General features: G+C 42.1%; 1 protein-coding gene across 1 annotated transcript; it reads left to right on the forward strand.

The window, feature by feature from the left end:
• The first annotated feature begins 168,378 nt into the window (after positions 1-168,378).
• LOC149473150 (protein NYNRIN-like) lies at positions 168,379-173,166 on the forward strand. Its single transcript, XM_089682817.1, has one exon. It carries the CDS (start codon positions 168,411-168,413, stop codon positions 171,171-171,173), a length of 2,763 nt encoding a protein of 920 aa, XP_089538943.1. The 5' UTR covers positions 168,379-168,410; the 3' UTR covers positions 171,174-173,166.
• Positions 173,167-288,358: the final 115,192 nt, after the last annotated feature.

Here is a 288,358-nt window from a genome sequence, read left to right on the forward strand (position 1 = left end):
GTGTAATTTCTTTGCAATATTTCCTGCACTGTACTAGTTGCTTCCTTGTTCATGAGAGATCTCAGGAGATTAAAATAATTTACAACTTCAATTCTGTCACTGTCAAGTTTAAAATTGTCATCATTTTGTGTTCATAATCTTTATGTTGTTTATATTCAGTTCTAGTCCCATGTTATGACTATCGGCTTTAACATTTCTCAGTAGTTACAGCATATCTTCTCTGATGCTTGTGATGAGCATCGTGTCACCTGCATAGCGCAGGTTGTTTTTGTTTTGGCCACCAACTTTGATACCGACTGTAGCAATCATGCCACAGAGATGGACGTGGTTCAACCATTTTGGCTCCAACCTCCATCTTGGCAAAGGATCATCCATCTTGTATAAACATATCTCCCCTCATTCTCCCCCTCCCTCTCTGAGAGTCACGATGACATTTGATTGGTCCATGTGTGTTGGAAGTGTCACAGGCCGGCCAGGGCACAGCAGGAGCTCCGAGCTATAAACCATCTCTGATCTGCGTGCCGGGCCGGCTGGGAAGCTGAGCAATCTGGCACCTCGTAAAAAGATAACTTAAGCCTTCCCCTGAATTCAAAGACATTCCAGAGGAGTAAGAAGCTAGATAACACTTTTAAAATCCATTTTTCCCCTATGTCTCATATCTTGGAATATGAGAGACTTACATAAAAACCAGGCCTATCTTCAGATTGCCCACTATCAGACAAAACATTTGATAGGTCACACTCCCTGACTGGAATACCTAGGAAAGCAGAAAATGACATCTCTTGAACTCTTCAAGTATGTATTTCATATTTCATATGTAACCGTTCCTCGGATGTGTCTGCATTTTAATCTACCCGCGGGTGGAATGTTACTTGTGCCTAGGAAAAGTTATGAGCCAAAATATGAGCTACGAGAGATTTTGGTTCTAGTTTGGGTCTCCGCCCAGGCAATCCCTCCCCAAATGAGGCATTGGTCCTTGGCTTCAGAGATACCCCCTGCTGGGGGACCACAAAATAGGCTGTCAGGCCTAAGAATGGAAGTTGAAGAATTCTCCCGTTTAACATCAGAACCAACTTGGGAGATGTGCCCTTTTGCTCTGAAACTTGATCTGCTTAACCCAAGGCTAATTGGCAAGTACTTTAACCTCCTTTCTGTTACCTCTTTGCTGTGCTGTTGTTTTCTGTATATTTATATATCTATTGGTTACATCTTTTTTCTGTAAATATTTTTATTGCACCCTTTTGACCTTTTAGTAATAAATCTTTCTTTCTGAAAGTGTTGAACTGTTTCTATAGCTCGTTAATGCAACTTACGAATTCCTGCCTCTAATCTTTGTAATTAATCTTTGTAATACTGCTAATCTTTAAATATATATTTTGTCACAAGTTAGCCTGCAGTTTCTTGTTTGTGTATTCTTACCTCCTTGCTGCAGTGCTGTTCCTGATTCCTTTCATGTGTGGTTTGTCTGTGCTCACCTATAGGCGTTGTCGGATATTCTCTGGGTTTTATTTCTTTCCCTTCCATCACTTCCTGGACCGCCTCCTAGTTTGCTTGTCTATATAAGACATGGTCAGTCTAGCCCACTTTGCCTGAGCAACTTCTTAGTTCTCTGAGCTCTTGTCTGTTGCTATTTCTGTATCCTGTATCTGACTACCCTTGTACCGACCCCGGCTTCGTTCACTGACTGTGCTTGATTTCCACCCATCCTGACCTCGGCTTGTCTACCGGCTTCCCTGTTGTCTCCTGCCATTATACTCTGCTCCCGCGAGTGGTCTCTGCATCCTCAGCTGGACATACCCAGGGGCCATGACCTGGTTCTAGCTTGCTGCAAGTCCATCCCCACCATCAGGGCTCTGGTGAAGAAGCAGGCTGGGGCTTAGACTCTGCGCCCTGGGGAATCCCGAGTTGGCGGTCTACAAGGGCTCACTACCTCAGGCTTGTGACATATTTCTTGTATTGTAAATGGAAATATTTGATTGTTACTCTCTTCATAAACCTAATAAAACTATGTTGTACCCAAAAAAGAATGAGTACTCTTTATTGAATCAGGCTATATATTCTGCAGGTCTTTGGTCTCTTGTAGCTTTCTAACTTTCATATCTATATTATTCTACCTAATCTCTGGTCATCAATGTTTCTGAATTTTTTGTGTCTTTCCTTATAATTTCTTTTTCTTCTGACCTACTGGTATTATGCCCTACTGAGCTTCAAATGTCTGAGAAGTGATTGCTGGCGGTAGTGAGAATTTATCACAATATTTTTATGATTTTATAAGTTATAGTTGTTGTAAAGAATGAGTGTTGATTATACCTGCATATCTGTTCTTTTACTGTATGTGGAATTTTAGATGGAAGTGCCCTCTTTCTATCTCTGTTTACAGCCATTTTGATGAACAGAACTTGTGATTTGTAGTCAGGAAATAGCATTTTCTATATGATTTATTCATTAAAGGAGCTGAATTATGTTAACACTTTATATACAGTAGATGTCATGATTCTGTAAGACCTGGGACACCATAGGACACACTATAAAATAGAAAGAAGTAATACATGTTGGAATAATAAGGATGTCAGCCATAGCTAATACAGGGGTTGGACAAAAAAATATGGAAATACTACATGATTTGCAGGTGTGAAAGTGACGACATGTTTCGAGTTGAAAATGAACGTGATGTTACGTTTTTTTGCTTCCACTGTGTGATGAGGCGCCTAGCAACAGGTGGGAAGCCTCAGTTTCATCATTCACTGCATGCGCTGCTTGTAACACAGAGTCATGTCAGAGCTTTCTGAGCTTCGAAAAGGGCAAAATGTTGGTACCTGCTTAGCTGGTGCCTCTATGACTGAAGTTGGCAATTTATTTGTGAGGTACAGTATAAAAGGTTATGATGGCATATTCAGTTTCTGGGAAAACATTGTCTGATAAGTAAAGGCGCAGTTAACTAAATGAAAGAGACAAAAGGACATTGCACAGGATTGTAACCAGGAATAAAAAAAACAACTGCTGCAAGAGTGACTGCAGAGCTCAATCTCAGTCTTCTAAAGCCTGTGTCCACAAAAACTGTGTGGAGGGAACTCCATGAACAAAACTTTCACAGGTGAGATACAATTGCCAAACCACTTATGACCAGGATTGTCTTGTGTCAATGGTAAAGCAAGGTGGCGGCGCAATCATCCTTAAAACGTAGTCACTGCCAGTGACTATGTATAAATTTTGACCGACCATGTGCACTCCATGATGCAGACATTGTTTCCTGAAGACAGCATCATCTTCCAAGATGATAATGCTCTGTTTCACACAGCTGGTGTTGTCAAATCATGATTTGACAAGCATGCAGATGAAGTCTTGCATCTTCCCTGGGCGCTGCAGCTGCTGGAGTTCATTATCATAGAGCCACTATAGTACATTTTGGAGAACATGGTTCAGGGCTCATTTTCCACCTCCGGCATCTCTGCGAGCACTGAAATTATCTTTTTATATGAAGAGCAGTATCAGATTCCATTTTCCACCATCCAAGACTTATATTTCTCAATTCCCAGGAGAATTCAGGCCATCTTGGATGCCAAAGGCAACATCATATTAGGTAATGATTTAGTTATTTTACCTGGTGTTTCCATAATTTTCTCCAACCCCTGTACTGTATTTATTGATCAACTACTTAGTGACACAGGAATTAGGGATTTCTGAAACACTTGGGTTACATGCAGCTACATATAAGAGGTTTGCAAACAAGATCAATATGCTTGGTACACTGTAGATATCTTTTTCTTTGGTGACTTCAATCAAGACTTCAAAAAACAACCTGAGCTAGTTTCTACACTACAGGTATCTGTTTTGGTGTATCCTCAGTAACACCTTTAGAGGTCATACCTAGATCCCTCTGGACTGGAAGATTGCGGGGTTATCCTGGAATGTGACATTTAGGCACTGGGCTCTGCATTGAGGAATTTTACAAACCCTTGTGTATTATGTTAGTTAGCTACTTCTTTTTTTGTCAGCTTCAAAGCACAACTAAATCTAGGAACAAACAGGGTATGTTATGTAGCTTGCTGGTCCATGCCAGTCCAGATGTGCTGTTCACCCTCATTTATTTTCCTAGGCTGACAACACTCAATCATTGCACTAAATCTATGGAAGAGCAGCATCTTAATTCTAGGCTGAACGTGTGATATGGATTACTGAACACTTCCCCACTCTTATCACTAAAGCATTGGGCAGAGGTGTTCTGTAGTCTATGGAGATAATCAGGAAAGGACTGATAAAACTGCTAATAACAGTGTGGTAGCCCCTGCCTACCTTGTTGCCAGTCCTGCACAGTTAAGGAACTCACCTGCCAGTCCTGCGCCACCATCTTCTTTGGTGAAGTCATCATGAATAGAGATGAGCGAAGTATTCAAAAATTCGATTCGACTGATTCGGCGAATTCGTGGAAAAATTTCGATTCGAGTCGAATATATTCGCTGTGAATTTAACTTAAAAAAGGGTGTTTCTAGGCTTCAGAGAGACTTAATATTAGTGCAGAACACTGTACCTTTAATTTAAATGCCCTTGGAGTCTGCTGGGGAAGAGAAATAATACTGTCAGTCAGTATGACATGCAGATGAGTGCCGTCGATCTTAGAATCACCGCACACTTCACTCATTTGGGCAGTCACGGGGCCAAAACCAGAGTGTGGAGCCACAGTGTGGCGGTGGAGGCAGCAGCAATGGGAGGCCATACAGCACCCTATGACAAAAATGGAAACCACCAGCAGTGTGAGGAGACCTGAAAGTGGCACATGGCAGAGTGTGGCGATAGAGACAGCAGCAATGGGAGGCCGTACAGGGACCCATGACACACTCTGGACCTGGCAGCCGCATGAGGAGGCGGTACAGGGGCCCATGACAGATTACGGGCCTGGCAGCAGCATGAGGAGTCGGTACGGGGGCCCATGGCAGATTACGGGCCTGGCAGCAGCAATGGGAGGCCGTACAGGGACCCATGACACACTCTGGACCTGGCAGCAGCATGGGGAGGCGGTACAGGGGCCCATGACAGATTACGGGCCTGGCAGCAGCATGAGGAGTCGGTACGGGGGCCCATGACACACTCTGGACCTGGCAGCAGCATGAGGAGGCGGTACAGGGGCGCATGACAGATTACGAGCCTGGCAGCAGCAACTTGGACAGGAGACGTTCAGCTTCTGCACCGTCGGGTGCGTGCTCGCAAATTGTTGTCTCTTGGAAACGGATTCCAAGAAAGACTGCTGACGGAATCCGTGAAGAGGAGTAGCAGGAGAAGGAGCATCTGAACGAGCGGAATATGCCAACAAGCGACAACAGGGGCCCATGACAGATTACGGGCCTGGCAGCAGCATGAGGAGTCGGTACGGGGGCCCATGGCAGATTAGGGGCCTGACAGCAGCTATGGGAGGCCCGTAATCTGCCAGCACCCTATGACAAAAAATGGAACCCACCAGCAGTGTGAGGAGACCTGAAAGTGGCACATGGCAGAGTGTGGCGATGGAGACAGCAGCAATGGGAGGCCGTACAGGGACCCATGAGAGACTCTGGACCTGGCAGCAGCATGAGGAGGCGGTATAGGGGCCCATGGCAGATTAGGGGCCTGGCAGCAGCTATGGGAGGCCCGTAATCTGCCAGCACCCTATGACAAAAAATGGAACACACCAGCAGTGTGAGGAGACCTGAAAGTGGCACATGGCAGAGTGTGGCGATGGAGACAGCAGCAATGGGAGACAGTACAGGGACCCATGAGAGACTCTGGACTTGGCAGCAGCATGAGGAGGCGGTATAGGGGCCCATGGCAGATTAGGGGCCTGGCAGCAGCTATGGGAGGCCCGTAATCTGCCAGCACCCTATGATAAAAAATGGAACACACCAGCAGTGTGAGGAGACCTGAAAGTGGCACATGTTTGGGGCATGATTCATGGCGGATTTAGTCAGTTGTGTCAGGAACTGGTGGTTTGAAATCCAGACTAATCCACGCCTGATTCATTTTCACAAACGTGAGTCTCTCCACACTTTGGGTGGACAGTCGTGTCCTCCGCGGAGTTGCAATACCTCCTGCCGCACTAAACACGCGCTCCGATGCCACGCTACTGGCCGGGCATGACAGCCAATCAAGGGCAAATTCAGCTAGTTGGGGCCAAAGGTCAAGTTTCGTTGCCCAGTAGTCAAGGGGATTGTCTACCTCGGTTGGCAGGGTGCTGTCCAAGTAGGCCTAAGCCTGTTGTTTGAGGTCCTGCTCCAGGTCCACCTGATGCTGCTGCTGCTGCTGCTGCTGCTGCGGCTGGTTAGTAGTTTCCTCACTGCGCTGGTGAAGAAAGCTACTCATCATCAACTGCAGACTGAGGCAGCTGCTGCTGGTGGAGCTGCCACTGCTCCTACCACCCCACCCCTCCCCTGCTGCCATGGCAGCGGAACGCGAGCGCACAGGGCCCACAGTGTCTGAGGATGGACGTTGGCGCAGACAGGCAGAGACCAGCTGACTACATAGGTGGTTTTTATAGTACGTTATTTTGGCCTCCCTCTCAGCAGGTGTGAAAAAGGCCACCATTTTTGAACGGTAGCGAGGGTCCAACAAGGTGGACAGCCAAAAGTCATCCCTCTGTCTGATGGTTATTATTCGGCTGTCGCTACGCAAGCAAGCGAGCATGCTATGGGCCATTTGTGCCAAGGAATGCGAGGGACTCCCTGCCTCCATCTCCACAGCATACTGCCACGGTGCGTCTGGGTCCTCTGTCTCCTCTTCCTCCTCCTCTACCAGATGCTCCTGCTCCTCCACTCCTGTCCGCTGAGTGGAAAAACCACCCATTTCACTCAATAATTCCTGAGCACAAATGTCCTCCTCTACCTCCTCCTCTTCTTCCTGTCCTGCCCCCACAGGGGTCATGTGGCGTTGAGATCTGTGCGCCACGTCTACCGCACCCTGACCAGCCATTGTTAACAGCATTTGTTCCAGGACGTGCAACAGAGGAATGACGTCGTTCATCCCATAGTCCTGCCGACTCACGAATAGCGTGGCCTCCTCAAAGGGCCTGAGCAAGCGCAGGTGTCACGCATGAGCTGCCAATGGCTGACATCTAAGTTACACAGGGAGTACCTTTATCCGCTTTTAACATCAGGAAATCTGTCATGGCCTTTTGCTGTTCGTAAAGGCGGTCTAACATATGTAGGGTTGAATTCCACCTTGTTGCAACGTCACAGCATGAGGAGTCGGTACGGGGGCCCATGGCAGATTACGGGCCTGGCAGCAGCAATGGGAGGCACGTAATCTGCCAGCACCCTATGTCAAAAAATTCAACACACCAGCAGTGTGTGAGGAGACCTGAAAGTGGCACATGGCAGAGTGTGGCGATGGAGACAGCAGCAATGGGAGGCCGTACAGGGACCCATGAGAGACTCTGGACCTGGCAGCAGCATGAGGAGGCGGTATATAGGGGCCTATGGCAGATTAGGGGCCTGGCAGCAGCTATAGGAGGCCCGTAATCTGCCAGCACCCTATGTCAAAAAATTCAACACACCAGCAGTGTGAAGAGACCTGAAAGTGGCACATGGTAGAGTGTGGCGATGGAGACAGCAGCAATGGGAGGCCGTACAGGGACCCATGACAGACTCTGGACTTGGCAGCAGCATGAGGAGGCGGTATATAGGGGCCTATGGCAGATTAGGGGCCTGGCAGCAGCTACAGGAGGCCAGTAATCTGCCAGCACCCTATGTCAAAAAATTCAACACATCAGCAGTGTGAGGAGACCTGAAAGTGGCACATGGCAGAGTGTGGCGATGGAGACAGCAGCAATGGGAGGCCGTACAGGGACCCATGAGAGACTCTGGACTTGGCAGCAGCATGAGGAGGCGGTATAGGGGCCCATGGCAGATTAGGGGCCTGGCAGCAGCTATAGGAGGCCCGTAATCTGCCAGCACCCTATGTCAAAAAATTCAACACACCAGCAGTGTGTGAGGAGACCTGAAAGTGGCACATGGCAGAGTGTGGCGATGGAGACAGCAGCAATGGGAGGCCATACAGGGACGCATGACAGACTCTGGACCTGGCAGCAGCATGAGGAGGCGGTATATAGGGGCCTATGGCAGATTAGGGGCCTAGCAGCAGCTATAGGAGGCCCGTAATCTGCCAGCACCCTATGTCAAAAAATTCAACACACCAGCAGTGTGAGGAGACCTGAAAGTGGCACATGGCAGAGTGTGGCGATGGAGACAGCAGCAATGGGAGGCCGTACAGGGACCCATGACAGACTCTGGACTTGGCAGCAGCATGAGGAGGCGGTATATAGGGGCCTATGGCAGATTAGGGGCCTGGCAGCAGCTATAGGAGGCCCGTAATCTGCCAGCACCCTATGTTAAAAAATTCAACACACCAGCAGTGTGAGGAGACCTGAAAGTGGCACATGGCAGAGTGTGGCGATGGAGACAGCAGCAATGGGAGGCCGTACAGGGACCCATGACAGACTCTGGACTTGGCAGCAGCATGAGGAGGCGGTATATAGGGGCCTATGGCAGATTAGGGGCCTGGCAGCAGCTATAGGAGGCCCGTAATCTGCCAGCACCCTATGTCAAAAAATTCAACACACCAGCAGTGTGAGGAGACCTGAAAGTGGCACATGGCAGAGTGTGGCGATGGAGACAGCAGCAATGGGAGGCCGTACAGGGACCCATGACAGACTCTGGACTTGGCAGCAGCATGAGGAGGCGGTATATAGGGGCCTATGGCAGATTAGGGGCCTGGCAGCAGCTATAGGAGGCCCGTAATCTGCCAGCACCCTATGTCAAAAAATTCAACACACCAGCAGTGTGAGGAGACCTGAAAGTGGCACATGGCAGAGTGTGGCGATGGAGACAGCAGCAATGGGAGGCCGTACAGGGACCCATGACAGACTCTGGACTTGGCAGCAGCATGAGGAGGTGGTATATAGGGGCCTATGGCAGATTAGGGGCCTGGCAGCAGCTATAGGAGGCCCGTAATCTGCCAGCACCCTATGTCAAAAAATTGAACACACCAGCAGTGTGTGAGGAGACCTGAAAGTGGCACATGGCATGAGACACTGTGGACCTGGCAGCAGCATGAGGAGGCGGTACAGGGGCCCATGGCAGATTAGGGGCCTGGCAGCAGCTATAGGAGGCCCGTAATCTGCCAGCACCCTATGTCAAAAAATTTAACACACCAGCAGTGTGTGAGGAGACCTGAAAGTGGCACATGGCAGAGTGTGGCGATGGAGACAGCAGCAATGGGAGGCCGTACAGGGACCCATGACAGACTCTGGACTTGGCAGCAGCATGAGGAGGCGGTATAGGGGCCCATGGCAGATTAGGGGCCTGGCAGCAGCTATAGGAGGCCCGTAATCTGCCAGCACCCTATGTCAAAAAATTCAACACACCAGCAGTGTGAGGAGACCTGAAAGTGGCACATGGCAGAGTGTGGCGATGGAGACAGCAGCAATGGGAGGCCGTACAGGGACCCATGAGAGACTCTGAACTTGGCAGCAGCATGAGGAGGCGGTATAGGGGCCCATGGCAGATTAGGGGCCTGGCAGCAGCTATAGGAGGCCCGTAATCTGCCAGCACCCTATGTCAAAAAATTCAACACACCAGCAGTGTGTGAGGAGACCTGAAAGTGGCACATGGCAGAGTGTGGCGATGGAGACAGCAGCAATGGGAGGCCGTACAGGGACCCATGACAGACTCTGGACCTGGCAGCAGCATGAGGAGGCGGTATATAGGGGCCTATGGCAGATTAGGGGCCTAGCAGCAGCTATAGGAGGCCCGTAATCTGCCAGCACCCTATGTCAAAAAATTCAACACACCAGCAGTGTGAGGAGACCTGAAAGTGGCACATGGCAGAGTGTGGCGATGGAGACAGCAGCAATGGGAGGCCGTACAGGGACCCATGACAGACTCTGGACTTGGCAGCAGCATGAGGAGGCGGTATATAGGGGCCTATGGCAGATTAGGGGCCTGGCAGCAGCTATAGGAGGCCCGTAATCTGCCAGCACCCTATGTCAAAAAATTCAACACACCAGCAGTGTGAGGAGACCTGAAAGTGGCACATGGCAGAGTGTGGCGATGGAGACAGCAGCAATGGGAGGCCGTACAGGGACCCATGACAGACTCTGGACTTGGCAGCAGCATGAGGAGGCGGTATATAGGGGCCTATGGCAGATTAGGGGCCTGGCAGCAGCTATGGGAGGCCCGTAATCTGCCAGCACCCTATGTCAAAAAATTGAACACACCAGCAGTGTGTGAGGAGACCTGAAAGTGGCACATGGCAGAGTGTGGCGATGGAGACAGCAGCAATGGGAGGCCATACAGGGACCCATGACAGACTCTGGACTTGGCAGCAGCATGAGGAGGCGGTATAGGGGCCCATGGCAGATTAGGGGCCTGGCAGCAGCTGTAGGAGGCCCGTAATCTGCCAGCACCCTATGTCAAAAAATTCAACACACCAGCAGTGTGAGGAGACCTGAAAGTGGCACATGGCAGAGTGTGGCCATGGAGACAGCAGCAATGGGAGGCCGTACAGGGACCCATGACAGACTCTGGACTTGGCAGCAGCATGAGGAGGCGGTATATAGGGGCCTATGGCAGATTAGGGGCCTGGCAGCAGCTATAGGAGGCCCGTAATCTGCCAGCACCCTATGTCAAAAAATTCAACACACCAGCAGTGTGAGGAGACCTGAAAGTGGCACATGGCAGAGTGTGGCGATGGAGACAGCAGCAATGGGAGGCCGTACAGGGACCCATGACAGACTCTGGACTTGGCAGCAGCATGAGGAGGTGGTATATAGGGGCCTATGGCAGATTAGGGGTCTGGCAGCAGCTATAGGAGGCCCGTAATCTGCCAGCACCCTATGTCAAAAAATTGAACACACCAGCAGTGTGTGAGGAGACCTGAAAGTGGCACATGGCATGAGACACTGTGGACCTGGCAGCAGCATGAGGAGGCGGTACAGGGGCCCATGGCAGATTAGGGGCCTGGCAGCAGCTATAGGAGGCCCGTAATCTGCCAGCACCCTATGTCAAAAAATTTAACACACCAGCAGTGTGTGAGGAGACCTGAAAGTGGCACATGGCAGAGTGTGGCGATGGAGACAGCAGCAATGGGAGGCCGTACAGGGACCCATGACAGACTCTGGACTTGGCAGCAGCATGAGGAGGCGGTATAGGGGCCCATGGCAGATTAGGGGCCTGGCAGCAGCTATAGGAGGCCCGTAATCTGCCAGCACCCTATGTCAAAAAATTCAACACACCAGCAGTGTGAGGAGACCTGAAAGTGGCACATGGCAGAGTGTGGCGATGGAGACAGCAGCAATGGGAGGCCGTACAGGGACCCATGAGAGACTCTGGACTTGGCAGCAGCATGAGGAGGCGGTATAGGGGCCCATGGCAGATTAGGGGCCTGGCAGCAGCTATAGGAGGCCCGTAATCTGCCAGCACCCTATGTCAAAAAATTCAACACACCAGCAGTGTGTGAGGAGACCTGAAAGTGGCACATGGCAGAGTGTGGCGATGGAGACAGCAGCAATGGGAGGCCGTACAGGGACCCATGACAGACTCTGGACCTGGCAGCAGCATGAGGAGGCGGTATATAGGGGCCTATGGCAGATTAGGGGCCTAGCAGCAGCTATAGGAGGCCCGTAATCTGCCAGCACCCTATGTCAAAAAATTCAACACACCAGCAGTGTGAGGAGACCTGAAAGTGGAACATGGCAGAGTGTGGCGATGGAGACAGCAGCAATGGGAGGCCGTACAGGGACCCATGACAGACTCTGGACTTGGCAGCAGCATGAGGAGGCGGTATATAGGGGCCTATGGCAGATTAGGGGCCTGGCAGCAGCTATAGGAGGCCCGTAATCTGCCAGCACCCTATGTCAAAAAATTCAACACACCAGCAGTGTGAGGAGACCTGAAAGTGGCACATGGCAGAGTGTGGCGATGGAGACAGCAGCAATGGGAGGCCGTACAGGGACCCATGACAGACTCTGGACTTGGCAGCAGCATGAGGAGGCGGTATATAGGGGCCTATGGCAGATTAGGGGCCTGGCAGCAGCTATGGGAGTCCCGTAATCTGCCAGCACCCTATGTCAAAAAATTGAACACACCAGCAGTGTGTGAGGAGACCTGAAAGTGGCACATGGCAGAGTGTGGCGATGGAGACAGCAGCAATGGGAGGCCATACAGGGACCCATGACAGACTCTGGACTTGGCAGCAGCATGAGGAGGCGGTATAGGGGCCCATGGCAGATTAGGGGCTTGGCAGCAGCTATGGGAGGCCCGTAATCTGCCAGCCCCCTATGTCAAAAAATTCAACACACCAGCAGTGTGTGAGGAGACCTGAAAGTGGCACATGGCATGAGACACTGTGGACCTGGCAGCAGCATGAGGAGGCGGTACAGGGGCCCATGGCAGATTAGGGGCCTGGCAGCAGCTATAGGAGGCAAGTAATCTGCCAGCACCCTATGTCAAAAAATTGAACACACCAGCAGTGTGTGAGGAGACCTGAAAGTGGCACATGGCAGAGTGTGGCGATGGAGACAGCAGCAATGGGAGGCCGTACAGGGACCCATGACAGACTCTGGACTTGGCAGCAGCATGAGGAGGCGGTATAGGGGCCCATGGCAGATTAGGGGCCTGGCAGCAGCTATGGGAGGCCCGTAATCTGCCAGCACCCTATGTCAAAAAATTCAACACACCAGCAGTGTGAGGAGACCTGAAAGTGGCACATGGCAGAGTGTGGCGATGGAGACAGCAGCAATGGGAGGCCGTACAGGGACCCATGACAGACTCTGGACTTGGCAGCAGCATGAGGAGGCGGTATATAGGGGCCTATGGCAGATTAGGGGCCTGGCAGCAGCTATAGGAGGCCCGTAATCTGCCAGCACCCTATGTCAAAAAATTCAACACACCAGCAGTGTGAGGAGACCTGAAAGTGGCACATGGCATGAGACACTGTGGACCTGGCAGCAGCATGAGGAGGCGGTACAGGGGCCCATGGCAGATTAGGGGCCTGGCAGCAGCTATAGGAGGCCCGTAATCTGCCAGCACCCTATGTCAAAAAATTTAACACACCAGCAGTGTGTGAGGAGACCTGAAAGTGGCACATGGCAGAGTGTGGCGATGGAGACAGCAGCAATGGGAGGCCATACAGGGACCCATGACAGACTCTGGACTTGGCAGCAGCATGAGGAGGCGGTATAGGGGCCCATGGCAGATTAGGGGCCTGGCAGCAGCTGTAGGAGGCCCGTAATCTGCCAGCACCCTATGTCAAAAAATTCAACACACCAGCAGTGTGAGGAGACCTGAAAGTGGCACATGGCAGAGTGTGGCCATGGAGACAGCAGCAATGGGAGGCCGTACAGCGACCCATGACAGACTCTGGACTTGGCAGCAGCATGAGGAGGCGGTATATAGGGGCCTATGGCAGATTAGGGGCCTGGCAGCAGCTATAGGAGGCCCGTAATCTGCCAGCACCCTATGTCAAAAAATTCAACACACCAGCAGTGTGAGGAGACCTGAAAGTGGCACATGGCAGAGTGTGGCGATGGAGACAGCAGCAATGGGAGGCCGTACAGGGACCCATGACAGACTCTGGACTTGGCAGCAGCATGAGGATGTGGTATATAGGGGCCTATGGCAGATTAGGGGCCTGGCAGCAGCTATAGGAGGCCCGTAATCTGCCAGCACCGTATGTCAAAAAATTGAACACACCAGCAGTGTGTGAGGAGACCTGAAAGTGGCACATGGCATGAGACACTGTGGACCTGGCAGCAGCATGAGGAGGCGGTACAGGGGCCCATGGCAGATTAGGGGCCTGGCAGCAGCTAATGGAGGCCCGTAATCTGCCAGCACCCTATGTCAAAAAATTTAACACACCAGCAGTGTGTGAGGAGACCTGAAAGTGGCACATGGCAGAGTGTGGCGATGGAGACAGCAGCAATGGGAGGCCGTACAGGGACCCATGACAGACTCTGGACTTGGCAGCAGCATGAGGAGGCGGTATATAGGGGCCTATGGCAGATTAGGGGCCTGGCAGCAGCTATAGGAGGCCCGTAATCTGCCAGCACCCTATGTCAAAAAATTCAACACACCAGCAGTGTGAGGAGACCTGAAAGTGGCACATGGCAGAGTGTGGCGATGGAGACAGCAGCAATGGGAGGCCGTACAGGGACCCATGACAGACTCTGGACTTGGCAGCAGCATGAGGAGGCGGTATATAGGGGCCTATGGCAGATTAGGGGCCTGGCAGCAGCTATAGGAGGCCCGTAATCTGCCAGCACCCTATGTCAAAAAATTCAACACACCAGCAGTGTGAGGAGACCTGAAAGTGGCACATGGCAGAGTGTGGCGATGGAGACAGCAGCAATGGGAGGCCGTACAGGGACCCATGACAGACTCCGGACTTAGCAGCAGCATGAGGAGGCGGTATATAGGGGCCTATGGCAGATTAGGGGCCTGGCAGCAGCTATAGGAGGCCCGTAATCTGCCAGCACCCTATGTCAAAAAATTGAACACACCAGCAGTGTGTGAGGAGACCTGAAAGTGGCACATGGCAGAGTGTGGCGATGGAGACAGCAGCAATGGGAGGCCGTACAGAGACCCATGACAGACTCTGGACTTGGCAGCAGCATGAGGAGGCGGTATATAGGGGCCCATGGCAGATTAGGGGCCTGGCAGCAGCTATGGGAGGCCCGTAATCTGCCAGCACCCTATGACAAAAAATGGAACACACCAGCAGTGTGTGAGGAGACCTGAAAGTGGCACATGTTTGAGGCATGATTCATGGCGGATTTAGTCAGTTGTGTCAGGAACTGGTGGTTTGAAATCCAGACTAATCCACGCCTGATTCATTTTCACAAACGTGAGTCTCTCCACACTTTGGGTGGACAGTCGTGTCCTCCGCGGAGTTACAATACCTCCTGCCGCACTAAACACGCGCTCCGATGCCACGCTACTGGCCGGGCATGACAGCCTTTCAAGGGCAAATTCAGCTAGTTGGGGCCAAAGGTCAAGTTTTGTTGCCCAGTAGTCAAGGGGATTGTCTACCTCGGTTGGCAGGGTGCTGTCCAAGTAGGCCCAAGCCTGTTGTTTGAGGTCCTGCTCCAGGTCCACCTGATGCTGCTGCTGCTGCTGCGGCTGGTTAGTAGTTTCCTCACTGCGCTGGTGAAGAAAGCTACTCATCATCGACTGCAGACTGAGGCAGCCGCTGCTGGGGGAGCTTCCACTGCTCCTACCACCCCACCCCTCCCCTGCTGCCATGGCAGCGGAACGCGAGCGCACAGGGCCCACAGTGTCTGAGGATGGACGTTGGCGCACAAAGGCAGAGACCAACTGACTACATAGGTGGTTTTTATAGTACGTTATTTTGGCCTCCCTCTCAGCAGGTGTGAAAAAGGCCACCATTTTTGAACGGTAGCGAGGGTCCAACAAGGTGGACAGCCAAAAGTCATCCCTCTGTCTGATGGTTATTATTCGGCTGTCGCTACGCAAGCAAGCGAGCATGCTATGGGCCATTTGTGCCAAGGAATGCGAGGGACTCCCTGCCTCCATCTCCACAGCATACTGCCACGGTGCGTCTGGGTCCTCTGTCTCCTCCTCCTCCTCCTCTACCAGATGCTCCTGCTCCTCCACTCCTGTCCGCTGAGTGGAAAAACCACCCATTTCACTCAATAATTCCTGAGCACAAATGTCCTCCTCTACCTCCTCCTCTTCTTCCTGTCCTGCCCCCACAGGGGTCATGTGGCGTTGAGATCTGTGCGCCACGTCTACAGCACCCTGACCAGCCATTGTTAACAGCATTTGTTCAAGGACGTGCAACAGAGGAATGACGTCATTCATCCCATAGTCCTGCCGACTCACGAATAGCGTGGCCTCCTCAAAGGGCCTGAGCAAGCGGCAGGTGTCACGCATGAGCTGCCAATGGCTGACATCGAAGTTACACAGGGGAGTACCTTTATCCGCTTGTAACATCAGGAAATCGGTGATGGCCTTTCGCTGCTCGTAAAGGCGGTCTAACATGTGTAGGGTTGAATTCCACCTTGTTGCAATGTCGCAGATCAGGCGATGATGTGGAATTCCGTTCTGCCGCTGCAGCTCAATGAGGGTGTGCTTTGCGGTGTAGGAATGGCTGAAATGCATGCAAAGTTTACGTGACATTTTAAGGATGTCTTGCAGTGGGATGGTGGATTTTAGGAACCGCTTGACAACCAGATTGAACACGTGAGCCATGCATGGCGCATGGCACAACCTTCCTTGACGCAGAGCAGACACCATGTTCTTTCCGTTGTCGGTCAACATGGTTCCGATTTTCAGTTTGCGCGGAGACAGCCATCTGTCGATTTCTCTGTTCATTACACTCAGAAGTTCCTCCCCTGTGTGACTACGTTCGCCAAGGCATACCAGGTGCAGAACAGCGTGACACCGTTGCGCCCTGCACATGTGATATGCCGGTCGGGTAATGGGACTTGGCACGGGGGTGGCGGCTGAGGACACGGCTGAAGAAGAGGTGGTAGAGGCGGACATCTTTTGTGGACCAAGGACGTGCAAACGTGGAGGCAAAAGCGGCGTGACCTGTCCAAGTTGCTGGTGCGGCTGTGACGGCACCACGTTCACCCAGTGGGCCGTAAATGACATGTACTGTCCCTGACCGTAGTTACAGCTCCACACGTCGGCGCTGCCGTGCACTTTGGCAGAGACCGACATGCTCAAAGACTGGCCCACCATGTCTTCTACATGTGAATGCAGGGCTGGCACTGCCTTTTTGGCGAAGAAATGACGGCTTGGCACTCTCCACCGCGGCACGGCACAAGCCATCATTTCTCTGAAAGGTGCTGAGTCCACCACTTGGAAAGGGAGGGACTGCAGCACCAGCAACTTGGACAGGAGGACGTTCAGCTTTTGCACCGTCGGGTGCGTGCTCGCAAACTGTTGTCTCTTGGAAACGGATTCCAAGAAAGACTGCTGACGGAATCCGTGAACAGGAGTAGCAGGAGAAGGAGCATCTGAACGAGCGGAAGATGCCAACGAGCGACAACTCCCCTCAGCAGAGGTGTTGGAGCCTTGACTGGCTGATGGAGGGCGATTGACGTCGGGTGACGGAGCAAGTAACGGAGCGGGTGATGGAGCGGGGGCTGGGGCGGGCAGAACCGCCGTATCTTTATTACAGTTTTCCCAGGCCACCAAATGGCGACGCTGCATATGCTGCCGCAACGCTGTAGTCCCAACATGGGCCCCCTGGCCACGCTTGACTTTCTGGCCACATAGTCGACATATGGCTACGTTTACTTCCTCGGGCGGCTTGACGAAAAATTGCCACACCGCCGAGTAGGAAACTTTGCCCCCGATACTCCTCACTGGCTGACTGCTGCTTCCTCCGTGCACACCGGCACCACTACTGGCCGTGGTGGTAGGCTGCAGTGGAGCTGGTGCTCTACTCCATGGCCGTTTGGCTCCACTGACACTGCTGCGACCCTGCTGCTGTCTCCTGGGCAACCCACCGACTGTTTCGCTCGCTGCCAAGCTGCCACCCTCTTCTCCTGATGATGCGGAAGAAATTGCCTGATGACGACGAGGCTGCCAAGTGCGATCAACCTCCTCATCATCAAGTAGGGTCTCCGCCTCACTACTAGCCCCCTCGGCTGCGTCTGGGTCAGGAGACAGACCTGTCTCTAGACCGGCTACCGAGCCACTCTCCTCGCCACTACTTCTTCGCCTGGCTGCTGAAAAGGCGGATGTCTCCCCCCGTTCCTGACCGCCCTTTGTTAGCTCTTCCTCACTGTACAGTGGGGCTGAGCCCACAGCATGCGATACTTCGCTTGGTGAGGGAACACCAAAGGACAGGGGCAGGTAGAGGACACGTGATTTCAGTGGGCTTGGTCCCGGGCCATGCCAACTAACGGTTGTGTCTGACGTACCCACCGACCGTTGGCTGTAGGTGTCAGAGGTGACCTGGGAAGAGGAAGACGACCGAGCCAACCAATCGACGATGGCAGGGTTGTCGGTGGAGACACGACCGCTGGATTACACCGGGAGCACTGGCCTCTGGCTGCGAATAGTGCTGCCTCGACCCCTTCCTCTGCTGCCACGTCTGCTCGCTCCTAAAACATTGCCTCCTCTGCCACTCCTCTGCATGTTGTCTGACATACTCTTTAATTCAACGATTCTGTGTCCCTGAGTAACAATTCTGTGTCCCTGAGTAACAATTCTGTGTCTGTCCCTGAGTAACAATTCTGTGGCCCTAAGTAACGGTTCTGTGGCCCTCAGTAACAATTCTGTGTCCCTCAGTAACAATTCTGTGTCTGTCCCTGAGTAACAATTATGTGGCCCTAAGTAACGGTTCTGTGGCCCTCAGTAACAATTCTGTGTCCCTGATTAACGTTTATGTGGCCCTAAGTAACGGTTCTGTGGCCCTCAGTAACAATTCTTTGTCCCTGAGTAACAATTATGTGTCTGTCCGAGTAACAATTCTGTGGCCCTAAGTAACAGTTCTGTGGCCCTCAGTAACAATTCTGTGTCCCTGAGTAACAATTCTGTGGCCCTAAGTAACAGTTCTGTGGCCCTCAGTAACAATTCTGTGTCCCTGAGTAACAATTCTGTGGCCCTAAGTAATGGTTCTGTGGCCCTCAGTAACAATTCTGTGTCCCTGAGTAACAATTCTGTGTCTGTCCGAGTAACAATTCTGTGGCCCTAAGTAACAGTTCTGTGGCCCTCAGTAACAATTCAGTGTCCCTGAGTAACAATTCTGTGGCCCTAAGTAACAGTTCTGTGGCCCTCAGTAACAATTCTGTGTCCCTGAGTAACAATTCTGTGGCCCTAAGTAACGGTTCTGTGGCCCTCAGTAACAATTCTGTGTCCCTGAGTAACAATTCTGTGTCTGTCCGAGTAACAATTCTGTGGCCCTAAGTAACGGTTCTGTGGCCCTCAGTAACAATTCTGTGTCCCTAAGTAACAATTCTGTGGCCCTAAGTAATGGTTCTGTGGCCCTCAGTAACAATTCTGTGTCCCTAAGTAACAATTCTGTGGCCCTAAGTAACGGTTCTGTGGCCCTAAGTAACAATTCTGTGTCCCTCAGTAACAATTCTGTGTCCCTCAGTAACAATTCTGTGTCTGTCCCTGATTAACGTTTACGTGGCCCTAAGTAACGGTTCTGTGGCCCTCAGTAACAATTCTGTGTCCCTGATTAACGTTTCTGTGGCCCTAAGTAACGGTTCTGTGGCCCTCAGTAACAATTCTGTTTCCATCAAGAAACAATTCTGTGTCTGTCCGTGAGTAACAATTCTGTGGCCCTAAGTAACGGTTCTGTGGCCCTCAGTAACAATTCTGTGTCCCTGATTAACGTTTATGTGGCCCTAAGTAACGGTTCTGTGGCCCTCAGTAACAATTCTGTGTCCCTGATTAACGTTTCTGTGGCCCTAAGTAACGGTTCTGTGGCCCTCAGTAACAATTCTGTGTCCCTCAGTAACAATTCTGTGTCTGTCCCTGAGTAACAATTCTGTGGCACTAAGTAACGGTTCTGTGGCCCTCAGTAACAATTCTGTGTCCCTGATTAACTTTTATGTGGCCCTAAGTAACGGTTCTGTGGCCCTCAGTAACAATTCTGTGTCCCTGATTAACGTTTCTGTGGCCCTCAGTAACAATTCTGTGTCCCTCAGTAACATTTCTGTGTCTGTCCCTGAGTAACAATTCTGTTGCCCTAAGTAACGGTTCTGTGGCCCTCAGTAACAATTCTGTGTCCCTGAGTAACAATTCTGTGGCCCTAAGTAACGGTTGTGGCCCTCAGTAACAATTCTGTGTCCCTCAGTAACAATTCTATGTCTGTCCCTGAGTAACAATTATGTGGCCCAAAGTAACGGTTATGTGGCCCTCAGTAACAATTCTGTGTCCCTGAGTAACGTTTCTGTGGCCCTAAGTAACGGTTCTGTGGCCCTCAGTAACAATTCTGTGCCCCTGAGTAACAATTCTGTGTCTGTCCCTGAGTAACAATTCTGTGGCCCTCAGTAACGGTTCTGTGGCCCTCAGTAACAATTCTGTGTCCCTGAGTAACGTTTCTGTGGCCCTAAGTAACAATTCTGTGGCCCTCAGTAACAATTCTGTGTCTGTCCCTGAGTAACAATTCTGTGGCCCTAACTAACGTTTCTGTGGCCCTAAGTAACAGTTCTGTGGCCCTCAGTAACAATTCTGTGTCCCTGAGTAACGTTTCTGTGGCCCTAAGTAACAATTCTGTGGCCCTCAGTAACAATTCTGTGTCTGTCCCTGAGTAACAATTCTGTGGCCCTAACTAACGTTTCTGTGGCCCTAAGTAACAATTCTCTGGCACTCAGTAACAATTCTGTCTGTCCCTGAGTAACAATTCTGTGGCCCTAACTAACGTTTCTGTGGCCCTAAGTAACAATTCTCTGGCACTCAGTAACAATTCTGTCTGTCCCTGAGTAACAATTCTGTGGCCCTAAGTAACAATTCTGTGGCCCTCAGTAACAATTCTGTGTCTGTCCCTGAGTAACAATTCTGTGGCCCTAACTAACGTTTCTGTGGCCCTAAGTAACAGTTCTGTGGCCCTCAGTAACAATTCTGTGTCTGTCCCTGAGTAACAATTCTGTGGCCCTAACTAACGTTTCTGTGGCCCTAAGTAACAGTTCTGTGGCCCTCAGTAACAATTCTGTGTCTGTCCCTGAGTAACAATTCTGTGGCCCTAATTAACGTTTCTGTGGCCCTAAGTAACAATTCTCTGGCACTCAGTAACAATTCTGTCTGTCCCTGAGTAACAATTCTGTGGCCCTAATAACGTTTCTGTGGCCCTAAGTAACAGTTCTGTGGCCCTCAGTAACAATTCTGTGTCTGTCCCTGAGTAACAATTCTGTGGCCCTAACTAACGTTTCTGTGGCCCTAAGTAACAATTCTCTGGCACTCAGTAACAATTCTGTCTGTCCCTGAGTAACAATTCTGTGGCCCTAACTAGCGTTTCTTTGGCCCTAAGTAACGATTCTGTGGCCCTCATTAACAATTCTGTGTCCCTAAGTAACGTTTCTCTGTCCCCAAGTAACGTTTCTGTGGCCCTAACTCTGTCCCTAATACAGAGCGGTCTGCCTCTCTTGAATGACTGGAGGCAAATGAAGAATTCTAAAATGGCCGCTATTTATAGCTCGACCATTACACAGTGCTGGCTGCCTGGCTGCTGATTGGCTAATGCGATCACATGTCATTAAGGAATGCATTATGGGTCAGCGCGCCTTGTCTGCGCGCCTTCCCAGACATCCCCGCTCCGTCGCCGCACATGTCCGCCGCCATTTTAGGAAAAATTTCGATTCGCGCGTCCGAAGTAGGCTATTTTTCGGATTCGGCGCGAATCGAAAATTTTCCAATATTCGACTCGAATTCCACTTCGCCTACTTCGATTCGCTCATCTCTAATCATGAATCTGGCGGCTCTTCCGGATTTAGCCAGTGGCTCTCCTGATCATGCACCACTAGGCCTGTCCCCTTCCTCCTCCTGAATGAATATGTGACATACATGTCCCGGGAGGCAGAGCAGGCAAAGTGCACATCATCCGCCTAGGCAAATTAAATGAATGGGGGACGAGCCAGAACTTTATTATTAAAAAAAGTATATAAAGCAAAAAAAAAAAAAGCCTGATTTGTGCAGTTGAGAGGAGGAAGGCGGATGGGAGACAACTTGTCATGGAGGGTCAAGATCTGCATTAACAGACCAAAATGGACCAAATAATAATAATGTTCATTGTTAGGGTTTACATACAGCTTAATGGATGAGTCAGTTATGTAAAAACAAAGTAAACTGATAGCAAACATTCTGATTTATATGCAGAAACAGTAGATTGTAAATTATGGTGTCTCATACGTATAGTACATTTAAATAGATTTCCCACATGCTGCGTTGTATATGAGTAGAATTATGAAACTTTTACTCCTGCATTTATACTTCTCAATAAAGCTGCCAAAGCATAAATGAATAGAATAATACTACGCTGAAAAGACAAAATGATGCCATGTTACCAGAGGCACCATATTACAAGACAGAATAAAGCCATCTTACAAAAGACAGAATAATGCAATATTGCCATAGGTGCTTGGCGGTAAAATACAGAATAATTCCACCTCAACAGAATACAAATGGACAGAATTTTAAAGTGATACTACAGAGGAAATAATACCATGATAGCACAAGTACCATGTCACAAAAATTAAAATAACGCCATTAGAATATTGCCATGCTGCAATAGGTGACCAGTTACAAAACACATTATACTGGTGTATGTTACCAAATGTGATTTTCTCTACCATGTTTTTATATTGTGGCTATTTATATATTTATATTTTTCAATAAATATATTTGAATAAAACTGCATCAAATGCATATGGCTAGCAAAAAAACCTCCTGCATCTCTTTTTTCCCCTTACTTCTATCTACTTGGAATGAGCAGGGCACATAAATTGTGATTATGTGCAGTGTTCTATGCCCAATGCACATCCCATAGTCCATAATCCCTAGTCCATTTTGGGAGCAAGCAAGCAGGGGTGCCTACATACAGTACTTATATGCAGTGGGACCATATAGAAGAAAGGCAGCCACCCTCTAACAGGAAGTTGGATCATAGCATCAAAAAAAAAAAAAAAAAAAAAAAAAAAAGGAATTTGGAGATTTGAAAGAGACTGAGAGCAAATAGGGAATTTATGAGCAGCCCCGATCCTCCTCTTCTCAGGTCCCCTGCCGGCGCTCCTGAGCTCTCCCTCCTGTTGAGTGCCCCCAGAGCAAGCAGATTGCTATGGGGGCACCCAAGCAGGATTGCTTCCGAGCCACTGCTCTGCATGTCCATTCACACACAGAGCCATGGCTCGGCCCCTCTCTCTCCTCATTGGCTGGCTGGAGGACTGCTGCACACAGAAGGGTTTTTTACATTTATGCATAGAATGCATGTAGGAAAAAAAAAACTTGAACTTTTAGAATCACTTTCAGCTTTAACTTGTAGAAATTCTCCATGAATTGTACCCAGAAGCGTTGTATTATGCATAGATGGATCTTTGCTCACGTGCAGAAGTTTAATGAATAGCTGGTATACAATATTCTATACACTGGTGCTTGTATATACAGTATGTTCTCTTTTTTATTATGTAACAGCACAGCCTACAGGGTTTTTGACACTCTGTTAAGGTTTTTCACATATACATTTCATTGCTCAGAGAGCTGGTATCATTTTTAGTTTTATTTTCATTTAATTTGTAGGAAAATGTTGATATGTGTATTCCGTTAAGCACCTTTTAGGCAAAAAAACAACATTAATGGTATGTTTAATGCTCAAAGCAAAATAGAACTGCACTGTATGTAATAAATATCAGGGTATGACCAGGTAGATAGGTTTAGTGATTGTTTCTATTATATAAGCAGACTCCTGAACGTGCCTGCTGGCTTGTGATACAAGCGTACCCTAATGGATTATTTTGCTTTGTTATCATTTATGCTAGCAAATCAAACCTGATGAGTGCCAGAAAAACTCATTGCCAGAACCACTCATTACTAGGAACATTGATGCTACCACAGGGCCACCAAAACATAACATCAGGTCCTTTACTAGAAGGTAAGATTGAAAAAAAACAAAGGTTCGTCCATTTCAAAATGTGTGTGTTTGTGCGTTTGAGTCTCGAATTTCCCATACCTCTGTATATCATGCTTGCTAAGGAAACTATTCACATTTTTTTTAATTATTAACACTTTCAACTAATACTACTATTTGCAGAAGAGAGTTCTACACTTTTAATTTTCTAACAGTAGAGAACTCCTTATGCATTTTAAGATTAAACCTACATTTGTACCACTGGGTGCAGGAAAGAAATTTGCATGATTCCCCCATCAACACAAACACTGATGACAGGGAAATCCCTCCTGCTGAGCTATTATTTTCTCCCTGCAGAGGGGGGGAGCGGGGTAAGCCATCCCTGCCGGCAGAAGACAGTGATTATCACTAGCAACTTTAGCAGCCGCTAGCAATAATCGCAAGTAAATGTGGCAGGCTGGTTGTACCCAAGTTGATCAGTCAATCAACTTGGTACATTTAGGGCTCATGTACACTGCAGCTGATAAACTCACATTTAGGAGCTTTTCTGCATTTTTTTCAGCATCTCCTGAACTCTCCCTAATGCTTTCCTATGTGTCCATGTACACTATGTAGTTTACAGTCGTTTACAGGCAGTTGAGTTTTTTTGAACGCAATAAACTTGCGTTCAGGAGTAGATTTTATCAGCGTTTCTAACGCTTGTAAATGCGGCTGACCATGTTTATCAGCGTTTGCGTTTAGAACCGTTTTTTACCTGTTCCATTTCCAGATGCTGTTCAGAGCCTTTTTCATCATGAAAAATGCATGCAAATCATTTTCAAGGTACTCAAATGGACAAAACACTGAACACAGGATGTGCCTACCAAGCTTGTCACACATTGTAATGACCAATTCACACCTCAGACCTCTCCCACCCTTGGAAACAAAAGATATGTTAATGACCATTCACACCTCAAATTCCTCATTCCTCATTCACCCCCTGCCAGGTGGCCTTAATAACTTACTCCACCAGACACCTTTCCCACTCTTGGAAACAAAAGAAATGTTAATGAACAATTCAAACCTAAGCTAATCTCAACACATACTGCGGTCTCTGCTTCTGCTCTCTGTATTCTCTGAAACAGTCTGAAATAGTTAGTAATTTTTCCACTTTCCAGTGCATTCTGGGCATTTGGGAGGTTCTCCTGTGCTTATCTTTAAAAAACGCTTCGAAACACAAACACACATAAACACGTTATGCAAACGTGGCTAAACAGACGTTTTTTAACCTGCGTTTTCCAGCAGTCAGTTTCCATCATTCAGAAGTGTTTTGTGTACATGGGGCCTTAGCCTGCTAATACATATTTCACCAGGAACCGGCCGAAATTCAAACTGTGTATGGCCAGCCTAAGGGTATATGGTGCCATGGTTGCATACAGCAATGACAATAAACATAAATTACTAGCAAACAACACACATGGAGATCAAAGCCAAAAAAAACCAGTGCAGAGCACTGGTCAGTGAACATTGCTCTGTTGCCACTGATAGCCATCACCTTAATGTAAGAAAAAAAAAGAGAGAAAAAAGGATGGGAGAATCTGTGCTCATTTGTGAAAGCATCACAATAAAAGGAAAAGAGAAAAGAAGAAAAGTGGGGGGAAGTAAATTGAGAAGGTGAAGTGTGGGAAAAGCTGCAGGAAGGGTTTGCCTGGGAGCAAGATAGAAGGAGAGAAAGGGGAAGTAGGGACTGGGGAGAAGTGTCTTCCATATTACCACATGGGTTGCTAGGTATGATCACATTGAAAGCAAAGTATTGTCTATGTTCACCTGAGTGTTATATGCGATCCAGGGATCCCAAACTTTGAGGAATTTGGTGCACCATTGTGCCTAGAAGCCTGTGTCATCCTTCAGTAAAATTGAGAAAGGGTTGTTTCCACGCTCTCCCAGGGTTTGCTGGCCAACCACCAACACAAACCCCACCAGGTTTCTCTAATTCGCAGTCAGTGATGGGATCAGCTCATGCAATAATGCTTCCCAGGGGTTCTGGGCTAAAGAGATGTTAAGGACTGATCTAATCATGGTGCAAATCTGCGTCCAGAACTGAATAATTTTGGGGCAGGACCATCAAACATGACATATAGTGCCTCGCTTTCTACAGCCACAAAAGCACATGGGAGATTCCGATGGGGTAAGCATGAGCTAAGGTTTAGGCCAAATTAAGTTCAGTTCAAACCCATGGGGAACTGTCACTTGAGAGCAGACTGCCAGCCCAATCAGCCACGAAAACAGAATTCCCCGCCCCGCAGCCACATGTAACAAATGAACAGGAAAGTTTGTGATCTCATTTACCTAACATAGTTCAGCCTGAACCTTAGCTCATCCCTAATTGTGATCACATTATCATCTTCTTCAGTGCCTCTTCTTCAGAGTGAATAAGTGTAATTGTTCTGTCTTATAGTTGTGCTTCCTGTAGATCGGTGACCAAAACTGAACTGCATATTGAAGATGAGGCAGAACCAGTGTTTTGTAAAGGGGCAGAATTATTAATTTATCTCTTGAATATATACTTTTTTTAATGTATGAAGGTATCCTGTTAGCTTTGTTAGCTGCAACTTGGCATTGCATGTTTTTGCTAAGTGTGTTATCTACAAGGCCACCAACTCAAATCAAAATTTTCCACCTATTCTTCCAGAGGAGCCCCTCTTGATATTTTTAGCACCCAAGTGCATAACCTTACATTTTTCAATATTGAAACGCATCTGCCATTTAGCTGCCCATCCCCTATTTTATCAAGGTGCTCCTGCAAAGCTGCTACATCTTGCAATGAATGTATTTCCCAGCATAGCTTGGTATCAAGCAAACATTCACCCTAAGACAGACATACTATTATTGTTGAGCTGATTGGTCTGCAGTTTTGTGTTATACATCTCAACCCTTTCTTGAATATTGGTACCACATTAGCGCTATGCCATTCAGTTGGTTCCATTGCAGTCAGTAAGGTGTCTTACATAGTTACATAGTTAGTCTGGCTGAAAAAAGACAAAAGTTCATCCAGTTCAACAATTTAAAAAAAAAAAAAGTTACAATCCTATACCTACAGTTGATCCAGAGGAAGGCAAAAAAACCCAGCAAAGCATGATCCAATTTACTCCTGCAGGGAAAACAATTTCTTCCTGATCCCCTGAGAGGAAATCGGATATTCCCTGGACCAACTTTACCTATAAATGTTAGTATCTAGCTATATTCTGTGTATCTACAGTAAGAAAGAATCCAGGCCTTTTTTAAAGGAATCCACTGAGCTGGCTAGAATCAACTTTTGAGGGAGTCTGTTCCACATTTTCCCAGCTCTCACTGTGAAGAAACCTTTCCGTGTTTGGAGATTAAATGTCTTTTCCTCAGACGTAAAGAGTGCCCCCTTGTCCTCTGTGATGACCTCAGGGTGATTAGCTCTACACCGAGTTCACTATACAGTATGAACCACTGATGTATTTATACATGTTTATCATATCCCCCTTATGTATTATACATGGAGATCATATCCCCCCTTATGTATTATACATGGTGATCATATCCCCCCTTATGTATTTATACATGTTGATCATATCCCCCCCTTAATCTCCTCTTCTCAAGAGAGAATACATTCAGTTCCTCTAATCTTTCCTCATAGCTGAGCTCCACCATGCCTCTTATCAGTTTGGTTGCCCTTCTCTGTACTTTCTCCAGTTCCCCAATGTTCTTTTTGTGAAATGGTGCCCAAAAGTGAATTGCATATTCCAGATGAGGTCTTACTAAAAATTTAAGGTCTTTAAAAATATGAAATAGCCGGTTGGCTACAACAGAACTCAGCTCCCTGAGAACTCATGGGTGTAAGCCATCGGGTCCTGATGATTTATTCCCATTAACGTTTTCTAGTCTATGTTGAGCGTGTTTTCTTTCAGCCACAGATGTTCTTTCCCATCACACAAAAAATTAATGTGTTACATCTGCCTTCTCCCTGTTATTTGTGATCAACTTTCCATATTGGCCTTTCGTTGGACCCAAGTGTTCCATCCTTTCATTTTTGATATTGATATACCTGAATTATTGTTTTTTTAGCTGCCTTGGCTGCATTCTTGCATCTCATGTTTCATCCCTTGTACCTCTGAAATGCTGAGGGAGACGTTTCCAGTTTTTATTTTCTAAGACCCTTTTCCACTTCTACTTGTTGGTCTATATTCACCACTTATATTAATTGTATTTAAAAACATTTAAATCTAATTCAAATAAATGTATATTAAATTTAAGCAGAGGTATAATATACACATACAGTATAGTAGCTTACCTTGCTCAATTCTCCACCACCTGATCAACATGCAACTAAAATGTTTCTGTTTTCGGGAGATACCTTTTTGAGATGCAATGATGCTATCACTGGGTTTGTCTGCTGGCCTGCATTCCCAGGGACATTACATCACCAGAGAGGAGCACTAGCAGGAACTCATACAACCAGAGACATTGCCAGAAATACAAGTTAGCAGTTGCATTTCAAGGGTCTGCATTACTTGGGATTTTATTGGGACATAGTTAGAAACACATGTTGCTAGGAATATTACCAGGGGTAAATATTAACAGGGGCATACAGTAGAAATACTTAATGAGTATGAAAATCCAAACACTAGAATCTCATATAAGCTTTACCATGCTCATATAAATGTAAATTCAAATAGTCATTTTAAATATTTTAAAATCTGCACTTTTCATGAAATACTGTAATACCTGGCGATCTTGCAACGAAAGTACGTATTAAGGAACTTCCTGTTACCAGGAAACACCACTCTGCCCTTGCCGCCCAATTGTGCTGCTGTGTTGTCAAACTGTCAGACAGTAGCCATTTTGACATATTTTGCAGACAAAGTTTACTGTTGTCAACATCAGATAACTGTTCTAACCATTAAAGGAGTGCATGTAAACAAGAAGAATCTGCAAAAGACTGCAGGGCATCAGCAGCACTGAGATGCAACAAAGAATGAAAAGTCGAAAACTATTTTTTCCCCCAAAAATAGCAAATAGTTTGCGATACACAATACTTTAGCAAACTAAATGTCATCTTTCTCATCTGCCATAGAATTGCGTTCATCCCTTTGCACTCCTCCACCAATAAATAATGAGAACTAATTAGGTGAATAACAATACAGGACATGTAACTGGCAGTTTAATAGCCACAGAACATTTTATTATGAGGTTTAAAACACAACTATAATTCAAAGGCATTAATAAATAAAGCAATCGTTTTTAAAACATAAATATCAACAATAAATGTTTAACCAGATGGCTCAAGCATACATGAGCAGATATAACTTCCTAGCCATTAAACCATCTACTCATAGTACTGGGTAGTAATATAAATGCCAGAAACAATCTACAAAAGGATGGAGCTTGCAAAGATGCTGAAACGGTAATCCATGATACAGCTTAATAACACTCTGTAATGTATCAAATTAGCAAAAATAATTTGCAATGCTAGAGACGCTTCAAAATGCCAGATTAGAGCTCCCACCTCCGTATTCATTGCTAGAGTGCCCTCTGAATAGCTGGAAAAACTGCCCCATTTCCCTCCATTCTTGATGCTAGCTCATTCACGTTCATCCCTGACTGTTCCAATGGCTGGTAATATTCTCAATCAGTGCTCCTGATGCTAAAGAAGACTCTGAACACTGAATAAGCTTCTTCACATCAATTTCTGACACCCCTAATGCCTGGTAGGATCCCCAGTCATCATTTTTGATTCTGTAGAAGACTCAGAACATGAGGTAAGCTCCTTCACTTCCGTTCCTGACACTTCAAGTACCTTGTAGGATCACCAAACATGGTTCCTGATGCTAAAGAAGCCTCTGAACCATAACATAGCTCCTACAGTTTCAATACTAGAGCAAGCACATGATATTAGATAAAATCCTTCACTTTTATATCCAATGCTAGAGAAGGCTCCAAATGCCTGATAAGAACCCCATCACTACCCTTTTTAATGCTACATGCCTGTTTGACAACACTGGACTAATGGAAATAAGGCTTGGTTTGGTGGACACTATAGTGGGAGTCCTCCTTCTGTTGGCTAACACCCAATGAAGGTGCAATGTTGGTGGAGCTTGTTACTGTCTCAGGCTGCTGCCTTTCTGATGGTGACAATGAAGACACTCAAGAGAAAATTTTGGAAACGAGTATAGAGGAGCATCCAGTACAAAAGGCCATATCACTTGAGGGTCTATTTGAAATTTTGCAAGTTTTGGGGAATTGCCTACTTCTTTCTCTGGAGGTTTGGAGTAGTGATGTAAGTAGAATGGTAATGAGGCATATAATGTGACTTGTTTACAGCAAATCTTTCATGGGCGACCCTGAGCAGAAGAATTTAGTGAGCTTTCTCCTCTTTACTGGAAACTTTTACAAATAGAGGGCTGGATATAAAGGTTAATGGAAGTTCCATAAACATGACCTGTGTCTGTCAGTGCATGATCTTGCTCGGGGCCAGTCATTGCATAGCGGATTTCCCCCTTTTCAATGCTAGAGAAAACTTTGGTACTAGGTAAAATCTGCTGCCTGCTTTTTAAATTCTAAAGAAGACTTCAAATGCCAGGTAAGTTCCTATACTTATATTCCCAAAGCAAGAGAAGCTTTAGATATCTAGTAAGACCTCCATCCACCAGTCCCAATACGGAGAAGGCTGCAAGTGTCAGGTAAGGACCCCCTTTTATTTTTAATGCTACATGTAGTCCAAGTGAAAGAAGAAAATACCCCCCTGCTGGGGGGGGGGGGGTTAAGTCTGTGACCAAGAGAAATAAATGAATGTTGATCTGTTCTAACTTTTTCTGCCAGAAGTATATAGAGAGGGCACTTCAAAGTGTTTACCAGTTGTTTAAAGGTTAGAGATCAAAACATGCCTATCTTTTAGGATGGCTGTATGATACCATATAGTGTATAAGAGCAAAACGTGATTGTTCCCATCAAGTGTGAGTGTCAAGATACAGTATTACAGGAGATTAAATATTTGCATTGTTTAGTGATATCTACAGGACTGTCCTTTATTCACCACACTCCTGAACAGGGGCGGGCTGACAACTCATGGGGCCCCCGGGCAATAGGGGATCATGGGGCCCCTGTGTCCTTGCCCAAACTCAATAAAGCCTATGAAAAAGGTACCAGGGGCCTCTCATGGGGCCCCCTACTGACCCCGGGCCCTCGGGCAGTGCCCGAGTTTCCAAATGGTCAGTCCGCCCATGCTCCTGAATGCTTTCGAAGATTCTTCTATTAGAGGTACATTAAAAGCAATAATGCAGGTTTCAATGCATTTCACTGCTTCTTCTTTAGTTGGGTTGCTAAGGTAGCTTAATACGTATCTAAAATTGCAAATTTTATTGTATGCTATATAGACAATAGAATTATGTTTTTGGTATAATGCATTTTTAATGCAGTGTCACAAAAACAAACTTTATGAATGAAGGATTTAACCACAGCAAAAATTGAATATGAAAATATGTGGGTCTTTTTCCACATTTCATTCCATGGTGAGAGTGCACATAGAGATCTTTTACTTTTCTAGAATCAGTAGCAGGACAAGGCTCTCTGGCACCCTAGGTGAAGATGCTAAGGTACTCTCCCGCTTTAGCTGAGATAGATGTACATACAGTGGCATGGTTGGCGCTGATGACAGCTGATGTCTAGCACCCTCAAAGTCAATTGCAAACCAAACTGGCAAGCCTGTCAATTCTCTTTGTTCTGATGCACCAGATTCAGAAGGTCCTTTCACCCCTTTTATTAATGTTTGTTACCCCATTTGTAAAAATTCTGTAGCAGAGTTCCCAGTTCTGTTCTGATTCCACACTCCTGTGTATGTTAAAGACCATGTCCCCCGCTGACCACCGTGTTTCCTCCAGGAGGCCCTTGCACCATTGTGTCCTGCAGTGACTAGAGGTCCACAGGAGGAAGGGAAGGGAAGGGAGAAGGGAACCAAATCTTCAGCCAGCCAGAGGAGTCAAATAAAACAATTTGAGAGGTATGTTTTAGAGCCAGTTCTTCATAGGGTAGTGTCTTTTTTATTTTGTTGACCCCCCTGATAGAGTCACTTTAAATAGCTTCACATCTGACACTAGTATAGCATACACAACATTCTACTAATTTTTTTTTTATCATGGACTATCACTGTAGTGGAGGGTCCACTTACTTATTATGCAGGCATAGGCTCCCTTAACTTCTTTTTCCACAACTCCCTGGCTTCCTGGATACAACCAGGGAAGATACATTTCTTAGACCGAGGTAGCTGGGCAAGAGATCTGCAGCCAGGTAAGAGGTCTCCCACTGTCGGAACCACTGTGTGGACAGCCAGGCTGGAACCTAACCACACACAGCACCACCAAAGGACCCAACTACTGTGGAGATCCCCTCCCCAATTGCTACCAGAATGCTCCAACTCCCAGTTATTCACCTGTATTAGCAGTGCTACCCTGGGTTTCACTGTGAGGATTGCTGTCTATGAGGATAATCACAAATAGATGTGTTCTTTACTATTTTACTGAAGTATGATTCTCATCTTGACTCTCTGTTGTTAAAGAGTCTTATAGAGACTATGCAGCAATATGTTACTCTGGTTGAGTCACAGAGACATTGCTGTGAAGCGTCCATGTTTGTGCAGCTTTCATTGTTCTGCAGTGTATGCGTGTTTTGACTTCCTGAACTTGTTTTGCACTATTTCTTTTAACTTTGCAGCTGTTTAGTAAACTGCAAGTCACAGTTACTCTCTTTCTGATCATTCAACCAATTACCCATTTTGCTAAACCATCTCACCTTTATTGAAAATCAACAGCGAATGTCTCCTCTGTACCATTCTTTAAATGGGATTTGTGTAGTATTGGAATTTTAATCTGATTGCACTGCCTGATGTGTGTTTCTGACAGCTGGATCTGTCTTCATAGAAGGTGTAGGAGCGTGTATGAAGCACACAGCAGCGGTAGCTGCTACAGTTAATCACAAGGTAAGATTTTTTCTCTTCACCTCCTCTAATTTTAAGAGACAACATATGTTGCTGTAGTCTGAGGATTTGACAGCTATTGTAATGATGTTTCCCATTTCCTGGTGGGCCAGGACCTTTATGTTTGGATCCTGAGAATCCATATAACACCTGCTGTATAAAAAGAAAATTGTGTAGAAAACACAAAATCAAATAAACAAATATATAACAAAGTGAACAGATAAATTATTCATGTCCTTTTCTTGTGTTTTTTTTTTTTAATTTCTGAGGCAATGCTTAACAGTAAAAAGAAAATTTAAATTTTTTTTGGTCTACCAATCACACTCATCAGCTCAATAAACCAAAAAAGGACCTTTTGGATGCATGCCAATTGATTCAGGCAGACAGAGGTCTATCTTAAGCCTAGTACACATGATGAGAATATCAGACAAATGATCATCCTTTTTTTGCATGCTAGTCAAAATAAATAGGTTATTAAAGTTATGAAAATTCTCGTAAGACAGAACACAACTATGGAGGTGATGTAATGTATTGTATTGTATTGTATTCTTTCATTTGCACAGTCTTGGTCACTAGATTTTTTTTTTGTACAAATACTATACTAATTACACAAAAATCGTACTTTCTGTTATCTTATGAGAACATTTTTTGCGCTTGTCCCTTTGGATATTTTTCACATGAACTGTCATGATCGGGTCTCGAAAGCTACATTCTAATGATTAGATTATTGGACGATTGCTTCGAAAGCATTTTTTTGTTCAAATTTCTTGTGTATACTAGGCTTAACCTTACAGTAAGGCATGGGTCTCCAGACCTACATTCAAGTGAGCAGAATCCAATAGAGATCTCTACTTTGTTGAGTACAGGGGACACAAGGTTGTGTGTGATGATGTAAATTACTTAATATAAAAATACATTTCTGTAGAAAGGCTAAATACATGAAGTATGTCTGACCCAATGGATGTTTTGAGATTTGTTTATTACTGATCTTCATATGTATGTATGTATGTATGTATGATGATGATGTCTTAGACTATGTGCACCAGGATTTTTCTGTCATTTCATTAATCCTATTGTAATAGCTATCATCACAGAAACCCTGACCAAGGACAACAGGAGGTGGCTTCTGCAACTCACACTTTGTCCTAAGATTTCATGGGCACGGGTGCTCCAGTCACATCTGGCAACAGGCAGGGGGTTAATCATATAGCGCTTACCCCATAGGTGTTGCTGAGAATATACCTGGATCTCCCAATGTGGTACATGTGAATCACACAAGCTCTGTCCCACTTACAACATCAATTCTGGCTCAGTCTAGGGGATGTCTTCTTAGTATTTATTGCTGAAGAACTTTAATAAGAGGGGTTTACCAGAGGATACTCCAAAATGATCAGTAGCAATGATAGGAGAACAAATTTTTTTCTAATCTTCAAATAGCAGCTTTTTTTGGTGATAGCAGACAATGGCCTGTATATATAGACCACTACAGCAGATGTCCATAAACCCACTTCTGGCACTTAGTTCCCTTATTGCACTCACACAACTTTCAGTCCCCAGCTAGGTCTTTACTCACAGCGTCCCAGGAGTTGTCTGCCACCTAGCATCCACTGGTAGATCCTAAGTGAGTGAGATTAACTAGATCCTTCTTGAGACCCAGGTCATCTGTGCAGTGCCTTCTAGCAAAATTAATGCTCAGGCAATCTTCCCCAGGCCCTCAGCCGTGTAGCTGCTAAGACCCAGATTGCAATTTCTTGTGTCTCTGGCTATCTCCTGGGTCAACAGCCACCCCCCCCCTCCGAAAAACTGGACAACTCCCCCCCCCCCCCGAGGAAAAAGAACACTCTGGCTTCCTGCACATTTATCACCTCCCCAGCCACCTTTTGGATGCCCCCTTCCAGGGACTGGCCAGGACATGATGAATATTCAGAAATTGAATTGAATTAAAGGAGATCAAACTATAAGTACACCTCAACTTCACTAGTAGTGCTGTGATAAATAAATCTCAAATAACACAAAACAGTGCAAATAAACAACTAAAAAACTAAAAGTTAAAGCATTAAATTAAAAATAGTGCAAAACAAAAGTCCATGAAAGTACTGCAAATCAGGTGCTATATTCATTCCACACCATATGTGCTTGGGCAGTCCCTCACCCTGTAGAATAGAACTCACCAGATGAATATGCCAACCATTCTCAAGACTGAGGTATCTTGCTTAAAGACTCCCACCATAACCTCCAGGTATCATATCATTAGAACACTTCTCCAACTAACTCAATGATATTCAAATCAGTATGGAAAAAGAAATAATAGCCTCCAATGGTATAGTAACCAACTTAACCACAATTTATTTTTTAAAAGACACTTACAAAATAAAAGTTAAAACCAGCTCATCTCATATAAAATGGTGTCACAGTAAATTGTAGATGTTAGCTTAGTGTTCTCACCACTCTCTGAACCATCAGGCACAGGAGCCAAGTCCCTTTAGTTCTGGGATAGACTGAATGCGTAACCATGCCACAACACGTTTAGTCACCTCTGACTTCATCAGAGGAGTTGGTTACATGGCGCAGTGACCTGACCCTTATATCCTCCTCCTCAACAGAGTTAACTGGTTCTCATCTAGTCATGTATTGTCCCCCCTATTGTACAGCGCTGAGCAAACCCTTTGGCGCTATATAAACTCGTAGTAATAATAATAATAATAATCTAGTCAAAAACATTAAACGTGTAGGGCATCCTACTGATTGTTGTCCATATGTGCAATTAACTCTATATTGGTCAGTTTATCCATCTATGTAATAAACATGACAAAATTGCAAAAATTAGAGGCTTTTAAACTGACATCAAGAATATTGCCTCAGTATCTTGAATGCATACAAAAAAACATAAGGAGGAGGGTATATTAGACAAAATAAATACACATAACCAAAAAAAAATAACAATAAAAACCATAATTAATTTATAAATATATATATATAAAGTTATGAAAAATTATAATATATAATCTCAGAACCTACCAAAAACTTCCTATACTTACATTACTTTAATAATCACTAATAAAACAGTTTAGTCCAGTTCAATGTTTAAACCTTCAGGTGCCAGTGAGTGCAGGGTAAATATCCACTTGGTCTCCCTCTTGGAGAGGTCCCTTAACCTATTCGAACCTCTCCAAAAGCAATATACCCTATTTACTCACCAAAATTGTAAACCAGGTGGATCCTTACTGTGAAACTTTTTAAAATGTTCAGATACACTGTGATGTTTATAGCCTTTCACAGTGTTTTCTGTTCAGCTACCCTCTTTTTAAGAGGTCTTTTTTGTCCACCTCCACATAAATTACCCACATGGACATTGAAATGCATAAACGACATAAGTGGTGTCACAAGTAATACATTCTGAAATTTTAAATTCTTGCTGGATAACCTGAGAATAAAAAGACGTGATTTTTATTATTCCCCCTAACACATCGACAGGTCTTACATTTCTTACATGCAATAAAATCTTTTCCAGTAAGAAAAAAGGAGGGTTTGGTCAGAGGGTCTAATTCCTTTCTGACTACCCTTTTGCCAGTGTTTTATTTGCGGTTTATTTATCATAGCGCTACTAGTGAAGTTGAGGTGCGCTTATAGTTTGATCACCTTTAATTCATGTGTTGTCATTTTTCTGCTTTATTATTAGTAGCAGCAGTGAATATTTATATATTTTTAGCACTGAATGTTATTTAAATCTGTACCGCGGTGGGTTTTTGAGTTATGATAAATATTCAACTGATTATTTGAATCTCAATGTCCTATGCTCTAGAAGCTTCTTTCAGAGGCAAGTAGTCAAACTCTCAGCTCATGAAACCCTGAAGAGACCATTACACTGCTCCGTTCACTACAATGGAGCCAAAAACTATATTTATCTAACAGCCTATCTACAGGAGGGCGCTACAATCTTTTTCACCCAAGCCAACCTGTCCTCTAATCAGGGCAAGAGGGTGAAACTGCCCCTGTACACCACCTCCTTCAATAATGGGAGAGAATTATAAATGTGTCTGAATCCATCCTCACAGCCATTGGTGGGTCAAAAAATGTAAGGGCTCCCATTTCTGCTGCATAAGGGAATAATTAAAAATGTAAAAGAAATGCATACCATAGAGCGTCCTATTAGCTTGTGATTCTTTAAAATTAACAAAATCAAAATGATAGAGGAGATCATGGCTTCAGAAAATTACAAGGAAGATCTTTTGGACCATATTTACCGGAATACCACAGTGTACTGAATTTTCAGACTTAGAGGCACTAAGTAGGAATTGGTTCAACCGGGGATTCCCTGGACTCTTATATACTCTCATGGTTTGTACAGTACATGTTGCACCAATACCCCTTTTCCCCTTCCTTTGCTTGGACTCCTTTCCCTTGCACTTGCCATTTCTTATTCTAATATCTATTCCACAGGTAGTTTTTTTTTTTTTTCCTTTTCTAGCTTCTCTTGGTGCTTACGTAAATGGAAACAATTTTATTCTATCTATACCCTTTTTTCTCTTTCTCTCTGAATACTTTAAGTAATCATGCAGAAAGAGGTCTCCCTAGTTACTATTTATGATGGTAGTGGAATGAGGCTAATGTTACAGTATAAACGCCTGAAAGCAAGGACTCTGGCTTAGTAGATGATGTATAGATGTAACCATTTTGTCATGGGTTGTTTTTTTGTGTCATCAGGCTTTTTCACATTTGGCTAAATGATAAATAATTTTTTTTTATTCTTTGCTTCCCAATTAGATTGTTTATTCCTGTATGATCCTATGAACCTAAAAAAAAAAAATCAATGTCTCCATATATAGCTACTTTCACACTAATCAGCGTCAAAAACACATTTGAAAAATGTTTTTTACTACGTTTGTGGTGCATTTTTTACAGTTGCGTTTTTTAGGTATTTTTGCGGAATTTTCTATTTCTTTCAATGGGGAAGGTGTATTTTTGCTGCTCTTTTTTACTGTATCAAACCTGCACTAAAAATGCAGCAAGCAAAATTTTTCTTCACATTTTTCTTCTGCGTTTTCTAATCCAAAAGCGGAAGAAAAAGGAATCAATGTCAAATCAGAAAAAAAGAAAAATAATCAGCTTGGTTCATAAGTCTTCTGGGTACTTGTCTGTTAATTCACCGGATTTATTTATATATATATATATATATATATATATATATATTTTTTTTTTTTTGATATATTTAAGTAAAACATATAATACATATATATATATATATATATATATATATATATATATATAAAAAATAAATAAATCCGGTGAATTAACAGATAAGTACCGTCTTCTGCTGAATGAGCTTCTCAAGGCAGTGCTCAGTATAATGTCTATGAAGCTGTAACCCTGATAGGCTGAAAACTGTGTCCATCAAACTTTTTAGCCAGTTGTAAAAAAAACTCAGGAAACCCCAGGTGTAAAAGACAAGGGGGAGATTTACTAATATGGCAAAATCTGGTGCAGCCTGCAAAGAAACCAATCAGCTTCCAGGTTTTATAATCAGAGCCTAGTTGAACAAGCTGGAGTTAGAAGCTGATTGGCTACCATGCACAACTGCACCAGATTTTGCACTCATCAGTCTTAATAAATCCCCCCTCCCAAGGTATGGGGGAACTGCAGGCAGGGAGGTGCTCTGATGTGAAAAATAAATACGTGCCTCTTGCACAAAGGGGATAATGTTTCAGAACAAGCAGCATCTTCTGGAAGGGCTAATAAATATGAAACCTATCATATATATATATATATATATATATATATATATATGTGTGTATACACAGTGAAGGAATGAAGTATTTGATCCCCTGCTGATTTTGAATGTTTGCCCACTCCCAAAGAAATGATCAGTCTAAAAATCGAATGGGGTCATAGGCAGCTTTCCTTCTCCTCCAAACATGGCGAGTTGAGTTGATGCCAAAGAGCTCGATTTTGGTCTCATCTGACCACAACACTTTCAATCAGTCCTCCTCTGCATCATTCAGATGTTCAATTGCAAACTTCAGATGGGCCTGGACATTTCTTGAGCAGAGGGACCTTGCAGGCACTGCAGGATTTTTAATCCTTGTCTGCGTAGTGTGCTACCAACTGTTTTCCTGGTGACTGCGGTCCTAGCTGCCTGGAGATCATTGCCAAGATCCTCGTGTGTATTTTTAGGATGATTCCTCACTTTTTTCATGATCTTTGACTCTCCTCGAGGTGAGATCTGGCATGGAGCACCAGACCTAGGGATACTGACAGTTGTTTTGTGTTTCTTCCATTTGTGAATGATTGCACCAACTGTTGTCACCTTCTCATTAAGCTGCTTGGTGATAGTTTTGTAGCCCAGTCCAGCCTTGTGTAGGTCTACAGTCTTGTCCCTGACATCCTTGGATTGCTCTTTGGTCTTTGCCATGGTGGAGAGTTTAGAATCTGATTGTTTGATTGCTCCTGTGGACAGGTGTCTTTTATACAGGTATAAATGAGATTAGCAGCACTCCCTTTAAGAGACTGCTTCTAATCTCAGCTTGTTACCTGTATGAAAGACACCTGGTAGCCAGAAATCCTGCTGAATGATAGGGGATAGGGGAGCAAACCAGTGCATAATTTGATAGACATGCATTTCTTTAGAATTTTTGTTGCTATTCTGTCTCTCTGTGTTACAATACACCTGGCATTCGATTTTTATACTGATCATTTCTTTGTGAGTGGGCAAACATTCAAAATCAGCAGGGGATCAAATACTTATTTCCTTCACTGTATATGTGTATATATATATATATATATATATATATATATATATATATATAAAACAAACACCCTCTGCTCAAAATGTTACCCTTCCCCCACCAATGTATCAGTAAAGCAAGAACTCACAGTTATTGGTTCTTGAATGCAAATGTAATATTCTTTTTTCTTGCCTCGACTATGGAGATGAGGGGAATAAAGCAGACTCTTTGCCTGATCCAACCATACGAAGGCTTGTATCTATATTGGCTGGCAATCCATCTGCTGTGGTTTTAATAAACAGTAAAGTGCAAAGCTCCTAGATAGGTTACAATGTAAGAACAGATGATCATTAATTTTTACAAGCAAGAGCTAAGTGAAGACAGTGCCTGTTATAAAATGTCAAAACAGGCACTATCTGTCACTTAGCTCTAGCTATGTTATAGAGCCTTGATAAAATCGACTTGACTATCTATTCCACAGCAGGCTCATCCTATATAAAGTGCAGAGTGCAGATCTGATAGTAATCCTGCAGGATGTTTTGTCAGCCTGGGAGTTCTGAATACCGGACCAGGCTGGTTCCACACACTGAGCACATGTTCCATCTGGACGAGATCACGGCAATGGAACGGGGACATGTCCTTTTACATCTAATCTCATTTCCAGAATCACGTTCCCCGGATCACTTTGCATTTAACGCAATGACATCTTGTTAACGTTGCTATCAGATGATACACAAGCTCTAAATAACTCAAACCTTGCCCTGTTCTTTTCTAAAATTAACTAGAATCTCAGTGAGAAAAACAGAACAGCTGTCATTTGACTGATTATAATATTTAGTGGTACATGTGGAGAGAATAACTCTCTTTAAAAAACCCACTCGCACATGAAGCTCGACAGTGGGTGGATTGACTTACTTCAAGGGAAAAAAAAAAGCTTTAAAGAGGAATGATCAAATGATGAACGAACGAAACCAGCGCTCCAGTCTTCATACAACCAAGGCGATGCCAAAATGCCAACCGAAGAGGTGCTGCCCTTTTTAAGATCGGGGAATCTGACCACAAGTGGAAAAGAACAAACAAGGGCGCACTCTGATCGTGCAAACCAACGTGATAAAAGGCAGTAAAAGTGGTCCACAAGGTCCTTGTGGACCACTTTTACTGCCTTTTATCACGTTGGTTTGTGAGCATATATCCTCTTTTCATTTAATAAATACGTGTTATACCACGGTAATGCACGATGAGAGTGCGCCCTTGTTTGTTCTTTTCCACTAGGAATGATCAAATATTAAAAGTGTGATGTTGATTACATCTTTAACTGATAGCATGGGTTTTTTATGTTAAAGCTTGCACATGCTTCCGGTGTCATATTTTTGTTGTAATATTTAAAAAAAAAGTCTGTTGCCCTTTACCCATCTGTATTTCAGGCAGTAGTGCATTTAAAAGAAATTTAAAAAATTTCACATATTATAAATAAAATGTACGTTAAACTGATCACATTTATACACTGTACGGCTAAACGTTTTAAGAGACCTGCCCAACATCTATCTATATGGTGAAAACTTTGAGGACAGTCTTCTAAATGATTGAGTTCTGGGGATTCCAGTGAAAAGAACTGTTATTGCTACAGTCAGTGGTGTATTTAGGTTTCGTGCTGCCCTAGGCAACGCAAAAATTGGCTCCCCCCCATGGAGAGACTCTGACACCAACCAACAACTCCCTCCCCCACAAAGAGAGCCTGACATTGACCAACAACACCCCAGCCCCCCATACACTGGCAACCTCCCCCCACCCCGGCAAAAGTTAAGACACTCACCTTCACAGCTCTAGACATCCCCTGCAACATCAAGCAGCCTGCAACCTCTGTCGGATCCCACCTGGTCCCTGTGCTGTGCGTGTCCCTTCTTCCATCCCTTCTTTCAGGGGGCAGTGCTGCCTACCCAGGGGCGGACTGACAACTCATGGGGCCCCTGGGCAATAGCGGATCATGGGGCCCCTGTGTCCTTGCCCAAACTCAAAAAAGCCTATGAAAAAGGTACCAGGGGCATCTCATGGGCCCCCTACTGACCCCGGGCCCTCGGGCAATGCCCGAGTTTCCAAATGGTCAGTCCACCCCTGTGCCTACCTGAATAATGCTGCTGCCCCCCTGAAAAATGCCGCCCTAGGCAAATGCCTTGTTTGCCTTGTGGTAAATACACCCCTGGCTACCGTATTCAAAAACATTTTAGAAAATTGTATGCTTCCAACCTTGGGGCAACAGTTTAGGGTAGGCTTTTTTTTTGTACTAGGATGTGCCCCTGTGGTCCATAAAGACATAAAATAGTTTGGTGTGGAGGGACTCAAGTGGTCTGCACAGAGCTCTGGATCTGTTATAGAATTTGGGGGGGACCTAACCCTTTTTTCTATTTTTTTGCTTGGGGTCCCCATTATACCATACCTTAAGGGGAAATAGGGGGGACCCCATGCCTTTTTTTTGTGTGTGGGAGTTCCCCCTTTTCATCAAGGATAAAGATATGCTATAGATTAAGGGTTCATGTACACTGCAGCTCCTAAACTGATGTTCAGGAGCTGTTCAGCATTTTTTCAGCAGCCCCAGAACTCACCCTAATGTTTTCCTATGTGTCCGTGTACACATCGTCGTTTACAGGCAGTTGAGTTTACAGTCATTTTTTTTAACATGCCAAACTTGCGTTAGGAGTAGATTTTACTGGCGTTTCAAATGCCAAACGCTTGTAAACGCGGTTAACAGCATTTAGAAGCGTTTGCATTTAGAAGCGTTTTTCAACTGTTCCATATCCAGATGCTGTCCAGGGCCTTTTTTCATCATCATCATCATAAATGCATGCAAAGCGTTTTCCATGTATTCAAATGGACCCGGTACACCAGTGCAGTCAGTTCCAGGTTTCGCGTGAAGGAAAATGGCAGAAAATGTGTCGCATTATGCTCATGATGGGATCCATAGTGACTACAACCAGAAAAGACAGATCAACTCAACACATACTGCTCTCTCTGCTTCTGTTTTCTCTATTCCTCTCAAAATGCCTGAAATAGTTAATTTTTTACGATTTTTCAGTGCATTCTGGGCATTTGGGAAGGTCTCCTGAGGTTAACTTTTAAAAACGCTTCTAAATGCAAACGCAGCTAAACTGAGGTTTTTTAACCTACGTTTTCCAGCTGCCAGTTTCCATCATTCAGAGGAGTTTTCCTAACACCCCGTGTACATGAGCCCTTAGGGAATTCCCAGCCCCTTTGTTTACAAACAGAACAAAACAGTTGAGAGATGTCATATTACAGGAAATTTGAAAACACCTTTTTCTTTGCAAATGTAAATGCGGATGTAGTAAGCTGTTTACATCGCACAGATGTGCCACTTCACAGGGAGGCTCAGGGCATCTCCCAGGGATGTTATTTAATGGAGTTTTACATTTATATTTCACATTTCTAAAATCGATGCCCCCGTGTCATTTGTTTGACAACCCTTTGCCTATTAGCCTATAAAATTACCAAAACTGTTTACATTTGGCTCTGATTGACGTCATTTAGGTTTAGATTCAGCACATGAACATTTCTCATGTTCACCACATCCTGCTCGAGCCATACCCAGGCATGTGAGCCTCATCGCTATAAGTGAGTTCTTGTTATTGGAAGTTCTTGTATTTATTAATAAGAGTGTTAGCTTCCTTCTGGGTCACACAAAGCCAATGTGAATGTTGGCTTCAAATCCAAATCTTTTTTGGTAATTTTGGGTAAAGTGTGAAAGGGTTAAAACCGCCTTAGCAGGATTTTATTGGTGTTTTTCTCCCCTTTGGGTTCTAAGCTGTAACAGGTGAAAAGAGAGATGGAGAATTCACAGCAAGGGTCAAACTACATATTCTTGGGTGACACGCTACATCTTTATACCCAATATTTCTACTCATACTTGAGTCTGCAGTATGTTGATAACACAACAGCATAACTCATTTTATAAGCAGTTTCTTGGGCTAACTCAGAACTGCCTTTTTTCTATAGCAGTGAACAATAGTGAACATTGGTGACTACTTTAGTTTTTAAAAAATGAGCTACGAAGTTCCGGATGGATTGAAATTCATTAGAGCTTGCAGAACCAATTTGTGCGTCAAACATGTGGTCAAACATACAGTTGTGCTCAAAAGTTCGCATACCCTAGCAGAATCATTAAATTTTGGCATTGATATTGAAAATATAATAAAATTTTTGTGTAAAATCCAAAAATTCAAAATTATCACCAAATATAATCATAAAATGTCCAATTCGAATGTGTCCAACAAAATGTGTCCAACAAAATCAAAAAGTTCAAATTCCAAACTTCCAGTGAGAATTCCAGTAAGAAGGATAATAATTCTAATTTTGCAGCGAAAAAAACTCAAAACAAAGTAATAAACTATAATGCATTACCCTTAAATATATAAATAAATAATACTCTAATTCGTGCAAATCACAAACAATCAGAAATGTGCAAAAACACACACAAAAAAAAAAACAAACAAAAAAAAAAACTTTTTGGTGGGATTTAGGAGGTCAGGTATTTATTCATTTATTTAGATATTGAAAATATGCCTGATCATGCTGAAAACTGTTTTGTATTTAAGGATAGTGATCATATGGAGCCATTTATTATCACATAGCTGTTTGGATTATTTTTAAATCATGATGATAATAGAAACCACCCAAATATCCTGGTACAGATACACAAGATGACATACACAGATTAGAGCAATTATAGGTTAATTTCCCAACTCTGTGACTTTTTAAATTGAAATTATTGTTTGTGTATAAATAGTCAATGAGTTTGTTAGCTCTCACATGGATGCACTGAAAAGGCTAGATACTAAACTATCGGGAGTAGAAAAGAACTACCAAAAGACCTGCGTAACAAGATAATGGAACGCCATAAAGATGGAAAAGGATATAGACAGATATCCACAGCCTTGAATATGCCAGTCAGTACTGTTCAATCACTTATTAAGAAGCATAAAATTCAGGGATTTCTTGATACCAAGCCAAGGTCAGATAGACCAAGAAAGAATGCAGCCACAGCTGCCAGAAGAATTGTTTGGGATACAGAAAAAAACTCACAGGTACCTTAGGAGAAATATAAGCTGATGTGGAAGAAGACAGTGTGGTTGTTTCAACCAGTGTCATATGGCAATACTTGAACAAAAATGAGCTGCATGGCCGAGTTGCCAGAAAGAAGCCTTTACTGCACCAATGCCAGAAAAAAAGTCTGGTTACAATATGCCTGTGAACACCTTGTCACGCCTCACAACTTCTGGCACACTATGAACTGTAGTGACAAGACCAAAATAGAGCTTTATGGTCACAACCATAAGTGCTATGTTTGGACAGGGGTTAGCAAAGTCTATAGCAACAAGAATATCTTCCCCACTGTGAAGCATGGTGGTGGCTCATTGATGTTTAGGGGGTGTTTGAGCTCCAAAGGCACAGAAATCTTGCTAAAATTGATGACAAGATGACTGCAGCATGTCATCAGAAAATGCTGGCAGGCAATTTGCATTCTTTTGCACAAAAGCTGCACATGGGATGCTCTTGACTTTCCAGCACGACAATGTCCCTATGCACAAGGCCAAGTTGACCCTCCAGTGCTTACAGCAGAAAAAGGTGAAGGTCCTGGAGTAGCCTTTAAAGTCTCCTGACCTTAACCACTAGGCACTTATACCCCCTTATTTACCAGGCCAATTTTCAGCTTTCAGCGCTGCCGCACTTTGATTGACAATTGCACGGTCATGCAACATTGTACCCATATAAAATTTTGATCATTTTTTTCTCACAAATAGAGCTTTCTTTTGGTGGTATTTAATTGCCACTGGGTGCTTTACTTTTTGCGCTATAAATAAAAAAAGTGCAAAAAATTTGAAAAAAAAAAAAAGTTTCTTTGTTTCTATTATAAAATTTTTCAAACAGGTAATTTTTCTCCTTCACTGATGTGCGTTGATGAGGCAGCACTGATGGGCACTGATAGGCGGCACTGATGGGCACTGATAGGCAGCACTAAAGGGCACTGATAGGCAGCACTAATGAGGTGGCACGGATAGGCGGCACTGATAGACAGCACTAATGAGGTGTCATGGATAGGCGGCACTAATATGCAGCACTGATAGGTGGCACTGATAGGTGACACTGATGATGGGTACTGATAGACGGCACTGACTGGCATCACTGCTGGGCACTGACTGGCGGCACTGACTGGCACAACCGCTGCGCACTGACTGGCAGCACTGCTGGGCTGCACTGGTGGGTGGCACTGGTGGGCAGCACTGGTGGGTGGGCACAGGTGGGTGGCACTGGTGGGCACAGGTGGGTGGGCACAGGTGGGTGGCACTGCTGGGCACAGGTAGGTGGCACTTCTGGGCACAGGTGTGTGACACTGCAGAGTGGCACAGGTGGGTGCACTGCTGGGCACAGGTGGGTGCACTGCTGGGCACAGGTGGGTGATCTGCTGGGCACAGGTGGGCGGAGCTAGTGGGCGCACTGCTGGGCACAGGTGGGCGGAACTTGCGGGTGGCACTGCTGGGCACCAATCATCAGAACTGGCACTTGCATTTCCCTCTGATCAACGTGTCATTGGACACCGCTGATCACGTGGTAAAAGGCCGCTGTGATTGGCCTTTTACCACATCACGTGATCAGCTGTGTCTGTAGGACACATCGATCGCGGAGATCGCCGGGTGCGCACCCCCTGGGGCGCGCAGGAGAGCGCGTTCTGGGAGGACGTCATATGACGTTCACTCAGAACTGGCCGGCCGCAGTGCAGCCGTCATTCGGCTATCTGTGGTTGGCAACTAGTTAATATCATTGAACCACTCAGGGGAGATCTCAAATGTGCGGGTCGTGTAAGACAACCAAAGACTTTGCATGACCTGGAGGCATTTTGACAAGACAAATGGGCAGCTATACCACTGCAAGAATTCGGGGATAACAAACAACTATTGCAAAAGGCTGCACAATGTCATTAAGGGTAAATGGGACAATACACAGTATTAAGAACTAAAGGTATGCAGATGTTTGAACAGGGGGTCATTATACTTGTTTACTTGCTGCCATGTTTTGTTTTACGACTGTACCATTCTCTTATGACCTACAGTTGAATATGCATCCCGTATGAAATAAAAGAAATGTGTTTTGCCTGCTCTCATGTTTTCTTTAAAAATTGTACATACTGTATACAGTTCTCCAAGGGTTCGCAAACTTTTGAGCACAATTGTATATGGGGCTTTTATTAGAGAGCAGCTTCCTTCTCTCTTTTTTCATTTAAAAGTGGAAGCAACCAGTGAACCCTGGGAACCTGCAACCGGAGTTGGAGGAATGAGGTAGATGTGTGCTTGAATCAGGAATAAATACTTTCTACTGCATTGGTGACTACATTGTTCCATAAAATTCATCAGCACATCAGAAATCAAGAGAGATGCTGAGTCTCCTCAGGACAGCTCTCAACCAACTCCCCAGCTAATAGGACAGAGTATTCTCACCCCAGCCATAGAAGCCCAGTCTACCCATTCAGTATAATACAGGATCATCCTGGTTCACAATGTTAAATGTTCTGTCCCATATTAATTCAATAAAGGACACCAGTGGCAGTGTGTGGGTTGGCTGCCAGCATTCTAGCAACCAGTGATATGCTGTGGGATGCACAGCATTGCTCGTTACTAGGATGCAGGCAGCTGGGTAACCAAGGATTGAAGGAGGCAAAAATGTTTATCTTTGGCAACAGCCACCCATTCCGTACATTGCAAACAATGTTTTAAAACACCACTCACCTACTCATAAATCATGGCACCAAATTGCTCCTTAGACACAATTTCCTTTTTAGCTTTGTTTTGTTAAGTTTGTATCAGCAGCACATTGCACATAAATTTCAATACAGAGGTTAATTTTGCATTAAGTGTGTTAGTTCCTATATAGTGCCAACCTATGTATAAAAGGAAAGAGATATTGCCAAGCATCATACACAGTGTAAATAAAGCCATTAGTGGAATCTGATTTATGCCAAAGGAATCTGTGACCCATCTCTGTTATCAGCTGTTGGTATGGACTCACCCAAGGAGTGAACAGTCATCACCCGTATACCATATAAAGAGGTATGGATTTCAGTACAGGCTGTCTCCATTACAAGACCCTTTGGTTATCTTTACTTACAACAGCTGACTTGCGGACAGAAGTCCACTTCCGAGTTGCCATAAGGAGGTAAGGGCCCTGAAGCATCAACAGCATGAGGAAAAAAGCCACAGTCAGAATAGGTGACAGAAAGATGAAAAAATCCAAAGGACAAGCCAAAGTCATAAGCTAAAATAAAAAATGATCAGAACAAAATGGTGGCCACACTCCTGACCCTTGCAGTCTGTACATTAGTTACTCCTGACCCCTGCACTGTGCAATACTTGATTCTGTTCCCTGCACTGTGTGCTTTATACACTCCTGACCCCTACACTCATGTGCATTACATGCTTTTGATGCAGAACAAAGTAGGCACAGGTTTTATGTAACCATACCCTTTGAGTCCCTCCCAAAGGAGGCCATACCATGCACCACAATCAGCCCCACCCCTGTTCTTTCTGGTAGATACAGCTCATTCCTGTAGCCCTTGAAAACTAGTAAGCAAGCTTTCAATTTGGATGGAGATAGCATTTATTTATCTATTTATTGTCATATGAGTATATTTACTGAAAAATATGCCAAGCTCAGCATGCAGGACCCCATCCAGCTTCACAGTCCTGGAAACAGCAGAAATCTCACAGTAAATTAAAAACAGTGCCATGTATCAGCACAGATGGCTTTCCCCCTCTGGCACACACCTTCTTCCGTATAACATCAAGACAGTCACCAGCATATGCAGATTTTGCCTGCAGCGTAACATACAGATATAATTTCTGTGTACTGGATGCAAAATTATAGAATCAAACCAGTAGGTAGTTATCAGTAAATGGAAATCTGCTGCACCTTTAATTTGCTGAAATAATTTTACAGCGTTTGGAGCCAATAATCTGCCTTTTTTGTTTTTACTTGTTCTTCAAAAAAAATTAATCCACCCTTCATAAAAACTATGACCCTGGTGCAGCAGGTACTGTATATGGCAAAGTATTCCAATAGGAAGAGCTGAGGGGATAATTGTGTATACAGGAGAGACCTCTGTGAATTTGCCCTCTTGCCCCTATTGCCCACTACACACAATGAGAATATAGGATGAAAGAATAATTGCTTTCAGAACGATCGTATGATAATCTGATCGTTAGTACACAGTTTTCAACAACCGATCGCAACAGTTAATGCGACAATATCCAAAGGGGTAAGCACAAATGTTTTTCTCGTAAGATAACAAAGCAAAGGATTTTCGATTAATTGGTACAGTATTCCTAAAGAAAAGAGAGACCAAGACCACACATGCTTGGAAACAAAAGAATTAATTACATAACAATACAATATATTACATCTCTTCTGAAGTTCTATTCTGTCATATGAGAATTTTCGTAACTTAAGTTACTTAAAACAAAAATCCATCCCTGGTAAAAACTATGACTCTGCTGCAGTAGGTACTGTATATGCCATAGCATTCCCATAGAAAGAGCTGAGGGGATAATTGTGCATACAGGAGAGACCTCTGTGAATTTGCCCTCTTGCCCCTATTGCCCCGTATACACAATGAAAATATAGCATGAAAAAAATTGCTTTCAGAGCAATCGTATGATAATCTGATCGTTAGTACACAGCCGATTACAACAGTTTATACGACAATATCCAAAGGGGCAAGGATGAACATTTTTCTCGCAAGATAACAAAGCAAAGGATTTTCGTTTAATTGGTATAGTATTCATAAAAAAAAAAAAGAGAGACCAAGACTACACATGTTCGGAAACAAAAGAATTAATTACATAATAATACAATATATTACATCACTTCCAAAGTTCTATTCTGTCATACGAGAATTTTCGTATCTTAAGTTACTTAAAACAAAAATCCACCCCTCATAAAAATATGACTCTGGTACAGTAGATACTGAATATGGTGAAGTATTCCCATAGGAAGAGCTGAGGGGATAGTTGTGCATACAGGAGAGACCTCTGTGAGTTTGCCCTCTTGCCCCTATTGCCCCATACACACAAAGAAAATATAGGATGAAAAAAATTGCTTTCAGAGCAATTGTATGATGATCTGTTCATTAGTACACAGCTTTCGACAGCCGATTATTTATTTATTTCAGGTACTTATATAGTGTCATCAATTTATGCAGCGCTTTACATATATATTGTACATTCACATCAGTCCCTAACCCTCAAGGGGCGTACAAGCTAAGGTCACTAGCTCACATTCATACATACACATACTAGGGCCAATTTAGACAGGATCCAATTAATCTACCAGAGTGTCTTTGGAGTGTGGGAGGAAACCAGAGTACCCAGAGGAAACCCATGCAGGCACAGGGAGAACATGCAAACTCCAGGCAGGAGGTGCTGTGGCTGGGATTTGAACCAACGACCCTAATACTGCCAGGTGGAAGTGCTAACCATTTAGCCACTGTGCTGCCCCATGATTATAACAGTTCATGCGACAATATCCAACATTTTTCTCATAAGATAACAAAGCAAAGGATTTTCGTTTAATTGTTACAGTATTCATAAAAAAAAGAGAGACCAAGACCACACATGCTCGGAAACAAAAGAATTCATTACATTATAATACAATATAATACATCATTTCCAAAGTTCTATTCTGTCATACGAGAATTTTCATAACTTAAGTTACTTAAAACAAAAATCCATCCCTCATAAAAAATATGTCCCTGGTGCAGCAGGCACTATATATGGCGTAGTATTCCCATAGGATGAAAAAAAATTGCTTTCGGAGCGATTCTACAGTAATCTGATCATTAGTACACAGCTTTCAACAGCCAATCACAACAGTTCATGCGACAATATCCAAAGGGGCAAGCACAACATTTTTTCTTGTAAGATAACAAAGGAAAGGATTTTCGTTTAATCGGTACAGTATTCATAAAGCACATGCTTGGAAATGAAAGATTTCATTACATAACAATACAATATTATTATTATTATACAGGATTTATATAGCGCCAACGGTTTGCTCAGCGCAAGGGCGGACTGACAACTCATGGGGCCCCCGGACAATAGGGGATCATGGGGCCCCTGTGTCTTTGCCCAAACTCAAAAAAGCCTATGAAAAAGGTACCAGGGGCATCTCATGGGGCCCCCTACTGACCCTGGGCTCTCGGGCAGTGTCCGAGTTTCCAAATGGTCAGTCCGCCCCTGGCTCAGTGCTTTACATTACAGTGGGAGACAACACAGTAACAATACAGTTCAATACAAGAGGGATTTGAGGGCCCTGCTCCTTGGAGTTTACAATCTAGGAGTATATTACATAATTTCCTAAATTCTATTCTGTTGTACGAGAATTTTCATAACTTAAGTTACTTAAAACAAAAAAAGGAGGAAATATTGTATAATACTGATTCCAGACATTGCATTTATAAATATCCTTTTCTTCTTTTTTTCTAAGTGACCACATAACCTCAGTTCTCAGCTGTATAAGCGGCTTGGAGAGTGTAAAAAAAAACATTAAAAAAAAAAAGATAAAAAAAAAAAGCAAGCAAGGAGGGCCAGCAGCTAAACAGCAACTGAAGTTTTTGCTGCTACACACAAAAAGGTATGGATCTCTTCCCAGCATGGTGTTATCTATTCATATCCAAATGTCCCCCACTGAGTGTAAAAATAGGTATTTTTAACAGCATTGTTTAGGGTGACAGTGTCTCTTCCTGCAAACACTGTGTGATCTACCCCTATCCATTCCAGGTCTGTTCACACACAGTAGGCATTTATGTAAATACAACACTTTTCAACAATCTCCAGCAGCAACTGCAAAGACTTTTGTCTATCCCTATCTGCTACAGGTTTCAGCAAGTCTATTTGTGACTCAATGTAAATATAGCAATTTTAATCAATCAGCAACTATCTTTCCCTTCAAACACCCTGTCTTTAAACACTCTCTGTTTTCTCCAAAACACACTGACAAAAGGATTCTGGTAACCCTGACATTTTTAGGGAGGGTGATGGCATGTGAGAAAACCCCTCTTCCAAGCCACCTGACAGCAGTTCAGAAACCAGGGAGTGCATTATTGGTAACTGGTTGCTACCAGGGGCGGACTGACCATTTGGGAACTCGGGCACTACCCGAGGGCCCTGGGTCAGTAGGGGGCCCCATGAGATGCCCCTGGTACCTTTTCATAGGCTTTTTTGGGTGTGGTTTGATAGTGGGCAAGGACACAGGGGCCCCATGATCCCCTATTGCCCGGGGGCCCTTGAGTTGTCAGTCCGCCTCTGGTTGCTACAGTAGCTAACGGCCGAATTAGTTCACCATTTAAATGCCAACAACTTGGATTCTGGTCAACTAACATTCTTCCTTAACGCAAAGCTCATCCCTACTATACCAAGCTACTCCAGCGCATTGTGTCTGAAAAATATATGAACTAGTTGATCTGCCAGAGCTGAAATATTCATCATATCCTCTTAACAAATAAGAACAAGAGTTTCACAGAACATTAACAGATGAGCAAAAAAAATTACCATCCTGCAGCTATCATATCACATCTGTGGATTCTAAAAAGGAAGAGATGTAATTTAAACTCCTAACTAGATGGTACAACATCCCACCTAGAGTCCATCAAACTGACCCCTTAGATTCAGTTTATTGTTGAAGGTGCTGCAAAACCCTGGATTCCTTTTGTCCGCAACTGATGGCATTGCCCTGGTATACAGAAATACTTGACTGTTGGACTTGCAGAATACCGAGGCTAATACTTACCCCTAATCCATAAAACACCACCACCCTTCAAAAACCTTCCCCACCCAAATAGATACGCGACTCTCTTTCTGGTGTAAAAACTGGCCATAGCAGCCATTTATTTACCATAACTCAAACATAACATTTCTTACAGTAAACTTAATTGATACCTGACAGTATGATCCCAAACCGGGTCCAAGGTCTTCGAAGGCACCATTACTCCCATCACAAACGCAGCTGTATCTGACACCCAACGAAAGGCCCCCAGCCGCTACTACACCGCCTCGGGGACAATACTACAGTTACTTAGTCCCGGATACAGCCAATGAACTCCCACATTACCAACATGACCTTATAATTGGGAAGGGACACCCATATCTACGATGGGCCCAACCCATAATTCACCAACTTGTCACTCCAACACCGCCTTCAAAGACCCATCGACCCCTGCCGGCTGCCATGACAAAACAAACAAACAAACACTTCGGGACACAAACAGCTGTCCTGGACAATGAACAAACACAATGAACCCACATAAAACAAACACCACGAACAACCAAACCAAACAGCCAAACCAACACCAGGACAAACACAAGGACAAATCATAACCAACACATCAAACAGAATACAAAAAAAAACAACTCCAGGGAGGGAGGGAGGGCGGGAGAAACCACCTCCGTGATGGCACAGCTCCGACTGACTCCGACAAGACCCAACCCCCCTTTTCAAATCCCGCAAGACCACCCCTCAATGATGCGTACTCCAATCAAGTAAGTAACCATCCCCCCCTTTCCTCTCGCTTAGACTCCCACCTAAATTACACTCTCCGCCTCGTCTGCACGCCCCAGTCATGCTGGCCCTCCCTTTTAGCTTCGCTCAGTCCAGGCCTTGACTGGAAGGACATAAAGCGGATCATTCATATCAAAATGCCAAATATGGCATATGACCAATTCTACCACACCTGGGTAGGCTTGTCAGAGTTTAAACCATCGACCCCATTAGCATACATGGCCTCCAGCTAATATTGTCTGAACACAACCTTAACAATGGTAGTTCCTTTGTCCAAAATAATTGTAAAAAAAGGTAAAGGGACACGAAATTTGTAAAAGCAAAATGTCGTAATATGATCTTGACTAAAATGGCTTCCACATGCATTGAGAATGATTTTCTATATATATTGTTAACTGAGATGCACTGTTTATCAATTTACTTGGCTACCACCCTTCCCACCTTATGACCCTTGTGTGTTTTAACCCCTCTCTAGATCTATGCCCCTTTTATCTTTACATTTTGTTATATGTTTGAAGACTGTTGGAATATTTTTTTTTAAGAAAACGCTAAATCCCTTATTTGTTACCTTCCTTAAGGAAGATAAAAACTAAAAAAATGAAAAAAAGCCCCCCGAAAACCAGACTCTATTATTTTACATTATTTAGGGTAATTGCTGGAATCTGATTTTTGATTGGTTGGGCAAGTATTACATCTCAGTAAGATTTGACTGTTTTCCATTAAACCAGTTTCTTCATTCAGATTTCAATGTAAATAATTTAGAGATTTACAACCTGCAGATTGCACTGTAATGATTCCTTTGTAATATGAAAAGGCAGCTTAGGTCATTGAGTCCTGCTGAGTGTTTGTAAAATGTCTGGAATACAAATGTGCAATTTTTTATTAAATCTATCATTTCTAGGCAAGCATGCTGAATGCTGAAGGCAGAGCAATAATCTATAGAACCAATAAGAGCCCAGGTAGAGTTATCTCTGCTTCCTTAAATGCAAGGGTGGTGATGTATTTTCATTAGAGGCATGTGAAGCATGTTATATTTTACCGCTACTCTCTCTGAGGACTACAGAATCCAGTCATCTATGTTAGGCTAGGTTCATACTATATACGGGTGTGGGACTGTGTGTAATCACACGCTTTCCCCATCAAATACGTGCTGCTGTTAGGAGACGCACAGGGTTGCCATTAAATCTTAAAGATAAGCCCGAAGCAAAAAAAATAAAAAATAGGCAAAGGGCTACATGACAAGAGGGACAGGGGATACAAGGCAGGAGAGGGTAAAGGTATAGTTGGTTAGAAAGGTGGCCACTTACCAGATTAGAGAGTTTATGGAGAGTAGGTGGAGCTGCTGGGGGGTATACCAGAAGACCCAAAGAGCGTAAAGTTCTTGGGAGCAGCAGACATGAAGGAATCTCCCCGCCCTCCCCCCTGCTGTTGTTTGTTTTCATTCAGGTTCTAGGGTATTTGGTGGTTGGGATCTTTGGGGGCATTAACATTTTCAGAAAGGTTCATAGCAGTGACCCATCTAAGGTATGGCGTCCTCTGTTGGATCCCAGTTAATGGGGTATTATCTGGGAAGTGGCAACAAGTAGGTGTCTGCAGCGAAGTGGGTTTGACCCCAAGCTGGTGTTTTGCAGCTGATCGTGAAGTAGTAAAGCAGATACACAACCTGATGTTGTTTCTCAAGTGCCTCCCAAGATCAGCAACCTGAATATTATGGCTACTGGTTTGTGAGTATGATTTCTGTTTTAAGGAATGTTATTTTGGTTATGAGTTAAATTAATTAGTATAAGTTGTGAAGGGTACCTATGGTAAAATTTAGAATGAATTGGAGACATATGGGTTACCCTAGTCATGATACCCCCATGTGCTGGAAACCACAGCGGATTTTCCTCTGCTGGGAATTACAAAGCACATGTGGTTTCCCTGTGGCTGCAATTTTGGAAACGGAGCGGAGACCTTTTACTTGCGTTCTCCATATGTAAAGCAGGCCATGTCTTAGGCTTAGTTCACATTATTGCAGGTCAGGAATGCTTGCAACATTACCCATCTTCCCGGCCCACAAAAAAAAGTGCTGCTCTTTGGCAGATGCACAGGGGTGCCCTTTATTCTTCAATGGCACCCCCATGCATCGGGAAATGAGGTGTGATTTTGTGTCTGCCAAATTGCATGTCAGTGCAAAGCCATGCGACTCAATGTCACAATTAAAAAAAAAGTAATGGACTTCTTTCCTTGCTTTTCTGCAGGTAGGGCAACCCATTAAAATGAATGGGCTACCTTCACCAAGAACACAGGTAGCACAAATGTGAACCTAGTCTTACAGATGCAGCACAACTTCCTTAGGAGTCACTAGAGATTTGAGTCCCCCTATAGTCCTGCACAGCCAGGCAACACGCATTTCACTCAGACCTTGCACTCCAGAGACAGTAAACAGTCTTTGAACTTGTTTTTTGGGATTTTATTAAGGGGTTTAAAAACCTGGATGGGGATGAGGGATACATGGAATGCCCAAGAAACTGTAGAACTAAGGAAATCTTCATGGAACTATGTAAAAGTAGTCAGAAGGGTTTTCTCTTCTTGGAGGGCTATCCAGTCACTCTTTGTGTATCACCTCAGACCCCAGATGAAATCTTCTCTTCACACAGCGGCCTGAGGGAATCCCTGGCCAAGAGGTTCCAGAAGCTGCCACTTTAGATGAAAGCAGTTCCAGATGGGGGCTAGTCAGGTTTCCCATCTGAATGCCCTTTCTCCTTATCCGGCCCAGAGGGTATGGGGGTTACTTACTCAGTCTCACCTGAAAGCTTGTGGGTTGGAGGCTGCCTTCAGGCCTTATGCTAGGCTGGCTCTTTTCCTGCTTCCCAGGCTGTCCTCTCTCTTGGGATGGTGAGGCTGATAGATCCTCCCTTCCAGCTCCTTCACCTGTATGTAGGCCCCTCTCCTGGTCACCCCTCCCAAGCTCCACACACCATTCTATTCTCTCCATCTTCCACCCGAACTCTCCTGCTGCTGAACAGGCTGGGTCACTCTTCAGGGCCATCCTGACCCCATGTTAAGCCTCCTGCTTGGGGATTGGCCAGGATCCCTTGAGAGTGCAGACCAGCCACTTCTCATCTCCACCCAGTGAATTCTAGATACTTCTCCAAGTCTCTAGATCAGGGGGAGGTATCAGAGAGCTGATCTGCAGAGCCCCTCAGTCCTGACTAAAATTTTACCCCTCTCTGACTATCACTTCCTGATTGCTACTCAGCTTCTATCTAAAAAATTATTAACTTAGCTTCCCCTAGCTACCTAGGAGGGTGCTACATAGAGAAGGTGAGGAGGTTTCTGTAGTCCTGTCCTATGTTGTTTTGATAAATTAGGGTGGAAAAAGAAAAAGGAAAAGAAGAGTGTTACTGGCTGAATCACCAGTTAAAATAAAGGGAACAAGCCTGAAAAATCAACTAATACAGCCATCTTACTTTACATAAGCTGGAGTATATTACATTTTCGTTGTTGATTTTACTTATACTTGAAAGGTTAGCTATTCATAGAAACGTAGAAAAGTGACGGCAGAAAAAGACCAAGTGGTCCATCGAGTTGAGTGGTTTTTTTTTGGGAGGGGGTGTTTTTTGTTTTGTGTTTTGTATTTTTTTTTTTTTTTTTACTTTTTTACTTCTGAGTATAGATCTATGCTTGTCTCAAACATGTTTGAAGCTATTTACTGTTGATTGGCTCACTACCTCTGCTGGAAGTTTATTCCAAGCATCAACTACTCTTTCAGTAAAATAGTTATTTCTGAGATTAGTTTTGAACTTTCCTCCAGTTATTTTAAAGTCATATCCCCGTGTTCTTGATTTTGGTTTCGTGTTGAAAATACTAATGTCCTGAACCTTACTCACCTCCTTGATGTATTTAAAGGTTTCAGTCATGTTTCCCCTTTCCCTTCTTTCCTCCAGACTGTACATGTTAAGTTCCTGAAGTTGCTCTTGATATGTTTTATTCCCCAGACCTTTCATCATTTTTGTTAGCTGTCTCTGGACTCGTTCTATCTTATCAATATCTTTTTGTCTTCAGTACTGGACACGGTATTCTAAATGAGGTCTAACTAAAGATCTATATAGGGGAATCAGGACCTCCTTCGTTGTGCTGGTGACCCCTCTAGTGATGTATCCTAAAATTCTAATTTCTATCCCCACTACCTGACCACACTGTTTGCTCATTTTGCAATCATCTGAAAGAAGTACCCCCAAGTCCTTTTCCTCTGAAGTGCTGACAAACACTGTACCCCCAATGTTGTGCTCTCCTGAGGGATTCTTTTTCCATTATTTTACATTTAGAAACATTGAACTTCAATTTTCACTTTTGTGACCAATCTTCCAGCAATGCCAAATCATGTTCCATGTTACAGACACCTCCAGGGATATCAACCCTATTGCACACCTTTGTGTCATCAGCAAAAAGACATACCTTACCCAACAAACATTTCGTAATTTCACTTACATATAGATTAAATAGAACAGGACCTAGTACAAAGCCTTGTGGTACACCACTGGTGATTGGTCTCTGTTTCGAGTTAACTCCATTTACAACCACACTCTATCTATCCTTTAGCCAGCTGCATATCCACTGAACCACCCAAGGGCTAACTCCTAGCTTTTACAACTTTTGTATTAGATCATTATGTGGAACTGTATCAAATGCCTTGCAGAAATCAAGATATGCTATGCCCACAGCCCCACCCTGTCAAAAACATTGGTAATATAGTAAAAAAAATCCAGCCAGATTAGTCTGACATGATCTGCCCTCAGTAAAGCCATGCTGCTTTGGATTCAGCAAGTTGTGTATTTTTAAGTGATCAATGATCCTTCCTTTCAGGAGTGATGCCATTAACTTGACTACAACCGATGTTAAACTCACTGACCTTCTACCTTGGTGACCTTCTTGTGCATAGGAACAATATTAGTTGTCTGCCAGTCATGGGGAACTTCTCCTATTAGAAGACATTGATTAAAAATATCAGTTAATGGTTCAACAACTATACCTTCAAATTCTCTCATAACTCTGGGATGAATATCATCAGGGCCCATTGCTTTATTAATCTTTAACCGAGCCAATTCCTCTGCTACCCCTGTCTCCGGAAATCCTAAAAATGAACCATCATTAATAGAACCAATATGATTTCCCAACTTATTATTGCTAGTATTATTTATTTCTGAGAATAATGAATAAAAGTAATTGTTTAACCTCCTTGGCGGTATTCCCGAGTGTAGCTCGGGGTAACATTTCAGTACCAAAAGCGGTAACCCCGAGCTACACTCGGGCTTACCCTGCGGCACTGCTCCGGCATGTGTTCTTCACTTACCTTACCCTGCGCTCCCACGATGTGTCCCCTGCAGCATCCCCGGCCATCTCCTCCGGCCGATGCCGGCATCCGGCTTCTGTGTCCTGTCCCTGTGACGTCGGGACGCACGGGCGCTGCCGCCGCCGGCGGCGGGAAATTTAAAAATTTTAAAAAATGTCTTTTTTTTTTTTTTAGTAAAACATTGCTGTCTCAACCAATTTCACATACATATTGTCCCTAGTGCTTTGTCCTGCGCCCTGCCTGCATTTTGTCTGTTCTTTCTGCCTGGAAACTGAGAAATGTCCATGGCGTCCAAAAAGTGTCCCTTTAGGTCAAAAGCGGTTTAGGTCAGCTAGAGAACAGCGATAGTAAATCAGAACCACTTGCAGAATTGAGTGATAATGTTTCGTGGGGGAAATTCGTCATCAGACACTGAAAACGATTTTGCGACTGAGCTCAGCAATGTGCGAACTTGGCGCTCTATTTCACATTTCAGTGTTTTTGGTTTGATTATATTATTGAATTAAATTTTTTATTATTTTTATATTATTTTTATGATTATTTATTAAATTATAATTTATGATTTTGTGTTTCAAATTTTATCATACCCGGGATGTTTACTAGACTCTTGTTCGGACAGATTTCAGTGAGTTTTTCCTAAAAATTACAGCCTACAATAAAAAAACTACATATTTCCATGCAAAAAAATGGTACCGCTTTCAGCACCAAAAATCTGAAATAATCATACCGCCAGGGAGGTTAAGTGGTTTGCTACATCCATGTCTCCCTTAACATAAGTGTTGTGCCCAGTTTTCATTTTAGTGATCCCATCATTTTTTCTTTTTATCACTAATGTACCTTCTTTCTTAATATATTTAGCAATTTCCTCCTCTTTCTGTGCTTTGGCAGCACTGGTAATGTGTTTGGCCTCCTTTTGTCTATTCTTATACTCTTCTCTGTCAGCTACACCTTCTCTTTCCTTGAATCTCCTATATGCTGATTTTTTTTCCTTTACTATCCTACTTATCTCTTTAGTAAACCATATTGTTTTTTTTCTTCTGTTTATTCTTACTAACTTGCCTGACATATAATCTAGTTGCCTCCAGGATGGTAGACTTTAACAGTGCCCATTGATTACTTACTCTTATCGTTTTACTCTAGCCTTTCAACTCATTTTTTAGAAATTCACCCATTTCAGCAAAATTTGTATTTTGAAATCTAAAACTTTTGTTTTTGTATATGATTTCTCAGTGTTTATTTTAATATCAAACCAAAAACATTGGTGATCACTAGAACCCAAATGTTCTCTCATCTCAACATTAGACAGTCGTTCCCCCTTTGGCAGTACTAGGTCTAGAATATGATCGTCTCAGGTTGGACTTTTTACTAACTGTTTTAAAGAAGACACATTTAGTGCTTCCATTACATCCCTGCTCCTGCTTGTAATAGCGGTTTGAGAATTCCATGTCAGGCATGTTGAAGTCACCCATACTCAAAACCTTCCCCTTCATTGCCATTTGAGCTATCTCGTCAATCAACAAGTTATCATAATCTTCAGTCTGTCCTGGGAGTCTGTATATTACACCAATTCTAAGGGAAGACCTCTCTCTGATTGGAAGGCAGACCCAGAGGGTTTCGAGTATCTCATTTGTTTTTTGAATTAATGTTAGCCTTATGCTATTTTTTACATATATGGCAACTCCACCCCCCTCTTCCCTATTCTGTCTTTCCTGTGTAGTGTATATCTTGGTATAGTTATTTCCCAGTCATTTGTTTCAATCATTTTGTTTCCCTCTGTGGCATACACTTATATATACCACTGTACAATCTAAAGTAGTTTGTCAGCAGATAGGTAAGAAGCACTTATTGCAGATGAGACAATGCAATAACCCCCCCCCCCATTGGCTTTTTGTCCTAAAGTAATGCTCCAATGTCTCCCTAATCAATTCTTTTATATAATGTTCTGCAATAAGTCATGGGATACGGAGGGATGAGGTTCTTTTAGGAATGGGGGTGAGGATTGCTCTACACTGCATCTAAATGCACAGGTATATGAAATATCATCAGATCCTGCAAGCGTGCTCTGATGTCCTCTGTAGTGAATATCCATGTAATATGACTTAGTATGTTCTTTTGTGATTGATAGTGTATTATTCTTTATAAAACTTACCCAAAGTCCTTCAAACTTGAACACATGGTGAATGTACTATGAGTGTACAGTATAACTTTGACTTTTTTTTATGCTTTTGCTTTTAGATCTCTGTAATCCCTTTGATTTCAATATTGGATGGCTCCCAGTGCTCATAAAGAGATAATGTGATAATGTGAAGAATAAAATGGATGAGGAAACTGGATAATGAATTCCCTTATTCTTACTGATCTGTTGATAGACTCCCAAGAAACTGTTATCGACTTTAAGAACCAAATTCATAGACAGAATATCTTCTTATACTCTCACTTTAGAAATAGATTTAGTAGGGTTGGTTTACTAAAAGAGTAAAAAGTGAGAGTTCACTTAGCTCAGTGGCCTCAAAACTGCAGCTTGTGGGCCATATGCAACCCTTTGCTTGCCTTTATCTAGCACTTGGAACACCATTTCTCCGACTGATACAGGCACTATTCCTTCCACTGACAACAACGATAAGGTACCATTCCTTTGACTAACATCAATGATGGTACACTATTCCTTCCTCTGGCCCCAACGATGAGGTACCATTGCTTTCATCAACACCAACAATAGAGCACATAATGCGTTCTACTGACCCCAACAATGAAGCACCTTTGCTTTCACTGACACCAACGATGGGGTCCTATTTCCCCCGCTAAAATCAACAACAGGACAGTATTTTTTCCACCAACACCAACAGTGGGGTACTATTCCTCCCATTGACACCAATGATGGGGCACTATTCCCCCTACCAACATCAGCAATGGGGTCCTGTTCCTTCCACCAATACCAAAAATAAGGCACTATTCCTCCTCCTATTTACCACAGGCACTATAGATTTTGTATTCCCACTGACAACCAAGCCTAAGGCGTTATTTAATCCCAATGACGCAGAACATTTTCTACTCCCACTGACCCCTAAAGTCTGAATGTCAGTAATTTGGCCCTTTGTTTAGAAAGTTTGGAAAATGGCTCAGCTTAATAGTAATGGTAAAGTTGTGTTCACCAGATTGTGCCAGGGAAACCAAAACAGGATTTTTATTTACATAGTAAGTCAGGTTGAAAAAATAAAGTCTACTGTGTTCAGACAAAATAAATGAAAAAATATATTAAAAACCTGCAAGTACAGAACCCTAAACCCACAGCAAACAAACTATATAAAGCATTGTCCAAATTGCTCTAACAGGGAAAAAATTCCCAAAGGCAACTGGAAGTTCCCTAGATCAACAGTCTACAACGTTATTACTTTTTGAAAAGCAATCTACTTTTAGGAGCCATATGGTGCATAATATTATTCAAGCTAGGCTGTCGAGCAGGAATCTGGTTGTGATCAAGATACATTTCAGGAGGGAAAGAGAATATCATGAGTCCTTCTACCAGCTGTCTTCACACACACAGGGTCACACACAGGGTCCACGGGACGTTTGGACCATATATCAGGACAAGAGCCACACATCACTATGGAAACTTCGAAGACCTTGCTATATCATAGTTGCAGAAAGGTTCCTTGTCCAGGCCCTGTGGTGTAGCCAAGGCCCAATTATAGTAGCCCAGCTGCCCCGGAGAGATGCATCTCAACCCCATAGATCATCTCTCCATCAAAGCCCTCTGTCACCCGACCAATATTGCTTCTGCCCCAAGCTGGCTGCATCTCTCTTGTCCCATCACTATGTTAGTCTATAGACTGGACTGTGGCCTCATAAGTTCACTCACAGTGCACCAGGAGAGCAGAAAGAGCGAATGAGCAGATTTGAAATAAGTTTACTTGGTTTCCAAATTATGGCAATCACTGCCCAAATAATGGCAAATGAATCATATGCAGTGCCTTATAAGGGTCCTGACTGCTACAGTCTATTTTCTGCATAGACAAAAGAGGGCTGTGCACTAATTACCATATTCTTCCTTGATGTGATACTCCAACATCAGAATCATATTCAGAGTAAGTCTAAATCATGGAAAAGTAGTCCTATTTTGGGTTGCCCACAAAGGGCATGCTTGTGTAGCACTACCCCCTTAGGAGTTGCTGAAGTTTGGGTCCTGTACAGCCAGGTAACAAGCATTTCCACAATAACTTGCATCCAGGAAACAGCAACCAGTCCTTGAGGCAGTTTTAAAGTTTTATTAGGGGATTTATAATTTGGATAGGGTTAGGGGTGTATGGGATGCCCAATGGAACTGTGAAACCAAGGACAACTCCTGGAACTATATACAATGTTTTACAACAAAACCTCTTCTTGGAGAGCCATCGTCTACAGTTCTACCACCACAGATCCCAGATGAATCCTCCTCTCATCTGGCTATCCGAGGGAAATCCTTGAGTTGGGGATCCAGTTCCTGCCACATTAAAGTAAGATAGTCCCGGATAGCTGCTAATCTGGTTCCCCACCAAAGTGCTGCTTCCCCTATTTGGCCCAGGGGGTGCAGGTCTACTCACTTAGTCGCTTTCCTGTGCTGCTGGTGAGTCAGTGACTGTTACCCAATCTTCTAGCTTGCCAGTGAAGTTCCAAATTTTCCTCCTTCCAGGGTGAAAGTGCCCAGTAAGTAGTTAAAGTCCGGTCACATGAGAGTCTTCTTACAGTTATTTTCAATTTAAAATAAAGGATAAAAATATCAGGACTGTAAAAGTATCTGTTGCTCATACTACCCAGTCAGAGGCTCTGTGACACCAGAAAAATTACAGTTGGCATTTGATTGGATGCAACTAGCAACACCTCTTGCACTTTACACTGCTGAGCTGAGCCAGACTACTACTTCTCAGTATCACAGATGTTCTTTGGTGTCTTTGTACATAGCCAGTCTAGATATTGTCAATTTAAAAGGATAACAATTGCAGGACTGGTTGCTCACACTATCCAATCAGAGGCTATCTTTTATTTATTAATGAAACCAGAAAAATTACAACTGGCATTTGATTGGCTGCAACACCTCTTGCTCTTCACTCTGCTGAGCTTAGCTGCTACTTCTCAGTATCACAGATGTTCTTTGATGTCTTTGTACATAGATGGTCTAGATGTATTTAACATCCTTCTCATACTATAAAGAGGCGGTGTTTCTGCATATAAAACACTCCCCAGCTATTAGCATACCCAGCTAGCTATTTCTGTTTTACTCACATATCTCATTCTGATGTCCTCACACTAGAGAAAAGCATTGTATTTCACATCTGTTCCTCCCTGTGAGATAGAATAGAGATGAATGCCAGTCTCTTTCAGCGATATATTATGTAAAAAATGTCTGCATGGAAAATGTGACTGCAGTAAGAAAGAACTCTACTCCGATAAAAGGTGTTCTACTTTACAATCCAATTGCTTCTTGATCCTCTTTATAACTAAATGAGGAAAGCGCCACATGATACAAAATGAAGCATATGAACCCTTTCCCTCCCTATAAATTAGTCCCTATAACTGGGTTTCCCACTGATATCAGAAGGTACATCATTCCTTTAAACAAGTTACTGACATTACTCAGGCTGCTAGGTATTGAAGTGGATGTAATTAAAAATTACATGTATGATGTGTGTTCAGAATATAATGCGAATAAAGTTCCTACGCTTGAGAAGAGCTCTGAAGGGAGAAGCTGGCCAAGGTCACTTGGTGTGGGGTGCCAGGTATACATTAGAACACTGATCAGGTGCATTCCAGCCCTGTCAGAGTCAAGACATTCTTTTTTGTGATATCCTGTTCAAGTGCCATGTATTAAGAAAAATGTGAAAAGTGAGTTTGTAACAGCGGTACACCATAAAATTTTGTGTGAATTTGGGTAAAAGTGCATGAGAAACTTTGTAAAGCTTTGTAAAGCTTATCGAGAAGCTGCACTATCATCTGCACATCAGGCTGGGCACCGGACGGAGGCACATCAGGCTGGACACCGGACGAAGGCACATCAGGCTGGACACGGTGGCACAAGGCCTTCAAGGAAGGATCAGAAGATGTTGAAGATGAACATCGATCAGGACACTGCTCTTCATCAAAAGTGGAACGGAATGTGGATGCAGTGAGGTTTGTTCTCAACCTCGACCAATGGCTCACTATAAGAATGATGGCAGAGGAAACAGGAATTACCAAGTCAATTGTTCATGAAATCAGATTTGAGCATGAGAAAAGTTTGTTCAAAACTTGTTCCAAAGAACTTGTCACCTGATCAGAAGGAACACCATCAACTTGTTTGCCAAGATCTGTTGCAAGTTTGGAAAGAGAGCCTGATTTTTTGAGCAAAGTGATCTTGGGAGATGAATTCTGAGTACGATCCTGATATAAAGAAACAAAGTTCAAAATGGCACGTCACCTCGCCCCTACAAAGCTCGAATGAGCAAATCCAAAGACAAATTAATGGTTATTGTTTGTTTGTTTTAATTCGCAAGGAATTGTCAATAAGGAATTTGTACCTACTGGTCAAACTTTGAATCAAAGATTTTACTTGGAAGTTCTTGGTCACTTGAGACAACAGAGTTTTCTGTGTGTGTCCTGAGATTTGCTCAACTTTGCTATTTTAGCATGACAACACACTGAGTCACAGTGCTTTGGCTGTCAGAGAGTTTTTGGCTGAAAAACACATTGAGGTGCTTCCCCATTCAACCTACAGCCCCGACATAGCTCCTTGCGACTTCTTCATATTCCCAAAAATGAAGAAGAGTTTCAAAGGACACCATTTTGGTAGTGTGAATAATGTCCAAAGAGCCACTATGCAGGCTTTGAGTACCATCCCACTTGAAGACTTCCAGGGGTGCTATGAAGAATGGAAAAATCACTGGAAGCGTTGTGTACCCTCACAAGACGCATACTTTGAAGGGGATAATGTTCAATGGTAACATTTTGCAATAAAATTATTTTTAAAATATCATTCTCATTACTTTCTGGACACACCTCACATGAGTCCACTTGTCAATTGCATTACCACAGAAATGTACACAACAGAAAATTTTGTTTAGTTTTGGATTCATTGGTTAAGTCAATCATTTCATTTCGTCCTATTCCTTATGTTAGAATGATCCATTTTTGAAATTCGTTTTGTATATTCGAATTTGTTTCATATATTAGTTGTTCCGAAACTATGCATATTTTTGGAAGTTACTTCGAAAGATTGGCTATATTCGTTTTAACGTGTTAATTCGTTAGTTCAGGAGATGACAAATGCAATCTGAATCATCCCTGCTAGTCCAACCCTCAAACAGAAATGGAATGAGATGGTTAGACGATATCAACTGAAGTCACATTCATCGGAAAGTAACGAATGGAACAAAATGAATTGCTGATTCATCGTTCGTCCAAATAAAGCAGATGAATACAAATGAATTTGTTGTTTTCTTTATCATTTATTTTGGATTTGTTGAAATTTGTTACTATTGTGATTCAGAGATTTGAATGCATCCAAATCTTTCAATAAGGACATGTCTACACATGTCTTGTCCTCAGATCCTCACGTAGTCCTATTACCTGGTGATCCTGCCAGTAGTTTTTTCATATTCTCTGGGACTTTTAAAAAGAAAAACTGCTGTGCTAATGGTACGGCCTGATTGCATCAAAGATGTCATTTCATTTTTATTTTGCTGATAATTACTCTTCAAGGAATACCTTTTGCCTGTAAAGACAGCAGTGTGAATTTCCTGGCAACGTTGAGTGCTATGCTACTTTCAAACACACCATATTTTAAAACAAGATAAGAACTGTCAAATTACCAGCAGTTAAACAGATTTTAAACTTAAAGAGGTATTAAATCCAAAACTAAAAATGTAATATATTGCAGCTTACTAATCATTAGATGCAAAGCACAGCCATGCAAAGCAGTGTGATTACAGTGAAGCACATGGACACAGCTTATAGTGAAACAGCACACAGTTAACCCTTTGATGGCCCCTCATGTTAACCCCTTCCTGCCCAGTGCCATTAGTACAGTGTCAGGGCTTTTTATTAGCACTGATCACTGTATTGGTGTCACTGGGGATGTCAGTGACACCAAGTGAGTTCCCCCCAGTGTCAGAATCCCGCCGTAGTCCCGTAGTCCCACTAAGTTTCTGATCGCCGCCATTACTAGTAAAAAAAAAAAAAATTTGAGTATCTATACCACCATTTGTAAACGCTATAACTTTCACATAAACCAATTAATTTACATTGGGATTTTTTTTTTTAGCAAAGACATGTTTTTTAGCAAAGACATACATTTTGGCCTAAATTTATGATGAAATTTGATTTTTATATTTTTTTTTACTGGACATGTTTAATAGCAAAAAGTCAAAATTTTGTTTTTTTCTCAAAATTGTCAGTCTTTTTTTATGTTATAGTGCAAAAAATAAAAAGCGCACAGGCAATCAAATACCACCAAAAGAAAGCTTGATTCGTGGGGAAAAAAGGACGTAAATTTCATTTGGGTGCAGCGTTGCATGACTGCGCAATTGTCAGTTAAAATAATGCAGCGCCTGTAACACAAAAAGTGGCCTGGTCAGGAAAGGGGGTAAATCCTCAGCAGTGTTTAATCAAAGCAATGTCTGAGGTGCCTGTCTGTTGATTAGCTCATTGTTCATTAGATAACCCCAGTATTGTTTTTCTCAGCCAGCGATTCCCTTTCTCCTAAAAGTGGTCTGAGCAGATTCATCGCTGGATCATTTTTAGAAGCAGTGGGAGGGGTCAACCCCCCTCCTCCTGCCACTTTCCAGTGGTTTTCAGACTTACCTTGAAGATAGGTGAGCCCGAGAACCTATCTGAGGATCGCAGCAGCTGGACATACAGAAGAGAGAAGGACAGATGGCCTCCTTAACCCCTTGATGCCGGATTTCAGAAGCCGGGAGGCGGGGCGGGGTTTAGGGTCATGTAACCGTCGTGACACGCCGTCACAGTGGTCACATGATTGGGAAGGGTCCCGATCGAAAGAGGAGATCGGGACCTTTCTGTGAGTACAGAAAGTGCGTGCTGGGAGCGTGCAGGGCGCGCGCTCTCAACACATGTTTTTTTTAATAGAACACAAATGTGCGGCTCCTTGGTGTCTAGGCCCAGACGCCAGGAGGCTACACATTTGCGTTCGGCCGGCGCCAAGAGGTTAAATACACTAACAAATTGAAGCCCAACTGCAACTCAAAATGTATTATCAGTTACAGCAAACATTTTATTACAGTTGTATTCAATGCAATCAGAATGATATATAAGCACATATTGTTTGTTTAAAATATTTATATTTATATTTTTTCCTGAAAAGGGCTTTCAAAGAAGCCTTTTTTTAAAAAAAAAAGAAAAGAAAAGGAACAGTTCTTACATTTACAGAGGGAATATTTTCCTATATGTGCCATCTACTATCCAGCTATTAGCCTCTAATATTCTAGGATATACTGCAGATCAAATGACTGTCCATCATAAAAGATACCACAGGCTTTTCAGATGAATAGTGCCTGTAGTTACAACTGTAACGTGTTTCACAGGTGATCTCTGCTTCTTTAGAGAGAAATGGGAGCAATCATCTGCAATTTTACAAACTTAGAACCAAACATTATTGCCATTCATGCATCATCAGTAGTATTCGTATCGTAGAATAGACTTACATAGAACATATATTATAGCATGCCACTAATGGCCATAGCCAGACCACCGTAAAATTGCCGTAATATTGACCAAAAGACGCAAGATTCATTTATTTTTCTCTCTTTCTCTCTAATGTAAACCTCCATGACATAATGAATAAAGTTGATTAGTTGATGTACTGACTCTCATTTCTTGAGGCCCTAAAATGCCAGGATAGTACAAATACCCCCCCAAATGACCCCTTTTTGGAAAGTAGACAGTCTGAGGCATGGCAAGTTTTGACGTTTTAATTTTTTGTCACAATATTTTGGAAAATGGAGAAAACAAAATATTTTTTTCCCACTATTTTTTCTTTACATACTGTCACCAGTGCAGTACAGTGTTATCAAACTACTGGTGTGGAAGCGACCAGGGATACTGACTGGTGACAGCATGTAAAAAGAAAAATAATAAATACTTTTTCATTCAATTTTGTAAACCTATTTTTCTTTTTTTTACTTTTTTTTTCTTTACATGCTGTCACAAGACTAGTTCAGTGTTGCAAAAGTGACACATTATTAATTTGGAGAGATGAGTTTTTTTTTTAATTCACTTATTGCTTATAACAGTGATGATTACTGTTATAAGCAATAGTTTTAACTGTCATAAATGGCTTTCCACTCATGACAGCTTGCTTACTGTTCTGATGTTGTGATTGGCTACAGCTAATCACATGGCACAGGGTGCCAGGTACCATGTGATAGCTGTGGGTCAATCACAGCATCAGAAAAGTAAGCAAGCTGTTCATGAATGAAAGCCATTCATGACAGTTTGTTTACATAATATTATGTGATCACTATGATTGGTCATAACAATCATATGGCTAGGTACCAGGCACTGTGATCTGCTGTGTCCATCGAGATGTGCACCCCATTCAGCTCGCTAGTGTGCATGTGCTAGGCAACGTACCAGTACGTCACCTAGCCTGTAGCTGCCACCCACCTGCAGTATATGTACTGTGGGTGGGCAGCAAGCAGATAAAAGAGAAGTATGGAAATGAAAAGAAACAAACAATCATACTCACCTAACTGACGGACATCGGACCAATGTTCACCGCCACCTCTAAGACCGAGAACTGAGTGATGAAAGACCACTCAGTTCTCATTCTTCAATGAACGGAAAGCCGGTGACTATCAGTCACCTGCTCTCTGCTCTGCCCCCCAGCACTCACTGGAGCCCGGGGCTAGGGAGGAGTCAGGAGAGGCTGGTTCAGGCTCTCAGTGGCACCCTGAGAGGCTGATACAGCCGCTGCTCAGGAATCTGGGTGGATCCCAACTTTAAAGTTGGAATCTCTCCAGAGCCTGGAACGGCTCAGTGATGTCAACCATTAGCTTGCTGTCTGCTGAATACAGGTCACAGAACTAAGGGCACTCCTGTGACCCACCGGAGAAGTAGGGCCGAAAGAGCATTGGGCATACTTCTCCTTTAAGCATGGATTTTTACTTAAATTCCCTGAGCCAAAAATTACTACTAGAGGGAGCATTTACAAACCAGTATATAAACATACAATAAAAATATGAAAAAGCAAGAAAATAAAAATGAGTCTTACTCAAAATGACTTTTTGGTAAATGTTACAACAATGTTATAACAAAAATGGATTGATATTATAGTGTCCATATCAAGCATAATATAAATATTTATAGACCAGAGAAAATATATATGATGTCAAAATATGTCAACATATAGGTCAGAGAAATTAACTTTGAGATTCTGGATATAAACCTTCCAACCCTGACAGTTCCCAGTCATGACTATTTTTCCACAAATAATACCAACAATAATTGAATAGAATGCAGAGTAATCTTAGCAGTAAATGGGATTCATATATAAAAAGGGAAAGTGGAGGGAAAACAGCGGCGTTGCCCCTGGCAATCAATAAGGGGCTCTCATGTTCTTACCTTAGCCAGGAATATAACAGCTGGAATGTAGATGGTTGCTATAGTTACAAGTGCTTTCCTCCAGTTTGTATACATAAAGCTCAGAAATAATTGCATTAAAACATCCGTCCTGAAAAAAGAGAGATGTGTATCTGAAATATGTCCCCGACTGATACCCTTTTGCCACGATTAATACTGACAGTTTACTGCTCAGGTCAATCTCATGTACAATTATATACTGATCAAAATAAGTACACATGAACTACCCTAGAGGTGGCTGGATACAATTATCGGTGGGAAATAAAACGTTCAGTCATTGATGATGTCATTGTGAGGATAATGTGACTGAGATCTCCTGTGTTATTTCTATCTATTAATATAGATTACAGAAACCACGGTGAGAAGGACTGGGTAAGGCTCGGCCATTTGGTCCATTATACCTACACAGGCAGCAGATCAAAGTCTTTAACCTCCCTGGCGGTCTGATTATTTCAGATTTTTGGTGCTGAAAGCGGTACCATTATTTTGCATGGAAATATGTAGTTTTTTTATTGTAGGCTGTAATTTTTAGGAATAACTCACTGAAATCTGTCCGAACAAGAGTCTATTAAACATCCCGGATATGATAAAATTTGAAACACGAAATCATAAATTATAATTTAATAAATAATCATAAAAAATAATAATATAATAATAATAAATTTAATTCAATAATATAATCAAACCGAAAACACTGAAATTTGAAATATAGCGCCAAGTTCGTACATTGCTGAGCAAAGTCGCAAATCGTTTTCAGTGTCTGATGACGAATTTCCCCACAAATCATTATCACTCAATTCTGCAAGTGGTTCTGATTTACTATCGCTGTTCTCTAGCTGGTCTAAAACCGCTTTTGACCTAAAGGGACACTTTTTGGACGCCATGGACGTTTCTCAGTTTCCAGGCAGAAAGAACAGACAAAATGCAGGCAGGGCACAGGACAAAGCACTAGGGACAATATGTATGTGAAATGGGTTGAAACAGCAATGTTTTACTATAAAAAATTTGTTTTGAAAAAAATGACATTTTTTAAAATTTTCAAATTTCCCGCCGCTGGCGGCGCCCGTACGTCCCGACGTCACAGGGACCGGAACACAGAAGCCTGATGCCGGCATCGGCCGGAGGAGATGGCCGCAGACGCTGCAGGGGACACATTGCGGGAGCGAAGGACAAGGTAAACTCTGCAGGGACTTCCTATGCAGCGCTGCATGGTAAGCCCTAGTGTAGCTCGGGGTTACCGCTTTTGGCACTGACATTTTACCCCGAGCTGCACTCGGGAATACCGCCAGGGAGGTTAAAGGTTTATGAAGCCCATAAAGTGGTTGTAAACATTTTCATATACCCAGTGAAGTAATATACTTCAGGTGATCCACAGAGATTAAATAAATCCTCCTACATAAGTTGTACCTGCTTATCTGCTATATTCTCTTCTCTATATGCATTCAAAGTGCATAATTTATAAAGCTTCTCTGAGATTTAAGAAAGCAGGGGATGGGGAGCTGAAATTACACACTGCAGAGCTCAATGAGGAGAGCTCTGAGAGTTGAAGGGAAGGAACTCTCACGACCCCTTCACAGAGCACACGGGAACAGAGCTGAGGCTGTCAACCACAGGCTGTATAGTAGAGCTCCGTCCCCGGCGTCAGGAAAACCTGTCAGAAGTATCTCAATCAGATAGCAATGGAATGAGGTGGCAGACAGAAATGACACTTAATGCTGTGGCTAGAGACAGGTGCACGCGTGTATAAAGGAATATGCTTTGCTCATGTTTAAGGTTAACAACAACTTTAACCCCTTGCCTACCGGGCACTTATACCCCCTTCCTGTCCAGGCCAATTTTCAGCTTTCAGCGCTGTCGCACTTTGAATAACAATTGCGTGGTCATGCAACACTGTGCCCATATGAAATGTTTATAATTTTTTTCACACAAATAAAGCTTTCTTTTGGTGGTATTTAATTGCCGCTGGGTGTTTTATTTTTTGCACTATAAACAAAAATATAGCAAAACATTTCTTCCCTGCTGATAGGCTGTCTCTCCTAAGTAGACTTTGGGACAGTGGAGGTCTTTCTGAACAGCTTCAGCTTGTGGGCAGGCCCCCCCCCACCTCTGGGGGCCCCCTCCCAGGCTCCATGCCAGCAGCTCCTTCCTCACTTCACTTTCCACCCAAGCCTCCTGCCTGGGGATTGGCCAGGTTTCCTCAAACATGCAAATGTAGGCCTCCTCCGCTCCTCTTCTAGAAAGTGCCAGAAGTTTCTAGAAGAGTGGGAGGGCTCCAGAAGCCCAGACCTGTAGAGCCTCCCAGTCTAACCTGAAGTGACCTTGCTTATTCACTCCTAGGCTGACTCATACTCAGGCTTCTAGCAAGTCTCTAACTAACCAAAACAAAAACCCTACCTAAGCTAGAGGGCGCTACAAATAGTTACATTGGTGCAAGATGGATGTAACTATGTATAAAATATCCATAAAGAATGAGAGTGCAGCGCTAACCCAAATAGCGATTAAACATATGATAGACCACATATGATAGTGGATCAGTAAAATGTCAGTATAAGTTCATCAGATGTGCTGAAAATGCATACAGTCTCCAATATGTAAAAAACCAAAAGTAGTGACTTTCAGAAATGATAATAGCCAAATAATGCACTAACCAGATAGCGCATATTAAAGCGCATGGAGCATTTAAGACCTGCCCCTGGTGCTCAGCCACTGTATCACTGGAGCCAGGAGATGTCATCTATAGGGTGACCACTAGATGTCATCTATCCGGATGGAAGCTGAGTCCAGCCACTGTATTAGAGGATCAGGCGGATGTCATCTATAGGGCGACCACTAGATGTCATCCGTTCCAGGAGGAGCTGTGTCATGGATCCAGGGATGTCACTTGCAGATGTGTCCTTTGCTCAGCACAGCCCCAGGACTAACAACGGTTCAGCTGCTCATAAACGGCCAGACCAGAGGTACATGTACACAGGATATAAATAGCTTGGCACTTCCCTAACGCGTATCGTGTGAGTACACATCATCAGAGGTCCTCTGATGACGTGTACTCACACGATACGCGTTAGGGAAGTGCCAAGCTATTTATATCCTGTGTACATGTACCTCTGGTCTGGCCGTTTATGAGCAGCTGAACCGTTGTTAGTCCTGGGGCTGTGCTGAGCAAAGGACACATCTGCAAGTGACATCCCTGGATCCATGACACAGCTCCTCCTGGAACGGATGACATCTAGTGGTCGCCCTATAGATGACATCCGCCTGATCCTCTAATACAGTGGCTGGACTCAGCTTCCATCCGGATAGATGACATCTAGTGGTCACCCTATAGATGACATTTCCTGGCTCCAGTGATACAGTGGCTGAGCACCAGGGGCAGGTCTTAAATGCTCCATGCGCTTTAATATGCGCTATCTGGTTAGTGCATTATTTGGCTATTATCATTTCTGAAAGTCACTACTTTTGGTTTTTTACATATTGGAGACTGTATGCATTTTCAGCACATCTGATGAACTTATACTGACATTTTACTGATCCACTATCATATGTGGTCTATCATATGTTTAATCGCTATTTGGGTTAGCGCTGCATTCTCATTCTTTATCAATTACTTTGGAGGTTCCCGAGGTGCCTTTTTGTGCAAGCAGCTACCGTACTTACACCTATACACTGCGCTCGATTTTATATATAGATTTTATATATAAGTTTATTTTATTCGTATAAAATATCCATACCTGCCATTCTTCTTTATGTGATCCATGGCTAACAAGCAATCACATCCTCAAGGCAAGTAAATATGGCGGCTCTGTATTATTTATGTATTACAGGTACTTATATAGCACCATCAATTCATGCAGCACTTTACATATATATATATATACAGTACATTCACATCAGTCCCTAACCCTCAAGAGTTGTACAGTCTAAGGTCCCTAACTCACATTCATACATACACATAATAGGGCCAATTTAGACAGGATCCGATGAACCTTCCAGCATGTCTTTGGAGTGTGGGCTGAAACTGGAGTACCCGGAGGAAACCCAAACAGGCACATGAAGAACATAAAAACTCCAGGCAGGTGGTGCTGTGGTTGGGATTCAAACCAATGATCCTAGTACTGCCAGGTGGAAGTGCTAACCAGTTAGCAACCGGGTTTCCCAGTAGATGTGATATGACAACTGAGTGGCTGCCCATCACATCCACAAGATTTCAGCACGTGTCTCTACTTGTGTTTCCACCCTGTGACTCTAGGTTCGATGCCTGTCCACATTAGATCCCTGGTGGTACAAGCACTGAATGGGAAAAGTGACAGGATCTCTATAATGTGCATTAATGTTTGTGCATTAACATGCATTGTGTTACGTCACAGTGAACAAACACAAAACATTTTTTTTTAATGCAGCACAAAACAACACCATTTTTCCATCTGTGAGATGTTCTCCAAGATGTGTGAAGTTAGCCTCAAGGTTTTTTGCTTATTTATAGCTTTGCGTTCCTTTGATTGTTACCATTTTGCAAAAAAACATAATTTGAAATGTACAAATATTTATTATTCATTAACTCAATACACTGTTATTTTTTGGAAGTCATGTTATGTTATGTTTGTGTGCGCTGATAATGATTTTAGTGTGTTTTTTTTGTTTTTTTTTTTAAGTAAAGATTTGATAAATATTTGTTCAACTGTCATAAGGCCTACAAAATCAATAGCACCATCTATTCTCCAAGTTCTGTACTTTCAGGAAATGTTTTTTTTTTTTGGGGGGGGTCTTCTACTAACTGTACTAAGTTGTAAATAAAAACTTTTAAAAATAATAGCAACAATGGTCCAGCTGCTGTAGCTAAAAAATGGGAGGCAGAGACAGACGGTGAAAGGGTAAAAAAAGAATTCAGTTTTTTTTCCCCAAGTTTTTTTAGGTATATGTGTATACCAGATCAGCTTGGTATAAATTGTCTTATTAATGTGTGCTAATTGTTTTAAAACACAAAGACTTTCTATAGTCACTAGTCTACAGGTATCTACATTTGATACAGTAGCATAAGGGTCTGATCGCAGCACAGGTGTACCTGTGGTTTTTGTGCAGGTTACCACTGGTTTCCCATAGACTTTCTATTATGTCCCACTTTTTTGTCTCATTTTCTGAAAGTGCACAAAATAGGCAGCTTGTGGCGCACTTAAAAAAAAATGCCAAAAATACGGGACATAATCTATGTCTATGGGAAACCAGGGTCAACGCTAGAAAACCACAAGTACATGTGCACTGCACCCAAGCTGTAGCGCAGCAGTGTGAATGTCCTTAAGTATGAAAGACTGCATGTTTAAAAATGTGAATGTGATAATTACTTGACTATGAAATAAAAGATGCTTTGACTCCCAAATTGGCTGACCATCATTTACCATTGCCTAAATAACCACACATGTCACAGGTTGGAGTTTAATGGCCATACCAGTCCTTTATTACCGCATACCACTATATAAATAACATATTAACATTCAGTGCAGTATGAATGGAGCCCCACGGTCCTTGTAGGCATCTACTTCAAGTACCTGTGTAAAACCGAACATTAGACCTCCATCCGCAAAACACTGACTCGAAGACAAACTGATACCACCAACCAGAATAACGGGAGCCATACTCAAGGCAGGTTCCTACCAATGTACATTTTTTGCCAATAATAAAACATATACAGGGACCTTCTACCCTGTCACCTGCCATGACATAACAACACAAAAAAACATTACCAACTTAAAGAATACCAGAAAAACCAAAACCAAAGAAGGGAGGGAGGGTGGTAAGTTTTTGCAACTCATGCTCTCCTCCAACTGAAGGCTTCCCAAGGCCTTCTCACAGACCAACCCCTGAAGCCCCACCTGCTCCTGCCTTATCCACCAATCTGGTAAGTTCCACTTGAACCCGGTTCACTTTTAGCCTACCAAAAGACCCAATCTATGCCAAACCCCTTTTAACCCAGTCATTTTGGCCAAGGTCTAGGCTTTCCATTACTTACTCCATGCCTAACATTAAAGTAAATCACAAAAAATATAAAGCAAATAATGTCTGTATAATAAAAATACATTATTATAAAGCATAATAATCACTACATTTCAATCAGTGATCATTGTTTAAAAAACACATACACCAGATAGATTCTCCTGCAGTGAATGATTGGTGAATTAAACACTCTCTGCTTTATGAATAGGTCCAGATGCTTTCCCTTTAAAAGGTGGAAATGTTTGGATACTTAAAAGACAGTTGCTGTTCAGATTCAATTCTGAATGGAATATCTCATATTTTTATGAATAATTTCTTGATTTAACTCTCCTGAATTGAATGTTGGTCAACATCTGCACTTGGTTCATTTATTTTACATCACAGTATACTAAGGGAGCTTTTTAAATTTTAAACAACTCATATATATTTCAGAGACGGCTAGCTATACGTTTTTATTTACAAATCAGACTGTTTGATGCTGTTTGCTTGTCATAATGTTTGCTACATTCATATATTATATTTTTCTGTATAAAATTTGTTTCTAGGGAATTGTGCTTTGCTTGAGTGATATCAGCTGTTGTTGGAGTGATGGAGGCTTTTGCCATTAAAGGACCAAAAATATTGCAATATGATAACTGTATGAGAGTAAAACATACACTTTTATTATTCACTTATGTTAATATTTTATTAAACAAACATTAAAAGCTGAAGTATAGTTAAAAAATTCCTACAGCTTTAAGGCTCATTAAGGCATACTTTGAAATTTTAGATACCGTGGATGCCAATTAAAGCCCAATACATTCTGCATGTGTTTTTAATGCATTTCCACCACATTAACTGCTTGCCTGCCACCCTATAGTAGTAGTAGTACTGCTACAAGGCAGTAGGGCTGTGCAAAATGATTTGCATTACTGGGTAGGGGTCGCTTGTGCACGCCGCACTACCAGCGCCACCATTGGTGGTTAGGGATGTCAATCACCTGGTCCTGGCCAGAGATTCCCCTTTGTAACCCAGCAATCGCAGTGTAAAGCTGACAGGGGAGAGACCTGTGTGTAAACAACACAGGTCTCTCTCCTGCCACCAAGGACATGCTGCTTTGTATTTCTCTGCACAGCAGAGAAATACAAAGCAGCATGTCTCTGTAGTAAAACACACAGCACCAGGGGTGGACTGACCATTTGGAAACTCGGGCACTGCCCAAGGGCCTGGGGTCAGTAGGGGGCCCCATGAGATGCCCCTGGTACCTTTATCATAGGCTTTTTTGAGTTTGGGCAAGGACACGGGGCCCCATGATCCCCTATTGCCGGGGGGGGCCCATGAGTTGTCAGTCCGCCCATGCACAGCACACAATAAAACAACACACAGTTAATCCTTTGGTCGCCCCAGATGTTAACCCCTAACTGTCCAGTGTCATTATAAGTGTCAGTGCTTTTTATTAACACTGATCGCTGTATTAGTGTCACTGGGGATATCATGTGGCAGTTAGTCAGTTCCCACCCAGTGTCAGAATGTCCCCTGAGGTCTCGCTATAAGTCGCTGATCACCGCTATTACTAGTATAGAAAAATAAATAAAAATTCCAGTATATATACCGGCATTTGTAGATGCTATAACTTTCATGTAAATTAATTAATTTAGACATATTGAGATTTTTTTTTTTTTAGCAAAGACGTAGCAGAATACATTTTGGTCTAAATTTATGGCAAATGTTTATTTTTTACATTTTTTATTGGATATGTTTTATAGCAAAAAGTCAAAAATATTGTATTTTTTTTTTCAAAATTGTCATTTTTTTTTTTGATAGCACAAAAAATAAAAAATGGAGAGGTAATCAAATATCACCGAAAGAAAGCTCTATTTGTGGGAAAAGGGGACATAAATTTCATTTATGTACAGTGTTGCATGACTGCGCAATTGTCACTTAAAGTAACGCAGTGCCACATCACAAAAAATAGCCTGGTCAGGAGGGGGGGGGGGGCGGGTAAATCCTCTGGAGGACAAGTGGTTAAATAATGCTTTCTAGGTGCTTCCTGTGTGCTGGCTTTCTTTCGTATCAGTTATTGTGCTACCATCTCAGCTAGTAATGCCTTCTAAATGCAAAGCTTAAAAGTAAGCCGAACACTACATGTTGGATACATTTTGACGCAACGCAATGCGAAGCGATGCAAAAGTGAGCATTTGCTGCGTGTAGAAATGCACATAATTGGCACAGAGCATCGAGAGGAATTTGTGAGGCTTCAAAAATTTAAATAAATTTAGCCTTAGTCACACCACTTACCTGTAATGTAGAGTGCCCTATGTTGTGCTGACAGCTGTATCCTGAACAAATCTTCACTACAGGGATGCCTGTCCTCTATGTGTCTCAGAACTTCTGTGTCGCTATGGCTGCTTTCATTATTTTTCTATAGCATAAATATAAATTGAATTATGAATTTTGATTACCATATATAAGCCAAGCTTCCCCTGGCTAATGAGCTTGTTTGGTTCATGGAGCTTTTCGCACAGGGAGTGATGTTGGCATGAAGTAGAGGAAGGTAACAAACGACATGAACTTAGCCATGTTCTGAAGACAAAGGGGAGTAGTTCTGGAGACCTCAAAGAAGTAAGAGCTGCTTAGAAGATATCGTGGATAGAAGGAAGAAAACGCCATATGACCAGGAAGAACCCTACTGCATACATTGTCCATGCTCATTTGCTAGGAAGGAAAAATAGCTTGCACATGTGTATATTGTATGCATATTTTGTGATACTCTGTATGTCATGTATTGTTTTCATAAAATTGTATGTAGTTTGTTTTATACAGAGTTTTTGTTTAGTGGAGGACATAAATAAATGTTGTTTTTGTTGTGGGGTGTATTCATTTTTGCATCAACTATTTTAAGTAAAACTGAAGATTTTGCAATCTAAGTTATATTATTAACCTTACTTTCATGTAGTGAGCTAAACAAATGTCCTATAAAACTCAGTTTTGTCAAAAACTTGGAAAGTATTCTTGTGTTCATCGAGATATTGATTAAATTCCTACTTTTGAAAACGTATTATGCTGAGCACTGTATATATATATATATATATATATATATATATATACATATATACAGTATCTCATAGAAGTGAGTAAACCCCTCTAATTTTTTTGTAAATCTGTGGGGCATCCTCAAATGGAAGGTGGGGGAGCGCAAGGTCTCTAACATCCACCAGCTATGTGATGTCATCAGGGAGGAGTGGAAGAGGACTCCAGTGGCAACCTGTGAAGCTCTGGTGAACTCCATGCCAAAGTAGGTTAAGGCAGTGCTGGCAAATAAAGTGCTGGAAAATAATGGTTACCACAAAAAATATTGACATTTTGGGCCCAATTTGGCCATTTTCACTTAGGGGTGTACTCACTTTTGTTGCCAGCGGTTTAGACATTAATGGCTGTGTGTTGAGTTAATTTGAGGGGACAGCAAATTTACATGTTATACAAGCTGTACACTCACTACGTCACATTGTAGCAAAGTGTCATTTATTCAGTGTTGTCAAATGAAAAGATATAATAAAATATTTAAAAAATGTAAGGAGTGTACTCACTTCTGTGGGATACTGTATATATATATATATATATATATATATATATAAATAGGAAATAGTCAGAGTTTAAAAGCTGCCACCTCACTTTCCGGGATGACATTCAATATCATCCAAACCAGAAGTTAGCACAACAAGCAATAATGGCTCCACCCTCAGATTACAGGAGTTTTAGCCATAAGCAGGGGCGGACTAACCAATTGGAAACTCGGGCACTGCCCGAGGGCTCGGGGTCAGTAGGGGGCCCCATGAGACGCCCATGGTACCTTTTTCATAGGCTTTTTTGAGTTTGAGCAAGGACACAGGAGCCCCATGATCCCCTATTGCCCGGGGGCCCCATGAGTTGTCAGTCTGCCCCTGGCCATAAGCCTGTGGGCGGGGCCACTCTTCCTTCACATGGGGGTATCTTTCACTGTTCATGTGCTCACCAATGCCCAGGACCAGATGGGGGCCGCGTTCATGTGCAAGTCAAACATTATGGCAGTTCCCCAGCTTAAAGATGGGCAGTGCATTGTGTGTGGCTGTATGAACTGCAGAGTTCCACTGTAAAGCATTCCATCCTGTCGCCTTTTTTGCTGCATGTTGCATTTAAGAGAGACACAGCTGAGCCTATGCCCTCTCCACCTGTCCTATGTACCTGTGCTACCTCAGAATGGGGTCCCGTCATGCACTTGGCGAGGACCTTATGCATGCACTTAATTGACTCCTTTGCTTCCTTCCCATGCAGCCGTGGGTCTCTGTAACATGGGCTCAGTCCCAGTTGCTGTATGAAACTGACCGCTGGCGAGGGAGTCAGGTCACCAACGATCTCACTACCAAAAGACCTGTTGCCTAACCTGGTACCATGTTTCACGACAGGCTGCATGTGCCTTGCACTAGTTCTGGTTTACCCATGGCAATCACATACATCTTCTGCTGAGTAAACCTTTTGTAGTGGCTTTCCTTCATACCACACATGTGCTTTTCATACTCCTGGAACCATCATACACATCATGATGCAACTTTATCGAACATTCCTGCAACACAGTCCAACATGAACAGTTAATAAAACATTCCCTGACTATATCAACTGGGCTTCCCAGGCATGCCTTAGCAAGGTGATAGTTCATCTCTCTGTGTTTCTCCATGCTTGGCAATTCTCCAGGCAACTGGTGTCTTCCAGTGGACTGCAGGATGCAGCAGTCCCTCTTGGGAGCTCCACAGCGCTTATGACATTTTTATGAGTGAGCCAAACTCCGGAACCCCTGTAATCACAGGGTGGGTAGGCTTGGACCAAACAGCCCGGGAACAGAGGTGCAGAGCATTAACTCCTTCCCCAGCCTGGGCCAGCCAATTGCCAACCAGAACATTGCAGGCAACCTCCCTACAAGCCAGTTTGTCAACCCTGGTAGCACATACACATCACTTTTATATGGTTTGTGTGTGTGCTGCTCTACTCCACCAACAGAACCCTGCTGGATAATGTTGCTGGAGAAAGTCACATGTCACATGAGCACAACTTGGAGGAGGATTTCAAGGTAAGTAAAAAGACAGAAACATCTTAATTTACAGGAATAACACAGTGGGTGAAAATATCATTCAAATGCAGTACAATATTATATATTTCTATCCATTTCCACCTATACAGTTCATCTAACCACCATGTGAAGCTATTAAAGGACAAAAGTTACTGCTGAAGAATTTTCTATCCACCCATACTGCGGGTCATTAGATTTGATGACAGGTCTAATATTGTTACAGAGCATAATAATATTAAGCATGAAATATAGTCATAACACAAAATTAAGTAACAGAAAGGATAAGAGATGTAATCGTAGAGGGAACAAGCTTCTCTCTACCTGAATGAATTATACGTGTTTGAAATATCTCCGTAACAAAATGCAGCTGTTCCTGAAAGTGGAATAGATGGAGATGTTGTCCCATCCACGGGGGTGAAGTTGTAACTGGGAACCAGAGATCTGCAAAAACGGGATGGGGAGGAAGAAGAAAAAACTATAAGAATATAAGAGAGAGAAAATAGTAGAGAAGAGGTAAGAAAAAAAGTGAGGTCTCTGCAGGATTATGTGGGCGGACTGTATTGAATCCAAGGGCTCCAAGTATGTTCAAATGTGTTTTGCCCATTATGCAATATACTTGACATCTTATCATTGGACAGGACCCAATTCAATTTATGTTTAACTAGTTTCAGAGGGACTGAGGGCTGAAACCAGCATCTAGCAATAGCTATTCTAGCTGACGGCACCATCTTAAAGCAGAACTAAACTGTATCTGCGCACCACAAACTGAATACGTTATTTAATTCATTTTTAATTTTCAAAGCAAACTCGCCCATCCATCCATGTCTTAGAAAAACACATTCGAGCAGTTCTAGTCGTGGTCATCTTTATTAAGGACAAATGATTCATGTAACATTTATTTCCTGGAATCCATCTGCCCTTAGCCCATGCATACAGGCAGGAGGGTGTGCTTGGAAGAGAAAGCCCGTCCTCCAAATGACAGAAAAAAAAAGCCCATGAAGTCTCCTGAGATCAATGACATAATTTTTGCCTAGACCAGAAACTAGGAAGCAAGTGAAAAACGTTTAATACAAGTAAATACAATATACCTTTCTATCTATTTACCAAGGCTAGTGGAAGAGAAAGCCCTTCTTCCAGATGAAAGAAAAAAAAAATCCCATGAAGTCTCCTGAGATGTATGACATAATTTTTGCCTAGACCAGAAACTAGGAAGCAAGTGAAAAAAGTTTAATACAAGTAAATACAATATACCTTTCTATCTATATACCAAGGCTAGAGGCATAAGGATTAACATTAGTTAATGTTGATTGACAGAGCAAGGGTTAGTGTGATTTTTATTTGTATGTCGAATTGGGCTTAAAGGTAGAGAAGGAAAAGAAGAAGAATGTGGTCATGTGTCTTGTAGACCACAAAGAAAGTTGTATGCTCAAAGGCTTGTCTCAAACTTTGAATTGTATTTTTGAAAAAACCAAAGTAGAACTGAAGGCATAACTTTTTTTCACTTGAAAAAGGCAAGGAAGGGTTATAACCCATGTCAGGTTTTACCATCATTATCTAGTTGGGGAAATTTGCTTTCACTTCCTGCCCCATATCCAAAACAGGAAGCAAGAGGCAATCCCCCCAAAGTTGGATCAATCCCTGGTAGTCCCCAAAATTCATAACCCCATTGAAAGATTTCTTCTCTATTCTTGTTCTGGTGGCCACTCAGAATTTGATATCTTCTTTCACTTTTGATGGTAATGATCACCAAGACAAATAGAGAAAGTGTTCTAATCCCACTCCATCTAAAACTTAAAAAAAGTTGTGTCTTCAGTTCTACTTTAACAAGGATCTAAAGCCTAAAGTTTTTTTTTTTTTTACCTTAATGCATTTTCTGCATTTAAGCAGAAAAAAAAAATCGTTGACTGTCAGCTTCCCCCAGCCTCCCCCCTATTCTTACCTAAGCCTAATCTCAATTCAACTCTGTGCTGAGAGCAGTGCTTTCTCTGTCTCTCCTCACTGGACATGGAGGTAGCAGCTGGAGCCATTGGCTTCTGCTGCTGTCAATCAAAACCAATGAGGATGGAGCGGAGCCCAGCTGCATTGTGTAAGTCAATAGATGCACATAACCTGGCTCAGAATTGAACCCATACATGTGCCCACATAGGAAGTGGCTTCCTATGGTGGCGCATGGAGCTGAGGAGGAGCCAACAACACCAAAGAAGCAGAGGACCGGCCTTCTTTGTGTAAAACCATTGCACAGAACAGGTAAGTATACCTTGTTATTTACATTTTTTTATTTTTTTCATAAACTTTACAATCACTTTAAAACTAGAGAGGAAAAATGAAAAGTCTGGTCACATGTCCTATAGACCACAAAGAAAGATGGATGCTCAAAGGCTTATCTCAAAGTACAAAGTTTATTTTAAAGGAATTAAAGTGTTACTAAACCCTGGACCCTGCATTCACTATATCTGGTCTCCCACAGTACACAGAACATGGAAATGCAATTATTTTAGTAAATATAAACTGCTAAATGTATTTTCTCAATAGCAATATATAGCAGTCTTGTGACTTCTATCAGGGTCCAGCAAAGCACTGGTTAAAGCTTGTAGGAGTTTTCATTCTCCCCTGATTGTCCTTTGAGACTGCATAACCACTGATTGGCCTTGTGCTGATCACATGCACTCTCCCAAGAAAAAAAAATTCTCTAGCAATACACACCAAACTGAGCATGAGCAGCTTGCCCCCAAGGCTCTGTTCTATCAGTAGATGGATTGAGGACAGTAGAAGAAGGGGATGTTTAGAGAAGAGAGGCTCAATCATCCTTTTTACACAATGCGGAGGATTAACCCCTTAGGTTCCACAGTGAGCATAACAAGCATGCTTTACTGCATATACAGACTGATTTTACTGTTGTGGGTTTAGTTACACTTTAAGACAGACATTCACACAGATGAAAATTGTATTTTTATTTTACATCCAAACAAGGACAAGGCGTAAAATCCATCACCGATAGAAGAAAAAGCAAAGGAATAGAGAAAACAATATTAGTTATAATGTTGTTTTTTTATATATTTATACTTCCTTTTTCTCAAACCTTTCTGAACGTGGAACTGCTTTTTAGGATAAGCCCTTCATGTACATTGGCATGGTATTTGACAACAGTAATTTACTTATCCAAGCTGACAGATTTAAATCAATCTTTGTGTACGGAAACCCAGTCTGAAAACAACTGAGACTGTGTTGACTCTAACACAGTACGGAATCTGTAAATGAACCGACGGGGAGATTAAATATTCGGAATCTTAGTCCCACGGCTACCACAGTCTGCGAAAATACTTCCACCTCGCAGCTTAAAAAGTTAATTTTTCCTGACAATTTAAACAAATGCATTTCCACCAGCTTTTGTTGCTACTAAACGCTTTCACATTTTGTTTGGGGGCGTGCAAATTGATACGCCATGTCATCCGATGAGACAGGGGAGAATGACTGCTGCATCCAGCTACCTCTCCAGACAGAACTTAGCTTTAACGCTTTTCTGAGCTTGATTTAATGAAAGCTGACATGCAGCAGTCTTTGAGCTTTATCACTGCTAGTAAATCCAGGGGCAGGAGGCTGGGGCCTAGTAGAAAGGCCTCAGCCTGCTTGTTTACTGTATATGACCTTTGACCTCCTGACTGGTTCACCTTTATCACTGCTATGAATCTGCTGGTATACTGGTATTAGTTTTTTGTGAGGAAGAATGGCCTTGTGGCTCAGAAACTAGAAAAAGTTAGAGATCTTTGTAGCATAATTGTCAGATCCCAATGTCCTCTGAACATTCCGTTCAGCAAGAATCAAGTACTCAGATCAATTAAGTCCTGTCCTCTTCACAATGACAGTTCTTGGACTGTGGTGAATTCCATGCTAACATGTACATATTGCTAAGTACTGCAATAATCCAAGAGTGATGCTGATATACAGAATAATGTGCTTCTCGTTTTTGTCAATTTTTCATAGCAATATTAACCCTGAACTCAAACAGATTAAAACACCCTAGGATTATTATTATTATTATTATTATACAGGATTTATATAGCGCCAACAGTTTGTGCAGCGCTTTACAAAATGAAGGAAGATATTACAGTTACAATACAATTTGGTACAAGAAGAAACAGAGGGCCCTGCTCGTTAGAGCTTACAATCTAGGATTAATATATATATACATACACACACTTTATTGTAATAGTATTGGGACGCCTGCTTTCACACGCACATGAACTTGAACATGAACTGTAGGGTTCAATATTGAGTTGGCCCACCCAATATTCAATATTGAGTTGGCAGCTATAACAGCTTCATCTCTTCTGGGAAGGCCATCCACAAGGATTAGGATGGTGTCTATGGGAAGGTTTGACCATTCTTCCAGAAGAGCATTTGTGAGGTCAGGCACTGATGTTGGACAAGAAGGCCTGGCTCGCAGTCTCCGCTCTAATTCATCCCAAAGGTGTTCTATCGGGTTGAGGTCAGGACTCTGTGCAGGCCAGTCAAGTTCCTCCACTCTAAATTCACTCATCCATGTCTTTATGGACCTTGCTTTCTGCAGCGGTGCGCAGTCATGTTGGAACAGGAAGGGGCCATCCCCAAACTCTTCCCACAAAGTTGGAAGCATGAAATTGTCCAAAATGTCTTGGTATGCTGACGCCTTAGGAGTTCCCTTCAGTGGAACTAAGGGGCCAAGCCCAACCCCTGAAAAACAACCCCACACCATAATCCCCCCTCCACCAAACTTTACACTTGGCGCAATGCAGTCAAGAAAGTACCGTTCTGCTGGCAACCACCAAACCCAGAGACATCTATCAGATTGCCAGACAGAGAAGTGTGATTTGTCACTCCAGAGAACACGTCTCCACTGCTCTAGAGTCCAGTGGCGGCATGCTTTACCTCACTGCATCCACTGCTTTGTATTGCACTTGGTGATGTAAGGCTTGGATGCAGCTACTCGGCGGTGGAAACCCATTCCTTGAAGCTCTCTACACACTGTTGTTGTGCTAATTTGAAGGCCACATGAAGTTTGGAGGTCTTTAGCTTTTGACTCTGCAGACAGTTGGAAACTTCTGCGCACTGTGCGCTTCAACATGCACTGACCCCACTCTGTCATTTTACGTGGCCTACCACTTCATGGCTGAGTTGCTGTTGCTCCCAGTTGCTTCCACTTATTATAGTGGTTATATTACCACTAACAGGTGAGCGTGGAATACTTAGTAGCAAGGAAATTTCACAGATGGACTTATTGCACAGGTACAACGTATCATAGTACCACGCTTGAATTCACTGAGCTCCTGAGAGCGACCCATTCTGTCACAAATGTTTGTAGTAGCAGTCTGCATGCCTAGGTGATGATTTTATACACCTGTGGCCATGGAGGTGATTGGAACACCTGAATCCAATGATTTGGAGGGCGGGCCCAATACTTTTGGCAAAATAGTGTATGTAGGAGTTAGACAAAAAAACGGAAACACTACATGATTTGCAGGTGTGAAAGTGACTACATGTTTCATGTTGAAAGCAGAAGTGATGTAACATTCTTTTAGTTCCGCTGTGTGATGAGACACCTAGCTAACAGTTGGGAAGCCGTACTTTCGTCATTTTCTGCATGCGCTGCTAGTAATATGGAGGCATATCAGAGTTTACTGAGCTTCAAAGAGGGCAAATTGTTGGTGCCAGCTTAGCTGGTGACTCTCTGACTGAAGTTGGCGATTTTTTTTATTTTAGATTTAAATTCAAAGTTTTCATAACAAGTATATAGAAAAAAAAGAAAGAAAAAAAGGAAAAAGAGAACAAAGCATGAAATCCATACTATTTTACCTCATTTACTAAGCTCTGGCACAACTGCACTTGCAAAATGCAGAGTCTATTTGCCTTTTGTAAATCAACCCCGTGTGTCTTACAATTCTACCTCCTGTCTCTGTTATACTCACTAAGGCAGATCTGTCTGCCGATCCTCTGGTAATTGTAGAAGAGTGGGTAGATGAGACATCTGTGTCTATGTCCGTGTTTATGCAGAACAGACACGAACAGATCCCTCCAATCTGATCTGCCTAGATGGAGGTGGACAGATCGCCTTCTGTTTGTTTTTAGCAGACCACACAAGACTGGAGGTAGGAGGGTGTAAACGGACTTGTACATAGGGGTGAGTTGATCATCCAAACAGGTCTGCTTAAAAAACAGGTGGACCTGATCAGACCCTTCGTGTGAAAAGAGCCTAAGGGCTCATATACACGGGGCATTTGGAAAACTCTTCTGAATTATGGAAACTGACTGCTGGAAAACATGGGTTAAAAAAACATCAGTTTAGCCTGTTTGCATACCTTGTTTATGCGCCTTTGCATTTAGAAGCGTTTTTAAAAGATAACCTCAGGAGACCTTCCCAAATGCCCAGAATGCACTGAGAAACAGTAAAAAATTAACTATTACAGACATTTTGAGAGAAATAGAGAGAGCAGAAGCAGAGAGAGCAGTATGTGTTGAGATGACCTGTCTTTTCTGGTTGTATTCACTATGGATCCCATCATGAGCATAATGCGGCGCGTTCTACCATTTTTTCCTTCACGCAAAACCTGGAACTGACTGCATTGGTGTACCGGGTCCATTTGAATACATGGAAAATGCTTTGCATGCATTTCTGATGATGAAAAAGAGCTCTGGACAGCATTTGGATATAGAACAGTTAAAAAACACTTCTAAACGCAAAAGCTTATAAACGCAGTTAACCGCATTTACACGCGTTTACAAGTGTTTGGCACTTGAAACGCCGTTACAATCTACTCCTGAAAGCAAGTTTGGTGCGTTTAAAAAAACGACTGTAAACTCAACTGCCTGTAAACAACTGCAAACAACGATGTGTATATGGACACATAGGAAAACATTAGGGAGAGTTCAGAGGCTGCTGAAAAAAACGCAAAAAAGCTCCTGAACGTCAGTTTAGCAGCTGCAGTGTACATGAGCCCTTATACTCTCTGTGCTCCACCACTGCCCCAATGCCCCAGGATTACAGATCACCAACCCCAAATGATATGATGATGATAAGGGAAGGAGGTATTCTCCATTAAAGTACAGCATGGGAGAACTCAAGGTAGGGTTGAAAACACTCCTTGAAATTCCAGTGCAGCAGAAGCAGTGTTGTCACCCCAAAGCAGGAAGTTTGGAGGTCACTGGATATTTGGCAGGATCGGCGGGTATTTTTCTGTATTTGTAGCATTTGTAAAGAGATCAATAAGGGAAATAAGCATGCAATGAAGAGATGTACTGAATAAATATTTTTATATGTTGCTTAGAGATATACTTAAAATCTGACACTTAGTGCAATGCTCCTTAGTCCTCATGCACACTGGATGTTTTTACACCTGCTGTTTTTGGCTTTTGGCATTTTTTTCTGCAGCAAATAAACTCTCTAGCATGTTATCCTATGTGTCCATGCACACATAGGCTGCAATAAGCATTTTTTGGCAGGGGCATTTTTTGGCTGGAAAAAAACCCCAGAACTAGTATGTTTCTAGATGAGTTTTTCAGCTGTAAAAATGCTTTAACGCGGCAAAACGCGGCAAACCAGCGTTTGGAGCAAAAAAAAATTTGGGGAGTTAAAAAACACAAAAAAATGCAAACGCAGAAAAATGTGGAAAAGTGCGCCAAAATATGGCTAAATGCTAATTCAAAAACACTAAAAAACGCTGAAAAACTTGCGTTTTTAATGTGGATTTACACAGCTAATGCTAGCAGCATTATTAAAACATCCAGTGTGCATGGAGCCTAATAATTCATTGACTACATTACCCATTCATAGAATAAGAGCTGGAGTACAGGTATCCCCCAGGATCCCACTTTAGAGTTACAGTGAATTTTACTGAAAATGTTTAATTGACCTCCTGCTCTCTAGCTCCCTTGTCTCCTCCTCCCATGCTCATCTCCAGGAGTTCTCCAGAGCTTCTCCCATCCTCTGGAATTCTCTACCCCAATTTATCAGACTGTCGCCTACTCTTCTCACTTTTAGGACAGCTCTGAAAACCTGTCTCTTCAGGGAAGTCTATCCTGCCCTCAGCTAATAATGGAATCTTCTATTCCTCCTGCCAGTCCATCCCCCACAGTTATTACCTTTTGTAGCACTAGCCCCTCCCTCTTAGATTGTAAGCTCCAAGGAGCAGGGCCCTCCTAACCCTCTTGTATTGAACTGTACTGTTGCTGTATTGTCTCCCGTTATATTGTAAAGCGCTGAGCAAACTGTTGGCGCAATATCAATCCTGTATAATAATAATAATTGTGTTACATCCACACAAAACTGAAATATATGGACATTTTAACTCTAGGTGGATTTTGTCAACGGGGGCCCAGTGTAGGAAGGTAAAGACAGAAGGCCCCTATGAATTTGTTTTTGTTTTTTCTTTAGAATCCATGTAATGACTAAAAGGGGTGATTTATCTATGGGGGAAGACTTTGGCACATTTACCACAGAGATCAGTGGGCACGTAAATCCAACCCCATCAAACAGAATAACAAGGATGACTCAAACTGCTGGGGAAATGTTTTTTTTTTGCGGAGTTGCTCAACTCTCCTGGCAAAATTTCCATCTAAACCTACACTATAGCAGTGTTGTAACAAGATTGGTTTAACCGTTTAGAATAAACAACCTTGATTGAAAACACCCACTTACAGCAATTTCAAGTGAAACAACCACAAAAGCTGCTACCTTACCTCTCATGCATTTAAACAATGTTATTCACTTAATCAGTGACTTCACATTAAATAGTTTGTGTTTTTGTCTCCGCTTTTGTTGGCAAGCACCTTTCTTGCAGCACTTGGAAATCAATGTACTGCAAATGAGGCAACTGCCAACACTAAATTAAGCCTCTTTTCAGCATGGGACCAAAATTGGACATGTAGTTTAGCTTCATAGCCATAGCTGGTTATGGTATTCTCTGAAAACTTCTGAATCACCTCATAAGACAGACTAGTCAAACATTTAAAGAGACTCTTTTTTTACTTGGGGGCAAGTGCAGGTATAAGGTACAGGTATGAAATGCAGGTATAAAGTACAGGTATAAAGTGCAGATAATAAATGGAGGTATAAAATGCAGTTATAAAGTGCAGGTATAAAGTGTAGGTATAAAATGCAGGTATAAAGTGCAGATATAAAACGCAGGTATAAAGTGTAGGTATAAAATGCAGGTATAAAGAACAGGTATAAAACGGAAGTATAAAGAACAGGTATAAAATGCAGGTATAAAGTACAGGTATAAAGAACAGGTATAAAATGGAGGTATAAAGAACAGGTATAAAATGCAGGTATAAAGTGCAGGTATAAAGAGCAGGTATAAAATGCAGGTATAAAGTGCAGGTATAAAATGCAGGTATAAAGTGCAGGTATAAAGAACAGGTATAAAATGCAGGTATAAAGAACAGGTATAAAATGCAGGTATAAAGCATAGGTACAAAATGCAGGGGTAAAGTGCAGGTATAAAATGCAGGGGTAAAGTGCAGGTATGAAATGCAGGTACAAATTGCAGGTATAATGTACAGGGATAAATTGCAGGTATAAAGTGCAGGCATAAAATGCAGATATAAACTGCAGGTATGAATTACAGGTGTAAAATGCAGGTGTAAAGTGCAGGGATAAAATGCAGGTATAAAATGCAGGTATAAAATGCAGGTGTAAAGTGCAGGCATGAAATGCAGGTATAAAGTGCAGGGATAAAATGCAGGTATAAACTGCAGGTATGAATTACAGGTATGAATTGCAGGTATAAAATGCAAGTAGAAACTGCAGGTATGAATTACAGGTATGAATTGCAGGTATAAAATGCAGGTGTAAAGTGCTGATATAAACTGCAGGTATGAATTGCAGATATAAAGTGCAGGTATAAACGACAGGTATAAAGGGCAAGTATAAAATACAGGTATAAAAGTGCAGGTATAAAGTTCTGGTATAAAATGCAGGTATGTAGTGCAGGTATAAAATGCAAGTATAAAAAGTGTAGGTATAAAGTGCAGGTATGAAGTTCAGGTATAAAGTGCAGATATAAAATACAGGTGTAAAATTCAGGTAAAAAATTTAGATATAAAGCTGCACACTTTTGTGCCGCTAATCCTGCATATTTTTATTGGATCATGAGTATGTTGAGAAGTCTCTGTGGCCAACAAGTATGTGCAAGAAGTGTGGCAGGACTGGTGGGTTGAGAAATTAGTTGTAAATTTAAAGCACAGGAGTGTACACATGCCATGGCTAAATTCACAGCCGCGTCAGAATTTATAACCCCTGCCGAATAGGACACCCACCGAATGCAGCCCCTTCCAGTGAAAAGCGAGGTGACTTCACCGCACTTGTCTTCTATTGAGAACTAGAAGTCTCTTATTCACAGTGGAAGATGAGAATTTTTTTTCCATTCACTTCAATTTTAAATTTGAGTGGAAGGTAGAAGAACCCCTACTCCTCTAAGGAGAAAAGCAGTTTGAGGGTGCAGAGCTTCCCATATGGATCATGCTGCATGTTACACCCTAAATATGGGTATAACATGAAACATTGTCAGAAAGATGGAGTTAGCCTTTAATCCCTTTACTACCACCGCCAAGGGACTCCTGATGTATCATTAAAGAGAATCTGTCTTAAAAATATTTTATCATGTGGGAGACGTTTTGTTCCCTGTGTAATGTAAATAAAGTTATAAGGAAAGTAAAAAAAAAAGAAAGTCAGAAAATACAATTAAAACCAAGTACTTAATCCCTGCCCCCACAAAAATTTTAGCCTACTCTGCCACCACATACAGTACATGCACACATGAAAGTATATGCTCCCTTTGGGTGGATGTATGAAATGGTATGTATGAAATGTTGCTTAGGATTCACATGTTAAACATCTCAGTGCACACTGGAGTGAGAGCAATAATTCTAGGCATTATTCACAGTTAACTCTAACTTTTAAAGCATTGTCTACAGAAAATATAGGGTATAGATCAGGGGTTGCATGGGTCGCAATTGCAACCCAGCCCCATGCCCATGGGGCCTGTGCAGCTCCCCTGTACACCTGGACAGGAGGGGCAGCGGGGGTGGCATTTAGAGGAACTGATCCCTTCCATTATCCTCCTGTACCCACTAAAAGCCTTCTTTTCCTCCTCTCCCTCCCACGGGCATTCTATGACTGCAGGAGGAAAATGGAGGGGATCAGTTCCTTTATATGCAATCCCTCCAGCCCAGGTCCTGCTGCCCCTGGGCTTCTGTATGCTCTCCTAGCCCCCCATCATGCTCCCGCTGGCTGCTGGAAAGTATCAGGATGGAAATAGTAAGTTATTGGTATCAATCACTGACTATATCCATTTATAACTGAAGCATAGTAAAATGTGTTTACTATGCTTCAGTTTGGGGTGGGAAGATACCCATAATGACAAGGAAACAGTGCAGCAGTTTCTAACTGAGGATTTGGGAATGAGAAAGATGGGACCTCACATCTTGACAAAAGATCAAAAAGAACTTTGTCTGCAAATTTCATCTGACCTTTTGAAGAATGCAGATGTGTTTGATAGGGTTATTATGGGTTCATTCGGGCAATTAAATTGTAGTACCCCGTATATAGATGGAATGAAGGTATACCTTGGACTTAATCTCGTGTACAGACACACCAGAATCCCAAACTCACTCAAGACAGCTGAAGATCCCCAGTATTTGTCTGCACCAAATCCAACAAAGCAAAACTGGCAGCCTCTTAGTTAGTTTATAACCAGCCAAAAGAAAGTTGCACATGGGCATGGGGAGTAGAGATGTGCACAATGGAAACATTTGTTTAGTTTCATTTCAGATTCATTTGTTAAGTTAATGATTGTGTTTTGTCATATTCATCATGTTAGAAAGATTGTTTTTCGTGTACTCGTTATTTTTGAATCGACTTGACATTCAAATTATGTATTCTTTCTATTTTATTCAATTTTATTTGAAATTCTATTTTCGGAAGATGACTATATTCTTTCTATTTTATTCTATTCTTTTCGAAATTCAAACTTCAAGAGATGGCTATATTCTTTCTATTTTAATCTCAGCCAGTTCAGCAGGGATGGGCCGAGATTTCAACCATCCATGAGAAGGCTGATTGTACCCAATTCAATTGTTGTACAACTTGGGTACAACCAGAATGTCTGATTTTTAGGATGCAATTATTGCCAGCAGCTATAGCGGCTAGCAAAAGTCACTGTGTTCTCCCCACACCTCACAGTAGTAACCCACAATTGTTTTCTTGCCCGAAGAACACAATGGGGTTTACTTACTTAAGTTGGTTCACTCAGAATGTGGTGTAGCTGTGCATGGTAGCCAATCAGCATCTAACATCAGCTTGTTCAATTAAACTTTAACAATAAAACCTGGAAGCTGATTGGTTTATATACAGAAGTGCATGAGACTCCAAGTCAACCAGTTTTAGTAAATAAACCCCAACATCTCTGCAGGAATGATTCCACCATCAAAACTGGCTATGTTGATGGGGCAACTGAGCGATTCCCTGTGGATACAGGAAAGAACATTTTCATCACCTATGGCCTGCCTTACTATTGTTACTGTTACTATTGAGATTCAGATACATTCGAATTTCCGAATAATTTCCGAATTTTGATTTGTACCAAAACGAATTATACATGTCTGCTTGGGAGCCATAATACAATAATACAGAAAAACTAAATGTTGAATGTTAGGCTGTCTTTGTAAAAATAATGTTTTAAGGGAAAAAAATATAATATATAATAATATAAAATTACATATAAATATATATATATATATATATATATATGTAAAAATATATAAAATAATAATATAATCTTATCCTTTTTTTGGATTTTTTTTTTTAATATATTTCTGTGATATATACTTTTGGGAATATTCATATTCACGGTTTTTTACACTTTTTTGGGGAAAGCCTTATTTATTTATTTATAGCCTTATTATATTGAATGATTTAAGGGATACTGTAAAATTCACATATTTTATAATTTTGTAAAAATAATGATTTAAGGGAAAAAAATATAATATATAATAATATAAAATTAAATATATATATATATATATATATATATATATATATATATATATTATAACAATATAAAATAATAAAATATATACAATTATATATATATATATATATATATAAATATATATATAAAAAAAAAAAAAATATATATATATATATATATATATATATATTAATGTGACTGTAGTGTGCTGAGATCCAGGTGGCATGTAGATCAGCAGTTTACCCTCATTGTTGAAGATATTGAAGTGCTGCTTAATGTTTAGCTTTAATGTCCTCCATTGGCATTCAGCACTGGGATCTCACACCAACTGCAAGCTCCAGAAAAGCATCATCCTTTGTCTTCAGCATCATTTGTTGTAATTAAATGCTCTGGCAGAGCTGCCAGCTCTGGGCTTCCCGGGAATGTGCACACTTTCTTTCCAACCAAGTCCTCTGGGCTTCCTACAATTTAGCGAGCCTCCTGTTGGCCAGTGAGCCAGCGATGAACAGCTGGGGGACGGCACTGGATGCAGATTTGTAATGATTTGATGTGTTCAGTCAGCATGTCCAGGAGGAGGGTGGCATTATACAGGTGTTACTGGCATTCAGTTTTCACTGTGCAGGCACTTCTTTACTAGAATAAAATAGACATAAGGCAAACACAAAGGTCTATGGAGAATGCCAAGGTCGTACATTAAATTGGTGCTGCTGTAAGTATTGTTTTTACATCACACGCCTCTTTCCTGTTCTCTTCCCCAAGAAAACCTGATGATTGGCAAAAAAAACACCTAAATAAGAAAATCCGGCATCTTAAAAGGTAACTCCACTTTCGTGGAAAAAATAGCAAATTAAAAAAAATTAAAATAGCATATATAATTGCTATACAAGCCATATTGTAATTGAATGTTATTAAAATGACATTTCCTTTTCAATCTGCAGCATTGTTATTTTCTGTTAAATGCAATGCAATATGACTACCTGGAAGTGCTCTGTACGCATATGGTGTACAGAACACCCCCAGAAATGTCATTTCCGGCTTGTGTGATTGGCTCACTGATTTTCCTAGATGTCTGAATTAAGTACAAGTATAATTTTGGCATTCCCAGCAAAAGAAATGTCATTTTTGGTGAGATACCCCTAAAGGGAAATCACATCTAAAGGGATGCAGACCCTGCTGCGCGGTCATGCAACACTACCCATATGACATTTTTATAATTTTTTCCACACAATAGAGATTTCTTGTGGTGGTATTTAATAGCCACTGGGTGTTTTATTTTTTGCGCTATAAACAAAAAAAGAGCAAAAAATTAAAAAAAAAAAAGTTTTTCTTTATTTTTATTATTAATTTTTGCAAACAGGTAATTTTAATCCTTCACTGATGTGCATTGATGAGGCTGCACTGATAGGCAGCACTGATGGGTACTGATAGGCGGCACTGATGGGCACTGATAGGCGGCACTGATGGGCACTGATAGGCAGCACTGATAGAAAGCACTGATGGGCACTGATGGGTGTCACTAACTGACAGCACTGACGGGCGGTACTACTGGGCACTGACTGGTGGCACTGCTGGGCACTAATGGGTGGCACTGCTAGGCAGTACTGATGGGTGGCACTGATGGGGGGCACTGCTGGGCACTGGTGGGTGGCACTTCTAGGCACTGCTGGGCACAGGTGGGTGGTGGCACTGCTGGGCATAAGTGGCACTGACTGACAGCAATGACTGACGGCACTGCTGGGCAGCACTTATGGGCATGACTGCTGGGCAACACTTATGAGTGGCACTGCTGGACACAGATGGGCACTGGTGGGTGGCACTGCTTGGCACTTATGGGTGGCACTGCTGGGCACAGGTTAGAGGCACTGGTGGGTAGCACTGCTGGGCACCCATTATCAGTGCCTTGATGATCAGTGCCAATCACTTCTCTGACAATTGCCGGTTATCAGCAGTACTTTCCTCATGTTGTGACAGCGTGAGGAAAGTGCAGTTGATAACCGGAAAGTGCATTTACCCAGTGATCTGCGGTGTCATTGGCCTTTTACCACATCACGTGATCAGCTGTGTCCGTAGGACACAGTGATCACAGAGATCCTCAGGTGACTCCCTCCCAGAACTGGACAACCGCACTGTAGCTGTCATTGGGCTATAGCGTGGTTGCCAAGTGGTTAATAGCACTCCAAGACATCTTGCTAACGTACACATGAAAATGCTCACCAAAATACATGGTAAGAAAATACAATGCATTTTAGTGCTATAGCCTCTAACCCTTTGACTTGCTACAAAATTACAATGTTTCACTAGGAGATACGAGACTATAATGATAAATGCAGTTCAGTTATTTTAAAAATATAGATGTAGACATTGTAGTTACCATGAAATATCATATATCAAATATATATTAATTAAAGGTCCCGGGATCACTGGGAAGGGCCCCAGCTGGGTTCAGGGGGGCCATACATGGTTTCTTGCACTAGGGTCTTGAAGGTTCTAGTTATGCCTCTGATATAAAAGAAGTAACACAAAGAGAACAGGATACTTTTTCATACAAGTACATGGTACAGCAGGCACATATCAGGAATATCAGGAATATGAAATGCTGTCTCTACATAATTTTTAACTGTGAAAACTTAAAGGAAATTTTTTCTTTAAATTTAATAAAGCAACTGCCCCCCCCCCCACCCCACATAACAGCATGGGCATGGGAACCACAACCTCAGCACTGAGCTCTGAATGGATGGCATATTCAGCATGAGTTTTTGACTCAACAAAGTAACCTTTTGCAGATATAACAACTGAACACACTCGTAGCATTCTTTCTACAATGGAAATCAAATATTGTCCAGACAGTCCTTTTTTCATGTTGCAGAAGTTTCCAGAAATGTGTTGCACTTGTAGGTTGCTTTCCTATCACCCGTCTGTCCAGGTAATCCCAAGGCAGTTCAATTGGGTTTAAGTCTGGAGACTGTGCTGGCTATTCCATAATTTGAAGCCTACTGTCCTGCTTTTTTCTTCTAAGGTAGTTCTGAAACTGGAGGTATGTTCATTATCATTATCTGTAGGATGAACCCTTGTCTAATTAGGCATACTCCAGAGGGTATTGGTGCATGGTGCTGCAAAAGGTTGTGGTAGTAGTTTTGGTTCTGGGTGTCACTCACTCTGCAAGTTGCCAACTCTGGATCCAGCAAAAGAGCCCCAGACCATTACATTTTCTCCTCCTTTTTTTACAGTTGGTGTCACACACCGAGGAACCATCCCTTGACCTACTCAATGGCATACAAAAACCTTGCATGATGAACAAAAGATCTCAAATTGAATTGGTCCATAAGACATTCTTCAAGTCTTCAGTATTCCACTGGAGGTGCTTCATGGCCCAAGCTAGCCTCTTTTGTTATTGAGAACTTGCTTTTTACAGCCACTCGATCTGTCAAACCTGCAGCTCATACTTTTCTCTTCACAGTTAAAACTGAGATTCGCTTACTTCGATCAGTGTTAAGCTGTGCTTGAAGTTGTTCTCCTGTGAGCCTGCTGAGAAGGTTTATATAGTCTGCAGCATCCTCCCTCGGATTATAGAACTACACTTCTATATAGGATTCCAATTACTTTCCCATCCATGGTAACTTCTTCGGACTGACAAATATATATATATATATATATATATATATATATATATATATATATATATATATGATACAGAGCATATTCCCTTCAAGAAGAGGACTGTGAATGACTAACGTTTAAAACTCTATACATAGAGCACAATGCATTTCATATGGAGAGAGATATAATGTTGCCGATTTGCTTGTCCATTGTTTTGTAGGCATTTCCCCCCCCCCCATTGGGGGATGTCATTTGAGACCTGTGGAGTGTGGTATGATTTTTTCTGTTTTTAGAAATGTCTATGTTTAATAAAGAAACTAATGTGTGCCATTGACCACCAGCCCATTACAATGATTGTTTTTCAATATGAATATACATAAGCAAACCCATATTCTGGTTGAGTCCATAACTAATCGAGTTCTTATGTAGTTGGCAGGGGCGGACTGACCATTTGGAAACTCGGGCACTGCCCGCGGGCCCGGGATCAGTCAGGGGCCCCATGAGATGCCCCTGATACCTTTTTCATAGGCTATTTTGAGTTTGGGCAAGGGCACAGGGGCCCCATGATCCCCTATTGCCCGGGGGCCCCATGAGTTGTCAGTCCGCCCCTGGTAATTGGTGTTGGTGATAAGGGACTCCCAGTTCACTTATTTACTCAAGGACCTTGAGGCTCCCGTTTGGAGGTTTTGCAAAGCTGTCAACTTTCAGAAACTTATCTTCTGTTTCTGTTGTGGCTTGGGTCTGCCAGACATCCTCCTTTTAGAGTTTTCTCTATTTTCCAAGGGGTTTTTGATGGTGTAGGAAACTGTACTCACTGACACCTTGACTTTCTTTGTAATTTCTCTAAAGGAAAGACCTACAATATTAAGAGTCTTAATGGTCTTTCTTTCTACTTTTGTCAGTTGCCCAATTTACTTACATTGCTGCAGAACAACTGAGTTGTTTACCCACTACATCTTCCCTAAAAAATGCATTTTCACATAATTCTGAAATGTCTGTTATTTTCTAGTTTTCATTAACCTTAACTCTTCTTTCACCTCTGGCAGTTTACTGCTCACCTTTGTACCATTTCAGGTTATTCACTGGACTTGAACTAGTAAATTTCAATAAAATTAGGGTATTCTAAAATTTTGACTGGTAGTTCCTTTTAAACAAATGTAGAAATTATGTTTTTAACACATAGATAATATTATTCACAATATGTTTCTCTCTTCTATATATATGGATAAAAAGCATTAGGACTGCTGTTCCCCTTTAATAGCCAATATAAATTAAAAAAAAAAATGAGTAAATTTGAGTTCTGTTCTGTAAAGCATTATTTTTTATGAAAAGTATTTTCAGGAAAGGGCAATTATTTGTCTTTTGGGGTGTAGTCTACTTTTGGCTATGAACAGCTAGGTCACCTGGGTAATCCTGCAAGAAAAATCCATTAGTGCCTTCTTAAGTGGTCTGCATTGCTTAAACCGCATAAAGCTTTTTGCTAAAAAGGACTGGATAATATGATATTGGACATGAAATGGTGACAGGATCGCTAAACATTTGTCACTGGAAAATGGAAGAGAGTTTAAGGCAAATACAGAGAACATAAAGTCACTACTTTAGCAAAAAATGCAAGTAGAAAAGTTTCCTTATTGTTCATTGAGGAACACAGGACAGTTGTAAGTCTTGGGCAAATGGGCTATACTGCTGTCTTTAGGAGGTTTAAACACTGACAAAACAAAACACTTTAACCAATCCCCTGTATGACCTCTAATTGTCATGTCGTAGTTTTTTGATAGTGTTCTGAAACAATTTAGTACTGTCCGTGATACTTTTTTTTATTTGCACTAACATACAATTTTGAGGACAAGCTTTCGGGGTATGTCCCCTTCTTCAAGGTCTAAGCAGTACTATTACAAATCACAAAGTTTAAGCAGAATGTTAGAAGGGATTGAGAAAGAAAAAAAAAAAAAAAAAAAAGGCTACAGATAAGATACATCAAAAGTGAGGGGGGGGGGATACTACACTCACACAGAGGGGGTCAAGCTTTAGCTAATAGATAGTCATAAAACTGTCGGATAATGGTTGAGGAATCCCATGTCCAAGTTAAGGCCGTTATCTTTTGTGTCAAATAGAATTATCATTCTTAGTTCAAATGTTTTTCTTTCTTTGGATGGATTTGAATTTTCCTCTCAGAACTAAAATATTGAGGTCTTCCATATTGCTCTGCTGTGGAAAATCCAGATTATATTTATATTATGATTTTTTTATTTATCACATCATTGTTTTATTTCTTCTGTAACTTCAAACAAGAGCTCACAAGAACTGTTTGAGCTAGTCTCTCACAGTACCTCTCTGGATTGAAATAACTTCAACTTCAACAGCTTTTTAGCTCGTAACTGCATCCCTATAAACCAGTGGTCTTCAAGCTGTTGCCCGGGGCCAAATTCTGCCCTTTGCTTGACATTGTCCAGTCCTTAAATCATTATTAAGACCAATAATGGGACAATATTTCTCCCACTGACACCAACGATAGGGCACTGACACCAATGATGGAGCACTATTCCTCCCACTGACACCACGATGGGGCACTATTCCTCCCACTGAGACCAACGATGGGGCACTATTCCTCCCACTGAGACCACGATGGGGCACTATTCCTCCCACTGAGACCAACGATGGGGCACTATTTCTCCCACTGACACCAACAATGGGGCACTATTCCTCCCCCTAATACCAAAGATCTGGCATTGTTTACTCCCACTGGGCACAGTCTGGCCACCTTAAAGTCTAAAGAACAGCAAACTGGCCTTTTGTGTAGAAGGTTTGGAGACCTCTGCTATATACTGAAGACTGTGAGGTTAGCCTGAAAAGAGAACTCTGCTTTTTGGGGTTTTGCAGATCCTTGTGTACTGTTTTAGCCACATACCCCTCTCTGGGTCCAGAGCCAAGGTACAGCCACTGCTGCAACCACTTTCTGTTCTGTTTTAGAAAAAAAGTGTAGCATAAAGGTAGCAGAAAACTATTTTCACAGTATACATTTGGAAGGGCTAGCCACACCTTATTTATTTGTCAATTTGTGAATTAGTATGGTTTGTGGGCTTCACTAACTGAATTTTAGTACTTTCCAGATCGCTGTGTAGTAAGTTAAGCCAGCCATAGATGGAGCAATTTTCTTTTCTGCAACCAATAAAGAAAAAAGGCCTAAAAAAAAAGAAGGCTAATGTAGCCATCACATGTAAGGACTGGTAAGCTGCAATATATTACATGTTTGCCTTTGAGTTTAGATACAATAATTACATGGATTTTTTTTTTCAAAGGACAACAGATAAGAGAAGGAGGGAAAGTTTGCTGTCTGTGTTCCATTGGGAAATTTCTCATAACTTCCTGGGAAGGTGATGGGTGTAAGAGACAGAAAGCGGTGACAAATGTCTCCAAGAAGGAAACAGACAGCAAAAAATCCACTATCCACAAAAGTTTTTTTTTTCTCCATGTCTAAGCATGATGGTCTTTCTCATCATATCATAACTCAGTAGAACAAGAGAAATAAATATCAGCTCCTCTAATACAATTGGTGTTTTACCTGCATGTTTGTGTTGCCATTTACACACAGTACCTAAAAAAAGCCAATAAAAACTTTTTTTTACCTTTTAGATGTTTCTAAGGAGCAGTCAAGACTGAATCAAAGAATTTCTGGGCAGTCTCCCGGGTCACCCAAGTCCCACACAGACTGAGCTATCCACCATTAACATACAATGCAGGGCGGTTTCTGATTTTTTTTTTACCTTTTGTTAGCACAGACAATGTTCAAAATTAGTTTACAACTCATAATGAAGAACTGTGAACACAATACACACAGAGGTATTTATAATAAACATACAGTAGTTCCATACCTTCTTCTAAACATAACAAAGTAGGGTGAGTATTGAAGGATGTAAGGATTTTTAAGCAAGTGAAAAGCACTTAAAAAGGTAACCAGCAATTTTTACAGTTTTTTTTAAGCTATGCTCTGTTAGGGGGAACATATAACAAATATAAAGTAGGTATCTTCCCAATCTGGCTGCAGTAGTGGAAACGTGCTTTAAGCTATGTGACTTTTTCTATTGATTCCAACTTACAAGAACATTCTAGTGCTTCAGTCTCTTTAGATCTGACACATCCAAGAATGTCGGATACCTTTGTCCCCCACTGTATTGTGGTATCTTCTGCTATGAGTTCTAAATCACAGGTCCCAGCAGTGGGTTTGAGGATGGAACCACAGCATGCAATGGGGAGCATTAACCTCTCCCAGGAATGTAGAATGTTCAAGAGACAAATGGAGACTGCATTGCTAACCTGGCTAGCCTGGCCTTTTGATTCATTTAAAGACCTGATAGGGTTTGTTCCCATCTGGCCGTTGTATATAAACCGCTGGATGGTGGCAGTGCAGGGGTGGGTTGCCGTTCATAAATGGCGCCCGCCATTTTGGACTGTGCGTGCTCCCTTGGAGCGCACGGCACCGTGATCCGGTGCCCGCTGTGTCTGGAAGTGTGTGAGGTCCTGATGGCCAATCAGTGATCACATGAATAGGTGTAAGCAAGATGTCACTTCTGACATCATTGCTTACTACGTGAGAAATCTGTGAATGATCACAGAGGTCACATGGTACAGGGCTATTCACAACAGCCTTGTACCATGTGACAAGCTGTGACCAATCACAGCTATCACAGTATTTCTGAATGGCTGCAAGAATGCAGCCAGACAGAAGGAGAAATTATTGCTTTTACAGCCTTTATGGGTATAAAAGCAATCCGTGTAAAAAAAAAAAAAAAAAAATCTTCATCACCCCCCTCAAGTAGTATGGTGTCACTATGGTGACACTGTACTGCTAGGGTGACAGTATGTTAAAAAACAAAACAAAACATAAATGATAATAATAAAAATTAAATAAAAATGTAAACTATTTTTTTTTAAATTATAATTTTTGGTTATAAACTAATGTGGGTTATTTTTACTAAAAAGATAACTGAATACATTTTGGCCAAGATTTATGAAGAAAGATTATTTATTTGCAAAATTGTATGCACTTATTTCCAAAATTATTGGACTTCTTCATTTATATAGCAAAAAAAATAAAAATCCCAGTGGTGAATAAATACCACCAAAATAAAGTTTTATCTGTTTAAAAAAAATGCTAAAAAATTCATATGGGTACAGTGTTGCATGAACGCGCAATTTTCATTCAAAGTGTGATAGCACTGAAAGCTGAAAATTGGCCTGGACAGGAAGAGGGCAAAAGTGTCTGGACTTGAAGTGGTTAAATCAGCCATTCTCAACATTTTCAACACAGAGGAACCATTGACATTCCAGGAAACCACTGCTAAACATACTATATCTACACATACTACAGTATATCTACAACTCATGGTGCATTAGTGTGATGAAACACAAATTCTTCTGCGCTCTAGGACCCAGGCAGGTGGCAAATAGATGGAACCAGAACTGGAAAACAGCGACCACCAGAGCTTCAAAGGTTGTGCGACTCCAAACAAGGCTGGGGAAGCCCGACCAACACTACAAAGCAAAATAAAAATGAGAAGCGCACAAACCTTGCGCATTACTTCAGTAAACAGAAGTTTATTAATAAGAAAGGTACTCACAAACAGCGAATAAAATCAGGCATGTAAGTCCTCACAGGGACTTCAGAGATAGAGGGCCAGCGCGAGTCCCATCGTGGGGGGAGGGCACTCAGTTCTACTGATGCGTTTTGAAGGCCAGACCTTCTTCATCAGAGCATTAGTGTGATGGTCAGTGGGAAGAATGCTCCTTACACTTGTGGTCATTGAGAAGAATTACCCCTTACAGATCAATGGTGTCACTGGGACCTTATATGAGATAGAGAAATTTCTCATTGCTCAAGAAAACTGTAGCAACTTCTGGAGGTACCTTAGCGTTCCCTGGAACCCTGGTTAAGAGACCCTGCTTTAAATAGTCATCTTGCATTATATATTTAGATGGTTTCATTTTATCAAGTTCCCGGTAATATCACAGAAGTGAAAGGAAGTTTATAAAACCTCTTAGACATTAAGGCAAATGAAAAAACAGTATAAACTAATTTATTTTCTAGCACCTTATTTTTGCATTTCAAGTGAGTGTTTTAAATCCATTTATGGTTCTTGCAAAAGGAACATGCACATGAATTAATTTGCTTAAGGGCATTTTAGAGTTTAAATGTTGCCTAATTAAATTTTAGAGATTTTTCTTTTTAATGGTGCATGTTAGGTTATACTCTGAAAGCCTGCAAAAACCCTTTTTAGGAACGTGGGAAAACCTGTAGCTAATGCTTTGTCCATTTACCTTTCTTTGCTGGCAGGCTTTTAGTTACCAATTGTTTCTGTAATTTAATATGCAGAGCAAACTTGCTAATCTGCTATACTAATAAATTTAAGTATTAAAAAAATCTGACATTATTGAAAAAATAAATGGGGACATTACATTTAGAGGTGCATAACCTTTTCCTCAGGGGTGGATCTCTGAGGAAGTGGGAACGACACACAAAACCAGTGACTTGATGTCCTTACCCCCGAGGTACTTAATTATATTTTTCTTTATGTGAAAAAGTTATAGTTCATCCTATGTGCAGTTTTTATTTTTTCCAGTAGAGAAAATATTTTTATCAGCGGTGTATGTAAATATGATGCTGCGTTCAAGAAATACCTGAAGTCTTTTAAATAAACCTGTCTGTGTTATTAATGTGTTATACTTTTGCTGTCTCTTGGGGCAGACAGACCCAGCTGGGGTTTGTGTTGCTTGAGAGAGCCCACACAACAGTTCAGGTTTTAAACTGGTATCAGCAAATTGTATTACCCTTGTACGGTCAAACGAATACAGACAACATTTCTGTATGATTAAAAAATAGAACAAAAAACTTAAAAATAATCAAGCTTCTACAGCAGGGGTCAACAAACCTTTTAAACAAAGGTCCAGTTTACTGTCCTTCAAACCTTAGGGAGCCGGGTTGTGCCCAGTGGGAGAAAACAATGCATCTTCTCTGATATTAAGGGGAGAAATAATGCCCCATCATTGGTGTCATTGGAGGCATGGGGCCCCATCATTGGTGTCAGTGGGGGCATTAGGGCCCATCGTTGGTGTCAGTGGGGGGACTAGGGCCCCATCATTGGTGTCAGTGGGGGAAATAGGGCCTGAATGTTGGTGTCAGTGGGGGGGAATAGGGCCCCATCATTGGTGTCAGTGGGGGAAATAGGGCCCCATCATTGATGTCAGTGGGGAGAATAGGGCCCAAAATTGGTGTCAGTTGGGGGAAAATAGGGCCCCATTGTTGGTGTCAGTGAGGGGAATAGGGCCCCATTGTTGTCAATGAAAGGAATAGTGTCCCATTGTTGGTGTCAGTGGAAGGGATAGTGCCCCATCTTTGGTGTCAGTGGGGGCATTAGTGCCACATCGTTGGTGTCAGTGGAGGGAAAAGTGCCCCATCGTTGGTGTCAGTGGAGGGGATTAGTGCCCCATTGTTGGTGTCAGTGGAAGGAATAATGCCCCAAGGGCCGTATAAAAGCATGCAAAGGACCGCATCTGGCCCCTGGGCCACAGTTTGGAGACCACTGCTCTACAGCAATTACTACCTAGTTCAAGTTAAAGCTGATGGTTAGTGGTGATTTTTTAAGTCAGCACCATAGATGGTACTTACATGAATGATGTGTGTCCCATGTTCTGGTGACTGCTCTGTTCCTTGAAATCTTAATTCCTCTTCTCCCTGGATACCTCTGCAGCTGTGTTGCTAGGGTTAACACAAGTGGTTCCAACTGACACAGACACTCATTAAATGTGCTGACTATACATTATATTGCCAAAAGTATTGGGACCCCTCTCCAAATCATTGGATTCAGGTGTTCCAATCACCTCCATGGCCACAGGTGTATAAAATCATCACCTAGGCATGCAGACTGCTTCTACAAAGATTTGTGAAAGAATAGGTTGCTCTCAGGAGCTCAGTGAATTCAAGTGTGGTACTGTGATAGATTGCCACCTGTGCAATAAGTCCATCCGTGACATTTCCTTGTTACTAAATATTCCATGGTCAACTGTTAGTAAGATTATAACAAACTGGAAGAAATTGGGAACAATAGCAACTCAGCCATGAAGTTGTAGGCCCGTAAAATGATAGAGCGAGGTCAACCTATGCTGAAGCACACAGTGCGCAGAAGTCGCCAACTGTCTGCAGAGTCAATAGCTAAAGAGCTCCTAACTTCATGTGGCCTTCAGATTAGCACAACAGTGTGTAGAGAGCTTCACAGAATGGGTTCCCATGGCCGAGCAGCTGCATCCAAGCCTTCCATCACCAAGTACAATGCAAAGCGTCGGATGTGTAAAGCACACTGCCACTGGACTCTAAAGAAGTGGAGACATGTTCTCTAGAATGATAAACCATGCTTCTCTGTCTGGAAATCTGATGGATGTGTCTGGGTGTGTCAGTCGCCAGGGGAACGGTGCTTGCCTGACTGCATTGTGCCAAGCGTAAAGTTTGGTTGAGGGGGGATTATGGTGTGGGGTTGTTTTTCAGGGTTTGGCCCCTTAGTTACAGTGAAGGGAACTCTTAAGGTGTCAGCCTTAATTTTGGACAATTTCATGCTCCCAACTTTGTGGGAACAGTTTGTGGATGGCCCCTTCCTTTTCCAACATGACTGCGCACCAGTGTACAAAGCAAGGACCATAAAGACATGGATGAGCGAGTTTGGGGTGAAGGAACTTGACTGGCCTGCACAGAGTCCTGACCTGAACCCGATAGAACACCTTTGGGATGAATTAGAGCGGAGACTGCGAGCCAGGCCTTCTCGTCCGACATCAGTGCCTGACCTCACAAATGTGCTTCTGGAAGAATGGTCAAACATTCCCATAGACACACTCCTAAACCTTGTGGACGGCCTTCCCAGAAGAGTTGAAGCTGTTATAGCTGCAAAGGGTGGGCCAACTCAATATTGAACCCTATGGACTAAGACTGGGATGTCATTAAAGTTAATGTGCGTGTAAAGGCAGGCGGCCCAATACTTTTGGCAATATAGTGTATATGCCCTTTCTGTCCAACCTTCTGCATTCACAGAAGCCGCACTCTCAGTTCCTGCAATGGAAGGTGCTCTAAAAATGGAGGCGATGGATCTTTCATTCATTCATCCATAAATGCAAATCTTTTTTCAACCTTCAATCTGATACGAGGTGGTATCAAAAAGTTTAGAGACTAGTTTTATAAAACGCCAACAGATGGCAGCACAAGGCTGCACACACAGTCTCAGGGAGCACCAACCTGCATAAGTCAGTGTGCAGAAAGGCATTGTCCTGTATACATTGCGAGCTGTGCAACTGGTGCTATTATGACCAGGTACATTAACACATCTGCTATTTCATTATGGACAGCAAGTTAGAGCAAAGAGTAAACTTGAAATTCTGCATGAAACAAGGCAAATCGTAGTTTGAGGAGTTTTGAGAGGCACTTCAAGAGTGGAAGACCTTCACTGGAAGACAATGAGAGATCAGGAAGACCTTCAACGAGCTCAACCCCTGAAAATGCCTTTTTGCCGAAGATGAAGATCCAGCTCAAAAGTCGCTGTTTTAACAACATTGCAGAAATCCAGTCCTTTTTGCCCACTTTCATGCAGAAGTTCACATTTGCTTTTTGTTCTCACTTGCTATTTGTGATAAAATAGCAGATGTGGTAATGCATGTGGTCAGAATAGCACAAGTTGCACAGCTCCCTATGTACACAGGCACACAATATCTTTTGGCACACTGACTTATGAAGGTTGCCATCTGTTGGCGTGTTACAAAGCTAGTCTCGAAATTTTTTGATTCCACCTTGTATGATGTCATATATTCAAGGTGTTTTACTATGATGCCAAACTTCAGTCCTCACAGCATCCACATCAGGGAGGAGTGATGGGAACAGTGATGGGAATATAGTACAAGTTCACCTTCCACTAGTGATGCCCTCATGATGCATTGAAAAACTAAACTAATAAAGAGAATGAAATGGAGGCATAAGCCTTTGGACATTCTTATAATCATCCTGGTAGCTTTTAAAACTAGCATGATCTTTATTGTAAATCTCAAGTTGTGATTCTGCACCAAACTTGGTTGTGATCCCTTTTGCACCTTATTGCCAGTCAGTAAAGTCACCCATCTTAGTTAGGGATAAATAGTATTCATTCATGCTCTTGAGATCGCTTCAAAGTGAACAAAGTTCCCATATTGGAAAGCTATCAAAGAACAGCAGTCCCTATCTTAGGATTTTCTCTGACCTCTTACTTTACTTTTTTGAGTTTCCATGTGTTTTAGTGACAATGGTAAAATTTTAGATTTCCCCTGTTTCAGTGACGTTGATCACCAAAACAAATAGAGGGGTGAATCTCCCCAACGGGGAGATAGATAACAATAAAAACTTGGCAAAGCATGCAAACCTTTTCTACTCTGTCCAAAACTATTATAAAATGCCTTTACAAACTCTCTTTTATCCCTTGTGACATTTGGGGAGTGGGGTTGAAGACTGATTACGGAACGACTGAATGTATTGAACAAGGTATCTCTGGCTAGCAGTTGTAACCGCACTGCAGGTAATATAATTTCATTATTTGCCTGATGCAGGAATGTATTACATATGGGGGATGCTGCAAGAGTTCCGATGTTCCAGACAGTTACAGAACAGGAATATAAAAATATATTAAAAATATACATTATCTCCCTGAAAGTCCTAGAAAGATAGAATCTTCTCTCCAACGCTATCTCTTCTTCTATTACCAGCACAGGCAAGAAACGTAGGGTGATGCTAAAGCTACAGCAGAACGCCTCAACAAAAGGCTGCCTCTTTTTCAATTCATTCCATTACGGGATTGCACCATGGGAGAATGGAGACGGAAGGCAAAAAAAAAAGTTGAGAAATGATATTGCTTTTCTGTCAAAGAGCAACAGATTAAGAAGCTTGTTAAAAATTCATCTAACAGAGGCGAGGTAGATGGGGCATAGCCAAATGAATATTTATAAAGTACGTACAGCTTTTCAGTGTCACACATTTAAAAAGCAGAGAAGCAACATACAGAGGTGTCAGAGGCAAATGGGACAATGGAACCGGTTTGTAATTTGGAAGTAGCAGATTCCCTTGTTGAAGACTTGGTGAAGATAAAGACTGACCAAACTGCAGCAACTTATTTTTTTGTACCTGGTTTAATGGACTGGAAATTCTACTGACCAGACCCATATTGTTGTCAGTAAAAGGGTGCTTTCTGGTTCCAGACTCTATCATCAACTAGAATAAAAATGGCATTAGAAATAAAGTGTACCTAAACCTCAAAAAGTACAAAAAGGTAGGCCCGGAGCAAGCAAAAAAAAAAATTAAGTGCAGGAACGACATGACTAGGGGGAATAGAGGGACAACATATAGGGTTAAAAGAAGAGTAGGACGTTTGAGAGTATGGCTTACCTGATTGGATGGGGATGTTTGGAGGGTTCACAGGGAGGAAAAGGAGTGTCCGATCCCAGACCATTCCAGTGGGGAAGTTGAAAGAAGAAGAAGCTTCCCACCCTCCCTCCAATTCGTGCTTTGGTTTGGATTGTCACAGCAGCCTTGGCGGTGGTTAGTCTTTGGAGGAGGAAATAATTCTGTATGGAGAAAGTTTCGGGACCCAACGATGGTATGGGGACCTTGGTACATTCCAGTTAACAAGGGTATAACTCGGAAGAGGTAAAATGGTGGTCACTGCAGATAAGTAGGGTTATATCTGAGCTGATGTGTTGCAGCTGGGGATAAGTAGGATTGTCCCCAAGTCGGTGGGTTGTGGCTGAGGTCTTAAGTTGAAGGAATGTTTTCCGCAAAAGTTAAGGTGGGTTTATGGCCCTCAAATGACCACCATGTTTTCATCTGTTTATAATTTTTGGAATGTTATGTTATTTATGTTGAAATAATTTATTGAATAATAAAAGGCTGCTATGGCCATTTTGATTCCAAAACTTGGTTTGTGTATTTTGTATAGCTGAAACGGTGGAGGGTATGGCCTAGCAGGCTTGGTTATGTTGGAAAGCATATATTCTACCCTTGTCATGGAATATATGGAAGATTACCAGTCCTAACATGCGGTGGCTGTATTCAGTTTCTTTTTTTCAGGCTGCTATTACTTTACCATTTTCAGCTGGTGATCCTGACAGTAACACACTTCCTGTCCTAGGGTGACAACTGTAGCTGGGTGCTGCCTTGCCAGCTAGAGGAGTGGTCTGTGCCCCCCCCCCAGGTTATAGACTAGTAATGCACCAGTACTATTTTTTGATCAGCAAGTACGATCGCCGATACCAAGTACAGATACTTTTCGGTGCTATTTGCATCAATACAAAATGTATGGATGCAAATTGCACTGCAAAGAATAGCATGTGATTTAAACAGGAATGCTATTCCACTCCAAATTGCATGCGGTTTCCCGACTACTCCTGTGTGAACCCAGTTCACACAGGAGCTGTGCAGGAAACCTCCCTGTGCCGATCCCATGCTGAGCAGAGAGTGGAAGAGAAGGGCGTGTGGGGATGTATACCTTGGTGTTGGCCATTGGAGGATGGAGGTAGATGTTCTGGATTCTCAGCTGTAGGAAATCAAATCCCCACAGCTTTCTTTCCTCTCCTTGCAGGGATGACTGTACAGGCTAGATGGCTTTTGATTGGTCAGCTCCATCATGGTGCTGACCAATGAGAAGCCATCTAGTCCATACTGTGATCCCTGCACTGAGAAAAAAGAAAGCCGAGTAATTTGAAATTTCCACGGCTTTCTCTCCTCTCCTTGCAGAGATGACAGAGAAGGGCATGTGGATGGAGGCAGATGCTCTGGATTCTCAGCTGTAGGAAAGGAGAGAAAGCCTCCTTGCAGGGACATCTCCTCTTCTCCTTGAAGGGACGACAGTACAGGCTAAACGACTTTTGATTAGTCAACACTGTCACGGTGCTGACTAATCAGAATCCATCTAGCCCATACTGTCATCCCCACAAGGAGAGGAGAGAAACCTGCAGCTTTCTCTCTTCTTAGTTCAGGGATGACAGTGCGGACTAGACAGCTTCTGATTGGTCAGCTCCATGATAGTGCTGACCAATCAAAGCCATCTAGCCTGTACAGTCGTCCCTTCAAGGAGAAGAGGAGATGTCCCTGCAAGGAGGCTTTCTCTCCTTTCCTACAGCTGAGAATCCAGAGCATCTGCCTCCATCCACATGCCCTTCTCTCCCACCCTCCACTCACTCTCTTAGCATGGGATCGATGAAAGTATCGTTTTGGGTATTGGGAGCATTTTCACAAGTACTCGTGGAAATACTCTGTATCGACAACAATACCAGTACTGGTATCAGTGCATCCCTAGTCGAAGCAACCCTAGAATGCTCTGGAATATAGTGTACCGGAGGCAGGAAAGTTATTACACACTGTTTCCCCTTGCTGTTAATGTGGCTCGTGTCATTGCTTATGCTGATTAGCAGGTTATAGAGTATACATCAATTCCATTATATGGAGCTCTATAAAGACCTGCTACATGCTAGCGATCACACTTCCTAGAGATTTGGGTTTGAATTACATCTTATCTGCTCCTACAGTATATGCACATATTGCCACCTACTCTAGTTTGGTACAATATAACTCACATTTTTATTACTAACCAGACTTGTGTCTGCTTACTGACACAGAATTATAGCTGTGTGCAGAAAATTCATCTTTGTGCTCTTAACAGTATTGGGGTGTCTATTTGCTTAACCTGGTGTTTCAGAGGTGCTGAAATTGTTCTAGGAGTTGAGGCATAGGACAGAGGTGTTATGACTACAGATCACCTCCCTATCTTCTTATCCCATGACACAGGGAAGGAGTGTTCTGTAGTCCAACAGAGAAAACTTTAAACCATTCTACCGGATAAGAGTGTAAAAACCGGCGCACACAGGAAGGTATCAATTAATTGGATTTCTGGCAGAATCAACTTATTAACAAAAATGCTTTCGATGGAATTAACTGTTATTAAACAAAAGGGAGTGAATAAACAAAAGTTAATTATTAGGGTTTACATACAACCTAAATACAATTTAAGAGAACACTTACCTTTATGTATTTTTAAGGGATGGTCTACCTTGGGGAAATGGAGAAATCTCCTCTAAAATGAAACTCTAGATCACACTGTTTGTTTTAGACTTATATGTAAAATGATTAAATCTCTCTCTGTTAGGTCAGGATCACATATCTGCTCATTGCCGCAAAATGCAATGCAACATCATGCATATATTAGTGTATTGCTGAACCATTCATTTTGAATACCACCCAACACACTAAGGTTATGCACCTACCTTGAAGCACAAAACATGGAAACTCATTACCCTGTGTTGCCATGCATTGTGTTCTCAAGGATTTTTGTTTTCTGCCTTGAAGCAGTGGTCTCTCCGTAGAGATCAGATATGTCCCCTGTTATGTCAGAGCTAGAGCTCTCCAATCAGCAGTGGGTAGAAGCTTTACTGAGCTATAAGTCTGACCAATGTTGGGAAAAGGTCCTCTGGCAGCTAAGACAAAGATGCCAAAGTGCACCCCATCTGAGACAGGTAGAGCTTGTACATCTGCATCCATGCGGCGCTGGCACAGGCTTGCAAATGGCAATTGATATCTGCCATTTCTTGGGCTAATTACTAATTTAGTAATTTAGTCATAATCAACTAATTAAAACAGATTATTATTATGATAAGAAAAATTTGATCTTCCATCTGGGAACTAAATCAGTTTATATTTAAGGGAAGTGTAAATTGTATTCGGTGATTTGTCCCTTTTAAAAAGGCACTAAAATATTTCAGTGCTATAAATATGAACAGATGCAAATTTCCAAATTTTACATAAAAACGGTTAAAGTAAAAAAAAGCTTAGGGGAAAAAAAATAATTACGGCGTTAATAAAACTAAGGGTTAATAAAAGGCTTAAAAAAGCCAAAGCCCCATGTGCAGCTTGAAGCACTAGGCTTCGCATTCAACTTGGACAGCTCTGGAATGCCAGGCCTATCTCTGGGAGAGCTAGTAAAGTGGGGTTCAGTGTGCATGTCTCAGTTTATTGCCATTTTGGGATCCCAGCTGTGTGCCAGGGAGGCAACGGGTGCTGGCAGTATGAGCAATTACTTGCTCCTGTAGTTGGAGGAAGGGAAGTGCAGCACTAACATGCACAGTGAATTCCTTCTGCATAGTCTCTCCATTCCCATTCCTGGTCTCACAGTCTGGGTCTTCTGATACTGCTCATGCCAAACAGAAGGTGGGCAGCAGCACTCAGAAGAAAGGTGATTGCCACTCAAAACTTCCTTGCTTAAGGAATTACTTGCTCCTGTAGTTGGAGGAAGGGAAATGCAGTGCTAACATGCACAGTGAATTCCTTCTGCATTGTCTCTCCATTCCCATTCCTGGTCTCACAGTCTGGGTCTTCTGATACTGCTCATGCCAAACAGAAAATGGGCAGCAGCACTCAGAAGAAAGGTGGTTGCCACTCAAAACTTCCTTGCTTAAGTCCTAGGCTGATAAAAATGGAAGAGGGGGCCGGTAATTGTGCAGGAGGCAGCATGGGAGCATCGTTGGTGGTTGCGGTGGGGGGAGTTCTGTGTATCAGGAGTGGTGTGAGTGCTTTAATGCTCCTAATACAGACCGGACAGCTAGCTCTGATGATTCAATTGGGAAAGCCATGCTTTTGCAATGTAATTTGCAGGACTGAGCTATCAGTGTAACAGCTACACAGTGTAAAAGCCTTTGTGATTCAGAAGCAGGAGAGGATCCTTACCCTAAGTGTGCCCGCCTGGTACAGCACCCAAGGTGGGAATCTCTCCTGCCTCTGACTTGGCCTGAATCAAGGTCAGACTTAGTAGGGTGTGTCCAGACTTCTTCAAAGAAACCACTGCTATCACACAGAGAGCAATGATCCTTCAGCATGCTGGCAGGGTCAGGTTTTTCTACTCAGGCTGTAGCTGCTTTCCAAAGAAAACAACCTCCAAGTCTTTGCACATTTATTTATGCACCTGGAATGTAGTTCATTTGGGCTTTCAAGGAGAAGTTTGGGGTACATAAAAAACATACTTAACTCTATCCTGCAGCATCATACTGGTGCTGCAACTGTCCCACATCAGCTTTCAGATTGAGAATTCAGTGATCACATAACTGCTAATCACCTACTTCCCTGTCTTCTCTGAGTGGAGAGCAGTGACTGTAAGTGTGCCCACCTGGTACAGCACCCAAGGTGGGAATCTCTCCTGCCTCTGCCTTGGTCTGATTCAAGGTCTGACTTAGTAGGGTGTGTCCAGACTTCTGGACACACGCAACTTGGAGGTTGTTTTCTTTGGAAAACAGCTACAGTCTGAGTAGAAAAACCTGACCCTGCCAGCTTGCTGAAGAATCATTGCTCTCTGTGTGATACCAGAGATCTGGACACACCCTACTAAGTCTGACCTTGATTCAGGCCAAGTCAGAGGCAGGAGAGATTCCCACCCTGGGTGCTGTACCAGACGGGCACACTTGGGGTCAGGAGCCTCTTTTGCTTCTGAATCACAAAGTATTTTACACTGTGTAGCTGTTACACTGATAGCTCAGTCCTGCAAATTACATTGCAAAAGCATGGCTTTCCCAATTGAATCATCAGAGCTAGCTGTCCGGTCTGTATTAGGAGCATTAAAGCACTCACACCACTCCATTAAAGAACTCCCCCTACCGCAACCACCAACGATGCTCCCATGCTGCCTCTTGCACAATTACCGGCCCCCTCTTCCACTTTTTAAAGCAGAGGCAGGAGAGATTCCCACCTTGGATGCCCCCTCCAGTGCTTACTAGAGCTCAGGGCTAGAAAGGGGGTGGGCACAGCTGGATTCAGCTCTCAGCCACATGCTGAGACCCGGAGCCAACTGTTAATGAAGCAGCTGGGTGGATCCCAACAATATGGTTGGGATCCTTCCAGAGTCTGGAGTGGCTCTGTGATGTCAGATGATAGCAATAGCCCACTATATGCTAACTCTGGGTCACAGGAGAGCAAAATTAAGTGCATTCCTGTGACTCACAAGAGAAGCATGGCCAAAAAAGCTTCGGCTTTGAGTTCTCAGCCGAACAATATGGATTCCAGAGCTTTTCTTGACAGACCATTAAAACTGCTCTAATTTCTTCATATACTTTATAACAAACTCAATACATTTTAGTACAAAAGTATCTTCAATCCAAAGTAATCTTTCTGAGAATTCATAAGGCTGAGAGTGGTTATCATTTTCTTGAGATGTACCATATGGCTTTCAAGTACAATGGCGTTGCCAAAACAGAGAGCACTCAATACATGGCCACTCTCTGTTCCTATCCCATATGGTGCTGTCAGTTACGATACCGCTTCCATTGTAAGATGTAGTGAACAGCTACTTAATATCTGATGATATAATCCAGGAGGGCCATATGGAGCTGTCAGAAGCAATGTTACCCCCAGGGCAGGAAGTGCTGTTCATATTGCACAAAGGGGCTATTAATATGTTAAACCAACCCTTGAATTTCCTTATGCATTACAATAAATGATGATGAGATGATGACAATACATCCCTATTATTGCCTCTTTTCAGCAGAATGTGCTGCTCTATTTAATGCTGTTGGCTGGAGAAACTATTATTGAATACAAAAGCATCTTTCAATTAGATTTATGAAGACAGGGTACATATTGTAGTACAGGGGTGCAAATTAATTCTTACATTCCTCAGCCAAGTTAGGTTGCTTCTAGACGCAAGTTGTCCCTAGTGACTGACTATACCAGCAAATACAGCCTATTGTTAAAGTGTTGGAGCTTTGTCTGTTAGCTTGTTGTGACTTTCAGCTATTCCAGGAGGATTTAGTATACTGCTGTAAGTGTGTACAGGCATCTTTAAGTGCCTGAACTTTTACCTGCCACAGTTTTTCCCCCTCCAAACAGGGATAATCTCTTTAAAATTTAACAAATGTCCTCTCAGTATTCTTGAGACAGCATGCGCCTTATTCCAGATACAAATTAGGTAAATCTTCAGGTGAGCAGAGATATTTTTTAATATAACTTTAATTGTCTTATCTATAATGTTGCAAGGTTAGATGCTGAGATAACAAACTACTTTTTAGACTGTGAAAATACAGAAATCTTCTCTGCCATAAATTTACTCCATCTGTATAAAAAAAGGCAGATCAAATAACAATGGCTGCTAAGCAAACCATAGCCCACTCAAGGAAATCTTCCCAAATGAATCTCGTTGAGGGTAAATATAAAGTGACGTTAGCTATGATCCATGCCAATATCCGCACTGCCCTAGGACATAAAGTAACATGATACACTAAAATCTGGCAGCTTGGGGTGGACCATAATCTACCCCTTCATTTTGACTCCACTCTTTAGCTCCCATGGTGATGGCTGCTTCCCACTAGATGTTGTGTCAACCTGCCATTGTCCATCTGCCCAACCCCTGGAACTCAGATTATGTCCTTCCTTTCCCCCCACTTCCTCTCTCTCTATTTTTTCAGCCTCTTTTAATTATTTTTTCTTTTGCAAATTTTTAGACATCCTGGGGGAGATTTACTAAAACTGGAGCATTCAGAATATGGTGCAGCTGTGTATGGTACCAATCAGATTCTAACTTTGCTTGTTTAATTATGTTTTGGAAATTAAACCTGGAAGCTGATTGGTTTCTATGCAGAGTTGCACAAGAATTTGCACTCTACAGTTTTAGTAAATAACCCACATTGGGCCACCCAGTTTTCTGCACATTATCACCACTGGTACTTAGTAATGTTTTATATATCCTATTTTTTTTCTCCATTGTTTTCCCTTTTTTCTTCAGTTTTCTACTCCTGCTGAGCACTTAAGCTCCCTTGTCTGTATTTGTTATTGATACTTAATCAAGTGGTCAGCAGTTGTCAATATCTCAATATGGTGTTTGGTTATACTTTCATGTTCAGATGTATCCTGTGTACCATGCCTTGTTATTTGGACCCTTGGTTACTATACTTGTAATTTAAGTATTGCACTTATGGAAACTTTACGTTACTCCTAAGTGACCAGTCTAGCACACCAGACAAACAAACTCATATGCCCATGGCGTGTAGGATGCAGCAGGCTCCAACAAGATGGCACCAGTTCATATGCCCTCGAATTACTGATGAGCAGTTCAAGTGTGTCCTAGAAAATGAAGCCTCATTTATAGTGTCGATTGTCTCTCAACTATTACATACCTCTGATAGTCTAGAAGTTCTGCTCTTCACATACTGAGATCCACTGTACCACCTACTCAATAACCACAGAGCAAATAAGGTACAAAAGCTAAAGGACAAGCAGATATAAAAGACACAAATTATTTCAGCTCTGTATAGTTTAACCAATTCAATACCGGCAATTTTACACCTTCCTGCCCAGGCCATTTTTCAGGTTTCAGAGCTCTCGCACTTTGAATGACAATTGCGCGGTCATACAACATTGTACCCAAATTAAAATTTTATCATTTTCTTCACACAACTAGAGCTTTCTTTTGGTGGTATTTAATCATCGCTGGGATTTTTATTTTTTGCTAAATTAACAAAAAAGACCGCAATTTTTGAAAAAAAAAACACGTTTTTCTTTGTTTCTGTTATAAAAGTTTGCAAATAAATAATTGTTCTTCATAAATTTAGGCCGAGATGTATTTTGCTACATGTCTTTGGTGAAAATAACCCAAATTAGGATGTATTTTTAGTTTGTAGGAAGGTTATAGAGTTCACAAACTATGGGATATATCTGAATATTGATCAATCCTGAAGTACTGACAGCCAATCTAATTTCTTGAGGTCCAAGAATGTTAGAACAGTACAGATATCCCCCAAATGTCAGAACAGTACAGATATCCCCCAAATGACCCCTTTTTGCAAAGTAGACAGTCCGACGTACTTCATAAGAGGCATGGCGAGTTTTTTGAAGTTGTTTTTTTTTGTCATAATTTTTCGGAAAATGAAAAAATAAAAAACATTATTTTCACTATTTTTTTTTTTACATATTGTCACCAGTGCAGTACAGCGTCATCATATAACTGGCATGGCGGTGAACAGGGACACTGACTGGTGACTGTGAAAAAAAATATATTTTTTTTATTTTACATTTTTTTTCTTTTTTTTCAGATTTTTTTTTCATATTTCATTATGTTCAAAGTAGTACAATGTTACCTTAGTAACATTGTACTACTTTGGGGAAGTGATCAGTATTTTTTTTTTTTTTTTTTTTTTTTACACAATTTGCTTATAGCAAAGTATTACTTTGCTATAAGCAAGCATTTACCTGAATGACATAAATTCATTCAGGGTTTTTTTTTTGTGCTTAGCTGTGATTTGGCCACAGCTAATCACATGACATGTGCATGTGATTAGCTGTGACCATTCACAGCTAGACACTAGTATACAATGGATGGCATGAATGAAGCCATCCATTGTATACAACTGTCATGTGACCTGCTGTGATTGGTCACAGCAGGTCACATGGTACCGGCAACGGTGGCCGGTACTCAGATCTGTCATTGGCCGTGTCTGAGGTACACTGCTGGTGACAGATCGCGCCGCTGCGTGACTCTGCAAGCGCGCGAACTGCGCATGTGCGGGAGGACGCCATATGGCGGCCTCCCGGAAAGCTAATACATTTTTACGGATGCCATTCGGCCATAGGCCGGGCGTCAAATGGTTAATCCATCATTTTTTTTTTTTTATGCAAGCCATGTAAGTACCTTAATTTGACCTGGTATCAGCTTTGCGATGGAGAAGCTGCATGAGGAACAACAAGCAAGTGCCCATTTGTTGTCAAGATGCATGCTAGTGGGAGAAGAGAACAGAGTGACAGAGAGACAAGCTAATTGGTCTGCTGCCTCTCTTTTCATTGTCCTATCACAGGCTAAGGGATGGACAAGACCAGTAAGCAGTACCTTAATTTCACAGACAACAATCAGGTCTACTGCCCTGCCAGAAAAGACAGTGTTGTATGATGGGATCATGAAAATCTCAAGACTGGAAGGACAGAAAAAAAAATGCTTTGGCAGATAAAACAGCTTCTTTACCTATATATCACCTATGTATTTAACTGTTCACCTTGAGTAATAGAGCATTTTTCTGATGGCCTATTTTTCTTAGTTTGTTTAGCGTAAGAACCAGATTCTTTTACTTATCAAATTTATGCTTCTTTTTGACCCAGAATACAGTTCGTTATCTTCAACATTTATTTTAATTATTGTATAAACCTACCCTGGAGATTCCCTCTGCCACCCATGTGGAATCATCACTACAGAGAAGCACTCAGCATCCCAGCGCTTTTATGATGGAAATCTGACGATGACAGATGCTTCTTTTGACTGTTACTGTTCCATCACAATTTTTATTTTCTCACTGTCTGCAAGCATTTGAAAAGGCTACCCGAATCACCAAGACACTTCGAAGCAAGAATGTTCAGAAAACAAGTACAATCTGGAAGTTTATTGGAAATATAATGAAATTCGTTTATAATTTAGAACTAATTAAGGTAGCTTTTTTTTTTTTCTACAAACAGCTCATCGTGCACTGAGATTATAAAATATTCTCTGTACAGGAAAAATGCAGCTGTGGTAAAGAGAGATATTCATTGCCCTTAAGTTTAAGTGGAAGTTTAAATGTGAAAGATGAATAAGTAATATGAAAGTACACCTGTGGCTCAGTACTGAATATAATGGAGAGAAAGAGGAGATTAGGGGAGATATTTCACCATTATATGTTGCGCTCCTTAATAACAAAACAAGTGATTCCCCTTAAATTAAAAAACAATATATATAAATAACCAATTTAAAAAATATTATTAAATCATCAAATCAATTTAATATAATTAATAGTCCCATCAATAAAAATAAAAGTCCAATAATAGTGACTTGGTGATTATTGCTCTTCAATTTGTGACCTTTTGTGAATCCTCCAATTAGTGAAGATGTATGCTCACCTCCTTTGTTGCCTACAATGAGGCTATACACACTTGTGGTTCACCTTCCTTGGAACCTGCCAGAATTAGCTCTTTATGGATAGATTGAAGGGTCCTTCCCTTTGGATTAATGCAGATATCCTCTATGGGTTAACTATCCCTGCAGGGATTCATCCCTCCTTCAGCTGTGATAAACCACCTATTTATCCTCTTTAGACATTTCTCCGCATGTAAAAAGAAAGTGATGACATAGTGCTTTATCCTTTAAAACATTTTTATTCCCACCATCCGGGTAATGCACTCACATTTAAAATTATCAAAAATTGCGCTCATATATCATAAAGCCTTTGCCGGCCGCTGAGTCATGTACTTGCCGTCTGCCGAATGATCCAATTCCTTCTGAGTTACGTCATAGCCCCACCCCTACGCGTTACGCCACCAGTCACGTGGCTTCATAGCTATCACAATCCCCTGATGAAGCCACGTGACCGGTGGCGTAACGCGTAGGGGTGGGGCTACGACGTCACTCGGAAGGAATCGCAATTTTTGATAATTTTAAATGTGAGTGCATTACCTGGATGGTGGGAATAAAAATGTTTTAAAGGATAAAGCACTGTGTCATCACTTTCTTTTTACATGCGGAGAAACGTCTAAAGAAGATAAATAGGTGGTTTATCACAGCTGAAGGAGGGATGAATCCCTGCAGGGATAGTTAACCCATAGAGGATATCTGCATTAATCCAAAGGGAAGGACCCTTCAATCTATCCATAAAGAGCTAATTCTGGCAGGTTCCAAGGAAGGTGAACCACAAGTGTGTATAGCCTAATTATAGGCAACAAAGGAGGTGAGCATACATCTTCACTAATTGGAGGATTCACAAAAACTCACAAATTGAAGAGCAATAATCACCAAGTCACTATTATTGGACTTTTATTTTTATTGATGGGAATATTAATTATATTAAATTGATTTGATGATTTAATAATATTTTTTAAATTGGTTATTTATATATATTGTTTTTTTAATTTAAGGGGAATCACTCGTTTTGTTATTAACCACTTCCTGTCCGGACACTTTTACCCCCTTCCTGTCCAGGGCAATTTTCAGCTTTCAGCGCTATCACACTTTGAATGACAATTGCGCGGTCATGCAATACTGTACCCATATGAATTTTTTACCATTTTTTTGAGACAGATAAAGCTTTATTTTGGTGGTATTTATTCACCGCTGGGATTTTTATTTTTTTTACTATGTAAATGAAAATGTCCAAAAATTTTGAAAAAAAGTGTTTTTTTTAATAAAATTTTGCAAATAAATAATATTTCATCCTAAATCTTGGCCAAAATTTATTCCGTTATTTTTTTAGTAAAAAAAAAAATCCAAATTAGTTTATAATAAAACATTATAATTTTTAAACATTTTTTTTTACATTTTTATTTTATTTTTTTTTATATTATTTTTTATTTTTATTTTTTATTTTTACATACTGTCACCCTAGCAGTACAGTGTCACCATGGTGACACTGTACTACTTGTGGGGGGTGATGAAGATTTTTTTTTTTTTTTTTTTACACTGATTGCTTTTACACCCATATAGGATGTAAAAGCAATCATTTCTCTTTCTCTCTGTCTGCATTCTTGCAGTCATTGAGAAATACTGAGTGAGCTGTGATTGGTCACAGCTTGTCACATGGTACAAGGCTGTTGTGAATAGCCTTGTACCATGTGACCTCTGTGATCATTCACAGATTTCACACGTAGTAAGCAATGATGTCACAAGTGACATCTTGCTCACTACTTTGCATGTGATCACTGATTCGCCAATCAGTGATCACATGACCGGGACCTCGTACAGAGGTCCCGTCCGACGATCGGTGTTTCACTGTGTCCGGAGGACACAGCGGACACCGGATCGCGCTGGTGCGCGCTCCTAGGGAGCGCGCACAGCTAGAAAAGGCGGGTGCCGTTTAGGAACGGCAACCCGACCTTGGACTGCCACCGCCCTGCCGTTTATAAACAGCAGGCGGACGGCAAGAGGTTAAGGAGCGTAACATATAATGGTGAAATATTTTATGTACTCAGTTGAAGTTATGTGTTTTATGTTGGCGATCCATTAGAGATAATTGCATTTGGCTCGCAAGTCACACAAATTCAGATTACGGGAGATAGACGCTGTACCCGGTTCTTCTAGTGATTAAGCATTTACTATATTTTAGAAATGTCATTCCTAAACAGTGGCAGACTGACAACTCATGGGGCCCCCTGGGCAATAGGCGATCATGGGGCCCCTGTGTCCTTGCCCACACTCAAAGCACACCCAAAAAAGCCTATAAAAAAGGTACAAGGGGCATTTAATGGGGCCCCTACTGACCCTGGGCCCTCGGGCAGTGCTTGAGAGCTCGAATGGTCAGTCCGCCCCTGTTCCTAAAGTAATTGTTAACCCTTCTATATACCCACTGAAGTGATTAATCGTAGGTGACACACATTTCAAAGGATAAGTTCACCTTAAAAAAAAAATGTGCATTTATTATTTTTTGTTGCAGGAGTTAGTAAATCATTGCACCAGTGATCAGCAGATCACTGGTGCCATGCAGGTCTCCTGCAGATCTGTCAGTATATCTGCTTGGCCATACGGGAAGTTCGATCAAGCAGATATACTCACTGGAAGAATCAATAAACTACCACAGTGCTCACAACGCCATGGTAGTTCATTGAGAACTACAAGCCAACAGCCACTAAGGCTGTCAGGACTTGTAGTTCATTCATTCACAGAACTCTTTTTTTTTAACTTTTTTTTATTTAATTGACAGCTATCAGGGAGAGAAGATCCCCCGCTAGATGTCAAAGCAGGGGAGCGGGGGCAGGTCTATTCATAACATGTTACACCCTGAATATGGGTGTAACATGTAACATTTTATGAAAGGTGAACTTATCCTTTAAAGTACTTTGCCTTTACTGGTCAATGAAACAGGTTCACTTTTCTATAGGGAGCCTTAAAGTGTATTTCCACATATGCAGCTGAATTGGGATCACCTATTTTTTATTTGTTACACTTTCCCTTTAACCCCTTCAAGACAAATCTAAAACAAATAGTAGTGCTCTGGCATTACTATTTGTTTTACATTTGTCCTGAAGGGGTTAAAGAGGTTAAAAGGAACGTGTAACAAATATAAAATAGGTGATCCCAATTCAGCTGCATATGTGGAAATACACTTTAAGGCTCCCTATAGAAAAGTGAACCTGTTTCATTGACCAGTAAAGGCAAAGTACTTTAAAGGATAAGTTCACCTTTCATAAAATGTTACATGTTACACCCATACTCACATACATGTTACTCACATAAATGTTACATGTTACACCCATACTCACATAAATGTTACATGTTACACCCATACGCACATAAATGTTACATGTTACACCCATACTCACATACATGTTACATGTTAGTCACATAAATGTTATATGTTACACCCATACTCACATAAATGTTACATGTTACACCCATACTCATATAAATGTTACATGTTACACCCATACTCACATACATGTTACATGTTACTCACATAAATGTTACATGTTACACCCATACTCACATACATGTTACACCCATACTCACATACATGTTACATGGTACACCCATACTCACATACATGTTTCATGTTACTCAAATAAATGTTACATGTTACACCCATACTCACATAAATGTTACATGTTACTTACTCACATAAATGTTACATGTTACACCCATACTCACATAAATGTTACATGTTACTTACTCACATAAATGTTACATATTACACCCATACTCACATAAATGTTACACCCATACTCACATACATGTTACTCACATAAATGTTACATGTTACACCCATACTCACATACATGTTACATGTTACTTACTAACATAAATGTTACATATTACACCCATACTCACATAAATGTTACATGTTACTCACATAAATGTTACATGTTACACCCATACTCACCCATATTACACCCATATTCAAGGTGTAACAGTTTTGTAGCTTTGACACGTGTTAATGATCATATCATATCATATGTACATATCATCGCTCTTTGAGTCTGAGCATGACCTTTGACTGTAACCTTGACCCTAAGACTAACCCTGACCTTGATCAAAGCCTGATCCAGCTATTTTTTTTTTTTTTACGCATTTTTTTAAAACTTTTTTTCCTTTAGCAAGGATAAAAAAGATACATTGTATCTCCATTCAAGAGAAGAAAAAAAAACACAAAGGCAGGCTACACAGTGACTCTGACTGATTACTGTGATAGAGAATCCTAGGCTATCACAGCGATCATGTGATCATCAGTACGAGACCTGGAGCTGGCAATGACAGCTCGGTCTGTGTGCTGGGAGCATACAGGGAGTGTGCTGTGCAAGCTCTCAGCTCAACCACACATACACATATAAGTGGCCCCATGGAAAAAGACAGTGAGGCTACATTTATGTGTACTCTTGGTGGGAAGGGGTTAACACAGCGTAACTAAAAAAATAAATTAATAAAATTGCTGGTTACCTTTTTTACTGGTGAAAAAATCCTTACATTATCTTCCTGCTTTGTGATGTTTAGGAGGGAACTGTGGAGAAATGTTTAACATGATAACCCTGTGTATACTGTGATCACAGTTCTTCATGAGGCTGCACACTAGATGTGAACAATGACTGTCCTAACAAAGGGATAAAAGTTTAGAAATGGCCCTCTTGCGTTGCATGTTAATGAAGGATAGCTCGGTCTGTATTGGGACAAAGACACTCCAAGAATTCTTAGAACTGGCCATGACACCTTATCCTTAGAAACATCTAAAGGGTAAGAAATAGAATTATTTAAGCATACTATGTGAATAGCATACTAATAACAAACATATAGTTGGGTTTTCTCAAATTTGACTGCAGAAGTGGAAATACAATTTAAAGTATACCTAACCCAAGAGCAAAATCTGAATATATTACAGTTTTCACATTGTTAGATATGGTGGCTGCATTAGTTTTCATTTTCCAGGCTAAGTACTGAAAGATACCTTTCACTGTTATCAGCGTTCCTAGATACAGTATGTTCAATGAGCTATAAGGCCCCTTTCACACTGATGGTCCGATTGGGTCCGCCCAGGGGTGGACAGACCATTTGGAAACTAGGGCACTGCCATGCTTCCAAAGCATCATCCACCGATACCCATTTTACTCAGTTTGATGTGTATTGCTGAAGAGCAGGGGTGGACTGACCATCTCATGGGGCCCGGGGTCAGTAGGGGGCCCCATGAGATGCCCCTGGTACCTTTTTCATAGGCTTTTTTGAGTTTGGGCAAGGACACAGGGGCCCCATGATCCCCTATTGCCCAGGGGCTCCATGAGTTGTCAGTCCGCCTGTCAGTTTTTCAGGTGGACCCTATCGGACCATCCATAGTTCTCTATGGAGTGGTGGGCGTCAGCAGACATGTGTCCTCTGACACCCACCAGCATAAAATCCAATCCTGTATGCTAAAAACAGAGAGATGGGGATCCGTTCCCCATCTGTCCAGTGGATCGGATGACAGTCGGGTGGAAACGGATAGGCAGATAGACCATCCCATAGAAAAAAGCGGGTTGTGTATGTGTCCGCTCTGCAGCAGCAGAGCGGATACAGACCTGTCATCCACTTGCTCAGTGGGAATCAGCGGAGAGATCTCCCGCTGAGCAAGTGGATCCACTGATGGATCCATGGATCCACCCCATCTGAAAGGGGCCTTAAACATACAGGCCAAACTTTTTTTTTTTAATAGAGTAGGGAACAGTTAAATCCTTAGTCGTTTTATTGTATTTTATATGTTATCTTTTTCTCATTTGAGAGATTTCTTTTCACTTCCTGTCCCAGAAACACAAGTGAAAGTGAGAAGAAATCTCTGCAAAGAGAAGAACTCTCCTCATAGTCATAGGAACAAGTGTTCCTACTCAAAGATTTCCCCCTTACTATCTGTATGGTGATTGATGATTTCCCATCAATCTCTATCTCGGTGCAGAGGATGTAAAATATTATAAATGTCAGCATTGGCCTAGACTAAGTCTGGCCATACATTATACAATTTTCTTGTGACTTTTTGGTTTAGATTTATCAAAAACCATATAATATGAGGTCAAACTTAACAACACTTTCAATTGTATCCAATTAAGCAGGCCCTTGCACTACATAGTTGAAGTTAAATCTAAAGGAAATTGGGCAGAAATTGAACAGAAAATTGTATCGTGTATGGTCAGCCTTAGGCTCCATTCACACCTATGCAGTTTGCTTTTTGTCCATTTTGCAGTGCCTTTCGTAGTTCGTTTTTTGTTTTTCTCCACTCATTTTTGATGCATTTTTTAAGTGTTTTTACTGTGTTTTGTTCAGTTTCTTTTTTTTTCTTAACCACTTCCAGACCGGACACTTTTACCCCTTTCCTGACCAGGGCAATTTTCAATTTTCAGCGCTATCACACTTTGAATGACAATTGCGCGGTCATGCCACACTGTACCCAAATGAATTTTTTACCATTTTTTTGAGACAGATAAAGCTTTATTTTGGTGGTATTTATTCACTGCTGGGATTTTTATTTTTTTTGCTATGTAAAAGATAATGTTCAAAAATTTTGAAAAAAAGTGTTTTTTTTTTTAATTTTGCAAATAAATAATATTTCATCATAAATCTTGGCCAAAATTTATTCCGTTATCTTCTTTGTAAAAAAAAAAAAATCCAAATTAGTTTATAACCAAAAATTATAATTTTTAAATATTTTTTTTTACATTTTTATTTTATTTTTTTAGATTATTATTTTTTATTTTTTCTACATACTGTCACCCTAGCAGTAGAGTGTCATCATGGTGACACTGTACTACTTGTGGGGGGTGATGAAGATTTTTTTTTTTTTCTACACTGATTGCTTTTACACCCATATAGGATGTAAAAGCAATCATTTCTCTTTCTCTCTGTCTGCATTCTTGCAGTCATTGAGAAATACAGAGTGAGCTGTGATTGGCCACAGCTTGTCACATGGTACAAGGCTGTTGTGAATAGGCTTGTACCATGTGACCTCTGTGATCATTCACAGATTTCACACGTAGTAAGCAATGATGTCACAAGTGACATCTTGCTTGCTACTTTGCATGTGATCACTGATTGGCCAATCAGTGATCACATGATCGGGACCTCGTACAGAAGTCCCGTCCGACGATCGGTGTTTCACTGTGTCCGGAGGACACCGCGGGCACCGGATCGCGGTGCTGCGCGCTCCCAGGGAGCGCGCACAAGCAGGGTGCGGGGAGGCCGTTTATAAATGGCACCCGACCCTACACTGCCACCGCCTGACCGTGTATATACAATGGCCGGTCGGGAAGTGGTTAAAGTGAATTTTTTTTTTTTGCTGGGCAGAATAAAAATGCAAAATGCATAATGCAGTAAAAACGCACTACCATGCTTTTCAGCAGATTCTCCATTGTGAACATGTACCATAGGAAACCATGATAAATGGACTGTAGTGTGTTTCTGTAAAAAGCACTAAAAACGCATTGATGTGAATGGAGCCTTAGGCCCACCTATGGTCCTGTACATAAATGTGTGCAGAATGATGGAAGCAAGGCAAAATATTTTTATTGTTTTAGAATATACAAGATAGCTGCTGAAATGTAGACGTCATTTTAATAACTTGTACATTATTGCGTAGGCAGTTTTTTTTTATTTTTTTAAATGGAAGCTTCCTTTAAATCCCAAGCTAACTGTGTTTTATTTCTTCTCCTGTGAAGTATATAACTGGTTGCTGTATAGAGCAGGAATATGTATTAGACTTTGTCCTTGTTATTTCGAAGCTTGAAGAACATCAGCCTCAGTCTGTCGAATTGTATGTTCCTGTATTGTTTCCATTGTAAGCTATGCAACCTTCACTGCTTCCACCTTGAAGTGGAATATATTCAGGTTTTAACAAAAAAAGATATAAAGTAATAATGATGATGCTGTTGATAACAACAACAATAATAATAAAAATAAGAGCCACAAAACCCTCAAATCACTAAACAAAAAATCATGGAACATATGCTAATTGCTTTGACCATAGGTGATAATTTTGGTGAGAGATGGGAAACCCAATACTCTAGTAGCAGAAATGGAAAGCAAATAAGGGAACAGTTTGCTAGCCTTAGAAGGTGAATTACAGGGCTGGCAGGTTTATGTCATCATAGCAGATAATGTAATTGGGGCTTTAAAGTGAACCTGAACTTAAAAAGGTGAAGATTTGCTATGTTATGACGAATATTGAGAAATGTTAATTGAGCCTTAGCAGTACTCTAAAAAAATGTACCATTTGTTCTCGTGTCCTTCTGATAAACTGCAGTTGGCTTTCAGGTATGGAAGTGTGCCTAGGCATTCAGATGCCCGAAGCATTATAGTTGTATATCTATTGAGCCAATCTAGGGCACTGCTGCCTATGACAACTAGACTTACTGGATTTGAAGTAAGATATATTGATGTCACTACTTTTCTTTTCACTGTTCTCCTTGCTGGAGGCTCTGATTCCCTCTACCAAGGTGGCTACTTCCACACAGAGACAAGGTGCAGAACAAGGCATGGTAAGTCCGTAATGAGGAAGAGCCAGCTGTAGGAAGACCATAGGCTATATTGATGACTAAGCCGTTGCCCTCTGCCTGCCTTTTCAGCACCGATTCCACAGTTCAATCCTGTGTGAACTTCAAAAAAGGTTGCCTGTCAAGGGAGTGTTAGCTTTGGTGGGTTTGTGTTGGGGTTTGAACTACAGAGAAGGTATGAGTGAGGGTTGTTATTAAGGTTACAGAAGGGATTAGTGTTAAAGTCATTGTAAAGGATAATCCAGCCCTGATCCACTTCTTCTGCAGTCCCCATCAGTGCTCTCGGCTCCTCCCCCTGCCGAGTGCCCCCATAGCAAGCAGCTTGCAATGGAGGCACTTGTGCAGGCTCGCTCCCGAGCCACGCTCTGTCTGTCTATTGACACACAATGCGAGGTTTGACCCGGCTTCCCCCCCCAGCTCTCTGCTCACTGTCTGTGACTGACAACAGCAGGAGCCAATGGTTCCTGCTGCTGTCTCTGCTGTCTCTGAGCCTAAGAGGTGGGAGAGAGCGGAGAGTGGCACTGCCCAGTAACTTAAACTAGCCAATACATTTACTTTCACAGATATATAGCATAAAAAATAAATAAGAGTAGGAATTGACAGCATCGTACATAACCTGATCAATTCAATCCTTTTCAGATCCTGATATTTAACAGTCCCCCAGTGCCCCCCCCCCCCCCCAAAAAAAAAAAAAGAAAATCATATTTTAAGGAGTTCCTTCATGAAGGTGAACATAAAGACACACTGGGATTGATTAGGTAAATATAGATAGTAAATACTGTAAAGCATGCTGAAGAGTAGGGACAGATAATGGAAAGCAGAGCTTGAGCCATAAAAGTGAAGGCACACAGAGAGCTAGGACAGACAGACAGACAGAATAAAAATCATATTAAGCCAGGGACAGACAGACAGGCTTGTAAGAATGTACCCAGCCATCTTCAAGTCTCAACACTCTGTTAGGGGCTCACCACAATACGAGGCTGTCCAGGGGCCTATGGTTTCTACCAATGTAGACCGTACCATATGCTGCTTTGTGTACATATCTTGATTGAAAACCCTGTGCTACACCATCTTCCTGGTCCTATATAGTCCTGACCCATAAGTGGTTAGGAGTACCCACATCTCAGGGCCCTGAGTTTCTCCATAGACTAGGTTAAGGCTCCAACAGTCTAGCCTTACACCGAGGTCCCATGTCATTTGGGAGCCCAAATCACTTGGTGTGTGTTCCATAGAGGGGTCTGCTCTTCACCTGAGGGGTCTGGTCTGACCCCTGACCACCTCCACTCCAAACTCAACCAGGTTTTTCACTGTGTACCTTGCATCCAATACCCTGCCCATCAGTTCCTGTGTAGTGTATCATCAGTTGCACTTATCCAGCTGCCTGACTGTGTTTTAGCCCACCTTACACACTTCCAGTCAAATGTAAGGCATCTTTTTTCTAAACAACACTCCAGCCAGAAACAAAGTCCAATTTCTTGACTTGAATAAAGACTGTAACAAGGTCTGGAAAAGCGCAATAGGACTTATGTTTTTTTTTTTCTTCAAACCTAAATGGACTTGGAAGCAGGTGGATTTAAAGTCCATTTGTATCTGCCTGCCCATAAACCTGCATGGAGTTTCCGATCAGGTCTATTCGAAAAAATGATAGGTGGACCTGATCGGAAAGCCCATGTGAAAGGGCCCAAAAGCAAAAGTGTCAACAGAAATTGATACTGACTTGCAGTGACACTGGTAATCACTGGGGAACAGGTGAAATCTCAACATTGCAGAGGAGCAGACTCTCCATTCCAGTACTGAACAAGCTCTGCTCTTCTCTCTAACGAAGATTACTTGACCACTATTGTACTCTTCCAGACCAAACATTGAAGGAAAGAAGTAAATAAGATTTAAGAACACATCTGTCATCTGAATGCTGTCAGATGGAAAAATATGCCATCTATAGGGCAGAGAAAAGCAAATGCTGTGCTATCTATTGCTATTAGGAATGAGCAAATTTGTGAGCTTTGGTTTTGCTGACATTTTCTTGAAAAGTTGGACATTTCTGTTAAATATTACCACCAAGGAAAATACATTGTCCGAGTCATGAGAGATGTGAAATCAAGGTGGTTTTAAAGAGGGAAATGGACTTTAAAGGATAAGTTCACCTTTTGGACAAAAATAATAAATGCACATTTTTTTTCCAGGTAAACAAATGCGCATTTATTAATTTTGTCCAAAGGAGCCTGGGAAGCATTGTACCAGAGACCAGTAGGTTGCTGATGCCATGCAGGTCTCCTGCAGACCTGTCAGTATATCTGCTGGCCGTACGGGATATATTGTCAAGCAGATATACTGAGAGGAAGCTTCAATGAACTACCACGGCACTTCACACTTGAAAACTACAAGCCCTCAGCCGCTAAGGTTGTTGGGACTTGTAGGCACTCATTCACAGAACACTGTCTGCAGGAGTGGCGTGGCCGTGTAGGAGGAGCCCCGAACGGCCACGTTGTTTTCAAATCTGACAGATAGAACGGGGGAACTTCTCCCCAAACTACTTGTCAGAGGGATGGGGGTGGCGGGGGTGGCTGGAGCTATAGGAACATGTTACATGTTCCACCCTAAAAACAGATGGAACATGTAACATGTTCCCAAAGGTGAACTTGTCCTTTAAATGACTCCTTTAAATGACTCAGGAAAGGAATATCCATGTGCACAGATGCCCAGGATTGAGGAACTCTGCCCGTGGCCGGATCGCGTGTGCACGTGCGCGAACGAATGTGTGGGTGTATGCGTAGATGGATGCACATACATGGATGGATGCACGTGCACATGCGCAAGCACGCATTGGTGCCAGGAAGGCTTCTAAACTGCACTAGTGCAGTGTATCAGTGTTGTTTGGTCTATTACGTTTCCTGAGTTCCTGTTATCACTTTCTGATTGATCTTCTGTTGCTGTTGATCTGACTCTGCTTGAATGCCGCCTATACTGACCCCTGACTTGTCTCTGGACTACGCTCTGCCTGCTCTTTCTGTTTCTGTTCCGTCCTGCTGTTTTTGACCTTGGCCTGTCTCCTGATTGCTCTCCTACCTGCCATCTGAAACTGTTCTGCCTGCCAGTTGCTGACCCGGAATGTCTGACCACATCTCACTGCCAACCTGTTCCTGCACCAGGCAGTCTGCACCAGGGGTGGACTGACAACTCATGGCGCCCCTGGGCAATATGGGATCATGGGGCCCCTATGTCCTCGCCAACACTCAAACCACACCCAAAATAGCCAATGAAAGGTACCAGGGGCATCTTATGGGGCCCACTACTGACCCTGGGCCCTCGGGCAGTGCCCAAGTTTCCAAATGGTCAGTCCGCCCCTGGTCTGCACTCTTCCCTGGCTCCAGTCCTTCGGCCTGTGGGATCCAGTCCTGCCATCTCTGCATTCCAGGCACTTACATATCAGGCACTCTGTGCTCTGGTGCTCCCTGCACTTTACCAGGGCTCCCAAGCCAGAGCTGTAAGAGAGGCCTTCCCCAGCACTTCAGGCTCCACCACCAGGTACGTTACAGAAGCTCATTTCTAATATCCTAGACCTATTTATTTGCTGAAAAATGCTGCCCCCAACCATAACAGTAACCTGAACCCTAGTTCTAACCCTAATAGTAATCCTAACCCAACTGTTAATCCTGACATTAATCACAATGGTTTATCTAATGCTAGAGTTAAAACCTACCTAAACCCAAAAACGAAAATGTTATATATTGCAGCTATGCAGTCCTTAGGTGAGTTGCATATATTTGGGTTTTTTTTTTTAGTTTTTTTTCCCTTTATTTCAATCTGGTAATTCTGCAAGCCACACACTTACTGTCTCTTGGTGGCTATGTTTAATTATCCTATGTATCTATGGAGGCAGTCATGGTTGTCACTTAGGCTGGACTTGAAATGTATTTGTCTTTAGATTAGATGAGGATTTATGAAATTGGTAGTTTAAAGAAGCAAGATAACATTACAATTTCTGTATGTTCAGCACACTGGAAGTGCCAAGGATAATCGGTATTTTCTGTTCTTGATAATGTTACAGGATTATCGGTGATCTGAGTGCGAGGTATGACAAAGATGCAGCCTGCAGTATCTGTATCAAAAAGAAAAACAGAAAACACATGTTAATCACTTGCTCAATCTGAGTTTATTGTGACAAACAGAAATGAATCACATTATACAGATAATTACTTTCTTTATAGTGGCAGTGCAGGCCACATGGAAAAGCAAATCAATTTGTGTAAGAGAGTTACCATTAGTAAAATATAGGATACTAAACAGAGAAAGTGAATGACAGAACAAACACAAAAGTGTGCAAAGATAGCATAAGCCAAGTGTGACTAACCTGTATCAAAAAGGAGAACAGAAAACACATGTTGCTCACTTGCTTTTTCCGAGTTTAATGTGAGCTTGTTGGTATTAGTCTCCTGAAGTTACACTACAAATCATTAGAGCTCACTCTAGCTGCAACCTAGTAATAGCATTGCTGGGAAGTTTAGCCATTTACTTGCTACACTGAAAATGTTCTTAGCTTTTATTAAAACAAAACAAAACTAATGCAGCCAGCATATAAAGACTGGTAATCTATAATACACTATATTGCCAAAAGTATTGGGATGCCTGCCTTTACATGCACATGAACTTTAATGGCATTCCAGTCTTAGTCCGTAGGGTGCAATATTGAGTTGGCCCACCCTTTGCAGCTATAACAGCTTCAACTCTTCTGGGAAGGCTGTCCACAAGGTTTAGGAATGTGTCTATGGGAATGTTTGACCATTCTTCCAGAAGCACATTTGTGAGGTCAGGCACTGATGTCGGACGAGAAGGCCTGGCTCGCAGTCTCTGCTCTAATTCATCCCAAATGTGTTCTATGGGGTTGAGGTCAGGACTCTGTGCAGGCCAGTCAAGTTCCTCCACTCCAAACTCACTCATCCTTGTCTATATGGACCTTGCTTTCTGCACTGATGTGCAGTCATGTTGGAACAGGAAGGGGTCATCCCCAAACTGTTCCCACAAAGTTGGGAGCATGCAATTGTCCAAAATGTCCAAAAGGGCCAAACCCAAACCCAACCCCTGATAAACAACCCCACACCATAATCCCCCTCCACCAAACTTTACACTTGGCACAATGCAGTCAGGCAAATACCGTTTTCCTGGCAACCGTCAAACTCCTCAGATGCGTCCATCGGATTACCAGACAGGGAAGCATGATTCGTCACTCCAGAGAACACATCTCCACTACACTAGAGTCCAGTGGCAATGTGCTTTACACCACTGCAACCGACGCTTTGCATTGCACTTGGTTATGTAAGGCTTGGTCATGGAAACCCATTCCAGGAAGCTCTCTATGCATTGTTGTGCTAATTTGAAGGCTACAAGAAGTTTGGAGGTATTTAACTAATGACTCTGCAGACAGTTGGCAACTTCTGCACACTGTGCGCTTCAGCATGCGCTGACTCCGTTCTGTCATTTTATGTGGCCTACCACTTCTTGGCTGAGTTGCTGTTGTTCCCAGTTTCTTCCACTTTGTTATAATACCACTAACAGTTGACCGTGGAAAATTTAGTAGCAAGGACATTTCACGGATGGACACACGGGTTGCAATCTATTACAGTACCACGCTTGAATTCACTCAGGTCCTGAGAGCGACTCATTCTTTCACAAATGTTTGTAGAAGCAGTCTGCATTCCTAGGTACTTGATTTTATATACCTGTATCCATGGAGGTGATTTGAACACCTGAATCCAGTGATTTGGAGGGGTGTCCCAAAACGTTTGGCAATATAGTGTATATTACATTTTTCATGTTGGACTAAACTGGTCACTATTCCTTAATTGTAAGCTCTGGGACTGAGGAGGAGGTACTGAAAATGCACTTGTTCTTCTTGACGTGGCAGGATCAGGGAGGTCACATCATAATTGTTGAACATTTTCAAAAGCTTGTTGTTACTGTTAGATGTGGCTTTTAAACTGACCTTGTGACATCAGAATTTTCTGCTCAGAAGAATTTGCCAGGTGATTGTTTGCTGACTTTGAACTACTCATTAGTTTCCTTGAGAGTTCAGTCAGTTCCTTGTGACAGCAGGAGGAAACACACATATAAAATCACATCTGTTCTCAGCACCTGATTCTCTTTAAAATAGTTGCTGATGGCATTTTATGAGCTGTTAGACCTGTTTAGTAGCTCACGTGCCACCATTCACTGAATATTTAGTGTACTCAGGGCTTTTTTTCTCAGAGAATTGGTGCAGGTACCCCCCCCACTTCCGAGTAACCCCTTGTCTCCATCCCCTACCCACCTTCAAGCAAGATCCTTTGCACCCAGCAATGATAGACCCTCCAGCAACAATAGACCCCCCACAGCAACAATAGATCCCCACCAGCCGCAATATACCCCAGCAACAATAGATCCCCCAGCAACAATAGACCCCCAGCAATAATAGCCAACCTCCAGCAACAATAGACCCCCCCAGCACCAATTTATCCCCCCAGCAAAAATAGATTCCGTTGGGCAACAATGAATTCCACCCATCAGCAATAGATCCCCCAGCAGCAACACTAGACCCCCTGTGTAATAATACAGTAGATCTTCCAGCAGACAGCTACAATAGACCACTCCCTCAACAGTAGTTCCCTCCCAGCAACTATTGACCCCAAGCAACTTAGGATCCCTCCAGCAAAAATAGATCCCCCACCGGCAACAATAGACGTCTCCAGCAACAAATGAATCCCCAGTTACAATAGATCCCCCAGCAGTCAGCATCAATAGACTATCCATCACCACGTTCAGTGCTGGAGGTGATAGAACTGCGTCCCCCCGCGTTCCCACTAAAAGAAAACCCTGAGTGCACATAAAACTGAACCCAAGTGTAGCACAACCCCCTCAGGGATCGCTGAGTAATTTTTGGGTTCCCTGTCTTGTCTGACCCCTCTCTAAAACCCCAACCCCTGCTGACACCACCGTAAAATAGACACACACAGTTTAGAGTAAACTGATGTTTTGATTATATTGAGTTTAAATGAGAGCACATAAAGAAAAAACATGTGCATGTAATAGGGGCTATCACTCTTGGCAACTTCAGGTAAAGTCAACATACAGCAAAATCTTAATCAATTTCAGATGTCCTGCAATTCAGAATTTGACCAGTAGGCTCAGCCCTGAGATGTTACTTTCCTTAGTGAGCAAAGAAACTACCAGTGTGGCTAACTCACTTTGGGCTCTCACAGGCTGATGGTAAAGTTCAATTCTGAGTCAAGATCGAGCTCTTAGATTTTATACAAGATTAGTGTCCCTTTAAACTGCAGTATAAAGTTTTCTGCACACTTGATGGGGCCCAAGTTGGTGCACTTTAAGGATTCTAATCTCTTTTAGGGCAAAGGTGGAAAATCCTTAATAAAGGGTGAACACAATGGAAACAGCACTGCCCTTGTAACACATAGGGTGAGATGTGAATTTAAGCGGGAGATTCAAGGTATGGGTAGCAGCATGTTGTTCTAGAGATTAATTCTTCTCTGGATCACAGTAGCAAACTGCAGCAATGAAGGGGGTTCCTTAACGATTGCGAGGAAAGCAATGCTATTGCATAAACTGTGGAATGCAGACACTGCAGTAGGCACTTGTGATTGGATAATGCTGAAGGTATATTTACTAGTAGGCTGGGTGAACTGGTCCTCAACACATGTAATTTGTGAAGAGTGCAAAACCTCCAAGAAGAAGCCTCATGCTACCTAAGTGTGTAACTAATAAAAAGTAAACTGGGAGTCCCTAGACACCAAATTATGGAGAAACTGCACAAAAAAATATGACTAGTTATGGACTCAACCATATTGGGGGATGTGTTTAAATGTATTGGTAATGCAAAAGCAATAATTTAAGAGGAGCTAGTGGTCAATGGCGCACAATCACTTCTTTATTTGTCATCAACATTTCTAAAAACAAAAAACACAATGAATCATACCACACTCCACAGCTCCCAAGTAACAGTCCTCAAAGGGGATTACCCACTTGTATAGATACATTGTTGGTAAGGATAGCTCTCCTCATAAATTGCACATATGTTCCATATGACAAAATTGCAGAAATCTACTGGTTCAAAAAGTTCCTGAAAGAGAAGCATGCTCTTTAACACCTAAAACATTTCCGCCAGGCCAAGATCACCAGGAAAAAACTAAATGTTAAACATCTCATGTAAATTTAGTGTAATCCAGGGGAGGATATCAATACTGTGTGGGCCTCCCTCTTACACTAAGCCAGCATTAGACCAGATCAACATGAGTATAATCCAGGGGAGGGTAATGTAAGCAAGCGGACCTCCATCTTTCACTAAACTAGCATTAAACCGTATGAGATAATGACAACATATAGTCCCAGACAATGCAGCAACATGTCCAGAGCAGGATATTAGTAATGATGATATATATGTGTAAAGGCTTCAACTCCCTCAGGTGCCTGATAGTAGGGCACCATCTAGGGGGGATTTATAGGCTGAGAGGACCTCCCTCATACATGGCAAAGTAAAAGCATCCTTATGCCGGCCATAGACGTTTCGAAAATCAGCTGATTTTTTCGTCTGAAAGATTAATTGGCCGATTTTCGCACTGTTAGTGGGTTAATTCATCGGCAGGTTTTCACATTTTTTCCACTTTTGGATTATCGGTCATGTTGGAAGATTCGTGGAAAACGACCGATTTTTGCATCAATGATGGTGAAATCGTACGATCGTTTTTACGAAACAAAATATGCACATGAGCCGTGACATGGAAGGAACAAAAGTTTTGCCTGTTATATGGGGTGAACTTTACGACTTGGTCGGCCGATTTTCGTAATCATTGGTGGTAACGTCAGTTTATAACGAGCGACCGATTTTTCTTTTATCGGATGAAAAAAACACCCGGTTTTCGAGCCGTCTATGGCCTGCATTAGTCCTGGACCCATCTATAAAAGATTCCTGGTGTATATGTGGTAATCTTAGAGATAAGTGTACTCCAAATTCAATTGAGTAGAATTGAAGACGGTAGATAGTAGGTACACTCCCTTTGTAAGGCACGATGTTCAACAGCCAAGTTATCTTTTGCAAGGTTAACAGAGTAGAGCCATAATCATATATGCAGTCCCTTGAATGTGGATGAACATGCCAGCAAGCAGACTTCTTGTCAAAATTGATTAAATTGGAATGCCAAAGTGGCATACAAAATAACTCATCATATGCAGAGTGAGATAGTGTTAGAAAAGAAACAGTTCCTTCAATGCATAAGGATGGACATAGCAGTCCCTTTAGGTATTCAGTATGCGCAGCAATTCTTGTAGTTTAGAGTAAAATTGTTACAGGACAAGACCTTCAAATGCATGAGGATAAGCATGACAGTCCCTTTAGATATTCAATGTTAATCAAAGGAAGTATCTTCCAAATTAGGCAGAGCAGAGTAAATAAAATGTAGGCAAACAGTGCAATATAGGCAGCCCTTTCAGGTGTATATCAGCAAGCCAGCAAGAGATAATGAGATTGAAGCCACAAGAAGGAGTATCCAAAATTAAGTGGTGGTACTTATCATGTGATGGAAGTCCATGGAGGGTTCACTGGGGGGGCCTGGGAGTGTGGTATCAGCCCATTCCTGATCGGTTTCCAACTGGCTGCCTCAGAGGTAGACTCAAAATTGCTAGATTTGTGAACAGTGTCAGTTAAACTAGGCAGGGAGCAACAGACTTGAATAATGTTATTGGCAACCAAAATGGCTTGAGGGTGGAACTCTTACCCGATCCATGACTCCGGTCAGGTAGCTGATGGTCTTTCTGTAGATGGGGACCCCCAGTGTTCCTGCTGTTCCTTCTTCAGAGATCACTCTGAACAGCATCACTCCGGATCTCTGGCCTGCAGGACAATTCACCAGACTTGTCAGCAGTGACATCAGTAAGCAATTCCTCTTCCTTCCTACACTTTCTTTTTATCTGTCCGCTATCTGGCCTGGCCCAATCCTCGGGCTTCCAACACAGCCTTCTCCTCACACCAACTTTTTTTTTTTTTTTTCCCCAAAATATTTTATTAGAAAATAAAGTATAGCAGTATACATACAAATACGGATCACAGTCCGAACATAGACACATCATATAGCATCCTGTTACGCAGACTGGTCATGGGTGTAAACAAAAGTACACAGCTGCTCGAAATATATCCTTAATGCAAATGTATATGGCAAACCAGTAGATACAAAGAGCATAGTAGATAAATCAAAATGGGTATAAGGATTACTGTCTTATGTACTGGTGAGCCCTTATGTCGGCCGATTGTGACGTGTTGGGTATTGCAAGCACATGATGACTTATATGACAAAATTTGTGTGTCCATTTCTGGAGTGGTTAAGCCATGTGAAATCAGGCACATTTGTATAAGAGATAAAATGCCAAATTTGTTGGAATTTGGGAGGCTTAAGATAAAGAAAAGTCAGAAAAGAGAATAGCTAGCAAGAAAAATGGGAATGTAACGTGAGGTAGTGGGGGAAGAGAAAAAAAAAAAAAAAAAAAGGGGGGGGGAAGGGGGAGGGGTAAGGGAATGGGTAGTAAGGTAAGGGAATGTTAAAGTGGGTAGTTATGGATAGAATAATTCATATAGTTTTGTATGGGCCACAACAATAGTCATATATAGTGGGATGTAATACATGCAGGATCGGTCAAAAGGGCAGTGCATGAATCAAGAATCCTAGACGAAGGCCACGATGCCGAGTCTCAGCCCATCCAAATGTACATCAAACGCGCCTTCGGGGGCCAGGGCGTTCCCTAATATCACATAGGGGTTTATTTACTAAAGCTGGAGAGTCCAAAATCAGACTCCCTTCTGCATAGAAACCAATCAGCTTCTAACCTCAGCTTGTTCAATGAAGCTTTGGCAATGAAACCTGGAAGCTGATTGGTTTCTATGCAGAAGGGAGTCTTATTTTGGACTCTCCAGCTTTAGTAAATAAACCCCATAGTGTCTACTCATTCAGTCGGGGGGTATAGGCTGTTCATGAACTAAGAAGCGATAGGTAGTGGTGGTTTTGAAATTGCTCCAACAAGCCCAAGTCTTTCTGAATCTTTCGGGATGTTCTTTTGATACAGAGATAAGTTCCTCCATTTTCTCTATTTTGTTGATCCTAGCCAACCATTCTCGAATAGTGGGAACATGTTCACACCCACTTTTTGACTCTCTCCTGTCACTTCTTGTCTCTGGGTTCCTGGGCCTCTGTATATATCTGCCTTCGCCCACATGCCAGCTCCTCTGGGAAATGTAGTTTGCTAGCTCGCTGCCCAACACCAAAGTCCTGCAATCAGCCTATGTATCCCACAAAGCTTTACAACAGAGTTTGCACAACTGTGGTGCAGGACACTGTCATCTTGTGTTCACTTAACATTCTACCAACAGTACTACGGCAGGGTGTTACACAAGTACAAGGCTAAATACATTGATGAAATACACATAAGGGAGCTGTTTTATATCCCAAAGGATTTGTTTCCTGCCCATCCAGTCCTAAGATTTACACAGCACAGTTCTTTCTGATGGGGAGAATAACTGATTTTCTCTTCTGCAATTAAGTAACACTTAAAGTTCTTGTCCCTCCCCCAGCCTGTGACTAACCAATGAACAGAGAAGCAGAATACTGATGAGTTCATCTCATGTCACTCTGCACTCTCCTCCTATTAGTACGTCCTTTGTTAGAGCATGAGCACTGCAGAGAAACTGATTGGCTCACTGTGCTCCTTTTACCATACTGAGTGAGGTCTGCTATAAAAGAGGTAATATCAGGTCATATTTAGGTACTTACACTGTTATATAGTTAAAGTGTATCCTCACCTAAACACAAATGTCAAATATATTGACTTACTGGTCCTTAGATGTGATGGTCAAATTAGTTTTCACTTTTCAGGCAAATAACACTTTCAGCAAGTATAGGAATTACATGGTAATCTTGCCAGACATGCAGTGTACTTGTCACTTTCTGAGATCTGAAAAGAAATCACAAATATCCTTTTCTTTTTTCTGTAAATTACTAATCCAATCAATCCACCAAGTATTGTGGATGAACAAAAGCAGACATGACACTGAAATGTATATATATATATATATATATATATATATATATATATATATATAGATAGATAGATAGATAGATATACTCTATTAGATACACCTTGCTAGTGCCAAGAAAATATCCCCCACAATATTCCACCACCACCACCAGCCTGATCCATTGATACAAGGCAGGATGGATCCATGCTTTCATGTTGTTTATGCCAAATTCTGACCCTTCCATCTGAATGTTGCAGCAACCACTCTGCCCATTCTCCTCTGACCTCTGTCATCAACAAGGCATTTCCGTCCACACAACTGCCACTCACTGGATATTTTCTATTTTTCGGACCATTTTCTGTAAACACTAGAGATGGTTGTGTGTGAAGATCCCAGTAGATCAGCAGTTTTTGAAATACTCAGACCAGCCCGTCTGGCACCAATAACCATGCCATGTTTAAAGTCACTTAAATCTCCTTTCTTCCCCATTCTGATGTTCAGTTTGAACTTCAGCAAGTCGCCTTCACCACGTCTATATGCCTAAATGCATTGAGTTGCTGGCATGTGATTGGCTGATGAGCAATGTCCATGTTTGTGTCCATGTGCAAACTGAATGTGAATGGTAGTGACTTAATTATCAATCAGCTGCTGCATTTGCAGGGTTCTACTGAGGAAAGTGGCAGGGTCTGCATCCCTTTGGATGTGATTTCTCTTTGGGAGTATCTCACCAAAAAATGACTTTTTGTTGCAGGGTATGCCCAAAATCTGACTTGTATTCTAGTGCAGATTTCTGGGAGAGTTAGTGAGACAATCACACAAGCAGGAAATTACATTTCTGGGGGTGTTCTGTACATCATCTGTGTATGAAACGCCTGCAGGCTGCCATATTGCATTGCATTTTACATAACATTGAATTACAATATGACGTGTGTAGCAATTGTATAAGCTATATTATTTTTTGTTTATTTGCTATTTTTTCCCATGAAGGTTGAGTTAACCTTTAACTATTTTAATCTTTATACTGCTATCATTAATACATAGATAGGAGGGTGTTTATTAAAGTTTTATATATTTGTTTTAAACTTTTTTTTATATTTCTTCAGTTCTTTGGTTGCTTCCTGGCCTAGGCCAAGATGATGCCATACATCCCAGGAGTCTTTAAGAGAATATTTTTTTTTCCTTTAATCTGGAGGAGGTGAGGACTGGTCAGCTAAGCACACCCTCCTGCCTGCATTCCTGAGCTAAGGGTAGATGGATTCTAGGAGGTAAATGCTGCATGAATTATCTGCCCTTACTCAAGATGGCCACAGCCAGAAATGCTAGGGGGGTGCTTTTCAAAGTGATTTCTAATCAAAATAAAGCATTGAGAGATGGATGGATAGGTGAATTTGCTTTGAATATTAAAAATTATCAAACAACATATTCAGTTTGTGATATTCAGATACAGTTTAGTTCCAATTTAAATGGTCATAACTTAAAAGCCACAGGGTCCTGGTGCGAATTATACATTGACAGAGACTCTAAAACATGGCCCTATAGGGGGCAATTTGTCAACTTTTTTCAGTCCCCCCCCTTGTTGGTAAAACACAATACTATGCTGACAGTTCTCTATTATAAGGAGCACAGCTTCTCTGCTTAGTCAAACTGTGATCCTCCTAATGTGGAACTAATTGCAATTCAACTCTTCTGCTTCTCAGTCTTCACTTATTTGTCTAATGGATAAGTTCACTTTAAAAAAAAATAATAAATGCCTATTTTTTTGCATGTAAAAAAATATGCATTTACTATTTATTTTTAAGGGGGCCTGGAAAGCATTGCACCAGCAATTGGCAGAGCAGGACTCCTGAAAACTGTCAGTGTATCTGCTTGCCTGTACATCCCGCATGGGCAAGTAGATACAGTCTAACAGGAAGGAAGACTCAATGAGCTACCACACACTTCAAAAACGCCATGGTAGTTCATTGGGAACAACAAGCTGACAGCCACAAAAGCTGTCGGAACTTGTAGTTCATTCATTCACAGAATAGCCATCTGGGTGGAGCCCCGCACGGCCTCTCTGTTTTCAAAAAGTAACAGATTGTATGGGGAACTTCTCCCTGTACTGCTGTCACAGGGAGCGGGGAGGATCACATATCGGCTGCAGCAGTGGGAACATGTTACATTGTCCACCCTATAAGCGTGTGGACCATGTAACATGCTCCCAAAGGTGAACTTATCTTTTAAATGTGGTTAAAGCTCCCCCTGTACTGCAAGGGTTAAGTGTTTTTTTCATCTACAAGGGAACAGAAAGAGTTAATTTACATTAAAACTATCCTCTGAAGAACAGTTTGTCATGGATTACTGTTTAGAAGGCTTTTGAGAGGTGGCTGGGATGCATTATGTAGCCTTCTCACCTACTGTTTTAACACCTAACAGCCCACACCACCACGTCACAACTGTGCTTTGGATACACAGCTATGGTTCCTGACAGAAATGCATTTTGGCTAAGAGAGTGCAGAATTAAGTTTTAGCTTGCTATTGGATCTGGCATATCCTGACATTATGGCCAAGCTTAACCAACACTCATCTCCTGATCCAATAAAAGTGTCTTTACTGACTATGCAGGTGATCTCATCAGGGGGATGTCAGTGGGCACAGCTTAGTCTTGATGTCAGGCTCTAGAACAAAAGTGTCCCCTAAAGGCCTTCCTCTAGTTCTGGTTCCTGTCAGGAATGCATTTGGGCTGAGAAGGTCCATCATTTAGTTATAGTTTATTTTTGGATCTGGCATATCCTGACCTTATGGCTAAACTCAACCAACACTCATCTCCTGATCCAATATAAGTATCTTTATTGACTATAGAAGTGATCCCATTGGGGAATGTCAGTTAGCACAGATTAATCTTAATGTCATGCTCTTGAACAACAGTGTCCTCTTAAAGCTTCCTCCAGTTCTAAATCCTGCCAGGAATGCATTTGGGCTGAGAAGTTTCAGAGTTTAATTATAGTTTGGTATTGGATCCAACATATCCTGACCTTATGGCTAAACAAAATCAACACTCATCTCCTGATCCAATACAAGTATGTTTACTGACTATGGAAGCGATTTCATTGGGGAATGTCAGTTGGCACAGCTTAATCTTGATGTCAGGCTCTAGAACAAAGGTGTCCTCTAAAAGCTTCCTCCAGTTCTAAATCCTGCCAGGAATGCATTTGGGCTGAGAAGTTCCAGAGTTTAATTATAGTTTGGTATTGGATCCAACATATCCTGACCTTATGGCTAAACAAAATCAACACTCATCTCCTGATCCAATATAAGTATGTTTACTGACTATGGAAGCGATTTCATTGGGGAATGTCAGTTGGCACAGCTTAATCTTGATGTCAGGCTCTAGAACAAAGGTGTCCTCTAAAAGCTTCCTCCAGTTCTAAATCCTGCCAGGAATGCATTTGGGCTGAGAAGTTCCAGAGTTTAATTATAGTTTGGTATTGGATCCAACATATCCTGACCTTATGGCTAAACAAAATCAACACTCATCTCCTGATCCAATATAAGTATCTTTACTGACTATGGAAGCGATCCCATTGGGGAATGTCAGTTGGCACAGCTTAATCTTGATGTCAGGCTCAGGGGCGGACTGACAAATCATGGGGCCCCCGGGCAATAGGGGATCATGGGGCCCCTGTGTCCTTGCTCAAACTCAAAAAAGCCTATGAAGAAGGTACCAGGGGCATCTCATGGGGCCCCCTACTGACCCCGGACCCTCGGGCAGTGCCCGAGTTTCCAAATGGTCAGTCCTCCCCTGGTCAGGCTCTAGAACAAAGGTGTCCTCTAAAAGCTTCCTCCAGTTCTGATTCCTGCCAGGAATGCATTTGGGCTGAGAAGCTCCACAATATAGTTATAGTTTGTTATTGGATCTGGCATATCCTGACCTTGCGGCTAAACTCAACCAACACTCATCCCCTGATCTAATATGAGTTTCTTTACGGACTATGGAGGTGATCTTATTGGGCAATTGTAGTTGGCACAGCTTAGTCTTGGAGTCAGGCTCTAGAATGAAAGCATTGCCTAAAACATTCATCCAGTTCCAATTCCTGCCAGGATTTATGTTTGGGCTGAGAAGGTCCACAGCTCCAGTTCAGCACTGCAGGGACATTCTGCTCCCTGACATAAAGTGAAAAAAGATGGCATCATGAAGAGTCTGAGATTTTGTTTTTATTTTTGAGCTGGATGAGAATTTTACATAGCAATGCCACTAGTCCAATTTTTATCCAGACAATCATGCTTTTGGCCCCTCGTTATGGAGCCAATGCTGGAAACTGGCAGTCTAGCAGACGGCACTGGTACAATTTTTATTTTCTCATTCTATTTCTCTTGGCTTCTTTGTCATTGCTTTGTGGCTGCTCTGCCTCTCATTGTCTCACATCCAGGCTGACAACGGCAGTGCATACTGAGAAAAATCCGGCAGAAGCAGCAGTAAGAAGAGCAGGTATTTATACACCAGCAATGACACCTCCTAGGATCAAAGTAACAGAAGATCACTGGAGAACGTCCCTGTAGTGACAGCTCTGTGGTCACTGGGGCCATTGCTGTTAGAGAAACGGAGAGATGTCTGCTCTCAAATCCAAAGGGCTTACATATGTATAACACAAGGTGTTAAAGGAGCGTGACCACATGTTAACACTGAAATTCCTGAATTAACACTCTGCACATTGCTATAAACCCTTACATACAGTATTTCTATAAAATGTTTGCTTAAAATATATATATATTTTCATATATTGCCATACATTTTCAAGCTGGCCAGTTGTGTCACAGTCAGGGGCGGATTGACCATTTGGAAACTCGGGCGATGTCCGAGGGCCCGGGGTCAGTAGGGGGCCCCATGAGATGCCCCTGGTACCTTTTTCATAGGCTTTTTTGAGTTTGGGCAAGGACACAGGGGCCCCATGATCCCCTATTGCCTGGGGGCCCCATGAGTTGTCAGTTTGCCCCTGGTCACGGTCATCCCTTTCTGACCAGTTCTTACTCTGCAGTGCAAAATGCCTAATATTTGCTTGGAACTGAGGAAGTGTCTTGGAGAAGCCATGAAATATCTTCTGTATTACAGAAATAGCGCAGGTAAATGTGACTAGCTATAAGGAATGAGCTGAAGGTTCAATCTGACCCTAGCTTCAGACTGAACTTTGGCTGTGCAGGCGGTTCGGCGAATGACAGCCTTTGCTAGGAAGACTCACTGTTCGGGAGGAGCCAAATATCATATATAGAATTTGTATTTCTACTGCTTCCATATATTACAGCTTCCTGCTGTCAGTGGTCTCCAAAGAAGCTGTGGATGCAAGGAACCACTGACATCACCAGGAGATCACCACTATCAAAGGGGCAGGGATAGCATGACATCACTGCCCAAATATGGCTACTGGCCATATTTGTGCATTGACAATAACCAAATATAGCCATGACTATATTTGTTCAGTAATGTCACAACCCTGCCCCTTCCCTTATATAGCTGGTGACAGCTTGGGGAGCTCCGAGTCCCATTGAGATTGGTCATGTGTGACGAGTTGCGGGTTTTTTTTTCCGGCAAGTCTTCAGGCGCGGAGCATCATGATATAATGCTTTTATAATATGGGACTTTAATTTCAAACAATTTCAAATAAAGTCAAACATTTTAGTGTCTTTATTTTGGGTTATAATTCTTTTTTTGTGCATGAGTGCGGATATTATGTACGTCACATTCAGACTGAAGGGGTCTTACAGATTCTGAAATGTTCCTTGCCTGCAGATTCCCACAACCACAGGGCATAGCAAGTCACCCTCCTATGTTGAGGTCATGTGGAGGTTATGGCTAAGGTGGGGGGCACATGCCCATCCCTCCTTTCCTGGCCAGCCAGGCTTCATGCTTGGATCAAGGGACTGCTATTTTTAGGGGCATTTCATGCATTTTTTTCTTTTGTTTTTTTATGGAGTAACCCTTAGGTTAAGTTTAGTTGTGCAGTTGAAATGCAGTAAAAATGTTCGGTTGAGTCACATTTTTAACCCCCCCAGGCTACTGTTAGGCCTCATGTACACGGGACATTTCTGAACGATGGAAACTGAATGCTGGATATTGTAGGTTAAAAAACGTCTGTTTAGCTGCGTTTGCATAATGCCTTTAGAAGTGTTTTTTAAAGATAAGCACAGGAGAACCTCCCAAATGCCCAGAATGCACTGAAAAGTGGTAAATTATTAACTATTTCAGACTGTTTCAGAGAAATACAGAGAGTAGAAGCAGAGACAGCAGTATGTGTTGAGATAATTACGTGTGAGTTGCTCATTAACATTTTTTTGTTTCCAAGGGTGGAGTGGTGTCTGGTGCAGGGAGTCATTAAGGCTACCTGGCAGGGGGTCTTCATGAGGAATTTGAAGTGTGAATGGTCATTAACATATCTTTTGTTTCCAAGGGTGGGAGAGGTCTGCGTTGTGAATTGATCATTCCAATGTGTGACAAGCTTGGTAGTAACATCCTGTGTTCAGTGTTTTGTCCATCTGAGCACTTTGAAAACTCTTTGCATGCATTTTTCATGATGAAAAAAGGCTCTGGACAGCATTGGGAACTGGAAGAGTTAAAAAAAAATTCAAACGCAAACACTTATAAACGCGATTTTCCGCATTTAACTGTAAACTTAACTGTCTGTAAACAACTGTAAATGAAGATGTTTACATGGACACATAGGAAAACATTAGGGAGAGTTCAGGGGCTGCTGAAAAAAATGCCGAACAGCTCCTAAACGTGAGTTTAGCAGCTGCAGTGTACATGAGCCCTTAGAAATCACAATTTAAAGCATACAGTCTACCTGACAGGGCCCCTCTTCCAAACATATCAAGACAATGTTTTCACTAAAAATGCACTAAAATCAATATTAGTGGACACAAACATAACATAACTTACAAAATTCCTGCTAAATGTACAATATAAAACTGTACTGAGTTAATAAAAGGTTCTGTGTGTGAATTAAGTCTTGGGACTCATTCACATAGGTTCTGTGGCCTGTACAGTGTAAATCAGTATTGTGGGTTTTTTAATGTGGTTATTGCTGTGTGCAGGCAGTCTATGTTATGCTATGGAGGTGTAGCAGCTGCATGAACACAGCCTCAGGTCCTCATTTAACAGGTATGTGGGTGCGGGTGTATGGTCCCCAAACATTGATAATGTGTCACGCACTCACACCTGCACACCCATCAAATAGAAACTGCGGCTGTGTTCATAGAAGCTCTGCATCCACATAGAGTAACAGAGGGCTTCCACTGCATGAACAAACTGCTCATTCATACTATATGGGCCATAGAACCCGTGTGAATGAGCCCTTACTTTTTACAATTTTTAACATTTTTTTAATTGTTATTAATTTTATTTACACTTTTATTTTTTTTTTACAACACTGTTGGTGTGCTTTGGTGAGATGTCGGAGGTAAACAGATCCCTGACATCACAGACAGAGAAATAAACAGAGGACACAGATTCTTCAATTCCTTTCTCTGTAGCCTCAGCTGCACTGAAGATGAATGAACAGGAGACAGAGACTCCTGTTCATTCATAAACTGAAGCATAGTAAACACAGTTTACTATGCTCAGTTATCTATGGACACAGGAGTGATAGGTATTGATCACTTACTTTGTTTATTCAAAAAAGGAAAAGACGGGTAAATGACATATTTCCATCCTGGTAGTGACACATCCCCTGTATCTGCAGCAGCTGGCGGGAGAGGGAAGCTGGCAGCACTGCCGAAAGAGGGGAGCCAGCACAGTGACAAGGGGGGTACATGGGGGAATCAGAAGTTGGCACAAGGTGAGGGATGTGTGTCCCCCAGCAATTACAGAACAATGCTCTGTGTCAGTGTCTCTCCCTGCAGCAGCTGAAAGCTGACAAATTGGAGATAAACTAGCTTTCAGCTGCTACAGAGAGCTACACAGTGCATCCTTCTGTAAGTGCTCCTCCGCCCCACTGCATTGATTCCCCCTCCTGTCTGTGTGCCCCCGTGTGCCCTGGCCCCATACAGGAGGACCAGTGCCCCCCCCCTATAGATGGCCCTGGCTCCCCCTTCAGGCAGCAGATGGAAGTATATACATGCTGTTGTAATCATGGTCACACCCTATCCAACATGTAGCAATCGGTGGGCTGCATGTAACCCATTCAATCAAATGGGGAAGTGCCGCAAATGTCCTGCAACCATGTGCAATGCCTGCAATTGCAGCGTGTTTTTCAACAACAATGTGGTTAAAACAGGGGTGGACTGACAACTCATGGGGCCCCCGGGCAATAGGGCATCATGGGGCCCCTGTGTCCTTGCCCAAACTCAAAAAAGTCTATGAAAAATGTACCAGGGGCATCTCATGGGGCCCCCTACTGACCCCGGGCCCTCGGGCAGTGCCCGAGTTTCCAAATGGTCAATCCGCCCCTGGGTTAAAACAAGTGGCATCACACCTCACCATCTGTCACTCACCTCTGAAAAGTGATATGAACATTTCAATCTAGTCCTCAAATCTGGCCTGGTATAGATTTCCTGGTGGACCCCACACATTTTTATTTACTTATTTTATGTGTGATACTTCCTTATCGAAGGGTCTGGTATGTCTGTATTTTTTTGGGTGAGGGGGACATTACCCCAATTTTTTTTTATTCATGCTGAACAATACAGTACAGCAAAAGCAAAGTTCAAAGATGATGAGAATGATAGTTTAAATTGCCAGCGATTATCTGGCAAAGGAAATGTTATTTCCTGGCAATTTCAAGCACTTTTTCCCTTTGTAAATGTCACAGTACCCCCCCCCCCCTCTTTTCCCTTCACTTCACAGCTTCACAGGCAGGATTAGGGCACCCCAGGCATGTTATTTAAGGGAATTGGATGTTTTTAATGTTTCACTTTAAAAATCACTGCTCCTGGCCAAATGGAAGTTTTAATTTTTTTTTCTTGCATTGGTACTAATTTCCCAGTGCAGTGTCCACTCTCCATGTTATTTTTGACACCCCCTTGCCTATTATCCCTAGAAAATTTGGCGTTTTTAATTTGACAGATTCAGCTCCCTTTAATGGGGTTCAGGTGTGGCATTTGAAATTCTTTGAAGTTCACTGACCCTTACTTAAAGTGAAACTGCACTGCATCTGAGCACCAAAAACCAAAACGCTATTTAATTATTTTTTAATATTCAAACCACTTTGAAAAACACCCTCTAGCATTTCTGGTTGTGGCCATCTTGAGTAAGGGCAGATGACTGATGTAGCATTTACTTCCTGGAATCCGTCTGTCCTTAGCTCGGGCAGACAGGCAGGAGGATGTGCTTAGCTGATAAAACCCTTCCTCCTCTATTGAAGACCCCTGGGATGTATGATATCATTTGCCTAGGCATGGAAACCAGGATGTAACTGAAGAAATGTAAAAAAAGTTTAAAACAAGTAAATATACTAATATACTTTCCAATCTATTTACTAATGCTAGCAGCATGAGGATTACAAATAGTTCATGTTGACTGGGTGAAGTAAAGTCCCACTTTAAACCGAACCGACAATAGTTGGGCTCATGCTTACTAACTACTACTAGCTACTTACTTGCTTATAGCATACTTTAGTGGACATATAGAAGAGGGAGATTTGCTAAAGTAAGATGGACTGTACCTTCTACAAGGGCATTTGCTCCAGAGCTTAGTAAAATAGAGGAAGCTCTGCTGACTTCCATCATCCAATCATATGCAAGCAGGGGCGGACTGACAACTCATGGGGCCCCCGGGCAATAGGGGATAATGGGACCCCTTTGTCCTTGCCCAACCCTCAAAGCCCGCCTATAAAAGGTACCAGGGACATTTCATGAGGCTCCCTACTGACCCCGGGCCCTCGGGCAGTGCCCAAGTGCTCGAATGGTCAGTCCGCCCCTGTATGCAAGCAAAAAAGCTGTTTTTTTTTCCGTGCTTCTGATTGGGTAGTCTTTGCATAGTGAAGCTTTACCTCATTTACTAAGCTCTGGAGCAAACTACCTTTAGTAAATCAACCACATTGTGCGAATATCAGTCAGACACAGCTGAAGGAGAGCTACAGACTGAGGTCTGGTCACTGACCTGTACTATGCAATAAACATGGAGGGATGTTTGTGGTCAAATCCAAATTGCGTACACATTAATAACATATGACAGGCTAAACAATATTAATTAACAATAAAAATTCTGAATCAACCCTCTGAACACTGAACATTTCCATAAAAACATGGATTCTTGGTTTGCATGTATTGCATGTTCAAGCTGACCAGCTGGGTCAAAGTCATCTGGCCAGGCTCTACTCTAATATGCAAAGTGCAAAATGCTTAATGTCCTGGAACTGAAAAAGTGGCATGGAGCAGCTTTGGAACATCTTCTACAGACCTAGCCTAGATTATTTTGCCTATTACCAACTATATACTTGCTTACAGCATACTTTAACCTCCCTAGCGGTCTGATTATGTCCATATTTCTGTGCTAAAAGCTGTATATTTTTTTGCATGGAAATATGTATTTTTTTTATTGTAGGCCTGTAATTTTTAGGAATAACTCACTGAAATCTGTCTGAACAAGAGTCTAGTAAACATCCCGGGTATGATAAAACTTGAAACACGAAATCATAAATTATAATTTAATAAATAATCATTAAAAATAATAATATAATAATAAATTTAATTCAATAATATAATAAAAGCAAAAACACTGAAATTTGAAATAGAGCGTCAAGTTCGCACATCGCTGAGCAAAGTCGCAAAATCGTTTTTAGTGTCTGATGACCAATTTCCCCACAAATCATTATCATTCAATTCTGCAAGTAGTTCTGATTTACTATCGCTGTTTTCTAGCCGGGCTAAAACTACTTTTGACATAAAGGGACGCTTTTTGGATGCCATGGACTTTTCTAAGTTTCCAGGCAGAAAGAACGGTAAAAATGCAGGCAGGGCACAGGACAAAGCAGTAGGGGCAAAATGTATGTGAAATGTTTTGATACAGGAATGTTTTACTATGTCAAATTCATTTATTAGAAAATGACAGTTTCTAAAAATGTTTAAATTTGCTGCTGGTTCCGGCCCCCGTACGTCCCGACGCTCGCAGGGACCAGAACACGGACGCCGGATGCCGGCATTGGCCGGAGGAGATGGCTGGGGACGCTGCAGGGGATGATCACGGGAGCGAAGGACAAGGTATGCGCTGCAGGGAACCCCTGAGCAACGCCGCATGGTAAGCCCGAGTGTAGCTCGGGGTTACCGCTCTTGGTACTGAAATTTTACCCCGAGCTACACTCGGGAATAAGGCCAGGGAGGTTAATGGACACATAGGGGTTTATTTACTAAAGCTGGAGAGTCCAAAATCAGACTCCCTTCTGCATAGAAACCAATCAGCTTCTAACCTCAGCTTGTTCAATGAAGCTTTGGCAATGAAACCTGGAAGCTGATTGGTTTCTATGCAGAAGTGAGTCTGATTTTGCACTCTCCAGCTTTAGTAAATAAACCCCATAGTGCCAACATGGGAAAGACAGACACAGTTGGAAGAAAATTACAGACTGAGGTCTGGTCTAGTCACTGACCTTCTTTATTCAATAGAAATGGAGAGATGTACGTGCCCAAGTCCAAATGGCTTACATATACTGTATATAACAGAATAGGTGGTAAAGGGTGTAACCACATGTCAACACTGAAAATTCTGAATCAGTGCTCTGCTATACACCCTTACAAACATTTGGCTTGCATATACTGTATTACAATACATTTTTAAGCAGGTCAGCTAAGTCAAAGTGATCCCTCTCTGGTATGTCCCTACTCTACACCTCCCAGCTGTCCCATATTTGGCGGGACAGTCCAGAGAGTGCGGCAAAATCTCAGCACCCCACACATCCGGCCTTTATTCTGCACCTCCACATGTCATATGGGTGGAAGCTGCAAGTATAGTACAGTGACTCAGTACTGGACCTGCAGCCACTCTGTGCAATAGAAGCAGGATCACTCCATCTGTGATTGTCAACTACCCCAGGTAAACAAAAAACTACTGACCAGGATGCCTCCAATCAGGACTAGCACCCTGCAGCCAATCAGCTCTTCTTGTGAGACTAGGTGGCACTGCAGCTGCTCTGGTGTCCTTGATCTGTACTCCAGAGAGCTGCAGTAGAACAGGTCAGTAGGTTGGACCTCAATCTCAGGAATGTGAGCAGAAAGTGGCTGTATTTCAGCTTTCTTAAGAATGTAGGGAGCCAAGCTGAAAAGAGTAGAGCGGAGGCAGCACTCTGCCAGCATCAGCTTTAACCCTTGCCAGGCTGAGCAATGTCTCTGCAACTAGATGTCTCAGATTTCCAGGTACAGTGTACAAGAGAAAGAAGGGCATTGTGGAGAGGGATGGGGACCATTGTATTTAGGGAGGGGGGTAATGTGCACAGGAAGGGTAGTGTGTACAGGGAGGCAGATAATGTACTCAGGAGGGGACCGTGTGTACAGAGAAGTGAGACTTGTGCACAGGAGGGGAAGTGTGGACATGGACAGGGTAATGTGTGCAGGAGGGGGCAGTGTAACGAGGGGGGGGACAGTATGTATACAGTAGGGTAATGTGCACAGGAGGGGTATTGTGTACAGGGAGGCAGGTAATGTGCACAGGAGGGGACAGTGTGTACAGAGAAGTAGGGCTTTTGCACAGGAGGGGAAGTGTGGACATGGACGGGGTAATGTGTATAGGAGGGGGCAGTGTGTCAGGGAAGGGGGGGGGGGACAGTATGCACACGGTAGGGTAATGTGTACAGGAGGGGGCAGTGTGTCGGGGAGGGGGGAACAGTATGCACACGGTAGGGTAATGTGTACAGGAGGAGGCATTGTGTTGGGGAGGGGGGGAACAGTATGCACACGGTAGGGTAATGTGTACAGGAGGGGGCAGTGTGTCGGGGAGGGGGGGAACAGTATGCACACGGTAGGGTAATGTGTACAGGAGGGGGCAGTGTGTCGGGGAGGGGGGGGAACAGTATGCACACGGTAGGGTAATGTGTACAGGAGGGGGCAGTGTGTCGGGGAGGGGGGGGAACAGTATGCACACGGTAGGGTAATGTGTACAGGAGGGGGCAGTGTGTACAAAGGGAGGGCAGTTTGCATGGGGGGGTAATGTGTGCATAAGGGAGCAGTGTGTACAGGAGGGGCATTATGTACAGGGAAGGTGGTAATGTGCACAGGAGGGAAGTGTGTACGTGAAGGGGGATAATGTGTGCAGGAGGAGGCAGTGTCGCAGGGGGAAGTGTGTATGGGGGGGTAATGTGCGCAGGAGAGGGCAGTGTGTACAGGGAGGGGTTAATGTTCGCAGGAGGGACAGTATGTATAGGAAGAGGCATACCCCTCCACCTTCTCGGATTCAGTGGGACTGTGCCAAGATTTCAACTATATCCTGGCATTCCACAAATCTAGGCTAGAGTCCCAGAGCCTAGTCTTGGAACATATTCCAGCACTTGGCTTGACTAATTTGCCTGACAAGGGTGCACTAGCATAGGCAGGCACCTGCCCTGTCCCAACGATTTTATTGAACGTCTTCTCCTAGCTCTCTATTTTCAGTGTACACAAAATCACCTGTAATGGTGGTAATTTTTTGTCCTTTGTACTGAGGTTTATATGTATCTCCTCCTAGATTGTAAGCTCCAAGGAGCAGGGCCTTCCTATCCAGGGGAGGACTGACCATTTGGAAACGTTGGCACTGCCCGAGGGCCCGGGGTCAGTAGGGGGCCCCATGAGATGCCCCTGGTACCTTTTTCATAGGCTCTTTTGAGTTTGGGCAAGGACACAGGGGCCCCATAAACCCCTATTGCCCGGGGGCCCCATGAGTTGTCAGTCCACCCCTGCACCCATCCCTCTTGTATTGAACTGTATTGTTGCTGTATTGTCTCCCGTTATATTGTAAAGCACTGAGCAAACTGTTGGCGCTATATAAATCCTGTATAATAATAATACATTCTATAGCCGCTCCCTCTTAGATTGTAAGCTCCAAGGAGCAGGACTTTCCTATCCCTCTTGTATTGAACTGTATTGTTGCTGTATTGTCTCTCTTTATATTGTAAAGTGCTGAGCAAACTGTTGGCGCTATATAAATCCTGTATAATTATAATACCCTCTTGCTTGTGACACAGCAATCAAAGCATATTTTATGGGTACAAGGAAGCCCATGTTTTTTTTAACCATGGTCCTTAAGCCCCTCCCACTGTGAACAGTTTGGCCACACCCACCTTTTGCTGCAGCATGTCACAGGGGCCACAGGTCTTAATTCCCCTGGAAATGCTCCAATTCCAATAGCTTTCATATATATAAAATATAGACTGAAGAATGGTGTTACCCCGCATCGGTCTGTGACTTGTGGCCTGGTTCTTATGAGCCACAAGGGAAAAGATTTACAAACACATTAAAACAAATATATAAGGTGGATTTACACATATTGCTTGAAACGTTTTTTTTTTAAATTAGGAAGTTGGGGATGGGGTTGCTTTAAGAATACAGCATCTCTAACATGGCAGTGCCGATAACATGGCAGTGCCGATAACATGGCAGTGCCGATAACATGGCAGTGCCGATAACATGGCAGTGACTTTAACATATCTATTATAGGCATCTCTCGTATAACATTTAGTTATCACAATGTGCTGTTTTCCTCATTTTCTTCCTCCAGGTGTCCGGTGTTGGCCGCTGTTGTTGCTCCTTAATATATAAAATATATTTCTTTCTGGGAAAACACCTGAAAATGAAAGATCAGCATACATTAGATCACGCCAGTTACTATATCAGGCTTCTCTGCAAGGCAGGTTGTTGCAGTTCCCACCCAACAGAATAAAGAAAAATGAAATGATTCTGTCTGTAGATCTGCAGAATCCTAAACCATGTGGCAGGCTTTTCTTTTTATAAGATAAATACTTGACACTCAGATCAGCGATGGTCAACTGACTTTGAGAAACCATTATTTCATGTTGCCAGAGCCATCTGCTGCAAAGCACCACGTGCTATCCAGCTTACCACCACAAAACTGTGCTGCTGCTGCGACTGCTGACAAAGTGGCTGTCTTGTACCTCTCTGTCCTGTATTTACAATCTGCTTATGTTAAGTAAGGATTGAGGCTGGCGCTGCCATCTGTGAAGATCCAGTGTCCATAGCCATTGCAAAGCTCTTATCCTGAATATGTGTCACACAAACAGCTTTGCTATAAAAATTTGATTTTTTGGTTTGGTTTTTCTGCAAAAAAGCACTTTTTTTCTTTCTGGCTTAAGGACACAAAGACACATAAACATACAAATACATGTGATATTAATACTATTGGTACCTTTAGAATAAAAGTAGACAGCATCAAGAATACTTACAAAGTTCATTACTCTAGCAGCCACCAGGGTGGGAGTCCTGGGAGCTTTAGGGACACTTACCATAATGGCTGTCTTGGTGAGGCGTCTAATGCCCTACTTCTGGAATTTCTGTTTGTTCCAGGACTGTGCCACACTTTCCCCCGCAGGAGCTGCTGGATATTTTATTTATTTATTTATTACAGGTACTTATATAGCGCCATAAATTTACTCACCGCTTTACACATATATTGGACATTCACATCAGTCCCTAACCCTCAAGGGGCGTACAATCTACATACTACACCTACATACTAGGGCTAATTTAGTCAGGAGCCAATTCACCTACCAGCATGTCTTTGGAGTATGGGAGAAAACCAGAGTACCCGGAGGAAATCCACACAGGCACAGGGAGAACATGCAAACTCCAGGCAGGTGGTGCTGTGGTTGGGATGATGGGTTCTCTGTTCTACTACGGTTCTCTAAGCTGCTTGGTCCCCACTGATACACCTAGTTGTAAGCTGGAGGCTGCTCCCATCTGTGTAAGTTAAGCTTTAGTATGCTGCCACTCTATAACAGTACACAGAAAATAGTCCACAAGCAACTTGGTGGCAAATAGAATAAGTGTATTAAGTCAAGGTAAGGTAAAATGAAGTACAAACCAATAAATGGGCAAAGATCATGTTAGAATACATTAGGCTAACTAATTTAAATACTAGTCTTAAAGTGTTACTAAACCCACAACAGTAAAATCAGTCTGTATATGCAGTAAAGCATGCTTGTTATACTCATTGTGGAACCTAAGGGGTTAATCCTCTGCACTGTGTAAAAAGGCTGTTTTATCCTTTGTTCTCTGTTCCTCTCCTTTTACAAGCAACCACCACTTATCTCCAGACTGAACCATAGGCGTGAACATGCTCAGTTTGGTGTGTATTGCTACATAGGTTTATTTTCTTGGGAGAGTGCATGTGATCAGCACAGAGCCAATCAGCAGTGTCCAGACAGAGGGCAGGGGATTTGTATCCTCCTAGAGCAGAAAGAAAACTCCTCCTACAAGCTTCAGCTAGTGCTGGGCTGGACACTGATAGAAGTCACAGGACTGCTCTAACTTCTGATGAGAAAAGGTATTTAGCAGTTTATATTTACTAAAATAATTGCACTTCCATGTTCTGTGTACTGTGGGAGACCAGATATAGTGAATGCAGGGTCCGGGGAGACCAGATATAGTGAATGCAGGGTCCTGGGTTTAGTAACACTTTAAGTATGGAGTTTAGCTTAGACTAAATCAATGCTAAACAAAACTAACATGGATTCCACAGCATTAATAAGGAACCCCATATACAGTGAGGAATAGAATGGCAGTAATCAACATTTAACTCTGTAGTAAGCAACTGAAAGAAAATGTCCTGGAGTGTGCTCTGCAACGATACATGGTGCCTGCTGTACCATGTACTTGTATGAAAAAACACCCTGTTCTCTTTGTATTGCTACCTTTGTGTGAAATCCCTGGTGTTCCTGCCAGTCCCTCTGTTCTCCTATTAAAAACTGACCACACTAAGTAGGAGGATATACTGTGGTCAGCTCTCTAGCTGTGCTGGGAACTCAGTGTGCTCTCCTCCAATGATCTGACTTGTCCTGACAGCCCATCCCTCCCTGCACAGCCTTGCGCTGGGAAGATCAGTGTGCTGCTGCTTCCCCTCCTCCAGCTCTTATGCAGCTAAGAATAGAGGGAATTGATCACTTATAGAAAAGGGAAAACATTTATGTATAATGCTTTTTATATCTATGCACAAATGTTTTTCCTTTCATTTATATTTTAAACTGAATGAGCTGTTTTACAAGGTGAGGGTTCACAATCACTTTAAGGTGACATGTTGAGGTCCTCCTGTAAGGTGGTGCACATGAAGCTGTCCCTTTATGAGTATGCAAGGGATGGCTGAATGGCTGCTAAGGGGCAGTCTCTATTGCATTAACTGTGACATTGTTGAGATAAGCACAGGCGGTTCAGTTCACCCCTCCTGGTACAGAGGAATCCGGTCCAGATCACTTGGTGGTCTGCACTCCCAGAAGTCTCAGTCCTCACTGGATCTTCGTGATTGTAGGCGCGCATTGCAATGGGTTCCTCTAGCTTTGTGTCCCAGCACAGCAAAAGAATTCTCAGTCCTTTGTCACTGATGTGAGTACAGACACCCCAGTGATAGGTCTGCACACTCTCAGTCCCCCTTGGCAAAGATTCCTATGGCCCCTGCTCTCTGCACAGCCCCAGACAAAGCCCAACATCTGCATGTCTTGGCTTCCTCTCTGCTCCTCTGTTGTGTCGGAAACACCTTGTAGTGAAGTCCACAGCTGCATCAGCCTCTCTTCACTTGCATTGCACTGTGCCCCTTTGAGGACTACATTTCCCAGAATATATGGAGACAGCTGCATAGCAAGTCCTCTTTCTGCTGATTGGCACAGATCTTCTACTGCCAGGAGGAGGGGGCAGGGTAAGAGTGAGCATAAGGATTTGATGCAGAGCCTGCTTTGCTCACAAAGCAAGGAGGTGAGGGGTGAAAGGAATGCAGCCTGCTCTGCTCACACAGAAGGGAAGCAAGGGGTGAGAGCCGCCTGCATCATAACACAAGAGTCTTGGCTCTGTCACTGCTCACAGTGGTGGTGGTGGTGGGGGGGGGGGGGGGGACGAGTGAGAGAGGTGCACACAGCTGGCAGAGTACCTGGCTACAGCTAGTTTAGTTCATCAGTATTGCATGCAGTCACATGCCTCTTCTTAATCCAATAGGGGATGGGCAAAGGCAGGCCCCAGCAATGGATGGGTTCTAATAAGTCAGTTGCTCTAGCCTGTCCTGTTTGTGATCATGACGGCTAAAGCATAAATTCTAGTCCTACATGTTTTCTTTCTTAGCAGCTTTAATGTCATTTTTTATTGTTTTAGCTGAGATAACTGTATCTATATACGTATTAAGGACCTCTACCCATAACTGCTCCATCAAACTTGGTAAAACTGCTAAACATCTATCTCGTGTTCTATGACAATTTTTATGGCCAGTAAGCGTTAACGCACAGTAGTAGCTGGTGTTAGATAATGACTTTATGTGAAATCTTCATTAAACACTGTAACTAATATTGTATTAAGAATAGATTTCAGTTAAAGCTTTATCAGTGCGGATGTGCAATATGTCTTCCCATAAATTCCTCTTCTATAGATACCATAGTTGGCAAAGGGAATATTCTATTAATTACTTCTTTACCTTCTTTACTGTATGACAGACGTCTTTGCTGAGAGTTCTCTTTCAGACAGTTCGGTGCCAGAGTTAGTCTATCTAACAATGGGCCAAAACCTGTTTGCTTCACAAATATGCACTTCAAAGGATACCTCATTTAGATATGCAATGAAGGTGGCCAGCCCTTCATGAATACTTAGTTTCCCAGCAAAAGGTCATGAAGTGGCATGCTTAAATTCCATAAAGGGTGTGCCAAGATTTGCCTTAAAGGGGGTTGGTGTATTATTATTATTATTATAATACAGTATTTATAAAGCGCCAATAGTTCGCTCAGCGCTGATGTATGCTAAATACAGGGGATTTGAAGTTAGCCAACTATGAAAGGGAATAGACTGGCCAACCAATCAGAGATACTCTATGGAAATTAATGGAAGAGAGGCCTATAACTATGGACATGAGAGAGAGAGAGAGAGAGAGAGAGAGAGAGAGAGAGAGAGAGAGGGCTCCTCTTTGGAACACCAGAGGAAGAGAATGGAACTTTTACGTCCAGTTCCAGGTAGTTATGGAATATATCCCTTGCACTTGTATCTAAATGTTTGTCTTATGTCTTCTCTGTCTTACTGTTTGTAGTTTGTAATATGTTCGCGCTTTCTTAATAAATAATCATAAAAAATAATAATATAATAATAATACATTTAATTCAATAATATAAGCAAACCGAAAACACTGGAATTTGAAATAGAGCGCCAAGTTCGTACATCGCTGAGCAAAGTCGCAAAATCGTTTTCAGTGTCTGATGACGAATTTCCCAACGAATCATTATCACTCAATTCTGCAAGTGGTTCTGATTTACTATCGCTGTTCTCTAGCTGGTCTAAATCCGCTTTTGGGGGGCGCATGCGCGGCCGGCTCTGATGGTGGACGCGCCTTGAAAGCAGTGCCGTCCACCCGCCAGTTTACGAGCGGCTCACACCGGCCCTGGGACTCCACACAAGCTCCGCTGCACTGATATACAGTGCGCGCACCTCCCCAACTATGCCGCGGAGGAAAATAACCTCCGCTCAGCCCGGGAAACTCACCCAATTCTTCCTGGCCGTCGGGCCGAAAATCCAAGATGGCGCCCGCGGCTGCAAGCAGGGGGACATCAGCAACGCCCAGCAGGAGGACTACATGGCCCAGCAAAATGATTCCAGGCTGCAACACTCGCTCTACCCTGGGGACCCTGGTGAGTTGTCACCCCCACTGTCCCCTACATCACTCAGCCCAGCTAAATCCAGGCCACGGCTAGATCAGGACCCCAGTACAGCATATCAGGCCTCAAATCCTATATTACAACCTTCTTATACAACCATGCCTGACATAGATGCATTCCCTGCGTCTGACATACCCTTGACGGAGAATTGCATGAAAAGTATGCTTACATCTCTGCGCCAATCTTTACACAACTATATTTTTACGTCACTCAACCAGCTATCAACTATAGTACAAAAACAAGAACACAGAATAAGCCACATTGAAAATAACATGGGAGACATAATCACGGTGCACAACAACTTGATTGACGCACATGCAGAACACTCAACCGATATTGAGCAAATCAACCAATAATTAGCCGACTTGGAGGACAGATCACGCCGCAACAACATTAAGTTCAGAGGCATCCCTGAATCTATTACCAATGGCGACTTACTACCATACATACAGCACTACATCAAAATTCTCCTTCCGTCAATCTCTGACATAGAGATCGCAATTGACCGTGCGCACCGCCTACCAAAACCCTCCTTCCTACCAGCAACCATCCCTAGAGATGTATTAGCCCGCATCCATTTCTACCATGTAAAAGACAAAATTATGTCGGCGGCCCGAAATCCACCGCCACTCCCGCCATCTCATGCAAATCTCCGCCTATATGCTGATTTATCTAAAGCTACCCTCCTCAACAGAAAAGAATGATGTCCATCACCAAGGCCCTCAGGAATCACGGTATAGCCTACAAATGGGGATTTCCCACCAAATTAACGGTGCGGCAACATGGTAGGATTTTTACTATTAAAACACTATAGGCAGGCCTGGATTTGCTAAAAACCTGGAATATCCTCCCTGCAGAACCACAAGAACCCGCGCATAGTTCTATGGAAGCAACATAGTCTTTACAAGACGTATCTTCTATTGAAACATGCTCACACTTTTTCAAGGGAGCCACTTCTTAATTCGATATCTCTGGCGTTCGGCCCAGACCCTTTGAAGTTCGTACTACGTGTTTACAATTGGCTTGACTCCCTCAGGCGGTCAAGCCCATTCGCATCCCCCAATTTTAAAGTAGCAATGTTGGCTACTCAACATATTTGCATTTTTTGCAAGTGTTTTTTTACTGTTCTCTCTATCCTTCCATTTCCCTCCCCTTGGCACCACTGGACTCCTACTCAAGACCCAAGTGTTAATCACCTCGACTTCTCATGGAATACTTCCCTCAACGCTCCGATTGATCGTCCATCCTATCACCCCCACCTGAATACCTATTTTCTTGGAAAACACAATACCTTATACTTCTCTCAAATAACACACCAGATTACGGAAAAGCTGGAAACCATGCTTCCCAATGATTAATATTACATCTTTAAATGTACGTGGCCTAAACTCACCATATAAACGATCACTACTATCCAAAGAAGCAAGGAAGTTGCGAGCGGACATACTCTTCATACAGGAAACACACTTCGCTACCCAAAAGACACCCAAACTGTACCTTCATCGTTTTTCTCAGCTGTTCATGGCAACTAACCCCAAAAAGAAAAATGGAGTGATTACGGCCATTAATGACTCTCTCTCATTCAGTATCCTATCACAGACGGCGGACCCACAAGGCCGCTACCATATATTGGTGTGTAAAATAAACGACAAGACTCATACTTTAGTGAATGTCTATGGCCCGAACTGCAAACAACTACGTTTCTACCGTAAACTCTACAAAGTCATCTCTCCACTTAAACAAGGGAAACTCATCATCAGTGGAGACTTCAACATTGTAGGTAACTCGGACATAGACTCGTCTTCCACCTTGAAATCCACAAAACCGACCCTTAACCAATTTCTTCATGACAATGACTTATATGATATTTGGAGATGTCAACACGGATCTGAAAGAGACTATACCTACTACTCTCCCCCACATCTCTCATACTCACGAATAGACATGTTTATAACGGACAAATGGACATTACAACATGTGATGTCATCCAAAATAGAGACTATAACCTGGTCCGACCATGCCCCAATCCAAATATCACTAGATGATGATCAAAATATGGCGATACCACCTATCTGGAGACTCAACTCCTCACTCCTGACGTCACCGGAGAATCAGAAGCATATTCATGACGCTCACAAACTCTTTTTTGATACCAATGTCACCCCTGATATATCCATCACCACACTCTGGCAGACTTACAAGGCCTACATGAGAGGTATCCTCATACAATTAAACTCCCGCATTAAGAGACAACGATCTCAACAAGTCGACCAACTCATGACCTCCATTCGTCTAAACGAACAACTTAATAAACAACATCCTACTCCCTCCACAACCACGACACTAAACTCCGATAGAAATAAATTACGCACCATTTTACTACATACATATGACGCCAACCTGCAAAGATCGAAAGCCAAATTCTATGCACTCGGTAACAAAGCAAACTCGCTTCTTAGCAAGATCATTAAACAAAAACGACTTAAAACCAAAATACCTATCATTCGACACCCTATTTCGCATGTCACCTTGACAAACCCCCGAGATATAGCCAATGCCTTCGCGGCCTATTATCAGACACTATATAACTTAAAAGATGACACTAATACAACCCAGCCAACAACGCATTTAATAGAACAATTTTTACATAACACTAATCTCCCACGCATAACTCCCTCTCAACTTGAATCTATATCCGTACCGATTTCTCCTGATGAGGTTGGAAGAATCATTCGTACCCTCCCTTTAAACAAATCACCAGGGAATGATGGTTTCACAAATGAATACTACAAAATATTTGCCCCCAATCTTAACTCACATTTATCTGTCCTATATAACCATGTCGCCTCCTCCGGGGAATTTCCCCAAGAAATGCTACAGTCAATAATTACTACTATACCGAAACCTGGCAAAGACCCCCAACTAGTACAAAATTACAGACCAATCTCGCTTCTTAACACGGATATAAAAATATACGCTAAGATAATCGCCCTCAGACTACTCCCCCACCTACCGACCCTAATTCACCCAGACCAAGTGGGATTTATTCCTGGTAGACAGACGCCTGACGCCACTAGACGTATCATATCCCTAATACACCACCTTGAATCAGATACCCAACCTTCGCTTCTACTATCGCTTGATGCAGAAAAAGCATTTGACCGAATCCATTGACAGTTTATGTCGCATACACTCCAAAAATTTGGAATATCTGACTGGATGTTATCAGCTATTCTGTCCCTTTACTCTAAACCTTCAGCCAGAGTTCTAACCAATGGCACACTATCTCAACCCTTCTTCATCTCCAACGGAACTAGGCAAGGATGCCCATTGTCCCCTATAATTTTCGCCCTACTCATTGAACCACTAGCAACCAACCTCAGAAACGACCCTAATTTCACGGGAATCAAATTCCTAAATTCCGAACACAAGATCAGCCTATTTGCAGATGACATTATCCTAATGGTCACTAATCCATACAATTCCCTCAAATCGATACGAATGCATATTCAAAATTACGCATCCGTATCTTACTACAAGCTCAATGAGCCTAAATCATCTATATTGAACTTACACACGCCTGAAATCACCCAAAGTCTACTCTCTAAACACTTCCCTTTTACTTGGGAAAAACGTAGAATCCCATATTTGGGAATTAAACTTACTGCAAGGACAAACCAACTCTATAATGCTAATTTTAAACCACTACTTGAATCTATCCCGCAAGAAATTAAAGGATTACGCACCACTACCCTCTCGACATTAGGTAGAATGGCGACAGTTAAAATGTCTATATTACCCAAGATACTCTACATCTTTCGCACCCTCCCTATCCCAGCCCCTCACACTTTCTTCACGAAACTCCAGGCAATATTGAACAAGTTCCTTTGGAACTCGAAAAAGCCCAGGTGTGCCACAAACCTTCTAATTCGCCCACCCTCCAGAGGCGGAGCGGGTCTCCCACATGTGAAATCATACTACCATGCCGCTCTACTTGATCAGCTCTTCTTTTGGAGGCAGCCCACAATAAGAAAAACCTGGACTATGATGGAAACTTCTCTATTCCTACCGCACACCTTGTCAGACTTATTATTTTTACCCCGTGGAGCACACCCTACAAATCTACACGACCACCCTTGTATACAAGCTTCCTTAATAGCTTGGTATGACTTTATTGCCCATAATCAATTACGCAAGGATAACCTTCAAATTCCCACTCCGCTCTCATCCCTACATTTTCTTTCCCCCCACTTAAACCTAACTTTATGGATAAACCATGGAATACTGAATATACAAGACTTATACACTAAAAATACATTAGATTCCTTTCAGACTATTCGAGGAAAATACCAAATCCCGGCCACTGAACATTTCACCTATATACGTATAACCCATATCTTGTACAAAGTACATGTACCACTGTAGTGGATTGTGACTGACAGTCCACGTTTTATTAGATGATCAGTAAAATGACAATTTTATAGTCTTGCTACATTCTGTTTCTTGCTCTTTAAATTCCTTACTCTCTTAAGTAAACAATCAGATATAGGTTGACAGAACAATGATGATAATTAAGATGGCGCCTTCATCCGGAGTCTCACCCTTGGTGACTCATTAGGAGAAAAGTATCTTTTAATGTACACAACCCCCATAAAAGGGAATGAGTCTCTTTGGGGACAATGATTGGAAGATATCAACACGGATGGAAGAACACGCAGATACCCAGTGGACTTTTCACCCAATCAATGTATATGCTTTGCCTGCATCATAAGCCCTATAAATGATACTGTTAGTTCCTCAATAAAACAGAATTTTAGGAAGTTGGCAAACTGCGAAGTGTCAGTGTCTTACTTCCACGTGCACGTATTCTCATATTAATTTGGCTCACTGGTAGATCACGGTAAATGGTCTGTAAGTGACCTAGTCCAAGACATTTGTCGCCCAGCGTGGAGCCCGGGTTCTGAACACGGGATCAGCCAACCCAGAGTGGATGAGGGGGACTGTGGAGCATTCCAGACGCGGAGACTGATCACCTCCAAAAGCGGTAAGTGAATTTTTATGTCTAATAATTCCTTACCTGCGTAGTCTGGAATTGCCCAGCGGGACTACTCACCCGTCTGGCTGTCCATTGATCAGCAAAGTGACAGGTATACTTGCCCGGGGCTCCTTTGAACCCACCTGTCAGTGTAACGTCATCTACTAGTGTGATGTGTCTTGTCTTTTGTGTTGTCTGTGTGTACCAGTGTGATTGGTTGGGTTGTTGTTGATGCGCCTATGAGGGAGGGGAGAATTACGGCAAAATATTCCTCGTCAGGAGTGGACAGGATACACCCTGATTTGAGAGAGGGTGCCGGGAACTCGCAGTCGCAGTGATGGTGACTGACGAGGGGATCTCGTAGTCGCAGTAATGGCGACACGGGGGAAAAAAACCACAGCCAGGGATTGGCTTGTGGGGGAAAAAGAAAACTAAAAAAAACAAAAAACAAAAAAACATTTTACTCCCGACAGGCGTGTCTGAAATACTATGTCATGATCACACTGTGTACAGTATGTGGATTAATGTTTGGTGTACACCACAAAAGAGTGAGGATTGGTGAAAGTAGTACAGTGACAATCGTAGCTCCTGATATATTGGTTTACAGGGTTAATGTACATTATTCTCAGTGTAGCAGGAAAATAGGGAAGTTACTGGAGGAGAAGCAGGGGGGGCAAAGTGCTGCGCGGGTTCCGCTTACACGGTCTCACGGCACAGCACTTTCAGAACAGAGTGACGGCTTTGGGGACCACCTTAGGGTCCCCGGGAGGGAAGTAAAACAAAATGGGACAGAAACTTATAAAGCCAGAGAACAGTTCGTTTGCTTGTGAACTGGTGGAGGAGAGAGAGGGACCAGAGTATGTAAAAAAGTTGAGAAAGCTGTGTAAAGAGAAGAGAAAGAGGGCTTCTAATGAAGCATGACATGTTAAGGACAGCAGAAACTTGGTTTAATGTGGCCCGCGCCCTACATCAGGAGGGGTGGGTGGAGCAAAAACTGAATCAGGACGGGGGAGTTGTATATGTATATTACAGGAAAGGAGATGCGCCCGGCAAGGCGCCGCCTCCCTATGATGATGGCCCGTCCTGGAGGTGCGAGGCATGTGGAAATACAGGAAGGCCCCACCCCAAGAGTCCAGATTTTTGCATACCGTGTAGTCAGAACCTCCGGATATGTAAGGGGTGTTCAGTTAAGAATCCGGGGTGGGAGGAGATTTGCAAGGGATGTGACCGGAAGCTGACTATGCAACATCCGATGTTTCCAACTCAGTCACCTCCATTTCTGCCTCCGCCCCCGCCCCTTCCGCTTCCGCCCTCATCAAAGATGGCGGCGCCCAGTGAAGCCACCGGAAGCCATGTTGACTCTGGGCTTAGTACACCGATACACCATACACACCTCATGCCAGCTGCCCCCCTTTGCCCAGTGCTTACTGTCTCTGGCTCCCAACCACCTTCGGCCCTCCACACACCCCTGATGCCTGTAGTACCACCACCACCAAAACAAACAGAGGCTTCAGACCAAGTTGAACTGAAGACACCCACAGAATGGCAGGGCTGGAATTTTACAGATGTGGTAACCCCTACCTCTCTGCCAGACAGAAGAGGATGGGCTCAAGAAAAGACAGTGGCTGCGGCAGTCCGCCAGGGTACCCAAGAGGATGATGCTGTTTCCATTTGTTCCCAACAGAATGATTTGTTCTCAGAAGGCCATGGTCCGGAAAGCAAACCACTCGTTCAACTTCCCCCAACCACACAACCCCATCGTCAAAAATTATCTATGTATGAGTCTGGAATGGGAGCAGACTCAGCACCTCATCCCTTTTCTTCCACTTACCACAATCCTGTCTATCGCCCCCAAGGATCTGAAGAAGACCATCCCCGCCCGGTGCCCAACCTACCTGATGCTCCTATCATGTATGTGGCCTTCACTCCATCCCAAGCCTCCGCACTAGTCACAACTCTCCCGGACCCGGAGAAACACCCGATGCCTTTTTACCGGCGCATAGCTCAGATCCACAAGACCTATTCCACAGCCTGGAGGGATTTGGTCAGTCTGTGTGAGATCAAGGCTGGGGATGCATATTGGCCTATAATGGAAAAGGATCTCACCAGAGTAAAGCCAAATGAGGACACCACTTATGCCTCGGGAATTTCTTTCTGTGACCAGTTGCAGCAGTGGGCCAGAGAGAGAGACTGGCGGACCAGGCCACCACATTGCAGGACATTACCCAAGACAAGACTGAGTCGGTGGAAAAGTTCCATACCAGACTAACACAGGTGTTTACAGAGCTGGGATTCAGTGTCCATAACAAGGTACATACTCAAATGCTGGCCTCTGCATTTGTATCAGGACTAAAGGAGTCTGTTCGCAAGGGCTTGATCACTGCCCGTCCAGAGTACCGTACCCTCCACCTGGATATACTGCTATTAGTGGCAAAAGGTCTGGAGACCGCCCAGGTGGCCCGGAAGCCGACACCATTCATGTTGTCAGCTAGAGAGCAGGTCCCCAGAAGAAACCCACTTGTTTGTTTCAACTGTGAAAAACCAGGACATTTCAGAAGGGAATGCAGAGCTCCCAGACGTTCACGACGACCCAATGACTACAACTCAGGGTGGGAAGAGTCTGCAATGCCACCACCTCCACCACTTCCAGGACCAACACGCACAGGTCCTACCCAAGAACATTTGAACCTTCTCCAATAGGACAGGGGCAAGCCTGTGTCCACTCCCCTTATGACAGTTTCTACTCATGGATATTGTGCTAGTGGGCCCCTAGCAAAGGTCACTGTCCCCATCGAGGGACATCCTACACAATTCTTAGTGGACACAGGGGCAGCCAGAAGCGTTTTGCGGAGAGAAGATTTACCCAATGAAACATCCCTCTCAAACATTGATGTTTCCTGCGTTGGAGTAGACGGCTGCCCACAACGCAGTTGGCTTACAAAACCTCTACATATCGGCACCTTACCCAATCTTCTGTCTCGTTTTGTGGTGTCAAATACTTGCCCGTTGAATCTGCTGGGAGCTGATGTCTTGTCAGCTCTCCACCCTCTTGGGAGAGGAAGACACCTCGGCTCTATGTTCATTACCACTGATGATGTCTCTACAGGAAGTTTCAGGCCACCCCTTGCCAGACCATGTAGAACAGGCCTTACAGGAGCTGCCACTCACTCTTTGGTCCACCGGCCCTGAGGATATTGGCCATCTGAAAGTTGCTCCAGTGTTAGTCCAGCTTAAGCCTGGAGCACCATTGCCACGGAAGCCTCAATACCCTCTGAAGCAAGCCCAGATGGACGCCATCTCCAAACAAGTCAATATACTTCTGGAAAACGGGGCATTAATTCCCCATGTGTCCCCATGCAATACACCCCTTTTCCCAGTGAAGAAAAGAACTCCAAAAGGTGAGCCCACCAAATATCGCATGGTTCAAGATCTGAGAGCAGTCAATGAGGCAACTATTTTGGAAACCCCCATTGTACTAAACCCCCACACCCTGCTTGCAGGGGTACCTCCCACAGCCCAAGTGTACACAGTTATTGACTTGGCAAATGCCTTCTTCAGTGTTCCGCTGGACCCCTCTCTTCGCCTTTACCCATGCTGGCCGACAGTATACCTGGAGAGTTATGCCCCAAGGGGCCCAAGATTCGCCAAGCCAGTTTACAAAGGCCATGACAACTATCCTCAGCACCTGGCAACAGTCACACCCGGAAGTCATAGTGCTCCAATATGTGGATGACTTGCTCCTATGTGCCACCAACCATTCTGAAGGAAAAATCTCCTCTCTGAGCCTCCTCCACCACCTGGCTGAACAGGGCTGCAAGGTTTCTAAGGACAAGTTACAGTGGTGCCAAACTTCTGTCATTTTCTTGGGACATTGCATTTCCCAAGCCACTCGTCACCTCACACCGGATAGAGTACGGGCTATCCAGAATGTCCCAATACCTCAGGGACCAAAAACCCTGCATGCTTTTCTAGGGTTGGTTGCCTATTGTCGTTCCTGGATCCCAGAAGCCTCCATCTTGATGCAATCCCTTTATGATGCCCTGAAATCTGAACCCTTTTCCCTGACAGAAGAAGCTGTACTTGTTTTCCATCGCCTGAAAAAAGCCATCTCCACTGCACCTGCATTAGGTCTACCAGATTATGATGAGCCCTTCAAACTTTTTGTGGCTGAGAGACAGGGTCATGCAACAGGAGTTCTGGCACAACGCCATGGGGGTCGCCTCCGGCCTCTGGGTTATTACTCCTACAGGCTAGACCCGGTTGCACAAGGTGGTCCCTCCTGTCTGAGGGCTGTTTTTGCTGCTCATCTTCTTCTGGATAAAATGGCAGATTTGGTCTTAGGACATCCACTCACACTTCTGGCCCCCCATGACATTACCGCAATACTGAACCAAACCCAACCAAAACATCTATCTGCCGCCAGGCATCTGCGACTGCAAGGCTCCCTTCTTTTACCTGATCATGTTACCCTGGAAAGATGCACCCAGATGAACCCTGCAACTCTTCTCCCTCTTCCAGGGGGGGGGGTAGACGAAGCAGAAGAAGACAACAAAGACATGGCACCAGAGGATGTGGTACATGACTGTTTGGAACTTATGCAGGCAGAAACTACACACCTACCAACAGTCCATGATACGCCCCTATCAAATCCTGACCTAATACTCTTTGTGGATGGATCCCGCTTTGCAGATAATGCTGGCACCTACCACACTGGATATGCTGTGACTACCGACACAATGGTACTGCAAGCTAGACCTCTTCCACCTTTTATGTCTGCACAAGAGGCTGAACTAAGGGCCCTCACCAAAGCCTGTGAATTAACAAAAGGACAGACAGCTAACATTTACACGGACTCCAGATATGCACTGGGAGTTGCATTTGATTTTGGCCTAATCTGGAAAATGAGGGGCTTTCTCACGGCAGCTGGGACTCCTGTAAAGCATGGAAAGGCGATCAACCGCCTTATGGAAGCACTCTTACTACCAGCCCAAGTGGCCATATTGAAGGTGAAGGCCCACGGTAAATTGACCACTATGGAAGCAAAAGGAAATCATCTGGCAGACATGGCTGCTAAGCAAGCTGCGGTAAGGGAGCAGGAAGAGGATGAAGAGATGTGCAGTGAGGTGATGTCTGTGTTAATTCACCAGCCCAAGGACAACCAACTCCAGGAAGCCAAGGATAACGCTTCAGAAGAAGAAAGGAAGGAATGGATGCAGAAAGGAGCAGTTGAGGACAAAGGATTGTGGGTGGTGGGGAAGAAGGTTTTGCTCCCCAGATCCTTATATCCGGCCACAGTGCAGTGGGCACATGGAGCGTCACACCTGTCCAAGATGCTAATGAACTCTTTGATCAGTAAATACTATGTGGCACCCGGAATTACAGCTTACACAGACAGATTCTGTAAGTCTTGTGTTGTATGTGCCAAGTGCAATTCTGGAAGACCTGAGAAACCTCCAAGCAAACATCTGGCCAGGGCACTATATCCATTTCAGAGGATCCAGATAGATCATATCCAGATGCCAAAAAGTGGACGATTTGAATATTCCCTAGTGGTGGTGGATATGTTCTCAGGATGGCCAGAGGCATTCGCAGTAACCAACCAGACGGCAAGAACCACTGCCAAGAAGCTGCTCACGGAGATAGTCTGCAGATATGGAGTGCCCGAGGTGGTTGAAAGCGATCAGGGACCGGCTTTTACTGCCAATGTTACAAAAGAGATCTGGGGGGCTCTGGGGGTCACACTTGCGTTTCACACACCCTATCATCCCCAGAGTAGTGGGAAGGTAGAGCGCCTAAATGGGGTCCTGAAGTCAAGAATGTTAAAAATAGCCCAAGAGGTAGGCATGGGATGGCCGGACAGCTTGCCTATTGCTCTTTTCAGTGTTAGATACACACCAAGGGAAAGTCATGGGTTGTCTCCCTATGAGATTTTGTTTGGGTCCGCCCCTAGACTGGGTACCTACTATCCTCAACAATTACAATTGCAGTCTGACTCATTGACAAAGTATGTGATATCTTTGACACGTGTGTTGACTAATATCCATGTGCAAGTATTCTCCTCCATTCCAGATCCTGAGGCGGACATAGGAACACACACTTTACAACGTGGAGACTGGGTCTTGGTCCAAAAGTTTCTGCAAAAACATACATTGGAACCACCCAGATATGACGGTCCTTTCCAGGTGCTCCTGGTGACTGCCACTTCAGTGAAGTTGGAGGGAAAGTCCACCTGGATACACGCCTCACATTGCAAGAAGGTTCCAGCTCCAGAGGACGAGGCCCTGTCCGTGTCACCCACACCACAATGATTGTGTTGCATATCCTTTTTTGGTGGAAATGGGAGGGGGCCAACAGGTGACCATCACTCACAAGGGTGACTCCACCCAGGTTTGGTATAATTCATCCAACACACAAGTAGCAACATTTTTCTTCAATCATAGCCTGTGCAAGAACACACCTGTCCCCATTGCCTCCACAATATATATATGTGTTACAGATAATTATTGGGGAGCAGATTGTGGCTACTGGGGATCAGTGGGATGGAACACGAGACCGGTTTGGGGGTATAAGCCACAAAGTGCAGTAGAGCGGAAAGACCGGTATGGAAAATCTCTAATTTCCCGAATGACACTCACTTACCACCCCTAAGGTAGATAGGTGATCCACAAAAATGAACAAGCAATTCACTGTAGCCATCCCCCTTACTCTGACCATAGAGAGTCCGGGAGATCAGGGAACTTACCTTCTAGGGGTGTTATACCCCAGAGGTGGCACAATCCACCATTGTGACTTCCAACTGAAAGATATATACCTTTCAAAAGAGTGGTTGGCCCCCCTTAATCATTCTCTCCCTTCTCCCAATCCCCACGCCTCCATGCCATAATGCCATTGCACATCTTCTCAGATCCATTACTTAAGGTGCCTCCCAAACCCCCCCATGTAACCAAGCACAAACGAAGTGCCCCGCAAGGCAGTTTTGACCCCCATGTCTATATAGATGCGATAGGAGTCCCAAGGGGGTACCCGATGAATTCAAGGCCAGAGACCAGGTGGCCGCAGGATTTGAATCCCTATTCCTCTTCATCACTGAGAACAAGAATGTAGATTGGATAAACTACATCTACTATAATCAACAACGGTTTGTAAACTACACACGAGATGCCCTAAAGGGGATAGAAGAGCAGTTGGAGGCTACTTCTAACATGGTCTTTCAAAATCGTATGACACTCGATATGTTAGCTGAAAAAGGGGGGGGTCTGTAAAATGATACCAAAGACCATGACCTGCTGTACGTATATCCCAGATAACACAGGCCCAAATGGGAAGGTGACACTGGCCATCAAGAGGTTGGAGGACCTGTCAAATGAACTTAAGGAAAACTCTGGTATTACACATCCCTGGGATCAGTGGTTTGGATGGCTGAGTGGCTGGCAGAAAGCCCTCACCCAAGCAGGGGTGGTTATCCTGGGTATTATCATTCTAATGGCAGTAGTCGCCTGCTGTGTGATCCCTTGCATTAAGAGGCTAATAGGGAAAGCTGTGAACGAGATCTCCCCTACTTTCCTGAACTATAACAATGTTGAACTCCCCCGTGAAGAAAGGGAATCCTATACTCCCTTACAGACCATGGCCCCTGATCATCATATTTCAGACTTATAAAAAAAAAAGGGAATGCTACAAATTTTCCCCCCCAACAGACAACTATAAGCAGGGAAAGACAGTGCCTGACTGTGGCCTTCTCAGGACGTATCGAGACTCTAGGGATGGATTAGCCACTCAGGGGCTCTATATGCATCTTAAAAGAGTTCCAGAGGGAGGGCCACCAGGCAGTTAGAACATCAGAAGACATAGGGACAGTCAGGAATAAAATAGCCATTTTAAGGGGGGATTGTAGTGGATTGTGACTGACAGTCCACGTTTTATTAGATGATCAGTAAAATGACAATTTTATAGTCTTGCTACATTCTGTTTCTTGCTCTTTAAATTCCTTACTCTCTTAAGTAAACAATCAGATATAGGTTGACAGAACAATGATGATAATTAAGATGGCACCTTCATCCGGAGTCTCACCCTTGGTGACTCATTAGGAGAAAAGTATCTTTTAATGTACACAACCCCCATAAAAGGGAATGAGTCTCTTTGGGGACAATGATTGGAAGATATCAACACGGATGGAAGAACACGCAGATACCCAGTGGACTTTTCACCCAATCAATGTATATGCTTTGCCTGCATCATAAGCCCTATAAATGATACTGTTAGTTCCTCAATAAAACAGAATTTTAGGAAGTTGGCAAACTGCGAAGTGTCAGTGTCTTACTTCCACGTGCACGTATTCTCATATTAATTTGGCTCACTGGTAGATCACGGTAAATGGTCTGTAAGTGACCTAGTCCAAGACACCACTCCACATAAAAATCCCAGCAACAGCACAACAATTCTTCCAAAGGACAATTTACCCAAAAAAAGGCATATCAACTTTTTACACAGCTCTAGTTGAAGCACAATTTACTACATACACATCCTCCCTTGCGAACTGGGAAAAGGTAATCTCCCAGCCCATATCTCCCAATACGTGGGAGAAAACTTTCAACATCACGTTCAAAGCCGCAAAATGCAGCTCCCATTGGGAAGCATATTTAAAAATAATTCACCAATGGTACTTAACTCCCGTTAAACTGTTCTTATTCTACCCTCAACATTCCCAATCTTGCTGGAGACATTGTGGTGAAACAGGCTCACTTCTCCATTCAATGTGGACGTGTAAATCTCTCACCTCCTACTGGAACCAAGTTTTCCAGATAATCTCCTCCATCACAAAGACATCAGTTTCTCCAAACCCTACTCTAGCGCTCCTACATATTGGCATAGACAAATTACCACTATCTTCACGCACTATTACCATACACATCTTGTCAGCTGCAAAGCTCAACATCACCAGGTTATGGCGATCTATCACCATTCCCTCCTTACACCGATTACTAACTGACCTTAACTTTCTGTGTGAGATGGAGAGAAGAACAGCCCTCCACAATTCCTCCTATCATAAATTTGAGACTCATTGGACTCGCTGGCTACAGAACCCCAATTGTGTAATAAAATGATCTTATAACATCCAAATTGCACGATCCCGATTATTTAGGTGCCTTCACTTCCCCCCCCTTTCCCTCCCTTTGCCCCTTCTAATTTCCCCATATAAATATCTACCAAGGTTTCAACAAGGTTCACAATATTGGAGCATACCTCTCATGTAACCAAGCCGAGACTTTAATAGCTACCCCGGCCAGTTGACATTTTTTAAAATTTTTAAATTTCCCGCCGGCGGCGGCGCCCGTACGTCCCGACGTCACAGGGACCGGAACACAGAAGCCGGATGCTGGCATCGGCCGGAGGAGATGGCCGGGGACGCTGCAATGGACACATCGTGGGAGCGAAAGACAAGGTAAGTGCTGCAGGGACTCCCTATGCAGCGCCACATGGTAAGCCCGAGTGTAGCTCGGGGTTACCGCTTTTGGTACTAAAACTCTACCCCGAGCTACACTCGGGAATACCGCCAGGGAGGTTAATACTGTTTCTTATATGTAACTAGATAGGTTGTTTGTGTTAGTTTAGACCTCCATCCTATTCACCAATAAATTTTGGTTGTTGTGTTAAACCTTTCACTTCTGGGTAAGAACTCTTCATTTACCAAATCATATCAGAGAAATATTATTTTTCATAATCTATAGATTTGGTCAACACTGGATATTAGCTTGTTCCAGTTGTAACAAAAGAGTTTCCACTTTAGTATTAGAGAAGGACACCCTTCGCAGTCCGTATTGCGCCATTGCAGCATGTTTGAGTTGGACATAACAAAATTACCAGGAATGGGTACACCCCACTTAGCCTGTAATCGCTCAAAGGTTTTAAATTCTCCACCCTCAGTGAGCATGTTTTACTGTTACTTATTTTCATTCTAACCATTTATTGATTTTTAGCAGTGAGGTAGAAAAGATTTGCCACCCGTTATATAAGAAATTATTTGAAGCAGACATAAATGCAAAACTTAACTTGATTTACACGACATTAGGGATGAAGGGTAGGTGCAAGAAAGTGTCCATATACTTAGCAGTTAAAAAGCAGATTATTTGACTTTGGTTCCATCAACTGTGATCTGCAATTGAATCCACAGTGACACCAACACCCCAGTGCACCACTGTAATGAATTTTGTTCATGTGACCCAGAACCCAAGCAGCATGGGGGCTGCATATTGAAACTAAAAGGCAGGGGGCCTGTCGCTGCTCTGCATTGCGTACTGTTGTCAGCAAAATCTTCAATCATCTTCACTGTAGACTTTGTTGAGTTCCGCTTGTTGTAAATAATATAAAGTATATGTAATAATAGGTACATAATAGAAAGCAACCTCTAGCAAGTAATTTCCAGGCAACCTCAGTTCTTTTCCAGAGATTGTAGCATTTATTGGATCCCAGAAACAGATAAGTCCAACAGAGATTTACAAAATAATATAACTAAAAGCCCCATGCGTCCTTTCAGTTCATCCTTTTATGATTTTAGTCAGTTCAAACTCCATAGATATACACATCTTCCTTATCTACTGAAGTGTAGTAGAAGCCGATCGGTTCATCAAACAAATAATTTTGACCCTATTACTAACAAATAATGCTCCTTGGCCTATGACAGCTGCATATATAGGTTTTCCTTTGAAATACCTAAAGCCCTTTCAGCAGTTATTTACCGCATAATTTAAGGCAATTATAATTTTTTTCTACCCTAGTAGCTGCGGAAACAGGTTTCCCTTTGAAATACCTAAGACCCTTCCTGCAGTTATTTACCATATTATTTAAGGCAATTGTGTTATAGTAAATAAATATCCATTTGACCTACAACTACAAATAGTCTCATTAGCATAAGGCTTGAGTGTTGTAAAGCTACAGATTGTATGTGAATAAAAGACAAAGAGTTTGTCCTTCTATCAGTCCATTGTAAGGGTGTTCTAGTGTAAATGCAAGCTTTTACTGAATTAATGTCTGTGTATGCACACATAAATGCATACATACCTACAATATACAGTATATACTATTATATCTCTTAGGGCAGTGATTCTCAACCTCCTAATGCCGCGACCCTTTAATACAGTTCCTCATGTTGTGGTGACCCCCAACCATAAAATTATTTACCCAGTAATTATAATTCATGAAGTGTCGTTTTACCTCCAATACTGCTGCTTTCAACACAGTAGCTGCTTTTAACAGAGTAGCTGCTTTCAACACAGCAGCTGCTTTCTACACAGTAGCTGCTCTTTACACATTGGAAATATGTGTTTTCCGATGGTCTTAGGTGACCTCTGTGAAAGGGTCATTCGACCCCCAAAGGGGTCATGACCCACAGGTTGAGAACCACTGTCTTAGGGGGTCTGTTCAATAAAAATGCTGCATTGCGAATGCGTCAGGATTTGTGCAAAGTTGCAAATAGTGCGAATGTTGTAATATGTGTGAAATGCTATTTTCTGATAATCAAGTTGTCTTTTACAGAGTGAGTGTTACATTTATTTGGTGAATCCTGTTTGTATAAATGTTACATAGTTAGGTTGAAAAAAAAACGCTAGTTCAATCAATAAAAAAACACACACACAAACAGGAAACCTTGATATACCATCTGTTCTGCTCTCTTTACACGTTTCCTAGCGTGTAACTTGACATGTAGTTAAACCCTCCTATTCTTTAATAAGCCAGACTAAATATAATCTTAAAACTTTATTAACAAACCAGAGTGGGGTGAAACTATTAGGAAAAAACAGATGAGAAATGCATACAGTCAATATAAGAACATACAGAAAACACAGTGAATAGTTAGGCTATAGATTATTATTATACAGGATTTATATATTATTATTATTATACAGGATTTATATAGCGCCAACAGTTTGCTCAGCGCTTTGCAATATAACAGGAGACAATACAGCAACAGTACAGTTCAATACAAGAGGGATAGGAGGGCCCTACTTCTTAGAGCTTACAATCTAGGAGAGAGGGATGGCAATAAGTGATTCTCACCAGGGATGCTGCTTTTAGGGGGATGCAAAGGAATGCAAGTTTTGGTCCAACATGTGCTCTGATAGCTGGCTCCTTCTCTACCAGTTTCTAAGATGGAGACTGCGCTTCCAAGATGCATCCCTTTCCTTTCTCTCAGAATTGTGGGAATTTTTATTAGCTCTTAACTTTGATCTAAACAGTTTCTAGTTTCTGTAAAACAAAAATGTATCACCAGCTCCAACAAGTGGCCCTATTTGATATTGCAGTTAAGACAGGCATAATATATTTCCCTGCTGGAGGCAGAACACCATATTATTGATTAAAGACACCATCCTTTACCCACAGTTGATCCAGAGTAAGGTAAAAAAATCCCCAATAAAGCATGATCCAACTTGCTCCTGCAGGGGGAAAAAATCCTTCCTGACCCCCATGAAGCATTCAGACATTCCCTGGATCAACTACCCCTGTCTTTATTAACTCTGAATATTAATATCCAGTTATATTTTCTGCATTTAGGAAAGAATCCAGGCCTTTTTTTAAAAAAATTGGCCAGAACCAGTTCTTGGGAGAGTCCATTCAACATTTTCACAGCTCTTACTGTGAAGAAGCTTTTCTGTATGTGGAGGTTAAATCTCTTTTCCTCCAGAAGTAAAGATTTCCCCCTTTTCCTCTGTAACGACATGAAAGTTTATAACTCTACACCAAGTTCATTATATGGACCACTTATATATTTATGCATGTTGAACATACCCCCCTTAATCTCATCTTCTCAAGAGAGAATATGTTCAGTTCAGCTAATCTTTCCTCAGAGCTGAGCTTCTCCTTGCCTCTTATCAGTTTGGTTGCCTTTCTATAACATACCTGGTGAAGATTGGAATGTTGTGGAAGCCTCTCTTGCACCTGGTGAACATTCCTGAAGGTGTAGACCGAGATTGTAAGGGCAAAGGAGTGTCATGCATGCCAGAGTATCTGGCTGGTGAAGGCCACTTTGAAAGTGGGTAGAGCTGGTAGTCATAGTCCTCAAAACAAAATGCAAAAGAAGCTTGACACCAGAGCAGAAGAAGCAGAAGCAGGGCCAAAAGACAGGCAGTGGTCAGCAACAACCAGGCAGGCCACGGTCAGTAACATCTGGATACAGCAATAGAGAATAAACAGAAAAAGACAAGTCCAGTAAACAGGCGAGGGTCAGAGTAATAAGGTGAACAGAGCTGAGACAGAAAGCAGAGTTCAAGGCCAAGCCAGGTCATAGACAGATAGGTAGGTACAGCAGATCATACCTCAGGAACACAGGAACAAGCTGAAGCAACTGCCCATAGTCACAGACCAGTTTAAATAGGCCACTAGGCGCCAAGTGCCTGCTCACACAAGGAAGTAGCATAGTCCATATAACATTGCTCCATCACTCAGAAAAAAGAGAAAGTGTGCAATGCGCACATGCGTGAGCACGAGCACAAGTCCACACTGGTTTTCTGGAATCCGGTTTACCTCACACCTTCTCTGCTCTTTCTCCAGTTCTCTGATATCCTTTTTGTGAACTCTATATTCTAGATAGGGTTCTACTAATGATTTGTATGGGGGGCAAAATTATATCTCTCTCTGTAGTCCATACCTCTTAATATAAGAAATAATTTTGCTCACTTTGCAAACTGCAGCTTAGCTTTGCATGCTATTATTAAGCCTAAGATCTACCAGAACACCAAGATCCTTTTCCATCATTGATTCTCCCAGCTGTTCTCCTTCTAGTATGTGTAATACATGTGTATCCTTAGCCCCCAAGTGCATAATTTCACATTTATCAATATTAAACCTCATTTGCCACACAGTTTCCCAATTAAAAAGTGCATTGAGGTCAGCTTGTAAACTGGAGATATCCTGACGTAATCTCACCGCATAGATTGGGTCCATCTGCAAAGTAAGGGTCCCAGCATTGGGACCCAGTAGCTTGGGGTACTCCACTAATAACCTTAGACCATTCAAAGTATGAATCATTATTCACTACACTCTGAATATGGCTATTTAGCCAAATCAAATGTAATTAGAATGTGTAAACTACATATTTTTTGGATTTCTCTGTCAAGTATAAGCAGTATTGGATGCAACATTTTAAGAATATTCAATTCTAAAAGAATATAGCCTAAGAACATTCAGTCCTAAGAGAAAATTGGTTAAGAAGAACAATACCATAAAAATATTTAATTCTAAAAGAAAATAGCCTAATATCACATGATCAGAAGAGAAAATACCCTAAGAACATTTGAATTTGCCCCATTTGCACAACACCCACAATTTTATTTACTATGCAAAAAATTCCCTAAAATTCAAGTGATTCCAAAGGTTATTTTTTTTTAAATAACAGACATGTCTACACGTACCTACTGTGTACAGTGGTTTTGCACAGAGCAGCCTAGATCTTCCTCTTCTAGGGTCCACTGCAGGTTCTCCTGGCCCCTCCCTTCTGTCAGGTGCCCCCACAGCAAACAACTTGCTATGGGGGCGTCTACTGCTCCGTGTGTCCATTTACACACAGAGCTGTGGCTTGGCCTGCCCCCTCTCTCTCCTCATTGAATGACTGGCTGTGATTGGCAGCAGTGGGAGCCAATGGCTCCAGTTTGTTGTCTCAAACAATGAGGAGGCAGAAACCCGTGACATCCAAGGCTGTTGGGTACATCGCTGGATCTTGATGGGGCACAGGTAAATATTGAGGGGGCTGGGGGCACTGCTACACATAGAAGGGTTTTTACCTTCAAGCATAGAATGCATTAAAGTAAAAAACCTTGAGCCTTTACAACTGCTTCAATGACTGCTGGTTGATTCACACAGAAAAAATTTATGAATAGCTATGCAAATTGTTCATGAACAGAGCCCTTGAGTTTGGTTTTCCTGTAACCTTGACACCATAACAATCCTTGGTGGTTACTGCACAGTTTAAAAGATGATAAAGTGTTCAGTTTGACCTATTGCTTGTTTCTTTTATCCTCAGGACTCACTACCACATTCCAGAAGACTTTGTCCCAGTTTCCTATGCTTCCCATAATCCATCACCCCTCATCTTTCCCCAAATTCTTCTGTAAATAGAATTGTTTTTTTATCCTATCTGCCACAATGGTTGTGTGCCCTTCCTCACACTTTCATCCATCATTTACAACCTGTGACTTCTTTAAAACCTTAAATACTGTACTTACTGTTTCAAGGAAAACTCATCTGTACAAAAATTGGTATAAGATAGTTAATTGTTATATATGTCATTTCGTACATTTCTATTAAAAAACCTTTAAATTTGAATTTGCAATTTCTGCAATTACTTTAATTTTCTAAAACGCTAAATAAATTCTAATGTGAGTTTTATGTAACAAAGCAAATTGGGGGCATTCTATACATCATTTGTGATACATGTGATACATATTATTATGCATTTTATGTGTTCGTGTTTTTACAACTATATGAAGCTACCCTGTGGCAGTAATGTTGGGAATGCAACAGCATGTACTATATAGTATTGTGTGTTAATATCACTTGACCAGTAGATGGCACTGTACACTAAGGTTACCAGTTGTGCATATGTGTAAAACTTGTTGGTTCTCTCTCTTCCTATTCCTCTCCTCTCTCTCTTCAAAACCAAGATGTCTGCTGGAATGTGTTCTGTATGTTTGCAACTTAAGCCACACAAGTAAAACAGAGTTCTGCCTCATTACAAGCTACCAGTGTCTTCTCTAACACATAACCAACAAGTAGCACACTTGAAATCTGGACCACTGCTCTCACACAGAGCGAAATAGTCCCGATCTCCAGATGTGTGACACGCACAGTACTCTAATCAACAATCCTTACATTCCCTGAGCAGTGCCTTGGATTGAAGTACAGTACTGTGAATTATCAGATCACTTGAAACCGCTGCTTGCATAGGACAGCTTCATATCGTTTTATTGCACAAACACATATTATCATTATTAATAATAATAATAATAATAATAATGATAAAGCCTAACAGCATAATAATAAAAAAATAACATTTGAATCGGGCTTTAAAATGCATGGATGAGAAGGGACCCCCAAAACACAAATGTGTGTTCACAAGTTTGCCATTGTCTTTTTGGTGCCAATTCACTGTATGGTGCGCTTTGGCTGAAATAGAAATAGTTCATGTCCATTTCTGATGTATCAGTAAAGGGTCGATGAGATGGGAATGGTAGAACATGTCAAACCATGACAAAGCACCTGTGAACTGGCAATGGAAAATGTGTGTCGCTCAGGCTACAAGGGAAAGTAATCCTGTGTCCACCACTATGAGAGTAGGCCAGGGAAGGAGCTTGTCTCAGCTGCTAGAAAAGGGGTTCTTAACCTGGGGTCCATGGACCCTTAAGTGGTCCATAGATGGGTTTTGGGTGTCCATGAAGGTCAGATGAAAGCATATGTCTTGGAGAGTTCCAGTGCGCATTGACACAAGCCTTCGATTGTTTGGTTTAGCAAGCTCCTCTTACTTTCTGATCTCGCAGGAGACCCTGAGAGCATAGGGAGCCAAAGGCTCCTGCAACTGAAGCCAAATTCCTGTGAGAAGGAAATGGGGGCATGGCTTACCAGTGCTGTGTGTGGCTATGAAGGCACATAGCCCAGCTAAGCAAAGAATCGATCCCATGAAGCAGCACATCTATGCAGACTCGCTGGTATTGAAATGAATGGCAGTCTCAGCCTGGGCTAGCCAGGCCATGCCTTCAATGCCTTTCACCCTGCCCCTCGGAGTTTAATCATGGGGGTGTGGCCTGAGGAGAGCCCAGGCAGAAACTGCAATCCATTCCAATACCAGCGGGTCTGCATAAATGTGCAGCTTCATAGGATCCATCCTTTGTATGAAAAAGCACCTGCCCAAAGCAATAAAAATATGCAGGATAATGAAGGCTGATAGATGTGATGCTGGTGTTAAACACATAGGGGTTTATTTATTTAAAAATTTGCTTTGAAAATCTCAGCATTCGATCAGCTGTCATGAATAATCCCAGTAATGTGTTTATAATGTGTGAAATGTAATTTTCTATTTATTTTCTTTGGTCATCATCTCCATCTAGTTGCCAGAATGCAGTATTTTCCTGACTGTGGTATAATTAGGCTATTAATTAAGGGTTTACCATAAAGATTTTCTTTATATGACTTTTTGATTTTATATATCTCTGTTCTTTTTTTCTTTTTGTATTAAATGTAGATCTTTATATATTAGCCACTGGAGGCAGATCAGATTAGCCACTACCATCATTCTGTCTCTCTGCTCAACAACTGGTAAAGTAATATTAAAGCTTTTTTTCACAAAATAAAAAAAATGTTATACTTACCTGCTCTGTGCAATTATATTGCACAGAGCAGTCCCTTACCTCCTCTTTGGCAGTCTCCTGCTTGTGTTGTCTGCTCCTCCATCCCCCCGATTGTCTCCTTAGCAAGCTGGTTGTCTCCTTATCAGAGCTGGGCTACGTGCCTTCACTGGGATTATTCATGGCAGCTGTGCGAATGCTGAGATTTTCAAAGCAAATTTTTAAATAAATATACCCCTATGTGTTTAACACCAGCATCACATCTATGAGCCTGCATTATCCTGTATATTTTGTATTGCTTTGGGCAGGTGCTTTTTCATGCAAAGGATGGATCCCATGAAGCTGCACATTTATGCAGACCAGGGGTGGACTGACAACTCATGGGGCCCCTGGGCAAAAGGGCATCATGGGGCCCCTGTGTCTTTTCCCAAACTCAAAAAAGCCTATGAAAAAGGTACCAGGGGCATTTCATGGGGCCCCCTACTGACCCTGGGCCCTCGGGCAGTGCCCGAGTTTCCAAATGGTCAGTCCGCCCCTGATGCAGACCCGCTGGTATTGGAATGGATGGCAGTTTCTGCCTGGGCTCCCCCCAGGCCACACCCCCATGATTAAGCTCCGAGGAGCAGGGTGAAAGGCATTGAAGGCATGGTCTGGCGTGCCCAGGCTGAGACTGCCATTCATTTCAATACCAGCGAGTCTGCATAGATATGCTGCTTCATGGAATCGACTCTTTGCTTAGCTGGGCTATGTGCCTTCATAGCCACACACAGCACTGGTAAACCATGCCCCCACTTCCTTCTCACAGGAATTTGGCTTCAGTTGCAGGAGCATTTGGCTTCCTATACTCTCAGGGTCTCCTGTGAGACCAGTAAGTAAGAGGAGCTTGCTCCACCAAACAATTGAAGGCTTGTGTCAACGCGCACTGGAATTCTCCAAGATTTATGCTTTCATCTGACCGTCATGGACATCCAAAACCCATCTATGGACCACTTAAGGGTCCATGGACCCCAGGTTAAGAACTCCATTTCTAGACTCACTAGAACAGCCTCTGTTATTATTATTATTATTATTGTTATTATTATACAGTATTTATAAAGCGCCAATAGTTCGCTCAGCGCTGTACATTACAAAGGGAGACAGAACATGTGACAGAACAATACCAATACAATGCAAAACATGAGGGGATTGAGGGCCCTGCTCTTTCGAGCTTACAATCTAGGAGGGAGGGGATAGTGGTACAGGAGGAGATAGCTGTGGGGGATGGAGTGGCAGGAAGAGTGGAGGAGGTCGGCAAGTTAGCAGGGGGTGGGGTAGGCTTCCCTGAAGAGATGGGTTTTCAGGGTGCACCTAAAGGAGAGGAGAGTAGGTGATAATCTAATGGGTTGGGGCAGGGAGTTCCAGAGGATGGGTGACACCCTGGAGAAGTCCTGGAGGCGGGCATGGGAGGAGGAGACCAGGGAACTAGAGAGAAGGAGGTCTTGTGAGGAGCGGAGTGTGCTGGGCGGTACTTGGATATTAGGTCAGTGATGTAGTTCGGGGCAGTATGGTGGACAGCTTTGTACGTCAGTGTTAGGATTTTGAATTTGATCCGTTGCGCAATCGGAAGCCAGTGGAGGGATTGGCAGAGGGGGGTGGCGGAAATGGAGCGGTTGGAAAGGTGAATGAGTCTGGCAGCCGTATTCAGGATCGGCTGAAGCGGGGACAGCCAGTGGCGAGGCAGGCCAGTGAGGAGGGAGTTGCAGTAGTCGAGTCGTGATCTGTTCCTTCACTTCAAATTAGGGAACCTTCAGAGCCTGTGTATGCAAATATGGTTGCACCATTAACATACATAATTACAAAGTATACACAGAAAAAGATTATTTAAAATGTTTAGAAAAATTGATATGATTATTTTCATCAACTAGATCTGTTTTTTTACGTGACTGTAAAGAAAATGAGAACACTATATGTAGTATACAGTATTCCCTTTAATAACACCGAGACCTTTCACACTGTGCGTCTTATACTTCATGTAGTCTGGCTTGTATCTTTTAAATGAACAGAGTGAGAACACAACTCCTGGTGGTAACAAGCCTTGCTAGATCCTTTCTGCTGATGAATGGCATATTTCTGTAAACAACGGATGTGCCGTAATGGACACTAGAAGGTTAATCACTTTCGCTCCATCTTTGCTCACTGCTATCCTGTATGGAGCAGTAATAATAACAATTTAAAACAAATATGGTAATTTTGCCACCTTAAGAGCCCTTCGTGTTGCCTTTTATCTTCTGCAAAGCATCGGATAATGCAGGCTGACACATTACTCATAATGAAATCTCCTTATTTTGAATTCCTTTTCACACAACTTGGCGAGAGAGGTTTAAAAATTAATTTTCTATTGGCATACTGGCTGCGTGTTGAGAAGCTGAGACGTCTTATAAGGTCCTGCTGAGACTGCCGGGCATGAATAAGCAATTAGCGGCAGATCTGGTGCAACTAAAAGAAGCATCTGAGTGTGAAATACAAAATGCTGAAGATTCTGGTGAGTGTAGATTTCAGGAGACCAGGTTAACTCTTGCAGGTATACTAGCATTTGAACTGTTCACCTGACATTTGTGTTTTAAAATGTGCTTGCCATAAAAAAAAGTCTTCTACAGGGAGTAATCGACCAGAATAGGTGCCACCATTTCAAAGTCAGAAGATACAGTATATCTGAAGTGATTGGACATATTTATAATGCCAACATCCCCAAAGGCATTAAACCATAATCATCAAATAATTTGGGATTTTTTAGGCATTATTATGATGTGAAGACATGTTCAATGCTGCAGGTGGCTCCCCGCTGAATCATCATCAGGCTCCATGCACACTAGTAGCTGTAAAAACGCTGGATAAAATATTAGTGTTTTTTCCAGCATTTTTGTTTTTGTACTGGCATTTAGTTGGAGGTCCAGTCAAGAAAATAAGAAAAAATTAAATTCAGCAGCTACAAAAACTGTAACTTTTGACTTTTAAAAAACAGATACCTGTCTCTTGATCCTGCAGTGTCCTCACACCGGCGAGGTTCACTAGCCATCTTGTGTTCCCATCGACAGCTTGGACTTCACAGCTGCGCGAGTAGCGCTGCTCTTTGTGAATGGTCCCATAGCCTTCTGGAACCTGTCACGTGTTCCAGAAGACTACGGGGAGGGAGGGGGGTAGGACACTGGCTCCTGTCATCTTACAGCACTGCCACTAAATAAACAAGGGGGCGGGCCACCCTGTGACATCAGGGAGCAGGAGGGGCAAACCTATCATACAGCGGGAGCCAGCGCTGGGTGCGGACCTTTTTTAATCTAGGTCGGAAATGTTCATCAGAAGTGATGCTGGATTTACTATGGAGGAAACTGTTTTTTGTTATTTTTTTAAATAAAAGGCTTGTCAAAAACTGTTGTGTTTTTACTAACGTTCACTTGTACCCCATACTCAATCACATGGGGCCTCCTTGTTTCTTTTCTCAAATTTCTTTTGTTTACAGTCAGCTGTCAATGGGAAGCAAAAAAAAAATGCTGAAACTGGCAGAAAAAAAAAATGCTGCTAGTAGCTTAAAAATGAGCTGTGTGCATGGAGCCTCACTTCTTCTGTGCAAAAAGCGAACCTTTCTCCAACAGCTCATATGCATTAATCCATTTGCTCTGTATTCTCTGTGAATCTCTTTATTTGGGGAGGATGGCAGATGCCCCCTTTTGCCACCTGTGGGTAAGGACTCTGTGTTATATTTATGGAAGGAATTTGGCTGTTTGCTTTGGACTTGTATCTTGAAAAGTAAAACTATAACAGTGCATGTTCAATGAATATTTGTGCGAATCAAAGATTAACTTGATTTCTATGTGAAATAAATGTATTTTTCATTTAGGGGTTGCAGGAAAAGATTGGATACTGTGATTATTGCTATCTGTATTCCAGTTGGGTAGATTTTCCTCTCTGTTTGTGTTGGTGACCATTGCCACTAAACAAAAAGTGAGGAGAAATAAAAAATGTTAGAGGTATTTTAGAGTTGTCTTTTAGAACAGTAAGTAAGGGGAAATCTTCCAATGGGGACCACTATTCAAGGGGCAACTATCTATGGCCTCATTCACATGGATGCTGAGGCCCATTTGTATATGTGGCTGGAGCTGCCAGGTGGTGTGTGCAGGCAGCCCATGCAGGGACTGACAGACAGACAATGGAAGGCTCACCTGCACCAGTATGTCTGTCAAAATTAGGATGAGTGTCCCCGTAGGCTTACACTGCCTGCACAAAGCACCTGACGGCTCCAGCTGCATAATCAAATAACCGATTCATGGCTTACAGGTCTCAGCGCCCATGTGTATGAGGCCCAAAAGAGGAAATCCCCTCACTTTGGGAGATTTTGTTTCATGGACTATTGCCTCTGGGACAGGAAGTGAAGGGAATTGTTTCCAATGTTTTGTAGACAGCAAAGAAATAACTTGGCAGGAGTTGTAACCCTTCCATATTCTTCGCAAAACCAAAAAAAAGTTTTGGCTATACATGCAGTTTAAAGATTTGTTCATACTAATGTTGGTTCAAATGCGGATCACTTCTCAGACTGATGGCTATCAGTCAATCTGGATGTTCATGATGGACAACTATATATAATTAAGTTGTTGACAGGGTCTTGGCACATGTTAAGGGTTGGCCTTGGTGGAACTCTCCATGAAGGTCAGTTTGGAAATGGACACACACATATTCACACAATTCAATACACTTTCCTTCAATGTGTCATATCCAGTACTCCCATTTTATATATATATATATATATATATATATATATATATATAGTGGGAACTCGCTTATTAGTGGTAGAGCTTCTTCAAAGCACACGGCACTCGCTTCTTTTTTAAGGGCCTTTTTGCCCACTTTTATTTAAATGAAAGTCCTGTAACATAAAGGTTTTCCCGCGCAGGGGTTTCCACCATCACACAAATGCAAACAATACTCTCAGATATCCCACTTTATATATATGTCTCCTACAGACGCCTTCCACGAGGTTGCTTTTGCACACAGCAAACTTCTAGCACACAGCTAGTCTGGCTTCCACCTCTCCTTGGTGAAGCCCACCTGACTCCAAGGCAGAGACCTCCCGTCTGCCGGGGTGGAGCCCTCCTGACTCCGTCTGCCGGGGTGGAGCTCAGAATCATGGCCTGGCCTCCCCTAAAAGGCCTGCACACACCTGTGCAATCAGCACGCTAGCTGCTCCCAAAATATGGGCCCAGGATTGGAGATTTCATCCCTCCCAAATCTCTAAGAAATCTCCAGGCTACAGGTCCCAAAACAGGCTTTACAAACCAAAGAGGAAACTAATAAACCAGTTTCCTCTGCATTATGAGATCTGCCTGGAGCCCCTCAACCTGTATAGTTGAGAATCCTGGATCTCCATCGTGATTTCCACCATGGCAGGATACCGTACTGCCACATATCCCCCCTCTTTGTTTTGATCCCGTAGGGGGCAGAACACACAAGCCCAAACTCTTTAATTTGGCACCTCTGTGCCAGCTTTCCCTCATATGAGCCCATTCCTGACTGACATTGCTTTCAAAGGGAAACTTTCCTTCCTGCCTTACGAGGCGACTTTCCCTGTGTTCTCCTAGCACACGGACTTGGGCCCTATAAAGACACTGTGCCTTTTTACGGGTACGCTTCCAAAAGCGTTGCCTCTCTATTTTCCTTGGGGCCACCCAAGTCACCTTCCCATTAAGGAACGTCCGAAACTTGGTACCTTTCTGAGGATGAGTTTTAGGTGTCGGATAACATTAAAGCTAAGCTGCACTCTCAACCGCCGGTTTCCGTTTACCTTTGAAGGGGTCACGCTTTTAAACACAAAAAGTGTGGGTTCTTTTATTGGGGTTACCTTAGTCCCTCTCTGCATTCTATGTACATGCATCCTCTTACTGACCAAACTTAGCTCTGCTTGTTTCCCCCCGTACACTGCATGCTTCCTTTGGTCACTGACATTCTCAGATGACAGCAATGTCCTACTCTCCTTCTGAAGAACAGACCGATTGTCTTGCCCTTTAGATGTTTTTATGTCAGGGTACCTTTTTAAATAACCCACTTCCTTAACGTTTTCCTTCTGGGCAGATATGCCATTTAAAGTTTCTCTTCCCAGAGCACCCTCCTGAACCTGTAGGGGGCCTAATTCTACTGCAGCTTTTATCTCATCTGTGTCTACCACATTACCCACCACATCACATGTTTCAGGATTATCCGCACGTTTGTCCACATGACCTTCAGGTCCATCATTAGGTTTATGGTCACCCACAGAAACTAAATGATCGACATTTACCAGTGCCTCGCACTTTTCCTCATCATAATAAATATCAACATTTACAAGGGTCTTGCATTTTTCCTCATGGTCAGAAACATCCACACCTTTGTCAGAATTAATTTCAATGTTTGGCAGGGCAGTGTCTGGAGACCAAGTGCACAGCGTGGAGTGGTTGTCTCCCATGGCAACGTCACTATCCACCAGCTCCACTGGCACATGAACCTCTTCCAGCAACTGTCCTGACACCTGACCGTCATCACATAATTCCACATTTGGTTTACTGACCCAAATCACTTGATTTGTGCCATCTGACACTTCCACCAACACCAGCTCATTTGGTATCACACTATGCATTACTACACCATACGATCCTTTGTGGTTTGTGGGCACAATCTCTGCTATGTGCTCAATCTCACTTGGCCCGTCCATATTGGGAGGGAGACCATCTGCCGCAACAGCAAGTGCACCCTTGTCTATAAGCTGCTCTGCAGTCCCTCCATTTAGCACAGCAGAAGTCGTGTCCACTCCACTGTTGGAAGCAGAGGTCCCATTCAACAAAGCCAACAGGTTTTCAGCCCATCTGTCCGAGTCTACTTTCTCTGCGCTCCAATCAGAGGTACTACGCAGTACTCCATCAACTGCCGGAGGAGACACAGGACAGAGTGGCTCAGCAGACACATCACATTTATCACTTTTGTTCAAACAAAACTGTGGCACTAAATTTTTAACCTCAACAGGTTGCAATACCACACCCTCACCACCGTGCTCTGATGGAGCTTCATTCAACTCATGAACATTTCCATACATATTGTCAGTACTGACAGACTCCATTAACCCATTATCACCATGAGCATTTTCAAATATTTCAGTTTTAGCATTTAAATCATTTGGTTCAAGTACTCTCTTGTCCAGAGCAGCACCATAGTTGTCCAAGGCAACCTCTGGCTCCAACACACAGAGCTCCCAGGAGGTTTCCATGGACACCTTTGCAGCCCTGGATACGGTTGCCAAGGACAACAACATATCTTTACTCATTTTCACATCAACACTGTTATCTTTAGTGAGCTGTGCTAGCCCATCACCAACCATAACATTACATTTACCAACCGTAACACTTTTGTCGGCATGACCATCAGCATTCTCATTGCATATAGACATGACTGTGGTTTTTGCGGGTAGTCCCTGGCTATTACCCAGCTGAGCAGCCTGTGAGCCATGCCTCACAGCACTCTCTCTCTTTAAAGGGACACTATCTTCAGTTTTAGCAGCTCCATAGCTGACCTGGGAAATCCTCTGCTCCGTCACTGCGGGCTCCTGGGAGGTTTCCCTGGGCATCTCTGCAGCACCTATCACTAGGGAACACGGTGCCATGACAGTTTGGGTCACCCCTAGTCTAACTTCACCAGCCATCTGCTGGATTATAGCAGGCACCTGCAGAGTCCCCATGTCCTTTTCCATATTTAGTCCTGCTGATCGTTGGGCTTCTCCCTGTGCCTCCCCACTACTCAGGATAGCACACAGCAGCCAGTCCATGTCCATCTGTATTGTGGAACTCCCTGAAGGACACACTCTCACTTCCTTGGACTCAGTCCCACAAACTGAAACAGTCTTACCATTTCCTGAAGCAGGTGTCATAGCCTTCACTTGAGTACGTAGTCTCTCCTCTGTGGTGTCTCCACAGACTGACTTCCCCATGTGGTCACGGGGCAACACTGCAGCCATTCTGGACCAACTTAACCCCCTGCAGGTAACACCAGATCCCTGTTGCTAGGGGTAGCAGTAGACTCGCTCTCAAAAGGCAGTGGGCTATACCTCATGTAGGATGCAGACTGTTGTGCCCTCTGTTCAGGGCTGACCACTTCACCTAAGTGGCCGTAACACGAAACCTTGCATTTCTCTGGTTTTCTGATCTCTTGGCCTTCCAGTGACACCTCTCCCAACCTGGAGCATTGCTGGCCAGCCATGACACGCCGAACTTCCCCTTGAAGAAGGATTTCCTCTTTAAAGGTGCAGTAGTCATCCTGGTCCCAATCCATCAAATGGTAAATCGACCGGAACTCCCTCGGTAATAAGGTTTGCAGCAACTTTGGCCACCAGTCCCTAGGCCATGTTCTCTGTGTAGCACCTTTTTCAAAGTTTTCAAGGAAATCCCCAACCTCCTCTGTAGGTAGCATGGGTTGCATGTAATCAGAGGCCCAGAACTCAGCACCTCTCACCGTAGACTTTACATTGCAGCTATTGCTACGAGCAACCACACTCCTCTCAAACTTGTGGTCAGCCTGTCGCTCCTTCCTTGCACTCAGAGCCGGCTTGCCAAACACAGATGCAGTCCTTTGCTTTGCTATGCAACTTTGCAATGGAGGCTGAGACAAAGGGCGTTTGGAGACAGCGTGCCCCCACTCCCTGCACCGCAAGCATCGCTCTTGCCAGTGTGTCTTGTCCAGGCTCCCCACATTGCAGCCTTTTTCCAGCTTAGGACTCTGCACATTCATAGCTGGTCTCCTTTCACCAGTGTTGCCAGCGGCAACAACATGCACTTCCCACTTTGGCAAACTCTGTTCATCCATGTATGGGGCTCATTCTGGGGATAACAACCCCTCCAGCCATAGGGCTCTGTCTCTCATTTCCGCAAATCTTTCTTCTTTTCTTTGCTTTGACCGCCCCATCTTCACAGTCACTTCACAACACTTTTGCACAGTCCAGCATCAAAGAAATGAAGTACTGTCTTTTTAAGGCAGGTTCTCCTCACCTGCACACACACCAAATTGTGCTGTCCATTGCACAGAAACACAGTTCATATAACTGATGAACTTACTTTTGCAGGGATCTCCAATTCTGCCCGCATCCTCCACCATATGTGGGAACTCGCTTATTAGTGGTAGAGCTTCTTCAAAGCACACGGCACTCACTTCTTTTTTAAGGGCCTTTTTGCCCACTTTTATTTAAATGAAAGTCCTGTAACATAAAGGTTTTCCCGCGCAGGGGTTTCCACCATCACACAAATGCAAACAATACTCAGCCTTCTGGCTCTCTCAGATATCCCACTTTATATATATGTCTCCTACAGACGCCTTCCACGAGGTTGCTTTTGCACACAGCAAACTTCTAGCACACAGCTAGTCTGGCTTCCACCTCTCCTTGGTGAAGCCCACCTGACTCCAAGGCAGAGACCTCCCATCTGCCGGGGTGGAGCTCAGAATCATGGCCTGGCCTCCCCTAAAAGGCCTGCACACACCTGTGCAATCAGCACGCTGGCTGCTCCCAAAATATGGGCCCAGGATTGGAGATTTCATCCCTCCCAAATCTCTAAGAAATCTCCAGGCTACAGGTCCCAAAACAGGCTTTACAAACCAAAGAGGAAACTGATAAACCAGTTTCCTCTGCATTATGAGATCTGCCTGGAGCCCCTCAACCTGTATAGTTGAGAATCCTGGATCTCCATCGCGATTTCCACCATGGCAGGATACCGTACTGCCACAATATATATATATATATTTCACAGTACATACAGACGTATCTATCCATCCATTCGATCCATCTGTCTATATCAGTGGTTCTCAACCTTCCTAATGCCGTGACCCTTTAATACAGTTCCTCATGATGTGGTGACCCCCAACCATAAAATTATTTACCCAGTGATTATAATTCATGAGTGTCGTTTTACCTCCAATACTGCTGCTTTCAACACAGTAGCTGCTTTTAACAGAGTAGCTGCTTTCAACACAGCAGCTGCTTTCTACACAGTAGCTGCTCTTTACACATCGGAAATATGTGTTTTCTGATGGTCTTAAGGGACCCCTGTGAAAGGGTCGTTCGACCCCCAAAGGGGTCACGACCCACAGGTTGAGAACCACTGGTCTATATGATCCAGCTAGGTCTAATTAACAAAACTAGAGAAATTAGTGTGTGCCATATCAACCAATAAGACACTACCTATCATACACATTCTAGTGCTGTGACAATACTGAATTAAACATAATAGCTTGATTGGTTGCTATCGTTTTCAATAGCAAGAGGGGGTACTCAATACCATATCAGTTGCAAATTGGACCAGTATGTATATTAGTGACAGGATGTTTGCCACAAATGTTAGGTTTGCTGTACCAAGTGAACCAATCCAATCAGTGAACTGGTAAAGGGGTCCTTTGAAATCCATACAGCAGGTCTCCTTTTCATCTACTGTTTTAATAAACTCAGGCCACTCCATATTTCTGCAAGTGGACAGGACAGAAATAGGGAGCACATATTATATTTATGACATGTCACTTTGTATCATCATGATTTATATGTCCCTATTTGGGATTGCGTAAGTTCAAATCAGGGCATCTACATCATGATGAAACAGGCCGCATGCTGATAAATCATTACCTCTATTCATAAATTGGCTCACTGGATGGTTGGAGGACTGCTGCTTCTCTATAGTGCAGGTGGTAGGGGGCCTTTGCTTTCAAATAGAGGGTGGGAATTGAAAATGGACTAGTAAGAGACCCAAAGGTAAGGCATCCTATTTCCAGTTTACTCAATATTAGTGATCCGTGAAGCAAACAGCCGCTTTGGAGTCGCCAGGGCTCTGATGGAGTGGATTTGCTCATCATGAGTCAATCATGCAGTTATACTCTATCATGGAATTTTGCTGTCATTTGTTATAGCATACCAGGACGAAAACAGCAGAACATAATGTATTACAAATCCGCAGAACAGGGAGGAGGTTAAGAACAGGTTAACTAGAGTGTTACATGGGTGAACGCTCCCAGTTTGCTGCATCAGACCTTGAACGGATGGTATTAGTCCAGCATGTTTTTCTTTTACCAAGCGCATTGAATAGTGTATTTAACTCTATTTTTCTATTATTCCTTTATTCACTTGTCAACCCCTGGGGTAGTGATCAATACGATGTCCGCTCCAGTGTATTGCCCTTCTGTGTGACCTGCCAGCCGTACTGCAGGGAAAGGCTGAGGCAGGCAGTAACCACTGAATTTCTTATCACACTTTATTTCCTTTACCAAGAGGAATTTGCAAAAAGGACTCAATAAATCATGAGACAGAGAAGGAAGCAACAGAGTTATCACCCAGATCAGCCATCCCTGGTGCTTCTAATTACTGCAAGCTGCTCCTATATGTGGCCGTCTGGAAGGATGCAAGCAGATATGGCAAAGGGCTTCAAGGGCTATATGTCTAATGCCCAGGAAGTGTTAAAGGTACACTTCAGGCAGATCTAAAAATGAAGCCCTCATAATTAAAGGCTTCTGTTGTCCAACTAGGCATATTGTGCAGCACACTGGGCCACCTTGCTGCTTAAAACTCAAGTGAAGTCATATTTTGTGAGACAAACGTTATGCTAACTACATCTCTGCGTGGGATTACCTGCACTATACTATTACAGAAGTCGTTCAGTGGGTATAAATATGACAGCATATTTCATTAGGCACCAGATTAAGGTCACACTGTACACAGCACTCTGTAACCTCACAGACCTGGCCAGACCCCCCCCCCAATCCCACACACTCTAAATTTAAATAAGGTTCATTGTGATAAGGGACTTGGCCTTAACTTACCTGTACTAGAATAGAACACAACAGTAAAAGTGCAGGAAACATCTTTCTGGTAAAAGAACAATGTATTTTATGGCATTTCAAAGCAAAAACAGTTATACTAATGTCATGTGGCAGTAAAGGAATATAAAAACAAGATGGGTTAAAATTGGACTGGGTTTTAAAAACATATAGACGGCGGTATTCTGTTGAACACATCAGTTGCTGAGCTTAATAAATGTACAGGTCAGGTATTCTTAACCTTATATTTTACTGAGAAGAGAGAGGTATGTTTTACAGGTAAGAATCATGTGAAAAGAGGCTGCAGCCACACCCAGATACTCCAGTAAGAGGTTGCTGAATTTGGCTGTGGTAGTGTAACCTGGACTGTAGCTGATAACTGCTGTGGAAATTCTTCCTTTGTTGCTGCTGTATTATCTGTCTGCAGTGTGGACAGGGTTAAACTGAATATTCATTAATTTAGAAGTGCAACAACATTTAAGGAGACCACTTTACAATGCTCTTTTATGGGGTTTCTTCAGTGCAGGTGGCAGCCATCTTGGCTAGGTGTGGATTGATTCTGGATGACAGTGATTGGCTAATGCAACAAAGCAAGGGTAGTGTTTTTGCAGGTTGCTGAGAGAAAAGAGGGGACAGTGACAAAGCTAAAAGGTGTGTGGAAAAACACTGGGCTGCTGGCTGACCACAATCAGGTGAGACTTCAGAGGAGCAAAGAGACTGGTCTTCGCGCAGGACCTTGCCTCAAGGACTGGAAGGGTGTGAGGTGTGCCTTGAAAGCCTGGTGTTATCAGACTGCACTAGAGAGCACCCCAATGCTTGTAAGGAAGGAAAGGATAGACTGTCTCAGCAAGATTGAAATAGAGAAATCACAGAAACTTCTATTCCAGTCTGACTTGAACTTGATTAAGATTGTACATGTTAATCTGTTGTCTGCTGGGAATTGTTCTTTCTTCAAGGGTCCCAACTTTGTTGGCCAACATTTTTTTTTTTCATCAATCCCTGGCCAGTGGGATACAACTGGGATTGTTATAACAAGTTAGGACTGTCATTATATAATATTTTTAGGTAAAAGCAATTCAGTTCTGTTAATTATTGTTAATCAGAATACTGCAGGTGTTTAACCATATCTCTCAGACTAACGTCTTATTGATTGTTCATATAAGTACACTTGCTAGTCTTCTCTCCTTTTAGGCTGTGCTTGGCCTAATAAATTCATATGTCAGCTGCTGGACTTGTTATTTAATGGGAATTAAGTGACAGGACAAGATGTGTGTCTTTGGACAGTGGTTTTTTTTATGGTGGGTGTTGGGCATTATTGGATATCAAAATGTACAGTATATTGTGGAACTTTTTTTGTACTTTACTTTTTTTGGACTTTTCAAAAACTTTCTCTGTCTTCATTCACAGAATTCCCTTTAGGATTGCTGTTGCCTGTTAACTTAATTTCCAAACACAGCTTCTCAGATATGCTCCTCTAGGGGCAATAACACCAGAAAAGATCATGTTACTGCAAGACCAATAGCACTTTTACATAGAAAACATACAAAAGTGACGGCAGAAAAAGACCAAGCGGTCCATCGAGTCGGCCTGTTTATCATAACAAAGATTTTAAAAATGGCTGAAACAATGATACATTAATAGCAGTGTCTCCTGGTTGTCCATAGAGGCCAATCATACTATAAAGGTGTTGTACAAGTGCTTTGAAAAGTAATCTTGAACTGTTATATTGATGATGTGTACAATATTTGGGGAGGTCCTTTTTTCCTTTCAGTGACAGCTTTCTGGAGTACAGTGTTTTGCACTGTTGCATACTAGGATTTTTTCTTTTTTTTTAAAGAAAAAATGCTGTTTTAAAATGTTTTATCCATGATAGACAAAAAAAAAAGTTAAAGATGAACACTATGGAAGACACAATGTAAATGGTAAGCAAGAGTAAGGTAATGGTTTACACAATAGTACTGTATATAGATGGTGAAGTGAGGATAGGAGGTGGGTTTAAAGTTGTGCAAGTAACTATTTCCAGTGTTGGAATATGTCAGTAGAGACAGATCCTTCTGTAGGTTTAGTTTGTGAATAATTAAATTTATGAAAACATATAAAAAGAAACCCCTGATCTGGGCAACCGTATACTAAACACATATGAAGAAGGAAAGGAGAAAGGAATGAGAGGAGGGCAGTGATAGGGTGAATAGGAGAGGGGGTCAAAAATACAAAAGTAGGAAAAATTTAGGGTGTTCAGCCATGGATTACATTTTAGATACTAGAGCTATATAGCATCAAATAGTGAGATCATTAACAATTTGATACCAAGATTCCCATATTATGTTATATAATTCTAGGGTATTGCTCCATGGTTTGTACCTATCTGATTCGGTTAGGAAGATCTTTTTTCGAGGCAGGTGAGGTTTTTTTTTTTTTTTTAAAGCAATCAAGCATTTTGCTTTAGTGAGAATATGGGTAATACTTTTGTTGTTATCTGCAGGAAAGGTACTGTATGTCCAGGAAAAAAATGACATTTTGGAAGCCATATTTCCCTCAGTGTGAAATGTTATAAAAATGTTATCCAACATAAGTGGAGTAGGATGCTCGCCTCTTCCTTACATCTCCAGTAAATATTAAATGTAGAAGGTTAAATTTAATAGAGACAATCCATGGTGGAATACCAGTGGAATATGATTTTACAGGAGTTTTCCCTGTATAGAGAACATATGAAACGCTTGTTAGCCTTACTCCATATGGTTTACTGGGTCATGAGAAAGAGTTCACAGCCTAGTTCTGTTTCCTCTTTTCTTATGCAGTGATGTTTTAGGAATGGGAAAGTTGATATATTAACTAGGATTTTCTATATCTTAAGATTAACCCTTTCCTAGACGGTCCACCCCCACAATTCAACGTTAGTAGGTGGGTGGTGAGAACTCATGGATAGATGAGAGACTTTAGGTATAGTGTTGAATTTGCAGGTATGAATAAAAAGCTTTAATGGGGATAAAGTATTTAATCTGAATTTCAGAAAAAGAGAGCAGTCTTTTGCTGTCTCCATCTACCAGTTGACCTAGACTGAAGATAGAACGTTCCATTCAGGGTTCAATTCATAGAGTGTGTAAGGCTAATAGGGATTTCTGGAGTAAGAAAGAAAAGGTCATGCCTGATTCAGAGGCGGTAAGGGAGAATCTATCTTTGATTAAAGAGATTTATTTATTTAATAAAAAGTGGCCAGATTATTTGTCATGGAGTGAGCTGTACATGGCAAAGGGAGGGGTTCTTGGAGGAAATCATGGGTCAAGACTTTTGTGGAGGGGCATTGTAAGGAGGAGGTCCTGGTCAGGGAGTAACGTTCCGGTATTTGCAGAATGCAGGTAAACCCTTCAGGAAGAGTAAAGTGGCAGATCTCTTCTGGCAGTTAAGCCAACCAATACTGGATTTGGTGCAGGGCCGTCAACAGAAGCTGAAACTGCTCTCTCTTTTGGAGAATAAGCTAGGAGCAACCCCACAATACAGTTTAGGGATATCATCCATTTCTAGCTACCTCCTCTTGTATGCCTTTTGCATAATCTCCTAATTATGAGTGAAATTGTGAACTCTGCACATTCAGATCATTACGCATTTTGGATGTTAGACTGTATGGTAGAAAATGTTCATGAGCATGGTTAAGCTTTATGATTTGAATGGAGATTTATCTACTCAAGCTACTGAAAATTATCTGTAGTGTCATCTGCAGACCTTCAACCTGGGTTGCATCCAGGAATCTGTGAATGCTTTTTCTTTTCCCATGATTGCACAGATCCTCCACATGTCACTGAAGTTTGCAAAGTGCAATAGCTTGGGTGATTTGCAGTCCTGAAGATAGGCTAGTTTTTGTTTAGTAGACAACAAATTTCCCTTATACATTGAGAGGTTTCCACTCTGTTAGAGAGTTGATGTAATACCTTAGTTAGCAAAAGCCTTTTTTCTTATTGTACATCATGGGAAACAGAGCAGCATTTTATTCCTTACACATAGGGCATGTCCAAAAAATAGACTTCACAGGTAAATACAAAAATCCAGTTTTTGCATTTATGTAGTGAGTATATTCTTTCCAAGAAGTACATTCTTCCATATCAGGTTTTGAATCAGAGGAGTAGTTGGAACATGGGTCTGCAATGAGGGGGTGGAATATTGCTTCTGATAGGAATGTGGAGCTACAGCAGGAAGGGACTTAGACTGTGTAGTTTTCAATAGACCCTGCTGTGAATAGAGGGATAAACTTGCAGGTGTGGGGGGCATCTGGATAACAGCTCATATCTATTGCTCATGAAGGAGGGGATATACTGTTGCTGGGATCTTTTTAGGGATGAAGAGATCTGGGCTAAGCCAAAACTGTGTTATATGGGATATAGCGGGGTCAGAGCTTGCTGGGCAGAGTAGGAAGAAGTATAGGGGTGCTTCGGCTTACAAGCTAGTTTTAGTTGACGGATACAGCAGACCTTACTTGGAGAGACACTGGGCTGCATGTGCACCCATGGCCATTCAAACCTTGCCCCCTAGGGATTTATATTGGTTTCTGCTATAGAGCTATCTGCATGGAGTGTATAGATGTTCTTCCTATGTTTGGGTGGGTTTTCCTGGAAGTGTTTAATTTTCTTTGTCAATCCAGAAATTTAATAGATTGCCTAAAATGACCTCACATGTACAAATGCTTGCCTGATTGTGGTGGAGGCACGCAGGGAAAAATACAAAAATAAACATCTTTTAGTCTACTAATTTATTCTTAAAAATCAGAAAGAACAGACCCTTTATGACCTCTCTAGCTGGATGTACTGTGAAGAAATGTATCCTTGTGTTGTATTGCCACTTTATGGTCTATTGCCTTACACTGGAGGTCCAATGCTGTACCCTTGGCCTCCATCCTACACAGAATTGATGCTGTAATGCTCATGGAACGCATTCACTATACTCTGCTGGATAAGATGCACTTATTTGATAAAAAAATGGGAGTCATGGAGGGATTACAGACATTTATTGCATGATTAACATTTCCAGTGAAAAATGACTGACATATACTGTTTACAAATGGAGAAACAGAAAAAGGGCGCACTGACCTAGTGCATTATCGTTTAAAATAATTTATTGAAGAAACAAAATAGGTATCATACTCACAATGGACATAACACAGGCATGTCAAACTGAACAAGATGTATGATCCAAACAACATCTGAGTCCATACGATGGAACCCTGGATGACCAACTGGCTAACACGTTTCGAGGACACAACCTCTTCCTCAGAGCCAGAATATATACTGTTGACAGAAGTATCATTCAACCTATCTTATCATTAACGTATTTCATGTACTTGCAATCTACTTTTTTTCTGTTTCTTCTCTTTCTTACTATAATATACTTTTCTGAATTGTACTTTTCAAAAGTGCCTTGTTTTTGCTGTAAATATTATTTGAAAATGTGCTGTTTTACTGTCTACTTGTATTGAATAAAATCGTTTGTAAACAAAAAGAAATGTATCCTTGTGTCCCTGGTAACACCGGTGTGACTTGTCAGTGCTTGTTAATAGTAGAGGACTGGCAAGCTCCTAAGCATCTGCTCTCCATAGAAAATAAGAGCAAAAGAGCTGTCAGTTTTAGTGCATTGTGAACTTTGAAGATTCATTTCTCCACACTGTCTATAGCTATAGAAATGAACTGGAGTTTGTTTTAAAGTGCTTTTTGTCATATCATGCAAATACAGGTTCACTTTAAATATGCATAGTATACCTACCTAAATCTTTTATTCATATTATCTTCTTTATAACAGAAATCCACAGAATAATAAAACAGAACTCAACTGTGAATGTAAACCATCCAATCATGTACAGGGGAAATAAAAAATATAGAGCTTCCTCTTTTTATATATATATATATATATATATATATATATATATATATATATATATATATATATATATATACACACACAGTCAGGTCCATAAATATTGGGACATCAACACAATTCTAACATCTATACACCACCACAATGGATTTGAAATGAAACGAACAAGATGTGCTTTAACTGCAGACTGTCAGCTTTAATTTGAGGGTATTTACATCCAAATCAGGTGAACGGTGTAGAAATTACAACAGTTTGCATATGTGCGTCCCACTTGGTAAGGGACCAAAAGTAATGGGACAATTGGCTTCTCAGCTGTTCCATGGCCAGGTATGTGTTATTCCCTCATTATCCCAATTACAATGAGCAGATAAAAGGTCCAGAGTTCATTTCACGTGTGCTATTTGCATTTGGAATCTGTTGCTGTCAACTCTCAAGATGAGATCCAAAGAGCTGTCACTATCAGTGAAGCAAGCCATCATTAGGCTGAAAAAACAAAATAAACCCATCAGAGAGATAGCAAAAACATTTGGCGTGGCCAAAACAACAGTTTGGAACATTCTTAAAAAGAAGGAACGCACTGGTGAGCTCAGCAACACCAAAAGACCCGGAAGACCACAGAAAACAACTGTGGTGGATGACCGAAGAATTCTTTCCCTGGTGAAGAAAACACCCTTCACAACAGTTAGCCAGATCAAGAACACTCTCCAGGAGGTAGGTGTATGTGTGTCAAAGTCAACAATCAAGAGAAGACTTCACCAGAGTGAATACAGAGGGTTCACCACAAGATGGAAACCATTGGTGAGCCTCAAAAACAGGAAGGCCAGATTAGAGTTTGCCAAACGACATCTAAAAAAGCCTTCACAGTTCTGGAACAACATCCTATGGACAGATGAGACCAAGATCAACTTGTACCAGAGTGATGGGAAGAGAAGAGTATGGAGAAGGAAAGGAACTGCTCATGATCCTAAGCATACCACCTCAACAGTGAAGCATGGTGGTGGTAGTGTCATGGCGTGGGCATTTATGGCTGCCAATGGAACTGGTTCTCTTGTATTTATTGATGATGTGACTGCTGAAAAAAGCAGCAGGATGAATTCTGAAGTGTTTCGGGCAATATTATCTGCTCATATTCAGCCAAATGGTTCAGAACTCATTGGACGCCGCTTCACAGTGCAGATGGACAATGACCCAAAGCAGACTGCAAAAGCAACCAAAGAGTTTTTTAAGGGAAAGAAGTGGAATGTTATGCAATGGCCAAGTCAATCACCTGACCTGAATCCGATTGAGCATGCATTTCACTTGCTGAAGACAAAACTGAAGAGAAAATGCCCCAAGAACAAGCAGGAACTGAAGACAGTTGCAGTAGAGGCCTGGCAGAGCATCACCAGGGATGAAACCCAACGTCTGGTGATGTCTATGCGTTCCAGACTTCAGGCTGTAATTGACTGCAAAGGATTTGCAACCAAGTATTAAAAAGTGAAAGTTTGATTTATGATTATTATTCTGTCCCATTACTTTTGGTCTCTTAACAAGTGGGAGGCACATATGTAAACTGTTGTAATTCCTACACCGTTCACCTGAATTGGATGTCAATACCCTCAAATTAAAGCTGACAGTCTGCAGTTAAACCACATCTTGTTCGTTTCATTTCAAATCCATTGTGGTGGTGTATAGAGCCAAAAATGTTAGAATTGTGTTGATGTCCCAATATTTATGGACCTGACTGTATATATATATATATATATATATATATAAAGTGAAGGAAATAAGTATTTGATCCCCTGATGTTTGCCCACTCACAAAGAAATGATCAGTCTAAAAATTGAATGGTAGGTGTACTGTAACACTGAGAGACAGAATAGTAACAAAAAATTCAAAAGAAATGCATGTCTAACAAATTCTGCACTGATTTGCATGTTCACGAGGGAAATAAGTATTTGATCCCCTTCACAAAACATGACTTAGTACTTGGTGGCAAATCCCTTGTTGGCAATCACAGAGGTCAGATGTTTCCTGTAGTTGGCCACCAGGTTTGCACACATCTCAGGAGGGATTTTGGCCCGGGTGGGGGGGCGGAGCCTAAACATGGCGGCGTCGGAGAGCACGATGTGAGTGCTCTCCGATAACCTCCAAACTAACCTTCCGAGACCCTCATGGAGTGAAGCCCTGCCTGCTTGAGGAGGGCTCCAAGCGGAGAGAGACTGGCGCGTGGAGGAGAGAGGAGAGCGGACACGGACCTCCAGAAGGTGATCTCGCTGCGGAGACTCCAGGGCGGCTGTCGGGTTGCCGGGGAGACGAAGCAGGGCGGTGTGAGCACGCTGCTCGCCGCAAGGCATCACTGGGAGACAGAGACGCCGGCCGGCTCCCTGTCAGAGCGGCAGTGACAAGTCGGCTTCCCCTGTGTTACAGGACTGGAAAGCTGTGCGGCCAGTGGAGGAGTGAAGCAGGAGAAAGGGACCAGCTGAGGAAGACCTCGGTGGGAGAGAAGAGGCTGGTCGGTGCTCTAATGAAATAAAGTGTTGCCACCTTATAGTTTCCTTTATCCCCCTGGCCGGCTGTTTAATCCTGGGTCAGGGAGACCCATAAATATTAGGACAGCTATTCTTCTTCCCCAAGACCATCCTCAAGGAGAGAGAAAGGAGGTGGAAAGAAAGAAACTGAATATCGGATACCCCGAGGAATCCCCCCCAGGACTGAGCAGCAGTGAAGGCTCTCCACATAAGCCTGGAACCACCGTCCGGAGAGGGGAAGGGTGAGTGAAAACTGTTGGGGGCCTATTGCATGGTGAGCCCCTGAGTGATATAGGCGTCCAAGGGGGTTAAAGAGGGGAGGATTCCCAGGGGTTAGAAAAGAAGAAGAAAGGAGGTCCAGGTGTCCCAGGAGAGTAAAGGAAATAGGAAAAACTGCAAGGCTATCAAGATATATAGAGGATATGAAGAACAAAGGTTCCAAGGGAGCAGGGCCCAAAGGGGCCCAAACAGGAACAATAAAGAAATTTACATCTTATGGAAATACTACACCAGAAAGGGCCCAAGGTGCAAAGGGGGAAATGGACATTAGTTCAGGAAATAGCCCTAGGTTATCATTGGGCATAAATAGCAGCGGTAGCCAACAAATAGTAGAGGGCTTGGGAAAAAAAGAACCAGAAGGTGAACTACAACTACCAAATAAGAAGGAGATGGCAGAAATGTTTCAAAATCTGGAAAAAACGATAAAACATGAAATGACAGCTATTCGAAATGATTTAGGTCACCTTCTATTGAGAATGGAAGAAACGGAGAAGAAAGTTAAAATCCAGGCCCAGAAAATAGATAATTTAAAGGAAAGAATAAGCCAATTAGAAAATAACCAGAAAAAAATGACCTATAGGATGGAAGTTCAAGAAAATAAAGAAAGAAGGAGTAATCTTAGAATACGAGGAATCCCAGAGACTGCTAAAGGGGAAATACTATATGAACTAGTTAAAAAAATCCTAAACTCCATAAGAGATAAACCAGAATCTGATGGGATCGACCTGGATGGAGTGTTTAGGGTAGGAAAGTTCAAACGGGCTACTGAGAAGGTAAGATCGAGGGACATAATTGTCCAGTTCCAAAATTTTGGGGCCAAAGATGAGATCTGGAAGAAGACCAAGGGAAGACCATTAGTTAAGTATGGAGACTTGACTATCCAAATCTATGCAGACTTAACAGTAGAGACCCTAAGGAGAAGGAGATCCCTGAAACCCCTGTTGGAGCAAATGAGAAAACAGAATGTGCAGTATAGATGGGGTACCTCAGCATTTCTGATTGGCTGGAAAAATGGGGTCACAGCGTATTTGAGATTTCCGGATGATTTAAGAGATTTTTGTGATAGACTGGACTTGCAAAGAATGAAGATAGCTGGCTGGGAAGAAGAGGAAGAAGATAAAGGAAACATAAATGTTAAAAGAAAAGAGGACTGGCAACAGGTCGGGCTGAGGGAGGCATCGGGGGTGGAGGAGGAGGAGAGGGAGAATTAAGTAGAAAACGAATTTTTTTTTTTTTTTTTTTTTTTTCTTCTCTCTCTCTTACTTCTCCCTCTCGCCCCTAGCCTTCCCCCTCCGGATGCCGAGACCCGCTTGGAGGCTCCGATTAAGGCAGGGAGGTAAAGAGTAAAGACATTTTGACAGAGAGAGGGAATCGGGGCGGTTGGAGGAGAGGTGAACCGTACATAGGCGGAGCTGATGCCCTAAACTTTAAATCAATGGTGGAAATAGATCCACAAATGATTTGTAGGCAGATTATAGGCCTAAAAACGGGTAGGGAAAAAAGAAGGGGGGATGGGAGGGGTGGGGGGAGGTGGGGAGGGAGGGAGGGGGGAGGGGAAGAGAGTTGGGTGGGTGGAAGGGAGGAGAGGAGGTATTGGGTCAATACTCTGCAGGACAGAAGAGATGAAGAGGAAGAGGCAATCTGGAAGAGAGATGGACTTAATTGGGAAAGATGGAAGAATTACAGTTTATAACCTATAATGTGAACGGGCTGAGTTGTCCAGGGAAGAGATTTAGGTTGTTTAAAGAGTTACATCATAGGGCTACGTCAGTGGTATTTTTACAAGAGACGCATTTCGAGATAGAGGCAAACGTGAAATTGAAATCCAAATACTATCCAACATGGTACTACGCAGATTCCCCAATTAGGAGAGCAAAAGGGGTTGCAATAGGTGTGGCAAAGAACATGAGATTTGAGTTGGAGGATAGAAGAACCGACCCGGAGGGGAGGTTCTTATTTTTAAAAGGTAGACTCCAGGGGATTGACTGTACTTTAGCCAATATATATTGTCCCAATAAAAACTCGGAGAAGTATATGAAGGGCTTGTTGAAAAAATTAATGGACTTTAAAAAAGGGCGTTTGATAGTAGCTGGAGACCTAAACTTTTGTATGGACCCACAAAAAGATAATACCTCCCCTGTGCAAAGAGAGGGGAGTAGGGCTCTGAGAGCTATGAAAAAAGTGATGCATGAATATCAACTAGTGGATACTTGGAGAATAAGGCATATGAAAGACAGAGACTATACCTTCTTCTCGAACGCACATGAGATATACTCGAGATTAGATTACATCTTAATAGACCATCAACTAATAGATCACCTGGTAAAAACTGACATAGAGACAAGGACGTTCTCGGACCATGCTCCGGTCGTGATGAAGTTGAGATGGGGAAGAAGGTGGACGGGAGGATTAGGGTGGAGGTTAAATGAGGCCCTTCTTCTGGATGAGGATGTAGTTCAGAAAATCGAGAAAGAGATTAAAGAATACTTTAAGGAGAATGAAACAGAGGAAGTATCGATAGCTACAGTCTGGGAAAGTCATAAGGTATTCATAAGAGGAATCTTGATTGCGGCTGGAGCAAGGAAGAAAAAGGAAAGAAGAGAGAAGGTCAGTGGGCTCTTAAAAGAAATATTAGACTTGGAGCAGATCCATAAGAAGAAAATAACAAAAGATACGAGACAGAACTTACTGGATAAAAAAGAGGAGTTAGAGAGGTTGATGGATGAGGAGAAGAGAAGAGTATACAACAGGGTTTTGAATGAGAGGTATAGATGGGGAGACAGACCAGGAAGATATTTAATGAGAGCTTTGAATAAAAAGAAAAATAGGAATTATATAGAAAAGATAAAAAGTTCAAAGGGGGAGCTGGCCCACTCAAATAAAGAGATTATTAAAGTGTTTACGGAGTATTATAAAAAGTTATATAATATTAGCCCCCAAGACCCTCTAAAGGAAATCCAAGAGGGAATTAAGGAAAAAAAGATGACATACTTAAAAAATGCGGGATTACCAAAACTAAGTGAAGCACAGTTGAACTCCCTAGACGTAGAAACCTCCCAGGAAGAAATTAAAATAGCATTAAGAAGTACAGGAGGGGGAAAAAGTCCAGGTCCGGATGGCTATACAGTTAGGTACTATAAGAAATTTAGTGAAGTATTGTTACCCAAACTGGAGAAATATATGAATGCACTGGGAGGTGGGATGGAAATGAGGAGAGAATCCCTACAGGCACATGTAGTACTTATTCACAAGGAGGGAAAGGACCCATCGCAGTGCTCCAGCTATAGACCGATCTCATTATTGAACACAGACACTAAACTGTATGCAAAGGTGTTAGCAAACAGGTTGAGAGATCTGATGCCTGAATGGATCCACGGAGATCAGGTGGGCTTTGTACCGGGGAGAGAAGGTAGAGATAATGGCTTGAGAACCCTGATGCTTATTCAGAAGAGTAGAAGAGGGAAAGCCCCGGTGGTGCTCTTGTCAATTGATGCGGAGAAGGCATTTGATAGAGTGGACTGGGGCTTTATGATGGACAACTTAAAAGTGCTGGGGTTAGGAGATAGAATGCGAGAGTGGATAAGTAAACTATATAGGGAGCCTACTGCAATCATCACGGTAAATGGGGAGAGATCAGAACCCATTGGAATGTCAAATGGTACAAGACAGGGCTGTCCTCTGTCTCCCCTGCTATATGTATTGTCACTCGAACCTCTGCTGTCAATAATAAGAAATAGTGGATCGGTAAAGGGAATTCAGATAGAATCCATAGAACATAGAGTAGCGGCCTTTGCGGACGATTTATTGTTCTATGTGGGGAATCCCAGAATAACTCTCCCAAATATAATGAAGATTCTGAAGGAGTACGGTGAACTATCAAATTTAAAAATTAACCCAACGAAAACAGAGATCCTGAATATTAATATATCAAAGAATGAAAAAGAAAAATTACAAAAAGAATTCCCCTTTATTTGGAGAGAAAAAGAGATAAAATACCTAGGAATAAAAATCACTGCCTCATCCAAACATTTGTATAGAGTAAATTATATCTCTTTGATTAATGAGATCAGGGAAGATTTAAAAAGACTAGAAGGAGGAAATCCATCCTGGATAGGACGTATAAACTTAGTCAAAATGGTAATTATGCCTAAAATACTGTATAGATTTCAAATGGTACCAATTAAAATTCCAGAAGCCTTCTTTAAGATAATGAAAAAAATGTTAACAAGATACATATGGAAGAATAAAAAACCTAGAATAGCATATGAAACATTGAGTAGGACTAAAGAGAAAGGGGGATTGGGTTTACCAGATGTCAAGAGATATTATAAAGCAGTGGTTTTGGCAAGAATATATGACTGGACATTTAACCATAAGGGGAAAAGTTGGGTAACAATAGAGAATGAGCTTAGTGGAATTGGATTGAGTCAGATGATATGGGTCCCACCACAGTTTAGGGGAATCAAAGAAAGCACAAGTATTTACACTTTAAATGTCTTTAGGGTATGGGACAATTTACATAAAAATATGAAATGGGAATTTAATTCAACATTAATGCCTCTCACGAATTCTGAGTACTTTCCTCCGGGAAAGAACAAGATTTCGGGGAGATGGTTCAGAAAGGAAGACACCCAATTGAGAGATGTATTGGTGGAGGGGGAATTGAGATCACTTAAAGAGTTAATAGAGAAGAAGGGAGACATTTTTTTTAGAATGGATGAGTGGAAATACCATCAATTGAAAAGTTTTATTGGAAAACTACCGAAACCTTTGAGAATAAAACAGGAGTGGAATATGTTTGAAAGGTTGCTGGAGACACGAAGGGATGGGAAGCACGGTGTTTCAAAAGTGTATAGAATTCTCACAGAATTAGACACAAACACAAAGTTAAATTTTATGACAAAATGGGAAAGAGATATGGGAGTTGAGTTTGATGAGGATAGACAGAGAAAGATGTTTAGATTGATACACGATAATGTTAGTATGAGAGAGGTGGAGGTTAATTATAAGTTTGTGACACGATGGCACATCACACCAAGTGTTGAACACAAGATGAATGGGGAAAGTTCAAATATGTGTTGGAGAGGATGTGGAGATATAGGCACGGTGTTTCACATATGGTGGGAATGTCCGAAAATCCAGGCTTTTTGGAAGACAATAGTCAAGTTGATTAAAGAAATAACGGAAATTGACATAGGATTAGATCCAACGACGTGTCTCCTACACGTTGTGGAGACATCTGTAAATAAATATAAAGATTCAGGTATTTGGTACTTCTTGAATGCAGCGAAAGGGTTGATACCCAAGTTTTGGCGGAAAGTCGAGGTACCGAAGGAGGTGGACTGGATTAACAGAGTAAACCAGATAGGTAGAATGGAAAGATCATATCATATGCAGGAAGACAGAATGGGAGTGTATCTAAGGAGATGGGAAAAGTGGGAAAGAGCAGGATTGAAAGAGAAATATAAGAAAACATAAACTAGGATGTTAACATAACATTAAAAAGCCTCAAGAGAATAGAATGGGATAGAGTCTGCAGAGGGGGAAGAGGGGTGGGAGGGAGGGGTAGTGGGACGGGAAAGAAAAAAGAGTTTTAAGTAAGGGAAAGACAGAAATGTTATAAATGTATACTTGTATGAGAATTACTTCCCTGTTTGAGTTTTTGTATTAATATGAAAAATTTAATAAATATTTAAATTAAAAAAAAAAAGGAGGGATTTTGGCCCACTCCTCTTGGCAGATCCTCTCCAAGTCACTAAGGTTTGGTGGCTGATGTCTGGCAACTCGAACTTTCAGCTTCCTCTACAGATTTTTAATTGAATTAAGGTCTGGAAACTGGCTAGGCCGCTCCAGGACCTTAATGTGCTTCTTCTTGAGCCACTCCTTTGTTGCCTTGGCCATGTGTTTTGGGTCATTGTCATGCTGGAACACCCATCCATGACCCATTTTCAATGCCCTGGCTGAGGGAAGAAGGTTCTCTCCGAGATTTGACAGTACATTGCCCCGTCCATTGTCCCTTTGATACGGTGGAGTTGTCCTGTCCCTTTAGCACAAAAACACCCCCAAAGCAGAATGTTTCCACCACCATGTTTGACAGTTGGGATGGTGTTCTTGGGGTCATAGGCAGCATTCCTCCTCCTTCAAACATGGAGAATTGAGTTGATGCCAAAGAGCTCGATTTTGGTCTCATCTGACCACAACACTTTCAACCAGTCCTCCTCTGCATCATTCAGATGTTCAGTGGCAAATGCTTTCTTGAGCAGAGGGACCTTGCAGGCACTGCAGGATTTCAATCCTTGTCAGGGTAGTGTGTTACCAATTGTTTTCTTGGTGACTGTGGTCCCAGCTGCCTGGAGATCACTGACAAGATCCTCATGTGTAGTTCTGCAATGATTCCTCACTTTTCTCATGATCATTGACACTCCACGAGGTGAGATCTTGCATGGTGCACCAGACCTAGGGAGACTGACAGTTGTTCTGTGTTTCTTTAATTTGTGAATGATTGGACCAACTGTTGTCACCTTCTCACCAAGCTGTTTGGCGATAGTTTGGTAGCCCAGTCCAGCCTTGTGTAGGCCTACAATCTTGTCCCTGACATCCTTGGACAGCTCTTTGGTCTTTGCCATGGTGGAGAGTTTGGAATCTGATTGTTTGATTGCTCCAGTGGACAGGTGTCCTTTATACAGGTAACAAAATGAGATTATCAGCAATTTAAGAGACTGCTTCCAATCTCAGCTTGTTACCTGTATGAAAGACACCTGGTAGCCAGAAATCCTGCTGAATGATATGGGATCAAATACTTATTTCCCTCATAATTTGTTAGACATGCATTTCTTTTGAATTTTTTGTTGCCATGTTGTCTCGCAGTGTTACAATACACCTACCATTTGATTTTTAGACTGATCATTTCTTTGTGAGTGGGCAAACATTTAAAATCAGCAGGGAATCAAATACTTATTTCCTTCACTGTTTATATATATATATATATATATATATATATATATATATATTTATAGTGATAACAGGTTTCACTGTAGTAAATTCAGTCCAGCTGTTATTCACCTAGCTTCACCATTAAATGTATCAGGCCCATAGAGTTCTAATGTCTGCATTAACCAGGCTGGGTGCCTTGGTACCAGATTTCCCTAGTGGTTATATGGATCAAAGAAAAACCAGCATCTCCCTGCTATAGAATGACATTAGAGGCACAGAAAAGAAGAACACTTCTTTGTCAGTATATAAAGGACTCTGAAGTAGAAGTAAAATTTTCCATTTTTATGAAAAACCCTTTAAAATATATAGGAGCTTGAAAAAAACGATGAATACACACAATATTCTGAGCACATATATCAGTCCTAACATAATAGGAAACCTTGTTCCTATTCAAATTCTGCAAAGGAACAGACTCTTACCTTTACAAATGTAAATTCATTAATCATGTATGTCGCATTTTTATCATGCATACAGAAAACAGCTGGCATTTCGGTGATGTATAGACTTATGGTTCGGGATTTAGTCTGACATTCTACATACAGGACCAGCTACATCATATATCACAAGGTATGCTGTATCATAAAAACACAAACAGACAGGCCAATCTATATCTGTGTTAATACTGCTGTATATTCATGAGGCTCAGCATAGTCACACTTGAGTGCACAGCACGTAAGCGGAGAGAAGGTTGCTGTACCACACACGTCAAATGCATGCAAACAGCTTATGGTTTACAGACAGCAAAGGATGCATATAGGTCACTTATCAGTATTCTGTTACAAACTTTTTTTGTGCATTTGTGTCATCAATTATGACTTAACATGTTCTTGTGCAGACTTTCTCTTGGAGCTTCCTAGTTGAGATAAGAGGTCAGAGGGGACTATTGTCACTTTCACACTTGTTTCTCCAATCATGCCCCAGAAATTTATGACAGATGCTTCTGCTGACATAGAGACCTATATGAATTGTCATACGAGAGTTCATTCATATCAACACCTTTGTACACTTCCCCTTGCAGAATCAAGTGGTGGCATAGGGACTGTGGCTATGTGACTGCTGATATATGCATTCAACATACTAATCAAGGTAACCTAGTCCCACAGTTGGCTCAGAAATAAAATACACCTGAAGCAAATGGTATGTCAGGGATAAAGACCTCACTGATACAGAGAGAGGTTCCTGGCCCTTGAGGTAAGACAAGGAGTACTCCTGCAGAGAGGAAATACTCCGGTACCCAGTATAGCCATGGAAGGCTCTGTTTATAGGCATGTGCAGTCTGTTTTCTCCACTGTAGGTGGTGTTTGACCTGAGTGGTACCACAGCCTGGAGAGGAAATCAAGAAAAACATAGTTTCTCTATAGTTTACTGAGTCAATGGAGCAGCTTTCTGGTTGGCTACACTACAGCGATGTGACCCTTGGTGGCTATCTTGGGTCAGAAGAATCTATACAGGTCCCTGTCCCCAGGTTTTGGGCGCATTATGCAAGTGGTAGCATAGGGATAGAATCAGCAAGGGAGAATGTCACCAGCACAACGAGGATCAGCAATATGGGTCCAAACGTTTTAATAAACGATCTCATAGTTACAGCAAAGCAATGTTTCGGAGTCTCACAGGACCCCTTTATCAGGCATGTGATATCACATGCCTCACATGCCTGATGAAGGGGTCCTGTGAGACTCCGAAGCATTGCCTTGCCGTAACTATGCGATCGTTTATTAAAACTTTTGGACCCATATTGGTGATCCTCGGTGTGCTGGTGACATTCCCCCTTGCTGATTCTGTTCAGTTCCAGCCGACGGTCGCTAAAGCACCCACTTATACACACAGCCATTTTTAATGCAGGAACGTGTGCGTTGGGATTGTACACTTGCAGCATAGGGATAGAGACCCCACTTGTTAGGGAAAGTACATAGCAGTAAGGAAAGGCTCCTGATAAGAAGGGAAAAGTTAGGGACTTGCTATGCCGCAAGGAACCCTCCCCGCTTATGACCAGACCACCCAGGACACACTCCAACCTCTGAGACAGACGCTGTTGGCATCTCTCCTCAGCCACATCTTGAACTGTACTGAACTTTGAGTTATTCCCTAAGCGGTGCTCTCCTGCTAGGGTTTTTGTAACATTGGCATTCTACTCAAAACAAGTTTATTGCAACTGGACTCTGTGTGACTTCCTCCGCACCGCTCTGCACTTCACCACATGCTTAGTAGCCATAATACAGTGCCATCCAGTACACCACAAACCACCACCCCTCCAGCAGAAGCTGTTCTATGGTACTATAGGGGCCAAGCCTGGTAATACATTGAATTCACCAATTGTTGCATTGCCTTAAATCAGTACCTAAAAGAACTGTCATCATTGATCACTGTTAACCTACACATGCAATATACCACATAATTACAACAATCAAGGACTGTGTGTGTGGTCTCTGACTGACTGGGTACTTTGGGCCTTACAAATATACTAGAAAAAAACAGTTGAAGGGATAAACAGCAATGTCCCGTACACACGATATGAAAATAGTACGAAAAAGTTTGCGGAACCACTGATCGAACGATTTTCTCTTTGTTGATGAGCAGGATGTTTTAACTGATAACGATATTGTGAAAGAAGAAATCCGGTTGAACAACAGTGAAAATGTTGTCGTTTAGCATACAAACGACCGATTTTCTATGCGGTGGTATGACGGTCGTACAAAAAAATCTATCATGCGCTATCACGCATGAGCAGAAACAGAAGATGACCCGGATGTTTTTGTCCAAGGAATCTTCATAAACACGAACGAAAAATACAAATGTTAAAAGTAGATTGGCCTAATGAGATAATGAAACGAGAATTCTGCAGATTATATGTTATGTATCACTATTTATGTATATAGGTCATGTAATAAACGATATTATACTCATTGGTGGTAATTGTTGTGTATATCGCTCGTTCTGGCCGGAAGGGCGTGGTTACAAGGTCACACACACACTGCATCATTTCCACTTTTACGGAAGACGTCAACACTATGTATTGCCCGATGAACAATTTTTTTAGATAGGTTAATGTGGGCCACGATGTCAACCAACAAACGAACACCTCTCGGTCATTGGATGACCGATCGGACGATTTTCTAATCGTGTATTCCCACCTTTACAAACAACCCAAGGTGAAACCAATCAAAGCTGTGAAGGAGGACAGGCAGGCAGTAATCTTTCGGGTAGTTGGAATCTTTAAAGGTCTGTGTCTGTGACCCCCAACATTACATTATGTAGCAGACCAACCCCTCCCTCTGCAAGTTGATTTAATATACAACGTTCTCAGTAGTCAGGGCTTCCTTCCACTAAAGGTTCAAAGGACCATTGGTATTTGCAGATGTGAATGGGCCGCTGATTTGGGGAGGATACAGGTTTGCACAAAAGTACAATTATGAGAGGCAACATTATCACAAAATTAGCAGACAGCTAATTAATTAGTAATAGGTACTTACAGTAGATCTTCCATGACAGATAAGGAAGCTGCTGATGACTTGCACATTGATGCTGCCTCAATCAGCCCCTATGCTTCATCATGTATGATCTGTGAATGTCCAACTTCACTATGCTGGTAAGGTTCTATGAAGGAAGATATTCAGGTTTTTTCTCTACTATAGAGATAACACTTTGCTGGCATGCTCTGAATAAGTATACATTTTAGTACTCTAGTAATGCAAGGCAGTAGTCAGGGAGTGAATTGTGAAATGGGGTAGGTAACAAGGGTGCTGGATAGCTAACTAGGGCCCAGGGGTGGACTGACCATTGGAGCTCTCGGGCACTGCCCGAGGGCCTGGGGTCAGTAGGAGGCCCCATGAGATGCCCCTGGTACCTTTCATTTGCTTTTTCATAGGCTTTTTTGGGTATGGATGAGGACACAGGGGCCCCATGATCCCCTATTGCCCAGGGGCCCCATGAGTTGTCAGTCCGCCCCTGCTAGGGCCCTTAAAGGGGCTGATAGCTCTCCAGAATTTGTGCCAAGGCCTGTACAGCTTTAAGGTTACCATTACAGAGCTACATATTGGGGTTGATTTACTAAAACTGAAGAGTGCAAAATCTGGTGCATCTCTGCACAGAAACCAATCAGCTTCTATTTTTTTTGTCAAAGCTTAAAGTGTTACTAAACCCAAGACCCTGCATTCACTCTATCTGGTCTCCCACAGTACACAGAGCATAGAAATACAACTATTTTAGTAAATATAAACTGCTAAATACCTTTTTCTCATTAGCAGTTAGAGCAGTCTTGTGTCTTCTATCAGTGTCCAGCAGAGCATATGTTAAAGCTTGTAGGAGGCGTTTTCATTCTGCTCTAGGAGAATGCAGAACTCCTGACCTCTGTCTGGACAGTGCTGACTGGCTCTGTGCTGATCACATGCACTCTCCCAAGAAAAAAAAAAAAAACTCTAGCAATACACACCAAATTGAGCTTGTGCAGAGTGACTCCACACGATATATGATATAGGAGATAAGAGGAGGACACTGGAAGAAGAGGAGGATCAGAGGAGACAGGATTAAACAATTTTTACACAATGCAAAGGATTCACCCCTTAGGTTCCACAGTGAGTATAACAAGCATGCTTTACTACATATACAGACTGATTTTATTGTTGTGGCTTTAACCTAGGTTCACACCTAAGTGTTTTCCACAGTGTTTTACGTTTTGCAGAAACACAGTACAGTCCATTTAACATAATTTCCTATGGGACACGTTCACATCTCCGCTTTTTGCCTGGTGCCTTTTTTGGAAAGGATCAGGAACTTTTTTGAACGCCAAAAGTTGCGTTTTTGGTTCTATAGAAGAGCTGCAGAAAAACATGTAGTACATTTTTGATGCGTTTTGACTCTTTGCGTTTTAAATCCCCCCCCCCCCCCCACACACACACAAAGCATCAAAAAAGCAGGTGCAAAATGCAACACAAAACGCAATGCAGAAATGGGTCAAACGCAAACTGCATAGGTGTGAACCTAACCTTAGTAACATTTTAATTGAACAAGCTGAAGTTAGAGGCTGATTGGCTACCATGCACAGCTGCACCAGATTTTGCACTCTCCGGTTATGTTAAATCAACCCCATTGCATTTAAAAGGCCACATTCCATAATTGTGCTCTTTCGACCTTTGAGAGAGGTTCTATTCCAGCATGACTATGCCTCTGTGCACAAAGCCAGGTCCATAAAGACATGGCTTGGAGAGTTTGGTATGGCAGACCTCAAGTGGCCTACACACAGCCCTGACCTCAACTGTATTGAACACCTTTGAGATGGATTGGGAAGGCATATTTGAGCCCGATGCTCTTGTCCATCACAAGGACCTGACCTCACAATTGCTCTTTTAGCTAAATCAGTAAAAGTTTGTATAGAAACACTACAAGTTCTTAAGAAAATCCTTCACGGATGAGTGGAGGCTCTAATAGACAAATGGTCAGACAGGGAGGAACTGTAGCTTGCAGTTTACAAAACAAGGCAACATTAGAAGCAAAAATGCAAAACGGATTCAGGGTGGCAGAAAATATGCATTGCTTGCAGAGTCTGATTTTGAAAGCTGCACAAAAATGGATCACACATTTCACACACAAAGGACTCTTCACACCAAAACAGCATCCCTCTCAGAGAAGTTCAGGGTAGCTCTCGCGGTCAGCAGTTCTGACAGTGGAGGGCCTCTCACCTGGTGGCAGATCACTTGTCCTACTACCACTGCCTCATCAGGTGTAGTCTCTGTGAGCTACTGAGGAAGGAAGCTAAGGAATTTATACTCCTTGGGTGTGTCCAGAAACCCAGACAGTTGTGAGAAATTGAGTTGAAGGGGTCTTTACCTGCATCTAAGCATGGTGAGAAGCATGGTAAAAAGGCACTCTGATACATACTGTATATATACCATATATACCCACATGGAAGAAAGATATACTTGAAATATATTTTAAAAATATTCTTCCCAAATATATTGACATATATTTGAAATGCTACAATTTTGGCCATAATCAATATATTTCAAATATATGTCTATATATATATATATATATATATATATATATATATATATATATATACACACACACACTGCATGTTGAAGTGCGTTTTTGTTACAAAATATATGAAAAATATTTTTTAAAATACATTTCAAATATACTGTGTGTGTACGGGAGTCACTTTGGGTCAGAGGGTGGGGGGCCCATGGAACCCAGCTCACTTTGGAGAGGTGTCTCGGCTCCCCATATCCCTCTTATGTGTAAGTCACCCTGTGCCTGTTAGGGGTACAGGGTGATCTGTCCTAATATTGTTTAGATATTGTCTAGGAGATAGGTGGGGGTTGTAGATTGTTTGGCGTTATGGTTGCATCCCATTGTTCTATTGTGTGCCTGGCTTGGGTGCAAACTATTATGGGATATATGTGTTTATGTGTATTGGCTTGGTGGGGGGTGTCTCCAGCAGCCCTCCCTCCTGATGGGACTGTCTGTTGGTGTGTCTCTTGTTACTAAAGGTAGATTGCTCCACCCTGTGTCATTATGCAGGGAGGGGGGGATTGTTCCCTTGAGTGTATATATCTTGTATCTGTGTTAAAATAAAATAGTCTACCTTCTGGATTACTTCTTGTATGGTCAGCTATGGTGTCTGTTGTCTGTGTTCAGATGGGAAAGCGGTAGTCTAACGGAAATACCCAAGTGCAGTTGGGGTCGGTTCCGCTACATACTGTATGTCTTTAAAAATACAAATCTAAATTTTTCGAATGCAATTACAAATATATGTAAAAATATATGTTAAAATTACTTTTTTATATGTTACAAAATCTGAAGAATATATTTTAAAAATATATATTTTTAAAAATTCATTTCAAATATACTTTTTTTAAATTATATTCTTCAGATTTTTTTTAACATATAAAAAAGTCATTTTAACAAATATTTTTACATATATTTGTAAATGCATTCCAAAATTGTAGATTTGTATTTTTATGTTTCAATAATTTTTATTGATAGTTTTACAAAAGGTAAACAGGGAGAAAACATTTGGTTCAGTATAAATGTAAACATACAATACAGCTGTATTAAAATGTTACCCCACCTTTTGGCTAGGGTTGGATATAAAGTTACTGCATAGACATCAGATTTGTATTTTTAAACACATACAGTATATTTGAAATGTATTTTTAAAAATATTTGTTATATATTTTGTAATAAAAACACATTTCAACATACAGAGTATATATCTATATATATATATATATATATATATCTATATATATAGATATATATATATATTTATTGAAATATATTTTGAAATATATTGAATACGGCCAAAATTGTAGCATTTCAAATATATGTCAATATATTTGGGAAGAATATTTTAAAAATATATTTCATATATATTTTTCTTCCATGTGGGAATGCTGACTGACATAGGGGGAAGATCACGTGTCCAGAGCGAGCTGAGAATAGGTAAGTATATGCATGTTTCTTCTACAGGGTAGTTACTATAGGTGACAGAAGGGAGGGTGGGAGCAGTTTTATGAATATTTATTATAAGCTCAGAATTCTACTTTAACTCTGCATACATCAACATCGTTTTTAGATCTTCTGCCCTTTAATTATGATAACTAATGATAATGTGTGAACTTTACTGTACTAGAGCGAATCATTCAGGAGTCACGACGTTCCGTGTTTGTCAGTGTTTGGTTGTCATGGTCTCATTCACTTACATCGCCAACAATGTAATGCCTATTAAGTTAAAAAGGTTTATCTAATGTAACAGACATTGCTTTCTCCCTGCTCACTCACTTGTCACTTTGGTCTGCGGTATGATGAATCTCTTCACAAAAACTGGCAGGACTGCTTCTGCTCCCGGCTCTCAGCCTCCATTTTAAAACCATTATACTATGAAAGATGCCTGATGTTTGACAACACAATTGTGATGCCATTCAAGGCATGGTTAATTCCTTTTCCTGTATGCATTGTATTCTTTACTAGAAACACATATAAAAGGATTTTCAGATCAAGCTACTACAGTGTTTTTCTGTCACCTGAAAGATTCTTTTAAGTAATGGAAAAACCATCTGTATGCAGCACAATGCTACTGTGTATTAGAGATAACTGAGTACAGTGGTAGGGTATTATTTATGGTAAAAGCCTAGGGGTAAGCAATGGTTGCAATACTGACATTGTCAAGGTGTTTCTGTAAATGCCGCTTTTAGGGGTTCCATAAAGTACATCTAAACTGTAAATGAAAGACATATGTATCGTGAACAATTGCCATGCACTCATCACAATGTTGGCTGTACATCATTGCTCAGAACCAGATTCCTGATGGCTGGAACAGTGGACCTTGGCGGGGCAATGTGTGTCTGCATGACCTCGTATAGCTCTGCAATCAGCAAAGCTCATGTTCACTGGTGATTGGGAGCTCTAGCCCTAGCCCTAGCTGGGGTAGGATTTGTTTACTTTTGTGATTATTTGTTTCAGGTTGTACACAGCAGTCTTCAGGGAAGTATAGCAATATATGCAAAAGTAGGTTAAAAAAAGAGTATATTTACTGAATTGAACCTATGAAGAGGTGTGCAGACAGTTAAATAAGAGTAAATAATAATGGGACGCAAATAAAGTCTCCCTTTCAGTGCATCCACCTACCCGGGGCTCATTTAATGCAAGTGGGACCCTCAAATGAGAATACCCTGTCCCCAGGCTTAGTGTACACGTGCTGTACTTCTTGAAATAATGGCAGCTCAATGTTCTTGAATGCAAATTTATTTCAAGCAAATTTATTTCAAACACAAAGTGGGTAGGGAGGGCTGTAATCCCCGACAGTAGCATGATCTACTGTAGCCCAATCTTTTCACATGGACCCCAAACTTCACATGCACACAGTAGACAGAAGTTGCATCCATTACAACAGAGGTTTCCATATCTTCTCTGTACCAGATTTGATTGGATCTCTAGACCAGTGGAGGTTCAGGTTCTATGCCATTAACACCAGCGATATCTCCTCAAACCACTAGATCATCTTGGGTAAGACAGGCAACAAGTGGAGGTTTTGTGGTGATCCATTGTCCCCAGTGAATTCCTTGCAGTAGCCAGATCAGTGTGGGTGAGGCCCATTCTTAGATAGTTCAGTAGTACCCAGTGACATGGTGGCTCAGAAGGCTAAGGCCCTAAGGTCTGGACATGAGCCCAGCTCCTCAAAACCTAAGTAAGACTCTGCAGGCAAAAGCCTGAAAAGCTTCTTCCAGAAGCAGGCCCACAAGCTTGTTGAAGCCAGGCCCAGCCCACTTACAACAAGCTCATCAGAGTATGGCTACCCAACATACACGAGCCCAACCATAATGTCCCACGATACTTCCTTATGGATCTCACAACAGTCTGACAGATGACAAACCATAGGAAGTCACTGAGCACACCCTACCAGAGAAACCAGTACACTACAGAAAAAACAAAAATAAGTTTAAGCAGGCTTTTGGGAACACATCTCTACACATGATTCTGCCTTGGTCAAGACGGGTCCTCAGTCAGAGCTGCAATTGCAGTTAACTCTTCCTCCTATCTGCAGCTCTGTGTATTTTTCCCAAACACATGGCTGCCCACAGTTCCAGTTCCTGATACCTCATTTCCTGTTCATCACTTCCTGTTTAACAAACCCTTCAGACCAGCCAAGCAACTTCATTAGCATTTAAATAAAGAAAGCCCAGCTACACTCACTGAAAGAAGAAATGCAATTAACCCTTTCATACAGATGGTAGCTAAATATATTACATATTTTCAATTAATGATCACTAAATTGGGCAGAGTTACACAAGGAGATCTGCATGGAAATCACTGTCTCCACACAAAGAGCAAGGGTTCCACTCTACACCATAATGGCAAGGGCCAGGTTTTACTACTCATTGTATGGTTGAGTTTTTTTTAAAGAAAACAAACTGTAAGACTTTGCAGTACATTTTATTTTGATGCACTTTATTTTGATGCACTGAGTTTATTTGGATGGTTATAACAAGGTAAACAGCAGTGGTATGCATTAACTACTAAATCAAAAACTAGATTTCATTAAAGTGGCAGTAAACTCTTTTTTATTTTTACCTACAGATAATCTTACAATAAGGATTACCTGTAGGTAAAATGAACATCTCCTAAACATGCACCATTTAGAAGATATTCTAGCCAGCAGCAACCGTTGATGCCATAGCTGTGTGCTACAGCCGAGACTCCCGGGACTGACATCATCGTGGCTTGGCCATTCAAGTGGTCACAGCCTGCGAACCCACAAAAAGGACTACGTGAGGATGGAAGCCTCTGCAGTGGTGACAGTGCACCACTGGAGGGCTTCATTTTTAGGTAAGTCTTTCACAATGTGCTAGTATGTGATGCCTACTAGCACATTATGATGTTGCCTTGAGGGAATAAACTTTTTTTTTTTTTCAAACAAGAATTTACTACTGCTTAAAAGTGGTTCTGTCACGTACCCGGTGGAGATCAAACTATAGAGGGGGCGTCTCTTGCAACTCTTGTCTAACAGCCCTGGTAGTGGTGACAAGTGGTGTAAGGAAACAGAGTGGCACAAAAGCCAGAGTAGCGGGCAGCACCAACTGTTGGTTGCAGGATGCAGATGACTGTGGATCACCAAATAGGGACCATAGAGTGGAACCTGATGACACCTGAACAGCAGACAGGAGCATAGACAGGACATGAACCAAAAGACATCAACAGCCGGGCAGCGAGGTTCTCGATCATCAGGCAAAGGACACAGTCAGGTTACAAGCCAGGATTGGTACACAGCTGAGCAGCAAGGTACAGGAATGTAAGGCAGAAGTGAAATCAGAGTAAAGGCCAAGGTCACAACATGTAGGCAAGAATCCAAAGACAGGTCAGGGACAATCTGGGTTGTGCATGGGAAGTCAAATATAGTGGGTCAGATGGCAGGTAAAGCAGGAACTAGCTGAAGACAACTCAGCAACCTGTTCACGTCACAATCCAGATTAAATAGGTAATTTGGCACCAATGTCAGTGCTGAGCATGCACATGTGCCCCTTAGTGTGCACGCTAATACACATTCTGCCTTAAGCCTTTGCTCAAAATTATGAGCATACCCATGAGTATGCAACTGTCTGCTTGTCCTGAAATGTACTGTGCTCTTCTTAAAGGTTCTAAGGTCCATACATTTTTTAACCTAATCCATTCCCTATATTAAGGTAAAAAACACTCCACTATCTGTTCTAAACCTCTGTCCCTAAACACTTACCCGGTTCCTCTCAGCGCTGTCCCACCTGTAGGAGCTCACTCTTCTCACTTGCTGGTCTCACAGGAGAAACTGAGAGAAGAAGGAGTCATAGGCTCCTGGTGCTTTTACTCAAACTCCTGTGATGAGGGAGAGGGGGCGTGGCTAATTGGCTCTGTGTGTGTCTATAGACACACAGCCCCACACAGGGTATCATTGCTCAGAAGAAGTAAGTATAACATCTTTTTTTTTTTTTTAACACAACAAAAATATCCTTTAATATCACATTAAGTATCCAATAATAATCAGGTAGATCTTGTTTTGTATTAGTATCCATAGATTACTAAACACTGCTGCTCTTTCTATACTAAATAAGCATACATTTCTTCTATTTAAAAATTTCAATTGTCAGCTTTTTAGGCAAGGGCTTTGGTATCAAAGTTTAGCTAAGTGCAGAATGCTAAAATGCAGGCATAAAAAAAACACGTATACTGGACAGTGTCATTAATCAAGCTGCCAGGAGTGCAGAGGATGCTAAGATTATTCAATTTGGGTCATTTTCACTTTACTAGTTGAAGAAAACACATTTATGTCAGATTTAAGGGATTTGCATTAATAATGCAATGCAGAACTGGCAGAAAAGCAGAGAGTTTGCAAATCTGGTTTTCGGAAGGGCTATCCAAAAGGAAAGAGAGCAAAACTTGTGCAAATCATCCTTGGCCTAATGATTAATGTATCTCCTCTCCTCCAGACATTTAAGAGAGATATTTCATAGTCAGGAAAATTGTTTCATTTCTGATCTCTCTACATAAATGAAAAATAAGTGCATTAAGTCTTGGCAGGGTCTGAGGTGAAGTTAGAAGATAAAGCCCTTGCACATGGTACCGATGTATGAAAGCTGGGTCTTCCTGGCAGGAAGGTCTAGTGTATAAGATGTGAGTATGGTCCATGTTGTGCACACATTTACACATGTAGATTTGCTTATACGTGTGTACAATGTCTTCTAGCCATGAGTATAATTTACTACTCAGGGGAGGGATGGGATTTACAAGTATAAGCACAAACTTGTGTATTACTCATGACCAGTAAAGGCTCTTGCACATGGGCTACCTGGGCCTGTTCATTGTAATGCCTGGTGTATTCCCTCTGCCAAAGCAGCTCAGATGTAATGTACATTCTGTCATAAACATGATTGGCTGTGCCATTGTATTCATATGTAGCGCTAACCCCGCAGGAGCCATTGTAACTTAGCTGGTTCTTTCCCAAAGTTTGAACAGAGGCAGCCAGGCACACAGCAACAGTTCACTCAATCTGGCTCAATAATCAGTATAGGGAATGTCTTTTTTGTAATTTATTGCTGAAGAAACTAGTAACCAGGGAGGGTGAAGGGATATGAGATACTCAAAAATACTTAGCACTTGTTGATAAGGATGCTTCTCTGTCTGTGGCAGTAGTGCAAGGACCAATTGTCTAGTACAGTCTGAGAGACTATGCAGCAGAAGGTAGAAAATTTGTTACAGACTTGGACAGCTTATGGGTGCACAGTTGAAGAACATGCAGAGTACATACATAGCACAGGTAGTTATAGACTTGGACAGTCTATGGGTGCATAGCTGAAGACCACGCAGAGTATATACATAGCACAGATAGTTATAGACTTGGATAGTCTATGGGTGCACAGTTGAAGACCACGCAGAGTATATACATAGTACAGGTAGTTATAGACTTGGACAGTCTATGGGTGCACAGCTGAAGACCACGCAGAGCATATACATAGCACAGGTAGTTATAGACTTGGACAGTGTATGGGTGCACAGCTGAAGACCATGCAGAGTATATACATAGCATAGGTAGTAATAGACTTGGACAGTCTATGGGTGCACAGCTGAAGACCACGCAGAGTATATACATAGCATAGGTAGTTAAAGACTTGGACAGTCTATGGGTGCACAGCTGAAGACCACGCAGAGTATATACATAGCACAGGTAGCTATAGACTTGGACAGTCTATGGGTGCACAGCTGAAGACCACGCAGAGCATATACATAGCACAGGTAGTTATAGACTTGGACAGTCTATGGGTGCACAGCTGAAGACCATGCAGAGTATATACATAGCATAGGTAGTAATAGACTTGGACAGTCTATGGGTGCACAGCTGAAGACCACGCAGAGCATATACATAGCATTGGTAGTTAAAGACTTGGACAGTCTGTGGGTGCACAACTGAAGACCACGCAGAGTATATACATAGTACAGGTAGTTATAGACTTGGACAGTCTATGGGTGCACAGAAGAAGACCATGCAGAGTATATACATAGCACAGGTAGTTATAGACTTGGATAGTCTATGGATGCACAACTGAAGACCTCGCAGAGCTTATACATAGCACAGGTAGTTATAGACTTGGACAGTCTATGGGTGCACAGCTGAAGACCACTCAGAGTATATACATAGCACAGGTAGTTATAGACTTGGGCAGCCTATGCGTGCACAGCAGAAGACCATGCATGAGTATATACTTAGCTCAAGTAGTTATAGACATGGACAGTCTAAGGGTGCACAGCTGAAGACCATTCAGGAGCATATGCAGAGCCAAAGTAGTTAAAGATTTGGACAACCTATGTGTGTACAGCTGAAGACCATGCAGAGTATATACATAACACAAATAGTTATAGAGCTGGACAGTCTATTTGTACACAGTTGAAGACCATGCAGGAGTCAATATAGAGCCCAAGTAGTTTTAGACTTGGACTGTGTATAGGTGCATTGTAGTGATGGGCCGAACACCCCCCTGTTCGGTTCATGGTTGTACATTCAAACCTAACAAAAGTTCAACCGCGAACTTTGAATTTAATGCAAGTCTATGAGACTTGAACTTGTAAATTCAAAAGTGCCCATTTTGAAGGCTGATATGCAAGTTATTGACCATAAAAGGGGTATGGGAACTCAGGTACTGCCCCGAGGAACATGAATCAATGAAAAGAAAAATTAAAAAAGAGTACCATTTTTAAAGGGGCAGTCATTTTTCATTGCTTAACCTCTTCACGCCAACACAACAGCACACCCTGCGCGCTCCCAGCACATGTTTCGACGTCCCATGGAAACGTCCCGATCTCTCCTTGCGATCGAGACCTTTCCGATCATGCGACTGCCATGACAGCCAATCACGGCGGTCACATGACCCTAAAGCCCATCTCAGATTGCTTTTCAGAGGCACTTGACAGGTGGTGATGAGGCAATATGATGACTCCTCATTGCTCATTTTAACCTCGTAAATGCTGCACCAACAAGCTGAAACTACATGCATTGCATGCAGTTACGGGGTGTATGTGGCGCATCCCCATTTGCTTGAAGTGGTTGCATTTGGCAGTGGTGCTGCCTGCAGAGTGTGGCAGGGGGGATAGGTTTTGTCATGGGCACAAAGCAAAGCATTACAACCATGGCATCTGACTACACCTGTCTGCTGACTTTGCAGCTTAAGGGAGGTAGTTGGAGAGGCTCAACCATGCTCTTAAGGCTCCTCTTCCCCAAACACAAGTCTAAATTTGTCAAGGTCCTACCTTTCTTCAGAGCTTGTGCATCTCCATGAGCTGGCATCCATCTTGGTTTTCTGCAAAGCATGGTGGGAACCTTTATGCCTTCAGGCTTCTGCGGCTCCTCCTCAGAAGGGTGTGGTTGAGCACATTTAAACCTGCTGTCTGCAAGTGTGCTCTGCACTTATGTCCTGTATGTTGCCCTGTTGCAAGCTCTTGTGTTGTTCCCATTGCTCTCCTGGTAACCGACTCGGCTTGGACAAGACTACTCTCTGCGTTAACCCTTTATCTGACCTCCCGTTGCTGAACCCGGCCCGTGACCTGAGTATTCTTTGCCTACCGTCTAGTACTGTCTGCTCGGTTGTTATTGACCCGGCTTGTCTGACTACTCTACTCGTGTTCCCATCTAGCTCCCACCAGCTGTACGCCATTGGCGGCAGTCGTTATCGCAGCTGGGGTCACTCGGGGGCCGCGACCTGGTCTCAGGCTGCGTCAAGTCCATCCCCACCATCAGGGGCCCTGGTGAAGGGTAGCCTGGGGCTTAGACTCCGTGCCCTGAGGGACTCTGGTCTGTGGGTAGTGGCTGTCGTCAGTCGCAGCGTGACCGTACCATAGGCCTGCCTGCCCATTCCAGCGTTCCTGCCCTGACAAAATTAACCTTTAATCAGATGAAGGATACATTCTGATTGATTGTTGAGTTGTGTGTTTTTATATGTCATTCCTGTTTTTTTTTATCTGCCTCTTTATTTCATTACTAGTGGGAATGGCACAATCAAGCTCTTTTATTTCAGACTTAACAGTAGGGCAGCCTACTTCATTTCTGGCTGATAGTTGACATCTAAAAAACTGATATCCAAACTAAACAGGTAAACTGTCTGTAATTGTTCTCAGTTCAGTTAAGGCCATTAACCCACACTGTCCCTGTGAAACTGAAGCACTAATGAGATGGTAATTGGTGCTAATTACTCCAAAACATAATAGCAATTAGTACTGCATTTCAACTGTTCACTGAACAAAGAGAAGACTGGAGGTCTCTTGCTTTGAACTTTTTGGAAACAGGGGAATTAATATGCTCATAAACATTAGAACCAGATCAGGCAGCAGACCACGTCTCATCTCTCATGTCGGACGGAGTTGTTAACATCGTGGTCACATCTGCAACATCACATAGCTTTTTACTATGTCCATGTAGCAGCTACACATACTGTATAATAAACTGATCTTAAATTTTATAAAGGAGAGAAAAAAAATCTGAACATCTTTGAACACCTGTATAGGTCTGTATGTGAACCTTCAACTCATGCAAGAGTTGTGTTCATGAGATATTATTAAAGGGCTGCAGTCTTCAAAAAACAGGGAGAAAGAGGCTGATTATTTAAAAGCCAGTATTTGGGTTTATTGAAAAAAATGTTGTACAGACTCATCATCTTGTGTTACAAAACCGCAATTCACTTCTACATAGAACGTACTCATAGAATTAGCTTCATTTAGGAGTTAAACGTGTTAGAGTTGATAACACCAGATGGACAAGTCTGTGCAACTTTTTTCAATAACCCAAATGCTGGCTGTTAAATGGCGAGAGGCTTCCTTCCCTTTTTTGAAGATGGGAGTGTTATACACTGCTCAAAAAGCTAAAGGAACACTTTGAAAACACGTTAGATCTCCATGGGGAAAAATATCATGCAGGATATCTATACTGATATGGACTGGGTAATGTGTTAGGACCGTAAGGATAACCCTTCGTTTGATGGAAATGAAAATGATCAACCTACAGAGGACTGAATTCAAAGACACCCAAAAAATCAAAGTGAAATAATGCAGCAGACTAGTCCATTTCCTGAAAAGTCATTGCAGTAACTCAAAATGGTCCTCAGTAGTTGGTATGGCCCCCATATGCTTGTATGCATGCTCCTAATGAGAAGGCGGGTGGTGTCCTGGGGTATTTTCTCCCAGATCTGGACCAGGGCATCACTGAGTTCCTGGACAGTCTGAGGTGCAATTTGGCAACGTCGGATGGACCAAAACATGATATTCCAGAAGTGTTCTATTGGATTTAGGTCAGGCGAGCATGGGGGACAATCAATGGTATCAATTCCTTCATCCTCCAGGAACTGCCTACATAATCACACCACATGAGACTGGGCATTGTTGTGCACCAGGAGGAATCCAGAACCAACTGCACCAGGGTAGGGTCTGACAATGAGTCCAAGGATTTTATCCCGATACCTGCTGGCAGTCAGAGTGCCATTGTCTAGATTGTAGAGGTCTGTGGTCAGAGGTCTCCATGGATATGCCTCCCCAGACCATCTCTGACCCACCACCAAAATGGTCATGCTGACTGATGTTACAGGCAGCATAACATTCTCCACGGCTTCTCCACACCCTTTCACGTCTGTCACATGTGCTCAGGTTGAACCTGCTCTCATCTGTGAAAAGCACAGGGTGCCAGTGACAGACCTGCCAATTCTGGTATCAATGGCAAATTCCAATCAAACTCTATGATGCCGGGCAGTGAGCACAGGGCCCACTAGAGGACTTCAGGCCCTCAGGCCACCCTCATGAAGTCTGTTTCTGATTGTTTGGTTAGAGACATTCACACCAGTGGCCTGCTGGAGGTAATCTTGTAGGGCTCTGGCAGTGCTAATCCCCTTCCTCCTTGCTCAAAGGAGCAGATACCAGTCCTGCTGATAGGTTAAGGACTGTCTACGGCCCTGTCAAGCTCTCCTAGAGTAACTGCCTGTCTCCTGGAATCTCCTCCATGCTCTTGAGACTGTGCTGGGAGGCACAGCAAACCTTCTGGCAATGGCACGTATTGATGTGCCATCCTGGAGGAGTTGGACTGCCTGTGCAACCTCTATAGGGTCCAGAAATCACCTCATGCCACCAGTAGTGACACTGACCCTAGCCAAATGCAAAACTAGTGAAAAACAGTAATAAAAGATAAGTAGGAAACAAAATGTCTGTGGCCTCCACTTGTAAAACCATTGTTGTTTTGGGGGTCGTCTCATTGTTGCCCATCTAGTGCATCTGTTGTTAATTTCATTAACACCAAAGCAGCTGAAACTGATTAACAACCCCCTCTGCTACTTAACTGACCAGATCAATATCATAGGAGTTTAATTGACTTGATGCTATACTCTGATTAAAAAGTGTTCCTTTAATTTTTTGAGCATTGTATATGGAGTGGTCTACGACTGATTGGAAACCTGCACCCGCTGTCAGAGGACTAGTGAAAGGAAAGTTATGCTTGCAGCAGAATACAGCATTCCTACTATACTGATCATTAAAGGGCTACTAAGACTTAGTGGGGGAGATTTACTAAAACTGGTGCACCCAGAATCTAGTAACCAATCAGCTTCAAGGTTTTATTGTCAAAGCTGCACCAGATTCTGTGTGCACCAGTTTTAGTAAATCTTCCCCAATGGTACATTATATAGTGAGGACCGCTCAGTATATTAATATTCTGAGCTCGGGCCGGCATAATGACGCCTAGAAGACATGCAGCACCTAGTGACAGAAAGAGGTTTCTGCTGGGGACAGCACCAAATTGCAGTTGGATATTGCAGCAAAAGCAGATTTTTATTTTTTTATTTCAATGGTGTATACATTATTATTTATTATTTAATTTATTTTTATATTTAAAGTGGTAGTAAACCACAACCTTTAAAAAAAAACAAAAAACTGCAAGACAATGACATAATGTGCTAGTATGCATCACATACTAGCACATGATGTGAAAGTTACATTAAACAAAGCCGTCCAGTGGCACGATTTCACCACTGACAGGGCTTCCATCTTCACCCGGTTCTTCTTCCGGGTTTGCTGGCTCCGGCGGCTTGAATGGCCAAGCCGGGATGACGTCACTCCTGCGTATTTGCGGGAGTAATTTTTCACGACACACAGGTTTGAAGGAATGGCACGCCGTTCCTTCACAGCGCATGCGCCAGTGCTCCTTTACAAGTAAATATTTCCTAAATGGTGCATGTTTAGGAGATATTTACAGTTCAAATAGAAAAGCCTTATTATAGGCTTACCTGTAGGTACAATTGAAAAAAAAACAGTTTACTACTACTTTAAAGGAAATCTGTCCTAAGAGAACATGAAGGCAGCTAATTTTGACATCTCCTTTTGAAAATGCTAGCTGCCTGGCTAATCTATAGCATCCCAAATATGCATACAATAAGGATTTCTCATTTCACCAAGAATATGCATACAGCAAGGTTTTCTCATTTCACTCTAACATTGTAATCTACATACTTGTTCCAGGTCAGAGAGAAAATATTAACCGCTTTCCCACCGCCCTATAGTAAAACTACTGCTACGGGGCGGCAGGGCTGTGCAAAATCACGTATATATACGTGATTTGCATTTCAGGATAAGGAGCATGTGTACTGCCATACCTGCACCGCCATTGGCTGCTAGGGATGTCAATCACCGGGTCCTGGCCAGGGATTCCCTGCAGGGGGAAAGCTGACAGTGGAGAAACCTTTGTAAACAACACAGGTCTCTTTCCTGCCAGCAAGGACATGCTGCTTTGTATTTCCCTGCACAGCAGAGAAATATAAAGCAGCATTTTACCTTAGTAAAACACACACAGCACATTATGTAAAACAGCACACAGTTAACCCTTTGATCGCCCCACATGTTACCCCTTCCTGCCCAGTGCCATTAGTACAGTGTCAGTGCTTTTCATTAGCACTGATCACTGTTTTAGTGTCATTGGAATGTAAGTGGCAGTTAGTCAGTTCCCCCCTGGTACATTTTTCATAGACTTTCTTGAGTTTGGGCAAGGACACAGGAGCCCCATGATCCTCTATTGCCCGGGGGCCCCATGAGTTGCCAGTCCGCCCCTGATATATATATATATATATATATATCCTGATTGATATATATATATATATAGTAAATGTGTACCTTGGTTCTATTTCTTAATGCTGTGCTCACAGTGCTGCCACCAAGCCTAATTCCTGTCACTCACTCATCATGTTACACCAACAAGCGCCATCATTCCAATTAGTCGAGCAGATACAGAGTTGTTGTCGGGAGATGCACAATACTCTCGCTGACAGAAATTTGCACTTTTAACTTCCCGCGTCCATTCCAGAGAGGCGACACTCATGCACGATCTATTTATAAAAGCAGAGATGGCAAAATTAGGACCGTGCGCCCGTATCCAGAGTGTGTTTGTCAAGTGTCACAAACTAATGGTAGCCCAGCCACTGCTGACTGCAGTCATTTGCATTCCCCTGACAAATATCTATTTAGATGCAAATATGGATTCACTCAAGACATTTTTAGGACGTTTTAAGCTGTTTTTTTAAAACAGTAACTTTTTGGGGCTTGGGAAGCAGTCAAGTGTTGGTAAGGCAAAGATCTATGTGCAACAGGGTACCAACCCACAGCACACATGTGGCCAGAACAGGTTTTTAAAGCTGAACTCCAGGAATTCAGTTCCCTTGTTAAATGTGAAGGCACACTATGAGTTAAGTCCAACGAGGTGCATGCCATCTCCTGGACTTCTCTCTAGTTTTTATATCTGACAGGTTTATAGTATTCCCAGAAGACAGCTATCACTGTATTTCTGAGAACCCAACACTGATCTTTTTGACCTCTGCATCTGGAACAGGAGAGTCGCTGCAGCTGCTATGCCCACTCCTGCCCTCTTCTTTCCCTATCACAGAAGCCTTTGTGTTATGTGAGCACATTCACAAAATACAAAGGCTTCTGTGAATGAGCAGCAGATGGGAGTATAGCTGCTCTGTGTGCTTCTCTCCTTTCTCCAGCAAAACAATAAACCTGTCAGATGTAAATAAAAGAGAGAAGTCCAGGAGATGTCATGCACCTCATTGGACTTAACTCATAGTTTGTCATGCAGCTCCTTGGACTTAACTCATAGTGTGCCTTCATTTTGCACAGAGTGGCTGAATTCCTGGAATTCAGTTTTAACATTCTGCTCTATTTGTCTTCAGTGGGGTTTGAATTTGGCACCTAGACTTTACTCGTGATTACTAAACCTGCCTTGAACCAAACCCAGATGTGTTCAGTTCATCACTTTTCAATACGTATTCCACTGAGCTTCCCTTCCATCCCATTTACTACTGAACCCCATTTTTTAAGTGTTTAGGTGCACCATTAAAATCAGAGTGTCACGGTCTAGTATCAGGCTCGAAGGCCAGTGGCTATAGTAGTAGGGATCTTAATGCAGTATTAAGCTGGATGAACACAAGCAGATTCCCCTAGCGGATGACATGGGTTCACCAGAGGCGCATAGCCTAACTCTAAGCAATAGCTGGTCTTCACCAAAGCTCCTGAAGGTGGAGATGGGTTTACTGTGTGCCAATGTCTGGTTGTGGCCTTCTAGATTTCCCAAGTAGGAAGAGAGCAAGATGGTGTCAGGTAGCAGATGAAGCAGATAGGGAACAAGCACCAGCGTAGTTGATGAACAAACCAAAACATCAGTAAGGAGTAGTAGCTGGGTGGGATCAGGCAGAAGCATAGTTGATTAACAAGTCAAGGGCTGATAAAGAGTTATAGTAAAGATAAGGACAGCAGGAGGTATGCAAAGAAGCAAAGAGTTCAAGGTTCAGTGGAAACAAGATACAAAGTAGGATTGTCCAAGGAATCAGGCAGGGAGTTGTCCAGTATCTCAGGTGGTACAGCAGGAAGAATGTGATTTTATTAAAATAAGATGTATACTCACAAACGTATCAATATAAAATGCATGTACAGTCCAAGATTGGAACACTGGAGTACGAGACACGTGCGAATCCCACAGGAAAGGGAGACTCTCAGAGTTACTGATGCATTTCAAAGGGAGATCCCCTCTTCATCAGAGCTCTCCCTTCGAAACACATCAGCCTTACTCTGAATCTTCCTTTTTGGTGGGATTCGCACGTGTCTTGTACTCCAGTGTTCCAATCTTGGATTGTATATGCGTTTTATATTGCTACGTTTGTGAGTATACATCTTATTTTAATAAAATCACATCCTTTTACTGAGGTAATGGGCAAGGTTGGTGCATTTTCTTTTCTTCTCATTTGCATTATTGGTCAGGCTTCCCCAGCCTTGTTTAAGAGCTGCACAACCTTTGATCCATTGGTGGATGAACTTCCATAGAGGTTGATCCATCCTCCTACTTCTGATCTGGGTCCCTGAGTGCAGGAGGTGTTGTTTCTGCTTTCACTGGCACAGCAGGAAGAGGTTCACAGGTCCAGATCTCGACTCACAGAAAGGAGCATTAAATTGGAACTAAATCTAGCAATTTAACAGTTTTATAAAACAGTACATTCAAGGCATACTATGAATGAGAACTGGCTGGGGTCATAACGTATCACTTGATCAACACCCTGGCAACTGCAGATCAAACAGAGGCTAAGATGGAAGCTTCCTTGGCTGCAAAGGATAGGAGGGTTTAGGTACGCTTTAATACAAAAAATGGAATTGTTGCTCACAGTGACCAATTGGAACTCTGTTTGGTTGATGTTGATAAAAAGTTTACTTTTCTACTCATTTCTACTCATTTATTTTATTCCAGTTTTAATGCCCCAGCACCACTGGCATGAAGTGTAACACATCTTTTCAGGATTACATTACTGTAAACCAGATTTAACAAACAGCACACACAAAATGTTATATTCCCATAATTTTACAAAGTGCTATATATAGTAACTGGTGGAAACTAATATATTTAGAAACAAAATCTCATTAAACCTTTTCTATACCAGCTGATCGGGTCTACACTGCAGTTAGGAAGTATTCTGACTACAAGTGTTTTTCTAACCAACTATATGTTTGGGATGTATTTCTTGACAGCTTTAGAACTCACCAGAAACTCTTATAGTTGTCATACGCATATTGATCAAATGATTTTTCACAGATACTGCTTAATTTTTAACTGGACACAAAACAGGACAACTCTACCACTCCTGTATGAACAGCACATTGTGGTGCCATTGTAATATTTATGGCAGTTGTTGAAGGATGGTTAGGAGGCTTTAAAAATGCTGAATAAATGAGGCTTAAACACATGGGGCAAGGATTACTCAAACCGAAGCACTCAGAATCTGGTGCAGCAGTGCATACTAGCCAATCTGCTTCAATCTTCAGCTTGTTCAATTAAACTAAGACAATTAAACCTGGAAGCTGATTGGTTACTATAGAAAGCTGCACCAGATCTTCCACGCTTCTATTTTAGTAAATCTCCCCCATGGTATTAGCGCACATGTGAACTAGTCCTATAGCTGAATTCCAGGTATGGATAATTCCATTATTCATGTGTACTATATTTGGAAGGTTCCTGTGGAGGATGGAAATCACTGCAGTGGGCACGGCTACCACAATAATTGCTGCTGATTTCCAGGTCCAATGCAGGACATCACCACCCCACGTATCTTCTTAAACTTATAGAATGCTTTGCATTCATTGGGAAAATGCAAAGTGTTCCCTGAATGTGTTCAGTAAGTAGCAAGGCAGCTGCTCAGTATGGACCCAGAAGCCACCGGCGAAGCTGTAGCAGTGGTGCCTACTACTGTTATTTCTACATAGGCAAGGCTGTCGGGGGGGTTGGGGGGTAGTAGAAGAAACCACTCATCAAAAAATAGAACTTTATAGAAACTATAAAAATTTACAACTTATCCTCATACCCACTCTCTGAAGCAGAGTATAAACTATTGGGGCGAGGTCTGAACTTTGCACCTCAAAATAATCCTGATTCTTTCCTTTTGTTCAAAGATTTGAACAGTTACATTAGGAAATTGACCATTAAAACATATTTTCATATACAAGCCTTAAAGGGTAACAATCCTCCCTTGTCGCCACAACCACAAGAGATAGACAGTAGTCTGAATCTTACACTATTAGAATCCAACACAGATATCATCACTCTTCTTGAACAACTATACAATGAAAGTTCTCAAGTGCACCTCATGACTTTTACTCAACATCTGTCCACTTCCCCGCCTGTTGTACACTCAACATTAAAACCCAAATCAACTTTTTTTTCCCCATCATGCAAAAGGCCCTTTTTGGAGACATTTTACAATATGGTATATTCTGATTTTAAAAAACAATGTGATTGCACAGTCCACCAATTCCATACCTTAGGCTATCTCACTTCCAAAGAGAAAAAATCACTAAATAATCTAATGGATAACAAAGAGATCATCATAAAAACCACCGATAAGGGTCATTATATCAAAGATGCAAATAAACTCTTATCTGATAAAAAAACATAAGAAATTGTCTACAGATCCCTTACCCATATTTAAACTTGAAGCCAACCAGTTAGTGGCTCAGGCAGTTAATAATGGGGTCCTTAATAAAACTGAAGCTGCCGTTTTTCACACAAACTTCTATCATTCCATACTTTTATCATATTCCAAAGATCCATAAAGACGAAAATAACCCCCCAGGCCGCCTTATCATTGCGGCCATGGACAGCATCACAACAAGGTTTTAATTATATATAGATGCATTTCTACAGCTCCTGGACAGGGGATTACAATCCTACATTAGAGACAGTACCCATTTACTTGAGTTGATTAAACCATACATATGGGAACCCGATTATGTCTAGTTATATCTAGATGTGAATTCACTGTGCACATCTATTCCTCACGCATTTGGTTTTTCAGCTCTTAACCATTTTTGTCTAGTACACTACTTATCAACATGAGACAGGCTGATTTAATTCTGCTAGCTACTGAATTCTGCCTATCGTATGATTATTTCAGTTTTGATGACTATGGGCGCTAATTTAGCGCCTTCATATGCTAACCTCTCCATGGAACTGTGGAAGTTAAGGTACATTTGGAATAACAATCCCTTTGCAAAACATCTACTTTTCTTTGGTAGATACATAGACAACATTATTGTCATTTGGAGTGGCCCTGTAGACACCATACCAGAATTCACAAATCATTGTAATAATAACCCTTTCGGCCTTTCATTTACCCATGAGTTCAACAGGAATAAACTAGACCTTGAATTATACCACGAAAATGAAATAATTCAAGCAAAAAACTATAACAAACCCACTGCAGGCAATTTGTAACTACATTACACTAGCTGCCACAACCCCAAATGGACCAGTAATATACCTAAGAGGCAATTCTGTTGACTTAGGCAAAATTGCGCAAAAACCACAAACTATATAGAACAAAGTTCCATCCTTAAAAATAATTTTTTTAGATAAAGGTTACCCTGAACATATCATTGAAGAGTACAATTACTATCTCCATTGTATCCCCACAAAAAATACAAGAATCCTTTTGATCAGTCAATAAGATTCATCACCAGAACAATACCCTAAAATGGAGATAATCCTTGACAAACACTAAAAAATCTTGCTAGGGGATCCAAGTTCTGGCCCCTCTACTTCCAATTAAACCCTGTGTCACATATAGATGTGCTCCTGCTCTTAAAAATAAGGTTGCCTCCAGTAAACTTAAGTCCATGCCACTCCAACCTACCTTTTCTGATTATCTTATACCCCTGATTGGTCTGTACCAATGTAACACATGTTCTTTTATAGACATGGAAAAAAAGAATTTACAACTAAAAGGAAGCTTTACAAATTAGAGGATTTTTACAACTGCTCCTCGAATTCTTGTCATCTATTGCATGTCTTGCCCATGTAATCTCTTATAGGTAGACCGCACCATTCATCCCTTCAGAACACATTTTGGTGAACATCGTAGGTTAATAGAAGAAGGAAAAGACAAGCATAGTGTTCCTCGGCATTTTGCAGAGTATCACAACAAATCTATGGTAGGCCTAGAAGTATGGATAATTAAACAGGTTCCAAAATGTCTCCTAGAAGCAGAACGCTTCCATAAGCTCTGTAAACACGAGACTTGACACTTTATCATAGGGCGGGTTAAATGAAGAGATAGAGATATCCACTGTTTTATAAATACATATAACCCATCCCTCCCTTCTTTTGATCCCTTATTGAGATGTACACCCTTGTATTTGGGTTTTTTATATACATACTTTAACATAGAATTTTGATTTCATTTCTTACAGCTGGTGGGGTGGAGATCTGTATCTGGAGTGGTGCGTGGTCTCTTTCCAAAAAAGTAAGTAAAATGCTCATGCCCATGTGCGTCCATGCATCACATATATATATATATATATATATATATACTGTATATATATATATATATATATATATATATATATATATACACCCCCGTATGTACGTTGTCATACACTGTTCATTTACAGTTTTACAACATTAGTTTAGAGATTTTTCATCCCACATTACTCAACAATTTATCTACCCATAGCATTTCCACTTATTAACATGGTTTACAAGTTCTTATTCTTTAAAAAAATATTTTTTTTTATCCATTCAAAGTTTTTTTTAGAGGTAATTCGAGTCTTTTCTTACTTTTTTTTTATAAATAATACTTGATTTTTTTATACGGCAATCTTATTTGTGAGCTAAATCTATCTGTAGCATTTATATTCGTTAAAAACCACATATTATAGTATCAAAGTATTGTTCCACTGCATTTATCATTTAAACCACTAGATAGCATTTATTTACTTATTGTTCCATATGTATGTCCCATTGTTGTATTAATTGCTTTTAGTCCTCTGGGGGGGCGGTCTTGCCATCCCCAGAGTATAAAAACCGTCTGTTAGTCCAGCCAGCTTGATAAAGGAGCGCACCCCCTTGCTGGTTCGCATGCTCCAAAACTTTGTTGCGTCACTTCCGGTGATGCGGTTACGCCATACACTGTGCTCCACCTGTGTCCCACCGCAGTGCACAGCGACCTTCTGGTCCCACTTTATCTCTCAGCCGGCTTCTGGAACTAGGAATTGGATTCCCTGACCCACAGAAGATGCCAAGCGCTCCTGGATGTATTTCTATTGGACTTCAGATGTGTCTTATTTTATCCTTCACAATGTGAGTGTTCATTCACACCATCATTTGTAATGAAAATGTTTTATGGTCTGCACTCAGTGGTGCCTTCTTTTATTCCTTTTTTATATTTGACATTGGAGACCTGCTTCTACTCTACCATGAAGGCTGCCTTGAGGTACTAACCACTTTTTGGGCCCCGCGTGGACTTTCTTCTGGATCTAGCAAGCGGTCCCTGTTTCCGGAAGAGGGAAGGGGAAACAGCAACTGGAAGGTTTTTTACCTTAATGCATAGAATGCATTAAGGCAAAAAAATCTTTTGACTCTAGGACCACTCTAACTTTTTGACTCTTAGGCCATGTCCTACATATCATGATATCATGACATTTAATGGGTTAAAACAAGTAACAGCACAGTAGGCTATGCTGTATATTATAAAAGGGATCTGAATGGCTATAAAGCTGTCTGATCAAGGACAAGCATTAGGCATCAGGACAAGACGAACTATCCTAGAGCCGTCATGTTTGGTTAACTCTACGTTTATAGGCTGTAAAGGTTTTTAATGCGTGGCCTATATATTTTGGCTATGGTGTTTTTTTTTCTCTTTCATAGGCACATGCAGTTTTGTGGCTTAACATGTTTGGACATTTATCTACTTAACTCAGTGTTATCTTGTATATTTTACGAATAAAATCAGAAATTATATTGTGCATGTACAAAATAAAAATTATTTCATCATATTTTTAAATGAAAATGATAAACGTTTGTGAAAAAATTGTGCAACATGCAATATTCAGATTCAAGCAGAACATCAGTTGAACAAAACATGATAGATGTTCTGATGTACATCTGGGTGAGGATTAATTCTAGGGTCATCATGTATGGCTAGCTCTAAATTGATGAGTTGCAAAGGTTTTTGAGGGTATTGTGGCTTTATACTTCTTTACAGGAACACGCAAATCTGAGAAAATATTTGACAAACTTGACACACATCTGTATCCAGAGTTGGCTGCTGCCAGACTGGGTTGGGATTGGTCAGGAAACCCAGGAAGAAATGGAAAGAGACACCCTTGTTGCACAATACTGACCTTTGTATTCAAGCTATGCCATTGGTGCAGAGGGATTGGAAATACTTCTCACCCACAGCTTCCCACTGAAAGTCTTTGGAGGCTTCAGACAGAGAGACCTTGGCACCCCATCTCTACTACAGTACAAACATCCAGATGAATCACAGGGACTGGTGAGAGGGCTCATCAGCCACTATATGCCCTGTTAGCAGGATCTCCCATATGGAAGAAAAATATATTTGAAATATGTTTTAAAAGTATTCTTCCCAAACATATTGCCATATGCTACAATTTTGGCCATATTCAATATATTAAAAAAAAAATATTTTATATATATATATATATATATATATATATACTGTATGTTGAAATGTGTTTTTATTACAAGATATATGAAAAATATTTTTAAAAGTACATTTCAAATATATTGTACTGTATGTCTTTAAAAATATAAATCTACATATATTTTTACATATATTTGTAAATGCATTCCAGAAAGGTCATACAGTAAAAGACATACAGTATATTTGAAACGTATTTTTAAAAATATGTTTCATATATTTTGTCAAAAAAATGCATTTCAACATACAGTATATATATATATATAAATATATTTTGAAATGTATTGAATGTGGCTAAAATTGTAGCATTTCAATATATTGAAAAAAAATATTTTAAAAAATATATTTGAAATATATTTTTCTTCCATGTGGGCTGAGACACTAAAGGTATACCACATTGCATTAGTGCCCTACCTACTCTTTATTTATACCCCCCCCCCTTTTGGACACTAAATTTTTACCTTATCTGTTGCATTTTTACCATGCTACATTGCATGATGGTTTATTTGGAATTACTGATAAGTGCACCAATGCTTTTTAAAGGGCCCCAACGATAGCCATGAATGCCTGTTTCATTGACAAACTGTTACTGTTGATTGCCAAGTACTACTTTTATTGAGTTTATGTGTCTTTGCATGTCCTTACACTCTATCCAGTGTGTCAGAGGAGTTGAGGTTTCTAGGGAGATCTAGGCAAAAGAGCAAGGAACCTATTCTATTCAGCTGCAGGGGTAGCGCTACATTTACATTGCAACTACCAAATATTTTTCTCTTTTTTTTTTTAGAAAATATTTAATGCTTTGGGAATGTAATAACATTTTCAACCTAAAAATGTTCATTTTAGCATGTGAGTGAAAAATTGGGCAATTAATCTGACGGCAGAAAGTTTAAAGGGGAACGCCTCTAAAATATCTAACCTATAGGCTAATGATGTGCATGCAGTCTATTGCTTGCAGATGTACTCTAATTAGCTACAATTATTACTTAAATGGCAACTCCACTTTCATGGAAAAAATACAGCAAATAAATATAATTATATAGTTTATATAATTGCTATTCATGCCGTATTGTAATCTCATGTTATTAAAAATGATCTTTCCTTTTCAATCTGCAACATTGCATTCAATGCCTTATGGCAACCTGAAGTCATTCTGTGCACTTCTATTGTTCAGAACACCTCATTTCCTGCTTGTGTGGATTTTAGTTTGCACTAAGATGCAAGCCAGATAGTAGGTATCCTCTGCAACAGAAATTTCAGTTTGGGTGGAATACTCCCTAAGGTTTAATTACTTCTAAAGGAATGCACACACTGCAGCTTTTTCCATCGGAAGTGGTGAGAATGCACCAAGTGGTTATAATAAACCAGATTCTTCCATTGAAAATCAGTCTGAACAGGAAATGGTCAAACAAAAAGCTATTTCTTCAGAGGAATAGAAGGTAAGAATCTGCAATGTACATAGATTTTTGGGGAAGGTGGGGAATTTCTCAACAAAGATGGAATTACGCTTTAGGTTATGGAAGTAGAATTTCTGAGCACAAGCTATCACTTGTGAAAACCTGTGAGTCACCATTTAGACCACATGTATTAAGAAAGCCATAAACTGGTAGGATTGAGCCAAAAGTGTTTAAGAATATTCGTTCAATTTTTTAAACATTAGTGGAGTAAAACTGATGTTGTTTTCGAACACAGTCATGAGAAAATTTGAAGGAGCATGGAAGGAGCATAGAACATTTTTCTCAAGCATCACATTTCCAACAGTGTATGGAGTTTTAATTTTTGGAAAGTTCATTTGTTCTAATATTAAATATTAAAAACCTACAAAATTTTGAAGTATTTTCGAAAAACATTCCTCAAATCATAGAATGCACCGAGAATTTTTGTAAAATTTTGGCTCGTAGCAACCAATTAGATTCCATTTATTTTTGACTTGCAGTTGTAAACTAAAAGCAGCAATTTCTTTTAAAGTTGATCTGATAGCACTAATTCGTGTTTCAAAATTTTACTTCTAAATCAAAGTATCGAACATTTAAATTTTGTCACAATGTTACAGGGTACGCATACATATACATCAAATTTGGCCACATCATTCAAACAAATGAACAAGAAGGTTTCTTTAGCCACATTTGTTGGTTATGCCTGTGGATCCAGGCATATTGGAGCCATAGATTATATTAAATTATTGCTCTGCAATGAGAGCTGTAGACCCTGCTATTCCACTGCACATTGGAGTCTATTAGTAACCAACACAAATCTCTAAACCCATTGTTTCTAAATGCATCTGATGGACAATTCAATTACGTATATATACGCAACTGTTTCTGTGATCTCTCTACTATCACATAACCATGATAAAACAGCAGCTAAACATCTAATTCCTGTATATTGGAGACATAGGCTCACCGGCCACTCTATTAGGTACACCTTAATAGTGTCCAAAAAATCTCCCCCGCACCAATACACCACCACCAGCCTGACCCATTGATACAAGGCAGGATGGATTCATGCTTTCATGTTGTTTACAACAATTTCTGACCCTATCATCTGAATGTCACAGCAACCAGTCTGTTCATTCTCCTCCGACCTCTGACATCAAGGCATTTTTGTCCACACAACTGCCCCTCACTGGATATTTTCTCTTTTTCTGATCATTCTCTGTAAACCCTAGAGATGATTGTGCATGAAAATCCCAGTAGATCAGCAGTTTTTGAAATACTCAGACCAGCTCATCTGGCACCAACAACCATGCCACATTCAAAGTCATTTAAAACCCTTTTCTTCCCCATTCTGATTCTGAACTTCATTAAGTTGTCTTCACCATGTCTACATGCCTAAATGCATTGAGTTGCTGCTACCTGATTGGCTGATTAACAATTTGTGTTACCAAGCAATTGAACAGGTGTACCTAATAAAGTGGCCAGTGAGTGTATTTGGCAATAATCAGGGAATGGCTTTGAAAGTAGAGTAATCCTGTACTATAGAAAATATAACACAATTTAAATAGAGATGAGCTGTCGGTTTGGTTCAAACCTAGGTTCAGACCAAATTTTGTGTGTTTGGAGGTTGGGCAAATGGCCAAATTAAATTGGTGTCTGACTGCATCAAGCCTCCTGTTAGCAGCTGCATTATTATATCTACTGAATGTGAGAGAATTCCCCTCTGGCTGATTGTAAGGAATTCACCACCCGCTGTCACGCTATCAACCATGACTTATCTTCACCCGGCCCATTCATCTGTTAGTAGAATGTAAAGAAAAGGGTGGAGATTGTGTGCAAAAACTATCTGCATATAGTTCCCACCACATGCTGTACTGGCATTCTACTGGTACTGTTAGCTACAGTCCACGTGATGTGCTGGAAGTGGAATAGACATATATTATTAGTGCTTGTCAGGTTATGGACTACACAATGAACAAATGAAACCAGCGCTCAAATCTTCATGCAGACTAGGATAACTGAAACTGTCATTCGTAGAGGTGCAGGCCTTAAAGATCGGAAAATCTTGATAATGGTGAACAAAAGCAAAACAGGGAACACTCTCTTCGTGCAGTAACGGAATTATTAACCAATAATTTATTAGAAAGCATAAAAATGCATACTCACAAACCAAAGGAGGATAAAAGCTAAAACGTAAGCCTACTATTCCAGCATATATAGGGTGCCCTATATATGCTAGAATAGCAGGCTTACTTTTTAGCTCTGAAGAAGGGAGTTCATCTCCCAAAACACATTAGCCTACCTGACCAAGGATCTACCGTCACTTTGGACTGTCATTACAGACTCTTCTTGTCTGTTTATATCTCCCTTTTGTCACAAGTTAGCCTGCAGTTTCTTGTTTGTGTATTCTTACCTCCTTGCTGCAGTGCTGTTCCTGATCCCTTTCACATGTGTGTTTGTCTGTGCTCACCTATGGGCGTTGTCTGTTCTCTGGGTTTCTATTTTCTTCCCTTCCATCACTTCCTGGCCCACCTTCTTGTTTGCCTGCCTATATAAGACATGATCAGTCTAGGCCACTTTGCCTGAGCAGCTTCCTAGTTGTCTGAGCTCCTGTGTATTGCTGTTGCCTGTATCCTGCATTGACTACTTGTGTACCAACCCCGGCTTTGTTCTATGACTGTGCTTGTTTTCCGCCTGTCCTGACCTCAGCTTTCCATTTGTCTCCTTCCATTGTACTCTGGTTCCGCGAGCGGTCTCCTCATCCTCAGCTGGGCATACCTGAGGGCCACGACCTGGTCCCAGCTTGCTGCAAGTCCATCCCCACCATTAGGGGCTCTGGTGAAGAAGCAGGCTGGGGCTTAGACTCCGCAGCCTGGGGAACCTTAAGTTGAGTATCTACAAGTGCTCACTACCACAGGTGCTGACACCTTTGGTTTGTGAGTATGCATTTTTATGCTTTCTAATAAATTCTTGCGCCCTGTTTTGCTTTTGTTCACCAATATGGACTACACAATAGCTTCTCTACCTTTGCAATGAAATAGGTAACAGTGCAGAACCGGTTACATTTGCAAGGGCCAGTTCACACTACAAAAATGCACTCTGGATGCATTCCGGATACGTTTTTGCTTACAGTTCACACCACACGCAGTTCTGGTGCAGTTTTGATGTAGTTTGCTATGTTCCAGTGTGGTTCTGTGCAGAAAAAATGCAGCATGTTCTACTTTTTTTTCTGCATTGGAGACTGACTGGTACTTACTGCACTAGTGTAAACTAGGACCATTGGCATACATGGAAGACACTATGCATGTATTTTTGATGCAGAAAAAAAGCGCACTGAACTGCATCTAGTGTGAACTAGACCTAATAGTGTTTTTAAAATGATAACTTGCTTTTTTAAAATCACAATGGCGTTCCTACCTAAATCATGATACGACATTAGAAAAATGTCATTTAATAATTCTGCCTGTTTTCTGTCTCCTTAAAAAGTTTGTCATCTCAAGGCTATAACTGTCTACAAAATGCTGTAAAAGCTTCAACTTAGCTATAGAAAACTGTCAGTTGCTATATGTAATGTAAAAATACATGACACATGACCTGACTGCAGATGATGACTGACACCTCTGCTACAATAATTCCTCCTCTGTCCACAATATGTCACTCTCTGTAACTACACAATTAAGCTTTCTAGTAACCTGATATCCTCAGCTATCCCCGGCTAGGTGTAAAAGTGGTCTACGGGTATTTTTCAGTCTTTGACTGTAAATTTGCTGTTGAAAGTACATCAGATTAACCAGTGGCAGGTGTCATGCCCCACTGCTTATAGCGTTTCCGGCAATCCATTCTCTGAAACATTTCTGAGTCACGCTAATCATTATATTCTAAGTAAAGATATCCATACAATGCTACATACTATATCTAGCATTTACATCATTTATGATGTGCAATCCAATTAATCTTGAATTATTTGCATTCTAACCCGCGTAGGGAGAACAATCTACCTCCTCAGTCTTGTGAGTTTCCTCTTAGCTTTCATCTTATGCAGCTAGCTGCCTTACTAGTTAAATCCCTAGAGTTGGCTCTTCTATTCTGAACAATCCTGAATCTAAACAAGTGAAAGCACAGGCCATGTGTTCTAGTTCTAGGCTCTGCTCTCTTTCAGAGCCCACTGCAAGCTAGCCCCAGATATTGGAGAACTGTGGTTGCTGCTCATGCCCTTTGGGACCAAATTGGTATCAAATCTTTAGCGCCATTAGCTTGGATCCCAAAAGTGTGGCTTGGAAAACTAGGTCCTATGGTGACTGTAACTGCCTATGAATGCACTGTATGTCCTATGTTGACTGTAACTGCCTATGAATGCACCGTATGTCCTATGTTGACTGTAACTGCCTATGAATGCACCGTATGTCCTATGTTGACTGTAACTGCCTATGAATGCGCCGTATGTCCTATGTTGACTGCAACTGCCTATGAATGCGCCGTATGTCCTATGTTGACTGCAACTGCCTATGAATGCGCCGTATGTCCTATGTTGACTGCAACTGCCTATGAATGCGCCGTATGTCCTATGTTGACTGCAACTGCCTATGAATGCGCCGTATGTCCTATGTTGACTGCAACTGCCTATGAATGCACCGTATGTCCTATGTCGACTGTAACTGCCTATGAATGCACCGTATATCCTATGTCGACTGTAACTGCCTATGAATGCACCGTATGTCCTATGTTGACTGTAACTGCCTATGAATGCACCGTATGTCCTATGTCGACTGTAACTGCCTATGAATGCACCGTATGTCCTATGTTGACTGTAACTGCCTATGAATGCACCGTATGTCCTATGTCGACTGTAACTGCCTATGAATGCACCGTATGTCCTATGTCAACTGTAACTGCCTATGAATGCACCGTATGTCCTATGTTGACTGTAACTGCCTATGAATGCACCGTATGTCCTATGTTGACTGTAACTGCCTATGAATGCACCGTATGTCCTATGTTGACTGCAACTGCCTATGAATGCACCGTATGTCCTATGTTGACTGCAACTGCCTATGAATGCACCGTATGTCCTATGTCGACTGTAACTGCCTATGAATGCACCGTATGTCCTATGTCGACTGTAACTGCCTATGAATGCACCGTATGTCCTATGTTGACTGTAACTGCCTATGAATGCACCGTATGTCCTATGTTGACTGTAACTGCCTATGAATGCACCGTATGTCCTATGTTGACTGCAGCTGCCTATGAATGCACCGTATGTCCTATGTCGACTGTAACTGCCTATGAATGCACCGTATGTCCTATGTCGACTGTAACTGCCTATGAATGCACCGTATGTCCTATGTTGACTGTAACTGCCTATGAATGCACCGTATGTCCTATGTTGACTGTAACTGCCTATGAATGCACCGTATGTCCTATGTTGACTGTAACTGCCTATGAATGCACCGTATGTCCTATGTTGACTGTAACTGCCTATGAATGCAATTCATAGGCAGCCATTTCTTTAAATCTATTGGTTTGGCATATGTGCAGCCTATGTTATGTCACATGGGCTTTTTTTAATCATGCACAGCTACTGTAGCTTAGTGCAAAAGAGTAATAAATCAGCACTAAAGAAATATATCAAATATAAATTCCTACACATCATATGTTAAGTACCTACGTTTCTGGGTCTGTAAAACCAGGAGCATGGCTATCCTGTCTGTCTGGCCTTTTGTCTATAAATGATCGTGTGCATGCATTAGCATACATAGACATTAATCCTTGACACAGGGAGTGCTCACTGGTTTAGAGGGTTTTGAAAGCCTTCATTTCTGGTGGCTGGTGCTGTGGTTTCTCACCAGCTACCTTATGCACCAAGTTTCTTGATTTTTTTTCATACCCATCGCTGACCTGGACTGCTTGACTCTACTCTTGTCTCCTGCAGCTGTTGCTGACTCGGAGGATTGGAGGGTTCCAAAATGCCTTCCTTTCTGGTGGCTGGTGCTGTGTTTTCTCACCAGCTACCTTATGCACCTAGTTTCTTGTTTTTTTTCATACCCGTCACTGTCCTGGACTGCTTGACTCTTGTCTCCTGCAGCTGTTGCTGACTCGCTTGTCCTTGTTGCTTACGTATCTTCCATCTTCCTCAGCCTCTGCTTGGACTCTAACTATTCTCTACCTTGCTGCCTGCCTTGACTTCTGCCTAGGTACTGATTACTCTCATAAACAAGGGAAAAGAAGGTGCACCAGCCTTGTGCATTACCTAGGATGATAACTTTATTAAATCCAATGTTAAAATATACTCACAAACACTGTGGTAACAAAGGCGTATCAAATACAAAGCAACCAATACACAGGATCAGCTCCCAATCTCGTGAGGACCCTCTTGTGGCCGACACGTTTTGAGGAGCAGTCTCCTCTTCCTCAGAGCCCTCCCTCTGAGAAAGAAGAGACTGCTCCTCAAACCACGTCAGCCACAAGAGGGTCCTCATGAAATTGGAAGCTGATCCTGAGAGAAAGAGGAGACAAGAGTAGAGTCAAGCAGTCTAGGACAGTGACGGATATAAAAAACCAACAAGAAACTTGGTGCATAAGGTAGCTGGTGAGAAAACACAGCACCAGCCACCAGAAAGGAAGGCATTTTGAAACCCTCCAACCCTCCGAGTCAGCAACAGCTGCAGGAGACAAGAGTAGAGTCAAGCAGTTCAGGTCAGCAACGGTATGAAAAAAAACAAGAAACTTGGTGTATAAGGTAGCTGGTGAGAAACCACAGCACCAGCCACCAGAAAGGAAGGCATTCCCACAGTGTTTGTGAGTATATTTTAACTTTGGATTTAATAAAGCTATCATCCTAGGTAATGCACAAGGCTGGTGCACCCTCTTTTCCCTTGATTCTACAGCTATTGTCTGCGGGTTCCTCCACCAACCCTTAGTGGGCAGCAAGGCCTGTGCTCGTACTGGACACATGAAGGACCTGATACAGGTCCATCCTAGTATACTACTCTTGAGTGCAGGGGACTATATATATTTTTGCTTTGCTTGTTGCCTGCTACAACCTTGGTGTGTACTCCAATTACTCTCTTGCCTGCTATCTGCCTTGACCTCAGTTCAGACTCTGGCTCTCTATCATATCACACCATTGTCTCCACAGAGAAGCTGTCCTGTTCCTGCTATTGCTTGGTGGGTTAATTCTAAGCGACGTGAATTTGTGTCAGGTTGCAGCAAACCAACTCAGGGGCCATTAGGGTCAACAGGCCTTCACTCTTTGTGGGGTGCACCTGTGAAGACCAAGCTGTCCTTTAGACTTTGTGCTTTGGGTGAGTCTCATTCAGCCTCCAGGAGTGTCAACCCTGACTATCTAAATATATATGAATATATATATATAATAAGGTTCTGAGCATGCTCAGCTCCCGTTAGATATTTATAGTAGAATTTTGAGTTAAGCCACATACAGAAGCATAAATCGAACATTGACCTTGTTTGTGGTTTCTTTAGGTCTGTTGTTTCTCTTCTAAAACCATTTCTGAACAACTAAGTAAGCTTCCTCCTGTGCCATTAAAGGACTTTCAGCACCTTGGACAGCAACCACAATCCATTACTGCAGCGGGTAAACATTTCCCTAAGTTTTTTCCAAGACCACTAATAGCACATGTTATTAATCCTTTGACGTAGTACAAATGTACTACTTAACCATTTAATTTATATGGCACTGATAAATTCTGCAGCTCTATGAAGGATACATTCACGTCAGTCCTTGACCTCAAGAAGAGCTTAAGTCTTTGTGTCCATTGAAGAGGCATATAGAAAAGATAGGAGAAATTCTGAGTGGACAACAGTCTTTGCCTTGCTACATGCTTTTGTCTTGTGTGAAGAAAGAATGCTATAAAACAAAAATACACACTTGGTGTAGATTGTTTTCTTGGTTCAAAAATCAACCTAGGACCAGGGGCGGACTGACAACTCATGGGTGCCTTGGCAATAGGGGATCATGGGACCCCTGTGTCCTTGCCCAAACTCAAAAAAAACTATGAAAAAAGTACCAGGGGCATCTCATGGGGCCCCCTACTGACCCCGGGCCCTCGAGTTTCCAAATGATTAGTCCGCTCCTGCCTACGACACCAGAATTGAATGTGATTATCAAAGTGATTTGTGATGTTGATCTGTAGCAGTTCTTGCTGCCAATCATTGTATCTTGGCTTTTACATTACCTCTCTTCAGCCAGGCACTAAATCACCGGCAGGAAGGTTGATCACTTACAGAAGAGAAGGATTAGTAATGGTAAGGTTTTGGGTCCAATCACTACACAAGACGTACACCTTTTTTGTCTACACTTTTATGTTCTATTCTTTTCTATTCTATTCCATTCTGTTTTATTCTATTCTTTTCGAAATTTGGATTTCGAAATACGGCTATATTCTAATACATACAGTCTTTGAAGGAAATCAACAATAGTTAGCAATATGTTTACATTTCAAATCTGTTTTTGATTTCCTTTTTTAATTTGTTTCTAATTCAATGTGCATTTGATTTGAATTGCAATAATTTTTATTTGACAAAATTTTGTTTTGTTAATTTGGATTAATTTAAATTCATTATTGTAATTTGGGAATTTGGATACATGTGAATAATGAAAATTTCATCCAAATTTCAATTTGGAACAAAACAAACCACACATGTCTAATAAGCAAGCTATCAGTGCTTCTTTGCCTCTCTCTCTAACCATAGATATTTAATGACGCTGAGTACCTCCCTGAGCCAAGACTATTGAGTATATTACACAGAGCAAACCTTTTTACATACTATGTGACTAATTCCTAGACTTTCACTTTTTAAAAAAAAAAGTAAATTTTTTTTATTGCATATCCCAAGGGGTTTTTTTTATTAGGGGTTGACATACCTTTTTTAATTATGTGATTGGAGAGAGCAACAACTAGCACAAGTTCCGGGTTTTATTGCCAAATCTTAACTGAACAAACTGAAGTTAGAAGCTGATTGGCTGCCATGTCCAGCTGCACCTGATTCTGGGTGAACCAGTTTTAGTAAATCTACCCCTTAATGTTCAACTCAAGTCATATATAAAGACAAAAATTAATTCAACTCTGTAGTCATTAATGTATTTTTTAATGAGATAAAGAGATTAACCTCTTGCCGTCCGCCTACTGTTTATAAACGGCAGGGCGGTGGCAGTCCACGGGCGGGTTGCCGTTCCTAAACGGCACCCGCCTTTTCTAGCTGTGCGCGCTCCCTGGGAGCGCGCACCACCGCAATCCGGTGCCCGCTGTGTCCTCCAGATACAGTGAAACACTGATCGTCGGATGGGACCTCTGTACGAGGTCCCGATCATGTTATCACTGATTGGCGAATCAGTGATCACTTGCAAAGTAGTAAGCAAGATGTCACTTGTGACATCATTGCTTACTACGTGTGAAATCTGTGAATGATCACAGAGGTCACATGGTACAAGGCTATTCACAACAGCCTTGTACCATGTGACAAGCTGTGACCAATCACAGCTCACTCAGTACTTCTCAATGACTGCAAGAATGCAGACATAGAGAAAGAGAAATGATTGCTTTTACATCCTATATGGGTGTAAAAGCAATCAGTATAAAAAAAAAAAAAAAAAAAAAAAATCTTCATCACCCCCCACAGGTAGTACAGTGTCACCATGGTGACACCGCACTGCTAGGGTGACAGTATGTAAAAAAAATAAATAAATAATAATATAAAAAAATAAAATAAAACTGTAAATAAAAATGTTTAAAAATTATAATTTTTGGTTATAAACTAATTTGGATTTTTTTTTTTTACTAAAAAAATAACGAAATAAATTTTGGCCAAGATTTATGAGGAAATATTATTTATTTACAAAATTTTATTTAAAAAAAACACTTTTTTTCAAAATTTTTGGACTTTTTCATTTACATAGTGAAAAAAATAAAAATCCCAGTGGTGAATAAATACCACCAAAATAAAGCTTTATCTGTCTCAAAAAATGGTAAAAAATTCATATGGGTACAGTATTGCATGACCGCGCAATTGTCATTCAAAGTGTGATAGCGCTGAAAGCTGAAAATTGCCCTGGACAGGAAGGGGGTAAAAGTGTCCGGACAGGAAGTGGTTAATATATCTAAATTTGACTTGATATTGGCCTCTTGCAATCTGAGAGCAGTCTAGAGCTCAGACTGGAAGGGGGAGAGGCATTCATCCAGTTGTGCTGCAGGGCAAGGAGCATGCTGACAGGAGGAGAGAGCAGATTGACACAGAAATTAGCTCATCAGGGTGCTGCTTCTCATTTCACTGTTACTACTACTAGGGATGGGGGGTAGAACTGTATGCATTTCTTTACTACAACAGATAAATATTGGATCTCCTGCCCTGCTAGATAAGACTGCACTGTGCGGCAGGGCTGTGAAATCGCAGAACAAGATGGACAGAACTACAAAACCTTTGGCAGGTAAAACAGCTCCCGTATATGTATATCGTCTCTGTATTTAGCTGTTTGCCTGACGTTCAGCTTTAAGGATTGAGTGCCACTATGTACAATAAAGAACTAAACCTATATTCCTAGTTAATAAGGTGGTGAAAAGCGCAATGCGCATCAAGCTATAACAATCGGCAGCTTTCAAATGATTGGCTATAGGGTAGTTAAATGTAATTAGTTGTTTTAGGTTGCTGCCTTTGACATATTGTTACTGCAGTTATCACAATAGGGTCATAAATAGTTTATCGCTGAGGCTACAAGGAGGTTTGCACATCACACACTGCTGGTTGAATTTAATTACTAGTTTGGGAAACATTACTGTGGTCAACATCAATGCATTCAAAGTATATGTAAAGACCTTTTTCTTTTTTTTTTTCTAGCTTTGGAGATGGTAAAGGTTAAACCCTTTGTCAAATTTTGGTTGCAGCCAATTTCCCCCACTGTCCTGTGGACCTTTCTAACCAGAAATTTAAGGAAAAACAAAAAAATGTAGACATCAACAGAGCAAAAGAAAAAAAAATACTGTGAATGGGACATCAGTTTCTGTTTCAGCCCTTAGAGCAGGGGTGTCAAACTGGCGGCCCTCCAACAATGCATGACTCCCAAAGGTATGATAGAACTTTCACAACAGATGAAGGGCTGCCAGTTTGACACCCCTGCTCTAGGGGCTGGTTCTCAACTGGAAATGCACAGGGATGCACTGTGCGTTCCTATGTGATTCACATGCAGTTCTGTGCAGTGCAATTTCAGCCTATTTATTTATTTCAGGTGCTTATATAGCACTGTCAATTTACATATATATTGTACATTCACATCAGTCCCTAACCCTCAAGGGGTGTACAATCTAAGGTCCCTAACTTACATTCATACATATACTAGGGCCAATTTAAACAAGAGACAATTAACCTACCAGCATGTCTTTGGAGTTTGGGAGGAAACCCCACGCAGACACAGGGAGAACATGCAAACTGCAGGCAGGTGGTGCTGTGGTTGGGATTCAAACCAACAACCCTAGTACTGCCAGGGGGGAAGTGCTAACCATTTAGCCACTGTGCTGCCCTATTCATTTTGAATGGACTGAAATCACACCACACTGCGATACATGATTTTTCATTTCCGGGTAGGGGGCGCGCGCCCTACCCACGCTGCCATTGGTGAACTCACCTGTTGATTCTCTGCCAGCACCCAGCGATCGCTGTGTATCACCGACAGGGGAGAAACCTGTATGTAAACAATACAGATCTGTCCTCTGTCAGCTCCTGCACATTGCTTTGTATTGCTCTGCATATAATAGCAGAGCAATACAAAGCAGCATGCTTGCACAGTAAAGCACACACACAGCACACAGCACACAGTACAACGCACACAGTTAACCCTTTGATCACCCTAGATGTTAACCCCTTCCTGCCCAGTGCCATTAGTACAGTGTCAGTACTTTTTATTAGCACTGATCACTGTGTTTGTGTCACTGGGGATGTCAGTGACAGTTGGTCAGTTGTGTCAGAATGCCTGCGGCAGTCCCACAGTTCCACTATAAGTCGCTGATCACCGCCTTTACTAGTATAAAAAAAATCCAGTATATATACAGCTATTTGTAAACGCTATAACTTTCATGTAAACCAATTAATTTACACGTATTGGGATTTTTTTTTAGCAAAGAAATGTAGCAGAATACAATTTGGCTTAAATTTATGACAAAATTGTAATTTTTTAATTTTTTTACTGGACCTGTTTAACCTCCTCGGCGGTATGATTCTTTCCGATTTTTTGTGCTGAAAGCGGTACCATGTTTTTGCATGGACATATGTCGTTTTTTATTGTAGGCCTGTAATTCTTAGGAATAACTCACTGAAATCTGTACGAACAAGAGTCTAGTAAACATTCCGGATATGATAAAACTTGAAACACGAAATCATAAATTATAATTTAATAAATAATCATAAAAAATAATATAATAATAATAAATGTAATAATATAATCAAACCAAAAACACTGAAATTTGAAATACAGAGGCAAATTCGCACATCACTGAGCAAAGTCGCAAAATCGTTTTCAGTGTCTGATGATGAATTTCCCCACGAATCATTATCATTCAATTCTGCAAGTGGTTCTAATTTACTATCGCTGTTCTCTAGCTGTTCTAAAACCGCTTTTGACGTAAAGGGACGCTTTTTGGATGCCATGGACTTTTCTAAGTTTCCAGGCAGAAAGAACAGTCAAAATGCAGGCAGGGCACAGGACAAAGCAGTAGGGACAAAATATATGTGAAATGCATTGAAACAGCAATGACAGCAAAAATGACATTTTTAAAAAATTTCAAATTTCCCGCCGCCGGCGGTGCCCGTACGTCCCGACGTCGCAGGGACCGGAACACAGAAGCCGGATGCCGGCATCGGCCGGAGGAGATGGCCGGGGATGCTGCAGGGGACACATCGCGGGAGCGAAGGACAAGGTAAGTGCTGCAGGGACCCCCTGAGCAACGCTGCATGGTAAGCCCGAGTGTAGCTCGGGGTTACCGCTCTTGGTACTGACATTTTACCCCGAGCTACACTCGGGAAAACCACTAAGGAGGTTAATAGCAAAAAGTCAAAAATATTGTTCTTTTCTCAAAATTGTCGACTTTTTTTTATAGCGCAAAAAATAAAAACCGCAGAGGCAATCAAATACCACCAAAAGAAAGCTCTGTTTATGAGGAAAAAAAGGATATACATTTCATTTGGGTGCAGAGTTGCTTGACTGCACAATTGTCAATTAAAGTAATGCAGCGCCGTATCGCAAAAAATGGTCTGGTCAGGAAAGGGGGTAAATCCTCTGGAGGGCAATTCTATCCAAAGCTTTTTTTCATAGAGCTCTTTATTATGTTACAAAATCAGGTATCTCAGCTCATCTACATGGTATAAATTATTTCCATATTAAACAAGCTATTAAATTCAGTTACACACACCAGATTATATGTGATTGAAGCTTTAGGCATACAAGCTCCCCTAATGCACAGATGGTAAGGAAAACAATATCTATATGTCAAACAAGTAGGAAAATGCAGCTCCTCCAAGCTGGCTGTGAATTCAGGGAGGATTAAGGGAAGGATGCAGAGAAACGGGAATGCAGATTGAATTTGTCCATACAGAAACAACGGCTCATGGAGAAGCAGCATTACAGTGCAAGATAGAAAAAGGTGCTCTCTTCTCCTCGTACTTAGTTGGATAGATAGTCAAGCTGAAAAAAGACATAAGTCGTTCAACCAGCAGAAAACAATTGTATAGTTGTATATGCGCAGTTGATCCAGAGAAAGGCAAAACAAAACCTAAAAGCATGGCACAATAATTTTTTTTCACTATTTTTCATTTTTTTTGTGAATTAAAGTGGCATTAAACACAAAAGCAAACATTTATTATGTTAAAGCTTACTAATCCTTAGATGTGGTGACTGCATTCATTTTATAGGCTTCTTTCTTTTTTTTCACCTGGTGATCTGGTCAGAAAGCCTGTTGTTTTTCAACAGAACAAGCTGTCCTACAGATGTAGCAGTTAGAGGGTTGAGCCAAACCATATACCACTGACAGGGGTACTTACCATGACCAGTTTTATTTTATTTATGTAAAACCTTTATCCTAAAAGGAACAAATTGTTTCTATAACTGCTTACAAAGTGTTAGCTGGAGTTCAGCTTCAATTATTATTATTATTATTATTATACAGGATTTATATATTATTATTATTATACAGGATTTATATAGCACCAACAGTTTGCTCAGCGCTTTACAATATAATGGGAGACAATACAGCAACAATACAGTTCAATACAAGAGGGAAAGGAGGGCCCTGCTCCTTGGAGCTTACAATTTGTTAGTGCATCTAAATCTGCTAGTGCATCTAACACCCCTTTCCCCAAGATTTACAATGTTGCTGCACTTTGTCCACTCTAATACAGGAGGTGGGTTACTGGCTAGATCACCAGGTAAAAACAGAGAGGAAAAACCTAAAAAAAATTAAACTAATGCAGCCACCACATCTAATGACTGAAATATATTAAATTTTGTGGTTTGGGTTTAATATCGCTTTAATATTTCATTTTTATTTTATTTATATAGCGCCGTCAATTTACGCAGCGCTTTACATATATATTGTACATTTACATCAGTCCCTAACCCTCAAGGGGTTACCTTTATATTTTAGGGCCAATTTAGACAGCATCCAATTAAGCTATATATCAGATTTCTATTCTGTTTATCATTTATTTGCTGTGAACCTTACTTCCTTGTTTTAACCTTTTTTTTACTATTCAAACTACTCATTTTAAATAAAGGATGTAAAGGAGAATAAAAAAAAAATCACATGATGCAAATGCTTTAGTATACAGCATTCAAAATTGATAATAAGGGGTTGATTTACATAGGATGTTGCTTTTCTACCAGAGAAAGACACAGGTATACAAACTCTTTAAAAATTATTATTATACAGGATTTATATAGCGCCAACAGTTTGCTCAGCGCTTTACAATACAAAGGGAGACAATTCAGCAACAATACAGTTCAATACAAGAGGATTAGGACAGCCCTGCTCAAAGGAGCTTACAATCTAATAAATCCAATAGTTTATTTACATATACACTCATCAGCCATAAGATTATGACCACTGACAGGTAACATGAATAACATTGATCATCTCTTTACAATGGCACCTGAAAGTGGAAGGGATATATTAAGCAACAAATGAACATGTTGTCCCTGAAGTCCATGTGTGGAAGCAGAAAAAATGGGGAAGAGTAAGGATCTCAGCAGCTTTGACAAGGGCCAAATTGTAATGGCTAGACCACTGGGTCAGAGCATCTCCAAGCTCTTGTAGAATGTTCTTCGTCTGCAGTGGTCAAGACCTACTTGGCCCAAGGAAGGAAAACCAGTGACAGGGTCATGGGCGGCCAAGGCTGATTGATGCACATGATGATCAAAGGTTGGCCCATGTAAGTCCAATCCAATAGGAAAACTACTGTAGGTTAAACATTTATTGGTGGTTCCGTTAGAAAGGTGTCAGAACAGACATTGTATCATAGTTTGTTGTGTATTGGTTGTGTAGTCACAGACTAGTCAGGGTGCCCATGCTGATCCGTGCCCACAGCCAAAAGCTGAAATGGGCACATGAGCATCAGGACTGGACCATGGAGCAATGGAAGAAGGTGGCCTGGTCTGATCTATTCAAGGCTGGTTTGAGGAACACAAGTTTCAGGTGTTGACTTGGTTTCCAAATTCTCCAGAGCTCAATCCAGTCGGTGCAGAGACTCTACCTCACACCTTACAGAATTTAAAGGATCTGGTACTGGCGGCTTGGTGCTAGATACTACAGCATACCTTCAGAGGTCTTGTGGAAACCATGCCTCAACGGGTTATGGTTGGAGGCCATATTGTTATGGCTGATCAATATAGTTCTCCATACAGTACATTTTTAAAAATCTGAATAAAAGCTCAGGAAATAACCCGGATTATATGATCATATCCTAACGCAAATCAAGTAAGTAAATGTATCAATCTATGCTCACTGGCCACTTTATTAGGTACACCTTGCTAGTTCCAAGAAAATATCCCCCACACCAATACACCACCACCACCATCAGCCTGAACCATTGATACAAGGCAGGATGGATCCATGCTTTCATGTTGTTTATGTCAAATTCTGACCCTATCATCTGAATGTTACAGCAACCAGTCTGCCCATTCTTCTCTGACAAGGCATTTTCATCCACACAACTGCCGCTCATTAGATATTTTCTCTTTTTCCAACCATTCTCTGTAAACCCTAGAGATGGTTATGCGGAAAATCCCAGTAGATCAGCAGTTTTTCGAAATACTCAGACCAGCCCATCTGGCACCAACAACCATACCACATTCAAAGTCCCTTAAATCCCCATTCTGATGCTCGGTTTGAACTTCAGCAAGTCGCCTTCACCACATCTACATGCCTAAATGTATTGAGTTGCTGCCATGTGATTGGATGATTAGCAATTTGTGTTACTAAGCAATTGAACAGGTGTACCTAATAAAGGGGGTGGTAAGTGTATATTCATATATCCATGCTACATTTTGCATATTGCAATTGTTGCTTTGTATGCCACTTTTTAAGAGAATTTGCCTTTAGCTTAGTAAACGAGATGAAGCTCTGCTAACTTCCATAACTCAATCATTAGGGCAGCATAGTGGCTAAATGGTTAGCACTTCCATCTAGCAGTACTAGGGTTGTTGGTTCAAATCCCAGCCACAGCACCACCTCCTAAGAGTTTTCATGTATAACGTATGTAATTACATTATTATTATTAAAGAAATATATAAGCGAGCGCATACACATAAAATATTAAATAATTATTCCAGGTAGCCGCTAGCTATAAAGGGTATAGGCAGGGGAGGACTGACAACTCATGGGGTCCCCGGGCAATAGGGGATCATGGGGCCCCTGTGTCCTTGCCCAAACTCAAAAAAGCCTATGAAAAAGGTACCAGGGGCATCTCATGGGGCCCCCTACTGACCCTGGGCCCTCGGGCAATGCCCGAGTTTCCAAATGGTCAGTCCGCCCCTGGGTATAGGCAACAGTCCCAGTTAACGTATTCAAAGATCTAATGTTTAGATTGTGCGCTTAATGCTTTTTTTGAATATATTGCCAATTGCATATTTGTGAGAGCGCTTTTAGATATACATATATATGCAGCACAGTGGCTAAATGGTTAGCACTTCTGCCTGGCAGTACTAGGGTTGTTGGTTCAAATCCCAACCATGGCACCACCTGCCTGGAGTTTGCATGTTCTCTCTGTGCCTGTGAGGGTTTCCTCTGGGTACTCTGGCTTCCTCTCACCCTCCAAAGACATGCTGGTAGGTTAATTGGCTCCTGTCTAACTTGTCCCTAGTATGTGTATGTATGAATGTGAGTTAGGGACCATAAATTGTATGGTGCTTGAGGGTTAGGGACTGATGTGAATGTACAATATATATATGTAAAGTGCTGTGTAAATTGACAGTGCTATATAATACATAAAATAAAAATATTAACTTTCATAGTCAATCAGTATGGCTATTCCAGAAACAGTATTGAACCCTGTTATATCTGGGCAGCACCGTGGCTTGATGGTTAGCACTTCCGCTGCTTCAAATCCCAACCATGGCACCACCTGCTTGGAGTTTGCATGTTCTCCCTGTGCCTGTGTGGGTTTCCTCAAGGTACTCCAGTTTCCTCCTATACTCCAAAGACATGCTGGTAGGTTAATTGGCTCTAGTATGTGAACAGGGGCAGACTGACCATTTGGAAACTCGGGCACTGCCTGACGGCCTGGGGTCAGTAGGGGGCCCCATGAGATGCCCCTGGTACCTTTTTCATAGGTTTTTTTGAGTTTGGGCAAGGACACAGGGGCCCCATGATCCCCTATTGCCCGGGGGCCCCATGAGTTGTCAGTCCACCCCTGATCAAAGTATAAAGAAACAATGATCTTTCAAGCCATTTTCCCACTACGAAGGCTAGTAACTAACTTTGGAAACATGGAGAAGAAAGGATGGATCTATCTAAGGATTATACCAACTAGCCCCAACATTCAGGTCAACTGGAAAATGCCACTTTAGAAATACAGTAATAACAAGCTATTGCCCGGGGGGCCCCATGAGTTGTCAGTCCACCCCTATATGTGAATGTAAGTAGATTGTACAACCCTTGAGGGTTAGAGACTGATGTGAATGTACAATATATATGTAAAGCACTTCATAAATTGATGACACTATATAAGTATCTGAAATAAATAACTACGCAACAAAAAATACAGATTTTTTTTATTTTCCTTGCACTTGATTGGGTATTTTTTTTTTTTTGCACAGAAAATTTTCATCACATTCACTAAACTCATGGAAAATTCCCTTACAAAGCAAACATCCTATTTGCCCATCGTAAATCACCCTCTATATTTCCTATAAGGGGCACGCAACAATCTAATTACTATAGGTGCTCTCCACCAGTAGGAACTGTATTAGATTAATGGCAGCTTTGTGGTTTGCGTTCGGAAATGTTGGCACTTCAGTCTCTCATCACTCGGCTGTATTCTGTGCAGTGGGGAGATTTAGCAGCACGTGATATTTATCCTGCTGTCAGTCTCAATCCTTTCTTACAGCTCAGTGTTCCGGAGCAGAATCCTTCGCCTCTCACCCTGATCTTTTTTAATTGGCAGTTGTTTTATGGCCTGCAGTATTCCTAGGAGCACCGAGTTCACTCAGGACTCAGTCAAACATTCCATCTGATTTGTAATTGTTATCTCAGTGCCTGCATGGATGCAGAGAGTCACAGCAGATGTTGCAGGAACATGCGTTTAAGAAGTATCCGTAATTGCGCCGTTCTCCTCTGCAAATAATGATTCTCGGAGCCGGGGCCTGGAATTAGTGCTGTGCTGGTCTCGGCTAGGCGATTGGATTGCGTGGAAGAACATGTTAAAATGCTGTTTTCTTCAGGGTCCCTACCCCGGGGAATTACTTGGCTTGTTTTCTCAATAGCTCTCTAAGCCGCTGAGAATGAAATCCGATTGAACAAATAAGGACGGGTACTTCAGACAAGCTGGGGATTCTAAACGAGAGCAGCTTATGATCCCACATTGTGAAGCGGGATTGCGGAATATTTTACGTCTTTTCATATTGTGTCTTGTTATTATTTTTTTTTTTTTACCTGGATGAGACAAAGCTTAGTGTATGTTGGTGGAGGGGTTGGGGTTATTTTAAGGGTGTTCTTGGGAGAAATATTACCTTTACAGTAAAGCCCAAATCAATTTTCAGTTCAAGCGCTCGTGTTCAAAGGCTTTATTTTATAGAAACTATAAAAGTGCAGCTGCTCTTACTCCGATTTACAAAATATCTTTCTTAACTTGCCCTCCTGAGGATTTACCCCCCTTAATGACCACGCCTCTTTTTGCTACTCGGCACTGCACTAATTCAACTGATAATTGCACAGTCATGCAATGCTGTACCCAGGGGCGGACTGACTATTTGGAAACTCGGGCACTGCCCGAGGGCCCAGGATCAGTAGGGGGCCCCATGAGATGCATATACTAAGATATTTATTTAAGAGGTTATTTATTTAAGAGGACGTCATACGTCAGATACGTCACTTCCGGTCATGCGCACTAGGTGGAACGCACGCTGACCCATAAGGAGGAAGCCATCTTTACAAGCCATGAGGCAAGCTTAAGCAGCACAAGCGCCGAGAAGGGGCTGGAACCCGCGGTATGTCGGCGGATGTCAGCGGTGGTTCCTTGGCCGCCTTGGCCCTGTATGGCAGTACCTATGAAGGACTTCTCTTTCATTCCCGTTATCCATAGCACAGGTGGTGAGTGGATCGTTACAGGACATTAGATATATGGTCCTCTGTGAACTATATGACCTACTGTATATATCTTCCATAGAGTGTTAGCTCTGTCAGTGACTTCCCACATATTGTTTGTTTCACTACAGGATGGGGACATCATGGTGCCTTGTATAGGAAACAAGATATACCACCATATATATTTCAACAGGCAGAAGAGTCTGTGGGATGTGTCTTGTTTTTTCCTAAAAAAAGTGGTGTATAGTCCACATGCAGTGGTGAAGAAACCATTTTAAGCAGAGTGCTGCTGTGTGCATCTTTTCCTCCACCCTGGAAATAAATGGGGCATATTCCCATCCAAGAGCTCTAGGAAACAGCTATCTACATTACAGATGAATGGGCCCCAACCACTTGTGCCGGCACAGGAATGTATTGTATAATATATTTGACATTTATGTCTTCCTTCATACAGGCCTGAGGCCTGCTACTCTCCTTTTTGACGCATATTGTGCTTGCTCTATTGCATACATGTGATATACACATTTACAGCATAATTTTTGGATTCCTTGATAAGGATTTGCCATTATGGTTACTGCTTAATTCCTTATATCCTCTATTATTGTATGCCCATGGCATAATTTTTGGATACACCTCCCTAGGGAAGTGTTCACCTGTGTGTTTGTGCTACAGGGACACTAGACTCATGTAGCCATTTTCCCTGTTGCACATACATTTAGACCGGTTCTGGTGTCATTTTAAATGGTTTTAGGTCTGTATGTATTGTTTCATACTGAGGTGATGGTAAACCAGGGCGAATGCCCATATGTCATATTTATATTTGTGTAATAAAGCATAATTTTTGGAAATTATTTCCTGAGTGTCACGTTCTGTTCATTATGTAGCCGCTTTTCTGTGAATCTCTTTTCACAACCCTCCTTTTTTGTAGGCCCCATGAGATGCCCCTGGTACCTTTTTCATAGGCTTTTTTGAGTTTGGGCAAGGACACAGGGGCCCCATGATCCCCTATTGCCCGGGGGCCCCATGAGTTGTCTGTCCGTCCCTGGCTGTACCCAAACGAAATTTACGTCCTTTTTTTCACAAAAATAGAGCTTTCTTTTGGTGGTATTTGACCTGTGCGCTTTTTATTTTTCACGCTATAAACAAAAAAATACCAAAAATTTTGAAGAAAAACGATATTTTTTACTTTCAGCTATAAAAAAATATATAGTAAACTCAAAGTTAGTTATAAATTTAGGCCAAAATGTATTCTGCTACATTTTTTTGGTAAAAAAAAATCCCAATAAGTGTATATTGATTGCTTTGTATGAAAGTTATAGCGTCTACAAACTATGGTATAGATACTGCAATTTACGCCATTTTTTGCTATATAGCGCTGCGCTAGTTTAACGGAAATTTACTTTTTGTCGTCCTGAGGATTGCCCTCCTGAGGATTTACCCCCCTAATGACCAGGCCTCTTTTTTGCCACTCGGCGCTGCACTAATTCAACTGATAATTGCGCGGTCGTGCAACGCTGTACCCAAACGAAATTTACGTCCTTTTTTTCACATAAATAGAGCTTTCTTTCGGTGTTATTTGATCGCCTGTGCGTTTTGTATTTTTTGCGCCATAAAAAAAAAGGCTGACAATTTTGAGAAAAAAAAAACAATATTTTGGACTTTTTGCTATAAAACATGTCCAGTACAAAAAATTTAAAAATCAAATTTCGTCCAAAATTTCTGCCAAAATGCATTCTGCGACATGTCTTTGCTAAGAAAAAACCCCAATACATGTAAATTAATTGGTTTACGTGAAAGTTATAGCGTTTACAAATGGCGGGAAAGATACTCGGATTTTTAATTTTTTTTATACTAATAATGGCGGCGATCAGCGCCTTATGGCAGGACTGCGGGACTGCAGTGAACATTCTGACACTGGGGGAGAATTGACTTGGGGTCACTGATATCCCCAGTGACACCAATACAGTGATTAGTGCAAAAAAAAAAAACACTGACACTGTACTAATGGCACTGGGGAGGAAGGGGTTAACTTTTTTATTCACTGAAAGGGTTAACTGTGTGAGGGGAGTGTTTTACTAGGGGGCGGGGGTGTGTACTGCACGGGGACATGCTGATCGGGAGAGAATACCTCTTCTCTCCTGATCAGCGTGTCAGGAGCTGTCAGGGAACTGACAGAAAGCAGAGCTACTGCAGCCCTGCTCTCTGTCAGTGATTGCCGCTAATCGGCAGGACACAGTGGCCGGGATCGGCGGTGCAGGTAGGGCGACGGCGCGCCTCATGCGTGCCCCCTACCTGTTTTGCAAAAGCGCGTTTTAAAACGTGCTTTTGCCCAGCCGTGCCGCCCTGCCGCCATATTTCTACAGTGGCTGGGCGGCATGTGGTTAAAGTGTTACTAAACCCACAACAGTAAAATCAGTCTGTATATGCAGTAAAGCATGCTTGTTATACTCACTGTGGAACCCAAGGGGTTAATAATCCTCATTGTGTAAAAAGGATGTTTTATCCTGTCTTCTCTGATCTTCTCCTTCTTCTACTGTTCCCAATCCATTTCCTGATAGAACAGAGCCTTGGGGGCAAGCTGCACATGCTCAGCTTGGAGTGTATTGCTATAGAGTTGGGGAGGGTGCATGTGATCAGCATAGGAACAATCAGCACTGCCCAAAGAGAGGGTCATGGGTCCTGCAGCCTCATAAGGGAGAATGAAAACTCCTCCTACAAGCTTTAACCAGTGCTTTACTGGACACTGATAGAAGTCACAAGACTGCTCTAACTGCTGATGAGAAACGGTACTGTATTTAGCAGTTTATATTTACTAAAATAAATGCATTTTCATGTTGTGTGTACTATGGGAGACCAGATATAGTGAATGCAGGCTCCTGGGTTTAGTAACACTTTAAAATAAAGTGCTACTGTGTCTAATAAAGTGCTTCTATGTGCAATAAAATTCATATGTGACTTCAACAGACCTCCAAAGCAATACTCAGTATACCAAAATATTATCAAAAAGTTATAAATTCAAAAATAGAATGTAACTATTTCCTTCCAATTTACAAATACAGCTAAAGTGAATTAAGTGCTTGGATCTTAAAAAAGGGGTACTGAATACTGCTTGGATCTTTAAGAAGGGGGTACTGCTTGGATATTGAAGAAGGGGGGTGCTGAGTACTGCTTGGATCTTGAAGAAGGGGGCACTCAGTATTGCTTGGGCCTTGAAAAAGGGAGTACTGAGTATAGCTTGCATCTTGAAGAAGGGAATACTCAGTACTTCTTGAACCTTAAAAAAGAGGGTACTGAATACTGCTTGGATGTTGATGAAGGGGGTACTGCTTAGATCTTGAAGAAGGAGGTACTTAGTACTGTTTGGATCTTGAAGACGGGGGTACTCAGTACTGCTTGGATCTAGAAGAAGGGGGTACTCAGTATTGCTTAGACCTTGAAGAAGGGGGTACACCCCAAAATCTTGTTTTGAAAATTTGGATGCTCATGCAATTACAAAAAGTATCATTGACAGTATTCAGTTGTTTTTGTTGCAAGTGCATTAATATGGCTACAAGCACCTTATGCTTGTAAACGTCTGTTCCCTGCCAATATGTTACAGTGGAGGACCCAGTGGTGTAACAAAAGTGGAATAGGGCCAAATGAGGGTTCCTGAGGCAAATCAGAGATAGAAAATCTCTAAGGATTTCAGAGGTTGCTGTTGACACCGACCCTGTACCTCCTGTGACTTTTCCAGTTAAGAATATCTGACATCAAACACAGGAGCAGACTTCAGAATTCCCCCTTTGCAGGTTGTAAATAAAGAAAAATCTGTTTAGGTGTCTTATTGTCATCAAAGCTTCTGGTCATCCCAGCCAGCACTGAAACTAACCCTGTATGCCCAACACAGTCTTCCTCAGGTTGTAAAAAAAATCCCAAAGTGTTTCTTGTTAGAAAAAAATAACCGTTTACAGAAATTGTAAAAGCATTATGAATTAAAGTATTATTAAACCCAAATGCAAACTGCAGCTTTCCAATTCTTAGATGTGATGGCTGCATTAGTTTTCTTTTTTTTAGACTTTCCATCCTCTATTTTCACCTGGTGATCTGACCAGTAAGTGTGTTGTTTTACAACAAAACAAGCTGTCCTATTCTATCCCTCCTCTACAACTGCTTCTCCCAAAGAAAACTCCTACTCTGTCCTTACCGAGCAGGGGCTCCGTCCCTATCTTACTCCCACACTGTGGACACACTGAATAGGGGTTGATCTACTAAAGGCAAATATACTGTGCACTTTGCAAAGTGTAGTTGCACTCTGCAAATGCAGTTGCTCCAGAGACTACCAAATCACATGCAAGGAAATAAAAAAAACAGCATTTTTACTTGCACATGATTGGATGATGGGAGTCAGGGATCTTTTGCTCATTTACTAAGCTCTGAAGCAACTGCACTTGCAGAGTGTATAGTCTATTTGTCTTTAGTAAATCAACCCCAGAATCTCCTATTAAAGGACATCTGTGTCAAGATGGCTCCAAACTCTTCTGGAATTCCAGCGTCCAATAAGAGATAAGCCCCCTAAAGATGGCTGGTGGAAGTCCATAGCAGCTGAAAAATTGGTCCGCAGTGGCCTCCTACCAGTTGGTGGATATATTGCAGCTAAACACCTGCCTGCATGTTCCAAATGCAACTGTGCATAGTTATCTACAGTAGTACACTTGGGGGCAGGTGAAGCCACCCCTCTGGGAGAACACAGTGATTACTATGTTGTAATAGCTGCTAAAAATAATCACATGTAAGATCTGACAGGCTGGTTGTATCCAAGTTGATCGATCGATGAACTTGGGTACATTCAGTCTGCCCATACATAGTTCGAATCTCGGTCGATCCCTGCTGAACCGAGAAAAGGAGAGAAGCGCCTCTAAGTGCAATAAGTCTTTTTATTCAAGTCTAAATGTAGAAACACTCACATGTTTCGGAGCATGCACTCAACCTGCTTGAAAAAGGAGCGCACTTCCGCCTTCCACGGCCAGTGCATGCTCCGAAACGCGTCGCAGTGCACCCTGGGATCTGACGTCATCACGGCCACGCCGCCGCTATGTTCCAGCAGGGTGCACTGCGACGCGTTTCGGAGCATGCACTGGCCGTAGAAGGTGGAAGTGCGCTCCTTTTTCAAGCAGGTTGAGTGCATGCTCCGAAACGCGTTGCAGTGCACCCTGGGATCTGATGTCATCACAGCCACGCCGCTACGTTCCAGCGTGCGTTCCATCCGGCTCTGAGGGAGGACGTGCACGCCGGCCGGTCTCACCGCTGTTCCCCTCCAGCCACCATGCTGTTCCAGCTGAGAGCTGACCTCCCCACATCGCAGTAAGATGACGGCTCTTCACCCGGGTTACCACCCCACCGTTAACTATTGTTAACCACGGTTTTTAAGCTTATGATTACTTCACACATGTGAGTGTTTCTACATTTAGACTTGAATTCTAAGACCTTTTGCACTTAGAGGCGCTTCTCTCCTTTTCTCATCTACAGAAGTTGCTACAGCTTATTTGGAAGCCTTGCCCTCAGTGCCACACAGAATCCTACGCTCTTCATACAGTAGCCACTAATACCACGATCACCCCATACTACCATTTCCCAGGACTTTGCAGTGTTTGCGCTGTTACAACCCTTCCTCATTTTTTCTGGATCCCTGCTGAACCAACCAAGGTTCAAACCCTCTATGGTCAACGTATGTTCATTCAAGCTGCTGCTGCCTCACCCCATCCATCGTTAGAAGGCATCTCCACCCTCACCTCTTCAAGCCCTTTATGCAGCTGAGAACAAAGGTTATGTAATCTCTTATAGAAACAGAAAAAAAATTAATTTAGAATTCAAAAACTGAATGTAAAGGTTCCATTATACTTAAATTTCCCCTAGTTTTGTACTAAACCAATAAGAGATCAGTTGCTATGAACAGAGTTACATAGTTAGTCTGGATGAAAAAAGACAAAAGTCCATCCAGTTCAACCATTAAAAAAAAAGTTATAATCCTATACCCACAGTTGATTCAGAGGAAGGCAAGAAACCCAGCAAAGCACGATCCAATTTGCTCCTGCAAGGAAAAAAATCCTTCCTGATCCCCCGAGAGGCAATCGGATATTCCCTGGATCAACTTTACCTATAAATGTTAGTATCCAGTTACTGTATATTCTGTATTCTCTCTCTAATTCTGAATAGGCTTACAGGAGAGGAGAACACAGGGTTGACTTCATGAATGTGCTGCTGCTCTCTCATTGCCCAATCAACAAGAAGAGAAAAGGTGACAAAGCAAGCAGAACCCGAGCAGATCTATATTCCTACAGTCACCTATCAGATGGGCAAGCATCATTATCATGAGTGAAGGGGGAAACACTCTGCACTGTGCAAACAAAGATACTTATATGCAATTCTGTGTTTTATTTGGCACAAAAAAGATTTTCTAGGAATACGACTCTAAATAAGTACTACCTTGAGTTTCACAAATACACACAGGAGGTAAATTAATTAGAATTCATAGTTAAAAGCAGCGTATTATTATACCGTCAGCAGTAACATCGCGATGGGATAGAACAAGCCCAGCAGCCTATCTCTAATTGCATAGCGGTAGCTAAAGGCAACAAGGAGATGGGTTGTGAGGTCTAAGCAACAGGAACTCTATGACAAGCGTTTGCTCGCTCTCTCTCAGCTTGACAGCTCCTTGACACTCTGTTATTTCTGGGCTTTCTCCTCTCAAAGACTTCAAATCAAGTTTACCGGTCTTGTAGCATGGAGGGCGTCATAAGATCAATACCAGGTTTTATTTGCAAAGTGTGCTTGTCAAAAAAATTGTTGCTTAGGATTAAGGGAGGGGAGAAACTCTCTCCATCCCTGCAGCTTTGAGGAGAAAATGAAATGTAATTCAAAGACTTGATTCTGTTGCATAATGGGCATAAAAAAAGCAAAATATCATTAAATCTGCTTGGTGGCTGGCCTGCATAATTCATCTGAATGGCATAAAATATGAATGTTACTAAGAAGTAACTGTCAGGGAGTAAAAAGAGAAATTGCAGTGTTGTTTAGAGCACCCATGAAGGACTGGAGCTAACTAATTGTCACCATTTGGGAAATTGGGCTTATTCCAGTTGAGAACCTCGATACATTTGGGAGGTTTTAGTTGGGTCAGTCCAGGCTGTACTCTGATTCTTACTTACTGAACAGGAAAGTGGTAGTGGAGGTGGATAAAGTCTGTGCAATTCATGAACAGAAACTGAGCTACCATATGTAGAGCCCAACTCCAGGATCAGCCACTGCCCCTGGACTTTCCCCTTACTCCTCTGGATGCTCTGCTGAGTATATGTTTTGCTTTTTATAGGGTTGCACCTATGCCAGTATTGGTATCGGTGCTGATATTAGGCATTTGCACAAATACTCGTACTCGAGCAAATGCTCCGCTACCTGAAACCAGTGGTGTATTTAGGTTTTGTGCTGCTCTAGGCAACACAAAAATTGTCTACCCCAACAGACACCAACCAACACCCCCCCCTTCCCCCTCTTGTGGAGAGATCCTGACACTGACCAACAACACCCCTGCCCCCTACTCGGGAGAGGCTTCCACTACCACTTCCATGGCGATATAGAGAAAGATACTCATCTTCAAAGCTGGGAACGGGAGTCAGGCTCTACATACACTATCAAGCAGCCTGCAGCCTCTCTTGGATTCCACCTGGTTCCCATAGCACGCGTGTCCCTTCTATCATTCCTTCTTCTGAGGGGAGGTGCTGCCCCCCTGCAAAAAACTGCCCTAGGCAAGTGCCTTGTCTGCCTTGTGGTAAATATGCCCCTGCCTGAAACCAATACCCTAGTGGTGTGATTTGAGCCCATACAAAATGAATGGGCTCAAATTGCACTGCAGAGAATCGCATATGGCTTGAACAGAAAAGCGGTGTGATTGTACATTCATTTTGTATGGCTCAAATCACATTGCAAATCACACCACACCCACAGGGAACCTGCATGTGATTCAGACAGGAATCGCACCGCATTCCCGTTCAAATTGCATGCGATTCTTTGCAGTATGATTTGAGCCCATTCATTTTGTATGGGCTCAAATTGCACCGCAAAGGTCTCAGTTTTGGTATCGAGCACAAGTATCGGTACTCATATTAAAAAAAAAAAAGGATTGGTGCGACCCTACTTTTTTATAGTTATTTTTTCAAGTCTTCATGTCAGTCAAATCATATGCAGGGAGATCTTCTTCTTCCGACCTTCTCCAGCACTACTTTCTGCATTTCTGTGTATTTCTGTGAATAAAGGGCACTGTGGTGATATCCCCTCAGGGAGAAATTCTGATGAAGCCCTGTGTTCACAGTACCTCTTCAGTCTTCTGGTTTGAGTGAGGCTGTACGTCACTCCATTGATGAGGAAATTTCATATTTCCTTATTATTATTGGCTTACCAATATCTAAGAAAGAACCCTAGGCCTGGTTACCTTAGATGACCTAATACTATAGGAATGTCATTATGAACTGACTAAATGACTAAGCCCCTTCAGGAATGTGTGCCATCTTCCTTAAAAGGTAATGTTGCTTTCCAGTTATGATTGGTCAATGTTACCAAATACTCCCATATATACAGTATTACTATAAGCAAAACTTGTAATAGTTAGTCCCGTTCCAGGGATGCTTCATGCACGTGCCTGGTTTGATCATCTTTTGGAAAACGGAGGACTCCTTTGCAAAAGGCATCTATAGGTAAGTATCTTCTTACATTTTCCAATATTATTAAGTTTGTTATCTTTACTGTATCTGTTAACCACTTCAATACCGGACACTTTTACCCCCTGCCTGCTCAGGCCACTTTTCAGCTTTCAGCGCTGTCGCACTTTGAATGATAATTGCACGGTCTTGCAACACTGTACCCATATGAAATTTTTATACTTTTTTCACACAAATAGAGCTTTCTTTTATTGGTATTTAATCATCACTGAGTTTTAAATTTTTGCTAAATAGAGCAAAAAACTTTTGAAGATAAAAACATACTTTTCTTCATTTCTGTTATAAACGTTTGCAAATAAATAACATTTCTTCATACATTTAGTTTAAGATGTATTCTGCTTCTTTTCTTTGGTGAAAATAATAATAATAATTGAATTTGTAATTTTTTTTCAAACGGTTCTATTATTTTTTTATTTTCTATTACATTTTTTTCTCTTTTTAACTATTTTATTTTTCAGCACACTGTGACCAAAGCAATACAATGTTACCATAGTAACATTGAACTACTCTGGGCAAATGATCAGGATTTTTTTTTAACACATTATGATTATGATAGCTAATACTAATGTATTTAACCTCCTTAGCGGTATTCCCGAGTGTAGCTCGGGGTAAAATGTCAGTGCCAAAAGCGGTAACCCCGAGCTACACTCGGGCTTACCATGCAGCGCTGCATAGGGAGTCCCTGCAGAGCTTACCTTGTCCTTCGCTCCCGCGATGTGTCCCCTGCAGCGTCCCTGGCCATCTCCTCTGGCCGATGCCGGCATCTGGCTTCTGTGTTCCGGTCCCTGTGACGTCAGGACGTACGGGCGCCGCCGGCGGCGGGAAATTTGAAAATTTTAAAAAATGTAATTTTTTTCCAAACATATTTTACATAGTAAAACATTGCTGTTTCAACCCATTTCACATACATTTTGTCCCTAGTGCTTTGTCCTGTGCCCTGCCTGCATTTTGTCTGTTCTTTGTGCCTGGAAACTGAGAAACGTCCATGGCGTCCAAAAAGTGTCCCTTTAGGTCAAAAGCGGGTTTAGATCAGCTAGAGAACAGTGATAGTAAATTAGAACCACTTGCAGAATTGAGTGATAATGATTTGTGGGGAAATTCGTCATCAGACACTGAAAACGATTTTGCGACTTTGCTCAGCAATGTGCGAACTTGGCGCTCTATTTCAAATTTCAGTGTTTTTGGTTTGATTATATTATTGAATTAAATGTATTATTATTCTATTATTATTTTTTATGATTATTTATTAAATTATAATTTATGATTTCGTGTTTCAAATTTTATCATACCCGGGATATTTAATAGACTCTTGTTCAGACAGATTTCAGTGAGTTATTCCTAAAAATTACAGCCTACAATAAAAAAACTACATATTTCCATGCAAAATAATGGTACCGCTTTCAGCACCAAAAATCTGAAATAATCAGACCGCTAGGGAGGTTAATTGATATTTGCAGTCATGGTTTCTGAATGAAACTGATTCGTTCAGTCTTTTGTTGTGATTAGCTGTGATTGGGCAAAGCTGATCACATGATACAGATGGGCTGTGATTGGCCCTGTCTGTATCATGTGACTGCCTTGACCAGTCACAAGTAACAACATAATTGTATACAATTATGGAAGCCATCTATTGTACACATTTGACATGTGATCTGCTGTGATTGGTCACAGCAGTCACATGACACTAGCAACGGGTTGGTGTAGTGATATGCCATCGGCTGTGTCCCGTGGACAAAGCCGGTGACAGATCGTGCTGCTGCGTGGCTGCGTGAGCGACTAGTTTTGACAGGACGTCATATGACGCCTAGTCACAATGGCGAGTGTCCCGCCCGGCCGTCAATCTGCTATAGGCCTACGGGAAGGTGTGGCTGCGTGAGCGACTCGTTTTGACAGGACGTCATATGACGCCCAGTCACAATGGCGAGTGTCCCGCCCGGCCGTCAATCTGCTATAGGCCGGGCAGGAAGGTGTTAAATAAGTGTTACATAAGGTTTGATTTTACCTTCAAGTGTTTATGTGATCTCTTTACACATTTCAAAAACCCCCAAAAACTTAAACTACCGCATAACCATAATAAAACTCTCCACCCAAAAGACTAAAGACATCCTGTTGCAAAAAAGAGGCACACGGGTTGTATATAGGAATATAGCCACCCTCAATTACTCGCTTCCGAAATGGACTATGGGATTTGTAATGCGCATAGAACGGTATACATGACTGCAACTAATGTGCACTGCTTGTTTTAAACAAATGGAAATGATAGAGGAAATGGAGAGGTTCAGGAGCTCACAGGGTATGTTGCAAGGAGGAAGAAAATAACAAGAAACCATTTCATGAAAAATAGATAAGAAGCCATTGAGTAGTAGATGTGTATAGATTACTTTTGGAGAATAAGGATGATGTTTAGTGTCATATTAACCCTGACTCTGCCTTGATATTAGCTCACTCTAATGTCTGGCACGTTTGTCCTCAGACCAGGAGAAGGAGGATCAGTACTCTGAGTATCGCCAATGCTGTCAGTCTAAGACTGGGAGAGGAGCGGGCATTATAAGCCATTCGTACGTACATTACACGGTACACACAGAGCTGTTGGATAGGAGGTGAGACAGCACAGGTCTAACATCAGTAAGTTGTTGTTCCTTCACTATCCAAGCACAGGCTGGTTCCTAATCAAGCTGTATTGCTTTAATTGCAGTAGAATGAAGCAAAATGAAAACCTGATGGCACTGTCTAAAAAGAATATTTGGATTCGAAAACGAGCGAAACACAATTAAATGGTATTTTGTGTGGGTAAATTAGGTCACACTCATATATTTCAGCTGTTTATCTAGAGGCCCTTTCAAGTAGGCTGTCCAGAAAATTAACTCCACTTTTGCACTCATGCATTCCAATTTGAGGAACTCCAGAGAAAAGCCAGCAGGGTATGGATATTTGAGAAAGGAGGCCACAACTCCAAAATGCATTGTGTCTTCAGAAACCCAACAATTCTTCTGGGTGTAAGCTGTCACACAATAGGAGATTTACTAAAACTGGTTGACTCAGAACCTTGGACACCTGTGCATGGTAGCCAATCAGCTTCTAACCTTAGCATGTTCAGTTAAGCTTCAGCAATAAAACCTGGAAGCTGATTGGTTTTTATGTAGAAGTGGACAAGATTCTGAGTCAACCAGGTTTAGTAAATAAACCCCACAGAGTCAGCTCCGGTTTCTTCTCCCGCCTCTGGCACTTGTCACCAAGCTACAAGTGTGATGATCAGCTTCTCCTCTCCTACTGAAGACAGACCAGGATGTTGAGGATTTTATACTGAAAAGACACAAGCTGGCGCCTAGACTTTATGTCCTACGGAGAGGAATCAATATTTTCGAAGGCTTCTGTTTATGGTTCTTGGAATCATGTGAGTGCATTTTTATTACTTTTGTTTTACATACAATTATTAAAGGCTTATTGTGCTAGGGTTGTGCTTCCCTTGTTTTTTATGTTTCCAGTCAGGTCTGCCTGTCAGTTTTTCAGGTGGACTCGATTGGAAGCTCCATGCTATGGACAGATGGGCATAAATGGACTTGTTTCCATTTACATCTACCTACTTTCAAGTCTGTCTGGGTTTGGGAAAGAAAAACAGAAAAAGACCTAAACGTGGCTGATCAGAAGTATCCTAATGAAAATGGACACAAGTCAGTTTACATCCAGCCACCCATAGAGCCATCACCGGTTCTGCCCCTGTCCACTGTCAAAATGCTGATACCAACTGAATGGGCACAGATGTGACAAAACGGATTCCTGTTTAGCTTCGATTTAGCAGGGGATGTGTTCATGCATTGAGCAAAGTCTGTGTGAAAGGACCATAATTCTTTACCTATACTTCTACTTTACAACTATTATTATTATTATACAGTATTTATAAAGCGCCAATAGTTCGCTCAGCGCTGTACATTACAAAGGGGGACAGAACATGTGACAGAACAATAACAATACAATGCAAAACATGAGGGGATCGAGGGACCTGCTCCTTGGAGCTTACAATCTAGGAGGGAGGGGATAGTGGTACAGGAGGAGATAGCTATGGTGGATGGAGTGGTAGGAAGAGTGGATGAGGTCGGTCAAGTTAGCAGGGGGTGGGGTAGGCTTCCCTGAAGAGATGGGTTTTCAGGGTGCGCCTAAAGGAGAGGAGAGTAGGTGATAACTGATGGGTTGGGGCAGGGAGTTCCAGAGGATGGGTGACAGTCTGGAGAAGTCTTGGAGGCGGGCATGGGAGGAGGAGACCAGGGAACTAGAGACAAGGAGGTCTTGTGAGGAGCGGAGTGTGCGTGCTGGGCGGTACTTGGATATTAGGCCAGAGATGTAGTACGGGGCAGTATGGTGGACAGCTTTGTACGTCAGTGTTAGGATTTAGAATTATAATTTCCTGCTCACACAATATTAACCTGTATTCTTCCTGTTCTATGTAGACTGCAATGTATGACTGTATTTAAGCTTCCCCACTCTTTTGCTCCACACTTCTGTTATTTCAAATTATTGTTGGTGTTAGAGCTGGCAGGAAATACCCCACTGATATACAGGCATGGAAATCTAGGCCTATCTTAAAGTGATTGTAAAGGAACACAGTTTTATTTTTTTTAAATAACAAACATGTTACACTTTCCTGCTCTGTGCAATGGTTTTGCACAGTGCAGTCTGATTCTCCTCTTCTCGGGTCCCCCACTAACTCTCCAGGCTCCCTACCCCCCACTGACTGCCACTGTAGCAAGCAGCTTGCTATGGGGGCACTTGTATGCGCTTGCTCCCATACATCTCCATATACTGTTCAAAGTATATCATACTTAGTATGCAAATCCACAACATTGTTTACATTTTGGACTAGGTTGGTGATCGACGTCCAGTGATGCCATATTTCCATTCCGGAATCCACTGAGTCAATACTTTCTGTCACGTGACAGCACCCCGTTCACCGAGTTGAAAGTACGGAGGGACATGGTACCCACATGGTCCAGCCAGTAGCAGCAACTCCAACACACGGAGATGAATTCGGCTTGCACCAACAGTCTGAAGCAACATTTACTCCACTTCATGTTTCGGAGTGACATCAGGATGAGCGGAGTGGCAGTGTAGTGGCAGTAATGTATGAGCCACATTCTGCTGTGTTATACTTATTCGAAGACAGTGGGACTTTCTCTCTCCTTTTTCACAACATAGGCCCATGTGACCCAAAGAGATTTGGAGCCACAAGTCCAGTGTCAACAGTATTTCTTACACTCTCCACAACACATCTATCTTTAATAACTTTAATTGCTGCATTCCTGTCTCAACCTTCATGCTACTCAAAGTTTCTTACTTGAACAATCTACATGCCAATTGTGGCTTTCATTATCTGCCAACGGATAACCGGGGATATCTGTCCTCTCAGAGGCCTGTCAACTCTTTGAACAGAACCCTTCATTCAGGGTTTTTTTTTTTTGTGCTTAACTGTGATTTGGCCACAGCTAATCACATGACATGTGCATGTGATTAGCTGTGACAATTAACAGCTAGACACTAGTATACAATGGATGGCATGAATGAAGCCATCCATTACATACAATTGTCATGTGACCTGCTGTGATTGGTCACAGCAGGTCACATGGTACCGGCAACGGGGCCGATACTCATATCTAGAAAAACAGAGAATAAGTGAGCGCTTATGTGATAGTATATAATGTATAATAAGCAGCAGCTGTACACCCAAAAGGCACCGTATCAAACCTTCAATAGCATATATGTGAACAGGGAGGTGCAGCGCTGTATAACCAAACAAATGATAATTACACAATAGTGAACAGTGACTGTAAATTAGTAATGCCACTATATGGTGGCTCTAGGTGAAGAGAGTGAAAAACAGTCCAGTGAAGGAGTGCTCTTAAGATCCAGGGTGATCTTCAGACGTCCAATATACAGGACCATCGGGTGATAAAATATAAAGACTGCGCACTCACCAGATACGCAATCTTTATGCGCATTTGTGTAAAATTATCACTAGACCTCCTGTATCGTCATCCTGGTCTGGTCAGATCTGGTCAGCATATCCCTCATGGCCCGGTAACTGGATGGATGCAGCTGTTCCGTAGACTTGGCCGGTTCTCACCAGAACTGCACTGTGCAGCCGAGTCTCAGGCGGGGGGGGGGGGGATGTATTCGGTGGGCGGCGTGGGAGGGCGGCTCATCGCACCGAATACATCCCCCCCCCCCCGCCTGAGACTCCCCCCCCCCCCCCCCGCCTATGATATCTGCCACCATAGTAACTACTTTTTGCCTACCATTTGGGCAGTTCTCTTTTCATGGTTGTGCCTTGGTTACGGTGACAGCGCTCGCAATTAAGCGATAAAATATGCTGGTATATTTTTACATTTGCCTTAATTGTTTTTCTTGTAATATGGTGATCGAGGTGGATACGGCCTCTGTCAATGTTTCTTTATATCCAAAAGAAACTTTATTAGTACTTCATACTTATTAGTATGCTGACCAGATCTGACCAGACCAGGATGACGATACAGGAGGTCTAGTGATAATTTTACACAAATGCGCATAAAGATTGCGTATCTGGTGAGTGCGCAGTCTTTATATTTTATCACCCGATGGTCCTGTATATTGGACGTCTGAAGATCACCCTGGATCTTAAGAGCACTCCTTCACTGATACTCATATCTGTCATCGGCCGTGTCCGAGGTACACGGCCGGTGACAGATCGCGCCGCTGTGCCGCTCTGCAGGAGCGCAATCTGTGCATGTGCGGGAGGAAGCATATGGCGTCTACCCGGAATGCTGATGACATTTGCCGCCCGCCATTCGGCCATAGGGCGGGTGGCAAATGGTTAAGATACTTGGTATCAAGGATTGTGTTTTTAGAATCTCCAGCTTATATGATATCTGCCACCATAGTAACTACTTTTTGCCTACCATTTGGGCAGTTCTCTTTTCATGGTTGTTCCTTGGTTACGGTGACAGCGCTCGCAATTAAGCGATAAAATATGCTGGTATATTTTTACATTTGCCTTAATTGTTTTTCTTGTAATATGGTGATCGAGGTGGATACGGCCTCTGTCAATGTTTCTTTATATCCAAAAGAAACTTTATTAGTACTTCACAAAATCATTATGCAAGATACAGAGACATCAGCAGGACGTACAATAAAAGGGAGAAAAACATGTTTACAATAGAAAGGGAGCATTCCATCTGTCTGTAAGTGTGAAGTGATTATGATACATTTATAAGCAAGAAAACCACATTAGAAATCAAATAAAGTTACATAACAAGAGGGGTCAGACTGCCCAAGTGTCTTAGAATCTACCTTCTGTCGTTTTTTTTTTCTCTGCCCCACCGGGGAAATTACCCTTTATGCCCTTTCTCAGAAACATATCATGTTGTAAAAGGAGATCTTTCAAAAGCAAGAGGTTATCCCCTTTAAGAGAGCTGTAACCAGAACAGGGTTACTCACTGAAAGCTTTCTGTTCACCTGTTCACCTCAAAATAGAGGTCCCTTTGACAACTCAAAAATCTCTGATTTCTCACCACTCTCTGTACAGGAGAAAATGGTTACAGGACCAATAGAGAAGGTAAATAAAAGAAAGGGTAATACAAACCTGACAAAGGTTCTAGTCCTTAAAAAAATCTTTATATGAACTTTAAAACGTTAAATGTATATTTAAATGAAACTAAGATAGGTACCTTGACTTGGTATCAGGCTCCTGTCTTCACCCTGTACTATAGAACAAGTCACCAACCTGGCTGTGCTCTTTGGCATTGCTGTGCAATCTGTGAATTGAAAGGACCGGAATATAAATCCTTTGGAAGACAAAAACGCAATCAAAAATACAGTTTAGCTGTGTTTGCCTGAAGTTCAGCTTTTAAATATTCTACATTGTAGAAAGTTAACAATAGTTCATAACCAATAACCAGAAAGTCTAATGCTGCCCCTTTAAAAAACTAACATGAGAATAGTCGTAGAAACCCCTATGTGAATGTGAATCACCGGAATGTTGTATCCAACTTATGCTGCTGAAACCTTAATAACTGGGATATAACACAAACAAAATAACTAGGCATGTAAATGTGATATATAGCACACAAACAAATACATATATTATCCCTAAAAAAAACACCTTAAAACTGCAAAGTGCTCTATGTGCAATATAAAATAAACTTAGCACATGTGGTAACAAACAGCACTTCAAAACGAATAGTGAATGATGGTGAGAAGCTCTGTTTTGTGAATATGAAGTCAATACAAAAAAATGTCTCTCCAGGTCTAAAATATGATGAAATCAACTCTGTGGCATGAAAAACAGCTCATTCAAACATGTGCTGCTCATACAAATATGTATCCAATAACACTGAACCATGTGATATCCACCACCAGCAAACCTATGTGCTCACCTCCATGTTAGACCTCAGAGGGTCACTGCATGCCTTCCCCACCCTGAGGACTATTCCACTGGTATAGGATATCATCTGCTTCACCAGCTGTTTCTGCTTCAATAAGATAGATCCTCCAGAAAACAAGGCTCAAATAGGATAAAAAAAAGGCCATCATTGTGTTCTACTGAATTAACATGTTAAAATTTTATTAAAGCCCAAAAATGACACTCAGATGGAACAGTGCACTTTAAACCATGCGCATGAATAGAAGAAAAGAAGAAGAAGAAAAAAAATTAGGAAATCGACATCACCTTCAAACCATGCATTCCAATCTCACTTCTTGTATGGCTTGACTCCACCTCCGACTAGTTTTGTCACTGCTCATGTGACACTTCCTCAAGGTTTTTAAAAAATATGTTTTTATTTTTATGCACAATATATATATATATATATATATATATATATATATATATATATAGTATATATATATATATATATATATATATATAAATATATATATATATATATATATACACTATATTTCCAAAGGTTTTGGGACTGATTGGATTCAGGTGTTCCAATCACCTCCATCATGGCCACAGGTGTATAAAATCAAGCCCTTAGGCATGCAGACTGTTTCTACAAACATTTGTGAAAGAATGGGTCGCTCTCAGGAGCTCAGTGAATTCAAGTGTGGTACCGTGATAGGTTGCCATCTGTGCAATAAGTTCATCTGTGAAATTTCCTTGCTGCTAAATATTCCACAGCCAACTGTTAATGGTATTATAACAAAGTGGAAGCAACTGGGAACAACAGCAACTTATCCATGAAGTGGTAGGCCATGTAAAATGACAGAGAGGGGTCAGCGCATGCTGAAGCGCACAATGTGCAGACGTCACCAACTATCTGCAGAATCAATAGCTGTGGTCTTCAGATTAGCAGAACAACAGCGCATAGAAATCTTCATGGAACGGTTTTCCATGGCCGAGCAGCTGCATCCAAGCCTTACATCATTAAGTGCAAAGCAAAGTGTTGGATGCAGTGGTGTAAAGCACGCCGCCACTGGACTCTAAAGCAGTGAAGATGTGCTGTCTGGAGTGACAAATCATGCTTCTCTGTCTGGCAATCCGATGGAATGGGAGAATGGGGTTTGGCGGCTGCCAGGAGAATGGTACTTGCCTGACTGCACTGTGCCAAGTATAAAGTTTGGCAGAGGGGGGATTATGGTGTGGGGTTGTTTTTCAGGGGTTTGACTTAGTCCCAGTGAGGGGAACTCTTAAGGTGTCAGCATACCAAGACATATTGGACAGTTTCATGCTCCCCACTTTGTGGGAACAGTTTGGGGATGGTCACTTCCTGTTCCAACTTGACTGCTCACCAGTGCACAAAGCAAGGTCCATAAAGACATGGAGGAGCGAGTTTGGGGTGAAGGAACTTGACTGGCCTGCACAGAGTCCTGACCTCAACCCGATAGAACACCTTTGGGATGAATTAGTACGGAGACTGAGAACCAGGCCTTCTCATCCGACATCAGTACTTGACCTCACAAATGTGCTTCTGGAAGAATGGTCAAACCTTCCCATAGACACCCTCCTAAACCTTGTGGATAGCCTTCCCAGAAGAGTTGAAGCTGTTATAGCTGCAAAGGGCGGGGCCAACTCAATATTAAACCCTACGGACTAAGACTGGGATGCCATTGAAGTTCATGTGTGTGTAAAGGCAGGCCGACCAATACTTTTGGCAATATAGTGCATATATATACATATATATATATATATTTGCTTATGTGCTATTCAGTTCTGCTAGGTGTGGGACCATATTTCAGTGATTAACAGCAAGCCCATTATATGTTTTGCCCAAAATTTTATTTATATATTGTTTCACTATCACAATAGTAGCGCGGTGGTATTTGCACATAATATATTCCCAATAGTTCATACCTGCCATAGTTGTATTCAGTACCAATAATTCCTATGGTTTCCATGGCAACCCATGACATTATCAATTTCAATCAATCCTGAAAATAAGCAAGGTATACTTCATAATATCATCAAGTCAAAAGGTCTGGAAGAGAAATTGGAAAACAAGATCCATTTAACCATAAGTCAGTTTTGATAGAGATCCATCAGAGACAAGCCAAGGCTGGAAGGTCACATGGCCATAGAAATCTTTAACAAAGACCCTTTTAGCTGTCATATGGAGTGCAGCATTATCAATATATCAATGAGTACTTTTATATCTGTGTGACAACAAGTAATGAAGTGCCCTCCTAATTGTACTTTCATCATCTTGAGCCAACAATGGTTTCCGAGGCTTGCACAAATTTGATTGTTGTACATTGCTTAACTATAGACAAACAAAATGGTAGAAATCTTTTGCCAAAGAAAAATGGCACATACAGTCAGAAAGATATAAAAAAGAGAAATCCAGTCTAACTACACTTTTTGAAAATAGCAAAACAAGGATTAAAGTTTTAAAAACTTAAAATGGAGAAGTCATACATAACAAAATACAGGAAATTACACCCTGCTGGAAGTTCATAGTGCCATCAAGATTTGGCAGTTTTTGTCAAACCCTAACATAGGTCTCCAATTTCAACTCATTGCGATTCTAAAAACATTCACTCCACAAGCCCTGAGGAAGGAGCCTTTCCCTGACACAAGTTGGTTGTATTTGATGCTCTCAACCAATAATCATTTTGAAAAGATTTCTGCGTGATATCATTCTTTGTACCAGGCACTCCTTCATACCCACCCCAGAGTTTATGATCTGCTGAGGATTCCTTTTGTCACAGAGGTAGCAGCCTAAGACCAGAATAGAACAGAATAGAAAATAAAATAAAATAATAAAATAGATTAGAAAATAAGGGATTCAATAGAAGATAAACGAATAGAATAGAAAAGACTAGGATAGGATAGAAAAAAATAGAATAGAAAATTAAAGAATAGATTAGAATAGAAAATAAAAGAATAGATTAGAATAGAAAATAAAAGAATAGATTAGAATAGAAAATAAAAGAATAGAATACAATTTACAAGACTAGGATAGGATAGAAAAGAATAGAATAGAAAATAAAAGAATAGATTAGAATAGAAAATAAAAGAATAGAATACAATTTACAAAATTAGGATAGGATAGAAAAGAATAGAATAGAAAATAAAATAGATTAGAATAGAAAATAAAAGAATACAATTTACAAAATAGAATAGAATAAAAAAAATGTAATCGATTAGAAAATAATGAATGTAACTGTCTCCTGAAAGTCGAATTTTGAATAGAATAGAACAGCTGTACTTCACAATGAATTGAAAACAATTTGATATTTGCAATTCGAATTCAATTTGAATACTTTGAATCCATTGGAAAAATTAAAATCCAATTGAAAACAAATAAATGAAATGAATTTCATTATGAATGCAACAAAATGAAATTAGTAACTTAATGAAATGTTAAGAATTCATTGTTTTCATTCCGCATATGTCTACGCCATTGAATATCCATCAGACTCAAGCTTTACCCCTGTTGGTCCAGCACTATAACACACACATCAGACATGAAATAATAGTTGTAACTGACATTTCCCTGCTGTATAAATAGATCGAATTGTGCAAGGCACGGCTTGCTTAGAAAAGTGGATCACGCTAAACAAGAGTGACTAAACCTTGACATTTGTCAAACCCATCAAAAGAAATCATCTAAATGGAGCTGACATTTTCAAAGTGGTAAAAAGGGCGTCTTGCTCATAGTGATGTATTCTGGTAGAAACATGGCCTCTTCTTGAAGTCCTCCTTCTTGGTGCTCTCTCTCTGTCTTTCTCTCATTCCATATGAAAACTGCTGCTAATGCCTTGCTATGGACAATAAATCTAAGCAAGGTTTTTTCTTGTTTACGCCTGTTGTGTCACAAAGTAATTAATTAATTAATAAAACTTATACACTATTCACTGTGTAGAAAAATCTGTAATGAATATCTTTCAAGTAATGCTGCCAGCAGGTATGAAATGCAGCACTTACATCTGCGATAGCATTAATTGCGTTCTACATGCCCAGTTTCCAGGTATAAAAACCAGCAAAGCTTTAGACCTTTTTTGTAACAGAGCTTGCCCGCCACCTCTTACACATAACTGTTTTCCACGGGGGCAGCCTATAGGTAAATCCAACACAACAAACACTTTACTCCTGCGCTAGGAAAGGACTCAGTAGACCCAATAGGAATGTTCTGGAATTTTCTGGAATATGCACTGCTTGCTGCCCTCAACAGACCGGGGTGGTCCGAATACACTGGATACAAATGGAGAAACAGAAAAAGGGCGCACCGACCTAGTTCATTATCGTTTAAAATAATTTATTAAAGAAACAAAAATAGGTATTATATTCACAATGGACATAATAACACAGGCATGTCAAACTGAACAAGATGTATGATCCAAACAACATCTGAGTCCATACGATGGATCCAAACAACATCTGAGTCCATACAATGGAACCTCTTCCTCAGAGCCAACCTCTGAGGAAGAGGTTGTGTCCTCGAAACGCGTTAGCCAGTTGGTCATCCAGGGTTCCATCGTATGGACTCAGATGTTGTTTGGATCATACATCTTGTTCAGTTTGACATGCCTGTGTTATAATGTCCATTGTGAGTATGATACCTATTTTTGTTTCTTTAATAAATTATTTTAAATGATAATGCACTAGGTCGGTGCGCCCATTTTCTGTTTCTCCATTTGTATGCAGCCTATAGGTAACATGTGTTGAAAAACACTATCTTATATCTACTATGTCTTTAGTGTTCTTTGTATTTTTTTTTCTTATATTTGTGTTTGATCATTATTTACCATTATTGTATTTTTTTTGTTTCTGTAAAAATATATAAAATGATCAAAGCAATGAAAAATCAATTTTTTTGGCACAAAAACAGGCACAGGATAGAGAGAGTTTGTAACCCCCAGGAACCATTACAACCTATTGGAGTTCAAAAAAACGCAACTAACATTAACATATTGCATATCCATTGAGTCCAATAATAAAATGTTGTAAGCTTGTTGAAGGTTTGTTGAGCTCTCCTGAATTTTGCTGAAATTTTGGGTAAAGACAAATTCTCTCTTTTACACAACCATTTTTTTGGAAAAAGAACTAGTCCAGGATAGTTGAAGGGAGTGTTTGTAATCCACAGGAGCCATTAAAACCTATTTCACTCCTAAAAACCACAAAAAAAACCAACATATTTCATTTCTACTGAGTCCAGTGCAATTTACCAAAGTGGCAAAATTTGGGTAAATTGTTGTACGTTTGCTGAAGATTTGTTGAATTCACCAGGCTTTTGTTGAAATTCTGAAAATATTCTTAATTTTGGCACAAGAAGCAGTCAAGGATGGTTGAAGGGATAGTTTGCAACCCTCAGGAGCCATAAAAAGTTTGGGTAAAATGTTGTAAGGTTGCTGAAAATTTGTTGAAATCTCCAGACTTTTGTTGAAATTTTAGTTTAAATAATTCTTAATTTTGCACAACCTTTTTTGGCACAAGACGCAGTCCAGGATAGTTGAAGGCATAATTTGTAAACCTCAGGAGCCATTAAAACCAATCACATTCTTAAATGGGAATGTATGATAAATATGTGAAGTGCTGCTTAAATTGATGGCGCTATATAAGTACCTCTAATAAATAAGTACCACAAAAACACCAATATATTGCATTTCCAATGCGTCCAGTGCATTTTACCAAAATGGCAAAGTTTTGGTAAAATGCTGTAAGGTTGTTGAAGGCTTGTTGAATTCTCCTAACTTTTGCTGATATTTTCAATTAAAAAAAAATCTCACTTTTGCACAACCATTTTTTTTGCACAAGAAGCATTCCAGGATAGTTAAAAGGAGTATTTGTATTCCTCAGAAGTCATTAAAGTGTTACTAAACCCCGGACCCTGCACTCACTATATCTAGTCTCCCACAGTACACACAACATGGAAATGCAATTATTTTAGTAAATATAAACTGCTAAATACCTTTTCTCATCAGCACTATATAGCAGTCTTGTGACTTCTATCAGTGTCCAGCAGAGCACTGGTTAAAGCTTGTAGGAGAAGTTTTCTTTCTGCTCTAGGAGGATGTGAAACCCCTGACCCTCTGTCTGGACAGTGCTGATTGGCCCTGTGCTGATCACATGCACTCTCCTGAAAACAAAAAACCTCTCTAGTAATACACACTAAATTGAGCATGTGCATGTGACTACGGATTCAGTCTGTGTCAAGTGGACATTTCAACAAGAGGAGAGGAAGAGAAGAAAGGATCAAACAGCCTTTATACACAATGTGAAGGATTAACCCCTTAGGTTCCACAGTGAGTATAACAAGCATGCTTTACTGCATATACCGTACAGACTGATTTTACTGTTGTGGGTTTAGTAACAGTTTAAAACCTATTGCAATCTTTAATGTGAATGTACAATGCATATGTACAGCTTGGTGTAAATTGATGGTGCTATATAAGTACCTGTAATAAATAAATAAAAACACCAACAAATTGCATTTCCAATGAGTCCAGTGCAATTTATCAAAATGGTAACAGTTTGGTAAAATGTCGTAAGGTTGTTGGAGCTTCGTTGAAATCTCCAGACTTTTGCTGATATTTCGATTAAAAGACAAAAATTCTCACACTTTCACACAATCATTTTTGCCACAAGAACCAGTCCAGGATTATTGAAGGGAGCATTTTTTCATTCTCAGGTGCCATACATAAACACTAACAGTGCATTTCTATTGAGTCCAGCGTATTTACCAACTGGCAAAATTTTGGTAAAATGTTGTAAGGTTGTTAAACGTTTGTTGAAATTTCCTGACTTTTGCAGAAATTTCAAGCAAACAAAAATGTTCAATTTCACTAAACCGTAATGGTCTGCATACCAATGGCACTCCAGAGTGGCCCCAAAACCACCTAAATCTTCTGCTCCAATATAGACTTTATAAAACTCACAGCCTAAGACCCCCTCCAGAATTTTATATTGTTATTACAGAGCTTCCCATAGGGTTGTTGCAGCCACAACCTTGCTTTATGGGGCAGAGAAAACCTAACCAATACACCTGCACCTTTCGGAACCCATATTTGTATGTCCATGCTGTCTCTTTTCTAATGCCAGTTTTTTAGACCAAATTACCACAACTTTTTATTGAATCTTCACAGCAAATGCTGAAATCAGATTTGATTGCTGAGCGTTTAAATGTGTGCTGTGCTAGCGTCATATCAGGAGCTTAGCTATTCCAGAATCCCTGGAATTTCCATAGAATAAACCCCCTGTAGAAGCCAGGACAAGGCAAGACAGACGCCAAAGCAGACTGCAGGTTTGACAGACATCGATTAATCATGGTGTGTCAAAGAAAGGGACACAGGGGCCCGGTCTGTGATTATTTCCTGTCATTTTTGTAATACAATTTACTGTATTTTCCAACTCTTTTAAAAGCACTTAGATTATGATATATAAATTCTTTATTGCTTGCTGCTAGTGTTTGAACTTTGATTAGTCTGGGACTGACCTCAATTTCATACGCATCAGTCACATCACAGAACAGAACAAGCTCTCTCCAGCACAAGCAGATGTTAATCTGCTGGAGGTTAGTGGAGGAATCTAGGTATGCGTTTTATACTTGAGCTTTCTATTTTAATTGTTTGCAATAGAATTTTGGAAACCCATCCACTTTTTACTTGAAAGGTCTCCCTATAATAGAATTAAAGTGGAGCTCCTGGATCTTTTTAAGTACACATTCTGTGGATTTTTTTTATGTTTATTTGTTGTGGGATAATTTTTTTTCACATTTTGTTTTATAGGTTCTAATGCATATAGGTGTCTACTCTACTGCTCCATGCAACCAAAGTCATTGTCAGATAATTGCTGTAACTAAATCAATTACAATATAAACCAATAATATTATATTTAGTTAGATATTGTATTTGCCTAGATATTGTATTTCAGCCCATGTAGCATGAGTCAGAATGTTCTTGTTTCTAAGGTTCAAAGCCTACTGGGGGATGTATCCTGCTGCTTTATTTATGTATGAATATATCCATTCAATCATATCCAACTCTCTGCAATTATATGGGCAGCTCCCTGGGCAATATGTCTGATACATGGCTGTTTTCCATAAAATTTTCTTGACAATATTTTTTTTTGTGAGGCAAGTTGCCAGGTCTTTGCTCAACCTTTCCCAATTGCTTGGTTTGAGATTGCCATGTAGAATATGATAACAAATGCATAGCCAAACTAACTAGACATTAGGCAGTTAAGCTACCAGAATGTGTTTGGATTGTGGGAGGAAAATGGAGTACCGAGCGAAAACCCCTGCGTACACAGGGAGAACATACATATTCCAAACAGATAGTGCCTTGGCCGAGATTCTAACCAACGTGAGTGATTGGAGAGGAGAACCTGGTGTCAAGAAAAATGTCTCACTTAAGGATTGTATATTATGATTTTATTTATTGAAGATAAAAGCGGATCAAATGTGTTTTGGGGGAATTGCCTCCCCCTTCTTCAGGACTGGATTGCTTGGCAAATGGTTAAGTTCTGATAGGGTTAAATATATTCAATCAGTGGCCCTGCAGTATGTTGTGGAGCAGAGGAAGCTCTGAAAAAGGGGGAGCCAATTCCATTGCCTTCTGTCCAATCACCCAAGTATTCCCTGCAGCAATGCCCCCCATTGTCATTATCAGAAAGGTAGCAGCCCTAGACCCTAATGCTAGACCACAAAGGAGTCTATCACCTACCACCTGCAATTGGGATATAACCAATTGGAAGTGATTCCCTCTATACCCCCCCCCCCCACAGTAATCTACCACTAGGCAGACACCAATGGCACCAGTCCAGTGCTATCTTCCACCAAAATGAGATTTAAACCAAGGATGCAAGTCCTGTAAAGCTTAGATCAGAGCTTCACAACCAGGGTTCCTCTAGAGTTGCTAGAGGTTCCTTGAGCAATGAACTATTTCTGCCTTACAGATAGGTTACCACTGACACCATTGATCTTTTTACCTTTCTGTAAGGGGGTAATTCTTTCTAATGACCACAAGTATAAGGAGTATTCTTCCCATTGACTAACCCACTAATGTATTATGAGTTGTAGATATACAAGGAAAGTTATTTCAAGGGTTCCCCTGTGTTGAAAGGGTTGAGAGAAACTGGCATAGATGCTAACCATTAAACTACTGTGCCACTCCCTTCTGCCCTAGGCAAACCCTAATATTGGTTTCTTTTTTTACAAGATCGGCCTGTCATGTTGTGATTTGTTTTTTTTTAAACTACGGTTATAATTAGAGATGAGCGAATCGAAGTATCCGAAGTGGAATTCGAGTCGAATATCGGAAAAATTTCGATTCATGCCGAATCCGAAAAATAGCCTAATTCGGACGCGCGAATCGAAATTTTTCAGAAAATGGCGGCTGACATGTGCGGCGACGGAGCGGGGATGTCTGGGAAGGCGCGCAGACAAGGCGCGCTGACCCATAATGCATTCCTCAACTACATGTGATCGCATCAGCCTATCAGCAGCCAGCCAGCCAGCACTGTGTAATGGTCGAGCTATAAATAGCGGCCATTTTGGAATTCTTCATTTGCCTGCAGTTATTGAACAGAGGCAGACCGCTCTGTACTAGGGACAGGGACAGAGTTAGGGCCACAGAAACGATAATTGGGGACAGAGAAAAGTTACTTAGGGACAGAGAACCATTACTCAGGGACACAGACTTGTTAATGAGGGCCACAGAATCGTTATTTAGGGACAAAGAAACGCTAGTTAGGGCCACAGAATTCATAATCAGGGACAGACAGAATTGTTACTCAGTGCCAGAGAATTGTTACTTAGGGCCACAGAAACGTTATTAGGGCCACAGAATTGTTACTCAGGGACAGACAGAATTGTTACTGAGTGCCAGAGAATTGTTACTCAGGGACAGACAGAATTGTTACTGAGTGCCAGAGAATTGTTACTTAGGGCCACAGAAACTTTACTTAGGGCCACAGAATTGTTACTCGCACAGACACAGAATTGTTACTCGCACAGACACAGAATTGTTACTGAAGGCCACAGAACTGTTACTTAGGGCCACAGAATTGTTACTCGCACAGACACAGAATTGTTACTCGCACAGACACAGAACTGTTACTGAGGGCCACAGAACTGTTACTTAGGGCCACAGAATTGTTACTCGCACAGACACAGAATTGTTACTCAGGGCCACAGAACTGTTACTTAGGGACAAAGAAACGCTAGTTAGGGCCACAGAATTCATACTCAGGGACAGACAGAATTGTTACGGAGTGCCAGAGAATTGTTACTCTGGGCCACAGAAACTTTACTTAGGGCCACAGAATTTTTACTCAGGGACAGACAGAATTGTTACTGAGTGCCAGAGAATTGTTACTCAGGGACAGACAGAATTGTTACGGAGTGCCAGAGAATTGTTACTCAGGGCCACAGAAACTTTACTTAGGGCCACAGAATTTTTACTCAGGGACAGACAGAATTGTTACTGAGTGCCAGAGAATTGTTACTCAGGGACAGACAGAATTGTTACGGAGTGCCAGAGAATTGTTACTTAGGGCCACAGAAACTTTACTTAGGGCCACAGAATTGTTACTCGCACAGACACAGAATTGTTACTCGCACAGACACAGAACTGTTACTGAGGGCCACAGAAACTTTACTTAGGGACAAAGAAACGCTAGTTAGGGCCACGGAATTCATACTCAGGGACAGACAGAATTGTTACGGAGTGCCAGAGAATTGTTACTCAGGGCCACAGAAACTTTACTTAGGGCCACAGAATTTTTACTCAGGGACAGACAGAATTGTTACTGAGTGCCAGAGAATTGTTACTCAGGGACAGACAGAATTGTTACGGAGTGTCAGAGAATTGTTACTCAGGGACAGACAGAATTGTTACTGAGTGCCAGAGAATTGTTACTTAGGGCCACAGAAACTTTAATTAGGGCCACAGAATTTTTACTCAGGGACATACAGAATTGTTACTGAGTGCCAGAGAATTGTTACTCAGGGACAGACAGAATTGTTACTGAGTGCCAGAGAATTGTTACTTAGGGCCACAGAAACTTTACTTAGGGCCACAGAATTTTTACTCAGGCACAGACAGAATTGTTACTGAGTGCCAGAGAATTGTTACTCAGGGACAGACAGAATTGTTACTGAGTGCCAGAGAATTGTTACTCAGGGCCCCAGAAACTTTACTTAGGGCCACAGAATTTTTACTCAGGGACAGACAGAATTGTTACTGAGTGCCAGAGAATTGTTACTCAGGGACAGACAGAATTGTTACTGAGTGCCAGAGAATTGTTACTCAGGGACAGACAGAATTGTTACTGAGTGCCAGAGAATTGTTACTTAGGGCCACAGAAACTTTACTTAGGGCCACAGAATTGTTACTCGCACAGACACAGAATTGTTACTCGCACAGACACAGAATTGTTACTGAAGGCCACAGAACTGTTACTTAGGGCCACAGAATTGTTACTCGCACAGACACAGAATTGTTACTCGCACAGACACAGAACTGTTACTGAGGGCCACAGAACTGTTACTTAGGGCCACAGAATTGTTACTCGCACAGACACAGAATTGTTACTCAGGGCCACAGAACTGTTACTTAGGGACAAAGAAACGCTAGTTAGGGCCACAGAATTCATACTCAGGGACAGACAGAATTGTTACGGAGTGCCAGAGAATTGTTACTCTGGGCCACAGAAACTTTACTTAGGGCCACAGAATTTTTACTCAGGGACAGACAGAATTGTTACTGAGTGCCAGAGAATTGTTACTCAGGGACAGACAGAATTGTTACGGAGTGCCAGAGAATTGTTACTCAGGGCCACAGAAACTTTACTTAGGGCCACAGAATTTTTACTCAGGGACAGACAGAATTGTTACTGAGTGCCAGAGAATTGTTACTCAGGGACAGACAGAATTGTTACGGAGTGCCAGAGAATTGTTACTTAGGGCCACAGAAACTTTACTTAGGGCCACAGAATTGTTACTCGCACAGACACAGAATTGTTACTCGCACAGACACAGAACTGTTACTGAGGGCCACAGAAACTTTACTTAGGGACAAAGAAACGCTAGTTAGGGCCACGGAATTCATACTCAGGGACAGACAGAATTGTTACGGAGTGCCAGAGAATTGTTACTCAGGGCCACAGAAACTTTACTTAGGGCCACAGAATTTTTACTCAGGGACATACAGAATTGTTACTGAGTGCCAGAGAATTGTTACTCAGGGACAGACAGAATTGTTACGGAGTGCCAGA

The sequence above is a fragment of the Staurois parvus genome, unplaced genomic scaffold, assembly GCF_062004578.1.
Source record: "Staurois parvus isolate SC_StPar_1 unplaced genomic scaffold, SC_StPar_1.0 ptg000018l, whole genome shotgun sequence".
In the NCBI taxonomy this organism is placed as follows: domain Eukaryota; kingdom Metazoa; phylum Chordata; class Amphibia; order Anura; family Ranidae; genus Staurois; species Staurois parvus.

Coding starts and splice junctions, on each gene's coding strand:
- LOC149473150 (XM_089682817.1), top strand. CDS start 168,411: ATGCCTTCTTCAGTGTTCCGCTGGACCCCTCTCTTCGCCTTTACCCAT.